This window comes from Aquarana catesbeiana, linkage group LG05 (genome assembly GCF_042186555.1).
Source record: "Aquarana catesbeiana isolate 2022-GZ linkage group LG05, ASM4218655v1, whole genome shotgun sequence".
NCBI classification, from domain to species: domain Eukaryota; kingdom Metazoa; phylum Chordata; class Amphibia; order Anura; family Ranidae; genus Aquarana; species Aquarana catesbeiana.
Genome location: NC_133328.1, coordinates 474,166,598 through 474,454,955, shown reverse-complemented (window position 1 = coordinate 474,454,955; position 288,358 = coordinate 474,166,598). Strand labels below are relative to the sequence as shown.

The window sequence follows — 288,358 nt, the reverse complement described above, 5'->3', positions numbered from 1 at the left end:
ACCATTAGGGGGAAAAATAGCACATAGGAAAAGGGCAAAAAGATATATACAAAATGGCTATAGAGTATAGTGTGTATTGGCACACTATGCTATATATAGCATAGTACAGCATAGCGTAGTAGCTGGTCATGTGTAAATAACAGGTTCCCGAAAGACAGGGTTCCTACCTTAATGGGTTGTAACTGGTTGTGATAGCAAAGGCATCTGCTGCTGACAGTCCGGTGTCCGCCTAGAGAGTGGCAAAGGACATCCGACTGAGAGCGGCAGGAAACCCTTATATATATGGAATGAGCCAATGAAGTATAAAGTGCTTGGATTGCTCACAGCTGTGTTAAACACAGCCGAGGGGAAACAATAGAGGGGTGTGTACTGAGCAGCCAATCCGAGTGCAGACAGAGAGGCCACCCAGCGCGCCGCATCGACACATGCGGCTTACGTGAGTGCACCTCAAAGGGCGTACCTCAGGCGTGGAGGCGCGTGGCGCAGCCACGCCCAAAAGAGGCGTGATTGCGTCACTCGCCGGCGCGCCACCGGCGGGAGAGCTACACCAGTCGTCATGGAGACGACGGTGAGAGCGTGGGGACGCTCTACTCAGCGCAGACAACCAGGGGGGGAGAAAGTGTCTCCGACCAACCCAGGCCGCACAGAGGAAGCTCAACCGCCGGGTGTCGGCGCACAAGCGGTATCCCAGGAGACCAAGGGGACCCCATCCTCGCCATCTAGTGGAAAAAAAGGAGGAAAGCAGCCAGAATGTTAGACCAATGGAAAACATATGACAACAGTGATACAGAAATAGAAATAAATATAAAAAACAAAAAAACAACAAAATGGAGAAATATGCAGGATGCAAAAGAAAAATGGGGAATATGCAAATTACAAAATAGAGTGAATAATAAATAAATAATACAATTGCATTACATGACATATATTGACAGTGGTTTGAAAAATACAATTGCATTAATAATAATACAATTGCATTACATGACATATGCAGTATGACATATATTGCATTACATGACATATATTAACAGTGATTTGAAAAATGTACCAAGATTAAAATATTTGGAATATTTAGAGAAGGGACCAAGTATTCACATATTTAATTTGCAGACCCCCGAGGAGAAGGCTGGGAGAAAAGGTCTAAAATTAAAGGCCTCATTTAGTCCTGGTGGTGTGGTAGCTCGTAGGGTATGGATCCATCTAAGTTCACATTGCAAGAGATTTTTATTGAAGTCACCGTGTCAGGGGATGTTATACACAACATCCAATGCAGGTGATCAGATCGCTGGGCTGCACCAAGGAATCAGGGACAAACGAGTAAATAAAGAAAGTATGTTTATTATAATGATAACGATACACGTGAAAACAAGACAGCAAACCAAAAACAAGAAAATGGTGAAAACACAGCAAACCCCCAAACCCACCTAACTATCTATCTAACTAATATAATACACAAGCAAGGAAACCAACATGCAAAATATAAGGCATGGGCCAAAGCGACAAGGGAACAGAAACCAGGAATAATGAAGCAGACCAAGGAGCAGGTAACAGGGAACAGGAAACAGGGTTCAAGGACAGGATACACAAACGGGGTTCAGGAACAAACAGGAACAGGCTGGAACAAGAGCAGGTACTGGCAGGGACAAGGGCTAGCAGAGGAATACTGAAGCACTGGAGGTTAGTTCAGGGCGGGTTTATATAGTCCAGCAAAACCATGACAGGTGTGCTTGATGGCAAGTCTGCAGACCAGGCAGGGAGACCCCCGCTGGTGGCCACTGGAATTACACCCTTTTGGTGCTGAATGTAATAGTGCCACCAGCAGGAGAAACCGGAGATGACACCGTTCCTGACACACCGCCCCTGGAATTAAAGTGTATACGATCGAGTCCCAAAAAGTAAATCTTGGGGATCGACGTGGGATGTGTAAGGGCCATATGTCTGCCAATGGTTACGTCAGGATCACGTTTGGAGATTGTTGAGACATGTTGGTATATTCTCTTCCATAGGGGATTTATAGTCTTTCCAATATAATAACATCCACACTCGCAGGTGAGTAAATACACCACACCTGGAGTCTTACAGTTGATAAAGTGTTTTGGGTGGAAAGGCCGTCCGTTGGGCAGGTGGATGTCCCTACGTCAGTCTATATACTGACAATAGGGGCATCCACCGCATGAAAAAGTACCTAGGGTTTTACAAGTGTCTCCTCTATGTGATTTGTACTCGCTTTGGACTAATCGGTCACCGATAGCTGGAGCTCTTCTATAGGTCACAGATGGGGTATCTGTGACAAAGGGGGACAATGATGGATCCATTTTCAACAAGTGCCAATACCTATTTAGGATTCGCTTTAGTTGTCGGTGCTGTGTGGTATAGGTGGTAATGATTCTAATAGTGTTGTCATTACAGGTTTGTTTTGGTGTGTCTAGTAAGTCCTGTCGTGATAAAGCTAGTGTTTTTTTGTAAGCTTTTTTTAAAGAAGACCGAGAGTAGCCTCTTTCGAGTAATCGGGTCTTGAGCTTATCGGCCTCATCTTTAAATGTGGAATCATCAGAACAATTTCTACGTGTCCTAAGATATTGAGTATAGGGTATAGAGGACAGCAGGGGTTTAGGGTGAAAGCTAGTTGCGTGTAGAAGGGAATTCCCTGCTATGGGCTTACGGTAAAGCTGACTCAAAAGGCTGCCGTCAGGCTGTTTTTTAACCAATACGTCCAAAAAGGTAATCTCAGTTTCACTTTGCTCCATAGTGAAGGCCAGGTTAAAGTCGTTGCAATTAATTGCAGCCAAAAAATCGTACAGAAGTTCAACTGGGCTGTCTCATATAAGGAATACATCGTCTATATACCTGCGCCACGTTAGGACGTGGCACATGTAGACAGACAATGAGTCATTGGTGATTAGAGAGTGTTCCCACTCCCCCAGGTACAGATTTGTGTACGATGGGGCACAACAAGTCCCCATCGCAACGCCCTGTACCTGGAGGTAGTGGGAACCATTGAAGCAAAAAGCATTGTGGGATAATATAAAAATTAGAGAGAGTTCAGAATCCGGCTTGGACTCACTGAATTGTGAAAGTGCTTGACGCACCATCGCAAGGCCAAGATTATGAGGTATACTGCAGTAAAGAGACTCGACGTCAATAGTAACCAAAAGAGTACCTTCGGGTATATGTATATCCCGGAGGGCTTGTAAGAAATGTATGGTGTCACGTGTATAAGATGCTTGGCACTCAACAATAGGTTTCAGATGGTTGTCAACCACCCGGCTCAAGTTTTCTGTAAGATTACCACATCCAGAAATGATTGGCCTGCCAGGTGGCTTGTCTAGTCTTTTGTGCAATTTGGGTAGTGCATAAAAGGTGGCTTCTTTTGGGTGATCAGTTATAATGAATTCCCATGTATCCTTGGTTATGATGTTGTGGTGAAAGGCCATGTCCACAAGACAATAGAACTCATGTGTGAACTTGTCCAAGGAAGATCGTCCAATAGGACGATACCATTGCCTATTTTTAAGCAGGTCCTGGCACATCTCAATGTACTGGGTATTGTCCATGACCACGACATTGCCACCCTTATCAGATGGTTTGATGACAATGCCGTGGTCATGGGACAAAGTTTCAAGTGCAGCTCATTCCTCACGACTGAGGTTGCTGTTAGATGTGTGAAAAGGTTTCAATTTGTCAATGTCAGCTGTGACAAGCCTCAAGAAGGTAAGAGTGTTTGGAATTGCCTTTGCTATCACAACCAGTTACAACCCATTAAGGTAGGAACCCTGTCTTTCGGGAACCTGTTATTTACACATGACCAGCTACTACGCTATGCTGTACTATGCTATATATAGCATAGTGTGCCAATACACACTATACTCTATAGCCATTTTGTATATATCTTTTTGCCCTTTTCCTATGTGCTATTTTTCCCCCTAATGGTGACATTGTTTGCTACAGGGAGGATTTGGCGTCCCTTGTGAAAGTGCCCCTGCGGCTCTGTGTGTCACCACGGTTCTCCCCTCCTCTGCCACCGGTGAACAGCCAGCATGTGATTCCTTTATTCATTATTTTTTGATTTATAACACGAGTTTAACCATGTAAGTACTGCGTTTCTGCTTACTTTTAAAAACAATGGCCAGTGAATAGACCACCCTATAGTCTTTCCTTGCTATGTTACTTATTCATGCATATACTTATGTTTCAGAGACAAGAAACATTTTTTCACCCGCCTGTATGTAAAATAATATCCCTGAAGAAGGAATATACAAGTTTGACTACGGTCTTCTCCGAAACATGTTGGGATATATTTTCTAACCACCCACCCCTACTACGCCCACTTAGACTGGGTTGGTTCTCTGGGGTTGATGGCACCGGGTGATATCATTCATTAATGCTCTGTAGGGTCTATATTCAAGTATTTGTAAATGAACATTTTTTGTATATATTTTTTGTATGTTTGTTCTGTCTTGTAGACAATTTTATCTATATTTGTATAACAATAAAGTTGGCATTGAATTTGCCTTTTATCACTATTTACTTTTCTTACTCGTATGCTGCCCTTCAAATCCAAAGGGGCGTCCCCCTATGTGCACTTAGCTGCATATATCTCTTAAGTTGATAGCCAGTAGCCAATAGCTGCCCTAGCGTGGGTTTTTGTCCGTCGGACTACCATACAGACGAGTGGATTTCTGGGTCTGGCAGAGTTACGACGTAAAGATTTGAAGCATGTTCCAAATCTAAAGTCCGTCAGATTTGCGACTGGAAAAGTCCGCTGAAGGTCCGGTGAAGCCCACACACGATCGGATTGTCCGCCGGATTTGGTCCGTCGGCGTCCGTCAGACAAGTCCGGTCGAAAAGTCCGACCGTGTGTACGCAGCATAAGACTAACCTATCTAGCCGTGTAAGAAAATTGGAAAGGAAATTGCTATACATACCTTTTCTGAAGCCAATCCGGTCCGGTCCCACACTGAGCTGTCAGTAGCGGCTTCTCTGTGTAGGTGGGTGCAGAGGACACAGCCGACAACAGAAGCCCCATAGTAAGTCTATGGGTGACGTCACTTCCCATTCATTTCACAGCCATCATCAGCTGTGTGTCCTCTGCAGAGCTTCTGCCGCTGGAGACCGTATTGGCTTCAAAAAAGGTATGTATTCAATTTTTCTTTACAGGGTTAGATAGGTTAGTCTTAGATCGTGGATGTCTGTAGATGTAGCAATTTTATTATATTGCAGCTTTCCAATTGTTAGATGTGATGACTGCATTAGTTTTCTTTTTTAGGTTTTCTTTCCATTATTCTGGTGATCCAGCCAGTAAGTCTGTTGTTTTCCCAAAAGGTCAATCTGTCCAGCAGATGTAGCACTTAGAGGGGTAAGACATACCATTTAACACGGATGGGAGTGCTTCCAATGATCAGCTTTAATTTATTCATGTAAAACCTTCATCCCAAAAGGAACATATTTGTTAGTGTCTAAATCTGCCAGTCTCTCTAACACTCCCCCCCCCCCCCGACTGATAACGCTGCTGTCCAAAGATGCCCCTTGTGCTCCTTCATCCAGAATGGGGGCACTCTAATACAGGAGATGTGTTACTGGCCAGATCACCAGGTGAAAACAGAGGGGAAAAAAGGCTAACAAAAGAAAACAAATGCAGCCACTGCATCTAATTATTTGTAAGATGCAATGTATAAAATTTTTGGTTTTGGGCTTAATACCGCTTTAATTTGATGTGCCTAACCCCTTCATGACAGAACGCAGTTCTGCGACGTTGATATGTCTTATTAAAACTATACATATCATTCCAACTACTTAGCGTATTAAAGGTGAATTACTGTATACCGTGTTTTTTTTTTTTTTCAGGACAAATTTGGTGGTAAATAGTAATGGATATCTTCCCATTTTTTATTATTAAAGGAAAACTGGCATTAAAAAAAAGGAATCATTTAAAAGTTAGCTGTAAATTTCTCGCTATTACCATAACCGCTTGCAGACCGCCTCATGTAGGAATACGGCGGAAGAGCAGCTCTCCTGTGCTGGATCCAGTGTTCATTTTGGCAGCGAATTTCAATTTAGTTTTAGTCAAAAGCCTCGTACACACGATCGGATTTTCCGCAGACAAAACCTCAGACTTTTGTCCAAAGGCATGTGCCTGGTTTTTGTCTTGCATACAAACGGCAAGAAATTGTCGGCCAACAAACACGAATGTAGTGACGTACTACGTGTTTTTTCAGCTCTTTAGCGCCACCCTTTGGGCTCTTTCTGCTAATTTCATGTTAGTAGAAGTTTGGTGAGTGTTGATTTGTGCTTTTCATTTAGAGCTTTTTAGTTTGCGCTGAATGGCCGTTCGTCAACCAGACATGTTGCGGAATCGGAGAAGATAACGTGTTATTTATTGGCCTTGGAGTTATTGCTTTGACCCAAGTCCAGTCCAGGAACAGGAGGAGGAGGATTTCTTGGATTTAATTGGTTGCTTTATTAATTTTTTTTAATTATTATTTATTATTTTTTATTAATCGTGACCAATTATGTCATATGCCTTTGCTGCGGGAGCTCCAGGAGACTAATCCGGATGATTTTTGGAATTATCTCCGGATGACGGACCCCTCTTTTCACCTACTCTTGGCATTGTCGACCCCCTATATTAAGAAGTAGGAAACATGCATGAGGCTTTTATTTTTTGGTTGAATAATGATTTGATTTGGTATATTTTCTATATTTTTTGATGCATAGAATGCACTTTTTGGTTAATTTCTATTGGCAGATAGCATGTCTAATTTTCTTTGTTTCATTTTTTTAATGCACAATAAAAAAAAATTGTGTAGAATAATACTTGGCTATGTGTTTTACTTCAAATGACAGTTTGGGAGTAGGCAGTTACATTAAAAAAAAAAAATTAAATTGACAAGGAACACCAACATTGTTGTACCTTTGATCTTAAAAACGACGGGATAATGGTGTTGTGGTAACTTGCCCATAAAAAAAAAAAAGAAAAAAAAAGAAAAGCATAATAATATTATTCTTGATATCACTAGAAAATAAAAGCCTTTTAAAATATGTTTGGCAGAACTCTATCAGAACTCAAGCAGCTTCATTATTATCCCATTAAATAAAGAAGAGAATGTGCGCTGCAATTCGAGATTTCATAATTTGCCACGTCACGAATGTTCTCCATTACGAACGCTAGTTTACAAGACCGACTGCTTCTGGCTCGTCCTTGCTTCCGAGCATGCGTGTTTGTACATAGGACTTTTGTCCGACAGACTTGTGTACACACACTCGGAAAATTCAACAACAGACATTTGTCCGCGGAAAATTTTAAAGCCTGCCATCCAACATTTGTCCACGGAAAATCCGACAATTGTCCGATGGAGCATACAAACGGTCGAATTTTCCGCCAACAGCCTGTCATCACACAGTTCCCGTTGGAAAATCCGATCGTGTGTACGCAGCTTAAGTCTAATACCGCGTACACGCGGCCGGACTTTCCGACAACAAATGTTCGATGTGAGCTTGTTGTCGGAAAGTCTGACCGTGTGTATGCTCCATCGGAATTTCCGCCAACAAATGTTGGCTAGCAGGTTCTCAAATTTTCCGACAAAAAAAATTTGTTGTCGGAAAATTCGAGCGTGTGTACACAAGTCCGACGGAAAAAATTCCACGCATGCTCTGATCACATTCCCCCTGATGATGACACGTATGCCCTGTGTTGAAGATGCCAAGGGGAGGGGCCAGGACGGAGTGTTAGGCAGCAGCAGCTGTCTGTGCTGGGACGGTCTCCATAACCTCACTGCTACATCTATTACCTCATTGTTTTATCCAGATTTTATGCTTCTTCTGAGTGGTGCACTGACGCACCCTCAAAATGTGAGTACCCCCTTCTGGGGGAGAGTTTTTTATCTGACCTTGTTAACTTTTTAAACGTTATCACACCATATGGTTCCTTTCTCTTTTTACCTATCATTTGAGCCTATGCTGGAGCCTGTTTTCCTGTGATCCACACTGAGCCCTGAGTGGCTCATAAGCGTTTCCTGACTCTGTCTAGAGACTTAGTCACATTCCCTAAGGTGAGCGCTTTACCTTGGGGGGGTCACCTTTCATTTCACCATCGCATGATATGTGGCACATGGAATCGCAGCACGTTTGAAATCATCATCACTGAAGCACAGTTGTCATCACTTTCATTAACGACTTTTGTGTTTAATATATGTTTTTTTTACGATGGACGATTAAGTATATGTATTGTGTGACACTCTGCACTTTTTGGTTGGCACGTGTCATTTTTCAGCTTTTGTTTGCATATATGAATCATTTATGTGTTAACATTATTTATTTTATTATTTATTTGTTTATTGCACTTTTAGCACCTGGTTTGCACTGATTCAGTTTGGAGCATTTTGTTGATATTACCATTTCACATGCTCACTGCACTGTTTATTTGTGCACATTAAGTTTGTTTATCTTGGGGGATATAGCACATATTGGGGTTAAATTATATTATACTCTGTTGTATATGCACTGTATCTCAGTGTGCCAGGATTAGGGCACAGTTAGCACACTCTAGCGCATCATATTTATTTATTCATTTAACAAATGTGTGTTGTCGGACTTTCCGATTGTGTGTACACAAGTCCGTCGGAGAAAAGTCCAAAGTTCAAACACGCATGCTCGGCATCAAGGACAAGCCGGAAGCGCTCGGTCTTGTAAAACTAGCGTTTGTAATGGAGATATTACATGACTACTGAACTTCCTTTTTATCGGCTCCCCATACGTCTCGTACGTCACTACGTTCGTAATTGTTGGCCAACATTTGTGTGACCGTTTGTATGTAAGACAAGTTGGAGCCAAACACTTCGAAGAAAATTCCACGGTTTTGTTGTTGGAAAGACCGATCGTGTGTACGGGGCTTTAGTCTTTTGACTAAAATGGCATTTTAGTTTTAGTCCATTTTAGTCTTTTGACTAAAATTCCATTTTAGTTTTAGTCCTATTTTAGTCATCTCAGTTGTTTTAGTTTTAGTCGTATTTATTCGACTAGAATAGTATTCATTTAGTCGACTGTAATGTTTTAATTGTTTTAGTTGACAAAATGAACACTGGCTGGATCACATATCTAATAAGTCATCCAACATTTCTGGGTAGGGGGCATGTTCACATCCATAAAAACATTATGTTTTTATGAATGTAGAAGCTTTTAAGGAATTATTTTGTGAATAAAAACCGTTTTGAACTTTAATTAGTCATGTATTCACATTTCTGGAGCTATGTGTGGCACCTTAGGGTCTTTTTTTGTCTTCTATTTTTGTTCTTTTCACATTTTTATGAATGTGGTGCTACATCAGTGAATTGTACTCCATGTCTCTCTACCACTATAGTACAATCACCATGGAATGTACCAAGGCAGATTACAATGGTCTAAGAACATAATGGAAGTGTGAAAGCGAACTAATCTAATTACATGATCACTAAGGTGTCTAGAAGTCTTCTAAAAGTTCTTGTTACATGCATAGCATACATTGTATTAAATTGCAGGTGTAGATATCTAAAATTCATATTGTGTGGGTGTTAAGTTTTTTCTTTTGTTTTTTTCATTTTCATGTCATTTTGACCCTGGCTTCATTTACTTGTGAGGGTGGAAACATTCTTTCTGGTTTCTATAAAAATATTTATTGCACTTCCTACGAATAGTGACTAGATGGCAGCAAAATGTTACTAAATCGCAGTTCATGTAACCTAAAACACAATCCTGGTTTTGTGATACATCTTGTGTCCTTATATCTTCTAAAATGATTTGTGTTTGGGCTGTCATTTGTTTTTAGGACAAAATACTTTTTAGAAAGACAGATGAAAATCTGTTGAGTGTAAAATGACAAGGAATAGCATAGGATTTTTGACTTACCATGAAATCCTTTTCTTGGAGTTCATTAAAGTGGTACTAAAGGCCCAAGGTTTTTTTGCCTGAAGGTAAAAAATTTTCTGGACTCAGCTCGTCGCCACATTGCAATCCAGAGCTGTGCATGCAGCTCTCTCGGCTCTCTCCTCAATAGACAGAGAGGCAGCAGTGGAAGCCATTGTGCAGTGGGCATCCCTGTGTCTCCCCACCAACAGAACACAATAGTGTTGATGGGGGAACCAACAGATTTTCTTTCCTTCCATCCATGGTGGAAGGAAAGAAAATCAAATCATCTATGAGCTGCTTAAGTCAAAAATCTTAATTGTTCATTAAGGGACACAAGGTCAGAAGGAATGCCAAAATGCGTGGACCGTCCAAAAGCAGTCCAACAGAGGGGTGGGAAAAACACAGCAAACCAATGCCAATCGGCCCACAAACACCACTTAGATGAAAAAAAAAACACCAGAATAAACAAAAGAGGATTAATCTACCTGGCAGCAAATCACACAAATTAATCACACAGACAGCAAAAAATTATTGGGTTAGAAACTTCTACTCTGTCCAAAACTGAAAAAAAACGTAGTAAAAAAAAGTAAAAAATTACTTTAGAACCCCAAACATTATACCTTTTTTTTCCTTTTTTTTTAGCAGAGACCCTAGGGAATAAAATGGAGATCATTGCAAATTTTCGTGTCACACAGTATTTGCGCAGCGGTTTTTCAAATGTTATCACTTTTTTTTTACTTTTATTCCGATCACAAGGAATGTAAACATCCCTTGTAATAGAAATAAGGATGACAGGTCCTCTTTATGGAGAAATCTGGGGTCAAAAAGACCCCAAATCTCCTCTTTACCTTTAAAAGATAAAGATAAAGATATTTGATTTTTTGCTTTAAAAAAAAAATGTATATACTTGCAGCCTGGACCGGACGTGACACAACATTGCTCCGGTCCTCCAAGGCCATAGAGGCAATCAAAGAGTATCTACTCTTTGATCGCCTATGGGAGCAGCCAGCTGCATCGTTGGATCATTCCAGGGGCAAACCGGTGGAGATGGTAAGCCTGAAAAACACTGGCGAGTGCCGCTGGGGGGGGGATGTCCCCTCTCGCTGCTTCGGAAAGCATTCCAGCAGCTCATGAGCCACTTGGAATGCTTTCATGAGAAAGCCAGCTGCCGGCTACAAAAAAACTATATGGGGGGGTTATGGCTGATATCTTCAGCCATAATCCCAGTAAACCACTTCCAAACTGCAACGTGTAAAGATGTATTGCCGTAGGTAAAAGAGAAGTATGGCCGTAGCTTTTTGGCTATTATTCTTTTTTGGATCAAAGGAGTACATCTGTATTTGATCCAGAGTCAGCTGATTGCGGGCCAGTGGACCTAGTTCGACAAAGATTTGACTTCGCCTTTCAGGATGCGACTGAGAGCCGGAGTCAGCCATGTCCACCCTCTCATCATCCTGGTCCTCCAGTGAGCACCGGAGGAGCAGAGTATGGAGCATTGACTGACATGACAAGAGCTGATTGATCAGTGGTGAGGTAATAGATCAACGCTCGGTTTTACAGCTGATGTGGGACAGCTGCAATGTCATACGGATTCTGCAGCAGAGAGGTGAGTATATTAAAATATAAAATATGTATGTTTTGTCTTTTGTGAGCCCCAAACTTCTCCTTTTAAGAAGAAACTATAATGGACAAGGGTGAAACAATCTTCTGTTTAGCCAGACAGACACTCTGTATATGATGTTGCTGACAATTAAGCAATATAATCCAACCTTTGAAATCTATTTGTAGAAAAGGATACATTTACTTAGTTGCTGAACTTGTGATAACTTATCTATATATTTATGCACACAGAGCTCTTCCAATAAAAGGTTTTCAGCTACTGCTGATATGTTGCAATATGTATTATTTAAAAAAAAAGGCATGAAGAAGTGATTTATAAGTACTCAGTAAGGTGTGGCAGTGGGACCCCATGCTACCTGGAAGATTGCTGGTTTACGCCAGATTTTGGAGAGACAGGCACGCTGATTGCACAGCTGTGTGCTGGGCTATTTAGTTGGTACCTGACCAGGGTCATCTGAACAGCATCATGAGCCCCTGGGCAAAGTAAGGCAATGGGGCACCTACAAGCCTGTCCCAATTTTCGCACCTACTCTCAAGAATTAAAGTATAATTCCTTACTGTGTCCAACATTGCAGCCTCACTGTGCCAACATTGCAGCCTAACTGTGCCAACATTGCAGCCTCACCGTGCCCCCATTGCAGGCTCACCTGCCCCCATTGCAGCCTCACTGGGCCCCCATTGCAGACTTACCGTGCCCAACATTGCAGCCTCACTTTGCCCCCATTGCAGCCTCACCATGCCCAACGTTGCAGCCTCTCCGTGCCAACGTTGCAGCCTCTCCGTGCCAACATTGCAGCCTCACCGTGCCCCCACTGCAGCCTCACCGTGCCCCCACTGCAGCCTCACCGTGCCCCTTGCAGACTCACTGTGCCCCTTGCAGACTCACTGTGCCCCTTGCAGACTCACTGTGCCCCTTGCAGACTCACTGTGCCCCTTGCAGACTCACTATGCCCCCATTGCAGACTCACTATGCCCCCATTACAGACTCACTGTGCCCCTTGAAGACTCACTGTGCCCCTTGAAGACTCACTGTGCCCCTTGAAGACTCACTGTGCCCCTTGTAGACTCACTGTGCCCCTTGTAGACTCACTGTGCCCCTTGAAGACTCACTGTGCCCCTTGCAGACTCACTGAGGCCCTTGAAGACTCACTGTGCCCCTTGAAGACTCACTGTGCCCCTTGCAGACTCACTCAGGGGCGGATCCAGAGTCTAGTCTCGGGAGGGGCACTACCAGAAAATCTGTTTTTTTTGTGGGCAATTTATCAGGGAAACGGCTGGTGTTGGCGCTTCACTCATCCCGGCACCATAGTTATTACAGTGTCAGGATGATTGAAGCGCATTATTTCTATAAATACATTGTATTATAAAATGAAATAGTTCAACTCACCATAATGCAGAATCAGTGGGAGCCCTGAGTGTGTCACTTGCCACGTCACCTGCCACACTTTGCGGATTGTCACTTGCCTGGTCGCCTGCCACACCTTGTGGATTGTCACTTGCCAGCCACCAGATGCAGATTGTCACTTGCCACGTCACCTGCCACACCTTGCGGATTGCCACATCACCTGCCACATCTTGTGGATTGTCACTTGCCCCGTCACCAGACACTTTGCAGATTGTCACTTCCCATGTCACCTGCCACATGTTGCGGATTGTCACTTGCCACATCACCTGCCACACCTTGTGGATTGTCACTTGCCTGCCACCAGATGCGGATTGTCACTTGCCACATCACCTGCCACACCTTGCAGATTGCCACTTGCCTGCTAAGGTGGTGTTTTGGTTGTCTCTTGCTGTGTCCCCGACTCCCAGAGTCAGGCAGCAGAGAGATAGTGTAATCTCTCTGCTGCCTGCACATTCACTGGAGCCAACACTAACTCAGGGGCGGCGGAGGCCTGTAGTGTGGAGAAGATGGAGGGAGGAGGTGCCGGTGGGTGGAGCCAACACAATCAGGGGTGGAGAAGGAAGAATGCTGGCGCACTGCCGCCACTGACTGCGGACGCTGGACATGTTAGTGCAGTTAGGTAAGGCTGGAACAGAACTGATTTTACCACACACAGTCTCAAAGTCTCTACTCAGCACATTTAAATTGACTAAACTGCAACTGTCCCCCCTATTTGAGGCAGTCCAGCTCCTGTCACCTCACCGTCACGTCGGCTCTGAGACTCGAGTCCGACGTGACTCACTGACGTGACTCATTGCTAGACGCCAGGCGGCCCAGGTGTTAGCAACGAGTGCAGGGAAGAGGCTCCACCCACCCCTCCTCCTAGTATCCTGGTCAGTCAGTGCGGCCGTAACTACATTAGATGAGTCTCTCTCTCGGCGCCGCTGATCGGCTGATGTGAGAGAGAGACTCGGGCAGAGTCAGCGGCAGCAAGTGAGTGTGACAATGACATGTGAGATTGTTAGTGCGATTATTTGGGGGGGGCAATTGCCCTGTTGGCCCCCCCCCCCCGGATCCGCCCCTGGACTCACTGTGCCCCTTGCAGCCTCACTGTGCCCCTTGCAGCCTCACTGAGGAAGAGGAGAGCTGGAGATCACAGAGCGGATAGCCGCTGTAACAGCTAACTTGCCTCCGCTCACCATTACACACAGCCCCGCCTCTTCCTAACCCCGCGCCTGTGATAGACAGAACACATCACAGCATTGGACCCGCGTTCTGTCTATCACAGCCACGGGGTTAGGAGGAGGTAGGGCTGTGTGTGATGGCGAGCGGAGCGGAAGCAATTCCAGTGCGTTCGCTCTAGATCCGACCGGCCCTACATCTGGGGCCCCTGGGCTGTGCCCGCTCGGAAAGACGGCCCTGTACCTGACTATGGTTCAGGGCCCCACCAAACAGACAGGTCTGTTCATGGGAGTCAGAGGCTGCATGGGGCAGCCAGAGCATGCATGTCTGCAGGAGGCAGATGTAGTTTGTAATAGAGCAGCAAAGAGCTGATCGGGAGTAAGCTAGGAGAGAGCTTGACTCTAAGAAACTCTTTTGGTCTGAGGAGGCCTAAAGCAGTTGTGTGGAGAGAGAGTAAGCCAAGAGGCTGAAGTATTTTAATTGTGCAAGATACAGTAATGATGGAACCCCCTGCGTGGGCTACTAATGTCTTGTGTGCACTTTTCTGATCTTTTAAATAAAAGTGGGCTACCAGGCCCTTAAATACAGTTTTGGGCTGGCACACTCATTGAAAACGCACCTACCGCTTGAGTCTGATCACCCCAATTTTACAAAAGGTTAAAGCTGAACTCCAGGAAGATACCAAAAACACACAATAACGTATTCATTAAAGCAGAGTTCCACCCAAAAGTGGAACGTCCACTTATTTATCTCCTCCACCCTTCTGGTGCCACATTTGGCACCTTTCGGGGGGAGCGGATACCTGTCGTACGCTAGCAGCAGCTCGGCTCCCTCCTCGTCCCCCCCGCCGCTGCGCCAGTAGGAGAGAGGAGAGGAGCGGAGCCTCGCATATGCGCATTAGGGTTCCTGGAGTGAAGCCGTAAGGTTGCACTGCTGGGTTCCCTTACCCGCAACGGCGGCACCATGCAACCGACAGTTGATGGAAACATCAGCTTCGGTGCCGACATCGCTGGACTCCAGGACAGGTAAGTATCCTATTATTAAAGTGCAGCTGCTGGCTTTTAATTTTTTCAGGGATGGGCGGACTTCCGCTTTAAAACATGATGAAATGTATTATTTCCAAATTCAGACAGTGAAAGTACCTACTTTACTTGGTATCAGCCTTTTGCAATCCACTGTATAGCAGAGACCAGATTGGGGAAGGGAGAAGGATAAGGAGTAGGTCAGCTGAGCTGTAGTGCTCATACGCCAACAAGGAACTCACTATCCATTCACAGACTGAGGGAGGGACAAGACCTGACAGTTTTATTTAACTGCAGCCAAGAAAAATCAGGTCTCCTCTCCTACCAGGCAGGGCTCATATAAATCTCATAATTGGATGCAGATAAATACAAATAAAATGTATTCCATTTGTGTATGCCCATTTCACTGGGGGGCAGTTTTAATGTTCATTAGCAACAAATGAAATTGATTGTGAAGGAAAAAAATATATTTAAAAAAAAAAAACCCATCATGTTATACTTACCTGCTTTGTGCAGTGGTTTTGCACAGAGCAGCCCCGATCCTCTTCTTCTTGGGTCCCACGCTGGCGCTCTGGGCCCCTCCCCCTCGCGAGTGCCCCCATAGCAAGCCACTTGCTGTGGGGGCACTCGTGCATGCTCGCTCCCAAGTCAGCTCAGCATCCATAAGACACAGACAGGGAGAGACCCGGGAGAGCCTTGGGTCTTGTGCACGTCACTGGATCAAGATCGGGCTTAGGTAAGTATGGGGGAGCTGCACAGTGAAGGGTTTTTTCACCTTTATACATAGAATGCATAAAGTTAAAAACCTGCAGCCTTTACAACCACTTTAAATACCCTAAGAACCCATTCACACTGTTTGCTGTTTTGGTGCATTGCATTAACACACGTGAGTTAATGCGCAATATGTTACACATTGACATGTGTTGCGTTGGGCAGCCAATAAATGAATGGCTACCAACAAACCAGCATGAGTGAACATGCAGCATTTTTTCTGATGCAGTACACCACAATGAGCAGTATTGCGTTACCATGTGTTTTGTGGTACACAATTTTAAATTAATAGCACTAAACACACTGATGCACATCGCAAAAGTGTGATTCAAAATCGTGAGCAGAGCTGTAGCATTGAATTGATGGAGGTAAGATAGACCATTCATACACTTCTCCCATAGATTTGTCAGGCTGAAGATGCCTTTGGGTATCCCCAACCTAAAGTAAAAAATCCATAAACGTACCAAGATTGCACTCTAAGGGGTCTATTTATAAACTAGTCATTGCACGAATGTCAGAAGCATTCGTGCAAGCTGAACAAAATGTCACCATATTTTTTTCTAAGAGAATAATTCCTGTGTAATCAGCTCCACCTAGTGGCCAAAATGCAGTATATTTTTCTCATTGAGGTATTTCAGAAAACAAGAAAAAAAAAAACCTAAGTACCTCTTTACTATGTGATATAGAGCTGTCACATGGCCCAGCTCTCTCCCAGCCTGTCTGCAGGGAAACTTAAGCAGGGGGAGATTATAGTCCTCTGCTGCTGGTCACATGTTCCAAATAAAAAACACTACCTTTGGAATGCAGGGTAAAAATAAATAAATTATAGCCAACTGTTTTAAATTGTCATGCAAATATATATTTACCCCTTGAAGACGAAGCCTTTTTCTGACACTTGTTGTTTACAAGTTAAAATCAGTATTTTTTGCTAGAAAATCACTTACAACCCCCAAACATTATATATATTTCTTTAGCAAAAACACTGGAGAATAAAATGGTGGTCATTGCAATATTTTATGTCATATGTGCTTGGCGGTCTTTCAAACCCAATTTTTTTGGAAAAAAATACACTTTCATGAATTAAAAAAAAAAAAGCAGTAAAATTAGCCCAATTTGTTTGTATAATGTGAAAGATGATGTTACGCCGAGTAAAGAGATATTGAACATTTTACGCTTTAAAAATCGTGGAATGGCGACAAACTATGGTAACACTTTAGAGTTACAGAGAAGGTCTAGTGCTAGAATTATTGCTCTCGTCCTAACGATTGCGGTGATACCTCACATGTGTGATTTGAACACTGTTAACATTTGCAGGCGCGACTTATGTATGCGTTCACTTCTGCACGCGAGCGCGGAGGGATGGATCGCTTTAAATTTTTTTTTTTCATTATTATTTTTGGATTGTAAACATCCCTTGTGACAGCTAAAATCATGTGTCAGGTATTTTTTTTTTTTAAGGGATCTGGAGTCTATAAGACCTCAAATCCCTCTTTTGCACTTAAAAGCATTCAATTGCCAAGTTTGGCTGTTTTGAATACTAACATTTTTTTTAAAAAAATCTGGTGCCTTTAAGGCTCCAGTAAACCAGAAGTGATGTCATTACATAGCTTACGGGATACTAGATCCGAGACCCAATCAAAGCCGATTCCGTTTTTAAACGGGTTTCCGGCCAGCTGGCAGATGTGCTGGATGGTCGCTCGGGCCTTCTGGTGGGACAGGAGAGCCCGGGCAAGCCACGTAAGGTGGCGGAAGGGGAGGGGGGGATGTCCTCTCCCTCTGCTTGTAATAGCAGCCGAGTGGCTGATTAGCAGCATCGGTTGTTGTTACAAGAAAACCGACTGTCAGCTCTGAAAAACGGTACCGGGGTGATGCCTGCTGAAGCAGAAGGCTGCATATATGCGTTAATCGGGTAAAGCCTCCATTAATCTGGTTAATGGGCATGGAGGAAAAGGGAGGGAGTGGGCTGTCATTTACCACTGTGTATACGCCCACATGTGTGACTAGAAATGCACTGAAAACTGAGCATGTGCAGAGTTGCCAATACTGCTCTGCAAAATCCCTAGCTGAATTGGGACATAAACAGAAGGTGGAGATAGAGAGCAGCAGGATCAACCAGTTTTGAATCTTATAGAGACTGAGTGAGTATGAATAGCATGTAAAACATTTATTGATAGTTTTCTATATTGTGGGTGACATTTTGTTCAGCTTGCACAATTGATCCTGATATTCATGCAACAAATGTTTTATAAATAGACCCCTAGTGTAGACATACTACAACAGAGTGCAGAGAAACATGCATAAAGAAATTGAAATATTGTACGGCAGAGAGGGCAATTTTTGCAGAACGTTCAGGTTGTAAAGCCTTACACTTTCGTACATCTGACCCCATGTTCTATGGCTGAGTGCCATTGATAAATCAATAGATTGCATAATACAATGTCCCAGATCCCTGTCTAACCTTTTGACTTAAAGAATAAAAATCTTTATGAACTTACTCTGTTGTTGATATCAGTATTGATATATCAGAAAAACACTTCATATATACAGTGGGGACGGAAAGTATTCAGACCCCCTTACATTTTTCACTCTTTGTTATATTGCAGCCATTTGCTAAAATCATTTAAGTTCATTTTTTTCCTCATTAATGTACACACAGCACCCCATATTGACAGAAAAACACAGAATTGTTGACATTTTTGCAGATTTATTAAAAAAGAAAAACTGAAATATCACATGATCCTAAGTATTCAGACCCTTTGCTGCGACACTCATATATTTAACTCAGGTGCTGTCCATTTCTTCTGATCATCTTTGAGATGGTTCTACAACTTTGAGTCCAGCTGTGTTTGATTATACTGATTGGACTTGATTAGGAAAGCCACACACCTGTCTATATAAGACCTTACAGCTCACAGTGCATGTCAGAGCAAATGAGAATCATGAGTCAAAGGAACTGCCTGAAGAGCTCAGAGACAGAATTGTGGCAAGGCACAGATCTGGCCAAGGTTACAAAAAAATTCTGCTGCACTTAAGGTTCCTAAGAGCACAGTGGCCTCCATAATCCTTAAATGGAAGACGTTTGGGATGACCAGAACCCTTCCTAGAGCTGGCCATCTGGCCAAACTGAGCTATCGGGGGAGAAGAGCCTTGGTGAGAGAGGTAAAGAAGAACCCAAAGATCACTGTGGCTGAGCTCCTGTCAAGTCTCTGATGTGAGGCCGGGTTGCTGAGAGGGCGCCCCTTGCGGCTGAGACAGGGAGTATGATGCCCAAAGGTGCACGGGTTGCCGGATGCAGTTTGCTGGGTAGCCGAGTTGCTGGGGGATGCTGGGTGTGTTGGTATAGCAAATTGGCAACCGTGCGTGAAAAGATTCCAGTGGAGCAACCAGGAACAGGATCACTCCAGGCCAGGGGTCATACACAACAGGATCAGTCCGGGAGGAGGTACAACAGGATAAATCAGGAACAGAGTCGGTAGCCATACTTTCCGTCCCCACTGTATATCTCTCTGCAATAACTGTTCCACACAACACCATCTTTTTGAAGGTACCTGAAAATTCAGGTATTTCTACCCTTCAATTAGTACAGTAGAAATTACAGAGAAAGAAAATCACATGAGCATAAACAGTTTAAAATGAACAAAGAGTTAAACTATTAAACCTAAAAGCAAGCATGTATTATATTGCAGCTTACCAATTCTTAGATGTGATGGCTGCATCCGTTTCCCTTTTTAGGCTTTTTTCTTCTACAGGTATTTTTATCTGGTAATCCAGCCAGCAAGTCTGTTTGTCATAAGCTCAAGCTCTCCAGCAGAATGTATCAGTTTACACGGATGAGACAAACCACTGGCAGGGATGATTACAATTATCAGCTTTATTAATGTAAAATCCTTAAACCCCCCCCCCAAAAATAAAAAAAGCAGTTTACTGTAACTGCTTATAAAGTGTGAGCTGGAGTTTGGCCTCAATTTGTTAGTGGTTCTAAATCTGCTAATACATTTACCACTCCCCCCAGACTGACAATGCTGCTGTCTGCTGTGCCTCGTCTGCTCATTCCTCCAGAGTTGTGTCTCACTAATACAGGAGGTGTGTTACTGGCCCTATCACCAGGTGAAAACATAGGGAAAAAAGCCAAATAAAAGAAAACTGATATAATCGCATCTGATTGGTAAGCAGCAAACCCATTTTTGGTTTTGGGTTTAATACCATACCTCCCATCTTTTTGAGATGGGAATGAGGGACACCTATCAGCAAAAGTATGCAGGCATAGGACAAACCTCTTGCCACACCTCCTTAAAGGAGAATTGTACAGAAAGCAAAATTGGTTAAACCCACAAGTGCTTTTTTTTACCACTACTTTTCCTTTATATTGGCTTTTGGAATTTACAAATGCAGCAATTTAGAAATCAGATGAAAAGTTTAGCACTGTAAAACACTTTTTGATAGATAAAAAGTGCATTTTATATACAGCTATATAGACCAGACCAAAATAAGGGACAAATGAGTAGGAATGAGGGACAGAGGGACATTGCTCCAAATCAGGGACAGTCCCTTGAAATCAGGGACAGTTGGGAGCTATGTTAATACTGCTTTAATTATATAGATACATGTTACACATCAGCGATTTTACATAAGTATCATTCAAAACTTTATCTTAACATTAGTGATGAAAAAATACTTGATTTCACACTGTATTTATTTATGCAGATTTTATATCTACACATTTGAAAATATGAAACTCTCTAATGTGGCCATTGCTCTTAAATTGGATATACACGGCTTAATGTCAGGCTGAACAAAAGAAATCTAGCTGTGTATGGCAGGCATTAGATTACACAGCCTAGCTGAAATAGCACATATGAAAAAGCAGGAAGCCGTGCAAAAAAAAGCTGCGTGAGCTTGACTTGTCTTCAGCAGTACCTGAAGTCTGTGACCTGTGTTTCCTGACTACTGACCTAGCTTGACTTGTCCTGCTCCTGTCCTGAGCTTTTTGGCGTCCAGGCTGTATCTTAACTAGACTTAATCTATACCTGATCTGCTTACCTATTACCAACTCTGGCCTCAACCCTGACTACATGCTTGCTGCAGTCTTTGTACCTGATCAGCTTGCTCGTTACTGACCTGGCTTATACCTTCACTCTGTACCAGTCTCCTGCCTTCACACATCTGTCTGCTGATCCTGAGAGTAGCCACCTGCCTTCATCTGTCTACTAATTCTGAGACCAGCTGCTTGCACATCTGTCGTTCCTGACCAAAATACATCTGTGCTCTTGTCTGCTATTCGTGAGACCAATCATTTGCCTGTCCATGGTGACCCAGCTTGCTCTTTCAGGGAACAGTCTTTAGCCTTCCATTCTCCAGTGTTGATTCTACACATCAGTGACCATACAAGAGTCTCCTGTCTAGCAGCACTTACATCCAGTAGGACAGTTAGTCACTCATGCCATATCGTGCTTTTGTTCTGTCTTTCTTCTCTATCAGTTGCCCTGGGCTGAAGGTGTACGAGAGGCCATCCTTCAATACCAGGCACATATACACCTTCCTGCCCAAGCCAATTTTCACCTTTCAGCGCTGTCACAAATTGAATGACAATTGAGCGGTCATGCTACACTGTACCCAAACACATTTTTTATCATTTTGTTCCCACAAATAGAGGTTTCTTTTGGTGGTATTTGATCACCTCTGCGATTTTTATTTTTTGCGCAACAAATAAAAAAAGACCGAAAATTTTGAAAAAAAAAGTTTTTCTTTGTTTCTGTTAAATTTTTTTGTAAATAAGTATGTTTTCTTCTTCAATGACGGGCACTGATATGGCTGCACAGACAGGCACTGAAAAGACAGCACTGATGGGCACTGATGAGGTGGCACCAATGAGGTGGCACCAATGAGGTGGCACTGATGGGCACTGATGATGGGCACTGGTATGCGGCACTGATGGGCACTCATAGGCGGCACTGATGGGTGCTTATGGGTGGCACTGATGGGTGCTTATGGGTGGCACTGATAGGTGGCACAGATGGGCACTGATAGGTGGGCACTGATGGGCACGGATGGGCACTGATAGGTGGCACTGATGGACACTGATGGGTGGCATTGCTGGGCATCACTGATTTTTATTGTGCCATAGAGGTACCAGTCAGTGCCCATTTGTGGGCACTGATTGGCATATGTTTGGCATTCATTTTCACATGTGGATGGCCATGGGGGATGTACCTGGCCATCCACATGTTAGGAGCTTCCCTGGTGGTCCTGGCGGCTACCCTGGTGGTCCAGTGTGGGCATCCGAGTGGGGGCTGTGCTGATAAATAATCAGCACAGACCCCCCCTGTCAGGAGAGCCGCTGATCGTCTCTCCTCTACTCGCGTCTGTCAGACACGAGTGAGGAAAAGCCGATCAACGGCTCTTCCTGTTTACATTGTGATCAGCCGTGATTGGACACAGCTGATCACGTTGTAAAGAGTCTCCACCGGAGGCTCTTTACTGAGATATGTGTAGTGGTAGTCAGACTGACACACAGCACCACCGTTCGTCGAGATGCACGCCCCCACGGGCGCACGGCGGCTGTTATCCTGCAGGACATCAGATGACGCCCAGTCAGGATAACTGAACCACCGCCCGGCCATCATTCTGCTATAGGCTGGGTGGGAAGTGGTTAAACCTCATCAAGCTCCTAAATTTGGTACATGACAGCAGCAGAAGGACAATTTTAATGAGCACGGCTAAGCCCAAATTTACTAGAGACAAAGTGCACAGGCTGGGGATTTACTACAAGATTTAGAATACTGCAGATAATTAATCAATTTAAAATTATGCAGCAGCAAGACAGATTTAATCAGACATAATAGGCCTAACTGGTGTATTCCTTACTTTTCGTTCATTATGAATATAGGTGGTGTGTTAAATGTGAGTGACATTAGGTGCATGATGTTTATATAAGCACATTAGGTATAGAGGTGCCAGTCAGTGTCCATTTGTGGGCACTGATTGGCATATGTTTGGCATTCATTTTCACATGTGGATGGCCATGGGGGATGTACCTGGCCATCCACATGTTAGGAGCTTCCCTGGTGGTTCAGTGTGGGCATCTGAGTGGGGGCTGTGCTGATAAATAATCAGCACAGACCCCCCCCCTGCCTGTGTATAGAAGCACATTAGGTATATATACACAATATATGAAAAAGCTAGCAATTAGGAAAAAAAATAGAGTTTCTTAACATAACCAAGTCTCCCCTATGCAGTTTGTTAGCTTTCCCTAGAACATCTTCTGATTCAATGACACTATGGGGGTTATTTACGAAAGGCAAATCCACTTTGCACTACAAGTGCAAACTACAAGTGCAAAGTGCATTTGAAATTACACTGAAAGTGCACTTGGAAGTGCAGTCGCTGTAGATCCGAGGGGGACATACAAAGAAAATAAAAAACAACATTTTAGCTTGCACATGATTGGATGATAAAATTAACAGAGCTTCCCCTCATTCAGATCTACCCCTCAGATTTACAGCGACTGCACTTCCAAGTGCACTTTCAGTGCAATTTCAAGAGCACTTTGCACTTATAGTTTGCACTTGTAGTGCAAAGTGGATTTGCCTTTCGTAAATAACCCCCTATGGCTGCTCTGTGCCCCCTTTTTATAGTGAGGGGGCTGGATTATACAAAAGCCCTCTTATTGGCCCTTCTAAGCTTGCTGGCTGTATTCCAAAGGCCCTGTAGTGCATTGTGGTTTATTAAATTCTCTAGGATAAATCTGCAACTCGAACACGCAGAATTTGCCTCAAACCCATGGTAGTTGAAAACTTTAGCCTCATCCCTACTCATTATCTCATGTAAAAAAAAAAAAAAAAAAAAAAACAAGAAGGCACAGTGCTACATATCTGGTGATTCTGCCCTAAAGCACAACAGTTATGGATCTCTTAAAGTATAACTAACGGCAAAACTTTTTTCATTTTGGATAGAGTGGAGAGGGATTAGAGCACCTATCATTTTTTTATTGCGGTCTGTGCCCCTCCTTAAGGAGATTCCTACTCTCCATTTGAGCTGTTTACCATTATCATTGAAAGTGAAGTAAAGAAAACACCACATTTTTGGCTCTCCCCAGAAAAGTAATTGATAGTAAATCTTCCAATGGAGACACTAGTTCTGATGACATGGGGATCCCCAAGGAATTCCCTTCATTTGCAGGGATTTCCTCTCACTTCCTGTTTGGCTATGGGACAGAAAATAAAGGGAAATCTCTGTAATAGGACACAGACGGTGAAAAAAATATCTGACAGGGGTTATGACCCCCCCTTACTCTATACAGAATGAAAAAAAACGTTTTGCCTATAATTATACTTTAATAGGCATAGTACTTAACCATTTCATAAAAGACTCAGAAGTAGCCTTGTTAAACGGGCCTACACCAAATATTTGAAAAACCTCCTAACAGACTGATCTGTTTCATATTCAATGCTACCAAAGTTATTCCTCGCAAAAATCCTCACAATATAATTTCCAGAAGTCAAACACAGACTAAAACGATATTATGATAAAAGAGAAATTGACATCTAATACTCAGTGCACATTGTAAAGTTTAAAAAATCTGGTCCCCATGCACTGATTGTACCAAACCCAGTGAATTATCCCTTCACATTTAAAATGGACACATTTGGCACTTTTTTTTTGAGGGGGGCGAGTACCATAGTTTTGACAGGTACCCGCTCCCACTTCCGGGTAAGATCATCGATCTATGTACATTTCCGCCCCCTCCTCCTTCCCCTCGCTGCCTTCTGGGACACACACAGGTCCCAGAAGATGGCGGGACCATTCAGAAAGCGCAGAGCAACTTGTGCATGCACAGTAGGAAACTGGATGTGAAACCTGAAGGCTTCACTGCTGGTTTCCCTTACTTACAATGCTGGTGTTCTGCTGAGAAAGGTCCCCCATCGGATAATGTCCGCCCTGTACTGCACAGGCGCAGTGCTTGCACAGTATACGGAGGACAAAGGAGACGCCGAAAGTGTCCGAACATAACCAGCTGTTCATCAGCTGTACATTGCGCCTGCGCAATTAACACTACATTGTGCCACACGCTCCCGCACGCTCCCGATGCTCATGCAACTCTGCAAGGGGCAGGTGTAGGGGCAGATGCATACAGAAGATGGCTAGAGCTCATACGGTGGGGGGAGGATTTCTCAGAGGGGCGGATGTAATATTGAGAAGCGTGTAAGCTACATGTTTTTGCAGTTTTACAATGATGGGCAGAGCTGATAAGGGCGGGTAGTTCAATGTTGATGGGCGCATCTTCTGTATGCATCCGCCCCTACACCTGCCCCTTTCAGAGTTGTACGAGCATCGGGAGCGTGTGGAACAATGTAGTGTTAATTGCGCATGCGCCGTGTACAGCTCATGAACAGCTGTTCATGTTCGGAGACTTTTGGCGTCTCTTTTGTCCTCCGTACTGCGCAAGCGCTGCGCCTGCGCAGCACAGGGAGGACACTATCCGATGGGGGACTGTTCTAGACAGGACACTGGCACTTGCACCTGAAGCCGATTGATGAATCGGGTGGGGGTGCCGACATCGCAGGATCCCTGGACAGGTAAGTGTCCTTACATTATAATAAAAGTCAGCAACTACAGAATTTGTAGCTGCTGACTTTTAATTTTTTTTAATTTCCAAACTGGAGAGCTCTGCTTTAAGTGCCAATATTAAAGACTTCCCAACCTGGGGACAAACAACCCCCTCTCTTTCTCTCTCTTCTATCTGCCTTATTTTTCTTTTTGTTTGTTCTTTTATTTTACATCTTTTCTCCACTTCTCTTCTTCCTTTCTCTCTTTGACCCTCCTATATTACAACACTTTACTCTCTCATCTCAAACAATGATATACACTCAATTTTGACTCAATCTACTCTTACCAAACTGAAAAATACTGAACACCCCCCCCCCCCCCCCCGCCCATCAATTGCAGCCTCACTGTGCCCATCAAACGCAGTCACTGTGCCCATCATTTGCAGCCACATGTGCCCGTCATATGCAGTCACTTGTGCCCATTAAATGCAGCCACTTGTGCCCATCATATGCAGCCACTTGTGCCCATCATATGCAGCCACTGTGCCCATGAAACGCAGCCACTGTGCCCATGAAACGCAGCCACTGTGCACATCAAGTGCAGCCACTTTTGCCCATCAAATGCAGCCACTTGTGCCCATCAAATGCAGCCACTTGTGCCCATCATATGCAGCCACTTGTGCCCGTCATATGCAGCCACTTGTGCCCGTCAAATGCAGCCAGTTGTGCCCCGTATATACAGTCACTTGTGCCCATCATATGCAGCCACTTGTGTCCATCAAATGCAGCCACTTGAGCCCAGTATATGCAGCCACTTGTGCACAGTATATGCAGCAACTTGTGCCCATCATATGCAGCCACTGTGCCCACCGACCCACCTTGTGGCTCTGACGGCCCCCTGCTCGTGGCTCTGATGGACCCCCCACTCGCGGCTCTGATGGACCCCCCGCTTTTGGCTCTCTGATGGCACCCCCCCCCCCGCAGGTGGTCCGGCACTTACCGCCAGTCCTGAGTCCACCAGAGCAGCCGTGGCGGCGGGAATGTCCGTCCTCATGTCTCCTCTGTGCCACCTCTTCCTAAGCGCAAGGCATCCAATAGGATGCCCTAGCACTTTGGCCAATCGGGAAACAGGTCTGATGACCTGCCTCCCTGATTGGCGGGGAGGAGCGTTATTGTGAATATAGTGAAAGTTTATTTGCTATCGTCACACAATCGGGTGGGATTAGGGCGCACTCTCTGCACCCCCAGCCCACCCTATTTTGAAGCCTATTAGAGCCTCTGGCTCTAATCAGGTGCTTCAAAAAATACCACCCCCTCCTGCCCCGGCCATAGGAATCCATGCGTCCAGCGTCCTGAAAGGGGCCAGGCGCATGGATGGGGGGCCGCCCCTGCATTTGCAATATATATTTTTAAGAACTTACTGTATATCATGCAATATTCTGTATTGTCTCCCTATCTATCTCACACACAAAGAGAACTCTTCATACTAATTTTGTATCTCTTACACAGTTACTTTGCAATAATTAAAAAAAAATGTTGTAAAAGGAAGAGAATCATCAGCCTGTTGCTTCCTGCAATAAAAATTGAGTTTTTCTTGTTCATTTCTGCCTAGTAATTCTTAAGCTTAAAGGGCCGGTGAAATATTGCTTTTTTTCAGCTTGCGCCCCCTTTTCTTGAGTATCTTGAGATATGGGTAGCCTCTATAATAGTAGTAGTGATAGAGAATGAATAGAAAATTGTACCATCATCCAGGAACTTAGAGATAAATAGGTCAGATGCTTGGTCCTCAACCAAGCCTCCCAGAGGAGTAGGGGCAATTGGACTATCTGGGTACAGTATAAAGAAGTAGATTCAGATGTATACACAAATATGTAAGAAATTCATTAATATAAAATGTATTAAAACAAAAATAATGACACTTGATGAATAATCAAGTACAGATTAAAAGCATGGTAACAATCCATGTATATCACCAGGATAATAATCCCCAAACAGGGGAGATCACAGTGGGATAGTTGATCACGGATAGCATCTTAGTAGAGACTAATGCTGCTTCGTCAGGAGAATATCTGTAATATATCTGTAATTTGTATCTGTAATTTGATTGACAAGTGTTCAATGATAATACACTTGACTAAAGTGATAACAGATACCAAAATATCAATAACAAAAGAAAAATTGAAAATATAGGGGGAAAGAGGATCTTTTTCTTATCTTTACTTATCTTTCATTAAGTGTCATTATTTTTGTATTAATAAATTTTATGGTAATGAATTTCTTACATATTTGTGTATACATCTGAATCTACTTCTTTATACTGTACCGAGATAGTTCAATTGTCCCTGCTCCTCTGGGAGGCTTGGTTGGGGACCAACCTTGGCTGTGACGTCACTCACGGCCGGAGGCGAGGTGGGAGGACGCAGAGGAGCGCAGGGAGCCGAAGAGCTGAAGAGCTGAGGAGCTGCTGCCTGCCTGGCTGGCTGGCTGGCTGCCTCTAGTGTAGCTGCAGCTGGATTCTGGAAGGAAGCTAAGATAGAAGATTGCAGTGTGTGCCAGTGTTCTGACTGAACTTGAATACCCGCAATACCCCGCAATACCCCGCAATACCCCACAACACTGTGCAATACCCCACAACACTGTGCAATACTCTGCAATACCCAGCAATACCCTGCAATAAATGTTGAAAACCGGAGATAACCAGGTGCAAATTACGCCACCCCTGACCTGTATTACCACCTCCGCGCTATGTTAATAAATGTCAAAACCCTACCAAATCTGCCACTTAACAATAAAATGTATATAAACCGAATTCACCAAAGGAAAATTATAGATGAAATAGTGGCGCTTATTATAATAGACACTCTTATCCAGCCAGTGAGCTGAATACAGACGTGACTAGAGAAAAAGTGAAAAAACATATATTGCTAAATATCCCAAAAAGTAAAAATTATTAAATAAAATAAATTATTCAATAAATTCAATATGAGCTAATATAAATTATAACACTCAGTGAAAGTGATATACAAATATATAAATCCAAGAAAAAATATATATATATATAATGAGAATTGAACACAGTAAATGTCTATAAAGTCCAGAAACCAATCAATCGTGAAAAATAATCGTGAAAATATTTGAGGAAAGTCCAAAAAGAGTGAGGGTGACTCCAAAACTGCTCAGCTGTGTTTTCAAACATCCACCACACCTCTGTGACGTGAATCCACTCCCTGCTGAAATTCAAACTCACCAGCTGTTAAGGCCTCTCACTCTCGTGTTTGGCCTGACAGAGCCTCTAACCCACTTACATGGGGGTTAACATGCGAGCCTACACCTCCACTGCTCCATAGGAACACCGCTTTTCTCAGGTTGATAGTATGACATAAAAATAAAAGAAGCTCCAATAGTGTAATCTCGTTTAAAAGATTTAATCACATATAAAACAACTTGTAATGTACTCACATTTAAAATAAAATAACAGGCAAGTCACTTCACGGCAAATGGAGAACTCCCACAGCACAGCAAGCAATAGCAACTAAAAAAACAACAGGCAGGCCACGGCGGACCCAGGAGGTGTGTGTGCTCACGTTCGTCTCACCCGTCCGCAGCACTCGTCCCTTCACTGGAGCTCCGCTCTGTCCCCCTTCACTCCCTCTTCTAGCACTCGTGTGAGATCGCCGTGTAGCTACGCCCCGACATGTTTCATCACAAAGATTTAATCATGGGGGCCGTAGCCTGCCTGTTGTTTTTTTAGTTGCTATTGCTTGCTGTGCTGTGGGAGTTTTCCATTTGCCGTGAATGACTTGCCTGTTATTTTATTTTAAATGTGAGTTCATTACAAGTTGTTTTATATGTGATTAAATCTTTTAAACGAGATTACACTATTGGAGCTTCTTTGTGAGTTTGAATTTCAGCAGGGAGTGGATGTTTGAAAACACAGCTGAGCAGTTTTGGAGTCACCCTCACTCTTTTTTGGACTTTCCTCAAATATTTTCACGATTATTTTTCACGATTGATTTGTTTCTGGACTTTATAGACATTTACTGTGTTCAATTCTCATTATATATATTTTTTTTCTTGGATTCATATATTTGTATATCACTTTCACTGAGTGTTATAATTTATATTAGCTCATATTGAATCTATTGAATAATTTATTTTATTTAATAATTTTTACTTTTTGGGATATTTAGCAATATATGTTTTTTCACTTTTTCTCTAGTCACGTCTGTATTCAGCTCACTGGCTGGATAAGACTGTCTGGCATCTCCCCACCTGGGGATAAGCGCCACTATTTCATCTATAATTTTCCTTTGGTGAATTCGGTTTAAATACCCTGCAATACTTTGCAATACCCCACAATACTCTGCAATACCCCGCAATACCGTGCAATACTCTGCAATACCCTGCAATACTCTGCCATACCCAGCGATACCTGCCATACCCAGCGATACCCTGCAATACTCTGCAATACCCTGCCATACTCGGCGATACCCTGCCATACCCCGCCGTACTCTGCAATAACCCGCCATACTCTGCAATAACCCGCCATACTCTGCAATAACCCGCCATACTCTGCAATACCCTGCAATACCCCACAATACCGAGCAATACTATGCAACACCCTGCAATACTCTGCCATACCCGGCGATACCCTGCCATACTCTGCAATACCCTGTCATACTCTGCAATAACCCGCCATACACTGCAATACCCCGCAATACTGTGCAATACCCCGCAATACTGTGCAATACCCTGCAATACCCTGCAATACTCTGCAATATCCTGCAATACTCTGCCATACTCTGTGATACTCGGCGATACCCTGCCACACTCTGCAATACCCCGCCATACTCTGCAATACCCCGCCATACTCTGCAATACCCCGCCATACCCAGCCATGCTCAGTTATACCCAGCCATGCTCAGCCATACTTGGCCATACTCGGCTGTACTCGGCCTCTGTATGTGGCCAGGCTGTGGAAGTCTCACACATGTGGTATCGCCGTACTCAGGAGGAGTAGGAGACTCTATTTTGGGGTGTCATTTTTGGTATGTACATGTTATGTGTTAGAAATATTGTATAAATGGACAACTTTGTGTTAAAAAAAAATGCGTTTTAACGGCTGTAATACGACGTCCTTGACTTTGTGCGGGGATATCTGAATGATGGGTGCAGCTACAGGCATCATTCAGATATCAACTTTTTTAGCCGGCTATTCTCTACACCATAAGAATGATCATAGGAGCTGTTCCACTGCTTGATCAGTCTTACGGGAGGCGAGAGGGGACTTCCCCCCCTCCCGCCACCCTCTGGTGTTTCTACCGACTCACCGTTACGATCAAAGCCAGGATCTTTTTTTATTTATTTATTTTTTTTTTTATTTTAGGCTTCCCAGCCTAGAGGTGAGATGTGGGGTCTTATTGACCTCATATCATGCTGTAAAGAGGACCTGTCATGCCATATTCCTATTACAAGGATGTTTATATTCCTTGTAATAGGAATACAAGTGGTCAAAAATTTTTTTTTTTTTTGGAAAAAAGCATCAAACTAAAATAAATAAAGTAAAATGAACAATAAAAAATAAATAAATAAATTTTAAAGCACTCCTGTCCCTGTGTGCTCACATGCAGAAGCGAACGCATACGTAAGTCCTGCCCACATATGAAAACGGTGTTCAATCCACACGTGAGGTATCGCTGCGATCGGTAGAGCGAGAGCAATAATTTTAGCCCTAGACCTCCTCTGTAACTCAAAACATGTAACCAGTAAAAAATTTTAAAGCTTCGCCTATGGGGATTTTTGAGTAGCGAAGTTTGGCGCCATTCCACGAGCGTGTGAAATTTTGACATGTTAGGTATCTATTTACTCGGCGTAACTTCATCTTCATTATGGAGGCCACTGTGCTCTTAGGAACCTTAAGTGCAGCATGAATTTTTTTGTAACCTTGGCCAGATCTGTGCCTTGCCACAATTCTGTCTCTGAGCTCTTCAGGCAGTTCCTTTGACCTCATGATTCTCATTTACTCTGACAAGCACTGTAAGCTGTAAGGTCTTGATTTTAGCAAATAGCTGCAATATAGCAGAGTGAAAAATTTAAGCGGGTCTGAATACTTTCCATCCCCACTGTACTTGACATTTTTGCAACTGTCTTCAGCAAGTTTTCAAAAATTTTCATTTATTGCCTTGATTTCTATTTTGCACTTTTTTAAATGAATATTTTGTACTAAGGGGTTCTTTTTAGCTGAAGGCCCTGTATGTTCTTTAAAATATGTCTGTTTGTTGTTGTTTTTGTGCACTTTTCATATTTATATGAATATTTTGTATTCGGGCACTGACTACCTTTAGGAAAGATTACAGTTGAATGTTATATGTTTCAGTGAGAAATAGTGTAATCCCTTGATTTTGCACTTTTATATATTAGTATTTTGTATTAAGGGTTCTTTTTTGCTGAAGGCCATGTATGTTGGTTGAGAAGTTTGTGAAATTTTTAGATTTTTGCACTTTTCCTATTTATGTGAATATTTGGTATTGGGGCACTACCTCACACAAAATAATGCAAAACTGAAAACTTTAGTATGTTCACATGGGCCTTGACAGAAAAAACAGTTAACCAGGCCTTTCTACAAGCACATTTGTTGCATTATTATTTCAAAGTGCCTCCAATAAAAATACATATTAAAATGTGTGAGTGAACTCTGTTTCTATCGCATTAAACATAATTGAACTTGTATTGTTTTAAGTATATTCTTGTTTTGAAACAACATTGATTCTTTATTAAAAACGGGGGGGGGGGGCGCAGTTTGCCATCTTCGCCCTGGGCACCAAGTGGCCTTATCCCAGCACTGTCCTGCACACATGGATGATTGTCCCTTGCCAGCTAAGGAAGATCAGTGCGGCACTGCGGGGGGGGGGGGGGGGACAGTTGCAAGAACTGATCTCCCTGTATGGCTTTTTTAGACAGCCGCGTCTCCTCTTCTACCTTCCACGGCTTTTAGCTGAAATGCCATACAGGGGGATCGGTGCTTACAACTGTCCCTGCCGCATTGCCGCACCGATCATCCCCCCAATGTCCGCCGTGTCCTCTTTCTCCTCCGCCCCATGTTCTCTGGCCCCCTGTCCTCCTCCTCCGGCCCACTGTCCTCCTCCTCCGGCCCTCTGTATGCTCCTCTTCTGCCCCCCCCCCCGACTCCCGCAGCCGGCTTCCTCCTCTACTTCCCGCTGGCTGCTGCGGGGGGGGGTATCTGTCAGCATGGAGGGTGGAGGAAGGGGACACAGTAAGCGATCACTCCTGTGTTCCTGTGTCCTTTGATAACTGAGCAGAGTAACCTGTGGTACTCTGCTTCAGTTTATGAATGAACAGGAGCCTCTGTCTCCTGTTCATTCATCTTCAATGCTGAGGCTGCAGAGAATAGGATTGGGGAATCTGTGTCCTCAGTTCCTTTCCCTGTCTCAAAGGGAAGATGTCAGGGGGAGAAGAGAAGATGTCAGGGGGTCAACAAAGCCCCCCCCCAAACAGGGATGATAAAAAAAATGCAAAAGGTGATAAAACATAAAATTGGGTAAATAATAAAACTACTGACACCACCCACCACCCACCCTACTGACACTGTCAACAGTCTCAACACCCTCCCCCCAAAAAAAGCATTGTGAAAAAAATGAAAAACAAATTAAATTGTAAAAAAAAAACACATAAGAATGAAAAAAACTATTGATACTATCCAATGCTCTACTGACACTGTCCACTGCCCTATTGACATCGTCCACTGACCCATAACCCCCCCCCCCCCCCCCAGCCCCTTCCCCAGAAGCACTGTCAAAAATAAATAAAAAAAAATAATTAAAAAAATAAATAAACAAAATTGTAAAAAAAAAATAGATAATAAAAACAAAAAACTGCTGACACCGTCCACTGCCCTACTGTCACTGTCCACTACCTCCCCCAATCATTGTGAAAAAATAATACAAAAATAATATTTAAAAAATAATGCAAAAATAAAACTGTAAAAAATAATAAATAAACAAATTCTGACACTGTCCTTTGTTCTACTCACACTATCCATTGCCCTGCTGACACCATTTTGTTCAAAAAGCATTTTGTACAAAAAAAAAAAAAAAAAAAAAAACCCTAAAAAATACTCCTCTCCTGCACATAATACCCAACACCATACATTCCATACTTTTCTGCTGCACATACTACCCACCTCCATACACTGCACTCCTCTCCTGCACATACTACACACCACTACCCACCTCCATACACTCTACACTCCTCTCCTGCACATACTACCCACCACCATACACTCCATACTCCTCTCCTGCACATAATACCCACCACCATACACTCTATACTCCTCTCCTGCACATAATACCCACCACCATACACTCCATACTCCTCTCCTGCACATAATACCCACCACCATACACTCTATACTCCTCTCCTGCACATAATACCCACCACCATACACTCCATACTTCTCTCCCGCACATACTACCCACCTCCATACACTCTGCACTCCTCTCCTGCACATAATACCCACCACCCTACACTCCACACCCCTCTCCTGCACATACTACCCACCGCCTTACACTCTGCACTGTACATTCCCTATTTAACATTACCATATTCTGCACTATGTAAGTCATCTCAGACTCTATTAAACCACACCCCCTTAATCCACGCCCAATAGTGCACGTAATTTAAGCCACGCCCACATTTTGCTGTGGCGCGCCACTTTTTTTTTTTTTTGCGATGCCTGGGGCCCACTTTTTATCTTGCACACGGGCCCACTCATTTCATGATACGCCCCTGAACAAAACGTCTGTTACATCAAGGGCAAATTACATCAAAAGCAATGCATAAACATTTGTTGTATTCACGTACTGATGATTAAGGCTCTGAGCAGTTCAACCCTTTGAAGCTTGAGTATTTACCAGCTGAAGTCATGAGGGAATAATGGATGTTGTGATGACTATACAATTAGATTAACTTATATTTATCCAGTCAGGGCTTTTTTTTCTCAGAGAATAGGTGCAGGAACCCTTCTTTTCTAAGTCCCCCCTTGTCTCCACCCCATACTCACCTTGAAGCACCGTCCATTGGTTCTACCCTCCTACCCAGTGGCGGCTGATGCTCAAAATTTTTGGTGGGGTGCAAACTAACTGATAAATTATGAAAAATACTGAAACAAAAACTTCAATTTTCAGCCCCACTGTGCCCATCATATGCAGCCACTGTGCCCATCATATGCAGCCAACTGTGCCTATCATATACAGCCTCTGTGCTCATCAAATGCAGCCAACTGTGCTCCATCAGTTGCAGCCTTTGTTCCCAAAATATGCAGTGTGAAAGGGGCCTAAGTAGTCGGCTTTCTCCTATTCCATCCCCACCTACAGGAGCTGTATGGAACTCTAGAACTTCTTTGCAGGATAAAGTAATCTAGAAGAAACAAAAGAGTGCTGAGGTTGATTTACTAAAGTCAAATAGGCTGTGCAGTTATGCTCTGCAAGTGCAGCTGCTCCAGAGCTTAGTAAATGAGCAGAGTTCCATCATCTAATCATGTGCAAGCAAAAATGCAATTTTTTAAAATGTTCCTTGTAAGTAATTTGGTACTCCTTTGCAAGGTGAAGCTTTACCTCATTTAATAAACTCTGGAGCAACTGCACAAGGAGAGTGCAACTGCACTTTGCAAAATGCACAGCCTATTTGCCTTTAGTAAATCAACCCCTTCGTGTTTAGCAGCCCTCTACAGCCTCTGTCACCAGAGAATACATTAAGGCAATCTTAGCTAAGAAGCCATTCTGGCAGGCCGTTCCAACAGTTTGACACTTGCTGAGTATGTATATTTTGTTAGTCCTTCTGGAAAGGTAGCTTTTTATTTGAAAAGACTTGCTGAGATCAAGGATAGGATAGGATAGGATAGGAGAGGAGTTTTAAAGCCAAGAAGTGAGGCCCGGAACGGAAAAGACAGAAAGAAAAAAATAGTGCAGGGCCGGGCATGACAGTATGTTTAGGGGAGACAACGCAGAGGTTAATATGAAGAGCTAAGAGGGGAAGGGATAGTGGGTAAAGAATAGTTAATGGGGGTATGGCGCTCCCTTGTGGGCTGTACAAAATTCAATGACATAAACAGTGACTATATAAAATAAATAAATAGTGATCCAAACCCAAACGATAAGAACTGTGAAATCCTTAGTGGGTGAAACTCATATTAGATCATAAAAAAATTTTTTTATGTGGAAGTATACGTATATGTGTTGGCAAACCTTAATTTTAAAAAAGAAAAAGAAAACTACTAAAGTGCTGCTGCTATGCAGCTAATTAAAAATACCAACTTCTATATATACAAAATTCGTGGCATGTGTATGTAAACCAGTGCAAGAATGAGCATATGACAGTGCAATGTATGTAATATGACAGTGCAATACTGCACCTACATATATATTTGACCGTACACTCCTATTTATAAATCTGCAATACAATGCAGTATAGTGCAATCAAGTCCAACAAGACTCTAAATGACCAGTGCAAAAACAAGTGTATAACAATGCAATATGTGTGTGTAGTATGACAGTGCAATCCCACACATACGTGTATATGTAACCAACAATCCAACTTATAAATGTTCAATAAAGTGCAATATGTGCAATCAAGTCCAGCAAGACTCTAGATGACATCAAAATTGCAAATTAGGCAAAAAAGAGAGAGAAAGAGTCTGTCTCAAATAGTGCATTCCAATTTTGAATGGCAGCAAAAAAGTTCCAACAGCTTAGTGACTTTTGGTGCCCACAGAGGTAGATCCGTGACTTCTGTGCTCCCCTTTGGCTCCCCACTCACCAGCTTCCACTACCCCTGCAGGGGTGATAGACAATCTAGGATCCCAGAACCGTCCTCTTATTCGGTATCCCGTGGTGCTGCGGTGGAATGGCCTCTCTCCCAGGAGTTCCGGATTACCATTTCATACGATATCCCGGATGGGGATCAGCAACTAAGCCCTCAAGGAAAGAGATGCCACCTCATAGTGTAGTATGATAAAAAATCTTTAATACCGTAAAACCATAAAAACTCCCCTCTCGGGGAAAAAAACACACAGCGTACTACACTATGGGTGAAGCCGAGAGCCAGGAAGTATGTCCCGCAGCGTGCGGCGTGCGGTTCAGCTGCGTTCCAGGCTCTCTCGCTCCGTACCCGGAAATGACGTAAGTGCGTAGCCCCGCCTTACGCGTTTCGTCATCGACGTTTTCAAAGGCGGGTAAAGTCCAGGGAGGAGTGGTAATATTTATAGGAGGAGGCGTGATTGGGCTGGGGAGCAGAAAGTTGGAGAAAGAAAGGAGGAGGCAGATTTTTCCACCCGCCCTCCCTATATGTTGTCTGTGTTTGTTGGTTTATGTTTTCTTTCTTTCAGGAGCATGGCAGATGGTCGTCATGGCAACTGTGGATTGGCGGTGTTTTGTTGGTCTTTGACGGTGGCAGTAAACATATGTGATGGAAAGGGGTGGGGGGCTCATCGGTAGTATGTGCCCCTCTGGTGTATTCCAGCGAAAAGGTTAGCCGTGTACACACGGTTGGTCTTTTCGTCTACAAAAGTCCGACGGACGCCGACGGACCAAAGCCGGCTGACAATTCGATCGTGTGTGGGCTTCCCCGGACTTTCGACTGACTTTTCCAGCCACAAATCTGACAGACTTTAGATTTGGAACATGCTTCAAATCTTTACGTCGTAACTCCGCCGGACCCAGAAATCCGCTCGTCTGTATGCTAGTCCGACGGACAAAAACCCACGCTAGGGCAGCTATTGGCTACTGACTATCAACTTCCTTATTTTAGTCCGGTGTACGTCATCACGTATAAATCCTTCAGACTTTTGTGTGATCGTATGTAGGCAAGTCCGTTCGTTAGAAAGTCTGCCGCAAGTCCGTCGAAAGGCTGTCGGACGGGCTGTCGGACGGGCTGTCGGACTTTTGTAGCCGAAAAGTCCGACCGTGTGTACACGGCATAATGGTTGCACTGCGGGAAGGGGGTTGTCTCCGAGCTGATTATCTGCTGGAGGCCTATCATGTGGGAAAAGGTCCCACAGTGTATTGGTGGAATACGTGTTGGAGGGGGTGCCGTCAAAAATCAACAGACTGGAGTTAAACAAGTTGTTACGGATGTGATATTTTGGTATATATTTTATACTGGAGTTATTTATATGGTGTGAATAATAAATAGGCTACTATGGCCATTTAAACTCCAAAATTAAGGTGTGGTCTCATCATTTTAGAAGGATAAGAAATGGTGATTTTGGAGTACAAGTGGTATAGCAGTAAGAGGCAGGTTGGGTACCTCTGAACTACACTGGTCTTGTAAAGGGTGAGGCACTAGTAGTATGATTTCAGCAAAATGCCATGAGGATTTGCCATTTTTATCCTGTATTTTTGCAAAGCCAGCGAAGGTTTCCCATACAGATATCCATACAGATATCCACTGGAAGGCAATGGACTGTGCTTTGTTGGAGGTCAGCTTTCCAGGGAAGATGTGCTGTCCGGTTCATTAATGCAGAGATTCAGTAAGAGAGAATCACAGAGAGAATCGCATTGTAACGTAGCCACTCAGCATTTCATTTTCAAAAGGTTTATTGAATTATGGACAGATCATTACAATAAATGACAATATACACTATATTAACAAAAGTGTTGGGACGCCTGCCTTTACATGCACATGAACTTTAATGGTGTACCAGTCTTAGTCTATAGGGTTTAATATTGAGTTGGCCCACCCTGTGCAGCTATAACAGCTTCAACTCTTCTGGGAAGGCTGTTCACAAGGTTTAGGAGTGTGTCTATGGGAATATTTGACCATTCCAGAAGCGCATTTGTGCGGTAAGGCACTAATGTTGGCCGAGAAGGCCTGGCTCGCAGTCTCCACTCTAATTCATCCAAAAGGTGTTATATCGGGTTGAGGTGAGGACTCTGTGCAGGCCAGTCAAGTTCCTCTACCCCAAACTCACGCATAAATCATGTCTTTAGGGACCCTGCTGTGTGCACTGGTGTGCAGTCATGTTGGGACAGGAAGGGGCCACCCCCAAACTGTTCCCACAAAGTTGGGAGCATGAAACTGTCCAAAATGTCTTGGTATGCTAACACCTTAAGAGTTTCCTTCACTGGAACTAAGGGGCCAAGCCCAACCGCTGAAAAACAACCCCACACCATAATCCCCCCATCCACCAAGTGATTTGGACCAGTGCAAAAAGCCAGGTACATAAAGACACGGATGAGCGAGTTTGGGGTGGAGGAACTTGACTGGCTTGCACAGAGTCCTGACCTTAACCCAATAGAACACCTTTGGAATGAATTAGAGCCAGGCCTTCTCGCCCAGCACCAGTGCCTGGCCTCACAAATAGTCTTCTGGAAGAATGGTCAAACATTACCATAGACACACTCCTAAATCTTGTGGACAGCCTTCCCAGAAAAGTTGAAGCTGTTATAGCTGTGTATTAAAAGAGAAGGGGGAAGGGAATTTGGGACTTTAGATGAGGCAATGAATGTGTAGGTTCATTTGCCTCCATCCCTAATACTGTATATAATAAAGCAAACTTACCTTATACACATTATATTCTTACATAGCTGTCCTTTGGAACACGTCATACAGTTCACTCTGGAGTTTACAGTCCCCTAGATTTGTTACCCTCAAGCTACTGTGACGGTGTGTGGTCAAGAATATATAAAACACAAAGCGCTGTGATGCTAAATAGCTGATAATTACACATAAAACCAAGTGAGGCTGCTATCAAAAGAGAGTGTTTTCAGAGTCACTTAAAAAGAATAAATAATGATATTTGAAGCGCTTCACAATGTGCAAAAAAATGAATATACATGAATAAAAATAAATAAATAAATATAAATACTCAAATAAATCCAGCGGTGAGTAAAATTTCCTAAAAAATCCAGCAATCAAAATAGTGTAAAATTATAAAAAATTATTAAAAAATTAGTGCCACCAAATGTGTAAAAAAATCCACATAAAAAAATCAACATAAAGATAAATATATAGGGATGTATTCAGAAGGATCAATTATACAAGTGTAGAATCCGATTGGTATAAAGCTTTGATCTGGTCCCACTAGCAAAGCGGTTTAAAAACACCTGCTTAATTAAGGTGCTCATTGACATTTATAGTAACAATGTTTCTTTTGCTTCTGTTCACAACCAATGTGAGAATCATAAACAGATCTCATTTAACAGGCAGATAAGAGAAAAAACCAATCATTGTGCAATAGTTAGGATACCAAGGTACACAGGCAAACTTCAATCCACTCACGTGTGCCTTATGATAAGGCATATGCAGGTTTTGCTATAGCAGTCAGCCGCCTTAGACAGGAGCAGAATTTGGTGGCACTAATTTTTTAATAATTTTTTATAATTTTACACTATTTTGATTGCTGGATTTTTTAGGAAATTTTACTCACCGCTGGATTTATTTGAGTATTTATATTTATTTATTTATTTTTATTCATATATATTCATTTTTTTGCACATTGTGAAGCGCTTCAAATATCATTATTTATTCTTTTTAGGTGTGTGGTCAAGGATACTTTTACCTCAGCTCCGGTGGAGACCCATTTCCTACGGTGCCCTCAATTGTCAACATTTTACCCTTCAGTACCAGTCCTTTTGTAGGTAAGAATATTTGGGGAAGATATGTTTCTCCTTCTGCCCCCTCTTTGCCTCTGGGCTATCTTGGCTGACCCCTCTGTATTCATTTGTCCTCCTATAGATATTTTAACTTTGGAATTGCTCCTGATGAGTGGATGTCACTCCACGAAACGCGTAGAGCACTTATATGCTACAACTTGCAAGCACATGTCTGAATTCTCCCTGGATTTTGTATCCTATCTACAACGTCTTATTTTTTAATCAATTTAAGGTCTATGTTACTGTTTTAAATATGTACCTCATGTCAATATGCCTATTACCCATGGACTATGTTGTAATATATGTGTGTATATATATGAAATATAAGTTATTTAACTACTATTATCAATTTTTTACATTGGCTAAATTTTTTACCCCCAACCTTGTATTTAGACAAAGAACTATCAAACATGTCCTTGCATATTTACTTTGCAGATATACTTCAATCAAAGTCCCACTTTGCTTTATTATATACAGTTATAGCTGTGTAGCACCCTGATGTCTAGTCAGGGTTGCTCCTAAATACACCTGCCAGGTATCCTTGCCTTGACCAATTGTTAGGGATCAGTTGATTTCACCCTAAGTCAGGACTTCTCTCTTCTGTCACTGGATGGCCAGGTACCTGGTGACCTTGTTTCAGCCAATGGGCAGGGGTTTTCTTGGCCCTTTAGCCTGCTAGGGAGAACCTATATATTTGGGTGGAGTCAGGTGATCAGAGTTCTGTGCCACCTGAATGGCTGTCTGGGTAGACATGTGTTGTGCTGTCCCGGGCTGCTAGGCTGGAGTTTGGGCCTATCCCGGGGACATCTGGCTGCTAGGCCTGAGGGCCTATCCAAAAGCAATAGAGCAGCGTAGGGTTGGGACTGCAGCTTGCAGTCCAACCAGAAGTGACGGTTCTGCCGGCCGGAGAACCTGTTGTGGTCGGATGTAGAGGGGACTGTCGCTACTAAGGGACCAACCACCTTGTTACCAGGGACCACAGTGAGTAGCTGAAGCAAGTACCGGAGCAGTATTCTCACCAACCGGGGACAGTGAAGAATCAAGAAACTTCAGCAGGTGCCAAGTCAGGGACCCAGCCAGTGGGGGGGACGCTTGAGGAGTATCTAGAGTGCCAAGCCAGGGACCCAGCAGGGAAGCGGGGGTGATGCTTGAGGAAGATACTAAAGTAAGAAGATTAGAAGAGTTCATGGGACTCAGTGGCAGTGAATCAGCAAGTCTAGTGAGAGAGACAGGGAGCTCAGTGGGCTGAGAATCTACAAGAAGTGACTGTATAAAAGTAAAGGAGTTTGTTACAATTTGTGTTAGGAACTGTTCTAAGACAGCGTGTCTACACATGCAGATGTGGTGTCTTGCTGGATGCCTTTCCCTGCATGGCTGTCTACCTGTAGAAGTCTCGGGGTCTGCTAATTACCATTGCAACTACTTAAGGGTGTCCTGGCCCTAAACCCTCTCTCCTACAGTTCTGTTCAAGAGAAAATAAATCCCTTTTTCATTCAAGAATTGTCTGGCTCCCACCATTCTACCTTGCATTGCACCCACTATGCCTTGTAACCCATTTTACACAGAAGGATGTCAGCTCTCCCTAACTCTGGAGTTTCTCATTAGACCAAAGGGGACCCGGGACTTTGCTACAGCTGCAAAGGGTGTGCCAACTCAATATTGAACACTATGCACAAAGACTGGAATGCCATTAAAGTTCATGTGCGTGTAAATGCAGGTGTCCCAATACTTTTGGTAATATAGTGTACGTATGGTATCAATGATATAGGTAACCAATAGGCAAGACAAGGTGAGGGAAGCTATCGTTTGCAAATGTCACAGAATAAAAATAACAATACAAGGTATAAAGGGGGACAGGAGTAGGGGTTTGAATGGTTTCCACCATAGACTTATAGGTGAGCCTAATATTAGACCTTGTTACCAATATAATAAATAGTGGAGACAAGAAGGTGTATGGCCCTCAAAAGGCATAGTAATATTTTGTCAAAATTAGGTGGTTGTGAATAAGATATCCATGGTTCCCATATTTTGAAAACATTTTTCTTTGGAATTTTTTGAATTTGCTGATACCTTTCATTAGACATAATTATTATGATTATACAGGATTTATATAGCGCCAACAGTTTGCGCAGTGCTTTACAATGTTAGGACAGACAGTACAGTTACAATACAATTCAATACAGGAGGAATCAGAGCCATTGAGTCTATTTTCAAAGTCTTCAAATCCTAAATTAGAATTCCAGGCTCTGACTATCATGAGCTTGGTGGCTGTGAAAATATGTGTTGAAGAGGGCAGGAACGGGTTTGTTGAGTAAAGCGTCAAAAGATCTCTTTGAATATTTGCATGGAGAAGAATGTGAATGAGGTTGTACAGTTTTATCAAAAGTTTACAGCAGTGTTATCAAGAATGGGTATTAGTGCCTGGTTGGAGAAACCGCTAAAGCACAACTAGGAGTATGTCAGTATGAATTGCCCTAAACTAACAGGGGTGCCATGCCATCTATAAGGAACTTTGTAGAAGCTCTCTAGGACCAGGACATTTCATGAGTCAGGAAGAAGTCCAGTTCAGATTCTCAGCTTTGTCGTTATGTTGGATGTGAGTCTGATATACTTTTTTTTTTTTAAGCTTGTGAGCAAAAGAGAAAATGATGGTTAACAAGGAAAACATGCAGATAGTATTTAATCTGTACATAGCGGAAATGTTCTCTAATGCCCTGTACACACGGTCGGATTTTCAGACGGAAAAAGTGCGGTCGGATTGTGTTGTCAGAAATTCCGATTGTGTGGGGGCTCCATCTGACTTTTGTATGGAATTTCCGACACACAAAGTTTGAGAGCAGGATATAAAATTTTCCGACAACAAAATCCGATCGGTTAAATTCCGATCGTGTGTACACAAATCCGAAAAGTGCCACGCATGCTCAGAAAAAATTAAGAGATGAAAGCGATTGGCTACAGCCCCGTTTATAGTCCCGACGTATATGTTTTACGTCACCACGCTCAGAACGATCGGATTTTCCGACAACTTTGTGCGACCGTGTGTATGCAAGACAAGTTTGAGCCAACATCCGTTGGAAAAATCCATGGATTTTGTTGTCGGAATGTCCGATCAATGTCCGATCGTGTGTACAGGGCATTAGAGGAAAAGAATGGCCAAAGCTCTTTTGGAAATATTTCTCCTGTGGGCCACAGGGGTGCACTTAGTTCTGACCCAGATTCAGTCAACAGCGGGCCAACGTCTGCTGTCGGCAGACATCACAGAGCCGGTCTAGGCTCTGCAGGGATCCCGACAATATTGTCAAGATCCACTCAGATGCCTGACCGGCAGCTGGCTCAGCCTCTCAGTGCTTTGCTGAGAGCCTGAGACAGCTACTCCTGTCCCCTCCGCAGTCTGGTACTCTAGTGAGCACTGGAGATGCAGAGCACAGAGTGGTGACTGACATAGCGGACCTGGGAACTGATCGATCAGAGTCTTTGATCGATTATGCAGCCATCTAAGAAAGTATGTATGTTTGATTTTTTTTAGGATTCCATACTTCTCTTTTAAGCAGTGGAGGCCCATCTGTTAGGGGCGCACAGGCACCGCCCCCCCATCCATGCGTCCAGCCCCTGATCTACATGCAGGGCGCCGAAATTGGGGTGTGTTTTTTTGAAGCACGTGATTAGAATCAGAGGCTCTGATAGACTTCACGATAGGGTGGGCTTGGGGCGCAGAGCACTGCGCCAGAATCCCACCCAGTTGTGTGACAATAGTGAATAAATATTCGCTATCGTAACACTGATTCTCCTTCCGGCCAATCAGGAAGCAGGTCCTGAGATCTGTCACCCGATTGTCCAAAAGGAGATCCGATTGAATTGGCTGCCAGGAGGAGAAGGGAGGAGACACAGGGGAACCGACAAAGCACCTGCCCGCAGCCTGGAGAGAAGCTGCTGCCGCCCGGAGCGCTGCCCACTAGATAGGGTAAGTGTGGAACCCCGACTACTGACTGACCTGGGGGGGCCCCAACCGAGGGTGCCGTCAGGTGTATTGTTTGACGCCCCCCCCCCCCAAAAAAAAAACACCAGCCGCCCTCCACTGCTTTTAAGGGAATGTCATGCGCTTTGTGAAGCTTTTCAAATGTTCTGATACCATTTAGTGTGAGCAGGTAGCAAATACCTCTAAAGCTATTTCATTCCACCATGAAAATTAATATGGGTGGTCTGCCTCTGGTGAGGGGTCACCAATTCACCAGAGTATCTGCCACACAGGCATGTAGAGGGGTATGGTAACTTTGGATCCTTCTGTATTTTTGCTTCTGTACTATACATATATACTAAATTTGCACTTTATTCAAAAAGTCCTTCCATTCACATTCTATTCCTTTCTGCCCTCCTTTTCCATTTCCCCCCCTATATTTCAGTAGGTAATTATCTCCTTCTGAATCTTTTCCCTTTTCTCCATTCTTCACTCCCTCCATTAATTTTCTCCCTTTAATACTTTTTTTCTTATTATAGCATCATTACTCATCCACTAGAGTGCGCTGTTACCCTCTACCTAAACTTAGTCTAAATCACAAATCAGTGATGTTAAAACCATTTCATATTTTTGTATATTTGGTTGAATTGATGAAAATTAAAGTTAAGATGCTTTTCATTGTACTGAAAGTGCTAAAATAGGGAGCAAAGAAATCAAACGTTGCTTACCTAATCCTTAAAAAAAAAAAACCTTTTTTATACCCAGCCTTTAATTCATTAAAACCATTTCATATTTTTGTATATTTGGTTGAATTGATGAAAATTAAAGTTAAGATGCTTTTCATTGTACTGAAAGTGCTAAAATAGGGAGCAAAGAAATCAAACGTTGCTTACCTAATCCTTAAAAAAAAAAAACCTTTTTTATACCCAGCCTTTAATTCATTATTTGTGATGCAAGGTCAGCATTGCAGGAGGAACAGGAACAGTGCTAAACGTACAATCCTTAGAGCTTTGTTTGTCTGTCATTAAAAAAAAAAAAAAAATAATAGACATGTGAGCCCAGCATGCCAGATATGTGGTCTCTGGTATGCGTTCCTTACCATGCTAACACCAGGCCATATGTTCTTCAACACAGGATGGATGGATGGATGGTGGATGTTTTAAGAGCGGGGTCCCAAAAAATGGTATACATCAAAGTACCTACCTATGCTTAAAATTTTTCCAAAAACCTTTATGAATCCTTGGCTTTGCTAAGAGCATAAGTGAGTCACACCAGATATTACCCAATCTAATTCATGGGGCACTTTTTATCCTCATCTTGGACACACAAGGCAGGTGTGGTGGCAGAATTCACACGCATATTAGTACATAGTGTGGCCACATGCGGGCCACGTATTAATATGGATAAACTCTTGAGATCTGCTATGGGTTTATGACATTTTTATTATTTCTCAGTATCATTTTGATAACCTTTCACTGACTCCCTGTACAACAGTGCTGTACAGGGAGTCACATGCTTCTTCAGACCTGCAAATACCACTATTTCCTTAAGCTCCCAGTGCTGAACAAAGTGGTAGGGAATAAAAAGGAGAGGCTACTAGTGATGGTGGGGGGAGGAGAGTTAAAGCAAAAGGGCAAAGCACATGTTCGCTCTTAGGATCACAATGAAAAGAGCCATGCATTCTGCATAAGTCAACTTCCCTATTTTATTTATTTATTACAGGTATTTATATAGTGTGCAAATAATATACATATATATTGTGCATTCACATTAGTTCCTGCCCTTAAAGGATACGTTCATCTTTAGGAACATGTTACATGTTCCACCTGTTTTTAGGGTAGAACATGTAACATGTTCCTATTCCTGAAGCCACTGCCCGCTCCGCTGTCTTTAGTGACAGAAAGAGGGGGGATTTTCTCCCCCGCTCGCTGTCACTATTTTAAAAAAAAATGTGGCCGGGTGGTGCTCCGCCCGCCTGGCCACGTCATTTATTCTGTGAATGGGAAACTACAAGTACCAATAGCCTTTGCGCTGTCGCATTGTAGTTCTCTGTGAACTACTATGGCGCTGTTGAGCACTCTGGTAGTTCATTGTCTCTTTCTGTCAGTGTGTATCTGCCTGCCCGTATGAGGTACGAGCAGACAGATATACTGACAAGCCTGGAATCCTGCATGGCACCCATGATCTGCTGATAACTCACTAAGGCTAATTTAGACAGGAGCCAGTCAACCTAGCAGCATGTCTTTAGAGTGTGGCAGTTACCCTATGCAAGCACAGGGAGGACAGGTAAACCAAATGCAGGTAATATCCCAGCTGGGATTTGAAGGACCCTAGTACCTGCACTTCTGGGCCATAAGGTAGCTGCCATTATAGCAGGCATGTCAAATGACTTTTTTGGGCTGCATTCTGCTCTTTCAATGACTACTACCTGACTACTACCTGAACAAAGCTCAAGCTGTTCTCTGATTGATTATAGTTACAACACTGTACATTTTGCATTGGTTTCAATTAGGGATGCACCGATACCATTTTTTTTTAACACCGAGTACGAGTACCGATACTTTTTTGCAGGTACTCACCAATACCAATTACCGATACCTATCGCCCTGGTACAGGGGACAGCCAGAGACTGCAGGCATGGTACAGGGGACAACCAGAGACTGCAGGCATGGTACAGGGGACAACCAGAGACTGCAGGCATGGTACAGGAGACAGCCAGAGACTGCAGGCATGGTACAGGAGACAGCCAGAGACTGCAGGCATGGTACAGGGGACAGCCAGAGACTGCAGGCATGGTACAGGGGACAGCCAGAGACTGCAGGCATGGTACAGGGGACAGCCAGAGACTGCAAGCATGGTACAAGAGACAGCCAGAGACTGCAGGCATGGTACAGGGGACAGCCAGAGACTGCAGGCATGGTACAGGGGACAGCCAGAGACTGCAGGCATGGTACAGGGGACAGCCAGAGACTGCAGGCATGGTACAGGGGACAGCCAGAGACTGCAGGCATGGTACAGGGGACAGCCAGAGACTGCAGGCATGGTACAAGAGACAGCCAGAGACTGCAGGCATGGTACAGGGAACAGCCATAGACTGCAGGCATGGTACAGGGGACAGCCAGAGACTGCAGGCATGGTACAGGAGACAGCCAGAGACTGCAGGCATGGTACAGGAAACAGTCAGGGACCTCAGTCATGGTACAGAAGACAGTCAGGGACCTCAGTCATGGTACAGGAGACAGCCAGGGACCTCAGTCATGGTACAGGAGACAGCCAGAGACTGCAGATATGGTACAGGGGATAGCCAGAGACTGCAGGCATGGTACAGGGGACTGCTAGAGACTGCAGGCACAGTACAGGGGACAGCCAGAGACTGCAGGCACAGTACAGGGGACAGCCAGAGACTGCAGGCACAGTACAGGGGATAGCCAGAGACTGCAGGCATAGGCCAGTCAGAGATGGCAGGCATGGTACAGGGGACTGCCAGAGACTGCAGGCATGGTACAGGGGACAGCCAAAGACTGCAGGCATGGTACAGTAGACAGCCAGAGACTGCAGGCATGGTACAGGAGACAGTCAGACTGCATGGTACAGGAGACAGTCAGGGACCTCAGTCATGGTACAGGAGACAGCCAGGGACCTCAGTCATGGTACAGGAGACAGCCAGAGACTGCAGGCATGGTACGGGAGACAGCCAAAGACTGCAGATATGGTACAGGAGACAGCCAGGGAGGTCAGGAGGGAACACATCAGGGGGCAGTCACAATGCTTTAATGAGCCCAATTTCTCACTGTGCCACATGAAAAGGAGATGCAATCCCATTTGTCAGCTAACAGCTCCTCTATTAACCCTTTCATGACTAAGCCTATTTTTGAAACTTGGTGTTTACAAGTTAAAATCCGTATTTTTTGCTAGAAAATTACTTAGAGTTCCCAAACATTATATATATATATATTTTAGCAGAGAATCTAGAGAATAAAATGGAGATTGTTGCAATAGTTTATATCACATGGTATTTGTGCAGCGGTGTTTTAAACGCAAATTTTTGGAAAAGGGACACTTTCATGAATTTTAAAAAATCCAAACAGTAAAGTTACCCCATTTTTTTTGTATAATGTGAAAGATGATGTTACGCCGAGTAAATAGATATCAAACATGTCACCCTTTATAATTGCACGCACTCGTGGAATGGCGATAAACTACGGTACCTATGAATTTCCATAGGCGACGCTTTAAATTTTTTTTACGGTTACCAGGTTTGAGTTACAGAGGAGGTCTAGGGCTAGAATTATCGTTCTCGCTCTGACGATCACAGCGATACCTCACATGTGTGATTTGAACACCGTTTACATATGCGGGCGCGACTTCCGTATGCGTTTTCTTCGCTGCGCGAGCTCGCGGGGACAGGGGCACTTTAAAAAAAAATTATTTGTTTTTATATATTTTATTTATTTTTATACTTTATAAATTGTGTTTAAAAATGTTTTTCTTTTTTTTTTTACTTTTATTGCTGTCACAAGGAATGTAAACATCCCTTGTGACAGTAACAGGTGGTGACAGGTACTCTTTATGGAGGGATCGGGGGTCTAAAAGACCCCCGATCCCTCCTTTGCACTTCAAAGTATTCAGATCGCCGAAAACGGCGATTCTGAATACTGTATTTTTTTTAAAACCGGCGCCATTGGCAGCCGAGTAAACGGGAAGTGACGTCATGACGTCGCTTCCGCGTTTACATTGAGAAGGCTGGAACGAAGCTGCCCACAGCTTCGTTCCAGCCCGCCCACAGCCGCCGGAGGCAGCCGATTGGACACCGGGCCTCCCAATCGCACGGGAGGCCCGGTAAGAGCGGCGGGAGGCGGTGGAAGGGGGGGATGTCCCCTCCCGCTCCTCCGGTATAACAGCCGAGCGGCTTTTAGCCACATCGGTTGTTATACTCGGGTAGCCGATCGCCCGCTGTAAACAACGGTACCAGGATGATGCCTGCAGCTGCAGGCATCATCCCGGTATAACCCCGGAAAGCCGAGTACGCATATCTGCGTACGGTCGGCGGGAAGGGGTTAAGCTACATTAACTCAGCAGACTTAGCATAGAGGTGCCTGTAAATAAATCCACAATGTGCTGCTAGTTGAGCTTACCTCCAGGAAGTTCACATTCCCTCTGCTCAGCTGCTCACACCTCCCGCTTCCAGGCTGGCGTGATCTCGGGGGGGGCAGGCACATCCCCTGTCCCTCCCACCCAAGCAGCAGAAGCCAGGAGTCTCCCACCTACTCAAGCAGCAGCCTGCAGGACAGAGGCTGGAAAACTGCAGGGGGAGGTACAGGGGGTGGAATGTCCAGTCCCGATGCATCTGGGCAGTAATTCCTAATGCTGAGAGAAGCTGTATGTCGTCCCGACCGCCGCTCTGAATTCACGGAGCGCACTCAGCCTTAGAGTCAGTAATATTTTCTCGGGGGGAGCAATTTCCCCGTTGCCCCCCCTTGGATCCGCCCCTGGACGTCACTTCCGGTATCGGTTTCCGGTATCGGAGCATTTTCGTGAGTACCGATAATCGCAAAAATGGCTAGTATCGGCGCCCATACCGATACCAGTATCGGTGCATCCCTAGTCTCAATACACTCTGGTGACTGAATGCTTCAGCTAATGTTTTTTGTCTGGGATACAATTACTGTATACAGTATATGCTGAAAGTATTACTATCAAATTGGTAACCATAAATGCTATAATAACTTTATGAAATGATGTAGGAGTGGCCCTTAGTAAACAAAATGTTGCCCCTTTAAGATTTATTTAACTTAATTTGGCTGTTTTATATAAAATTGTTATGTCCACTTTATAGCAAGGGCAAAGAATGTCAGCAACAGTCAACATTTCTGATAATCCTCCTTTTTGGCAGCTCCCTCGGCACATGTTCCCATGCTCAATGCTTAATCCAGTATGCTGCAAAGAAAAAATCTGTTACGTTCTCCATAGATCTTCCAGGGCATTTACTTTTCTCAGCAGTTTGCTCTGCACGTTATTATGAACCCTCCTTCAAGTGGCTGATGGTCCAAGAAACATGCCAAGATGATGTAATGGTTGCTTATATTGTCCTAGATTCATTTTATTCAGAGAATTTAGCTTTGGCACAGTCTAATCTCCTGTCTGTAATACTTCACATCTCTTTCTACCAGTGCCTATGTAATTGATGAGCTGTCCTTATACTCATTGTGCACACTGGAGAGCTGCAGCCATAACAGTATGCAGAAGAAATGAATTCTGCACCCCACCACCAGACTCACTCTCTGCCGACAGTTATCTCTCCTGCGCCTTAAAGGCTTTGTAAACCTAAAAAAAAAAAAAAAAAAAACAAGGCTCTGGCTCTTTGGGTTGTTTATGTGTGACGTCTCACATTTCTCCCTGCCAATGTTCTATTCTACCTGGTTGATTCTGCCTGTGCCCCTCCTCCTGACAGTAAACTGACCACGCTAGCATGGCTGCTGAACCATGCTAGCGTGGTCAGTTTATGTATTGTGTTATTCCGCTGAAGATACAGGCAAGCTGCACAAAAGCACACTGCGCCCTTTATCTTCTGTAAGTCAGTCACAGCCGTGCCCCCCCCCACCCCCCGTAGGGTTGCCACCTGTCCAGCTTTGACCCAGACAGTTCGGTTTTTGACACATGCGTCCGGGTTTCAGTTTGCCTAATCTAATGGGGCTGACACTGGGGGTGGGTGACACTGAACCCTGTATTACAAAAGGGGGGGTTACACTGACAACCTGTATTATGAAGGATGGGGTGACACTGACCTCTGTATTATGAAGAAGGGGGTGACACTAACCTCTGTATTATGAGGGGGGGTGACACTGACCTCTGTATTATGAAGAATGTTTTGCCCCTAGCCTCTGTATTATGAGGGGGGAGGGTGACACCTAGGGTTGCCACCTGACCTAGATTCACCTGGACAGTCTGGGTTTTAAGTCATAATGTATGTCCAAGTTTTAGTCTGCCTGAAACCCACACACTTTATTCAGACCAGACTGTGGCTTCCCAAGTAAAGGAGATAGTCACACACAAATCTGTTGCCATCTGTTAACCCAGCTTGGCCACACCCACTGTTCGCCGCATTACTACTCTTCATGGTGCACCCAAAGGTGTCCCAGGTCTTTTACAAATCTTTTACAATTCTACTACAACAAAAAATTTGCCATGCGCAGCTAAAGTGTTTGGGTTTGGCTTGAAGAAAAGGTGGCAACCCTACCCCCTGCCCACTGCACCCAGCTGGGGAAAGGAGGAAGTGACGCTATGCCGCCAAGTCTGAAGGCGTCCCATTGCTATGGAAGTGCAGAAGCACAGCGGCAATGTAATTTCCTGTCATGACAGGCAGGTCCGTGCATGACTGTGGAAGCTCCAACAATCACGTGGCCTGCACGATTAAAGTAAGAGAAAGCTGTAAGGGAACTTTTTTTTTTTATTTAAAAGCAAGGATGCGGTCAGTACAGGCTTACATTTTTCTGCAGAAAAATGATGTTATGAGGAGTAAGTGTTACAACTACTTCACTTGTGACAACCAAGGGTAATATTCCAAAAAAACAAGTAAAAGTGACATGACGTTATTGATGAGAAGAATGTTAAAGAGCTGTTTCAAGGCAAGTGACACTAGTTCACAAATCAATATTTAGGCAACATGCCAGCTACAAATACATGTAAATGTATCATAGCTTATAAACAAACTGTACATTAAAGCACATCTATGGTCAAAATTTAAATCCGTTATATTCATTTCCACGTTAAATTTCAAATATTTCTAGTCTACTGCTAATATTTCAAATGTAGTTTCAAATGTAGTATTTTCAAATTGAAGTCTGTAAATTTACTTTGTGAAGAATCACACATATTTACTTTAAAGTAGAACTATAGGCAAAACTAGAAATAAAACGTGGTGCTGCGCTAATCCAGCAACAGAAAAATAAAATGGAAATAAAAATAAAGTGACGGTGCTAAAAATATACACACTACAGGATAAATAGCAACTAATATCAATAGCAAAAAGGTAAGTAAAAAACATGTGACAAATCATGTGAAGGACAATTACAAGTGTATAAAAGTGCAACGTGCAAACACAATAAGTGAAAATAGCACAGATGAATAAACTTAATCAGGAAATATACCTGTTCAATGCAAAAAGTGCAAATTGCTGCAAAAAGCCTATCTTAGATTAAGTGCAAAATGTACAATGTGGACAATATAATACTGTGCGTGACATGCACACAGCAACCTTATAATAAAAGCAAAGTGACTTGTGCAAAAATCAATCCTCGTGACTGCTAATCCATAATGTCCAAATATAATAGTCAGTGAACATATGAAGGTCCTCCTTCACAGGGTGAAACAGCTGAAATAGATCTACAGTGAGGTTTCTTCTTCGTGCAACAAACCACACACTTATAAGTAATGGCCCCTTACCTTCAGGTAATGGGGTAACAGCGTAAGACCAGTGTTGGAAGTAACAGCCCTTTATCCTAGTGCAGAAACTCAATCCTTTCAGGAAATGGGGTAACAGCGTAAGACCGGTGTTGGGAGTAACAACCTTTTATCCTGTGCTCGACTAGTGCAGGAGCTCAATCCCTCAAGGGGTACAGAGGGGTACAAAAATGGAAAAAAGGAAGGTCCCAGATAGTGTAGTATTGTAGGCTAAAACCTTGATTTTATTAACACAATAAAAGTACTCACATTACATCAATGAAAAGGTGCCTTATCTCTGACGAGCGGCGAGCTCGTAATCTACAGTCAGCATAGAATGCCTATCCCGTCCCTAAGTGTGACGTCACACACCACGTGACTTCATCAGGGATGAGAGCTCGCCGCTCATCAGAGATAAGGCACCTTTTCATTGATGTAATGTGAGTACTTTTATTGTGTTAATAAAATCAAGGTTTTAGCCTACAATACTACACTATCTGGGACCTTCCTTTTTTCCATTTTTGTACCCCCCCCCCCCTTGAGGCATTGAGCTCCTGCACTAGGATGACGAGCACAGGATAAAAGGTTGTTACTCCCAACACCGGTCTTACGCTGTTACCCCATTACCTGAAGGTAAGGGGCCATTACTTTTAAGTGTGTGGTTTGTTGCACGACGAGGACCTGAGATTTTCTGCACTAGGATAAAAGGCTGTTACTTCCAACAATGGTCTTATGCTGTTACCCCATTACCTGAAGGTAAGGGGCCATTACTTATAAGTGTGTGGTTTGTTGCACAAAGAGGAAACACCACTGTAGATCTGTTTCAGCTGTTTCACCCTGTGAAGGAGGACCTTCATATGTTCACTGACTATTATATTTGGACATTATGGATTAGCAGTCATGAGGATTGATTTTTGCACAAGTCACTTTGCTTTTATTGTATGGTTGCTGTGTGCATGTCACGCACAGTATTATATTGTCCACATTGCACATTTTGCACTTAATGTAAGATAGGCTTTTTTGCAGCAATTTGCACTTTTTTGCATTGAACAGGTATATTTCCTGATTAAGTTTATTCATCGGTGCTATTTTCACTTATTGTGTTTGCGCGTTGCACTTTTATACACTTGTAATTGTCCTTCACATGATTTGTCACATGTTTTTTACTTACCTTTTTGCTATTGATATTAGTTGCTATTTATCCTGTAGTGTGTATATTATTAGCACCGTTACTTTATTTTCATTTCCATTTTAATTTTCTGTTGCTGGATTATCGCAGCACCACGTTTTATTTCTGTTCTACTGGCAATTAGGGTCAGGTTGTACCCTATCCGGTGCAGGCAGCTTTTCCATTAGTTCCGTTGCAACACACATGATAGCGCAGGAATAATCACACATCTATAGGCAAAATTTTTTTTTATTTTGGATAGAGTAAGAGAAGTTTATAACCCCTGTCATTTTTTTTTTTTTGCCATCTGTGCCCCATTGCAGAGATTTCCCTTCACTTCCTGTCCCATAGTCAAACAGGAATTGAGAGGAAATTCATGCTAAGTAAGGGAATTTCTTGGGGATCCCCAGGTTACCAGAACTAGAGTCCCCATTAGAAGATTTGCGCTCTAATACTTTTCTGGGGACAACTCAAAATTTGGGATTTTCTTTTACTCTCACTTTCACTTTCAATGACAATGGTAAACAGGGCAAATAAAAAGGGTAAATCTCCCTAATGGGGGGGGCAGGCATACCTCCCAACAGCCCCGGATTGCCCGGGACAGTCCCGTAATTGGCAGCTCTGTCCTGGCACCTTCATTCCGGGACAATACAGTGTCCCGGAATTGCCTCCTGGCCCTGGCCCGATCTGATGCCCCCTAAAATAGCTCTTGCATCGCTGCTGTCACTCACTGTGGTGGGTCCCTGGCTGGCAGAGACCCCCTCTACATTATCCTCCAGCCCCTGGCTCACTGTCCAAACTGGTTGCTAGCTTAGGCCCGCCTGAAGTCTAGCAACCAGTAATGTCATGAGGAGGAGAGAGGCAGAGGCCCAGCATTCACAGCGGAGTGCACTTGTTGAGCCAGAGCTGGAGATGGGGGCGGAGTTGGGAGGTGGAGCTGGCAGTCCTAGGTGCAGGGATGACTTTCAGTGGCTGCAGGAGCAGGATCGGTTCTCCTATACGCCGCCCCGCCGGCCCGCCTTCCAGCCTGGCGCTAGCTGCATCCACAGTGTAGAGTCAAGAGGCAAACAGTCATCCGTACCTAGGACCGCCAACTCCGCCCCCATCTCTGGGTCTTGCCTGAAGGCTGTAGGAGAAATGCTACCTACCCCGAGGATGCACATGGTTAGCAACAAACTATTTGTCACAGCAATAAACTGCCCAGTGAGTATAGTGTTCTAGGTGTCTGTCAGAAACCATTAAATCAGATCGAGTCAGAAGTACACTTAAATCACACTTGTTTAATAATAAAAGTAAAAAGAACAAACGTAGTCAAAACATAGCCAAAGTTCAGTAACCAGAACAGATAATCAGCCAAGCCAGGATTCAGGGATCAAAGTAGTGGAACAGCAAACAGGAACTGTAGCCAAAAGGGATGTCAGCAAGAGGGCGTGGCCTGGCTATGAGACGGTGAGGACGCACATCGTGTGAGCTCCGGCGCCAGCAACTAAAAACCTTCCTTTTACACATAATCCACGACTCCTCCGTACACATGCCGGGCACGGGCAAGAGGTCGGGTAAATCCCACACTAAAAAAGCCACTCCGGCGAGCTCTATCAAGCGCTATCTTGCTACGGAGCCTGAAGATCCTGGTGAGTCAGACGGCCTAGGCCGCTCGCCTAGTGGGAGGAGTGTTAGCTCCGCCTCTCGCCATAGGCCGGAGACAAGACACCGGTCTCCAGTATCCTCGTGCGGATCAGACAGGGAGAGAAGCCCGAGGGAGGACTCGAGAGTGGCGGACTTAGTAAGCGGACTCCCCACCAAATCAGACCTTGCCCTGATGCTATCGGGCCTTGAAAAGGTAATTAAGAAAGAACTATCTGCCGTTCGCACGGACTTAGCACAAGTTCTTGAGCGCGTGGAGGAGACGGAGCAGAGGCTAGACAGGCACGCCAACGCCATTAGAGACTTAAAATCCTCTACACGAAATCTGTATATTGCGCACAGAATGGCGTTATACAAGCTGGAAGACCAAGAGAATAGGAACAGGAGAAATAACATACGTATCAGGGGTCTTCCAGAGGCGACAAGGGATGACGACCTGGCAGCGTCCGTCCGCGGCATCTTTAATACCCTGCTGGGGAACCAAGCTGACCACCCACTAAAGATAGACAGGGTACACAGAGCGCTTCGCCCACGCAACCTATCCACCGATACGCCAAGAGATGTCATATGCAGACTGCATTATTATGAGGAGAAGGAGATCATCATGAAGAAAGCAAGAGAGGCAGAATCATTGGACTTTGATGGAGCGATTTTGTCCTTCTTCCCAGACCTAGCCAGAGAAACCTTAGAGAGGCGCAGAGCACTAAAACCTCTCACAGAGAAGCTGCGTAATACCGCCATTTCCTACAGGTGGGGGTTTCCATCTGCGCTGATTGCTCAAAGGAATGGAAAGTCGGCGATCTTGCGATTCCCAGAAGATTTGCCAGCGTTCTGCATGGATCTCAGCATTGAACCACCTGAACTCCCTGGGTGGCAAGATGGCATCCCTAGATCACCTTCACTCACAACTGAAGATCAATGGCAGAAAGTATCCCGTAAACGTCACCCGGCTCATAGGGACTCCACTGACGAGGCAGTTTGAAGGCCTTAGATTGCCAAACGCTCAAAGGAGGTCGCAGTAAGCTATTTTTCGAGCTCAGCTATTGTCTCTAATAACTATGCATACTAAAGAAAAAGGAGGAAAGAAACTTTTTTCTTTTTTTTTTTGTTTCAGCGGTTTGGTTACAGTTTTTGGTTGGTTTGCGATATGCATTTAATAACAATTACTAGAGATATATAAGCTGATTGTCTTAACTTACTTAAAGTTTGAGTTATGTAACTTCATTGCATGGAGTTTGCTGGCGCCGGATCACGTGTGTGGATCCGAGTAGGCCACACATACATTGATGTACAGGATGGGTTATCCCCCCCATCTAGGGGCGACGGGGGGATCCCCTTGGTGGCGCGGGCGACCCTTCGGGGGAGGGCGCGCGGCTGGGGGGGTCCACACGGGGCCCCTGTTTTTGCACCGCAAGAGTTTGCGTGCAGATTTTTGTTATTTTTACATGACAGAGATTCCGGTTGTTTTCTTCCTGGATCTCTTTCTTTTCTCTTTTTTCCTCACTCTCCTCTCCTGCTCTCTTCCTTTTCCTTTCCCTTTCCCCTTTGAGTTATCCCTGCCAGCCTTGCAGATATTGTTCATGTGTATAGCCCCCCTGGGAACCCGATGGCCAACACTAAGCTAATCTCACTTAACGTGAGAGGTCTGCACGTTGCAGGCAAAAGACACTCGCTATATAGGGAATTAAGACGTATGCGGGGAGATATTATCTTCCTGCAGGAAACCCATTTAACACATACTACGCATACTAAATTATTTGATCACCATTATCCAAATTGGTATTATAGCCTATCAGATGTGTCTAAGGTGAAAGGTGTGGCTATTGGTTTCCGCAGGGGTACCGCATTTTCAGTTGAGGACCTCCTCGCTGATCCTTTGGGTAGATTTCTGTTTATAAGGGGCAGCCTGGGTGACTTCTCATGTACATTAGTGAATTTGTATGCCCCGAACCAGGGACAAGCCGATTTTATGTCTACAATTCTAACTAAATTACAAGATTTTGCGCGTGGGTGTATCATTCTGGGGGGAGATTTAAATGTCCCCCTAGAACCACTTATAGACGCTTCTAAAGGAAAGTCATGCATCCCACATAAGCGGCTGGCATATATCCGAAGGTTAATGCATAACTCCCAACTTATAGACACATGGAGGATGATGCACCCAGGCGCAAAAGACTATACCCACTATTCACAAGTCCATGACTCCCATTCGAGAATAGACTATCTCTATATGCAACATCACTATTTAGACCTTTTAGTTAAATCACATATTGAAATTTCGACAATATCTGATCATTCCCCGATTAGCATGACGTTCCAACCCCCATTCCTACCTATGAAATCCACAAACTGGAAAATGAATGACTCTCTTTTAAATGACGAAATAGATATAAAAGAAATTGAAAGGAACCTCTCCCTTTACTTCAGAGACAATGCTTCCCCAGAGACTTCTCTGGGAACTCTCTGGGAGGCCCATAAGGCTCTTATTAGAGGTAAACTTATTGAACTGGGGGCGAGAAAAAAGAGGGAGAGAACACACCTACAATCTGCACTAATTAAAGAAATAGGAACACTTGAGCAGACCCACAAACACAGCAACTTTAAAACAATATTCCATGCCCTCACTAAAAAAAGAGAAGAATTGAAAGCTCTTTTCCATTCTGAGTATGTATCCCGCCGTAGAGTTGTTGATCAACAATACTACGAATGGGGCAACAAGCCGAGTCGAATCCTAGCCAGATCCTTGCAACAGAGGAAATCAGCATCCTTTATCGCTAAGATTAAAACGACATCAGATATAATGGTACACAAAACTAGGGACATTGCTCAGGAATTTCGGGCTTTTTATCAACAGCTTTACCAGGTCAGGAACACACAAACGTCTGATGACACCAGAGGTACACACATAGAGAAATATTTATCTGAGGCCAACCTACCAAAACTCCCGGCTAACATGCTAGAAGCTTTGGAGGGGGAATTCACTGTGGCGGAAATCAGGGGTGCACTTAAGTCGATGGCCAATGGTAAGGCCCCCGGCCCGGATGGGCTGACAGTGGCCTATTATCGCGCCTTCGCAGATGTTTTGCTTCCACATTTGACTGCATATACTAACTCAGTGCCCAGCAATGGCGGGTTCAGAGCGGAAACTCTCCATGCGCATATTACGGTAATCCCTAAACCTGGGAAGGATCCTACCTTGTGTGGTAGCTACCGCCCAATATCGCTGTTAAACCTGGATGCAAAGTTGTACGCCAAGGCTCTGGCCATTAGACTTTTACCCCTGATTCCGCAATGGGTCTCTAAGGACCAGACTGGGTTTATCCCGGGGAGGGAGGCGAGGGACAACTCACTCAGAACTCTTTCTTTAATGTCCTATGCCCGTGGATGCTCCCAGCCCACCCTTCATCTGTCTACAGATGCTGAGAAAGCGTTTGATAGGGTGGACTGGGAGTACCTTATGGCCACACTGTCACATTTTGGTCTGGGTCCAAATATGTTGGCAAAGATTTCTGCTCTTTACCAAACACCAACAGCCCAATTACGAATTAACGGAACGCTAAGTGACCCCTTCTCTCTCCATAACGGAACACGACAGGGGTGCCCCCTTTCTCCCATTTTATTTGCCCTTTCCTTGGAACCCTTCTTAGCAAAGATACGCCACAATCCTAACATACATGGAATTACAGTAGGTACAACTGAACACAAATACGCGGCATACGCAGATGACGTTCTCTTTTATATTCAGCAACCACTCATAACTTTACCCAACCTCATGATAGCCTTTACGCAATTTAGTGAAATATCTAATTTTAAAATAAATTTGTCCAAATCGGAAATTCTAAATGTTTCAACTCCCCGCCCAACTGTGATTAACCTACAAAGATCTTTCCCTTTCCATTGGCAACCATCGGCTATGAAATATTTAGGAATATACTTAACCCCAGACCCGGCCTCACTCTTTCGTAAAAATTATATCCCTTTGCTTAATGCTATTCGGTCAGACTTACAAAAATGGTCGCAGATGGCGCACTCCTGGTTAGGAAAAATAAATATTGTAAAAATGAATGTGTTACCACGGCTGCTCTTTTTATACCAAATGATACCATATAAGGTTCCTATAGGTTTCTTTAGGATCATTCAATCTGTGATAAGTAAATTCATATGGAATCGTAGAAACCCCCGTATTGCCCACAGGTGTCTAATTAGACCTAAGACGGAAGGCGGTTTAGCACTTCCGGACCTTAGGAAATATTATTTAGCTACAGTTTTTAATAGGATCTCGGATTGGAAATACCATAAATCATCCAAGCTTTGGGTGCAACTAGAAATGGACTTGGGTAGAGCGGACCTGTTTCCTCTCATATGGATACCTAACAAGTTCCGCAAGTTAGCTCCAACTACTTCTCCATTGACCAAATCCTCATTGGCTTCTTGGGACTCTCTATGTCACAAACAGCATTGGCCATACAACTCCCCACTGATGCAACTAAAAGGTCATAACTTCTTTCCGCCAGGGAACATGAACTCAAAATATGGTGAATGGTTTGCGGACCCATCCCTACTTCTTGGTAAAGTGGTAAAGGACCAAAAGATACTGCCAATATCTGCACTCTCAGCTAATGTACCAATATCGTTTATGCAACAATGGCAATATCATCAGCTAATACAATTTATTAAAGCTCTACCTCAACCCTTACGGTCGGATGCAGAAATGAATCCTATAGAGTCCTTACTGTCAGGAGACCTCCCGTCTGACAAACCTTTGTCTTGCTTCTATCACGCTCTACTTTCTCTATCATCAACGAATCAGGCATCCTTCCTGTCTAAATGGGAACTGGAGCTCCAGAAACCGCTTTCCGACCATCAACGTAGTGTGATTCTCTGTTTGTCACATGTTTCATCAATCGCATCTAAGACTGCGGAGGTAAATTATAAATTACTAACCAGATGGCACTATACACCTGCTACTCTCCACAGATTCTTCCCAACCATCTCAGATTTATGCTGGAGGGGATGCGGGTCCACAGGAACTCACGCACATATATGGTGGTCTTGTCCTTTTATAAGACCATACTGGTCCACTATCTTGTTCTGGTCTGAAAAAATTCAAGGATGTTCAATTCCAAACGATCCATGGGTGTTATTGTTTCACTGTACAGATGAACCAACTGGATCATATAGAAAGTCAATCACACCTCACTTGTTGAATGCGGCAAAGGCCCTTATACCAAAATTTTGGAAACAGCAAAAAGTACCCTCACTACGCCAGTGGTTACTGGAAGTAGATAGAATATATTACATGGAAGATAGCACTTTAAAACTCAGGAACAAATCGGCATTGGCATCTAAGATTTGGTCCTGTTGGTTCATCTTTAAATATTCATCCTTGTACGCTGAGATTATGGAAAATAGAGATGCTTCATAGATGGAACAGTAGAAATAACACTGTAACTACAAGGTCGATGTGAATCTTAAATAACATAGCATACACTGCAATGGCTGGCAACCCTCTCCCCCCCCCCATCCCCCCCTCTCCTCCTCTCCCCTCTTCTCTCTCTTCTCACCTTTCTCTTTCCCCACTACCCTTCTACTTTCTCTTTACTGCTCTTTCTATTCTCTAAGGTTTCCTTTTTGTTTTTATGTGGTTTATTTGTTATTGATGGTTTAAACACGACATTCAGGAAATGGGTAATGGAAGCTTCTGGACTTTAAGAACGGCGACTTTTTGAATGCGTTCTAGTTCACAGAAGCAAGGATCCACCCCATATGCCAAACGCAAGATGGGCTGGTTGTCCACTGCCCATCTACTAATTGCTTTCTATGATTGATAGAGTGATAATAGGTCCAGAACTTGATATATGTACCAGGAAGTCAATCTAGGTAATATTGTCGGTGCACAACAGTACAGAAATTCTTATTTCCTGATGTCAATTCTGTAAATGTTAACAGTATGTTAATTTTCTATACTTCCAATAAAAACTTATTGAACAAAAAAAAAAAAGGGATGTCAGCAAAGCCAGTCTTTAAACAGGAACACAGGAGGTAGTTTCTTGTGATGTGACCCAGGCGAAGGCAGAACTCCTCTGGACGGGATGGCTTAAGTAGACAGGACTGACGAGCAGGATCATCAACAGCTGGGTAACTGTGGAGAGAGATGGGAGCTGGCAATTAGCCGACAGCTGAGCGGCCAGCTCAAAGAAGGAAGGGCTGGGCCCAGCCCTGACAGTACCACCTCCTCAAGGACCCCTCCCCCTCGGAGGACCATCAGGCTCGAGGGGAAAATGTCTATGGAAATCACAGTGGTGGACAGGGGCAGGTACAGTATCTCACAAAAGTGAGTACACCCCTCACATTTTTGTAAATATTGTATTATATCTTTTCATGTGACAACACTGAAGAAATCACACTTTGCTACAATGTAAAGTAGTGCGTGAACAGCTTGTATAACAGTGTAAATTTGCTGTCCCCTCAAAATAAATCAACACACAGCCATTAATGTCTAAACCGCTGGCAACAAAAGTGAGTACACCACTAAGTGAAAATGTCCAAATTGGGCGCAAAGTGTCAATATTTTGTGTGGCCACCATTATTTTCCACCACTGCCTTAACCCTCTTGGGCATGGAGTTCCCCAGAGCTTCACAGGTTGCCACTGGAGTCCTCCTCCACTCCTCCTTGATGACATCACGGAGCTGGTGGATGTTAGAGACCTTGCGCTCCTCCACCTTCCGTTTGGGGATGCCCCACAGATGCTCAATAGGGTTTAGGTCTCGTGACATGCTTGGCCAGTCCATCACCTTTACCCTCAGCTTCTTTAGCAAGGCAGTGGTCGTCTTGGAGATGTGTTTGGGGTCGTTATCATGTTGGAATACTGCCCTGCGGCCCAGTCTCCGAAGTCTCTGCTTCTGTATGTCACAGTACATGTTGCCATTCATGGTTCCCTCAATGATCTGTAGCTCCCCAGTGCTGGCAGCACTCATGCAGCACCATACCATGACACTCCCACAACCATGCTTGACTGTAGGCAAGACACACTTGACTTTGTGCTCCTCACCTGGTTGCCACCACACACGCTTGACATCATCTGAACCAAATAAGTTTATCTTGGTCTCATCAGACCACAGGACATGGTTCCAGCAATCCATGTCCTTAGTCTACTTGTCTTCAGCAAACTGTTTGCAGGCAACTTGTGCATCATCTTTAGAAGAGGCTTCCTTCTGGAATGACAGCCATGCAGACCAATTTGATGCAGTGTGCGGCGTATGGTCTGAGCACTGACAGGCTGACCCCCCAACCCATTCAACCTCTGCAACAATGCTGGCAGCACTCATACATCTATTTCCCAAAGGCAACCTCTGGATATGATGCTGAGCATGTGCACTCAACTTCTTTGATCGACCATAGTGAGGCCTGTTCTGAGTGGAACCTGTCCTGTTAAACCGCTGTATGGTCTTGGCCACCGTGCTGCAGCTCAGTTTCAGGGTCTTGGCAATCTTCTTATAGCCTAAGCCATCTTTATGTAGAGCAACAATTCTTTTTTTCAGATCCTCAGAGAGTTCTTTGCCATGAGGTGCCATGTTGAACTTCCAGTGACCAGTATGAGAGAGTGAGAGCAAAACACCAAATTTAACACATCTGCTTCCCATTCACACCTGAGACCTTGCAACACTAAAGAGTCACATGACACCGGGAAGGGAAAATGGCTAATATTCCCCAATTTGGACATTTTCACTTAGGGGTGTACTCACTTTTGTTACCAGCGGTTTAGACATTAATGGCTGTGTGTTGAGTTATTTTGAGGGGACAGCAAATATACACTGTTATACAAGCTGTACATTCACTACTTTACATTGTAGCAAAGTGTAATTTCTTCAGTGTTGTCACATGAAAAGATGTGAGGGGTGTACTCACTTTTGTGAGATACTGTACGTCCGAGGATGAGACCCAAGAGCGTTCCTCCGGACCATACCCTTTCCAATGCACCAGGTACGGTATGCGTCCATGGAACCTATGGGAGTCAACAATGGACTGTATTTCATACTCCTCATGGTTCTCAACCTGTACAGGGTGAGGATGTGGCACCGAGGTGGTAAAGCGGTTGCAGACCATAAGGAGACATGAAATACATTCAAAATATGCATATTAGAAGGAAGGTCTAATGCGTAAGCCACTGGATTAATCCTGCAAAGAATACGGAAAGGCCCAATAAACCGAGGTGCGAACTTCAGTGAGGGAACGCGAAGTCGGAGGTTGCGAGATGACAGCCAGACCCTGTCCCCAACCTGGTAGGAAGGCGCAGGCAGGCGTCTGCGGTCAGCATGGAGTCTGTACCTATCATTAGCATGACGAAAAGCCTCCTTGACTTGTGCCCAAGTAGAATGAAGACCATGGAGATGCTCCTCTAATGCAGGAATACTCTGCGGAACAAATGAGTCAGGCAACATGGAAGGCAGGAAACCATAATTCGCCATAGCATAGCCATATAGCAACGTAGGAATTGCTCCAAGGACTGATTGGCTTGTTCTGCGGCCCCATTAGACTGCGCGTAATACGCAGAGGAGAAAGCAAGCTAAATTCCCAACTGTGCACAAAAGGCTCGCCAGAACCGGGCCACAAACTGACTATCCCTGTCTGAAACAATCACCTTGGGTAGCCCATGTAAGCGAAAAATCTCCCGAGCAAAAATGGAGGCCAATTCCTTAGAAGTGGGCAAATTCTTAAGTTGAATACAATGACACATCTTTGAGAACCGGTTAACCACCATAAGGATAACAGTGTTGCCTTGGGAGTTGGGTAACTACACATTAAAATCCATAGACAGGTGGGTCCAGGGCCTCTCTCCATTGGGTATGGGTTGTAAGAGGCCCACTGGCAGGTGTCGTGGAGTCTTACTCTAAGCACACACGGAACAGGCAGCTACGAAGGCAGTTACATCAGCACGTAGACTAGGCCACCAGAATTGTTGGGAAATGGCCCAAATGAGTTGATTCTTCCCATGGTGGCCAGCTGCCTTGGGAGAATGGTAAGTCTGGAGCACGGCAGTACGGAGACTCTCTGGGACAAAGCAGCGGTCACAAGGTTTCTCAGGAGGAGCATAGACCTGAGCAGCAAGAGTTTTGTCACCCAAAGGAGAAGTGAGACTAGTGTGAACCGTAGCCAGAATACGATCAGGAGGAATCACAGGAACCGGAACCGAATCCAACTTGGAAGTGGAGGAAAATTGTTGTGACAAGGCGTCAGCCCTTACATTCTTAGTACCAGGTAAGAATGAGACAATGTAATTGAAACTTGACAAGAAAAGAGCCCATAGCGCCCTTCTGGGAGAGAGGTGTTTAGCCTCAGACAAGAATGTGAGACTCTTATGGTCAGTATGAATGAGAATTGGCACAGTGGTACCTTCGAGGAGATGTCTCCATTCTTTCAGGGCTAAAATGATCACCAACAGCTCTCTGTCACCAATCTTGTAATTGTACTCCACAGGTGACAATTTCTTGGAAAAGTAGCCACAAGGATGCATAGCGCTCTCAGAGGTAGGACGTTGAGACAGAAGGGCACCAACACCGGTCTCAGAAGCATCAACCTCAAGGATAAATGGTAACATAGGATTAGGTTGTGCCAACACAGGAGCAGAAACAAAGGCAGCCTTAAGACTCTCAAAGGCCTTAATGGACTCCGAAGACCAACTCTGTGGGTTACCGTCCTTTCTGGTCATATCAGTCAGGGGCTTGACCAAAGACAAGAAATTACAAATAAACTTCCGATAATAGTTGGCGAAGCCCAGGAAACGCTGCAGAGGATGTAAACCCATGGGTCGGGGCCACTGTAGGACTGCCGAAAGTTTCTCTGGGTCCATCGAAAAACCAGCAGTGGAAACGACATAGCCCAGGAATTTCTCCAGTTTACAATAGAGATTGTTCTCTATCTTAGTTTCTGGAGCACATGACAGACATCTGTGTGGTGGCTCTCCAGGGACTTGGAAAATATGAGGATATCATCGAGATAAACCACCACACATAACTGTAACAAATCTCGGAGGACATCGTTAATAAATTCCTGGAAAACTGCCAGAGTGTTACAAATGCCAAAAGGCATTACAAGGTACTCATAATGGCCTGTTCTGGTATTAAACGCAGTTTTCCACTCATCGCCCTCCTTAATCCTCACGAGATTGTATGCCCCTCTCAAATCTAGCTTCGTGAAAACCGCTGCTCCCTTGAGACGGTCAAATAACTCTGTAATCCATGGAATCGAATAGGCATTCTTAATTGTGAGACGATTGAGACCCCTATAATCAATACAAGGTCTCAGTTCACCACTCTTCTGGTTTACAAAGAAGAAACCAGCACAGCAGGAGATGAGGATTTGTGGATGAAACCTCAAGAAAATGCGTCTGCAACATACTCCTCCATGGCCTTATCCTCCAAGACCGACAAAGGGTAAACCTGGCCACGAGGGGGTATAGCACCAGGTTGAAGGTCAATTGCGCAATCATACAGCCGGTATGGAGGCAAACTACTGGCTTGACCTTTGTCAAAGACATCGCTAAAATCACGGTTTTCCTCCGGCAGGGAGGAGAGTGAAGAGGTGCACAGAAGCTTGGCTACCTTCTGGAAACATGTCTCACTGCATTATGTTGACCAGGAGAGAACCTCAGCAGGGAGCCAATCAAAAGAGGGGTTGTGCCTCTGTAACCAAGGATAACCAATAACAAGCGGAAACTTGGGTGAGGAAATAACTTGGAATTGGATTATCTCATGGTGAAGAGCCCCTACAGCCATGGACAACGGAACCGTCTCATGAGTCACATGGGCAGGCTGTAGAGGTCTCCCATGTCTCACATGCCGGATGCTGGATTGCGTGGTCAGCCATACTCACATTCAGTCCTTTCAAGGGGCGCCTTCCTGTGACCTCAGCATATCACTCTGGCTTGCGCACGTCCGGGTCGGGCGGGATGGGCACATTGTCATACTCCTCTATGGAGATTGCTGCCTACCTCCTTGCAGCTCGTACCACATAAGAATAGCACCTATACCTGCTACACCACAACTGCCCACCTCTACACCCTGCCCTTTCTCAGTGGTTTCCTCCTTTTTTAACTCCTTTCCACAAGCACTCAATTAAATTCTTCCAGATGAACCCCTCTTTTCAACTATTCCCCTGAAGAAGGACCCTAGAAATATTAAATACCCCGAAACGCGTTGGGCTTGAAAAGAGTCTTCTGGTTTCCTTTCATCATTGCTTATTGCTTGATTGTCTATTATGTTTACCAAGTAGTACTACTATGTTACTCAAGATATCCACTTTGTTTTTAACATTTGTATTTTCCAATTTAATAAAATATATATTCTTTTATTATGTACAATAGTTTCTATTCCTATTTTTTATGCAAGAGTCGGGAAAGTCCACCTAGGGGAATTCTTTCTTGTGTTTATGTATTATTGGACGTGGCACGGCTTTCCTCCTAAACAAGTTGGTCTTCCTTTCTCTGTTCGAGGTCTCCCGTCAAGAGCCTCAATGGCAAGTGGAGTGTCACGCAACTGCCGCAGAATCGAGTGCTTCGATACAAAGGCAGCATCAATGAACAGGCCTGCAGCCCCAGAGTCGATTAGAGCCTGTATCTCGATGGACGACTCAGCCCAAGAAAGGGTAACCGAAACCAAGGGCTTATCCTTCTGCATAACTGGGGAGGAAACAACGCCGCCTAAGGTCTGTCCGTGACAAGACCTTAAGGTTTGGGTGTTCACTGGACGGGTAGGACAAGACTTCAAAAAGTGACCTGTCTGGCCACAATAAAGGCACAATCTCTCCCTCCTCCTAAAGGTTCTCTCATCCGCAGAGAGATGTGTGAAACCCAAGTGCATGGGTTCACCTTCACTGACCGACTCGATACCAGAAGGCATGGGAGGTGAGGGAGGCATGGGTGGGACTGCAAAGCTCGGAGACAAACGTACAGGAGGCTTCCGCAAGAGCTCCTTAAAAGAGAGTCGTTCTCTGAGTCTGGAGTCAATGAGGATGGCAAACGTGATCAACTTCTCCAGCTCAGTGGGTATATCTCGGGCTACTATCTCATCCTTGATGGTATCCGAGAGACCATGAGAAAAAGCAGCCACGAGGGCCTCATTGTTCCACACAACCTCTGCTGCCAGAGTACGGAATTCAATGGCATAGTCAGCAACAGTTCTCATACTCTGTTTGATGGACATGAGGCACTTGACAGCAGAAGCGGAGCGTGCAGGAAGATCAAATACCCTTTTAAACAAAGCCACAAACTCAGGGTAGCTCAAGACAACAGGTTTTTGCGTCTCCGATAGAGGGTTCGCCCAGGCCAAGGCTCTCTCAAAAAGCAAAGATATCACAAAACCTACTTTGCTTCTGTCCATGGGAAATGCCTGGGGCAGCATCTGAAAGTATATCTCAACCTGGTTGAGAAACCCTCTGCATTGGACTGGATCACCCCCAAATCAATGGGGAAGTGGAGCAGAACCAGACATAACTCTTATAGTGGTAACACTCGAGGCGGGAACCTGCACAGAGACTGGTGCAGCAGCAGGGTTGGCCTGCAACATAGGTTGTACCGAGGCGGCCACAGTGGGAGATTCCAGGTGAGCCGTGCGACTCAGAAGCGTTTGTAACGCCACGGCGAACTGATCAATGCAGTGATCCAGTTCATTCAATCTGGAAAAAAATATTACCAACAAGTGGATTGACTGTATCTTCTGAATTCATGGCCTTCGTCTACTGTCAGAAACCATGAAATCAGACCGAGACAGAAGTACAGTTAAATCACACTTGTTTAATAATAAAAGTAAAAATAAAAAAAACTTAGTAAAAACATAGCCAACGTTCAGTAACCGGAACGGATAGTCAGCCAAGCCAGGAGTCAGGGATCACAGTAGTGGAACAGCAAGCAGGATCTGTAGCCAGAAGTCAGCAAAGCCAGTCTTCACATAGGAATGCAGGAGAAGTGACCCAGGCGAAGGCAGAACTCCTCTGGACTGGATGGCTAAAGTAGGCAGGACTGACGAGCAGGATCATCAACAGCTGAGTAACTGTGGAGAGAGATGGGAGCTGGCAATTAGCCGACAGCTGAGCAGCCAGCTCAGAGAAGGAAGGGCTGAGCCCAGCCCTGACAATGTCCTACTGACTGTCACTCTGCTCCCTCCCATACTGCCCCCCTCCAGTCATGCTGTCCCTCCACTGCCCCTTCCCATCATACTGACTTCCACTGCCCCCTCCCATCATACTGCCCTCCACTGCCCCCCCTCCCATCATGCTGCCCTCCACTGTCCCCCCTCCCATCAAACTGCCCTCCACTACCCCCACTCCCATCATGCTGCCCTCCACTACCCCACTCCCATCCTTGAGACTCTTGCTTGTGGAACAATAATAAAAGCATATAAAAGCACCCCTTAAGCCCCTCCCACTGTCAGAAGTTTGACCATGCCCACACTTGCAGTGGCACACTATGCAAGGTTACTTCCTTCCTCAAGTGTCCCTCATTCTGAACTTCAAAAGTTGGGAGGCATGGGGGCGGGTACAGACTGCAATTAAAAACTGACAAGTGTTCTAATCCATCTCCTCCTATTCAAAACTAAAAAAAAAGTTTGCCTTTAGTTATTCTTGAATTCTGTGACATGTACTCACTATGCAGCTGAATACTTTATATAACAATACACTAGGTAATTATGAAAAACCATAGTGGACGTCAACAATAAGAAGAATGGCCTTTTTTACGCCGCCAGCCCAGGAACCCCTGGATAGCATGAAAGGTGGAGTAAGGGCATTGGAGTGGCACAAGTGGAACCATAAACAGATCAACCAGATCTTGGGAAGGATGGCTCAGTTAACACAGGAGCACAGTAAGCATACGAAAGGAGCCAAGGATCACATAGTTGTGGTACAGGCAATGGTTGGCATGAGATGAGCTGCAAGATATAGAATGGCAGGAAAGATTTTTTGCAAATAGTGCAAGTAGCCCATTTTTTCAGTAACTCTGCTGACATATATATATTTGCATTGTGAGAAGGAGCAGTAAAGCCTAACCAATGTGTAGCAAAGCCTGAAGTACTATAGATCTTCAGTATGTAATAAGCACATTTGGCCACATGTATTTTATAACAAACTTTATAGAAATATGGTTTCTAATAAAGACTAACACACAATAATAAGATTATTTACAGCAAGCTGACTTCTGTGTATATCTAAAAAAAAAAAATGAAAAAAACCTTATTTGCAAAAACGTATTTCTGAAATTCCTACATATTTTTCCATTGTTCCATGTTGCTGACCTTGTTACTGCTGCAGGCACTTGTCTGGAGGATTCTGTTTCTCATGCCTACACTGCATTGTAACATACAAGGCTCCATCTGTGCAGGCTTTGTGTGAAATCTCCATTTTATGAGATTTATGCATTTCCCCTTGTCATATTTAACTGCAGCTTCATTCATTCAAATAATACAAAGGACGACAATACCTCTTTACACTGAAAAGAGGTTCATAATTAAAGCTGTTTTAGTCATAAACTAAGGAATTCAGTAAAAAAATATTCAATTATGTAATATGCTGGATTTCATGCCTTGAACCTGGTTCCTGGTAGTTGTTGGGGCTGAAATTAAAGAGTAAAAAAGTAAGACTCTTGACTCAAATCTTAACCTGATTCTCAGGATACCTTTAACCTTTAAAGTTGAAGTTCAGGTATGATTTTTTTGCATAGTTACATTGGTCCAGCTTGGCTTACCCAACATCACCACCCTGCCTCCCCCTATCACTTCCAATCAGAGAATGCCTTGTATTTTTTTTCTAAAAATACAAGACGTACTCAGAATGGTGGCTGTACCAAGCGAGTGACCCCCTGTGGTTACTATGCAGAAGGACAGTCACGTGGCACTGGACCCAGAAGACTTCTGCTATTACTGTAGTAGCAGAAACCACTACAGTGATTTGCAGCTTCCCCAGGTCTAGATCAGGTAATAAACATTGGTCCAAGCTGAAAAAAACATACCTAAGCCTCAGCTTTAATAGTTGACCACCTCCTAACACTAAACCTTTAACCTAACACTGAAACGTAATCCTTAACACTAAATCTGACACATACCTAACTGCCTAAATTCTAACACTAACCTTAAACCATAGCCTCAAAGTAGAACTAAAGTTACAATTATTACATTAGGTATTTATAAAGTGCATTAAACACTGACTCAAAACGCTGCATTAGTATTTTTGAAATATTTTTGCATACATTGAAAATATGTGTGTAGCATCCTGGAGCTTAGGCAGGGTTACTCCTCACAAATTTACTTTCCAGGAGTAGTTATCCTGGTTGATTGCTAGAGATCTATTGATTTCTCCCTAAGTTTGGCTCTGTTGCACTTTTCTCTTCTACCATTAGGTGACTGGGTACCAAGGTCAGGCTATGGGTATATGGGGTATCTCAGCCAATGGGCAGGGGTTTTCCTGAATCCCTTGGCCTGCTGGGGGAGCCTATATATTCGGGTGAGGTCAGGTGATCTGTGTTCTGTGCCACCTGGATGGCTGTCTGGGTGGATGTGTGTTGTATTGCCCGGGCTGCTAGGCCAGAGATTGGGCCTATCCCATGCACATTTGTCTGCTAGTCTGTCTGAGGGCCTATCCAGAAGCAAGAGAGCAGCACAGGTTTGGGACTGCAGCTTGCAGTCCAACCAGAAGTGACGGTTCTGCCGGCCGGAGAACCTGTCATGGTCGGAGGTAGAGTTGAAGCTGCCACCAGTAAGGGACTATCCTCCTTATTACCAGGGACCACAGTGAGTAACTAAAGCAAGTACCAGAGAGGTATTCTTACTAACTGGGGACGGTGAAGATTAAGGAAACTTCAGTGGGAATCAAGCCAGGAACCCAGCCAGCAGAGTTGACGCTTGCAGAGCAGCCTTGTGTGTCAAGCCAGGGACCAAGCAGGCCAGCATGGGTGAAACTTGAGAGGTATCTAGAGTGCCAAACTAGGGACCCAGCAGAGAAGCAGGGGTGACGCTTGAGGAAGATACCACCGTGAAGATTAGAGGAGCTCAAGGGATTCAGTGACAGTGAATCAGTGGGTCTAGTGAGAGAGCTGGAGCTCAGTGGGCTGAAGAACTACAAGGAGTAATTGTAGTGAAAGTGAAGGAACTTTTAAGCCTTGTGTTGGGACTGTTGCTATAGGAGACAGCATTCCTACACATGCAGATGTGGCGTCTTGCTGGATGTTTTTTCCTGCATGGCTGTCCTCTTGTTGAAGTCTCTGAGTCTGCCAATTATTCTTGCAACTACCTAAGGGTGTCCTGGCCCTAACCCTTTCTCCCGAAAACAGGTTTGTTAAGAGAAATAAACTTTCTGTTGCATCCAAGAAGTGTCTGGCGCCCAATAACTTTAACAACTCTGGACCCACCATGCTTCACAACCCACGACATATAGAAGGATGTCAGCTATCCCTGGCCCTGGAGGTTCTCATCAGATCAAAGGAGGCCTGGGACCTTGTTACACTTGCATATCCCCAGTCCACCTCTGTAGTTGCAGCAGCCAGTAGGCAAGATGATAGATCAACTTCCTGCTTATTGCAAAACCACATCTCCCATGGTTCCTAACAGTGCCTCACTCACTGTACTGCTGTTCTAAACCAGAGTAAAAGAAAATATTCACCTTTGAGAAGTGCATGTTCTAGGGAAGGAGCTGACCACTGAATAGTGTAGATTTTAGCTATGCAATCTGCCCATAGGTTGCTTGATTACATTGTATAAGTTCTGCTTCTGGACCTGTAAACAAGCAACTGACCAGCATAGCTAAGGTTTGCACCATCTAGTCACCATCTGGGAGAAACAAGCTTGTCTAAAGTGATGTTGGGGATGTGTTCTTTCACTCTGGCTCCTCACTCGTCATCATCACTTAAAACTTGTAGTTCCTGCTATCAGTGCATCTGAATGGGTGGCTACAAAGAGTGTACAGCTTGTATAACAGTGTAAATTTGCTGTCCCAACACACAGCTATTAATGTCTAAACCTCTGGCAACAAAGGTGAGTACACCCCTAAGTGAAAATGTCCAAATTGGGTCCAATTAGCTATTTTCCCTCCCCGGTGTCATGTGACTCGTTACTGTTACAAGGTCTCAGGCATGAATGGAGAGCAGGTGTGTTAAATTTGGTGTTATCGCTCTCACTCTCTCATACTGGTCACTGGAAGTTCAACATGGCACCTCATGGCAAAGAACTCTCTGAGGATCTGAAAACAAGAATTGTTGCACTACATAAAGATGGCCTAGGCTATAAGAAGATTGCCAAGACCCTGAAACTGAGCTGCGGCATAGTGGCCAAGACCATACAGCAGTTTAACAGGACAGGTTGCACTCAGAACAGGCCTCGCCATGGTCAACCAAAGAATTTGAGTGCACATGCTCAGCATCATATCCAGAGATTGTATTTGGGAAATAGACGTATGAGTGCTGCCAGCATTGCTGCAGAGGTTGAAGGGGTGGGGGGTCAGCCTGTCAGTGCTCAGACCATACGCCGCACACTGCAACAAATTGGTCTGCATGGCTGTCGTCCCAGAAGGAAGCCTGTTCTAAAGATGATGCATAAGAAAGCCTGCAAACAGTTTGCTGAAGACAAACAGACTAAGGACATGGATTACTAGAACCATGTCCTGTGGTCTGATGAGACCAAGATAAACTTATTTGGTTCAGATGGTGTCAAGCGTGTGTGTTGGCAACCAGGTGAGGAGTACAAACACAAATGTGTCTTGCCTACAGTCAAGCATCGTGGTGAGAGTGTCATGGTCGGGGGCTGCATGAATGCTGTCGGCACTGGGGAGCTACAGTTCATTGAGGGAATCATGAATGCCAACATGTACTGTGACATACTGAAGAAGAGCATGATCCCCTCCCTTTGAAGACTGGGCCGCAGGGCAGTATTCCAACATGATAATGACCCCAAACACACCTACAAGACGACCACTGCCTTGCTAAAGAAGCTGAGGGTAAAGGTGATGGACTGGCCAAGCATGTCTCCAGACCTAAACCCTATTTAGCATCTGTGGGGCATCCTTAAACAGAAGGTGGAGGAGTGCAAGGTCTCTAACATCCACCAGCTCCGTGATGTCGTCATGTTGGAGTGGAAGAGAACTCCAGTGGCAACCTGTGAACTCCATGCCCAAGAGGGTTAAGGCAGTGTTAGAAAATAATGGTAGCCACACAAAATATTGACACTTTGGGCCCAATTTGGACATTTTGACTTAGGGGTGTACTCACTTTTGTTGCCAGCGGTTTAGTGAGGCCCGGAACGAAAGGACTGCAAGGAGGGATAGTGTAGGGCCGGGCATGACAGTGTGTCTAAGGGAGACACATATGGGGTTAATGTGGAAAGGAGTAATGGGAGTGGCAAGAAAGGGGAAGGTAAGAAAGAAGTTTTTGCCAAAGGGGAGTGGTTATATTTATAGAGGGGGCGGTGCAAAGGGTCAGTGTGAAGATGAACTTACAGGAGGAGGCAGTTTTTCTCACTGCTCCTCCATGATGGCAGAGATTGAAGCAATACCAGAGTGGCTGCAGAGACAGGCGCGGAGCTCATGGAGGACGAGGCAGACGGATCCCCGTCAGGTGAGGTGTCCCATCGCGGAGGTCGCGGCCTCCAGCGTGCTTTTCACCAAGGCCTGCATCTAGATCCATTCGCCTCCCCAGAAGCCTGACAGAGGAGCGATCGCTTCCCCCAGCAAAACAGCATCAACCACAGCTTTCAGCAGGCCCTGGGTGGTCCACATGCCGCCTGCCTAATCCGGTGGGTGGGGCCACGGGCCAACATGGCGCCGGTTCCCCGCACGGACATCGTGGGTCAGGAAGCAGGGTGGCATCCCCATCCGCACACAGCAATCAGAGGGGGGAGATGATGAGGGACGGAGAGCCGAGCAGAGACACGGAGGTGGTGGAGCGGGAGATCGGGAAGTCGGTGAGGGGGCGGAGCCTACCGGGACGGCGCTCGGTGGGACAAGATGGCGGAGGAAGAACAACACATGACAGCCAGGGCATCGCCAGGTTAGGTCAGTGACGCCGGTCTGGAGAAGGAGGAATTTCGGGGGTGAAGCGGGCCCCACAACTGCCAAGCACCACGGCCTTAGGGATCTCATCTCCCGGGGGGCTTGCTATGCCACCCATCCTGGAACAGGACGAGAGGTCAGAAGGGAAAGCATCAGGGGAGGAGGAACCACTAGTACCAGCGATGGAGAGCAACGCGGCGGCTGTTGGGGGAGCTCCTGGTCAGCCCAGTAAGTCAATGGTTAATTTGTCTTTGTCTGATGCATTGCAGGATGTGTTAGGGGTGGTAGCTGCGGGTACGGTTAGCCCAGCAGTTCCTTTGATACAGTCAGGGGGACACACGCTGGGCCAGCAGGGGGCAGGGCACAGGCCTGCCAGTGCGGGGTCCGGTACGCAGCTGACGGATTTATTGGAGTGCCTGCGGGCGTTGTTAGGTAGATTTGAGGCAGTGGTTGGAGGAACTGGGGGATCTGGGGTGGAGATGCCCCCGGCAGCTCCGATACCCGTGCAGTCAGGGGTAGGAGTGGTCACCGAGAAGGCAGGGGAAAAAGGGGATACGGAGAAGGCGGAGAGGACCAATATGGTCAGGACTGCGGACGCGGCAAAGTGCGAGGTATACCTCTACTTCGAGGGCCTGCTGGGAGCTCATCTAGAACAGGAAGTCCGGGATAAGATTTACAAGGGCGAGTATGTGGAGATTTTTCGCTACTGCCATTGGAAAAAATTAACTTGGACAGGGTGAAACCTGATGATTCCAAGAAGGAGAACGAGGAAAGAAGGAGGTACAGGCTTATACCGTGTACATTTGTTAACTGGCTGCAAGCGTTTGCCATTATGGTGAGCGTTATTGGTGAGAAGAACCCCGAGCATTGCTCGGCTTTGTTCTGTTACATGGACGCTATAGGAGAGGCACATAGGGGGTACAGTGGTACTGCTTGGCTTAGATACGACGAGCAGTTCAGACAGCGCAGAGCAGTCCGCCCGTCTCTGCATTGGGATCATAAAGATATTAGCCTCTGGATGAGGCTTATGTCTTCAGCGAGGGCCCCGCCTCAGTTTTTTCAGGGGGAGGCCGGGGGTACACATTCCTCAGGACTGTCGGCCGGAAAGAAGTGGGGAGTATGCTGGCAGTGCAACGAGGGCTCCTGTAAATTTGGAGCAGCATACAAGTTCAAGCACGAGTGCTCTGGGTGAGGGGGAGCCCATACATTGTCCAGGTGTTTTAAGAGAGGGAAGCATGCCGGCGACTCTGCTCAAAAGAGGGACGACGCCGGTGAGGGTGGAAAGGATGCTTCCTTTTCTAAGTAAGTATCCAGACAGGGAAGCGGCAAAGTTATTGGCTTCGGGGTTTCAGGACGGTTTTAAGATCCCGTGTTCGTTGGCGATGGTTCTGCCAAAGGCAAGGAATCTGACATCTGCTTTACAGCATCCGGGGGTGGTGGAGGACAAATTGGGAAGAGAAGTGGCCATGGGGCGCATGGGGGGGGCCCTTTGCCAACAAACCCTGGCAGGATTTGTTGGTGTCACCATTGGGGGTGGTGCCCAAGAAGGAACCGAACAAGTTCCGCTTGAAACACCACTTATCTTTTCCAAAAGCCATGTTCGCGGCTTTCAGCTCGTTTTTGGAGTGGGTGATTAGGGAGGTTTCCGGCTTAGGTTCAGTCATACATTATTTGGATGACTTTTTGTGTATAGGCCCCCCCTGCTTCCTCTGTGTGTGCGATTCTACTTTCCACGTTGCAGCACATCGCAGGCAGGTTTGGTATACCATTGGCCGCAGAAAGAACGGAAGGCCCAACGGCTGAACTTAGCTTTTGGGGATAGTAATAGACTCAATGGCGATGGAGTGCCGCTTGCCCAGAGGTAAGTTGGAGGACTTGCAGAAGGAAATTCGGGAAATCCACGGACTGCGGAAAGTTCAGTTGAGGACTCTGCAGTCGTTGCTGGGTAAGTTGAATTTTGCCTGCAGGATCATCCCCATGGGGCAGGTTTTGCCGACGGCTGTCGGCAGCCACCGCGGGGGTAAAGGCCCCGACTCACTTTATTCGCCTGACCGGGGAACACAGGGAGGATTTAAAGGTGAGGTATGAGTTTTTAGCCTCATACAATGGCAGGGCGGTGTGGATGTCTGGCCCGGAGAGTAATTTCGATGTAGAGCTGGTTACAGATGCTGCAGGCTCCACGGGCTATGGTGCATTTTTTCCAAGGGCAGTGGAGCGTGGAACCCTGGCCGCAGTCTTGGGAGAGGGTGGAGTTCCTTAAGAATTTAGTGCGACTGGAACTTTTCCAGTGGTGCTGGCTTTGGAACTGTGGGGGGAGGCATGCCAGATTCTAAAGTTGAGAATAAATTGTGACAACATGGGAGTAGTGCAGGTGGTCAATCGCATGTCTGCGTCACCACAACCAGTTATACGGCTTTTGCGGAAACTGGTGTTGAGGTGTTTGAGATTAAATATTTTATTTATGCGGTGCACATTCCGGGTGTCGACAATTCGCTAGCTGATTCCTTGTCTCGATTTCAATGGGGCAAGTTCAGGGAGCTGGCTCCGGGTGCACAAAAGGAAGGAGTTCCTTGCCCGGACTGGATTTGGGAGCTGCCCTTGGAGTCACCGCGGGATGGATTCGGCAGTCTAAGTGAGTCCACTTGGTCAGCCTACGCGAAGGTATGGAAAGAATGGTCAGGGTTGGTACAGGAGGCAGGGGCTGGGAAAATGGGGTCTGACGGGCGGTTACTGGTATTGTATTTTGTAGCTAGGAACATTGAAAAATGTTTTTTCGGTCTCTTCCATTGATAAAAAAATGGCGGGCTTATCGTTTCTTTTCAAATTAATGGGAGGGGAGGACTGGAAAAAGATTTTGGGTGAAGCAGGCCATAAAGGGTTATCGAAAACCGCATATGTGGAAGGATGTGAGACGGCCTGTCACTTTTGCGAACCTGGGGTCCGTATGTGCGATGTTGGGTTCAATATGTAAATCGCGGTATGAAGCATTGCTGTTTACAGCGCTGTTCTCGCTAGCATTTTTGGGGTTTTTCGGACAGGGGAGTTGGTCAGCCCATCGAAGTGTTTGGCAGTGGGCCTGTTGGGAGCAAGATGTGCAGGTGGAGGTGGATAGAGTGTGTTTGCGGCTGCGCAGGTCAAAAACTGATCACCAGGGTAAGGGTGTGGATGTGTCACTGTTCGCATTACCTGGGTCTAGGGTGTGCCCTGTTGAGGCAGTGCGTGAATTTCCGAAGATTAGAACAGATGGGGCAGGGCCATTTCTGAGGCATGAGGATGGGTACTACTTGTCAAAGTTTCAGTTCATATCAATTTTTAGGAAATGTCGTAAAGCAGCTGGGTTGGACGGGGCAGGGTACGCTTCACACTCCTTCCGCATAGGGGCAGCTACAGAAGCTGCCAGATGTGGGTTGGATGAGGCGGCTGTGCGCAGAATTGGAAGATGGGATTTGAGGAGATTTCAGTCTTATATTAGGCCTCATTTGGCCGTGGAATAGATATAAAAAAAAAAAAAAAAAACTATCTTGGATGTTTACAGGAAAAGGAGGGTGCATGTGGGATTCGCATGTTGTGATATGGTTGTGTTAAGTTGACAGGTGTGTTGCTGCCTTTATGTTATTTGTTTGTCGTTTCAGATGGAGGTTCAGTACGCCTTGTCTGGATCATAGGGCACTCCTAGGTGTGTTGGGGGGCCAGGAGAGGAGACGTAAGACCGGATGGCAGGCAATTGGGTATTTTCCAGGAGGGAGGCTTATCGGAGATGGTTGGGGATACCCGGGATGAGGTGGGGTAGAGTGATGGTGGAGGTGGAGAGGTACGTAAGGCTGGATAGACCACCTGACGTGTTAGTGATACATGAGGAATGATTTGGGAATCCGGACAGTCAGGGACCTGATCGCGGATATTAAATCCGATTTCACGCACTTGCGCACTAAATTCCCGGGTACTCCTTTTTGCTGTGGTCTGACATTGTGGCTAGAACGACATGGCGTTGGGCTAGATCTGTGGTGAGCATCAGTAAGACTCGTATCAACAAAGTAGTGGGTAGGTTCGTGGCACAGAATGGGGGTATTGTGATTAGGCACAGAGAGCTTGGAAAAAATGTGGGGCTCTACTTGAGGAGTGATGGAGTTCGTCTCTCTGAAGTGGGGATTGACTTATGGCTATGGGTTTACAGGAAGGGATAGAACGGGCCCTGAGGGCGTGGAGGTGCCCTCAAGGGTAAGGTTGTCACCCTTTCGGGCTGTGGCGGTGTTCTTCTGGTGGTCTTTGATGGTGGCAGTAAACGGAGGGATCAAAAAGGGGTGGGGGGCTCATCGTTTGTATGTGCCCCTCCGGTGTATTCCTGAACGGTGGATGGAATACTGGAATGGTTGCACTGTGGGAAGGGGTTGTCTCCGAGCGGTCACAGCTGGAGGCCTATCAGTTTGGAAAAGGTCCCACAGTGCATTGGTGTGGTATGTGGTTATACGTGGTTAAAAGGTGGGTCACCGTCAGAGACCATCAGACTGGGGTTAACAGGTTATGTTATTGTTTATTATATTTATATATACAGTATATATAATTATATATATATATATATATATATATATATATATAGTGGTTTGGAGTTATTTAGTTGGTTTGTTTTAATAAAATAGGCTGTTATGGCCATTTTACTCCATAAAATATAAGTGTGGTCTCATTATTTGAGGTGGGTAAGGTATGGGTTGGAGTATAAGTGGGTAACAGCGATAAGAATGAAGGGGACATTTAGACTACACTGGTCAAGACATTGATGGCTGTGTGTTGGGTTATTTTGAGGGGACAGCAAATTTACACTGTTATACAAGCTTCACTACTTTACACTGTAGGGAAGTTTAATTTCTTCAGTGTTGTCACATGAAAAGATATAATAAAATATTTACAAAAATGTGAGGGGTGTACTCACTTTTGTGAGATACTATATATAGTTGGCCCCACACAATGTTCTTCAATCTAATGGGCATCTTATAATTCCCTTTTCCCTATCCAAGTTCAAATCCCCTCAATAAAATACAAAAACAAAGCTCATGGACTGGTTTCCTGCCTGAGGGTGAGTGAGAACTGTGTGCTGGGCTGGGCAGGGTGAGAGACCGACCACAATTACCAGCAGCCCCTGCGGGGGTATCGCTACACAATGCAAGGTTGGAAGTGAGAATGTGCTGTTCCAATGGAGCTGCCTCCAGGTTTGCTCAGTTAAGACACATCCACAGTCAGTCAATCTAGGGGTGGTTAGTGCTTAATGTATGTTCATTTTTGATGTAAGGAAACTCGCAGCGAGGATGCTGGGACTGGGACTCCAATGTGCACTGGATCTAAAAAATAATAGTATGTAGAGGACAGAGGCCATGGGGCAACCCATAAACTTTGTTATAGAGCCCACCATTACACTATTAAATGGTTTTCTACAAACAGTGCCTTGCAAAAGTATTCACCCCCTCCTTGGCTTTTTACCTATTTTGTTACATTACAGTCTTTAGTTCAATGTTTTTTCAATCTGAATGATATGTGATGGATCAGAACACAATAGTCTAAGTTGGTGAAGTAAAATTAGAAAAATATATACATAAAACTATTTTTCAGAAATGAAAAAGGATAATTGGTACGTGCGTATGTATTTACCCCCTTTGTTATGAAGCCCATAAAAAGCTCTGGTGCAACCAATTACCTTCAGAAGTCACATAATTAGTGAAATGATGTCCACCTGTGTGCAATCTAAGTGTCACATGATCTGCCATTACATATACACACCTTTTTGAAAGGCCCCAGAGGCTGCAACACCTAAGCAAGAGGCACCACTAACCAAACACTGCCATGAAGACCAAGGAACTCTCCAAACAAGTAAGGGACCATGTTGTTAAGAAGTACAAGTCAGGGTTAGGTTATAAATAAAATATCCAAATCTTTGATGATCCCTAGGAGTACCATCAAATCTATCATAACCAAATGGAAAGAACATGTAACAACAGCAAACCTGTCAAGAGACGGCCGCACACCAAAACTCACGGACCGGGCAAGGAGGGCATTAATCAGAGAGGCAGCACAGAGACCTAAGATAACCCTGGAGGAGCTGCAGAGTTCCACAGTAGAGACTGGAGTATCTGTACATAGGACGAAAATAAACCGTACGCTCCATAGAGTTGGGCTTTATGGCAGAATGCCAAAAGAAAGCCATTACTTTCAGCAAAAAACAAAATGGCACGTTCTGAGTTTGCGAAAAGGCATGTGGGAGACTCCCAAAATGTACTCTGGTCTGATGAGACTAAAATTGAACTTTTTGGCCATCAAAAAAACACTATGTCTGGCGCAAACCCAACACATCATATCACCCAAGGAACACCATCCCCACAGTGAAACATGGTGGTGGCAGCATCATGCTGTGGGGATGTTTTTTAGCAGTCCGGACTGGGAAACTGGTCAGAGTTGAGGGAAAGATGGATGGTGCTAAATACAGGGATAGTCTTGAGCAAAACCTGCACCACTCTATGTGTGATTTGAGGCTAGGATGGAGGTTCACCTTCCAGCAGGAAAATTACCCCAAACACACTGCTAAAGCAACACTTGAGCTCAGACCTCAGTCCAATAGAAAATCTGTGGTCAGACTTAAAGATTGCTGTTCACAAGCGCAAACCATCCAACTTGAAGGAGCTGGAGCAGTTTTGCAAGGAGGAATGGGCAAAAATCCCAGTGGTAAGCTCATAGAGACTTATCCAAAGCGACTTGGAGCTGTAATAGCCGCAAAAGTTGGCTCTATAAAGTATTGACTTTAGGGGGGTGAATAGTTATGCACATTGACTTTTTCTGTTATTTTGACCTATTTGTTGTTTGCTTCACAATAAAAAAAAAAAAAAAAAAATCTTCAAAGTTGTGGGCATGTTCTTTAAATTAAGTGATGCAAATCCTCAAACAATTCATGTTAATTCCAGGTTGTGAGGCAACAAAACACGGAAAATGCTAAGGGGGGTGAATACTGTAGCTGTTTAACACTTCCCATGTACATTCTGTAACTAATTACAGGTCTGACGTATTTCTGAGGTAAAAGAGCCTTTCTCCTAATACAGAAAAATTAAGATTATTATGCAATACATTGCTATTGAATAGATTAAATGCATCCTATATAACTAGGAGAATTTCAAAGAAATGCCATAGAAACATGGCCTACTTGGGAAAAAAGGTGCTGGAGACCTTTATCTACATATAAGAGGCAACAAGGATTTCTAACCGATACTCTTACAAAGCTTGAGAATGAGAAAGAAAAGCGGTCAGGAAAAAATAATCACAAGTCAATAAAATATTTCATAGTAAGAATCTCAACATATGAAAGGGCCCTCCCTGGGGGATCAAAATAGAGGCAATTGTGTCTGCGCTTCATTGATTTCATGACATTGATAATTTCCTGCTCTTCAGAATATTTGTAAACCACAACATCCCAATAGGCTTCAGCACTTCCTTTATGCATTTACGTTGAATTGAAGATAAATCAACCAACAATATATAATGCAGCATATGTCTACTGTATATCTGATAACTTATTGAAGTCAGCATGCCTGAAATTCCTGGAGGAGAAGAACTTATTGTCTGTCATTGAAAAATATGGAATATTAGCTCAGTGACCTGATAGTGACAGGCTTGCATGGGATTGATATTTTACCAAGCAATGCTGTCTTAACAATAGGTAAGAAAAAAATGTGATCTTAAAATACAGGTAATTATAATAAAACACTGGCAACACATGGAAAATCCTTACAATGCACGGGCAATAAAATGTATGTAGTGCAGGGGTCAGAAGTATGAAACATACAACATATCATATTGAGGGCAGTTTGTAGGAGTATGTAACACACTGCCCCTTATATACAGTATCTGATCAGAGGGGGGGAAATAAACCAGAATTGCTAATTGTGGGAGGAAATAAAATGGGGATTTGTGAGGAAGTGTTGCTAAAGGGTCCTGGGCGAGCTCTGAGGGGGGTAGGACTGAAGGATTTAGAGAAGCCCTGAGTAGGGAGTTGGGCTGAAGGTCTCAGGGAGAGCTAGGAGATTTTGGGAAGTGAATAAAGTCTCCCACTTCTCCCTAACTCTCTGGCTATTTGATAAGTTACATGGGAGACAGGAAGAACATAGCTCCCAACTGTCCCTGATTTCGAGGGACTGTCCCTGATTTGGAGCAATGTCCCTCTGTTCCTCATTCCACCTCATTTGTCCCTCATTTTGGTCTGATCTATATAGATGTATATAAAATTCATTCATCTATCTATCAATCAAAAAGTGTTTTCCAGCCCTAAACCTTTCATCTGATTTCTAAATCGCTGCATTTGTAAATTCCAAAAGTCAGTATAAAGGAATAGTAGTAGTAAAAAAGCGCTTGTGGGTTTAACCAATCTTGTTTTTTTGTACAATTCTCCTTTAAGGGAGCGTAGCAAGGGGTGTGTCCTATGCCTGAATACTTTTGCTGATAGGTATCCCTCATTCCCATCTCAAAAAGTTGGGAGGTATGAGAAGAAGGCTGTTCTGATTTCATACCGCAGTGGGGAAACAAGGTCCTTCTGAAAGCCCAGTTTGCACCATAGCACAGGACGGCAGCTTTGTACATCTGTGGAGGCTTTCCATTGCAGTCCTTGGAAGTTCCCAGTGCTGAAACTTGGAGCGTTCTGGCACAAGACTCCAACTGCCACTCCGTACGCTGTCCCTAAGGCCTCATGCACACAGGGCATCTGTTTAGCCCTTCTGAACACCAAATCTCCTGACAGAGGAATAGCTGCTTACAAAGTTGTAAAAGCTGCGTATTGCACACATGTTTAGGCGCGTTTAGGCACATCAAGCATTTGAGCGTTAATGGATTCCATTGGTCAGAATATTCATTTATTCTGGCCATTGGAATCTAGCGTTTAGGTGCGTTTATCCTTTTTCTGCTCTTAAGCTCCTCTCCGAAATGCAACTTTGGTAGGGGGGGGGGGGTGTCGAAATCGGCCTGTAAAACACTCCTCTTCTAATACGCCTGTAAACACCTGTGTGCATGAACACATAGGGGTTGATTTACTAAAGGTAGATAATCTGTGCACTGCAAGTGCAGTTGCTCTAGATCTGAGGGGCACATGCAAGGAAAATAAGAAAACAGCATTTTTGTTTGCACATGATTGGGTGATAGAAATCAGCACAGCTTCCCTTCATTTCAGAGCTTCCCCTCAGATCTAGAGCAACTGCACTTCCAAGTGTACTTGCAGTTCATTTCCAAGTGCACTTTCAGTGCACTTGTAGTGCACAGTGTATCTGCGTTTAGGAAAATAAACCTCATAGGCTAATATAGAGATACTTGAACCCAAGTTCACACTTATGTGTTTTTTAGTGCGTTTTGCAGTTTGCAGAAATGCACTACAGTCCATTTAACATGGTTCCCTATGGTACTAGTTCACATCTATGCATTTTGTGGCCGGTGCATTTTTAGAAAGGGTCGGGGACTTTTTCCCCGCGATTTGCGGCTAATAGACTTCAATGGAGCTACACCAGAAACGCAAGTGGTGCATTTGTGATGCGATTTTTGCTGTGTTTTGCATTTTGCGGTTCTTATTTTACCATCGTATATAGCTGGTTGCTAAGCAGGGGGCTCGGAAGGCGGCTGCCGCATCCTTAGCAACCAATGAGTCATTAGCTGTCAGCGGGGTTCCCTGCTGAAAGATGAATGTAAAAAAATTAATAAAATTTTCCGGCAAAAACATTTGAGAAAAAAAACAGCATGAGGGTTTCCCCCAGGTCCTTACCAGGTCCTTCAGGTCTAGTATAGATTCGGAGGGGACACCCCACGCCAATTTTTTAAAAAATGGTGTGGGGTCCCCCCTAAAATCCATACCAGACCCTTATCCGAGCATGTCACCCGACAGGTCAGGAAAGGGAGGGATCGAGCGAGTGCACCCCTCCTGAACCAGACCATGCCCTCAACACCTTGCCCCCATGTTGATGAGTACAAGGGCCTCTTCCCGACAACCCTAGCCAGTGGTTGTCGCGGTCTGCGGGCAGGGGGCTTATCGGAATCTGGATTCCGATCCCACACCCCCCCATACCAATTCACCAAAAAAGCAGTAAAATGTAATAAAAACACAGGAGCCGGTTTTTGACAATTTCTTTATTAATAGCTCTGTATTCTCTAGCTGTCTTCTCCTCCTCGAGCTGTATCTTCCCGCTGTCTTCTCCTTCCTACCGTCTCCTCCTTGAGCTGTCTCTTCCCGCTGTCTTCTCCTTCCCGCCGTCTTCTCCTCGAGCTGTCTTCTTCCGATGTCTTCTCCTTCCTGCCGTCTCCTCCTCGAGCTGTCTCTTCCCACTGTCTTCTCCTTCCCTCTGTCTCTTCCCACCGTCTTCTCCTCGAGCTGTCTCTTCCCGCTGCTGTCTTCTTCCTCGCCGCCAGTTACCCGCTAAAATTTTGTAAAAAAGCCGCTGTTGTTCTGTTGATATCTTCATCTGTTTTGTTGTCGCTTGCTCTCTGCCGAGTCTTATATAGCAATGGGGCGCTGCCATCCGATGACATCAGAGAGCCCGCCCCCTGCCAATTGTCACAAGGGGGGGCTCTCCGGGTGATGTCATTGGATGGCCATGCCCCATTGCTATACAAGAGTCGGCAGAGTGCAATAGCTGGCAGGGAAAAATCTTCCATGCACTCTTGTGTGGACAGAAGAATCGATTCATTTTTTCTCAATACAAATTAAGCTGTGTATGAATGGTTTAGGGATCATATATTGTAAACAGGATTGTTCACCATGTCAGTCTCCTAAAACTTCCATAATCACATTTCTGCTAAGTAAATATGACACTTGTTCCAAAGAATACTCTTAACAACTCATCTAAAATAAGAGTGGTTTTGACATTGAACTTTATTTGTCTATCTTGAGTACATTGCACTTTGACTGAGATGTGTACAAGAAGTTCTTTCTATTATCTTTGGAGACGTATTTAGTTTGCTCCATGGGAAGACTGATAAAAAAAATCAGCTTGGAGAAGAAGACCTTGAGGCTAATTCACAATGGCAAATAGACTACATCTGCATTATGCTTGTAGACGTTTGTTGTAGGTCACAAGACATTTTTAATCTTCATTGTATATGCAGGTGTAGAACGCGTTCCTGCATTAAACCTGCTTTAAACATACATAGAAACTGTAAATAACTTAAAGCACAGCACTAATATTCTCCACTCTAAATTTTCTTAAAGAGTGCATAAAAACACAATGAAAAAAAGCACTTCATTTTTAAACAAAATAACTACAAAAGTTTCTACATCATGAATTTAAAAAAATAAATAATGTACATATACAGTATATATAAAATCATCAATTTGTAAATTTCCACTATTTGATATTGGTAAAGTGCTCCAAACATAGAACGCATACAAACTCCTTCCTCTAAAGCCAAAAAATAGATAAAAACATTTCACCCTTGTTATTTTTACTAGTGCATCTCTACTCACTCGGACAAAAATTCACCCAATATTAGACCTCTGATTTTTGAGAAGGTCACAAACACATTGTAGTGTAAAACTCCAGATAATTTTTTGACCCCCTAATAATTGCTAGTAAATTTTCATTTCACTGTTCAAAATAAAATTTCCTTAAAATGCTTTAAGAATAAAGCAGGGAAACAACATAGTGTACCACAAAATGTATTAAGTGAGCAATATTCACAAAGATCAGTGGATGAAACACATTCTTTACTTATTTACTTATTGGCCTATTACTCTCTGGGCTCTGCGCCTATCTGACTGACACGCGTCTGGTGGAGTTCTGTTCTTAATGCTTGTGACCATTCTCTGTGAGTATAATGGAGCTTTTTATTATTTATTAAACTTTTTTTACAATAATGCACTAGGCTGGAGCTCCTTCTTCTCATTTTCATTTTCAGTTCAGTGTCCCTGTATCGAAGAGGGTAGCAAAACCGCTGTACATTCATTGGTGGTCGCGGTTGTTGATTATCCTAGGTGGTCCAACTTAGTTGTGCATGGTGGAAGTTTTATCTATTTTGGTTCCCATGAAGACAGGACCGCCAAGAGTATCCTACCTGTAGCGCTGACTTGGTGTATTTTATTATTGCCAATTACTCAGCAAAAGTCGGCATGCGCAGTGGTCTGCTGTATATGTGTCACGGTTCCGTGTACATTGGTCTGGCACCGGGTTTTACCTCCTGTTCGAGCTTCTCGGGTTCCTGCCAATCCGCCCTGAACCTAGGTGTTATTAAGCCTGTGCACTTGTGGCTTAGCGTTAGAGCATCGTGTCTCCACGCTAAAGCCGGACCCTTCTGTTCCTCTGGTGTTTCCTATTGCTGAGTATTCCCTGGTTCTGTGTGTTGTTTAATCCTGTCTTTGTTCTCTGTGTTTCCCTCAGGCTGTGCAGTTATATCCCCTTTGGTTTCTGTCAGTGGATTTCTTCATTTATTGTTGCTGTGTGTGTCTCCCTCAGTGTAGTCTGTGTGTACACCGTGTCCTTCAAGCGTGCTATTTGACTGCACTGTGCCACAACCTGGGGGTTGACTCGCATTGCAAAATCTACACCTCCAGTGGCTCTGGTGAAGACCGGGTCACTCTTTAGACCCTGCGACTCTGGCACACCTTTGTTGCGTGCAGTCACACTTCTCCCCCCCCCCCCCTTTAATGACCTACCTGGGTACACCTGTTGCCTTGGTCACTAGATCTTGAGTTATGATCCCAGGTTATCTTCCCCTCTGATCGTGACAATATGTACAACGTAAAATCTGTGCATGTAACTCTAGGCACATAATAAAGACACACAATAAAGAAGCTCTGTATTTATTAATAAATAATTTTTTAAATTAGAAAATAACTTTTATTATAGAAAATAGTACATTCCAGAGCAGACAGTATACAATAATGAGAACTAGGGTAAGCAGTACTCAAATACATTGATGATACAGTGGCATGTCACCCCTTAGTACATGTACAACATATGAGTTATTATGGTGAAGAGAGGACATAACAGGAATATAATAATAAAGTACCCGCTACTCCAAATTCAGACATCACTTTTAAAGAATCCTACCAATAACTAAATAGAGTGAACTAAGACCTGGAGTATCAAGCCATGGAGCCCATAGCTTCTCAAATTTGTCTGGGCAAAAACGTTGGTAAATAAATCTTCCCAATCTAAGAGTATCTCCCATTTGCTTTACCCATTCGGAATGTGTGGGTCAGTTTACAGATTTCCAGTGCAGTTTAATAAGCTTACGTTCTTGAAACAGAGCCCAAGTAATGGCCTCTCAGATGAGCGCTTGCAATTGTAGGGCATCAACGATGCTCAGCATACACTGTTTAGGGTCTATCTGGATGGTTACCTGGAACACCTTATTAGGGTTACATATCTATTGGGCAGGACAATTCCTGCCCAATAGATACAGTGAGGAAAAAAGTATTTGAACCTCTGCTGATTTTGTACGTTTGCCCACTGACAAAGAAATGATCAGTCAATAATTTTAATGATAGGTTTATTTTAACAGTGAGACAGAATAACAAAAAAAATATCCAGAAAAACGCATTTCAAAAAAGTTATAAATTGATTTGCATTTTAATGAGTAAAATAAGTATTTGCTCTCCAAGCAAAACATGACTTAGTACTTGGAGAAACCCTTGTTGGCAATCACAGAGGTCAGACCTTTCTTATAGTTGGCCAGGTTTGCACACTCCTCTTTGCAGATCCTTTCCAAGTCATTAAGGTTTCAAGGCTGACGTTTGGTAACTCAAGCCTTGAGCTCCCTCCACATATTTTCTATGAGATTAAGGTCTGAAGACTGTCTAGGCCACTGCAGGACCTTAATGTGCTTCTTCTTAAGCTACTTCTGTGTTGCCTTGGTCATACGTTTTGGTTCATTGTCATGCTGGAAGACTCATCCATGACCCATTTTGAATGCCCTGAGGTAAGGAGGTTCCCAAGATTTGAGGGTACATGGCCCCATCCATCGTCCCTTTGATGCAGTGAAATTGGGAAACATTCCCAAAACATAACGTTTCCACCTCCATTTTTGACGTGGGGATAGTGTTCTTGGGGTCATAGGCAGCATTCCTCCTCCTCCAAGTTGAGTTAGTGCCAAAGAGCTTGATTTTGGTCTCATCTGACCACAACACTTTTCACTCAGTTCTCCTCTGAACAGGGGTGTTGCTAGGTCTGCAAAAGATCTGGGGCTAGAGCCCATAGCAATGCATGCCCGCGGGGGGGGGGGGGGGGGGTAGGAGGCATGCAGATGGTAAGCAATTTTTCGCTGGCGATGGCTGGTGTTGGCGCTTCAATCATCATGGCACCATGGTTGATATGGTGTCGGGGTGATTGAAGTGCATTATTTCTATTGTTACATTCTAATATATAATGAAGTGGTTCAACTCACCATAATGCAGAATCAGTGGGAGCCCTGGGCGTGTCACTTGCCACCTTCGCCTGTCATCAGATGCAGCATGTTACTTGCCACTAGATGTGGATTGTCACTTGCCATGTAGCCTGCCACCAGATGTGGATTGTCATTTGCCACATCATCTGCCACCATTTGTAGATTGCCACGTCTCCTGCCACCATTTGTAGATTGTCACTTGCCACGTCACCTGCCACCATTTGCAGATTGTCACTTGCCACATCTCCTGCCACCATTTGCAGATTGTCACTTGCCACGTCACTGGCCAGTGCGGCCACCAGATGTGGGTTGTCACTTGCCAACTGATGTGGATTGTCACTTGCCATGCCAGCCAGTGCCACCAATGCATTGACACTGCATTGGTGGCAGGCTGACAGCACTGGTCCATTTAGTGAGAGCAGGAGAGCGGCTGTGAAGAGCGCTGATGTGGAGCGGGCAGAGAGAGATGTCATCTCTGCTCGTCGCCTGCTCGCTTCTGCTCGCTTCTTTCACATGCAGCTAGCCCACCCGCCACAGCAGCCGCGACCCGCTGGTTAGACAGGGACCCTGCGGCAAGAGACTCGGGGCTATGGGCCCCAGATTCGGGGCTATAGCCCCAATAGCCACCCCCTAGCAATGCCCCTGCCTCTGAATCATTCAGATGTTCATTAGCAAACTCCTGTACATGTGCTTTCTTGAGCAGGGGGACCTTTGCGGGCACTGCAGGATTTCAGTCTTTCACAGTGTAGTGGTGTTGACTATAGTCCCAGCTGCCTTGAGATTATTGACAAGATTCTCCCGCATGGGATGATTCCTCACCGTTCTCATGATCATCAAAAGTCCATGAGGTGAGAGCGTGCATGAAGTCCCAGACCGTTGGGAAATTGACAGTTATTTTGTGTTTCTGCCATTTGTGAATAATCAAACCAACTGTTGACACCCTCTCACCAAGCTGCTTGGCAACGGTCTTGTAGCCCATTCCAGCCTTGTGTAGGTCTACAATCTTGTCCCTGACATCCTTGGACAGCTCTTTGGTCTTAGCCATGGTGGAGAGATTGAAATCTGATTGATTAACCACTTGCCAACCGCCTAACGTATATATACGTCGGCAGAATGGCACGGGCAGGCAGAATCACGTACATGTACGTGATCTGCCTCCCGCGGGCGGGGGGTCCGATCGGACCCCCCCCCCGGTGCCAGCGGCGGTCGGCATCTGACTGGGAGCGTCGGGAGGCGAGGGGGAGACCATCCGATCGTGGCCCCCCCCTCGCGATCGCTCCCAGCCAATGGGAATCCTCCTCTGCCTGTGTGTAGTTTCACACAGGCAGAGGATGTGATGTCATCTCTCCTCGGTCTGGCAGTTTCCGTCCCAGCGCCGAGGAGAGAAGACATGTAAGTGCACACAACACAAACACACACAGTAGAACATGCCAGGCATACTTTACACCCCCGATCCCCCCCCGATCCCCCCCCAATCACCCCCCCCCCCCCTGTCACAAACTGACATTAGCAGTATTTTTTTTTTTTTTTTCTGATTACTGCATAGTGTCAGTTTGTGACAGTTACAGTGTTAGGGCAGTGAGTATTACCCCCCTTTAGGTCTAGGATACCCCCCTAACCCCCCCTAATAAAGTTTTAACCCCTTGATCACCCCCTGTCACCAGTGTCACTAAGCAATCATTTTTCTGATCGCTGTATTAGTGTCGCTGGTGACGCTAGTTAGGGACGTAAATATTTAGGTTCGCCGTCAGCGTTTTATAGCGACAGGGACCCCCATATACTATCTAATAAAGGTTTTAACCCCTTGATTGCCCCCTAGTTAACCCTTTCACCACTGATCACCGTATAAGTGTTACGGGTGACGCTGGTTAGTTCGTTTATTTTTTATAGTGTCAGGGCACCCGCCGTTTATTACCGAATAAAGGTTTAGCCCCCTGATCGCCCGGCGGTGATATGCGTCGCCCCAGGCAGCGTCAGATTAGCGCCAGTACCGCTAACACCCACGCACGCAGCATACGCCTCCCTTAGTGGTATAGTATCTGTACGGATCAATATCTGATCCAATCAGATCTATACTAGCGTGAGCGTCCCCAGCAGTTTAGGGTTCCCGAAAACGCAGTGTTAGCGGGATCAGCCCAGATACCCGCTAGCACCTGCGTTTTGCCCCTCCGCCCGGCCCAGCCCAGCCCACCCAAGTGCAGTATCGATCGATCACTGTCACTTACAAAACACTAAACGCATAACTGCAGCGTTCGCAGAGTCAGGCCTGATCCCTGCGATCGCTAACAGTTTTTTTGGTAGCGTTTTGGTGAACTGGCAAGCACCAGCCCCAGGCAGCGTCAGGTTAGCGCCAGTACCGCTAACACCCACGCACGCAGCATACGCCTCCCTTAGTGGTATAGTATCTGATCGGATCAATGTCTGATCCGATCAGATCTATACTAGCGTCCCCAGCAGTTTAGGGTTCCCACAAACGCAGTGTTAGCGGGATCAGCCCAGATACCTGCTAGCACCTGCGTTTTGCCCCTCCACCCGGCCCAGCCCAGCCCACCCAAGTGCAGTATCGATCGATCACTGACACTTACAAAACACTAAACACATAACTGCAGCGTTCGCAGAGTCAGGCCTGATTCCTGCGATCGCTAACAGTTTTTTTGGTAGCGTTTTGGTGAACTGGCAAGCACCAGCCCCAGGCAGCGTCAGGTTAGCGCCAGTACCGCTAACACCCACGCACGCACCGTACACCTCCCTTAGTGGTATAGTATCTGAACGGATCAATATCTGATCCGATCAGATCTATACTAGCGTCCCCAGCAGTTTAGGGTTCCCACAAACGCAGTGTTAGCGGGATCAGCCCAGATACCTGCTAGCACCTGCGTTTTGCCCCTCCGCCCGGCCCAGCCCAGCCCACCCAAGTGCAGTATCGATCGATCACTGACACTTACAAAACACTAAACGCATAACTGCAGCGTTCGCAGAGTCAGGCCTGATCCTTGCGATCGCTAACAGTTTTTTTGGTAGCGTTTTGGTGAACTGGCAAGCGCCAGCGGCCTAGTACACCCCGGTCGTAGTCAAACCAGCACTGCAGTAACACTTGGTGACTTGGCGAGTCCCATAAGTGCAGTTCAAGCTGGTGAGGTGACAAGCACAAGTAGTGTCGCGCTGCCACCAAGAAGAAGACAAACACAGGCCCGTCGTGTCCATAGTGCCCTTCCTGCTGCATTCGCCAATCCTAATTGGGAACCCACCGCTTCTGCAGCACCCGTACTTCCCCCATTCACATCCCCAACCAAATGCAGTCGGCTGCATGAGAGGCATTTTCTTTATGTCCTTCCCGAGTACCCCTACCCAACGAACCCCCCCAAAAAAGATGTCGTGTCTGCAGCAAGCGCGGATATAGGCGTGACACCCACTATTATTGTCCCTCCTGTCCTGACAATCCTGGTCTTTGCATTGGTGAATATTTTGAACGCTACCATGCACTAGTTGAGTATTAGCGTAGGGTACAGCATTGCACAGACTAGGCACACTTTCACAGGGTCTCCCAAGATGCCATCGCATTTTGAGAGACCCGAACCTGGAACCGGTTACAGTTATAAAAGTTAGTTACAAAAAAAAGTGTAAAAAAAAACAAAAAACAAAAAAAAAAAACACATACAAAAATATAAAATAAAAAAAAAAGTTGTCGTTTTATTGTTCTTTCTCTCTCTATTCTCTCTCTCTATTGTTCTGTTCTTTTTTACTGTTTTCTATTCTGCAATGTTTTATTGTTATTATGTTTTATCATGTTTGCTTTTCAGGTATGCAATTTTTTATACCTTACCGTTTACTGTGCTTTATTGTTAACCATTTTTTTGTCTTCAGGTACGCCATTCACGACTTTGAGTGGTTATACCAGAATGATGCCTGCAGGTTTAGGTATCATCTTGGTATCATTCTTTTCAGCCAGCGGTCGGCTTTCATGTAAAAGCAATCCTAGCGGCTAATTAGCCTCTAGACTGCTTTTACAAGCAGTGGGAGGGAATGCCCCTCCCCCCCCAACGTCTTCCGTGTTTTTCTCTGGCTCTCCTGTCTCAACAGGGAACCTGAAAATGCAGCCGGTGATTCAGCCAGCTGACCATAGAGCTGATCAGAGACCAGAGTGGCTCCAAACATCTCTATGGCCTAAGAAACCGGAAGCTACGAGCATTTTATGACTTAGATTTCGCCGGATGTAAACAGCGCCATTGGGAAATTGGGAAAGCATTTTATCACACCGATCTTGGTGTGGTCAGATGCTTTGAGGGCAGAGGAGAAATTTAGGGTCTAATAGACCCCAATTTTTGCAAAAAAGAGTACCTGTCACTACCTATTGCTATGATAGGGGATATTTACATTCCCTGAGATAATAATAAAAATGATTAAAAAAAAAAATGAAAGGAACAGTTTAAAAATAAGATTAAAAAATAATAATAATAAAGAAAAAAAAAAAAAAAAAAAAAAAAAAAAAAAGCACCCCTGTCCCCCCTGCTCTCGCGCTAAGGCGAACGCAAGCGTCAGTCTGGCGTCAAATGTAAACAGCAATTGCACCATGCATGTGAGGTATCGCCGCGAAGGTCAGATTGAGGGCAGTAAGTTTAGCAGTAGACCTCCTCTGTAAATCTAAAGTGGTAACCTGTAAAGGCTTTTAAAAATGTATTTAGTTTGTCGCCACTGCACGTTTGTGCGCAATTTTAAAGCATGTCATGTTTGGTATCCATGTACTCGGCCTAAGATCATCTTTTTTATTTCATCAAACATTTGGGCAATATAGTGTGTTTTAGTGCATTAAAATGTAAAAAAGTGTGTTTTTTCCCCAAAAAATGCGTTTGAAAAATCGCTGCGCAAATACTGTGTGAAAAAAAAAAATGAAACACCCACCATTTTAATCTGTAGGGCATTTGCTTTAAAAAAAATATATAATGTTTGGGGGTTCAAAGTAATTTTCTTGCAAAAAAAAATTATTTTTTTATGTAAACAATAAGTGTCAGAAAGGGCTTTGTCTTCAAGTGGTTAGAAGAGTGGGTGATGTGTGACATAAGCTTCTAAATGTTGTGCATAAAATGCCAGGACAGTTCAAACCCCCCCCAAATGACCCCATTTTGGAAAGTAGACACCCCAAGCTATTTGCTGAGAGGCATGTCGAGTCCATGGAATAATTTATATTGTGACACAAGTTGCGGGAAAGAGACAATTTTTTATTTTTTTTATTTTTTTTTGCGCAAAGTTGTCACTAAATGATATATTGCTCAAACATGCCATGGGAATATGTGAAATTACACCCCAAAATACATTCTGCTGCTTCTCCTGAGTATGGGGATACCACATGTGTGAGACTTTTTGGGAGCCTAGCCGCGTACGGGACCCCGAAAACCAAGCACCGCCTTCAGGCTTTCTAAGGCCGTAAATTTTTGATTTCACTCTTCACTGCCTATCACAGTTTCGGAGGCCATGGAATGCCCAGGTGGCAAAAAAAACCCCCAAATGACCCCATTTTGGAAAGTAGACACCCCAAGCTATTTGATGAGAGGTATAGTGAGTATTTTGCAGACCTCACTTTTTGTCACAAAGTTTTGAAAATTGAAAAAAGAAAAAAATAAATTTTTTTTCTCGTCTTTCTTTATTTTCAAAAACAAATGAGAGCTGCAAAATACTCACCATGCCTCTCAGCAAATAGCTTGGGGTGTCTACTTTCCAAAATGGGGTCATTTGGGGGGGGTTTGTGCCACCTGGGCATTCCATGGCCTCCGAAACTGTGATAGGCAGTGAGGAGTAAAATCAAAAATGTACGCCCTTAGAAATCCTGAAAGCAGTGATTGGTTTTCGGGGTCCCGTACGCGGCTAGGCTCCCAAAAAGTCCCACACATGTGGTATCCCCATACTCAGGAGAAGCAGCTAAATGTATTTTGGGGTGCAATTCCACATATGCCCATGGCCTGTGTGAGCAATATATCATTTAGTGACAACTTTTTGTAATTTTTTTTTTTTTTTTTTGTCATTATTCAATCACTTGGGACAAAAAAAATGAATATTCAATGGGCTCAACATGCCTCTCAGCAAATTCCTTGGGGTGTCTACTTTCCAAAATGGGGTCATTTGTGGGGGTTTTGTACTGCCCTGCCATTTTAGCACCTCAAGAAACGACATAGGCAGTCATAAATTAAAGGCTGTGTAAATTCCAGAAAATGTACCCTAGTTTGTAGGCGCTATAACTTTTGCGCAAACCAATAAATATACACTTATTGACATTTTTTTTACCAAAGACATGTGGCCGAATACATTTTGACCTAAATGTATGACTAAAATTGAGTTTATTGGATTTTTTTTAGAACAAAAAGTAGAAAATATCATTTTTTTTCAAAATTTTCGGTCTTTTTCCGTGTATAGCGCAAAAAATAAAAACGGCAGAGGTGATCAAATACTATCAAAAGAAAGCTCTATTTGTGGGAAGAAAAGGACGCAAATTTCGTTTGGGTACAGCATTGCATGACCGCGCAATTAGCAGTTAAATCGACGCAGTGCCGAATTGTAAAAAGTGCTCTGGTCAGGAAGGGGGTAAAACCTTCCGGGGCTGAAGTGGTTAATTGCTTCTGTGGACAGTCGTCTTTTATACAGGTAACATACTGAGATTAAGAGCACTTCCTTCCTGTATAGAAGACAACTGGGAGCCAGAAATCCTGCTGATTGATAGGGGATCAAATACTCATTTCACTCATTAAAATGCAAATCAATTTATAACTTTTTCGGATATTTTTGTTGTTATTCTGTCTCTCACTGTTAAAATAAACCTACCATTAAAATTAGACTGATTATTTCAGTGGGCAAACGTACAAAATCAGTAGGGGATCAAATACTTTTTTCCCTCACTGTATGTAAGTTGGGGCTGCGCCACAGTTGATTAATTAAATTACCATGGTCCCTCTGGCACTTACGGCATAAGGGAGCCCATTTTAAAAAATGTTTGGGGTGTAGTGAATCCTCAGAACAACATATAGTTGCATAAGCTTCTTGTGTTACATTAAGTGAGCACAATTGGACTTGTATGGAGATCTTCTTCATATTGAACCCCCTGAAAATGCCCAAAATCTGTCTCCCAATGGCTTAGGGGAAACATGACCAGTAGCATAGCATAACATCTAGAAATAAACCCCTTCACGTTGGCAGCATTCTGCATTAAATTAAATAAAGGAGTAGGGGACTGCCACCATATAGTGTTACTGCCTAGTGCCTACCACTAGGTACTACCAAGATTTTATTGGTTTTGCCAAACACTAGTGCCTCCAGTCAAGATGGAATATCAGCCACTCCAGTGGTGTGCAGAATGATTGACAATGTAGGGTCCAACTTGGGAGGGTCTGTCTCTGTGGGATGTAACCTACTAAGTGCTGTAACTGCACAGCTACACAGAACAACCAGAGATTTGGGGGAACTAAGCCAATTAATAAATCATTAAACATATTTTTCTATTAAAGCCATGTAAGTACGTGAATTTCACTTGCTATTGCCCTCTTGCTGTCCCTGTAGCAGAGCTCAGAGTGGGAGAGGGAGAAGCAGAACAAGGAGCCAATCAGTTCTCAGTGCTTGCTTAGATGTGACTGCAGCATTAGAATAAGATCAGCAGTACGGAGGTTTAAATACTTCTAGATATCTGAAAATAGTAACACCTATAAAAGGCAGGCATGCAAATAACTTGTAGAACATGTGTTATAGTAGATGCAAATTGAGCTTTGATTCTAAAAAATGAAGTCTAATCACGCTTACAGTCTTTGCATCTTCTTTTGAAGCCTGTTAAAAGCACATCACATTTACAGACAAAGACAACTTCTGTTCTCATTAATGCAAATTGAACCAAAAGGATGATGAGTTTATCGGTGTCTATTCATGTTGTTTTATGCAAACCACATGCAAACTGGTTATAAGTCAAAGTTGTCATTTTAGATACAACCTGTAGACCAGGGATAGGCAGTCTTTAAGATGGGGAGTCTACCTGAACAATTTGTTAGCGATCAAAGAGGTGCTACACCCTCTTTTTTTTTCTCTTTAAGGATATGTTTACATTTATAGAAAAAATAATAAATGCACATATTTTTGCAGTTAAAATAAAGTGCATTTATAATTTTTTCCTGCAGGAGGCTGGAACACATTGCACCCGGGATCAGTAGCTCACAAGTGCAATGTGGTCTCCTGCAGACATGTCCTCAGGCTTTCAGCCCATATCTCTGTATGACTTTTTTGTTTGAAAGATGGAGGACATTTCAGTGGACTATGAGAGCAGTCATCAGTGCCCCTGCAGCCCATAAAAACTACAAGTCCATCTGCAGCGGTGGCAAATGGTACTTCTAGTTTTTTAATTCATAGGAATTTTTGAATAAATGGTGCTGTTGTGTGGGCAGAGCCCTGCACAGCTGCGCTGTTTGACAGCAGGCGAGGGCAGAAGAACCCCTGCCCGCTGTCACTGGGATCTGGGGAAGTGGAGGCAGGAGCTAGTACATGTTCCACCCTAAATAAGTGTGGAACATAACATGTTCCAAAGGTGAACTTTAAAGAGTAACTCAACTTTTGTTAATGTTCTATGTACATTGCAGGGATTTAACAAATTTTGTTGCAGATTCCTAACTTTTTTTATTTTGAAGCAATAGTTATTTGTTTGACTGTGTCCACGTACACAGTGAATCTGCATGGGAGTGGTTTTAGAATTACCAATCAGCTGCTGCACCTGCAGGGCTCTAATGAGGAAAATTGCAGGATCTGTATCCCTTTAGAGGAGTACCTCACCAAAAATTACATTTTTATTGCAGGGGATACTCAAAATCTGATTGATTTCTTAGTGCAGACTTCTGGGAAAATCAGTAAGCCAATCACGCAAGCCAGAAATTACATTTCTGAGGGTGTTCTGTACACCATCTGTGTACACAACACCTCCAGGTAGCCATTGAATTTTACAGAAGAATACAGTGCTGCAGATTGAAAAAGAAAGCCAACATGACTTGTGTCGGAATTGTATATGCTATATTATTTTTATTTTATTTGCTATTATTTTTCCCACGAAAGTGGAGTTACCTTCTAATTTGTTACTCCCACAGTACACAGAACATGGAAATGCAATTATTTTAGTAAATATAAACTGCTAAATACCTTTTCTCATCAGCAGTTAGAGCAGTCTTGCGACTTCTATCAGTGTCTGATTAATGCTTGTAGGCGGAGTTTAATTCTACTCTGATTGTCCTGTGAGGCTGCAGGACCTCTGACCCTCTGTTTGGACAATGCTGATTGGCCCTGCGCTGATCACATGCACCCTTCCAAGAAAAAAAAAAATTCTCTAGCAATACACAACACACTGAGCATGTGCATACTCCAAAGGCTGTCTTATCAGGAGATGGATTGAGGACAGTGGAAGAATCAGTTACAAGAAGTTAGTACAGCAATCTCCCCTGCTGAGCTATTGTGTTCTGACAGGGGGATGCCCCCCCACCAGAACACTCCGATCAGCGCTTGGGAGATCGGGAGTCGGTCGGCTGCTGGTTTTCCAGAATGCTTGCCCAACAGAAGCCGACCAGTTTTAGAACTGACTGATGTCACCTGAAATTCAGTCCGTGTGCATGGGGCTTAAAGTGTTACTAAACCCAGGACCCTGCATTCACTATATCTGGTCTGAAAATGTAATTGTTTTAGTAAATATGAACTTCTAAATAGCTTTTCTCATCAGCAGTACTCTGACTTTCCTATGAGACTGCAGGACCCCTGACCCTCTGTCTGGGCGATTCGCCCTGTGCTGTGATCACATGCACCCTCACAAGAAAAAAAAAAACTGTCTAGCAATACACACCAAACTGAGCATGTGCAGTGTGCCCCCAAGGCTATGTTTTAGCAGGCGATTAATTGAGGACAGTGGAAGAAGGGGAGGTTCAGAGAAGACAGAATCAAACAGCCTTTTTACACTATGCAGAGGATTAAAGGGGTTGTAAACCTTCGTGTTTTTTCACCTTAATACATCCTATGCATTAAGGTGAAAAAACACCTGTCAGTGACCGGCCCCCCCATTTTACTTACCTGAACCCTCCAACTTGACCCAGCCATTGGCTCCAGCTGCTGTCAATCAAATCCAATGACACGAGCGCCGGGGGGCGGGGACGAGTCCTGCATTTGACCTCTATGGACGCTGAATTGTGGACTCGGAAGCGCGCCCGCAAGGTAACCCCCTTAGGGAAGCGCTTCTCCAATGGGGTTATCTGATGTGGGGAGGAGGCTCAAGAGTCGCCAGGGGACTCCAGAAGAGCAGGTTTGGGGCCACTCTGTGCAAAACGAGCTGCACATTGGAGGTAAGTATGATATGTTTGTTATAAAAAAAAAAAAAAAAAAAATTACCTTTACAACCACTTTAACCCCTTAGGATTAACCCCACAGGGAGTATAACAAGCATGGTTTACTGCATATACACACTGATTTTACTATTGTGGGTTTAGTAACACTTTAATCAAGGCTGCAATATAAAGTACTAAAATCACAATAAAAACTTAGAAAAGTGGTAACGAATGGGGCTGCGAGGCCACACGACCGCTCACAATGTACACAGTTGCCGTACAGCTATCCGGTAACTAGGGGGTTAAAACAGGTGGTGGGGAGGTGATACAATGCCTCCTCACCACCTGTCTTTGGTTGTCTGAAATGTGATCCAAACGCGGATCACACTTCAGACAGCAAAGCAAGTCTAAACGAGGCCTAATGCCGTGTACACACGAGCAGACTTTCGATGGACTGAACTCCGAAGGACTTTTTGATGGACTTTCGGACGGAGCTCCGACGCAACGGACTTGCCTACACACGATCACACCAAAGTCCGACTGATTCGAACGTGATGACGTACGACTGGACTAGAATAAGGAAGTTCATAGCCAGTAGCCAATAGCTGCCCTAGCATCGTTGTTCATCCGTCAGACTAGCATACAGACAAACGGATTTTTCGACCGGACTCGAGTGCGTCTGAAAGATTTGAAACATGTTCTATTTCTAAAGTCCGTCTGATTTTTCAACAGCAAAGGTCCGATGAAGCCCACACATGATTGAATTGTCCGGTGGATTCGTTCCGCTGGACATTTGCTGTCGAAAAGTCCGGTTGTGTGCTGCATTCTGTCACTTGGAAAAGCCAGCTGCATGGAGCCAATTCTTTTTTTTTTTTAGCGGTCTTTAATGGAGGCATTCTGACCACCACTGTCAGGGGACATTCTTCCCACTAACCACCACTGTCAGGGGACATTCTTCCCACTAACCACCACTGTCAGGGGACATTCTTCCCACTAACCACCACTGTCAGGGGACATTCTTCCCACTAACCACCACTGTCAGGGGACATTCTTCCCACTAACCACCACTGTCAGGGGACATTCTTCCCACTAACCACCAACGGAAGGGACATTCTTCTCACTAACCACCAACGGAAGGGACATTCTTCCCACTAACCACCAACGGAAGGGACATTCTTCCCACTAACCACCACTGTCAGGGGACATTCTTCCCACTAACCACCAACGGAAGGGACATTCTTCCCACTAACTACCAATGGAAGGGACATTCTTGCCACTAACCACCACTGTCAGGGGACATTCTTCCCACTAATCACCAACGGAAGGGACATTCTTCCCACTAACCACCAACGGAAGGGACATTCTTCCCACTAACCACCAACAGAAGGGACATTCTTCCCACTAACCACCAATGGAAGGGACATTCTTCCCACTAACCACCAACGGAAGGGACATTTTTCCCACTGACCACCAATGGAAGGGACATTCTTCCCACTAACCACCAATGGAAGGGACATTTTTTCCACTGACCATTCATTTTTTGGTTTCAGCAAGGCTTCCCTGAGATCTGAAGATTATTTCAAGGGTTCCTCTGAGCTGAAAAGGGGTGCAGTAGACAAGGATTAACATGGCTGACATATACACAAGTTTAATGAAGGTTTTTTGTTGGAAGTGAAAATCGGAGAAGGATCGCTGAACATGATGAAGCACGCTGTACAGGTCATGTCCTCGCAGTGACTGTCACACTTGGATGGTGCCGGGGACACACCTGTGACACACAGCTGACATCAGCACAATCTTCCAGGTTATATAGGAGATGGTGCTTTGTCTGGGGATGCTCTCTACGCCCACATCTCTTCCTGGCCTTTTATTAACGGCCTTCCCTTGGGAGTATAGTTCTTATGTGATTGGCTGGGAGGGAGGAGATTTACATCTTTCTAGACCACTGATTGGGTGAAGGTGAAGCAAGGACCATCTCCCCATCCCAGTGCAGTATAGATTATTATGGGAAAGAAGGCATCCCTGGAATCCCCATAGATGTGCATTCACATTGCTCTCGCCTGTGGCTCACTCTCTGTGTTATATTATATAGCAATCCTGGCAGTGTCTGAAGAAGAATGAGGATTTGTTCACTCAGCACTCCCAGGCACAGTGTAGCATTTTTTTTTCAGCAGACAGAGAATATTTTTTCTGGAAGCAAGCAGTCAATACTGAATAAACCTGATACTTGTAATGTCCATTGATTGAGCACTTGTGTCCACAAACAGATCAGTTTTGTCCCTAGATGCCATGTTTGTACTTGCTGTCCAATAATGACTACACAGATAGCCCTGGATACTAATAAAAAATGCATCCTATGCATTAAGGTGAAAGAACACCTGGTAGTGAACGCCCCCCCCCCCCCCCATTGGCCATTGGCTTCCGCTGCTGTCAATAAAATCCAATGACGCGGCGCCGGGGGCGGAGCTGAGTCCGGCATTCTACATCTATGCACGCAAATGCTGGAGTCAGGAGCACGCCCGCAAGGTAACCCCCCGGGAGATGCGCTTCTCCTAGGAGGTTATACAATGCGGGAAGGAGCTACCAGCGCCGCCGGGGTTCCCCAGAAGACGATGTTCTGGGCAAAACAAACTGCACAGTGGAGGTAAGTATGACATGTTTGTTATTTAAAAAAAAAAAAAACTCAAAGCTTTGCAATCACTTTAAAGTGTTACTAAACCCAGGACCCTGCATTCCCACAGTACACAGAACATGAAAATGCAATTATTTTAGTAAATATAAACTGCTAAATACCTTTTCTCATTAGCAGTATATAGCAGTCTTGTGACTTCTATGAGTGCCTGGTTGAAGCTTTCAGGAGGCATTTTCATACTGCACTGGCTGTCCTTTCAGGATGCAGGACCCCTGACCCTCTGTCTGGACAGTGCTGATTGGCCCTGTGCTGATCACATGCACTTTGCCAATTAAAAAAAACCTCTCTAGCAATACACACCAAACTGAGCATGTGCAGCCTGACCCCAAAGACTTTCTCTTATCCGGATTTGTGCAGGGAGGGGAGGATCTCTGCATACAAGATCACGTACCCTTTTTATACATGCAGAGGATTACCCCCTTAGGTTCCACAGTGAATATAACAAGCATGCTTTACTGCATATAGAGGCTGATTTTATTGTTGTGGCTTTAGTAACACTTTAACTTTACAATTTGTTGTTGAGCAGACCTAAACAATGCAGAATTTGATTTTATAATTAAATCAGAGTATATGTCCTGTCATTGTTTTTTCTTTCTTTTTTTGCATAGTTTTTGCTACTATCCAGACTGCAAGGAGAAAAGTCTTGTGTATGTCTTGGGCACCAAAAAAAAAGCACTTTTTTTCATGATCCCCTGCTCCCGCAGGCTCCCAGCTCCCGCAGTCTCTTCCCCTACTATTGCTTCTGCGGTAGCATGACCTCTGATGTCATCAGACAATGCAGAATTTGATTTATATGTCCCATCAATTTATTGTTTTCTTGCATAGTCTTTACTGCTATCCAGACTGCAAGGAGAAAAAGGCTTGTATATGTCTAGGGTATCGAAAGCAGCACTTTTTTTTACCTGATCCTGCAGGCCCCCTTTACTCCCTCCAGGCTGTAAAAACAGCCCCCCCACCCCCATGCTTCTGTGGTTGCAAGACCTATGAGGTATGCAGTACAATGCAGGACCCATAGCCCTGCACTGAACGTGAGGATGACAAGGGAATGTTGACAAGCCAGAGCATAGGGGAGAAGAGGGGAGCACCAACTGCTGGGGCAGTGAGTGATCAGGTAGGTAAAACTGCTTTTTTTTGGTACCCTAAACATAAACAAGCATTTACGTCTTGCAGTGCAGGGGCAGCCCCACCGCAAGGGAGGATTTTTGTTTTCCCCAGAAATAGGATTTAAAGTGGTTGTAAATGATCACCTTGTAATACAAAATATTCAGTTTAAAATAGAAGCAGAAGGCAAAACATTTTTGTATAGAAATAAAGAAACATTATAAATACCTTTTTTCCCTTTTTATAAGTGATAACATTCCCTCTGTTCTCAGCTGCATAAGGGCTGGGGGGAGTAGTAGCAGCCCACTGAGCTTCCCAGTGAATGGCTGTGCAGTTGAGGCATGTCAGGACAAGTCTAATCATTGGAGGAGAGCATACAGTACTGAGTTCCCAGGACAGCTAGAGAATTGACCACGATGAGCTCTACTGCTTAGTGTAGTAAGTTTTTAATAAGAAAACAGAGGGACTGACAGGAACAGCAAGGATTTCATACAAAGGAAGCAATACAAAGAGAACAGGATACTTTCTCATACCAGTACATGGTACAGTAGGCAGATATCAGGAATATGAAGTGTTGGGGTAACAAACACTTTAAGGCCACTTCCACATAAGTGCACCTGCAGTTAGTTTTCGACCTGTGATTAGGTGGATCAAGAACAGTCGGCAATGTATTCCTATGGGAGGTTAGATTTAAGCAGATGTGTTTACATGTGCCTACACCCAGGTCCTTTGACTTTCAGGTTTGAACAAATGCAAAAAAATTTGTGTCCATTTCTGCTTTTTCAGACCTTACCATATGTGGACATCTGCATACCCATAGTGTACAACAACAACAGAATAGACACAGATGTCACATGTAGCAATATGAACTACAAGCCATAAAGCACCATACCTTCTAGCATTTCAAAGTATCGCCTGTCCCTCTAGTGATCAATGTATCCGGTGACATCATATCTGTGTGCCAAATAAAAGGATTGTGGGATGAATATTCCTCCTGTCAGATAATTGCTTTGCACGATTGTGTGCCTGGACTATATATCCCAGGGAGCTTTGTTGCCATCTGAAGATTGCTGGGAGTAGCTATAAAAGCAGCAGAAGCCCACCAGGAGCTCTATTCCTCCTGGGCCTTATGCAAGATGGACCTCTCTGTGCAACAGGGAGAGAGAGGTCACGGGCTACCATGCGGAGCATTACTTTCCAACCTGGGGCCTGAGGGGCCTAGCTGTCGGACAGCCTTTCCAGCACCACTCCGGTCGCCTGCCAGTTGGTGTGTGTGGCAAGCTTCACATCGGGAGATCGAGACAGCAGATCCGCTGCACGAGTGTCGCTACACGAGTTCCTGTTCGGAAGACATCAGAGCGATCTGGCTGTTGGTGAGAGGGCAAATTGCTCAACCTTTATCCATTCTTTATCACAGTACATTGAGACACTTTGCACAGACATCTTTACCCCAAGAACACTTTACTGCATTATTTGAACACTGTGCTCAGACATCTTTGGCTTTCCTCGCTACAAGGAATCTTCTGTTCCCACTGCATCCAAACGGATTACAGTTAAAGAGCTCCAACTAGCCAATGAAGAACATCAGATCTGCAACGTGGACTTTATTGCCATTACTTATAGAAAGGCCCCAATATTACTCTTCTCTAGACCCGCTCTCCCTTCCTAGGATAGCGTGTAGGTTGGCCAGGTTCCATCTTTTACAGTGTGGTAGAATAAGCAGTTAACTGAAACATCCGTCTAGGGGTATCATTATTTCCAAAGGAAGTGTACATACATATAGTATTGTTATTGTTAAAATATTGTCTTGTGCCTTTCTGGGGAATTCCTTTGCTGAGTTGGCGCCTATTGCCTAGAACTCAGCAGATCTATTACCTCCTCTTTGTGACAACTTCCCCTTTTATTGGTTCAAGTAAAATATTCATAGAACCTAAATACTTTGAGTTGTCTGATTATTGCCTTACAGTGATACAAGGATGTCTAAACCTAGAGTGTCAGGTGGGTTGGAAAGTTCACCAGGTCATTTCCGTGCAGATGAGCAGGTAATTCCAAGCAGTCCTCTAGGGGCTGTGCTACACACATATGTGACATCCGTTTCCGTTATGATTAAACTCAACAGGGGACCAGTCTAGATTCCCATGCCAATCAGGAAGCGGGCCCTGAGGGGAGAACGGTACAGGTGCAGGTGACCTGACTGGGGGGGCGTGCTGGCTGATTGTGCACTGTTTACCACCCCTCAAGAAAATATACCACCGGCCGCCACTGCATATGTGACATCAGTTTCCATTCTGATTCAACTCAACAGGGGATCAGTCTAGATTCCCATGCTGGAGGTGGAAGCCATGCAACTGAGGCTGCCATGTAAAAGGAGCCTAATTATGTCAAACAGTTACACGGAAGTAGTGTAGCACCCCCCTAGCGTTGCTAGAGTGCTAGAGGTTTTGTATAGTGTAGGTAAATTTGTGCAGGCTTGCCTAGCCTGTGTGTTTTTCTTGGTCAGGGTTGAGTAACTCAGGGAGGCTGGTATGACTCACGGGCAGCATCTCTGATACTTCCCCCTATTACTAGAAACATGCAGAAGATTCCAGAAGGATAGGTGTGGAGGGGTGGAGGAGCTGCCTGGAGTATTCTGAGGGCCCTGACCAATCCCCAACAGATGGGTTGGCAGGGGGCAGGCCCCCTCAAATACTGAGGGTCAGCTCAGCTGGGGTGTGGTTCGAGTGGAAGATAGAGATGGAGTGTTAGGCTGTCGGAGGCCTTTAAGAGTAACCCCTTAGTCAGATGGGGGGGTGAAGTCAGGCCCTGGCTTGGGTGCAGAAGGGACCCCTCTTCATGACACACAAGGAGATCCTGACCAGAAAGCACGGAAGCAAGGAGGACAGCAGGAGGACACTGCCGGGCAAATCTCCAGGGAGGAAGACAGCCACTTGGGTTGCAGTCAGAGGACTGAGAGGCATGCCTGAAGGGACTGGGTGCATGCAGTCTGGGATGGAGCCAGTCTGGGAGGACTGTGGAGAAGTAGCCAGGAGGGCTAGTCAAAGGGGTAGCTGCAGCCAGGTGGGCTGGCAATGCCTGAACAGGTGGTACTGGGAGGAGTAGCCACAGGAATAGGACAGCTAAGCACTGGGACTTCTTTTCTGCTACACTACCAAAGGGGCCTGTGGTCCCTGCCTGGAAAGGGCACTTGCTCTGGATCTGACGAAGTCTGTGTAGGATCATCTTTTCAGTGCTAGCTGCTCTTAGGAGATGTAGTTCTACAAGCAAGATTGTGCAGGAGGTAGAGGAGGAGAAGTGTGTATATACTGTGTGTATATAGTGTCCTTGAAGAATTCTGTGTTGATCAAGTGGGTATCCCAAAATAATCCTATCCAAGTTCAACTCAACTTCAAACACAAAAAAAGAACGAAGCTGCAAGGACTGATTTCTGACTTCAGCGTGTGTGGAAAATTTGTGTGCCTGGCTGTGCAGGGTGGGAGATACCCATATTCACCTGTGACTCCTAAGGGGGTAGTGCTACAGCAGTATAGAGTTGAGAAATGTGATCATTGTGTCTAGATGGGGATGACTATTCAATAGCCTGAACAAGAATATGTAATCGTATCTAATAAGTACCGGGCTGCTTGATCAAAAACCCTTAGTGACAGATTTCCCGTGGTCAGCAACTCAGTAACTCATGCATGTCAATAATTAAAGGGATTACTCTCTGGTCTGTGCTATCCAATAATCAAAAGACTGAGGAGAAAGAGGAGAGATGGCTGCATGTTGATAAAGAGTGTCTTGTAACTCCTTTCAGCATCCTCCATATCGCTGTGTAACGTAGTAACTTCAATCAACAATGCTCACGTTCCCTGAGCAGGCTGGAATAACTCACATTGCAGTTGTTCTATTTCTACAAATAATTTCAGTACAGAGGAACTTCAGCTGGAGAACAAGACCCTCCCTCTGCTCCTCTTCCACACACCCATCTTTGAATATCCCATACATGGCAGATGTGCCACAGGCCTCTGCCAGGCACATCTGGGCATGCACAGGGGTGGTGCGTGTGCTTGTGCATGACTTCTGGCGTGTGTGCATGCACAGAATCTAGAGGTGAGCATGGGCCCTTCAGCACACTGCCTCCTGGGATGTGTAATGGGGACATTCCAGGAAGCCAGCGGAGTCTATTGTCATTGCCGCTTAGACAAGGAAGGAAGGAGTTCTGCGGTGCTACAAAAAGAAAGGTAATAAGCCTTCCTAATGATGGGGGGAAAATATAACATTTCATAATAGGTCTGCTTTAACAAAAGTCTTAAAACTTGTAAAGACTAGGAAATGGTTGCCAAAAAAATAGAAAGGTACATTAATTGGCAACGCCACTCAAAACTTTTCTTTGTTATGCATGGTGGATCGCTTTTCAGTGGGGCATTTGACAGGCAGCTGGGAGGCAACATACCACCTCCTTACTACCCGTTTTATTGCTGAAAAGCCTGTACCACCACACTGTAACTGTGTACTTCATCACTAATGGTTCGGGTCCCTTGCCGGCATCTTTTCCTTGGGTGTCAGTCTTTGGGCATCTCCCTTGGCTGGCGCAAGATGATGTAACGCTGGCACATGTGCAAGTGTCAGTCACCCCAACACACAAGGACTGTTCTGGCCATGTAAGCAGAGCTGCAGAAGACTGCGAGTATGCAGGTAGGCGTATTTTTTTGCAGAAGAGACATTACATGCCTCCTCTGTAACAATAGCCTGCCTGCTCACAGTCGTCTGCTAAAATGGTAGTAACATTGAAAAAAAAAAAAAAAATCCCCTGCACGGCAACGGCTTAATGTGCTAGTATGCATGGCATACTAGCACATTATGAAATACTTACCTTAGAAGGAAGCCCTCCAGTGGCGCACTGTCACCACTTACAGGGCTTCCTTCTTCACCTGGTCCTCCTTTTGGGTTTGTGGGCTGCAGCTGTATGAGTGGCAGGGCCGTGATGACGTCACTCCCGCGCATGCATGCAAGAGCCCTCGTTTGTGGCACGGAGCCTTGAAGGTGACGTCACCGGCTGCATCTAGTGTGAATATCTCCCGAACACCACAAGTTTAGGAAATATGCACTGTGTCTATAATAAGGCTTACCTGTAGGTAAGTAAAAAAAAAAAAAAAAATGGCTTTATCATGACTTTAAATACCTTCAATGCCACGTTAAGGCTTTGTTTAGACATGCGGTTGGGATGGGGGTGGCAAAAATATGCAGTTGAGCCATGTTTTTGTGGTCCACCAAATGCCCCCCATGTAAGCTGCAATAGGCAGCAGACGGGGATGTTTAAATGCCGCTGCTGTAAAGGTTCACTTTGCACCCGTGGCAAAGTTGACCCGATATGCATAGCTCCCAACTGTCCCTGATTTCAAGGGACTGTACCTGATTTGGAGCAATGTCCCTCTGTCCCTCATTCCTCCTCATTTGTCCCTCATTTTGGTCTGATCTATATAGTTGTATATAAAATGCACTTTTTACCTATCAAAACACACTGCCCCTTATACACAGTATCTGATCAGAGGGGGGAAATAAACCAGAATTGCTAATTGTGGGAGGAAATAAAATGGGGATTTGTGGGGAAGTGTTGCTAAAGGGTCCTGGGCGAGCTCTGAGGTGGGTAGGACTGAAGGATTTAGAGAAGCCCTGAGTAGGGAGTTGGGCTGAAGGTCTCAGGGAGAGCTAGGAGATTTTGGGAAGTGAATAAAGTCTCCCACTTCTCCCTAACTCTCTGGCTATTTGATAAGTTACATGGGAGACAGGAAGAACATAGCTCCCAACTGTCCCTGATTTCGAGGGACTGTCCCTGATTTGGAGCAATGTCCCTCTGTTCCTCATTCCACCTCATTTGTCCCTCATTTTGGTCTGATCTATATAGATGTATAAAAAAATTCAATTTTTATCTATCAAAAAGTGTTTTCCAGCGCTAAACCTTTCATCTGATTTCTAAATTGCTGCATTTGTAAATTCCAAAAGCCAATATAAAGGAATAGTAGTGGTAAAAAAAAGCACTTGTGGGTTTAACCCATCTTGTTTTTTGTACAATTCTTCTTTAAGGGGGTGTGGCAAGGGATGTGTCCTATGCCTTCCCATCTCAAAAAGTTGGGAGGTATGCCAATATGTAGTACTTGTCGGGTTGGCAAGCCTGACAAACAGTACACATTTAAGTACACGGAGAAGAGCTGCAAATACCCCGGCAAATATGGGGTTAAAACCAGGGGCGGCCCGTCCATTAAAGGCACACGGGCGCTGCCCCCTTCCCCCTTCCCCCCCCCCATTTAAATGGGGGGGGGGGCACATGATTATAGCCAGAGGCTCCAATAGGTTTCAAAAAAGGGTTTGGGACACAAAGCAGTGCGAACCAAGCCCACCCAGTTATTTGACAATAGCGAATGAATATTTGCTATTTTCACACTGATTCTTCTCCCGGCCAATCAGGAATCGGGTCTGATACGCGTTTCATGATTGGTCGAAAGAAGTGTTTCGATTGGCCGCCGAGGAGGGTGGAGGAGAGAGGAGACGGAAGCCACCGTGATGCCCGCAGAGGAGAGCAGGGGAAGGGGAAGTCACCCGTAATGCTTGCCACCTGTCGCCCGGGTGAAGCGCTACTCGCCATAGATGGGCTAAGTGCTCCGGACCAAACCGACCGTACCTGGGGGGGGCATGGTACAGGTTACCCGACGGTGGGGGGGGGGCTACTGGTTAAAACAGTCAGTCGGGAGGCATTCCATCAGTTGTCAGCAGCTTCTGGAGTGCGATCCGAACGCAGATCAGGCTTTAGAAGAAAGAGAGAGACGCATGTCTAAAGCTACCTTTAAAAAATAAATGAATGCAGCCACCACATCTAAGGATTGGTGAACTGGAATATATTACTTTTTGGGGTTTTTTTGCTTTAAAATGGCTTTACTCTTCTATGTACATAGAACTTGTCAGTTGCAATGATATGCAAAGAGGCCTCCAGCAATGACAGCTCTACTAGTGTCAATGGAGCTCAGCTCCTTTCTGGCAGATGTGCAGCACCTCCTAGTGGCCGGCAGCGATAAGCGCGGAGAATGCTCGTCCGAAGGGAGGCTGAGGATGCCTGCTTTTATATAAGAGCGGATCCTGGGCTGATCCTCGCCCACTACCCGGAGCCGGTGTGTGTCCTTTGCACGAGGCTGGGTGACAGCAGGCGGAACGATGCTGGAGATCATCAGTTTACAGGGCTTGACCCGGGAGCTGTCACTCTACCTGGAGAACCAAGTGCGAGTAGGTCTGTTCGGCTCCGGGGTGGGCTTGTCCTTGGTGCTGGGATTTGGTGCAGCCTATGCCTGCTACTACCTTAGTGTCATTGCCAAGGTAAGTCCCATACATGTCTATTGTCTATAATTACCCCCTTAGTGGCATTACCAAGGTAAGCCCCATGCATTACCATGTCTATAATTACCCCCTTAGTATCATTGCCAAGGGAAGCCCCATACATCACTATTGTCTATGGTCACCCCCTTAGTGGCATTGCCAAGGGAAGCCCCATACATCACTATTGCTACCACCTTGGTGGCATTGCCAAGGTAAGCCTCATACATCGCCATGTCTATAGTCACCCCCTTAGTGGCATTGCCAAGGTAATCCCCATACATGTCTATAGTCACCACTAAGGATGAGCTCCGGCGTGTTCGCATGCTGCACGTGCCGATCCCGCCAGGAAGTCGGCACGGCGCAGCGCTAATCACAGGCAGTGAGACATTTCCCGAGCTCTGCAGCCACACATCGGGAAATGTCTCACTGCCTGTGATTAGCGCTGCGCCGTGCCGACTTCCTGGCGGGATCGGCACGTGCAGCATGCGAACACGCCGGAGCTCATCCTTAGTCACCACCTTAGTGTCATTGCCAAGGTAAGCCCCATACATCACTATTGTCTATAGTCCCCCCCTTAGTGACATTGTCAAGGTAAGTCCCATACATGCCTATTGTCTATAATTACCCCCTTAGTGGCATTGCCAAGGTAAGCCCCATACATGTCTATAGTCACCACCTTAGTGGCATTGCCAAGGTAAGCCCCATACATCACCATGTCTATAGTCACTACCTTAGTGGCGTGGCCAAGGTAAGCCCCCATACATCACTATTGTCTATTGCTACCACCTTGGTGGCATTGCCAAGGCAAGCCCCATAAATCACTATTGTCTTTAGTCACCACCTTAGTGGCATTGCCAAGGTAAGCCCCATACATCACTATTGTCTATAATTACCACCTTAGTGGCATTACCAAGGTAAGCCCCATACATCACTATGTCTATAGTCATCCCCTTAGTGGCATTACCAAGGTAAGCCCCATATATCCCTATTGTCTATAGTCACCCCCTTAGTGGCATTGCCAAAGTAAGCCCCATACATCACTATTGTCTATAGTCACCACCTTAGTGGCATTGCCAAGGGAAGCCCCATACATCACTATTGTCTATAATTACCACCTTAGTGGCATTGCCAAGGTAAGCCCCATACATGCCTATTGTCTATAGTCACCCCCTTAGTGGCATTGCCAAGGTAAGCCCCATACATCACTATTATCTATAGCTACCACCTTAGTGTCACTGCATGATACATAACCATTGCCTATAGCAACTACCTTGGTGTCACTGCCAAGGTAAGCCCCACACATGATTACTGTCTATAGCAGATTGCAGGGTGTCTTGTAATGAATGAAATGTTGTGATCACCTTGATGATTGGGGTTATGTCATTGTAAGTAATTATTTGCTTCTTACTCTCTTTTACAGAAACCTCAGCTGGTGACAGGTGGAGAAGCATTGTGTAGCTTCCTAAAGCAATACTGCCCAGCTGTGACGGAAACGTACTACCCTACGCTGTGGTGCTGGGAGGGCAGAACCCAGACATTGCTGAGACCATTCATCACTGTCAAACCCCAAGTTTATTACAGCAAGTGAGTATGTCTTGTCTATGTACAGCATGACTTCATTCATTCACCAGCTCTGCACTGACACCAGGATGACAGGTGAATCTCTTCTAGTCCAGGTATCAGTTCACCGGTGGGCAAAGCCAAGCCATCCTTTTGCAGAAAGCAGTATTAAAGGATTTGTAAAGGGAATTTTTTTTTTTCAAAATACCAAACATTGTATACTTACCTGCTTAGTGCAATAGTTTTGCACAGAGCAGCCCGATCCTCCTCTTCACTGGGGCTGATGCTCTGGGCCCCTCCCCCAAGATGAGTGCCCCCATAGTAAGCTGCTTGCTATGGGAGCACTCATGTGGGCTCGCTCCCAGTCCATAAGACACAGAGTGCGCAGCTCAGTGCTGCCCAACCCCCGCTCCCTCCTCACTGGCTGTGATTGACATACTGTAGAATGCATGAAGGTAAAAAACCTTTAGCCTTTAGAACCATTTTAAATCCAAAAGCAAACATTTATTATATTGCAGCTTACCAATTGCTAGATGTGATGGCTGCATTAGTTTTATTTTTTAGGCTTTTGTAGCAGATAGAGGGTTGAAACAAACAATTTGCTACTGACAGGGGTGCTTAAATTGATCTGCTTTTATTTCTTTTTGTAAAACTTTTATCCTAAAAGGAGCAAAAACTGTTATAGGGCGTACACACGGTCGGACTTTCTGGAAAGCTAGGTCCGACGTACTTGCCGCCAGACTTCCAGCGGACTACCGCCGGACTTTCTGAACGGCCAGACTTGGCTACACATGGCCAGACTTTCCGGAATCCGGTCTTCCCGACGGACTTCCAGAATGAACGGACTTTCCCACACACGGACAAGTCCGTTCATTTTGAACGTGACTCGGGTACGACGGGACTAGAAAAGGAATTCAATCTCGCCGCTTTTTTTGGCGAGATTGAAACCTTGCGAGCCCCGTCGCAGGCATCCCAGGCCCTTAGGTCTGGTATGGAACTTTAAGGGGAACCCCCTACGCCGAAAAACCGGCGTGGGGGTCCCCCCAAAATCCATACCAGACCCCGATCCGAGCACGCAGCCCGGCCGGTCAGGAAAGGGGGTGGGGACGAGCGAGCGCCCCCCCCCCCCCTCCTGAACCGTACCAGGCCGCATGCCCTCAACATGGGGGGTGCTTTGGGGGAGGGGGCGCCTTGCGGTGCCCCCCCACCACAAAGCACCTTGTCCCCATGTTGATGAGGACAAGGGCCTCTTCCCGACAACCCTGGCCATTGGTTGTCGGGGTCTGCGGGCGGGGGACTTATCGGAATCCGGGAGCCCCCTATAATAAGAGGGCCCCCAGATCCCGGCCCCCTCACCCTATGTGAATGAGTATGGGGTACATGGTACCCCTACCCATTCACCTAGGGAAAAAGTGTAAATAATAAAACACAACACGGGTTTTTAAAATATTTTATTAAACAGCTCCGAGGGGGGATCTTGCTCCGGCTTCGGGGGTCCCTCCGGTTCCTCTTCTCCCGGCGTTCGGTTGGTTCTTCGGCCGGCCCCTCCGCTGTCTTCAAGTAGCTCTATTGCCAGCGGAGGTCCGGGCTTCTGGGCTTCGCTTCTCTTCTCTTCCCCAGATGTTGACTCGACGCTCTCTCCGGCTGGACTGGTCTCTGATGGCTCCGTTGTGACTTATATAGGCGGAGACCCCGCCCCCATATGATGTCACAGTCCCTGGGCATGCTGGGACTGTGATGTGTTAAGGGGCGTGGTCGACCACGCCCCCTAAAAGACCAGTCCAGCCGGAGAGAGCGTCGTGTCAACATCTGGGGAAGAGAAGAGAAGCCCAGAAGCCCGGACCTCCGCTGGCAATAGAGCTACCTGAAGACAGCGGAGGGGCCGGCCGAAGAACCAACCGGACGCCGGGAGAAGAGGAACCAGAGGGACCCCCGAAGCCGGAGCAAGATCCCCCCGGAGCTGTTTAATAAAATATTTTAAAAACCTGTGTTGTGTTTTATTATTTACACTTTTTCCCTAGGTGAATGGGTAGGGGTACCATGTACCCCATACTCATTCACATAGGGTGGGGGGGCCGGGATCTGGGGGCCCTCTTATTATAGGGGGCTCCCGGATTCCGATAAGTCCCCCACCCGCAGACCCCGACAACCAATGGCCAGGGTTGTCGGGAAGAGGCCCTTGTCCTCATCAACATGGGGACAAGGTGCTTTGTGGTGGGGGGGCACCGCAAGGCGCCCCCTCCCCCAAAGCACCCCCCATGTTGAGGGCATGCGGCCTGGTACGGTTCAGGAGGGGGGGGGGGGGGGGGGCGCTCGCTCGTCCCCACCCCCTTTCCTGACCGGCCGGGCTGCGTGCTCGGATCGGGGTCTGGTATGGATTTTGGGGGGACCCCCACGCCGGTTTTTCGGCGTAGGGGGTTCCCCTTAAAGTTCCATACCAGACCTAAGGGCCTGGGATGCTCGCCGCAATGGAAAAATTTGTTTTTCCTATTGCAGCGAGCGCGAGATGCAGTAACCTGCTCCTCCGTCGTATCTGGTCCTTCGGACCAGCATACAGACGAACGGGCTTTCCGTCAGGAACTGAGTCCGGCGGAGTTACGATGTAAGATTTGAAGCAAGTTTCAAATCTAAAGTACGTCGGATTTCCGGCCGAAACGGTCCGTCGGAAGTCCGATGGAGACCACACACGGTTGGATTGTCCGCCGGATTTGGTCCGGCGGCGTCCGTCGGACTTTTGCATGTGAAAAGTCCGACCGTGTGTACGCCCCATTACTGTGACTGCTTATAAAGTGTTAGTTGGCGTTTGGCTTTAATAAGTTAGTGTATTTAAATCTGCTAGTACATCTAACATTCTCCTCCACCCAAACTGACAATGCTGCTGTCCAAAGGTGGCTCCTGTGTTCGTTCAGTGTAGGGCACTCTAATACAGGAGGTGCATTACTGGCCAGATCTCCTGGTGTAAACAGAGGAAGAAAAGCCTAGAAAATGAAAACTTACACAGCTACCTTATCTAATGATTGGTAAGCTGCAATATGTTACAGGTTTTATTCCTGGTTTAATACTGTAGCCAGTAAATATGCATACAAGCTAATGACATATCTGTTTAATTACAAGGCATGTCTGGTATTACTCATGTAATTATCATCCAGAAATTTCCATCCATTTACATGGACATATGCTGGAGTGGAGTCATACATGCATCAACCACCAGCTCATCAGCTGATGATCAACAAAATATCTCCTTTCATGTGATACTCAACCAGATATCTCCTATTAATAGTAAAAAAAAAAAAAAAAAAAAAAGAGACGTACAGCAGGGCAGGGTGGCTCTATTGTGCGAAACAACATACCTGTACGTTGCTTTGTGCACAAGATACCGTGGGCACGCACGAACCGGCGCATGCCCGCTGCACGGCGGGGGAGCCAATCAGCAGGTTTGGCAGACTCTATGTACGCCGGCCACCCGCAATCGCTCCACAGAGAGGCAGAACGGGGATCTGCCTATGTAAACAAGGCAGATCATCGTTCTGACAGGGAAGTACACAGAGATCTTCTGTTCCTAGTAATCAGGAACAGCGATCTCTGTGTTCTTCCTGTCAGTCCATCCCCCCACACAGTTAGAAAATACTAACAGGGAACACACTTAACCCTTTGATCGCCCCTGATGTTAACCCCTTCCCTGCCAGTGTCATTTATACGGTGTCTGTGCATTTTTTGTTAGCACTGATCACTGTATTGGTGTCATTGGTCCCCAAAAAATGTCACTTATCCCACTAACACACGACTGGTTTAGCCGTCGGAATAAACTCCGAAGGTTTCTCCGACGGAACTCAGACGAAATTCCATTCAAACGGTCTTGCCTACAATCAAAGTCCCGTACAACACTTACGACGGAACTAGAAAAAGGGAAGTTCAATAGCCAGTAGCCAATAGCTTCCGTCTCGTACTTGCTTCAGAGCATGCGTCGTTTTTGGTCCGTCGGAACAGCATACAGACGAGCGGTTTTCCCGATAGGAATTGGTTCAGTCGGAAATATTTAGCACACGTTCTATTTCTAGGTCCGTCAGGATTTTCGAAAAAAGAAGTCCGTTGAGGCCTACACACGATCGGAATAGACGATGAAAAGCTTCCGTCTGACTTTTTCTGTCGGACATTCCGCTCATGTGTACAGGGCATTAGGGTCAGATTTGTCCGCCGCAATGTCGCAGTCCCGCTAAAAATTACTGATCGCCGACATTACCAGTGAAAACAATAAAAACGAAAAAAAAAAATCCATAAATATATCCCATAATTTGTAGATGCTATAACTTTTGTGCAAACCAAACAATATACGCTTATTGCGATTTTTTTTTTTTTTTTTTTTTTTTTTTTTTTTACCAAAAATATGTAGAAGAATACCTATTGGCCTAAACTGAAGAAGAAATTTTGTTTTTTAAAATTTACTTTGGATATGTATTATAGCAGATAAAAAAATATTGTTTTTTTTTTTTTCAAAATTGTCAGTTTTTTTTTTTTTTTTTTTTGTTTATAGCAAAAAAAAACAAAAAACTGCATAAGTGATCAAATACCACCAAAAGAAAGCTCAATTTATGGGAAAGAAAGGACATGAATTGTATTTGGGTACAGCGTTGCACGCCCGCGCAATTGTCAGTTAAAGTGAGTGAGTGAGTATATAATAGTATAGTCTCATATACTGTTGTAGACTCTTTACTAGATTGCTTGAGGTGTAGCTGTATTCTATTGTTCTATTGTTTGTGTCTGCCTTGTGAGCAACCTATTATGGGATGTATATGTCTCTGTGGATTAGCTGTGAGAGGGGGGGGGGGGGGGGGAATTTCTCCAGCAGCCCCTCCCAAAGACAATCTACTGATGAGGAGTTTGAATACACCTGTGTCATGCTACTGGTGGAGGTAAAGTCTACCCCACCCTGTCTCATTATGGAAAGGAGGGGGATCGTCCCCTGTATGTATGTCTCTGTGTGCCTCTGTTCAAATAAACAGTTCATGTTCCAGCTTTCCAGCCAAATGAGTCCTGCCTAGTTCTTGGTTGTAATATGTGGCTATAATATCTAATATCTATATTCAGACTGGAGGAAGTGGTATATGACGAAAGCACTTAAGCGAAGTGTGGGACTTTCTGATACACCCTCTACTTTGATCTTTATCTTATTAAATCATCCTAAAGATTTGCAAAAACGAATGCTTGAAAAATATCTCCACCCAACTAAAGATCACCATTTTAAATGCAACTATTCAGGCTTATTCAATAAATCATAATGCACAGTGCTGTATATTACGCTTTTATGATGCCATGGTTGGTATAGTATACTATAGTGCACTTTTCAACATTATCTTTGCTCTTTGTATAGCCTAAGAAGACTGGAACAATCTTCTACCCACTACAGCATGTAAAGATCAGCTATATTTATGCAATCTGCCTAGGATTCCCAAGTTGTATTAATTACTATTGGGTTTTCAAAGATTTCACTGAAAGAGTTTTTTTTCCAATTCATTGCCAAAAACTATATCTATATGTATACAATATATGATTAATATTCCATATTTCATAGTCCTGTTTTGTACTGCAAATGTGCATAACAAGGAAAAATTTACTTTACTGCCGCGTACACATGACTGGACTTTCCGGCAGAAAAGGTCCAACGGAATCATTCCATCGGATATTCCGACCGCGTGTGGGCTTCATCTGACTTTTTTTCTTTTGAAAATGATGATGGACCTAGAAATAGAACACGTTTTAAATCTTTCCGACGGAATCAATTTCTATCGGGAAAACTGCTCGTCTGTATGCTATTCCGACGGACCAAAAATGACGCAAGGGCAGCTATTGGCAACTGGCTATTGAACTTCCTTTTTCTAGTCCCGTCGTACATCATCGTGTTCTAAACGATCGGAGTGATTTGGTGTGATCGTGTGTAGGAAAGTCCGTTTCAGCGGAACTCCGTCGGAACCACCAGAATTTATTCTGCCGGAAAGTCTGGTCGTGTGTACGCGGCATTAGGCTCCATTCACACTTGTACGACTTGTCATGCGACTTTGGACATGACAAATCACAGCCATTCTTTTCAATGGCACCCATTCAGATTGGTGCAACTTAAAGGCGCAGCGATTTTGAAAAGGTGCCTGCACTACTTTGGTGCAACTTGATGGGACTTTGATCCATTGAGTGTAAAGTCAGATGAAAGTCACACCAAAAGTCTCATCAAAGTCGCACTGAAAATTGTGTGACTTTGGAGTCACGCTAGTGTGAATGGAGCCTTAGGCCCCGTTCACACCTGAGCGATTTTCTGCTTGAAGCTTGTAGCTCTAAAAAGCTCAACAAGCCAAATCCCATTCATTTCAATGGCCCCTGTTCACTTTTGAGTGTTCTGTTGCCTGAAGCAAAACACCTGTTGCTCAAAAAAGTACATGAACTTCTTTTTTGCACATTACAAGTGGTTTTTGGCCCTATAGACTTCAAAAGAAATGCCTGACTTGAGCGTTTTGTCGCTCGATTTATGAGCGTTTTGTCGCTCGATTTATGAGCGTTTTGTCGCTCGCTTTGTGCTCAAACAGCATCTCTCTACCCCTAATCTCCTCCCCCTTTTCTCCCCCTGGTGCTTTTTATTGGCTAAGCAAAAATGCCTGTAATACGCTTGTAATATGCTTCTAAAACACTTTTAGGCTCCATGCACACTAGCATTTTTTTTAAGCTGTTATTAGCATTTTTTCTGCTCCTAGAAGCTAAATCATGTTATTCTATGTAAATATGGATGAGTAAATAATCACTATATATCAACCATTAACCCATCAAAGCGGCGCTATTCTCAGTCCTAAATGCTGACTGATACATCAAAAAGTCTTTGTAAAATACAGGCAAAACAAATGATGAGTGCACCTTTCACCATCTGTTAGGACACCTTGTGCTGCACACACCCCGCAAGGGGTTCAAACTCACCGGAACCGAGAGGTTAATAGGCCTTGGATAGTATCCTCACTCCGATTACTCCCGAAGTCCTCCAGGGTTGATAGTCAAACACCAGCAACAATGTCCATATGTAAAAAAGAGACCCCAAAATAGTCCAGTACCGTTTTGATAATTTATTAAACAAATAAAGGAAAATAAAATAAAATAAACTGTAAAAATCAGTGGGCGCAGGTCCTTTGAAAGGATAGCCTTCTAGCTTTCAGTTGGTTGGTAATAGTGGATAACTCAAATAGCTTCTCTCAAAGCACAAGGGAGCTGGTTACAGACTGGATGGATGATACACACTCACAGCTGATCAGCCCTTCATCCCACTGGTAACAGAAAGCAACGAGCTTGGAGCGCACTGCGTGTCAACCAGTCTCAGCTGATCGGCACTTCCTCCCTCTCGTGTCTGAAGCTTCAGGCTTAGAGCACACTGCGTCCTCACGTGATAACGGTTGCCATGGTATCAAGCTCTGACTAGTTTCATCATTGAGACTTTTTCAAAGAGCATGACTTCACGGCATGTTGAACAAAATTTATCTTAGAGATAGGGGGTGGAGTGCGGCCGGCACTCCGCCCTAGTGAGTAAATAATTTATAAAATCTGGGTCTGATTGAAAGGTGCGTCCCTATCTTATACTGGGAACGTATCCTCATTCCAACCAACCTAAAACTGCAGGCTGCACATTTTATTAACATCGCAGTGTAAATGTAGCAGAATACTGCAATGCATCTGTAAACGCCCAATTTCTTGTAGCACAATAACTCAGCCACAGTTCTTATGTCCTAGATTGACATTAAAAATATTAAACTAGCATAAAACATTACATACAAAATCGCATATGATCGCATATAATCATAGCAACAGCGGAACTTGTAATAAAATCAAACAGGTAATATTGATTCAAATCCAGTCAGATTGTACGGTAATTACCTGAATGGCAAACTATAGAAAAAACATTTCCAAAGGTAAGAAAACGGAGGTTAATAGTAGATTCTACAGTGCCTCTCTGTATCTCAAAGGTCTAACTGTACATACACAATAACTAATATGTAATCTAAATGAGGCAAAGTCATTATGTAATCCATAAAATTATGTCCTAGATTGACATTAAAAACATTAAACTAGCATAAAACATTACATACAAAATCGCATATGATCGCATATAATCAAGAAAACGGAGGTTAATATTAGATTCTACAGTGCCTCTCTGTATCTCAAAGGTCTAACTGTACATACACAATAACTAATATGTAATCCAAACGAGGCAAAGTCATTATGTAATCCATAAAATACACAAATTAAAATCCCAGAGTAGAGACCCCCTAAATTAAAACTCTAATACAGTACAGGATCGTCCACTCTGGGAACCTAAAAATCACTGATAAAACAATTAATATCGAGTTCAATATTTAACCCTTTCAGGCTAAGAGTGTCAGTTAAAAAAATGCATTGAGTTTCTTTTTTTGATAAATCCCTTACTAGATTGCCCCCCCCTCCATGATTGTTTAATGTGATCTATCCCTCAAAATAACAAACCAGAAGGGTCTTGTCCATGATGTTGTTTAAAGTGCAGGGATACATTGTGGTGTTTATAACCAATAGAGATATTATGCACATGCTCTGCGATTCTAACTCTTAAAATACGCTTAGTGCGACCTATGTACATTAATCCACAAGGACAATGCAAGGCATACACAACATGAGATGTATTACATGTTATAAAGTGCTTAATTGCAAATTCCCTGTTATTAGGAGTTGAGGTAAATTTTTCTATTTTTCTCATATGTCTAGCGACCTTTCTGCAAGCTTTGCATTTCCAGCATGCAAAAAAAACATTTTGCTCCCAGAAGGTTGGATTTCTCCCAGGGGGATCAATGATCTTTTTGACTATAACATCCCCAAAGCTTGGCGCCTCACGGTAAATGAACTTGGGTTTGTCTGGTAGAACCCGTGACAGTGTCTTATCCAAACATAGGACGTGCCAATGTTTATGGAAAATATTCTCCACCTCCTTGAATTGTGAATGGAAGGGAGATATAAAACTCCATTCATGATCTAGGTTTCTTTCCATACTAGGTACATCTCTTAAACAATGATCCCGAGGGAGGGCACTAATCTCCTCAATAATAGGGTCTAAAAACTGAGGTTTATATCCTTTTTCCACAAATCTATTTTTTAATACTGTAACTTGTTGATCGAAATCCTCTAATTCGGAGCAATTTCTCCTGACCCTCATTATTTGGCCCTTGGGCACATTTTTCAACCAAAGCGGATGGTGACCGCTATGCACTGGAAGGTAACTATTTCTATCGGTGGGTTTGAAGAACGCTTTCGTTTGTACTCTGTCACCAACTCTATAGAAGTTCACATCTAAAAAGTGTATTTCCTTAGTGCTCCACTGGCTCGTAAGTCTGATATTATGAGTATTATCATTCAAATGAGCCATATAATTTTGGAGTGCCAGTTCTGAACCCGCCCATATCAGTATCATGTCATCAATATAGCGTTTGTAGTATAATGCCCCGTACACACGGTCGGACTTTGTTCGGACATTCCGACAACAAAATCCTAGGATTTTTTCCGACGGATGTTGGCTCAAACTTGTCTTGCATACACACGGTCACACAAAGTTGTCGGAAAATCTGATCGTTCTGAACGCGGTGAAGTAAAACAAGTACATCGGGACTATAAAGGGGGCAGTGGCCAATAGCTTTCATCTCTTTATTTATTCTGAGCATGCGTGGCACTTTGTCAGTCGGATTTGTGTACACACGATCGGAATTTCCGACAACGGATTTTGTTGTCGGAAAATTTTATATCCTGCTCTCAAACTTTGTGTGTCGGAAAATCCGATGGAAAATGTGTGATGGAGCCTACACACGGTCGGAATTTCCGACAACAAGGTCCTATCACACATTTTCCTTCGGAAAATCCGACCGTGTGTACGGGGCATAAGAGTTCTGGTCTTCTGTCTCGAAAGATCTCTTTATCCTCCCATTCACCCATAAAAAGGTTAGCGATGCTGGGCGCGAATTTCGTGCCCATTGCAACGCCCCTCTTTTGGGTGAAGAAGTTGTGGTTAAACCAAAGTAATTGCAAGAGAGACAGAAGTCTAACGCATCTCTAAGAAATATTTTTTGTCTCAGAAATATTTTTTTTTCTTTTTGTCATGTTATTCTATGTGTCCATGCACACTACTTTAGGCTATTAGCATTTTTTGAGCTTCAGCGTCTAGGAGCAGAAAAAAAATGTTTTTGTAGAGTTCCCTGGAGCGTTTTTCCAGCAGAAACGCTGCTAAACACCTCTCAATGCTACTAATAGCGTTTTTTAAGCTTTTTTCCCCCTTTTACTGCAAAAATGCCAATAAAATGCTAGTGCTCCTAAAACGCTGCTAGAAAAGCTATTACCAGCGTTTTTTATCCAATGATTTTTCCAGCGTTTATTTAGCTTAAAAAATGCTAGTGTGCGTCGAGCCTAAAAACGCTTGTAAAAAAACAGAAAAAACGCTTAAAGCCAGAAAGACTGCAGTATTGCTATGCTCAGGTGTGAATGGAGCCTTAGTGGTCTATTTATAAACTTTTATCTAGGATTCACACGTTTTTTTTAAAAATGTGTAAAAACTTTTAGTTGCCAGCTAATCTTCCCTATTGCAGTAACAATCATTTCAGCCACAGTAATCGGGGATGTATCTTTAGTACTGAACATCAAGGTTCAGGATACAGGTAAAAGTATAACTTTTAGTGGCAGTGCCAGTTGTGAAGTTGTGTTTTGTGAGGACAAGAGGCTCAACTGGTAGTGGCAGTGGTTAGCCATTTACAAGACAGGAACACCCAGGTATAGTCAAGTTTGCCTTTTATTCGGCAAGGCAGCATACAAAAAACAATGCAGGAGGGCTTCTGGATAAAGGGTGGCATAGTCAATGACTAACAATATGTGCTGGTGCCATCTGGCGGACCTCTAGAGTGACCAGATCCATAGCAATCTTCTCAAAAGGGACTTCAGTTGTAGGCAAGGGTACCAAAATGTATTTGGGATGCATTATTTGACACTCAGGTCAAGATTAAAATATCGATCAACTGCTTAAATACTAGGTCAGAAGACTCGCTGCTCAATCCTCTCTTGTGATTTTTCTACCCCTTAATAAGCACTCAGGACATGAGAATGGGCCAAATTTAATACCATCTTTGTGTGAGACTAGGGAACCACCAGCTGCTCCACATATTGCTCCCATTCCTTTACACACAACAGAAAGTCAAGGTATTCCGCAAAATGGGACTATACCAGGCTAACCTCTGGTTCTTGGGGTACCCTGTTGATTAACCGCTTCGGGGAGCTCCCACCCAGCCGTCATATTACAATAGGGTGGACGGGAAGTCCTAGATTCCAGTAGGATGTCATATGACGTCCACCTATTAGCGCGCCTCCTGTGCGCTCTGGCAGCCATGCTGCAGCATGATCTGTCACCTGCTATGTCCAGCAGACACAGAAGATGACAGATCGGTGTACCGGGCCGGCCCCAGTATCATATAATCACTTTGACCAATCACAGCAATCACATGGCAGTTGTACACAATTAATGGCTTTCATTCATTGCAATTCATTGTGTATTATTGTGTTGATCTCTGTGATTGTTCACAGTGATCACATGGTACAGACAGAGCCAAACACAGCACACTGTACCATGTGATAGCTGTGGCCAATCACAGCTGTCTCAATAGTACATAATGGCTATGAATGGATGCCATTCATAAAAAGGAATGCTTATAACTAATTATCATTAAAAAAAAAATCCTGATCACCTCTCCAGAGTAGTACAGTGGCACTGGTAACACAGCACTGATCGAGTCACAGTATGTAACAAACTTAGAAAAAAAATTGTAAACAAAAAAATTTGAAAAAAAAAAAAATATTAGTTAGTATCCCTGATCTCTGCCATACAAGTCATATGGCGACACTGTACTGCTCTGGTGACAGGTTATAAAATTAGTGAAAAAAATATTTTTATTTTCTTCATTTTCCAAAAAATTGCAACAAAAAAATTATAACTTCACCATTCCTTTTACAAAATACCTCAGACTGTCTACTTTCCAAAAATTGGTCATTTGTGGGGTATTTGTACTGTCCTGGCATTTTGGGGCCTCAAGAAATGAGCTAGGCAGTCAGTACATCAGGTAATTTTCATATATTTTATGTACCATAGCTTGTAGACTCTATAATTTGCACACAGACTAAATAATATGCATTGATTTGGGTTATTTTACCAAAGAAATGTAGCAGTATACATTTTGTCCTACATTTATGAAGAAAAAAGACTTGTTTGCAAAATCTTATCACAGAAACTAAGAAAAATGCATTTTTTACCCAAAGTTATTAGTCTTTTTGAATTTATTTAACAAAAAAAAAAGTGACAGCGCTAAAATCTGAAACTTGGCCTGTACTTGAAGGAGGTGAAAGTGTATGGTATTAAAGTGGTTACATTTAATTTTTTTATCCATTTGTTTAATTGGAATTCCACAATTTGTGGTCCCAAATCTTCCCAGACCACCTTTATATCTGTTATCTCTGGGACTGGAGCAGTTTCCTCTGACTCTGACCTCTGTGGAAAATTGCGGCCATGTGTTACACTGTGTAGCAAGTTAATACCCACACCCATGACATGCTTTACATTTTCACTAGATGTTTCCACTAAGAGCACAGCAGTACTGTAGTCTTTGGCATCGTCATGCATACAAAGTACACCCATTCAGTCTGAGCCAAGCTTGGCAGAGTCCACTAGACTGGCATGAACTAATATGGCAAGGCTTCCAGAGTTTCAAATGTCCCCGCTTTTTGTCCTTCTAGTGTAATAGGACATATCTGCCTTCCAGTCTCAGTTCCTGGGTGTTCTGCAAAAATAGACTTGGCAAACAACAAGTGACAAGTGCCTCCCTAGAATACAGTCCAAAGGCTCATGTAATATGGGGCAATTGGCAACCACATGTCCCAGTCATTGGCACTGCAAACTCCTATTATGCCGTGTCTCTTTCAAGGAAAATGCTACTTTTGCGCTAGGAGGCGGTTCAGATCTGGCACCCATGGGTATCTCACTGCACGAGCCTGTTTATCTCTTTGATGAAAGGAAACAGATCTACCCATGGTTGATGTGTTTCTGTTTTTTGGAGTAACTGTTTCCGAGGGCAGATCCTAGAGATAGTCGTCAGTAGTAATTTCTCATGCAACAAGAGGACAATAGCTCATCCACACTCTTGAGATCTGGATGCCTAATGCGCCTCTGTATCTTAACCGGCATTGATTTGATGCAACGGTCGCAGACAACTCACGCAATAATTTGATTAGGTCTGAGTACCACTGTTTGCAACCACATCTTTGTAAGGTGGAACAAATCATACATTTGGAACCTTGCAGGTTTGCAAGAATCATATTCCCATGTAACCACTTGCTGCACTCAGATGACTATGGCCACCCTGAGCCTGGCTAGAATTTCTTCTTTGAATTGGGATACTCCTTGGCAACCTGAAGTTGTTGGTCAAAGTAGGCATTTTTCGGACTCCCCTAATAAAAAGAGTGCTAGCACACTGGCTCACTGCTTCCTACATCCCACATTCAGCAACTCTTTAATTACTTTTGGGCAACATGCATCCCCCACTGCGGGTTGCTGCAATTGCAGCACGTTTTATCGCATGACAATCGTGGCAGACCTGCACCACGATTTGAGGTGTCATTCAAATGAATTTTTTTTTGTCATTCACACCTCGGCGCTATCAAATGGCGGGCATATCTGTGGCAAATCTGCCCGCGATTCAAAACTATGTAGTGTGAATGCAGCCAAAGATGGCAAGGTAGGTTTCAACATCATCTTCCAGGGCCAATTTCTGTAAAACGCTCTGCACCAGGTATGGAAGTCAGCTGCTGCACCACTATCTACCTCACTAACATGGGAGGCAGATAGATGAGAGTTATCATTCTAAGGCCTCATACACACAATACGAAAATCGGAAGGGAAAAGTCTGAAGACAAGCTCTCTGCGGATTTTTGGATCGTTAGTACGGTGCATTTGTCAGATGATTTGACTTTTACATCACATAAAAGCTGGATGTGCAGGCTATAAAATTTTTGTCTGATGTGAACTCAACGTCTGATTTTTGTATGGTCAGTACAGAAATCCGTCACACAAGTCGAAAGTACAAACACGCATGCGCGGAATCGAATGACTGGGAAGAGTTTGGTCTTGTAAACTACTGTTCGTAATCTAGAATTAAAGGGATTGTAAACCCTCGTGTTTTTTCACCTCAATGCATCCATGCATTGAGGTGAAAAAACACCTGGCAGTCACCGGCCCCCCAGCCCCCCGTTTTACTTACCTGAGCCCCTTCATCTCCTCGGCGGGGACGCACTGTCCCTTTCTCAATGGGTACCGGCTTCGATTGGATAGATTGATATCAGCGCAGCCATTGGCTCCCGCTGCTGTCAATCAAATCCAATGACACAGGGGCCGGGCCGAGTCCAGCATTCATGTCTGTGGACGCAAATGCTGGACTCGGGAGCGCGCCTGCAAGGTAACCTCCTGGGGAGAGCGCTTCTCCTAGGGGGTTATCTGATGCGGGGAGGAGCTGCGAGAGCCGCTGGGGGACCCCAGAAGAGGATGTTTGGGGCCACTCTGTGCAAAATGAGCTCCACAGTGGAGGTAAGTATGACATGTTTGTTATTTTAAAAAAATAAAAAACAATCCTTTACAATCACTTTAACATTCGTGACGTGGCAATTGATAAAGTGTCAACATTTTCATCTTCTTTAATGGGATAATAATGAAGCTGCTTTGCATGTAGTTATGCCAAACGTATTTTAAAAGGCATTTGTTTTGAACGATCTGAAAATCACGAATCAACACTCACCAAACTTCTACTAACCTGAAATTAGCAGAAGGGGCCCAAAGGGTGGCGCTTGAGAAATGAACTTCCAATTTATACTCTCATAGTACGTCACTACATTCGTATATGTCCAGCGACAATTTGCGTATCGTTCGTATGCGAGACAAAATCCTGCACACGCCCTTTTGACAAAAAAAATCAGACGCTCGGTCGTCCAACAATCAAACCGTGTGTACGAGGCATAAACCTGGTGATACAAGGTTCATTGGTGAATGGAGGCATGGCCCCTGCCAGGACATTGTATTCTTTTTTTTTTTTTTTTAACCTTGAGAAAACAGACCGGATCCTTGATCATGTCCTCTTCAAAAGAGAGAAAGGAAAAAAAAGAGAGAGAAAAAAAATAATTATAATAAATAAAAAAAAAAGGAAAAAGCCCAATTTGTGCAAAACATTATTCAAAGTATAATTAAGAAGGGGGCTTTACAGTGCCCTATTACATGTGTCAAACAACCAACAATACAAAAAAATAAATAAGTCATAAAAAAAAAAAAATATATAAGTAAAAAAAAAAAGTGTATAATTCTAACTACCGTATATACTCGAGTATAAGCCGAGTTTTTCAGCACATTTTTTTGTGCTGAAAGTGCCCCCCTCGGCTTATACTCGAGTCAAGCACTTTTCTGGTGCAAAGAATGACATTTCCCGAACTGAATTTGGGGCCCTGTATCTCGGGGCCAATTGGTGCTAGGAACCCCAAATTTGGTGTGCAAACCCAGTGAAACTAGCACTATAACATATCCAAAGTTCCTAGTACTAAGTGGCCCTGAGATATGGGGCCCCAAAATTGGTTCAGAAAATGTCATTCATTGCTGCAGAAAAGTGCTTGACATTTTCTGAACCGAATTTGGGGCCCCGTATCTCGGGGCCACTTGGTGCTAGGAACCCCAGCTTTGGATATGTAGTGCTAGTTCCACTGGGTTTGTACACCAAATTTGGGGTTCCTAGCACCAAGTGGCCCCGGGATACGGGGCCCCAAAATCGGTCAACTATGTCCATCTGCAGCAATGTCCTTTCGGGACCCTTTGGGTCCAGAGACCCCAAATTTTGGCTGCAGCTAGGGGACATCTAGGAACCCTTAACTACCGAGTTTGAAGTTTGGGGGACCTATGGCTGCAAATGGGCACAGTGAGGCATGCAAATGGGCACAGTGAGGCTGCAAATGGGCATTGTTGACCCTCTTTTCCACTTACAGTAGCTGCGCATTTCTCACCCTAGACTTATACTCGAGTCAATACGTTTTCCCAGTTTTTTGTGGTAAAATTAGGTGCCTCGGGTTATATTCGGGTCGACTTATACTCGAGTATATACAGTACTATTTTTGTGTCCTATTATGTTTAGTGTTTTAATTCAATATAATCTCACTATACTATTTCATTTTTATACCTCTCCACCTTTCATTTCAATCTACCCTTCTTTATGTGATTCCATTACGTGTTGCCCGTCCCATGCCTAATTTACTATTATAATTTATCCTCTTGCTTCATCAATTATCTCTCCACTGTGCCTCCCAGAGGAGGAACAAAGAAACACAAAAAATAACACAAAAAAAGAAGAACCCCCCCCCCCCCTCCCAATTTCCCTCCACCAGATGCATCCCACAGACTATCCGATCCACAACACAGCATTCCCCCCAATAGGGTTTAATCCACCCCTATTTCTGAGGAGTAATACAGCAATCCTGTATCTTTACATTTATTCTGTTGGTCTTTAACCATATGTATCCATCTTTCTGCTTCCAGGACATTGTATTCTGATAGTGGCTGCAGCTGAATGGAAAATTTTCCAAAATGTCCCTTCAACATAGATCAATTAAACAATTGATTTCTGTTGAGGGAACTCACAGACTGATCGAAATTTGGCCAGTCCCTGCTGGATCAGCTGAATTTCGACCAGTGTACTGTATAGCCAGCTTAAGGCAAGAAGTATGTTACTGGCCAGATCACCAGGTGATAATACAGTAAATAGCAAAAAAATAAGAACAGAAAACAAGTGCAGCCGCATCATCCAAGGATTGGTAAGTTGCAATATGTTAAACTTTTGTTTTTGAGTTTGGATCTGTTTTAAGACAGCAACCCACAGACCCCATTCAGAATACACCTGTCCCTTTATTAACATGAAATCTCATTGGTAGCGGATGCTAACTATACTTTGCAAATTGTTGCTAATCATTGTATGCTACATAAACTAGCTATTTTGTGTATGCTCAGAGAATTGTGACCTCAGACTAAGCTTAGAACGCTGCTCAAAGTTGGGGATTCTATGTCCATGATCCAGAGGAATGACGGGGTGCGGGCATATCAGTGTGCCCATCTAGAGCAGTGTATGTAGTAGAGGTGCAGCTTCTCCTTCATCTACAGGCGGTCCCCTAGTTACAAACATCTGACTTACAAACGACTCCTACTTACAAACGGAGGGAGACAACAGGAAGTGAGAAGAAATCTACCCCTAGGAAGGAAAATTCACTCCTGTAAGAGTTATTATGGGAAAAAGGTGTCTCCACTGATGCTTTATCACCAGTCCACGTTTCCCTAACAACCCAAAATTTAAAAAATCCAATTGTCATTGGGGCAGAAAATGAGGTGAATTCTTCTGAACAGGGGCACAGACAGCAAAACAAACATTACAGGAGTGTTAACCCTTCCCTATGCTATCCAAAAAGCTTAAAAAATTGATTTTTTGGCTGGAGTTACACTTAAAAATTGTACCAGTTCCGACTTACAAACAACTTCAACTTAAGAACAAATCTACAGTGCCTATCTTGTTTGTATCCCGGGGACTGCCTGTACTGATCAGAGAAGTATGTTGTCTTTAACTAAATTTTGACTTAAAGAGGAAGTAAACCCTTGACAAAAATAGTTTCTTCTCCCTCCCCTGCAAAGTAAAGACATAATGTGCAAGTATGCATTGCATATTTGCATATTATGTGACACTTACCTGCAAACAAAGCCCACACTGTCCCCTCTGCAGGTCGCATCCATCTTCGCCCCTCTTCCTTCTGGGGCTGTGGACTTCGGCTCTGTGACTGGCCAGAGCCGTGTGATGTCACTCTCGCGCATGCGCGCGGGAGCCGCCGGTCACAGCACTCGCTACTGAAGAAACAGCACAGGTGCCCGATGATGACATCATCGACACATTATACTGTTAAGTACCGTATTTTTCCGTGTATAAGACGCCCCCATGTATAAGACGCCCCCCCCCCCCACTTTTCCAACCCAAAATTAAGAAATCAATATTTTAAATGGATAAAACAGAACACAGTTTTATTTAGTAATTACCGCAGGTAAAGTTTACATGCCAGTATAATATGCAGCATATCACTTTATTCAGCCTCTGTTGCATCAATGTTCTCTTCTTCATCACTAGTTCTAGACAGAATTTCTTCAACTTCTTTTGCATCACTGCTGTCTTCTGAGTCACTGGGGGTTATTTACCAAAGGAAAATCCACTTTGCACTGCAAGTGCACTTGGAAGTGCAGTCGCTCTAAATCTAAGGGGTAGATCTGAAATGAGTGGAAGCTCTGCTGATTTTATCATCCAATCATGTGCACGCTAAAATGCTGTTTTTTATTCTCCTTGCATGTCCCCCTCGGATCTACAGTGACTATACTTTCAAGTGCACTTGCAGTGCAAAGTGGATTTTCCTTTAGTAAATAACCCCCACTGTCTATATATGTGAGATCATCCTCAGTTCCGTCCATTTCGTTGCTGATTCCACATTTCTTGTATAAAGGAGCAAATGTCCCCCAAATAAATAATAGGACTTTTCAGGCAGCAAGAAAAAAAGGGGTCATTAAAAAGTTAAATTTTATTGATCTATAGGAGAAAATATAAAATTATTCAGGTGCAGACACCACCGAAAATAGAGCAGGTTAAAAACAACAACAAGTATACAAAAACTGTATCGTTAATGCGTGGTAATTGTAGACATTCGGCCCAACGCATTTCAGGGCACTTGGGATCCCTTCATCAGGGGTGTTCAAGGTGAGGCAGAGTTACCATAGCATAATCTAAAAATGTAAAACAGAAAAATTTTATATTTTCTCCTATAGATCAATAACATTTTTAACTTTCTAATGTTTACTTAGACCCCTTTTTTATTCTTGTTGCCTGAAAAGTCATATTATTTATTTGGGGGACATTTGCTCCTTTATACATTGTTTTTGGGATTGAAGGACTTCACGATCACCTCTTGTTTGATGCCATACCATGAGTTTAGGACCCAATTGCAGACCTCAGTAATGGTGTTTTTTTTCACTCTTCCTGCCGATGTCAAGTTATCACCTGCTTTTTGCATCCATCTACTCCATTCTTCTCTCATCAGGACTTTAAAAGGCTTGTTGATTGAAACATCTAGTGGCTGTAGCTGACCTGTAAGTCCACCAGGAATAGCTGCTAGGTGTGTTCGCAAATCTGATGCAACCCTTTTAGTCTTTTCTGTTAAATGTGCTCGGAATTGATCAAAGACAAGCAGAGCTGGCTTCTTTAAGAGCCATCCAGGTCTTCTGGACCAAACCTTTGTAAACCAAATGGCCATAATGTCTTCATTCATCCATCCCTTCTCTTGAACTTGCACAATAATGCCAGGTGGTATGGTCTCGTTAGGATAGGTTTTCCTCTTGAAAATAAGCATAGGAGGCAGTTTAGTACCATCTGCACAGCATGAAAGCACAGCAGTATAGTGTGTCTTTTCATGGCTACTTATTTTTATTGCCACTGTTTTGATTCCTTTCACATCAACAGTTCTGTTGGAAGGCACATCAAAATTGAGAGGAACCTCCTCCATGTTTGCAATCCAACTTGGTTCAAAATCCTATTTTTTCCGAAGTTGTATTACATAGGAGTGAAACTGTTGGATTTTATCCTCATAAACTGGTGGCATTTTCTGAGCTAACTTTGTTCGTGTTCTCATGGCCAACCATTCTCTCCTCATGAAATTGAAGCACCATTTTGCCTTTCCTGTAAAATCAACAATGTTCATTTCGCTTGCAAACATTCTTGCCTGACATTGAATAAGTTTGGTTGACACACACAAGCCACTCTGGCACTGCTCCAAAATCCAAGTCTTAAGCTTCCGCTCCAAATTTGGCCATTTTGCTGGTTTTCCCCTTAAGGCCTTCTTCTTTTTTGGCATCTTAAGAAGTTGCTCTTCCTGTTTTCTCCACTGTCTGATCATACTCTCAGTGGGGGGAGGTCCAAACTGTCTCTCTGCAGCTCTATTCCCATGCTCTTTTGCATAGCTACAGTAACTACACTGAGTTTGAATTTTGCAGAATAAGACAATCTCTTACTTTTATTATTCTGTGACATCTTGGGCTCAAAACTTTCCTCTCCCTGATGCATCTGCGCAGTCTCCACGTCGAACGGGATCGCATCTGCGCACTCTCCACCTCCAGCTGACGTCACTAACATTCAGCTCCTGATTGGAGGAAGCCATTTGTCAAGCTATGACCAGCTACGCATCTGCGTGGCTCCCTCCCAGGCTGACTGACCGTGTATAAGACGCTGCTCGATTTTCAATCTTAACAATTTTAGGAAAAAGTAGTGTCTTATACACGGAAAAATACGGTATCTCCTAAACAGTGCACGTTTAGGAGATATTTACAGTATCTATAGGTAAGCCTTATTAAAGGCTTACCTATAGGTACAAAGTGTAAAGCCTTGTACACACGGTCAGATTATTGGACGAATTTTTGTCTTTTTTTTTTTTTTTTATGCTAGTCTCAAATCGAAAGTGAATAGGGTACTTACCATCAGAAAATTTTCTGATGACAGAATTCAATTCAGAAGTGACATAATGGGGCCAAAAGGCCAATCCACTTTGCACTACAAGTGCACTTGGAAGTACAGCCTCTTTAAATCTGAGGGGTAGATCTGAAATGAGGGGAAGCTCTGTTGATTTTATCATCCAATCATGTACAAGCTAAAATGCTGTCTTTTATTTTCCTTTCATGTCCCCCTCAGATCTACAGCGACTGCACTTCCAAGTGTACTTGTAGTACAAAGTGGATTTGCCTTTAGTATATAACCCCCAATGTGTTGAATTGTTTTGTATGTGTTCTTTCATTTCTGAACATGCCTAGTCTTGCTCTTTAGATTTTTTTTTTGTCAGAAAACCGTACTAATGAAGAAAAAAAAAAAAAATCCGACGTTGTGGTCACATCAGACAAAAATTTTCTGACGGGCCTTAAAGGGAGGTTTACAACCTCTTCAACACATACATATTTTTAGCATTTTGAACCTACAGATACTGTAGTTTCAGTATGCAGAGTATACATTGTTGCTTTTGCCCACTTGATTGTCTGCTCTGTGCGGTGCTTTCTGCTTCCTCTACACATTGTGACTTTGTAGAGAGAGGAAGAGAAGTAATGAGAATAGGTCGCTGTTGAAATTCTTCGGAAGTTGAGTGGTGCAGCAGAGACCCCTCCCAGCATGTTAGTTGAATTGCACAATGGTAAGAATAGCACACATATCCCATGTTTGTTCTACCAGGAGTCAGACACTCGGGTGTATTGACAATACTCATATTTATGATGGATATTTCTGCCATACATCTAGCTTAAAAAACGTATGTAATGGGTGTAAGGTGTTCACATTTGTGTGTACAGCTTTTAGAAGCGTAAGTATTCTGTTTTTAAAGAGGTTGTAAACTCTTAAAAAAATAAGAAAAAAAAAAAAGAAAAAAACAAACAAACTGTAAGACAAAGGCATAATGAGCTCAGTATGAAATACTTACCTTAGAATCTTAGAACCTTAGAACGAAGCCTCCCCCAGCGACGCCTGCACACTGCTGTCATCTTCCCGGAGTTTCTTCCGGCCTCCGCCGTTCACAGCACAGGGCTCGGAAGGAACAGCACCGCGGCCGTTACTTCAGAGCGCATGCGCCAGTGATGTCACTGGCTGCATGTAATGTAAATATCTCCTAAACAATACATGTTTAGGAGATATTTACACTACCTATAGGTAAGCTTTATTATAGGCTTACCTATAGGTAAATGTCTGCAGATGAAGTTTACTTCCTCTTTCAGAACTAGAATAGATTTACGCTATGCATATACTCGTGTATTTATTCATTTACATGTGCATGCGCATAAATTACATGAAAATACTCACCTCGGAACTCTAAATGCTGTTTTATTTTAGGCTCGGTTCACACTGCCACGACTTGGGAATCCCATATTGGTCAATGAGTGCTGTCTTAATTGGCACTACTGAAGTCACTCCGACTTTGGAAAAGGCTCCTGTACTACTTCAAGGCAACTGCTATCTGACTTGTACCCATAGACTTTAATGGAAGTTGCCTCCAAGTCGGATCCTCATCTATATTGATGTGATTTGGATACGACATTATAGGTAGAATACCACGCATTCCCTAAAAGTCACTTCAAAGCTGCATCAAGCCATACTCAAGTCGCTAGCACTCAGTCACCTGGCAAAGTCGGATTGTAAGGTTGCATTCTCACTTCAGCGTTTTGAATTGCAGGCAGATTTGCCACGATTCTACCCGCGATTTGAACGCGCCGGTGTGAATAACAAATCAAGCAACTCACATTTCAGATGCCATTCATTTGAATGACACCTAAAAATTGTGGTGCGGGTCTGCCGCGCGATAAATCGCACCGCAATTGCGGAAACACCCATCACGTGAAGCATGTCGCCCAAAAAGTAGCTCCTGAACTTTTTTTTTTTATTAAGTATTATTTTATTAAGTAAGTATTTTATTAAGTTTTCACATATACAAAAAGTTCAGTACATCAGCTGTTGTAATATAAGGAAGTGTGTTAGACAGAGTCAGCATACATCTTGAAGAGTGAGCAAAACTATATCACACAAGAGATGTTGTTGAGGCATAAATAAGCAACCTGTAGGGCAAAAATCATGGAGGTTATAAACAGTCCATGTCCGCGGTTACGTAAGTCTCTGACCAATCCTTTATGTATTAGCGCCTGAACTTTTTTTGGGCGACATGCTTCACGCGATGTGGGTTGCCATGATTGCAGTGCGATTTATCACGCTGCAATCGCGGCAAACCCACACTACGATTTTAGCTGTCAAGTGATTGGCATCCCACATGTAAATCCTACAATTTGTCATTCACACATCGGCGCTTTCAAATCGCTGGCAGAATCACAGCAAATCTGCCTGCAATTCAAAGTGTGAATGCAGCCTAAGTTGCGCATTTTTCTTTTCATGGCAGTGTGAACCAAGCCTTAAGGAGCATAAGTCTGATTCTCCATGTTTTAGTGAAGCTCAGACAGTTTGTTTGGACCAAGCTGGTCCATGTCCGTGACTCATTTAAATGTGAGCATTAGGCCCCTGCACACGGGGCCATCTAGGAGCAGTGCGCATCTTCTGGCGTTTTAGTGTGCCCAGGAGGGAGAGGTGCAGTGTCAAGCTCTGTTGCTTGTAGCTTGTGAAAATCTATGGCAGGCTGAGGCTGGAATTCGGTGGGGGGTCATTGTACCAAGCGGTAACCATGTTTAGGGCCCTGTGGGATTAGGGAGGAAGGTCCAGAACACAGGTCTCCTGCATTTTGGACCTTTGTTCCTGAACATATAGGGCTCTAAATGCTGGTACCACTCATTACATTGTTCAGCCCCATCCAGCCACAGCTTGCCATAGCCTTTGACAGGCTGCTTGCAGTGGGGCTGGACACTGCACCTAGCAGCACTAAAGCCCCATTCACACCTGAGCGTTTTGGAGCCATTATTCTCTATGGAGATGGTTCACCTCTTCACTCCAAGTTGTCTGAAGCCCAACGCCTGAAGCTCAAACAAGTTTCATGACCCTTTTTTGTCGCTCAAATCGGGCAGATTGGGGTGTTTTTCACCCAGGAAGCAGATGAAAAAAAAATCTAAAAAAAAACACCGCAACAAACAGATGTAACATGGTCATTTTTCCTATTGGCTAATAAAAAAAACTCCAAAGCTCAAAAATGCTGGAAAACTCTGCATGGAAACGCGCAAATACACGCTCAAAAACGTTACGCTCAGGTATGAACGGGGCCTAAGGCCTAGTTCACACCTATGCATTTTTTAGCGCATTTTCAGTTTTTTTCAGAAACACACTGCAGTCCATTTAACATGGTTGGTTTCCTATGGATGTAGTTCACATCTCTGCATTTTATGGAAAGGGCCAGGGACTTTTTTCAGTTTTTTGGTTCCATAGACTTCAATGGATGAAAAAGCATGTATTGAAAAACGCAAAATGCACCTGCAATATGGAAACTGCAACCAGCATAGGTGTGAATCAGGCCTCAAACTCTAGGAGGGACACACTGCTCCTAGATGGCCCCGTGGGAAAAGAACCTTAGGCTCGATTCACATCTATGCATGTTGCTTTTGAGCGTTTCTGCAGTGCTTTTTGCGGTGCTTGCCGTGTTTTTGAACATGCGTTTTTGCCACGATTTGCATTTTTATTTTTTTTTTTTTTATTTTTTTTTTTACAGTGTTCTTTTTTTACACTGGTTGCTTAGCAACCAGCTATCTACAGTGTAAAAAAAATAAATAAAAAAACACGCAAATCGCGGCAAAAACGTGGTAAAAACGCGGTACTTGTGTATTGGATGCTGGTCCATTGAATTCTATTACATGCAAAACGTTGCATTTTGCATGAAAAAAGTCCCCGACCCTTTCCAAAAACAGAGGTACAAAAATGCATTGATGTGAACATGTTCCATAGGAACCCATGTTAACAAATTTGCATGCATTTCTGCAAAATGCATCAAAAAACGCATTAATGTGAATCGAGCCTTTAGTGTGACCATCAAAAAACGAGTATGCTCAGAAAGGAAAGTCAGCAATGGCAGCCTACATAATTCATTACAGGCCTGCATACTAACTACAAATTTCCTTTATCTGACAAAGTAAAAAGCAGTGTAAACTATGCAGTAACATATAGCAGTTAAATTTTTTATAAATCTGATTTCTGATGCCTGTTAATGTGTTTCAGCACTCTGGATAAAATATGCTGTACCCGCCAGATTTGCTGCAATTGACACAAAAGTGTCAGAAGCGATGAAATCAACATTCTCATGAACCCAGTTTGTTCTCCTAGTTTAGGTGTTAGATGACTTTTTTTAACTTTACAGTAGGTTTTAAATAGTTTAGCATTTTTTTGGTAAGTCACTTAGACTTTATTGGATTACTTTGCTTACACTGGCTTTTACTATGCTTTATTATGCTTTTCTTAATTTATGTATTAAGGGGTACATACACATGAATATTTTTATTTTCCTGCAAAAAAGAAAAATACATCTATCTCAAATAACACTCCACAGTGTAATATACAAAAATATAAGGACAAAATGCCAATTGTGAATGTTTTTTGATTTACTTATATATATTTGTGGTAAATGTAGAGTTTGACATTTGCACATGTGCTGACCTTCAACGCTGTATTTAAAATTTTTTTTTATATGTTAATTTCGGGGCTTTCGCATGACCAGTTGCACCCCCATTTGCAGCAATGGAACCATTCAAACCAAGTCAGGGCAACTTGAAGTGCATGAAATCTCACTGATGGTCGGTTTTGAAGTAGTGCGACTTTAAAGCCGCATGAGTGTGAACCAGGGCTTAGAGTAACTTTATCTAGTTATTTGAGACTATAGTACCATAGCGCGGAAGGGTATTCTGGTTATTAAAAATACATTTAAAAACATCATTTATCATTTACTACAGCACAATTTTTAATTATTTCTCTTTTTTTTTTTACATTTTGGATTGAGTAGGGAATTTTAGACCCTATGTCAAGTTTTTTTGCTGTCTGTGCCCCGTTAGGGAGATTTACTACTTTCAATTTGTATGCAGTCAGGCCGGCTTTTTCACTACATAGTTGAAGTTAAATCTAAAGAAAATTGTATGATATATGGCCAGCTTAATGATAATTGTTGGTCATTGGATTTGTACATGCAACTAGATATCAAGTGAAATGTAACATCTTTCATTATGATGAATCCTGGCATAAACCTATAAATAAAGAAATAAAAGTAAATGGTTACATCTGTTCCAGGGACAAGTGTTTAAGAGGGGAATTTCCCTCACTTTGGGAAATGTCCTCTAAGGCTCCATTCACACTAGCGCGTTTTTTGATGCATTTTGCAGAAATGCACGGGAATTTTTTAACATGGGTTCCTATGGAACATGTTCACATCAATGCCTTTTTGTTTCTCTGCATTTTTGGAAAGGGTCAGGGACTTTTTTTCATGCAAAATGCAGCGTTTTGCATGTAATAGAATTCAATGGACAAGCATCAAAAACGCAAGTGCACCATTTTTGCAGCGTTTTTGATGCGTTTTTGGTGCGTTTTTGATGCGTTTTTGCCTTTTTTTTTTTTTTTTTAAGACTGTAAAAAAAAACTGTAAAAAAAAAAAACGTTTGCCACGTTTTTGAGCAGCGTTTTTGTAGCGTTTTTGCCGCGTTTTTGCCGCGATTTGCGTTTTGCGTTTTTTTTTTTTTTTTTTTTACAGTTTTTTTTTTTACAGTCTTAAAAAAAAATGTAAAATAAAAAAAAAAAAGGCAAAAACGCATCAAAAACGCATCAAAAACGCTGCAAAAATGGTGCACTTGCGTTTTTGATGCTTGTCCATTGAATTCTATTACATGCAAAACGCTGCATTTTGCATGAAAAAAAGTCCCTGACCCTTTCCAAAAATGCAGAGAAACAAAAAGGCATTGATGTGAACATGTTCCATAGGAACCCATGTTAAAAAATTCCCGTGCATTTCTGCAAAATGCAAAATGCATCAAAAAACGCGCTAGTGTGAATGGAGCCTTAGGCTGGATTCACACCTATGCATTTTTTGTGCTTTTTGCATTTTGCAGATTTGCACTACAGAATGTGTTCCATAGGAAACCATGGTAAATGGACTGTAGCGCAAGTCTGCAAAATGCAAAAAGCACTAAAAATGCATAAGTGTAAGGCTCGATTCACACCTATGCATGTTGCTTTTGAGCGTTTTTGGAGGTTTTTTTTTCATGCTTGGCACGTTTTTGAGCAGCGTTTTTGTAGCGTTTTTGCCGCGATTTGCGTTTTGCGTTTTTTTTTTTTTTTTTTTTTTTTTCATTTTTTTTTACAGTCTTAAAAAAAATTACAAAAAAAAAAAAAATACGGCAAAAACGCACCAAAACGCATCAAAAACGCTGCAAAAACGCTGCAAAAACGGTGCACTTGCGTTTTTGATGCTTGTCCATTGAAATCCATTACATGCAAAACGCTGCTTTTTGCATGAAAAAAAGTCCCCGACCCTTTCCAAAAACGCAGAGATACAAAAAAGCATTGATGTGAACATGTTCCATAGGAACCCATGTTAAAAAATTCCCATGCATTTCTGCAAAATGCAAAATGCATCAAAAAACGCGCTAGTGTGAATGGAGCCTAAGGCCTGATTCACACCTGTGCATTTTTAGTGCTTTTTGCATTTTGCAGACTTGCACTACAGTCCATTTAACATGGTTTCCTATGGGACACATTCTGTAGTGCAAATCTGCAAAATGCAAAAAGCACTAAAAATGCAAAATGCTAAATCTATGTATGTTGCTTTTGAGTGTTTCTGCGGTGTTTTTTGTGCTGCTTGCCGTGTTTTTGAGCAGCGTTTTTACAACGTTTTTGTGGCGTTTTTTTTTTTTTTTTACAGTTTTTTTTAGACTGTATACAGTCTAAAAAAAAAAAAACTGCCAAAAACGCTAAATGCCGCAAAAACGCAGCAAAAACGCTGTAAAAACGCTGTACTTGTGTTTTTAATGCTGGTCCATTGAATCCTATTACATGCAAAACGCTGCATTTTGCATGAAAAAAGTCCCTGACCCTTTCCAAAAACGCAGAGGTACAAAAATGCATTGATGTGAACATGTTCCATAGGAACCCATGTTAAAAAATTCCCATGCATTTCTGCAAAATGCATCAAAAAACGCTTTAGTGTGAATGGAACAAAATAAATACAGCGCTGGCTATGTGGATAAACAAATACTGTGCATTAGCACTAGGATCATATGAAATTGATACAAGTACTAAACATATGTAGGTGCCATAGAATGTAAAGGAATTAATTATAATAAACATATATTGGAAAAACAATCCCACAATATATGCAGCGCCAGCGATTAGCCTTAAAATTAGAAATATACGCTGCCGCTGCTATAAAAGTGCTGATAGTTGATATGTGAAATGTGATCATATGATCCTAGTGCTATTGCACAGTATTTGTTTATCCACATAGCCAGCGCTGTATTTATTTTGTTTCATATATCAAGTACCAGTACTTTTTTACAGCAGCGGCAACGCACATATATATATATATATATATATATATATATATATATATATTTTTAAGAACGTGAATCCCTAAGGAAATCCCTAGTTGTCACCAGAACTAGTGTCTCCATTGGAAGATTTCAATGTATTCCTGTTCCAGAGACAATTCAAAATTTGAGGTTTTCTTTCACGTTCACTTTCAGTTATAATGGTAAACGGGACAAATAGAAAGGGTTAATCTCCCATACAGCAGCAAGAACCCGACATACGTTCTAATCCTTCTCCTCTAAAAGAAAAGAAAAAAAAAAATAGATTTTGTCTTTTGGTTATACTCCATGCAAATCACTACAGTAAATACACAGATAAAATACACACACGTGAGCCGATTATTGTAATTCTGTCTGTTTACTTCTATGATTTACACAGCCCTAGCACACAGCACAACCAGAACAGACGGGGAGGGGGATTTCCTAAGCCCCGGTTCACACAGGGGCGGCACGACTGAGGCGACCTGCAAACGACTTCCGCGGCGACTTGCAAAACGACTTCTGTATAGAAGTCTATGCAAGTCACCCCAAGTCGCCCCCGAAGTAATACAGGAACCTTTTTCTAAGTCGGAGCGACTTGCGTTGCTCCTATTAGAACGGTTCCATTGTACAGAACAGGAGGCGATTTGTCAGGCGGCTAGGTCGCCTGACAAGTCACCCCTGTGTGAACCGGCTCTAAAACTGGCGCAGCTGTGCTTAGTAACCAATCAGCTTCTTCAAAAAGCTTCTTCTGCTTTGACAGTCAGCCCACACTCACATTGGGCCGATTTGACGTGCGATTTGACATATCAAACCGCATGCCAAATCGGAGCCTATTGCTAGAAATGGCATTGTCCCAGTCGGTGCGACACAGACTTTGCAACGCCACACCGATTCCCAAAAGTTTTTTCTGCACTACTTTTGGTGACTTTGAGGGCGATTTCAATAGACATCTGTGCATGAACCCGCACATATGTCTGTCAAATTGTCCCTGAAGTCAGACTGAAATGCCGGTTTGAAATCATGCAAGTTCAGCTTAACGCGCACAATTTCAAACCCGCCCTCTGTGTGAACGTGGGCTAAAACCTGGAAGCTGATTTCCCACTAAGCCCAGCTGCACCAGTTTTAGTAAATCTCCTCCAGAGTCCTGAGTTTTTGTTTACTGCAGTTAGGTAATACCCCTAGGTGTTTTTCCTCCATCAGCCTGTGAATGGAAAATGAAGGAGAAGCAACAGACTAATGAACTCATCTTTCTTTAAGTTCTCTCCTCCTGTTAGCTTGACCTTTTGATGTGGATTTCAGTTAGGCATCGGTGGCTGATTCTCTGCCCTACACTATCCCAATCATTGTGTTTGTGGCACACACTGTGTAAATCAGTGTCACTCAGGTCCCCCCCCCACACACACACACACCCCTATTGCGCCTGTTTTTCATAACCTGAAGGTTCCCACCCGGATTCCACAGTTTGTAGCATTAAAGTGGGAGGAAGCTCCCATGTATGATTTTTCCCTATAGGTAAGCCTATAATAAGGCTTACCTACAGTTGTGATCATAAGTTTTCATACCCTGGCAGAATTTATGATTTTTTGGCCATTTTTCAGAGAATATCAATGATAACACAAAAACTTTTCTTTCACTCATGGTTAGTGTTTGGCTGAAGCCATTTATTATCAATCAACTATGTTTACTCTTTTTAAATCATAATAGCAAAAGAAACTACCCAAATGACCCCGATCAAAAGTTTACATACCCTGGTGATTTTGGCCTGATAAGCTGCACACAAGTTGACGCAATGGGGTTTGAATGGCTATTAAAGGTAACCATCCTCACCTGTGATCTGTTTGCTTGTAATTAGTGTGTGTGTATAAAAGGTCAATGAGTTTCTGGACTCCTGACAGACCCTTGCATCTTTCATCCAGTGCTGCACTGATGTTTCTGGATTCTGAGTCATGGGGAAAGCAAAAGAATTGTCAAAGGATCTGCAGGAAAAGGTAGTTGAACTGTATAAAACAGGAAAGGGATATAAAAAGATATCCAAGGAATTAAGAATGCCAATCAGCAGTGTTCAAACTCTAATCAAGATGTGGAAAATGAGGGGTTCTGTTGAATTCTAACCACAGTCAGGTAGACCAACTAAGATTACAGCCACAACTGCCAGGAAAATTGTTTGGGATGCAAAGAAAAACCCACAAATAACGTCAGGTGAAATACAGGACTCTCTGAAAACATGTGGTGTGGCCGTTTCAAGATGCACAACAAGGAGGCACTTGAAGAAAGATGGGCTGCATGGTTGAGTTGCCAGAAGAAAGACATTACTACGCAAATGCCACAAAGTATCCCACTTACAATACGCCAAACAGCCCCGAGACAAGCCTCAAACCTTCTGGCACAAAGTCATTTGGAGTGATGAGACCAAAATTTAGCATTTTGGCCACAACCATAAACGCTACATTTGGAGAGGAGTAAACAAGGCCTATGATGAAAGGTACGGAGGTGCATCTCTGATGTTTTGGGGATGTGTGAGTTACAAAGGCACAGGAAATTTGTTCAAAATTGTTGGCAAGATGAATGCAGTATGTTATCAAAAAATATTAGAGGAACATTTGCATTCATCAGCCAGGAAGCTGTGCATGAGACGTACTTGGACATTGCAACATGACAATGATCCAAAACACAAGGCCAAGTCGACCTGTCATTGGCTACAGCAGAATAAAGTAAAGTAAAGGTTCTGGAGTGGCCCTCTCAGTCTCCTGACCTCAATATCTGGAGGCTTTTTGCCAAAAGGAATGGGCAGCTTTACCATCTGAGAAGATAAAGAGCCTCATCCACAAATACCACAAAAGACTACAAGACCACATTGATGTTAAAGGGGGCAATACACAGTATTAAGAACTGGGGTATGTAAACTTTTGATCAGGGTCATTTGAGTAGTTTCTGTGCTTATGATTTAAAAAGAGTAAACACAGTTGATTGATAATAAATGGCTTCAGCCAAACACTAACCATGAGTGAAAGAAAAGTTTTTGTGTTAGCCGGGGTATGTAAACTTATGAGCACAACTGTATAGGTACTGTAAAGATCTCCTAAATGTGCACCGTATAGGAGATAATTACTTTAGTCTGAATACTTTGGAGTCTAAATGCTTTGAGTATAACTAAAGGAAAACATTTTTCTAGCTTTGGATAGAGTTGAAAGGGAGTCCCTGTCAGTTTTTATTGCTGTCTGTGCCCCCGTCAAGGAGATCCACCCTCTCTATTTGTCCTGTTTACCATCATCATTGAAAGTGAAAGTAAAGAAAGATCTACAATTTTTGGTTGTCCTCAGAAAAGTAATAGTAGGGAAATCTTCCAATCAGGACACTAGTTCTGGTGACCTGGGGGTCCCCAAGGATCTCCCTTAATTTGCAAGGATTTCCACTCACTTCCTGTTTTAGCTATGGGACAGGAAGTGAAAGGAAATCCCTGCAATGGGACACAGATGGCAAAATAAATTCTGACGGGTTATAACCCTTCCTTGCTCTATCCAAAATGAAATAAAAAGTTTTCCCTATAAATTCTACTTTTAAAGCGGAACTTCAGTCATTTTTCCTACTATTAAATCCTCTGCCCTTGTTGTTTTAACTTTGGATAGTAAAACATTTTTTTTCTGCCAGTAAATACCTTATACAGCCCACTTCCTGTTTCCTGTCCGGTCATTAACCTGGGCTAATGACATCATGCACAGCTCTCTCTCACTCTCGTGAGAGTTTGCTAGAAAGGGAGGGAGGATGAGTCATAAGAGGGCCAATGAGAGCTCCAGAGCTGGAGGTGTGCCTCCGTGTAAATCCAGGAAGTGAACAGGCAGCAGCTTCAGCTGCCCAGTTAAAATGGTTGTAGCCAGTGGAGGGAGATTTATGCAGCATATTTAGCAAATACAGAATAACAGTATATATATAAAATAATATGCAAAGTGGTTGGAGGGAAGCTTCAGAATGGCAATTTTTTTTTTTTTATTACAAATTGTGAGTAGACTGGAGTTGCTCTTTAACCGCTTCAATCCCGGAAGATTATACCCCCTTCCTGACCAGAGCAGTTTTTGCGATTCGGCACTGCGTTGCTTTAACTGACAATTGCGCGGTCGTGCGACGTTGTACCCAAACAAAATTGACGTCCTTTTTTTCCCGCAAATAGAGTTTTCTTTTAGTGGTATTTGATCACCTCTGCGGTTTTTATTTTTTGCGCTATAAACAAAAAAAGAGCAACAATTTTGAAAGGACACATTATTTTTTACTTTTTGCTGTAATAAACATCCCCCAAAAATATATAAAAAAAAATTTCTCCTTAGTTTAGGCCGATATGTATTCTTCTACATATTTTTGGTAAAAAAAAAAAAAAAAATCGCAATAAGCATATATTGATTGGTTTGTGCAAAAGTTATAGCTTCTATAAAATAGGGGATAGTTTTATGGCATTTTTATTAATTTTTTTTTATTAGTAATGGCGGCGATCTGCGGACATTTTTGACACTATTTTGGGACCATTGTCATTTATACAGCGATCAGTGCTATAAAAAATGCATTGATTACTGTGTAAATGACACTGGCAGGGAAGGGGTTAACCACTAGGGGGCGATGAAGGGGTTAAGTGTGTCATAGGGAGTGATTCTAACTGTGTGGGGGATGGGCTACTAGTCACATGACAGCGATCACTGCTCTTGATGACAGAGAGCAGTTGTCTCTGTCATGACACAAGCCAGAATGGGGAAGTGCCTTGTTTACATAGGCACTTCCCCGTTCTGAGGCTCCGCGGGCACGGTGATGCTATACGTGGCGGCGCTCGTGCCTGCTATCCCCAGCTCTTAAAAGGGATGTACAGTTACACCCATTTACCCACCACTGCCATTGTGCCAACGTATATCGGCGTGCGTCGGTCGGCAACTGGTTAAAGTGATTGCAAGGGTTCCTTTTTTTTGCTGCCAAAAACCATGTAGGTATGTATGCATTGCATTTAGGTTAAGACTGACGCGTTTCATGGGATCTATCCAATCATCAGGGGCGGATGCATGATACATCTATATAAAGAAACAGCGCGTCTCTGCCAGGTCAAGTTCCAGGGCTCAGGTAAGTAAAAAGGGGGGCTGGGGGGCCGGTCACTGCCAGGTGTTTTTTCACCTTAATGCATAGGATGCATTAAGGTGAAAAAACACAAGGGTTTACAACCCCTTTTTAAGTACATGTGATATTTCAGTTTTTTTCTTTTTAATAAATTCACAGACATTTATTAAATTCTGTTTTCACTTTGTCATTATGGAGTGTAGATTAAACAAAGAGAAAAAAATGAATTTAAACAACTGTGGTGTCAAGCTGCAACATAACAAAATTGGAAAAAGTGAAGGGTCTGAATACTTTTCGAATGCACGCTATATGTTGTGTACATGGCATATAGAAAACGATTCTTTTCTACGTGCCCTTGTGTCGACATTGATGTATGCAGATCAACGCAGCTCAACGGACGCGGTGTGAACGAGCTGTAAAATACTTATTTCTAACTTTCTGATCCACGGGAACACACAGGCTTACGTATTTTGAAGAAAAAAAGGTCTGCCTCTTTGCTACAAAATAAAAGAAACTACAATTTACCTGTATCTGTACGGCCCCTTTCACACTGGGGCGGTTTGCAGGTGTTATTGCGCTAAAAATAGCGCCTGCAAACCGCCCCTAAACAGCCTCCGCTGTTTGTTCAGTGTGAAAGCCCGAGGGCTTTCACACTGAAGCGGTGCGCTGGCAGGAGAAGAAAAAATCTCCTGTCAGCCGCATCTTTGGAGCGGTGTATTCACCGCTCCTAAACCGCTCCTGCCCATTGAAATCAACGGGACAGCATGGCTATACCGCGGCTATAGCCGCGCTATACGAGGGGTTTTAACCCTTTTTCGGCCGCCAGCGGGGGTTAAAACCGCACCGCTAGCGGCAGAATACCGCGGTAAAAAAGCCCTAAAAATAGCGCTGTTTTACCGCCGACGCCCCCTACCGCCCCAGTGTGAAAGGGGCCTACATGTTTATATACTGGAATGCAGTTTACATTCTTGATGGCATGATATGCACCCAGACGGAAAATCCAGATGAAAGCATGCACATATTTCCTGTATAGACAGAGTTGTTAAGCAGGAAGGAGCACACATGATAGTGCTGATTCAGCCTGCAGGGAATGGTGTGTCATATTCTAAGCTAGCAGTTTATGAAGTCTTATGAACTAAAACCGTTTTTTTCTTTTTTTAGCAGCAATCTATCATGAGATTATAGGCCACCCCTAACCCCAAATACCTTTCCCAGATACGAACCAATGAATAACACATGAAACATTAGCTTGGCAAAAAAATTGGCCGCGGCACCTTTATTGGTTTACACAATGTATTATCCGTAAGGCCCCTTTCACACTTATACGACTTCAAAGTCGTGCGATTTTAACGTGATTTGGGAGCAGTACTACTTTGCACGACTTTGCCACAACTTTGGCATTAACAAATGAAAACATACATGGTGTGAGGCTTGTGCTTACAGCTTCAGGTACGATTTGCATGCTACTTGAGGGTTTAACATTGAGGTCTATGGAGTACAACTCGCATGGAAGTTGGACCAAAGTAGGGCAGGATCTACTTTGAAGTCGGCACAACTTAAAGTCGTGCCAATATGAATGGTAGTCATTGAAAATCATGGAGAATGACTTGTCATGCGATTTTGCAGTACAAAATCGTGGGACAAGTCGTATAAGTGTGAAAGGGGCCTTACTCTTTTATTATTATCACATAGGTGTCCTTTTATGAAAGTGCGGTAAAATACCGCTTTTCAGTTCTCAGGCATTCTCAGAGGAGATCGCTCTCCTCTGAGTGCCTGTTTATGAAAGTGTGTAGATCGCTTCTCATGTTGAGTTGAGGAGCGATCTACAAACGCCGGGAACTCCTGAGAATGGCTCCTCTCACTGTAATCTCGTGTGATATAGCGGGATTACAGTATGAGGAACCATAAAATACAAAGTGTAACACAAATCAGCACACATTATTCCCCAACATATTAATAAAATAATAAAGATAAATTCCCCCTACACAATATACATTAACCTAATTATAAAAAAAACATTGTTTTTATCAATATTTAAAGATCATACATGTTCCTATTTAAATGTGAATGGTGTATAGTAAATGAATGTAATGCACATATGTAATGCAGCTATACACCATTCATATAAATGCAAAATACATTTATAATCATTAAAAAAATAATTTTAATAAAGTATACAAGTATAAATATTTATTAATAAATTAAAATAAAATATATTTCATTATAGATAAACCTAAAAATTGATAAACTGGTGCGATGCGAGAACACTGCGAATCCACTGCGGGTTCCCGCATCGCACCGACTCGCATGTCAGTTCACACTGCCATATGCGAATCGCTGGGGAGTGTCAATACATTGTTAAGGACACCCCCAGATCAGCTTGCATATCGCACTGCGAACTGACAGTTCGGACATGAATCGGATCGCATATGTGTGAACACACATGCGATCCGATTCTGGTCCGAACAGAAAAAAGGGTCCTGTGCGTGTTTGCACCGAATGCGGTGCGATATCAGCCATACTATCTGTACAGCTGATATCGCACCGCACAGACATCGCATGTAATGTGAATGGCAGTGTGCTGCGAATGACAAGCGATGCCTGTGCGATGTCCGGCATCGCACAAGTGTGAACTGGGCCTAAAAGTTAACACCCCCAAATCAGTTCGCATATCGCAGTGCGATCTGCAAACTCGGACAGTAATCGAATCGCATGGGTGTGAACACCCATGCAATCCGATTCTGCTGTGGACCAAAAAAAGGGTCCTGTAAGAGTTTGGTCTGAGGGCAATGCAAATTTAGCAATACTATCTGTATGGCTGAAATCGCATCGCACAGAGATCGGATGTGATTTTGTACTGCGGTGCGAATCACATCCGATCTCGGACACCGCAGCAGTGGGAACTGGCCCTAAATCATATTGCATTTGCACCAAAATGGTACAGGACCCTTTATTTGGTCCGCACTGGAATCGGATCGCATGGGTGTGAACACCCATGCGATCCGATTCCTGCACCATTACATAGTTCGCACTGCGATCTGTGAAATGATCTGGGGGTGTCATTAACTTTACATTGACACCCGCAGTGGTGCGCAGATGTCAATGTAGGTGCGATGTGAAAACCCGCACAGGAATCACGCTGGTTCACGCATCGCACAAGTGTGAACCCAGCCAGAGACGTGAACATCTAAAAAAAAATATATATATATATATATGTATCTATATATAGATATATATATATATGTATCTATATATAGATATAGATATATATATATATATATATATATATATATATATATATATATATATATATATATATATATATATATATATATATATATATATATATATATATATATATATATATATATATACACTATAAATTCCTATCCTGCTGGTTTTGGGGTGTGTAATGGTGGGGAAGGTGTGCTCTGACTGTTTGGTGAAAGAAAGAAGTCAAAAGACTTCTTTCTTTCTCCAGAATATCAGCCAGTTTCAGGCTTCTCACTCAGATTCTCCACTTCTGAAATGGTGAATCAGAAAGTGAGAATTCTGTCACAGATCGCCAGTGAGGTGTGGAGATCGCACCTTCATAAACTGGCCGTTTCTGTGAATTCTCACTCTGCTGAGATAATCAGCGGAGAACATGTTCTCCGCTGATTATCTCAGTTTCATAAACTGGTAAAGCGCTGAGATCAGCGGTGAGACTCGGGATCGCCGCTGATCTCAGTTTCATAAAAGGACACCATAACATCATAAATTTAACAAAACAGTTTTCTTTCTGCTCAGTTTTTAGAACTCAAGCAGCAATCCACATATTAAAATGTAAAGAACAGTCCCCCCTAGAAATCTAGAGTGACCCTACCACATATTCGTGCTTGCGACTGGGGCGGGAGGGAGGGAGCTCCTATCTTCTTTCTCTGGCCACGGGAAAAGAGGGAAAACCCCTCTCCTGCTATCCTTTTAAACCTTTCCCAGTCCTTACAGAATATTCCCAGCCCTCCTATTGGTTCTTCCTGACTCCCTTATTTCTTCCCCTTAAAGGGGCAGCATCCTTGATACAAATTACCTAAATGGCTACTAATATTTGTTTAAAACTAACCCGGGATGGGGAGGCCACAATCTCAGGAAAGTGGGCCCATATTGTGCCCCCTTTATTCATTCTACTGATATGTATAGTCCAATTAGAAGGAAGTTGAGACAGAAATATGGCCTTTCACTGTGTATTCGATCTTTTTATTAATTTTAACTTTCAAAGTATTTTATTTTCAAAAAATGTACATAAGTTATAGCATAACGGTAACATTGAAACCTGGATGATGACTATACATAGGACCAAGTTTAGCATAATATCTGCTGATGCGAGGAGAGGATGCCTTTAGTCTTGGCGTCAGCTAGACAGGTAGCTTACATGATATTCCTAACTGGGCAGTCCCAGGACAGCTCCCCCAGTCAGGCCGCCTGACGGACAGGGACCCCAGGCACCCCTATCAGGAACAATCTGTGCCTAAGGAAGGAACCCTCTCCCGGCCCCACCCTGGGGTACCGGGACCGGCCCAGCTAGGAGGGCTCGACCACGTGGTCAGAACTTTAGGCTGACTCGTCTATCTCCTTGGGTCCCTAGCTTGAGATTAGTAGGGGGTTTCCCTGAGGGCCTCACCAGGTATAACAGTATCAGGGGGTAGAGAAAAAGGAGGGAAAAGAGGTGTAAAGGGGAAGGGGGGGAAGGGGAACGTGCCTATCCTGAAACTGTGGGGGGGTGAGGAGCCGATGGAACACCAGGAGTGAGGGAGATCCCCACAAATCTGGCCCAGTGTTCCCAGATCTTTCAAACTTCTGGGTTGTATCTGTCACGATACTGGCTAGTTTTTCTTGTGTCATTATCCATGATATTTTCCGCCTAGCTTCTGAGAGGAAGGGTTTAGGTTTTTCCACACTTTGGCTATCGTGAGCATGGCTCCTGTGAGAATAAAGTGGATTAGTTTTTGAGCAGCTTTTGGGATTTGAGGTATGTGGGCATTAAGGAAGGCTACAGGCGGGGACCTGGAGTCTTGGTAATTAGTCACCTTGAAGATCATAATAAAAATTTTGTTCCAAAATGCACGGATTCTCAGGCACTCCCACCAGATATGGGCCATCGACCCTAACAGTAGGCTGCCTCTGAAACGGGTTGGGTCGGCTGCTGGATATAGGACAGCAAGTCTGGTGGGCAGGGCTGGACTTACCATTGGGCTTGACTGGGCTCAATAGGGGGCCCCGCCCGTTTATGCTTCGCGCCCGCACTATAGCCGAAAGACGGCTACAGCGCCGACACCAATTGCCGGGAGGGTATCCCTGGACGTCCTCCTGTTTACTTCCCCTCTGCGCGCCCCCCGCGGGTATGCATCAGGGAAGTTCTGTGTTGGCCGCGTCCCTTGGACACAGCCAATCACAGATCGTGCTAAATGGCCAATCACAGCTGCCATTTAGCACTCGATCGGAGAGTCCAGTGGGAGATGATCTTATATTTAAATATATGAGATCATCTCTCATCGTCGGCTCTCCCTCCTCACACAGACAGCGTGTGAGGAGGGAGAGCTTCCATGCTGCAGCGGTGAGTGAACACTCACACTAGTTACAGTTACACTATACAACATAGTGTCATCTGTCCCCAGTGCCACCTATCAGTGCCAAATGTCCCCATTGCCATCTGTCCCCATTGCCATCTGTCCCCAGTGCCACCTATCATTGCCAAATGTCCCCAGTGCCACCTATCAGTGCCACCTGCCTCCAGTGCCACCTGTCAGTGTCACGTGTCATCAGTGCCATGTATCAGTACCATCTGTCATCAGTGCCACCTGTCAGTGTCACGTGCCATCTCTTGTCAGTATCACGTGTCATCAGTGCCACGTATTAGTGCCATCTGTCATCAGTGCCACGTATTAGTGCCATCTGTCATCAGTGCCACGTATTAGTGCCATCTGTCATCAGTGCCACATATTAATGCCATCTGTCATCAGTGCCACGTGTCATCAGTGCCACGTATTAGTGCCATCTGTCATCAGTGCCACATGTCATATTAGTGTCATCTGTCATCAGTGTTAGGTGTCATCAGTGCCACGTATTATTGCCATCTGTCATCAGTGCCACGTATTAGTGCCATCTGTCATCAGTGCCACGTGTCATCAGTGCCACATATTAGTGCCATCTGTCATCAGTTTCACGTGTCATCAGTGCCACGTATTAGTATTTAAAGTAATGTATAGAAGGTAGGGCCTGAAAGTGACTCAAGCCCAGGGGCCCCCACCACCCTAAGTCCTGCCCTGCTGGTGGGGGTTAGGTACCATCTTGTTAAGACCTTAATATTAGCTTCTATCAGGGAAACATTTAGGATACCTTTAAATCTTTTTATTAATTTTATACACAATTTATACAAATACGTATACATTCATATACCTTACTTTATAACTATAAATAATATCCTGTGGGGTGGTATTTTCCCTTTCATAAATATTGTATCATGTTTGTCGAGAACCAAAACTCATCCCATTGTTGCCATATTTTTGGTATTTGATTCCTTACATTCTCTTCTCCTCTTATCTGTTCCTCCATATGTTATATTTCATTCATTTCACAGACCCATTCCGCTATTTTTGTTTTTCGCCATCTTTGGGCTATTATTGTCCTGGCAGCTGTTATCATATGGTGAAGAATATCCGTCTTTTTATAGATTTCATTGACGCCTTTCACTGTGTAAAGATGCAGTTAGTGTCTGAGCAGGGAATGTGTCCCTGAACAGGTTTAACTCTGGAGACAGGAGAGTGTTGCCCACAAAAGACAATTCTCTAGCCAGTCATTGCTCCTATATGCTGCAAGAGAATTTTGAAGCCTGACATGGTGTGCATGTGTCCAGGCAGAGCTAAGCCTCGTACACACGATCAGATTTTGCATGCTAGTCTCATATCGAAAGTGAAGAGGTTACACTCCATGCGAAAATTCTCATGCGACAGAATACAACTTCAGAAGTGACGTAATATGTTGACTAGTTTTGTATGTATTCTTTCGTTTCTGAGCATGCGTAGTCTTCCACTTATGATTTTTTTTTTATACGAAAACCGTACTAATTAAACGAAAATTGGACATTGAGTTTATGTACGACAAATTTTATAGTCTGCACATCCAGCTTTTGTCTGTCGAAAGACCGGAATCAGCTGTCGAAAGCACCATACTAACCATCCGAAAATTGGCAGATCGAAAATTTTCTTCTGATTTTTTTGTACGGACACACACACACACACACACACACACACACACACACACACACACACACACACACACACACACACACACACACACACACGCCGCCAAACCAGACTGATGTCTGGGAGAGTTTGAGACTGTGAAAGAACAGACGTAGTCTGCATCTGAACAGACCAAGGTGTCTGAGATAAGCAAGGAAGCAGTCTGTGAGAAAACAAGAGGTCCAGGGAAATGAAACCCTCAAAAGTAAAATGTATATAGTGCTACAGACTTCAGCACTTTCCCTTGTTTTCTGTTTCTTTCTTCTCAAGATGGTCGTTCCTTTGCTTTTCCTCTGCCAGAATTTTTTGTTGTCAGGCTCCTGATTTTATTGGCTCCATCAACTGAACCACCTTTGCGTGCAAGCTCCCAGCTGGTAAGTATAGAAAATGGGGTGAATTGGTGCTACCCTATATAGTGCTAAATGGTTGGTCAGGAGGCAGTATAAAAAGTATACTGTACTCCTAACACCAGATCGGCAGTAAGCGTACTCCCTCTCGGGGAAAAGATATGTGAATATTAAACAGATAACAGTGCTCAAAAAGCGTATGTATGTACATCTAAAGGATAAGTGCGTATTGAAGAATATAATGTGAGCTAAATCCAGTTAACTGTGATCAAATATTAAAATTAACTTGAAAAAAAATAAAAGTAAAAAGTATAATAAAAAATACATAGAAATCAAATGGTAGCAAATAGGGCTATGTAGCATATACGTGCAAGGGTGTCCAAGAAATCCACACCCTATCACGCAAAGTTTGGGCCTGTGTGCATAACCCACTAATATAGTGCAATAAGTCCACTGTCAAACATAAATTTTATTAAGTGTCCAATTAATTAACCCAAAAAATTGATCGACGTGAAAATTAAATAAATAGATAGTCCCAAAATGTTCAGTGTTCCATAAATAAAGTGACTTCCATGCTCGACAGGTATTGTGACTGTAGTGATCCCCCAATGGGTCCCCACTCACCAGACGTAGATACCCCTGCAGGGGTGATAGGCATAGAGTGGGTGGCTTTATATGGCTTTTGAGAACGTCCTATGATGAAACGCGTAAGGCGGAGCCTTACAAAAAATGTACTGGTCAATGTTTTACTTCCTAGATAGAATTATTATTTTCTTTAAAAAGCGTTTAGTGCTACTCATTAGCAGAGTGGACAGAGCCGCCCCATTCTCAGCCTAGAGTAGTAGACAGAACTGCGTAACTAATTAGCCAGGAGGTAAAATATGTTTGTTTGTTGTTATGAGTGGGGAAAATGCCCTAAAATTGTTGCTTTTTAGACTGCTATATTTAACTTTGGATAGTAAAATTTTTTTTTCTGCCAGTAAATACCTTTATACAGCCTACTTCCTGTTTCTTGTCTGGTCATTAGCCTAGGCTAATGACATCATGCACATCTCTCTTTCTCTTTCACTCTTGTGAGAGTTTGCCAGGAAGGGAGGGGGGGTGAGTCATAAGAGGGCCAATGAGAGCTCCAGAGCTGGAGGTGTGTGTAAATTCAGGAAGTGAACAGGCAGTAGCTTCAGCTGCCCAGTTAAAATGGTTGCAGCCAGACTCAGTGGAGGGAGATTTCTGCAGCATATTTAGCAAGTACAGAATCACAGTATATATAAAATATGCAAAGTGGTTGGAGCGAAGCTTCAGAATGGCAAAGACTTTTTTTATTACAAATTATGTGAGCAGACTGCAGTTGCTCTTTAACTGCTTCAGCCCCGGAAGATTTTACCCCCTTCCTGACCAGAGCACTTTTTGCGATTCGGCACTGCGTCGATTTAACTGACAATTCCGCAGTCGTTTGACGTTGCACCGAAACAAAATTGACGTTCTTTTTTCCCACAAATAGAGCTTTCTTTTTGTGGTATTTGATCACCTCTGTGGTTTTTATTTTTTGCGAAAAAAAAAAAAAAAAAAAAAAGCGACAATTTTGAAAAAAAAACACATTTTTTACTTTTTGCTATAATAAATATCCCCCAACAATATATCAATTTTTTTTTTTTCCTCAGTTTAGGCCGATATGTATTCTTCAACTTATTTTTGGTAAATTGCAATAAGTGTATATTGATTGGTTTGTGCAAAAGTTATAGCGTCTATAAAATAGGGGATAGTTTTATGGCATTTTTATTATTCATTTTTTTTTTTTTATTAGTAATGGCGGCGATCTGCGATTTTTATCGGGACTGCGGCATTATGGCGGACACATTGGACATTTTTGACACTATTTTGGGACCATTGTCATTTATACAGCAATCAGTGCTATAAAAATGCATTGATTACTGTGTAAATTACACTGGCAGGGAAGGGGTTAACCACTAGGGGGCGATGAAGGGGTTAAGTGTGTCCTAGGGAGTGATTTTAACTGTGGGGGATGGGCTACTTGTCCCATGACAGTGATCACTGCTCTCGATGACAGAGAGCAGTTGTCTCTGTCATGACACAAGCCAGAATGGGGAAGTGCCTTGTTTACATAGGTACTTCCCCGTTCTGAGGCTCCACGGGCACGGTAACGCTGTACACGGCGGCCTGCGCCTGCTATCCCCAGCTCTTAAAGGGGATGTACAGTTACACCCATTTGCCCACCGCTGCCATTGTGCTGACATATATCGGCGTGCAGCGGTCGGCAACTGGTTAAAGTGATTGTAAGGGTTTGTTTTATATATATATTTTTTTTAAATAACAAACATATCATTTGCCTCCACTGTGCAGCTCGTTTTGCACAGAGTGGCCCGAACCTGCTCTTCTGGGGTCCCATGGCGGCTCTCTCGGCTCCTCCCCGCATCAGATAGCCCCCTAGGAGAAGTGCTCTCCTGAGGGGGTTACGTTGTGGGCGCGCTTCCGAGTCCAGCATTCGGCGTCCATAGCCACCGAATGTATGATTCAACTCCACCCCCCCCCGGCGCCCGCATCATTGGATTTGATTGACAGCAGCGGGAGCCAATGGCTGCACTGCTATCAATCTATCCAATCAAGAGCCGAGAATCCCGGGCAGAGAGACAGCGCGTCTCCGCCAGGTCATAAAAAAAGAGGGTCGGGGCTTTAAATGAGGTGTGTATATTGAGGCTAATCGAAGGAGTCAAAGTAAAACATGAACAAGTATTTATTTGTTTGCCATGATTGAGTAGGTACATAGCAGACAATACATGCAATAATGGCACATAATATAACAAGTCATGTATCCAAATCATTTACATGTTAAAGCATAAATAGAATATACAATAGTATTATCCTCCATAATAAAAAATCACTATAATATAACAGTTATAGTCAACGATGTGGCCTGGATCCAAAAACCATGTAGGTATGTATGCAATGCATCTAGGTTAAGCCCGACGCGTTTCATGGGATCTTTATACAGCTATATAAAGAGATGGCGTGTCTCCGCCAGGTCAAGTTCCAGGGCTCAGGTAAGTAAAAAGGGGGGCTGGGGGGCCGGTCACTGCCAGGTGTTTTTTCACCTTAATGCATAGGATGCATTAAGGTGAAAAAACACAAGGGTTTACAACCCCTTTTTAAGTACATGTGATATTTCAGTTTTTTTCTTTTTAATAAATTCACAGACATTTATTAAATTCTGATTTCACTTTGTCATTATGGAGTGTAGATTAAAGAAAGGAAAAAAATGAATTTAAACAACTGTGGTGTCAAGCTGCAACATAATAAAATTGGAAAAAGTGAAGGGGGTCTGAATACTTTTCAAATGCACGCTATGGGGGTCATTTACTACAACTCCAGGAAGTACTGGGCACTATGGCAAATAATAGAGCCCATTTTAGCCAAATGGAAACAGAACGGCGAATTTGCGCATGAAAATCAGCGATATAAGCAGAGAACAAACGTTTGTAAATTCTAAATTGCCGCTAATTAGCGCTTCCGCGTATATACAAATGCCAATTCTTATCAAGTTGTTATATAGCACTGTACTGTAGCCATGATCCATGTATGTGAAAGAAACATTTTTTATCAGAGATGTGCTCTAGTTCCCGTGCATCTATTGATTTATATTGCAATTATTATTCCTAGTTTTTTTTCCTTCTTTTGCTAAGAAATGCAGTTCTGAATGATTATTACATAGTAATGTCTGCTATTCTGTAAAGTTACAGGTATTAATCATTTAGGTTACCTATTTGTTGTATGTTGTTTTTTTCATGTTTTTGATTTATTATTTATTAATTTATTATTTATTAATTTAGTTGACTATAAAGCAGTAATTACTTATGTTCATTCTTCAATAATACTACACTATTATGCAGGTCTTGTACTTAGCACAATGGCTTAGTGGTCTGCTTGGATATCTCCACACCACTCATGGTATGAGTTCAAACAACAGCCAACCTACCATCCACCAGCTGTGTTTGTTTATTTTTTCAGTGCACAAGTGAATTAAAATAAACAAACAAAGAAATGTAAACTGCCCTTTAGCTAGTGTGTGGTGTTTGGAATGTCACATCATAATATAATTGAATACTTACATACCATTGCATGCATTTAAAGAGTTAATACAATAAAAACTTTCACATTAAACTGCATTGGCTACTTGGCAATCACCTATTTTCAGTAAATATATATATACACGTATATTTGTGTTGCTTCGGCTAATTGGCTAACTGGCATTCTCCTTTTCCCACCAATGCAATCTTTTAGGATTTTTCTGTGGGATTTGAACCCATGAGTCTTTCAATACCTGAATGTTTGAAGGTAGAGGTGCTAACCGCTAGCCTATTGGGCTGAGCTCAATTATACATACAAAATACTTTTACTAGTGTTTGATGTGTTATATACTATACAATAAAGTGTATCAAATGTAAACTGCTTGTTAGCTAGTGTGTGGTGTTTGGAGATTCACACCATAATATTAGTGAATACTTACATACCATTGCAAGCATTTGAAGATTTAATACAATAATATCAGCCACATTAAAGTGTATTGGCTACTTGGCATTCACTGTATGCTGCTTTGGCTAATTGGCTAACAGTAATTCTCCTTTACTCCACCAATAGTAACCTTTTAGGACTCTTCTGTGGGATTTGAACCCATGAGTCTTTCAATAACTGAATATTTGAAGGTAGAGGTGCTAACTGCTAGCCTATTGGGCAGAGCACAATTATATATACAAAATACTTTTACTAGTGTTTGATGGTTTATATACCATACAATAAAGTTTATCAAATGTAAACTACTTGTTAGCTAGTGTATGGTGTTTTAGAGATTCACACCATAATATTAGTGAAGACTTATTTATTTTTATTTAAGGTACTTCTATAGTGCCGTCAATTTACGCAGTGCTTTACATATACATTATACACAAATATGGGCCCCTACCCTCAAGGAGCTTACAATCTAAGGTCCCTAACTCACATTCATATACTAGGGCCAATTTAGACAGAAGCCAATTAACCTGCCAGCATGTCTTTGGAGTGTGGGAGGAAACCGGAGTACCTGGAGGAAACCCACGCAGGCACAGGGAAAACATGCAAACTCCAGGCAGGTAGTCTTGTGGTGTGGTTGGGAATACGAACCTGCGACCCTTTTTACTGCTAGGTAGGGATGAGCAGACCCCCCCCCCCCTGTTCGGTTCGCACCAGAACATGTGAACAGGAAAAAAGTTTGTTCGAGCACGCGAACACCGTTAAAGTCTATGGGGGTCATTTACTATAGTGCCAGGAAGTACTGGGCACTATGGCAAATAATAGCTCCCATTTTAGCCAAATAAAATTTCAACAGGCGAATGTGCGAATGAAAAACTAGCGCTATTAGTGAGAAACACATGTTAGTAAATTCTAAGCTGGCGCTAATTAGCGCTTCCGCGTATATGCAAATGCCAATTCCTACCAAGTTGTTATATAGTACTGCACTGTAATCATGATCCATGTATGTGAAAGAAACATTTTATGTGAGATGTGCTCTACCTCGTGTGCATCTATTGATGTATGTTGCAATTAGTATTCCTAGTTTTTTCCTTCTTTTGCTAACTAATGCAGTTATGAATGATTATTACATAGTAATGTCTGCTATTCTGTAAAGTTACATGTATTAAACATTTAGGTTACTTATTTGTTGTATGTTTTTTATTTTTTAATCTAGGTGACTATAAAGCGGTAATTATTTATATTCATTCTTTAATCATACTACACTATTATGCAGGTCTCATACTTAGCACAATGGCTTAGTAGTCTGCTCAGATGTCTCCACAGCACTCATGGTACAAGTTCAAATACCAGCCAACCTACCATCCCCCAGCTGTGTTTATTTTTTCAGTGCACAAGAGAATTAAAATGAACAAACAAAAAAATTTAATCTGCCCATTAGTTAGTGTATGGTGTTTGGAATTTCACACCATAATAGTATTGAATACTTACATATCATTGCATGCATTTGAAGAGTTAATATAATAGAATCAGCCAAATTTAAAGTGCATTGGCTAATTGGCATTCACCTATTTTCAGCATATGCTGCTTTGGCTAATTGGCTAATAGTCATTTGCTTTTTTTTCACCAATTCAATCTTTTAGTATTTCTCTGTGGGATTTGAACCCATGAGTTCTTCAAGGTAGAAGTGCTGACCGCTAGCCTATTGGGTGTAGCACAGTCATAGATAGAAAATACATTCACTAGTGTTTGATGTTTCTTCTCCCCGAGCTGTCTCTCCTGCTGCCACCATCTTCTCCCGCTGATGTGTTCTTCAGCGCAGCCGGTTACCCACTAATAAAAAAAAAGCCGCTCTTCTTGTGGTGGTCTTCTGTGGCCAACCGATAATGTCACCCGGAGAGTCCGCTCCATGGCTATGTAAGAGACGCCACACAGCGGGTGACAACACAGCGGAGGAAGACCACCATGGAAGAAGAGCAGCTTTTTTTTATTAGTGGGTAACCAGCGGTGCGGAAGAACACAGCAGATGGCGGCGGCAGGAGAGACGGCTCTGGGAGAATACAGCTCGGGGAGAAGATGGAGGAGGGAGAGACAGCATCTGGAGAAGATGGCTCAGGGAAGAAGACAGCCCGGAGCTATTCTACAATAAAGGACTTGTCAAAAACCAGCTATTAATTTTTTTACATTTCACTGCTTTTTTTGGTAAATGGGTAGGGGTAAAATGTACCCCATACCTATTCACATAGGGGGCAGGATCTGGGAGCCCCCTTGTTAAAGGGGGCTTCCAGATTCTGATAAACCATCCTGCCTGCAGACCGACAACCACCGACCAGTGTTGTCAGGAAGAGGCCCTTGTCCCCATCAACATGGGGAAAAGGTGCTTTGGGGCATGTGGCCTGGTAAGGTTCAGAAGGGGAGGGTGCTCACTCGTCCCCCCCTATCCTGACCTCCAGGCTGCATGCTTGGATAAGGGTCTGGTATGGATTTTGGGGGCCCCACATCAAATTTATTTTACATTTTGGTGTGGGGTTCCCCTTAAAGTCCATACCGAAGGGCCTGGTATGTACTGGGGGGACCCTACGACATTTTTTTCCTTGAATTTTGGAATTCCATACCATATTATTGAATAAGTGCATACCATTGCATGCATTTGAAAAGTTAAAATATGGAATAAAGCAAGCTGATGTGCTTTGGCTAATTATGCTTCTGAGTACAATGCACACTTCCAGGAGGTGATGCTGTCAGTGGGATTTGAATTCATGGCTTGAACTTTTGGGGGCAGCAGGGTATACCGCTATGCTACAGAGCTGAGCACTTACCTACAGAGAAAATACATTTACTAATGTTTGATTCAATACAATAATGTTTTGCATTTCAGGCATTAATATTATAGTAACAACCATGCTCGTGCCGATGTGGCATTGGCTAATAGGCATTTGCCTCTTTTCAGCATATGCTGCTGAGTACAATGCAAGCTTTCAGTAGGTGATACCATCTGTGTGATTTTCAGCCATTTGAGCACAATTATATTGAGAACATATGTTTACTAGTGTTTGATGGTGGGACTACTTTATATTCTAGGTATAAAATAGTACTCAGCACAGTGACTTAGGCACCTTTCACACTTGTCGCAGGGAAAGACACGCAACTTTCCCATGATTTTGCATCAGCAATTTTGCCACAATTCCAGGGAATGCCTGTGTAAACTTGAGGTCTATGGACCTCAACTCGCATCAAAGTCAGACCAAAGTAGTACAGGGACTACGTTGAAGTCAGTGTTACTTGAAGTTGCACAGATATGAATGGTACACATTAAAAATCATGGGGTATGACTTGTCATACGACTCTGATGTCCAAAGTCGCACAAGTGTGACTCAGCCCGACTTTGTCAGCGATTTCAGAGACATCAGTGCACTTTCCTGCACAGATGTCTAGTGAAATCACATAGGTCCCAACTGTTCTCCTTTAAGAAGGTGTCCTATGCCTACCTACTTTTGCTAATAGGTGTCCCTTATACCCATCTCAAAAAGTTGGGAGGTAAGAAATCGCCCCCTGAAGTCGCCCAAAGTAGTGCAGGAACTACTTTTGGGAATCGTTGTGGCGTTGCACCAATTCGGATAGTTGAAATGGCCATCAATAGGCGCCGATTTGGCCTACAATTTGACATGTCAATTCAGACCTATGTGAACATGGGTGAAGTTGCATAGATATTAGAGCTGCACGGTTCTGGCCAAAATGAGAATCACAATTTTTTTGCTTAGAATAAAAAGATCACGATTCTCGCGACGTAAAAACTTTCACATTATCCCACAAAAAATTGGGCTAACTTTTCTTTTTTTTTTTTTTTTTTAATTCATTAAAGTACTTTTTTCCAAAAAAAAAATGCATTTGAAAGGCGCAAATACAGCGTGACATAAAATATTGTAACAACCACCATTTTATTCTCTAGGGTCTCTACTAAAAATATATATAATGTTGGGAGGTTTTAAGTAATTTTCTAGCAAAAAAAAAATGATTTTAACCTGAAACCAACAAATGTCAGAAAAATGTTTAGTGTTTAAGTGGTTAAACTTTCCTTACTTACACAGAATTCTATTTCATTGACAAATTGTTACAAGGTTTCTAGTTAAGTTCACTGATAAAGAATGTTCTAATTCTTGGCAGACTTCCTGGTTTTTCGGCTGTGGCTTCAGAAGAGCAGAGAGAGTTCTTTACATAGCAAGAATTGTGAAACTCTTTTTTCAAGATCGTAAAGGGGAAAAAAAATCACAATGACGATTAATCGTGCAGCTCTAATAAATATGCATGGAAATCAAGGGGGACAACTTTTCATGTGACTCTGAGGTCCAAAGCTCCATGAAAAGTCACCCAAGTGTGAAAGTAACCTAATGCAATTAATTGATAACACCTTTGAATAAGGCCCCATTAGCACTTGTGCGACCTTAAAATTGCACAGCTTTGTCATGACTTGAAGTAATATCTGTGTAATCTTGTGGTGTATGGACCTCAAATTGCATCAAAGTCAAACCAAGGTAGTGCAGGGACGAATTTGCTACACCTTCAGGATGCACAAGTGACAATAGGGCCAAATTCAAAGGTGTTATCCTTGAATCTCATTCACACTGCTGCAACCTGAAAGTCACACTATTTTGCTGCCACTTTGCCGCTGCAACTTGGCCCCAACTTCTGGGAATGCCTGTGTAATATTGTACCCGATATACCTCAAGTCACACCAAAGTAGTACAGGGACTACTTTGAAGTTGGTGCGACTTAAAGTAGCACAGATATGAATGGTTATCATTGAGAATCATGGGGTACAACTTGTCATGCAACTCAGAGGTCCAAATTTGCTGGAAAATTCGCCCAACTGTGAAACAAGTCATATATATTTTAATAAAAGGAGCTCTCATTTATACTTGCATAGTCCTTACTGATTTACATCAGAAGAACAAATGCAGGAAGTGATGTGTGCACATGGGACGGAAGCAAATGTGTGGTGATGCCAAACAAATCAATGAACCCCACCCACACCTAATCTAACTATGACATCCACCCCCGCATTGATTAAGTACAAGTACATATCCTACACTTACCCGGCCAATGAGCAGCACCTCCTCTCTGCTAAAGAGACCTCGCCATGTCCACCTAGATGGAGATCCTGACCAGCACAGGAACTTCCGGGTGCATACAATGACTAATTTCCGGGTCAGAAGGTGAAACCACGCTTTTGATTGCAGCTGCGAATATTTGATCTCAACCATGATTAGTATTTTTTATTTTCAGATATGCAAATCTGTATTTCTACATATATTTGAAGGTAAACTTAAGGGAGTTTATTAAGAAATGGTGTCCCTGGTTTAGCAGCAGGTGAATTACAAAGGCAAAAGGCCCAGTTTGAGCCCTGGTTCACACTGACAGCGGGAGGAAAGCGTTCAGCTGCACTCCCACAATTTAATTCCTGCATGTCAGTCCCGACTGTAGGGGCAACATCAGAGACATCAGTGCAGGTTTCTGCACCAATATCAATACAAATCGCACCAATTAGAACAGTGCAATTGCCACAGATTTGACATGTCAAATCACACCAATGTGAACCAGAGCTGACACATTCAAACACTGCCTATCCACCAGCTGAATTCATTACCTGCAATTCTCCACAGCTGTTATTGATAAAGGTGGAATCTTTATATATAAATTGCAGAAGCCTAGGTTTACATTGGAGCGATTGGTCATGCGATTTGAGAGATCAAATCACATGACTATTGGCAATGGCACTGTTCCAATCGATGCAACATTTTTTTTTTGTGGCACCGCATCAATTTGCTAAATTAGTTCCTGCACTACTTTTGCCGATTTCAGGTGCGACTTCAATAGACATTTGTGTATGAAGCCACCTGAAATCACGCTGACCTTGCTACTTTGAAATTGTGCTACTTCAAGTGAAGTAACGCAATTTCAAAGTAGCATGTGAACCAGGGCAAAGAGATTAGTTTTTTGGTGCACAAATACATATTGAAATAAAATATAAAAAGATATTGCACTTTCCCAAAACCACCACCCACAAAAACTAAAAAGAAAGAAAAGTAGAAGGAAAAAAAAAAAAAAAAAAAAAATAAAACACACCACAACAAAAGCTTAATGTACTTTTATTTTACCAGCAGAAAAAAAAAATAAATTTACATTTACTAGCTTCAAAAAAATTTGGACAGGATATATGGTGCTACATTTAGCAACGGAATTTTAAGGGCCCTGCTCATAGGAGCTTACAATCTAAAATTAGACAAAACCTTAGTGGATACAGCTTTAATTTCAGTGTATAACGGGCAACACATCACATTATTATCTGAAAGATTATAGAAACATACTTAACAGTCATTCTTACAAATCATTCCAACATAATATTGCAAAAGACTTATTCAAAACACCCACCACCAGCCCACAATCCACACATACATACATTGGTGACCATGTTCTGCTGGAAGCTGCATTTCGGTGTACACGATTAAACGAGATCAAAAAGAGTAGGTCAGCAGATGCTTCCAAACGATGTTTGCATGATCAGACAGGAACAATACACACACAACATTGACAGCATGGCCACATAAACCCACTTTTGATTGAAAAAATGCACAAGAATTTCATCAAATCTCCCAATATCATTCCTTCTCCATCACAACAAAAAACCTGACCTTCTCAGGCCAAACAAACACCCCTACTGCAGCCCTTTATATAAGAGAGGTTGAATTGTTAGCACACTGACACACCCAATAGAAGTACACGCCCACCAGTGTCTTTCAATCTGTCTCTTCATATATGTCTAAAGTGATTGCACCTGATGAGCAGGAACACATAATAGTATTCACAACTGTGTTAGCCTTGGCTATGTGCATCAAATCTCCAACTACAGGACAAAGATCAAAGTCCATTTGCATCCACATAAACAAAGCAACAGTTTTCTAAGCATATGTACCCGTGCAGTGTAAACCCTAAAATTTGAAATGTCCAAGTCCCTGGGCATGATTAGTGCTAATAAACATTAACATCAGTCCCTGGCTGCAATGAGCTTCCAATATAAAGTCCAAAATTAACTTTCTTACATTAGAACCTATTTCGACAGGAGACAAATAAAATGCCAGTGTGTCTTTAGATTGTGGTGAGAAACCCACACAGGGAGAACATATAAACTTCAACACAAGCATTAGCATGTTGGGGAATTGAACCAACATCCCAGGTGCTGCTAGACAGAACTGCTACCCACTAAGCCACCAGGCAGCCCCATGCATGTTCTCTGCATCTCTGTGTGTGAACCAGCCCTAAGTCCATAGCCATGCTCAGTGTCACAAGCAATATATTGGAGTAAGTATTGGGATGCCTGCCTTTAAACACACATGAACTGTAATGGCATCCCAGTATTAGTATTGGGTTCAAAACTCATTTGGCCCACCCTTTGCAGCTTGCAACCTTGTCCACAAGGTTTAGGAGTGTGTCTATGGGAATGTTTGACCATTCTTCCAAGTGCATTTGTGAGGTCAGGCACTGATGGACAAGAAGGCCTGACCTACAGTCTCCTCTCTAATTTATCCCCAAGGTGTTCTGTTGTGTTGAGGTCAGGACTCTGTGCAGGCCAGTCAAGTTCCACCACCCCAAAATCACTCATCCATGTCTTTATGGACCTTGCTTTGTGCACTGGTCCAAATGATTTGGTGGAGGGGGATTATGATGTGGGGTTGTTTTTCAGGGGTTGGGCTTGGCCTCTTAGTTTCAGATAAGGGAACTCTTAAGGCGTCAGCCTACCAAGATATTTTGGACAATTTCATGCTCCCAACTTTGTGGGGACAGTTTGGGGAAAGCCCTTTCCTGTTCCAACATGACTGCACACCAGTACACAAAGCAAGGTCCATAAAGACATGGATGAGCAAGTTTGGGGTGGAGAAACTTGACTGGCCTGCACAGAGTCCTGGCCTCAACCCGATAGAACACCCTTTGGCTGAATTAGAGTAGAGACTGCAAGCCAGGCCTTCTCATCCAACATCATTGCCTGGCCTCACAAATGCACTTCTGGAAGAATGATCAAACATTCCCATAGGCAGACTAAACCTTGTGGACAGCCTTCCCAGAAGCTGTTCTAGCTGCAAAGGGTGGGCCAAATCAAATTTTAACCCTACGGACTAGGACTGGGCTGCCATTAAAGTTCATGTGTGTGTAAAGGCAGGCATCCCAATACTTTTGGCTATATAGTGTATCTGGAAAAGACTTACAATGGTGGTGGAACCCTCCTACACATAACTACTACAATTAGACATAGTTATAGGACCTGGGAGATGAGACAACTTCTCTACATGAAGTAACATGGTTGGGATTTGAACCCAAAGGCTCAGAGATACTAAGCAGAAGTTCTAACCTCTAAGCCACAGAGCTGCCACATGTGAGACCCTCCTACACATAACTACACATAAATACACATAAATACACATAAAAACACATAAATACTGCATTTCTATGGACATACAAGTGATGGAATTACATTACTCGAGAGTTATTCTTCTTGATTTATTCTGTGATATTTGGTGTTTTTTGTGGGTGAGAGTAGAATATTACCCTCAAATTTTTGGGAATTACATTTTGATTTCTGATGTTGGTACACATATCACATTTTTTGGGCTCAAATTATGAATATTTGGAAATAATAAAAAGCACAAAAAATTGTGATTCATTTTAAATTTTCATCAGCAATGGTATTGTTTGTGGATTGTAAAGACACCTGTGTGAGTTTGGGGTAAAGATTGTTGTGAGATGGAGAGTAACAAGTAAAAGTGACAGAGAAAAATATATTTTACCAAAACATCAAAACATTCCACATTGTAACATTCTTAAAATCTAAATATTTAGAAGCAACAATGTTGCAAAGGAAAATTTATTTCACAGAAAGATACATTTCATCTCAACATTAAAAGGTTTTTTTGTGAAAGTTAGAATTGTTCCATTAGAATCAATGACTGAAACTTCATTTGGACTAAATTAGAGCAGATTTTAACTCCCAAAAAATGCTCTCTAATTAGCTCTCATTTTGGTATTTACTATAGCTCCAGGTAAAAAAGACACTTGAGTTAAAATGAGAGTTATATTCAGGTTTGAGCATGCTCAGTTGTGTTGGCACCTAGTTGTCCAAAACAGGGAATTTTTCACTTTTCAAACTTTTAAAGATATTTCAGTGTAGAAATCACTTTTTCACACAGTTTAAAAGCAGATTATCTTTAAATAATATACCGCATATTTCAGTACTATTTAGGCAATTATATCATGCTCTAAACATTATTTCCATGTGCAATTCTCTAGGTTTTAGCAGAGTAAGGGTTTGGGCTCTATTTAGTTTCAGGGAGCTATAGTAAATTCGATTTTGGGAGAATTTTCTCACCAGCGCTATAGTGAATACCGTTTTAGCGCGAATTAGCGCTATTAGCGCTAATTCGCGCTAAATTGCCGCGAATTAGCGCTAATTCGCGGCAATTTGCACGAATTAGCACCATAGCGCTATAGTAAATGACCCCCTATATGTTGTGTACATGGCATATAGAAAACAATTCTTTTCTGCGTGCCCTTGTGTCGACATTGATGTATGCAGATCAACGCAGCTCAACGGATGTGGTGTGAATGAGCTGTAAAATACTTATTTCTAACTTTCTGATCCACGGGAACACGCAGGCTTACGTATTTTGGAGAAAAAAAGGTCTGCCTCTTTGCTGCAAATGAAAAGAAACTACAATTTACCTGTATCTGTACATGTTTATATACTGGTATGCAGTTTACATTCTTGATGGCATGATATACACCCAGACGGAAAATCCAGATGAAAGTATGCACATATTTCCTGTATAGACAGAGTTGTTAAGCAGGAAGGAGCACACATGATAGTGCTGATTCAGCCTGCAGGGAATGGTGTGTCATATTCTAAGCTAGCAGTTTATTAAGTCTTATGCACTAAAACCGTTTTTTTTTTTTTTTTTTTTAGCAGCAATCTATCATGAGATTGTAGGCCACCCCCACCCCCAAATACCTTCCCCAGATACGAACCAATGAATAACACATGAAACATTAGCTTGGCAAAAAAATTGGCCGCGGCACTTTTATTGGTTTACACAATGTATTATCCATAACTCTTTTACTATTATCACATAACATCATAAATTCAACAAAACAGTTTTCTTTCTGCTCAGTTTTTGAAACTCAAGCAGCAATCCACATATTAAAATGTAAATAACAGTCCCGCCTAGAAATCCAGGGTGACCCTACCACATAAACGTGCTTGCGACTGGGGCGGTAGGGAGGGAACACCTATCTTCTTTCTCTGGCCACGGGAAAAGAGGGAAAACCCCTGTCCTGCTATCTTTTTTTTTAACCTATCCCAGTCCTTCCAGAATATTCCCGGCCCTCCTATTGGCTCTTCCTGACTCCTTTATTTCTTCCCCTTAAAGGGGCAGCATCCTTGATACAAATTACCTAAATGGCTACTAATATTTGTTTAAAACTAACCCGGGATGGGGAGGCCACAATCAGGGCCGCTGTTAGAAATCATGGGGCCCCGTACAGCCTACCTGACAGGGCCCCTTTTAACCTCGGCCTCGACCCCATTTTAGGCTCCTCCCCTGATCCAACCCCTTCAGATTTGTCATCGTTTACATATGCACGCATACTGTGTCCCAGGAACTGGATGTTGCTGCTCACATCCTTAATGGGACCCCTGATGGCACGGGAGAGCCCAGTAAAGGTGATGGCGGGACGGTGATGGAACCCCCTTTCACTGCCTGTAAAAGTAATCCAGGGGCTTCTTAGCCACTAGGATTACTTTTACTTTGTGCAGACTTGGGGCTAAAAAATGATATCTTGATCATTGCTGCAGCAATGACCAAGATATCACCCTTCCAATCAAGCAATGTACCAGTATGTTATGGACAGGAAGCGGTTAAGGGGGGTTGGGAGGCACATGTTTACTGCCCCCAAACGCAAGTGTAAAGTAACATCACACTTCATCTTATGATTATCAGCATTATGAAAATTGCGCAGGCAGCACAGTCAGCATGTGCTCTGTCATGGATCTGTCAGTGTCACATGGCTTTTGGGTGCTGACTTTAACTTATGCCTGTACTGTGTGTTACAAACTTTAACTCAGTACAGGCATAACAAAGTCAGCACCAAACAACAATATGACACACTGTGACAGATCCGTGACAGAACACATGCTGACTGTGCTGCCTGCATGAGTATCATAATGCTGATAATCATGACCTGCTATGCTGTGTGTAAGCCCAAGTGAGACAGTGAGGATTCTATCCTCTGAGCTCCACTCACTGTGTGTAGTGCATGTGCAGCCACGCTGTCCTCCAGGTTCTTGCTCCCTCTCATCCACAGAGCTGCCTGTCGCCTCACCTCAGTCTTGGCAGTTGGCACCTGAAAACGGGAGGCGGAGCCTCGTAGTATCACACCACCAAGGAATGCAGTGGGCAGTAGCAGCCGGGACTAATTAACTCGCAGAGCAATGTGCGCTGCTGCTTTTTGTACATGCGCCCAAAAAAAGGAGAAATAGTCCGACTGCTGCGCTCACCTCCTGGGCCCCTCTGTAGACGTGATGGGGCCCAGGAAAATGTCATTACAACCCCCCTTCTCTAAGCAAGTAGTAGCGGGGGGTATGGTTTCGAAATCTCTAGATTTTAATATGCATAAATTAACTGTAAAGTTCCCCGGGCCCCCCTGTGGAGCTGATGGAGACGGGCCCGGTACAACAAGGCTGGCTGTACTGCCCTATCAGCGGCCCTGGCCACAATCTCAGGAAAGTGGGCCCATATTGTGCCCCCTTTATTCATTCTACTGATATGTATAGTTCAATTAGAAGGAAGTTGAGACAGAAAGATGGCCTTTCACTGTGTATTCGATCTCTTTTTATTAATTTTAACTTTCAAAGTATTTTATTTTCAAAAAATGTACATAACAAGTTATAGCATAACAGTAACATCGAAGCCTGGATGCTGACTATGCATAGGAGCAAGGTGTAGCATAATATCTGCTGATGCGAGGAGAGGATGGCTTTAGTCGTGGCATCAGCTAGACAGGTAGCTTACATGATATTCCTAACTGGGCAGTCCCAGGACAGCTTCCCCAGTCAGGCCGCCTGACGGACAGGGTCCCCAGGACCCCAGGCACCCCTATTGGGAACAATCTGTGCCTAAGGAAGGAACCCTCTTCCGTCCCCACGGCCCCTCCCCGGGGTACCCGGACCGGCCCAGCTAGGAGGGCTCAATGTGGTCAGAACTTTAGGTTGACTCGTCTATCTCCTCGGGTCTCTAGCTTGAGATTAGTAGGGGTTTCCCTGAGGGCATCACCAGGTATAACAGTATCAGGGGGTAGAGAAAAAGGAAGGAAAAGAGGTGAAAAGAAGAAGGGGGGGGGACGTGCCTATCCTGAAACTGTGGGGGGGGGGGGTGAGGAGCCGATGGAACACCAGGAGTGAGGGAGATCCCCACAAATTCCCAGATCCCCAGATCTTTCGAACTTCTGGGTTGTATCTGTCAAGATACTGGCTAGTTTTTCTTGTGTCATTATCCATGATACTTTCTACCTAGCTTCTGAGAGGAAGGGTTTAGGTTTTTTCCACGCTTTGGCTATCGTGAGCTTGGCTCCTGTGAGAATAAAGTGGATTCGTTTTTGAGCAGCTTTTGGGATTTGAGGTATGTGGGCATTAAGGAGGGCTACAGGCGGGGACCTGGGGACCTGGGGACCTGGTAATTAGTCACCTTGAAGATCATATTAAAAATTGTGTTCCAAAATGTGCGGATTCTCGGGCACTCCCAGCAGATATGGGCCATCGACCCTAACAGTAGGCAGCCTCTGAAACAGGTCGGGTCAGGTGCTGGATATATGACAGCAAGTCTGGTGGGGGTTAGGTACCATCTTGTTAAGACCTTAATATTAGCTTCCATCAGGGAAACATTTAGGATACCTTTAAATCTTTTTATCAATTTTATACACAATTTATACAAATACATATACATTAATATACCTTACTTTATAACTATAAATAATATCCTGTGGGGTGGTATGTTCCCTTTCATAAATATTGTATTATGTTTGTCGAGAACCAAAACTCATCCCATTGTTGCCATATTTTTGGTATTTGATTCCTTACATTCTCTTCTCTTCTTATCTGTTCCTCCATATGTTGTATTTCATTCATTTCACAGACCCATTCCGCTATTGTAGGACTTTTTGTTTTTCGCCATCTTGGGGCTATTATTGTCCTGGCAGCTGTTATCATATGGTGAAGAATATCCGTCTTTTTATAGATTTCATTGACGCCTTTCACTGTGTAAAGATGCAGTTAGTGTCTGAGCAGGGAATGTGTCCCTGAACAGGTTTAACTCTGGAGACAGGAGAGTGTTGCCCACAAAAGACGATTCTCTAGCCAGTCATTGCTCCTATATGCTGCAAGAGCATCTTGAAGCCTGACATGGAGTGCATGTGTCCAGGCAGAGTTAAGCCTCGTACCCACGATCAGATTTTGGGACGACCGAACATCCGTTTTTTGTTGACTAGTTTTGTATGTATTCTTTTGTTTCTGAGCATGCGTAGTTTTCCGCTTATGATTTTTTTTTTTATACGAAAACTGTACTAATTAAACGAAAATTGGACATTTGGCTTTTGTCTGTCGAAAGACTGGAATCGGCTGTCAAAAGCACCATACTAACCATCCAAAAATTGGCAGATCGTTCGGACAACATTTTTCTTCCGATTTTTGTATCGTGTGTGTACGGGCATCTACACAAACACACACACACACACACACCGCCAAACCAGACTGATGTCTGGGAGAGTTTGAGACTGTGAAAGAACAGACGTAGTCTGCATCTGAACAGACCAAGGTGTCTGAGATAAGCAAGGAGCAGTCTGTATGTGAGCAGACAAGTGGTCCAGTGAAATGAAACCCTCAAAAGTAAAATGTATATAGTGCTACAGACTTCAGCACTTTCCCTTGTTTTCTGTTTCTTTCTTCTCAAGATGGTCGTTCCTTTGCTTTTCCTCTGCCAGAATTTTTTGTTGTCAGGCTCCTGATTTTATTGGCTCCATCAACTGAACCACCTTTGCGTGCAAGCTCTCAGCTGGCCCCCACCAAAGCCTAGGTTAAAAGTTATACTCACGATTCACCCTCCTCCAAGCGCGTAAATGACAGCAGCTTACATCCTGTGCTATGTCTCCCTTCTCATCTAGTGGAGTGTGCAGGGAGCTTGCTCCCCAACCCAGGAAGTTTTCGGGAAGCAGTGCTCATCTAGAGCTGGTGGGCTGTGAAGAGAAAATAATGTTAGTGTTTCTGCATAGATACAAAACAAAAAAAATAATGTACTGGTCAATGTTTTACTTCCTAGATAGAATTATTATTTTTTTCTTTAAAAAGATGAACGTTTAGTGCTACTCATTAGCAGAAAGGACAGAGCCGCCCCATTCTCAGCCTAGAGTAGTAGACAGAACTGTGTAACTAATTAGCCAGGAGGTAAAATATGTTTGTGTTTGTTATACCAAACAACTCCTCCATGGGCAGAACATTGTGTTATTTTAATGTATGGATGAATAAGAGTGGGGAAAATGCCCTAAAATTGTTGCTTTTTAGACTGCTATATCGTGGCACTATAATAAAATGGCTGCCATTTCCCATGCCACCACAGTCTGGATTCATACAGGCCATGGCTTCTTATTTTTAGAAATATAAAGGAAGTGGAACCTTCCAGTGACGTCAATACCTTCCTTCCCATCAACAGAGAAGAGCATAGGGGTGGCCAGTGGGGAATGGGCATTCACCACTCATAACCCCATCCCTTCCCTCCCTGTTATGTAAGGATTGTCAGGGATAGAAACTGTCAGGTATGAAGTACATGCATCTAGAAGTGTCATACTGTAGAGGCCCCAAAACCTTTCAACATGCAAAGCTTTCAAATTAAATTTATACGGCCAAAGATGCTTACGCCTTTCTTCCTCCTGCACAATCCTATTGGCCAGTAAAGCTGCCCATCATCGGGATGGGCCAAATGGAATGTGTGGAGGTATGTGCAATTCAGGCTTGAAGCAATGAATGCTAGATTACATAACAGGTGCCCTTCCGTTCAATACTATTTTTATGGTATGTCTTGACTTTCATGTTAGACCTTTTCCTTATTGTGGAGCAGCAGACAATAATTCCCGAGCACAATGGAGCTGATTTATAAAAACAAGGAATAAAGAAAACCCTTCAAAACTGACTAAGTACATTTTCACAAACTATTGGAAGGACAGCAGAACCTGATATGCTTTTTTTTTTTTCTTCTCCAGACCATCTCTAGAGTCACTTCATGGGTGCAAGCAATTACACAAAGCAAAATAGAAGTATAGTAAGGGCAGTTCCATAGCCCTGGAAATTCAGTGATGGTGTGAGAGCGGCCTGCTAGCATTAATGAACCATGCAAGGAGATACTATGTTGTGATGATCCCTATCGCTGGACTTACACATGAATCATTCATGGGAAGTCTAGAGCTGTAAAAGCTCATAGGATAATGAACAAATTGGTTGCTAACATGCATGTGGGAGATCTACTACACTAATCTTTACCTAACGAGTCAGCATTAACACAACATATATGCACAACATAATACGTAATTGTATCTGTAACGGATGCTTTATGACATCCAACACAAATAATTACCAGTGCTATTTTGATGTATACGGTAGTTTCTTGGAATACTGACATGCTGAACAAAGCTTCCTTTTGTCTTTGTGAATGACTATGTCCTACAGTTTTCCTATTTATATAAGTACCTCATATATTCATGTACCGTGACAGCATCAGATACAGTCAGCTCCCTTTTCTCAGAGGAGTGGGTGTCTAGTGATTTGCAGTTAACAGAATGTGGGAATATGTGAGAATCCATTCTTGGATTGAGTTCTATTTAGTAACTAGTTTGGTGTATGTCACACACATCCAGTATTACAGATAGGCTTTTGTAACCATACAGTAAAACGTAAGTGTAATTGTGTTTTTATGGCAAGCAATGCAATTAAAGACAAAAAGAGGCATTGAGAAACCACTGTCTATGTAGGAATATTTCCTGCTGAATGAGGAGACTCGCTAGTAGTACAGTCTACTGCTAAGCATCTACCAAAAGAGTGACAAAACGTAGGACTGCACTGGTAAGAAAGCTACAAAAAAATAATGCAGTTACACGTTGAAACAGAGGGTATAATTTGATCGAAGTTATGCTGACAACCGCTGTACCAAATGAACCTCCTGCGTTGCTCCTTCTAGCTACCTTCTTAATATATATGCACTTGGTAATTTTTACGTTGTCACTTTACCTTTTGTGAGAATTAGCATCAAGAGTAGAGCTTTTAAGCACACCGCCACTCTCTTTTCTTCTTTTTATTGCCCGTTTTTATTTAAAAGAAAGTTCCAGAGAAAACACAAAACATGAGTTTCCCACGCAGAGCTATTCAGCAGTGATGGGAGTAAGTCACACATGTGCAAGTCACAAGCAAGTCTCAAGTCTTAACCTTCAAGTCACAAGCAAGTCCCAAGTTACTGTGGCGAAAAGCAAGCAAGTCAAGTCGAGTCCCTGCTAGAAGTCAAGCAAGTCAAGTCATTTATTTTGGTCAAGTCACAAATTAAGTCAAAATACTGATCTACCCCGAAGCCGGGACTTGGGGGGAGCTTTCTTTTGTGGGGGGGCGACTTTTGCCTAGGCCAAGACACAGCACTGGTGGTGCCAAGTCATTGCAAGTCAAATAGCCCAAGTCAAAGTCAAGTCGCAAGTCATTAGTGACAAGTCAAAGTCAAGTCGTCATTTATTTAATTTTGTCAAGCAAGTCGCAAGTCCTCAAACAGGTGACTCGAGTCAAGTCATGTGACTCGAGTCCCCCACCTCTGTTATTCAGCATTCCTGTTCCATCAAAATAAATTACATTCAGCCCTTCTGGCTTGCACAGCACTGCTGCTCTGCTCTTAGATTCCAGGCCCTTGTCTGTCTCCTACAGACTGGACACTCACCAACTCGGTGCACATGGCTACCCCCTTGCTGCTCTGGCTCCCACCTCTCTTCTAGGTGGAGCCCTTCTGACTCCTGGGCAACAACCTCCTGTCTGCTGGGGTGGAGCCCAGAATCATTCTCAGGTCACAACTACTAGCCCAGCACACACCTGACCAATTTGCTGGTGGTTCTGAATACCTAGACTCATGAATGGAGACTTCATCCCACCGGGATCACTTTGAAATCTCCAGGCTCCAGGTCCCAAAACAGACTTTACCAAACACTGAGGAAAACTGAAAAGCCAGTTTCCTCTCCATTACACAAGCTCCCTGGAGCCCCTCAACCTGCCTGGTTGAGAATTCTGGTGTCACAATCTCTTTCTAGGCCCCGGCAGGGCAACGTTTTGCCACACTTTAACCCCTTAACGCCGACCGTATGCGGCCTCGGCTTGAAGGGGTTATACAGGGGTGATGCCTGCAGCTGCAAGCATCACCACGGTACCGTTTTTGGAGCGGGCGGTCAGCTCTTTAGGGATAACAACCGATGCGACCAAAAGTCGCTCGGCTGTTATCCTAAAGGAGCAGGAGGGGTCGTCCCCCCCCTCCTGCCGCCTTCCGCCGCTCTTCTTGGGCCTCCACCAGGAGACACGATCTGGCACTTACTAGGCTGAGACTGGAACAAAGTCGGAAACGGCTTCAATCCAGTCTCCTATGTAAAAACATGGAAGCGACGTCCCAAAGTCACTTCCGGTTTACTCGGCTGCCAATGGCGACAATTAAAAAGAAAATGACAGTATCAGAATCGCCGTTTTTGGCAATCTGAATACTTTGAATACCTGTCACCACCTATTACTGTCACAAGGGATGTTTAAATCCCTTGGGACAGCAATAAGAGTGATCAGAATTTTTTCTTTTAAAGCGACAATGTAAAAAAAAAAAAAAAATAAAATAAAATAAATAAGAAAAAAAACTGTTAAAGCGCCTCCGTCTCTGTGAGCTCGCAAAGAAACAGCATGCGTAAGTCGCTCCCGCATATGTAAACAGTGTTCAAATCACACATGTGAGGTATCACCGCGATTATTAGAGCGAGAGCAATAATTCTAGCAAAAGACCTCCTCTGTAACTCTAAGCTGGTAACCGTGAAATTTTTTTTAGAGCATCTCTTCTGGAGATTTTTAGGTACCATAGTTTGTCGCCATTCCAAGAGTGTGCACAGTTTCAAAGCATGACATGTTAGGTATCTATTTAGTCAGCCGAACATCATCTTTCACATTCTAAAAAAAATTGCAATGATCACCATTTTTGTTCTCTAGGGTCTGCTAAAAAATATATATATAATGTTTAGGGGTTCTAAGTAATTTTCTGGCAAAAAATATGGATTTTAACTTGTAAGCAATAAATGTCAGAAATAGGCTTAGGCATGAAAGGGTTAAATAACAACCCTGCCTCTATGGTACTAAGAGTTGCCTTACAGTCCTGTAATGTCTTGTACTATGATGTTTCATTATTTCTTGCATACTGCCTTTGTTGGTCTATCTGTACCCGCATTTGTTGTCATGACACGTTGGTGTACTCTGATGCATACCACTAAATGAAGAATTAAGAACAAAAAATTGAATGTTTCTGATGGTCATGGACTACTATAAGGATTCTTGTAAGCCCAGGTTCAGGATTTGTTGAGACTTGGATGCATCATTCTACTGTGTTTTTAATCTCTTGTTTCCATATGTGGATCAGGAGCCTTTCCAGGCTGTTTCTTCTGATGACCTCCATCTACATTTCCCCATGCACAGGGTTAGCTCAGGTGCAAGTGCTCAATTCGGTACTTACTCCATCAGTGTGCAAAATAATTTTGGATGTATTGATTCAAATAATCCAGTAGTTTTAAGTATTGTGCCACAGCAAAAACTCACAGCTCATTATTGTTAATGGAAAAATACAAAACTCTCAAAAGAAAAACAAGACCCTTGAGAGCCATTAAATTCAGCTGTTCCTATTCCTTACATTGATATCTCATTGTTTTTCTTGGTACAGCATATAGGGTGGTTGCAGAAATCTAATTAAAGTGGTGTACTTTTCTCTATTGTGTCTTCCAGTGAGCTTATTAAAACAGCAGATGGAGGGCAGATTTCGCTGGACTGGTTTAGTAATGATGATAATACACTTTACCCTGACGCCAGCACAAGACCTACAATCCTTTTACTGCCTGGGCTCACGGGAACGAGCCGGGAATCCTATATTCTACATATGATTAAGCACAGTGAAGAGCTTGGATACAGGTAAGTACAAAATTGAAGTACACAAATGTTGGTTAAGAACGATCAGTTTCTATAAATCACTCTTTTAATATTATCAGAACTGGTATGTCTAAAATGTAATATTTTTTTTATTTCCCTAGTTTGGTACAGATTTTAAAAAGGGTTGATCATTTTTCTGAAGACACATAGGTTAATGCATTGTGAAATTCAGCAACAGCAGAAGTTACATGTGGTCTCTTCTACTCAGGAGGGGGAATATCAAAGTGTGGTTGACTTTTGTTGGGACTAATTAATATATAGATTGATTTTATAGAATTGAAGCAGGCACAGTCAGTTTTACTGCAAGTGATAAAGCCACCCCACAAACAGCCCAAGCAATCTTATAAATTATTCCCACTAGGGGGCAGACTATCCAGGTATTACTTATTGCAGATGGGGCTAGGCTGTGGCAGTGGCTATGGAGAAGACACAGAACTGCATGGAGACATGGAGAGCAGGATACTCATTGGCACAGGTGGACATGCTCAGCATGCCTGCATGTACAGTGGAGGTGGCACAGAGTCTAAGGAGCTAACTTAGCTTCATCAGAGCTCCTGAAGGTGAAGATGGGTTTTGCTGCAGGTGATACCCAGGTTGTGCCCCCCTGATTCACCTGAGTGGGTTACTGGGAACTGAGATCAGGTAAGCAGGTAATAGTCTATTGCAGCACTAGGAACCTGGATTCACAGGCCAGTGGCCAAAAGCATTGGGAGTGGGTAGAAGTGCACAAAATAAAATGAGATCACTGGTAAAAGCTGGAGAGAACTGGGTTATACTGCAGACCGCTATAGGTAAGGATGCGTGGAATCGTAGAGGCAAGGAGCAGACATGGGGTGCATAGGTGCTGATAATCCAACAAAGTTGGGACATTGTATAAAATCTACATAAAAACAGAATGCAATGATTTGCAGATCTCATAAACCCATATTTTATTCACAATAGAAAATGTTTAACCACTTCAGCCCCTTTTTACAATTTGGCACTGCGGCGCTTTAACTGATAATTGCGCGGTCATGCAATGCTGTGCAATGCATGCAATTTGCGTCCTTTTTTCCCCACAAATAGAGCTTTCTTTTGGTGGTACTTGATCTCCTCTGCGGTTTTTATTTTTTGCACTATAAACAAAAAAAGAGCGACAATTTTGAAAAAAAAAAACAATATTTTTAACTTTTTGCTATAATAAATATCCCCAAAAAATGTTTTTAAAAAACAAATTTCTTCATCGGTTTAGGCCAATATATATTCTATATATTTTTGTAAAAAAAAAAACGCAATAAGCCTATATTGATTGGTTTGCGCAAAAGTTATAGCGTCTACAAACTATGGGAAAGATTAATGGCATTTTTATTGCATTTTTAAAAAATTTTTACTAGTAATGTCGGTGATCTGTGATTTTTATTTTGTGTACTGCGACATTGCAGCAGACAGATCGGACCCTTCTGACACATTTTTGGGACCATTGACATTTATACAGCGATCAGTGCTATAAAAATGCACTGATTACTGTGTAAATGTCACTGGTAGGGAAGGGGTTAACACTAGGGGGTGATCAAGGAGTTAAATGTGTTCCCTAGTTAGTGTTTCTTACTGGCTGATTGGGGATGTGACTGACTGGGGGAGGAGAGATATCGCTGTTCCTATTTACTAGGAACAAAACGATCTGTCTCCTCTCCCCTGACAGAACCGGGATTTGTGTGTTTACACACACAAATCCCCGATTCTGGCTCTCGTGCCAGCGATCACAGGTGGCCGGCGGCGATCGCGCCCACGCACACCGGGTTTCCCGCTGTGGTGTGAGCGCGCGCCTCCAGCAGATCTTAAAGGAGACAACGTACCCATACGTTGTTTTGCGCAGCCGTGCCATTTTGCCGACATAGTGTATTATGTAAAATATTAAAAGGACAGAGAACTGGAGACTTAAGATTCCTCCATCCACACAAATGAGGTGGATTGAGGTATCCCCCCCCCCAATATTGTATGCTGACAGCAGAACCCAGAGCTGTCAGAATACACTGATCAATGGTTGCAGCTGATTGGCAAACTTTTTTCAACTTGTTCTTTTGACTAAAGTCAATCTAACAATTAAGTTCTGTCAAGCAGAGATGGCCACACATTGTTTGATGTTTGACCAGTCCATGCTGAATCAGTCCAATTTCGATCAGTCTATGGCCAGTCATATTGCACCCATTTAACTTTACACCCTCACTGGGTGTACTCTCATAGCCCTGTCTGCTCTTCTGCTCAGTGCTCAGCTTTAGATATACTTTAAGGGAATCACACAATTTGTTGAGTGGATTCCCCAAAAGGAGCTGCAATGTATCAAGGTGAGGTAAACTAAGGCGAAAGGAATTGTTTGAAAATGAGAGAGAAGATTCCTGTAACAGGCTGAATGCTGTGCTTTGATGAGGATTGCTCTTCAAAAAGAGTTGCACTTTATTGGTGTACATGCATAGATTGTATATGAATCTTATATGGATAATCACTTTAGCTCTTCATGATTACGGAGTCAATGCAAACATTCGCTCTGCTGAAGGCCTGCTCAATATTCAACCTCAGAGTGATGATACACCCTCTATGCATTTCAGCTCTAACACTGGTCTCAGTAACCAATTCTAGCTGCATATACAGTGCCTTGAAAACATATTTATACTCCTTGAAATTTTCCACATTTTGTCATGTTACAACCAAAAACGTAAATGTATTTTATTGGTAATTGTTTTGATAGACCAACACAAAGTGGCACATAATTGTGAAGTGGAAGAAAAATGATAAATGATAAATTAAAAGTTCAATCCCTCCACTGGCTTCCGCTCGGCCAAAGAATTAAATTCAAAATACTAACAACTACGTACAAAGCCATCCACAATTTAGCCCCCAGCTACATCATTAGCCTAGTCTCTAAATACCAACCTACTCGTTCTCTTCGTTCCTCCCAAGACCTTCTGCTCTCCAGCTCCCTCATCACCTCCTCCCGTGCTCGCCTCCTTGACTTTTCCAAAGCCTCTCCAATCCTATGGAATGCCCAACCCCAATCTGTCCACTTATCTCCTACTCTATTAGCTTTTAGACGATCCCTGAAAACCCTTCTCTTCAGAGAAGCCTACCCTATCTAACAACAGCTGTTTTTTCATTTTCTCCATCAGCTAACCCCCCCGGTTATTACCTTTTTGTTTCCACTTGACCCTCCCTTCTAGATTGTAAGCTCTAACGAGCAGGGCCCCAGGGCCGATCCTAGGGTCACCGGCGCCTGGGTGCAGAAATATTTCTGGCGCCCCCACATGGGCGTGGTCATCTTACCAACTCCACCCCTTTACAAATGATTCTATGGCAACGACTCAAATACAGAGCTGCTCCCCTAAGAAGTCTTTGTTACCCTGAAATCCTCCCATGATCTCTTAACAATAAAGAAAATACAGGAAGAGAGAACACTAATGAGACCTGGAGGGGAACCTCTCTGATGCACACAGAGAGGGCTTCTGTTAGAAAGAGTCCCCAGACATAATACAGGATACGGTCAAAGACTGCAGACATGGTACAAGAGCTGGACAGAGACTGCAGACATAGTACAGGAGATGATCAGAGACTGCAGACATAGTACAGGAGATGGCCAGAGACTGCAGACATAGTACAGGAGATGGTCAGAGACTGCAGACATAGTACAGGAGATGTTTAGAGACTGCAGACATAGTACAGGAGATGATCAGAGACTGCAGACATAGTACAGGAGATGATCAGAGACTGCAGACATGGTACAGGAGATGATCAGAGACTGCAGACATGGTACAGGAGATGATCAGAGACTGCAGACATGGTACAGGAGATGATCAGAGACTGCAGACATAATACAGGAGATGATCAGAGACTGCAGACATAATAAAGGAGATGATCAGAGACTGCAGACGTGGTACGGGAGATGATCAGAGACTGTAGACATAGTACAGGAGACGATCAGAGACTGCAGACATGGTACAGGAGATGATCAGAGACTGCAGACATAGTACAGGAGACGATCAGAGACTGCAGACATGGTACAGGAGATGATCAGAGACTGCAGACATAGTACAGGAGATGATCAGAGACTGCAGACATAGTACAGGAGATGATCAGAGACTGCAGACGTGGTACGGGAGATGATCAGAGACTGTAGACATAGTACAGGAGACGATCAGAGACTGCAGACATGGTACAGGAGATGATCAGAGACTGCAGACATAGTACAGGAGACGATCAGAGACTGCAGACATGGTACAGGAGATGATCAGAGACTGCAGACATAGTACAGGAGATGATCAGAGACTGCAGACATAGTACAGGAGATGGTCAGAGACTGCAGACATAGTACAGGAGATGATCAGAGACTGTAGACATGATACAAGAGACAGTCAGAGACTGCAGACATAGTACAGGAGATGATCAGAGACTGCAGACATGGTACAGGAGATGATCAGAGACTGCAGACATAGTACAGGAGATGGTCAGAGACTGCAGACATGGTACAGGAGATGATCAGAGACTGTAGACATAGTACAGGAGATGATCAGAGACTGCAGACATGGTACAGGAGATGATCAGAGACTGCAGACATGGTACAGGAGATGATCAGAGACTGTAGACATGGTACAGGAGATGATCAGAGACTGCAGACATAGTACAGGAGATGATCAGAGACTGCAGACATGGTACAGGAGATGATCAGAGGCTGTAGACATAGTACAGGAGATGATCAGAGACTGCAGACATGGTACAGGAGATGATCAGAGACTGCAGACATAGTAGAGGACATGGTCAGAGACTGTAGACATGATACAAGAGACAGTCAGAGACTGCAGACATGGTACAGGAGATGATCAGAGACTGCAGACATGGTACAGGAGATGATCAGAGACTGCAGACATAGTACAGGAGATGGTCAGAGACTGCAGACATAGTACAGGAGATGATCAGAGACTGTAGACATGATACAAGAGACAGTCAGAGACTGCAGACATAGTACAGGAGATGATCAGAGACTGCAGACATGGTACAGGAGATGATCAGAGACTGCAGACATAGTACAGGAGATGGTCAGAGACTGCAGACATGGTACAGGAGATGATCAGAGACTGTAGACATAGTACAGGAGATGATCAGAGACTGCAGACATGGTACAGGAGATGATCAGAGACTGCAGACATGGTACAGGAGATGATCAGAGACTGTAGACATGGTACAGGAGATGATCAGAGACTGCAGACATAGTACAGGAGATGATCAGAGACTGCAGACATGGTACAGGAGATGATCAGAGACTGTAGACATAGTACAGGAGATGATCAGAGACTGCAGACATGGTACAGGAGATGATCAGAGACTGCAGACATAGTAGAGGACATGGTCAGAGACTGTAGACATGATACAAGAGACAGTCAGAGACTGCAGACATGGTACAGGAGATGATCAGAGACTGCAGATATGATACAAGAGAAGGTCAGAGACTGCAGACATGGTACAAGAGAAGGTCAGAGACTGCAGATATAATACAGGAGATGGTCAGAGACTGCAGACATAGTACAGGAGATGATCAGAGACTGCAGACATAGTACAGGAGATGATCAGAGACTGCAGACATGATACAGGAGATGGTCAGAGACTGCAGACATGATACAAGAGAAGGTCAGAGACTGCAGATATAATACAGGAGATGGTCAGAGACTGCAGTTCCTATGGACATTAGTAGATAATGGCCGATTGGCCCTCTCACCTGACCCAGCAATGGTTCCTCTGATCAGGAGTAAGCTCACTCTGAATTGCCCGTGGTGACTCCGCTGGGTAGCACCCAGATCTGTATTCTGGCAATGACTCCATTCCTTTCTCCGCCAGGGATGGCACCAGGCTGTGTGGCTTTCCCTCTGGTGGCGCAGGGCAGCGGGGTTTCCTCTCTGATGGTGTTCCCTGAGCACTGCCCTCTCCCTCTGGAGTCCTGGGTGCACTTCCCTGAAAGCTTTCCCAGGCTCCTGTATCTCTCTCTCTCCCATTCAGCTGAGCATGCTGTGTGGACTGCAGTTTCCGTGTTACAGTGGGGCTGCCAGTCCTCGGGACTACATGTCCCACAATCCTCTTCTCCTTTTTCTATTCTATTTTTCCCTGGCTGATATGAAGGCGGGGGAAGAAACATAGTGGGAGGCTGTGCTGGCCAGCGCCGCTCACTAGTATAGCAGTGCACGTGCGGAGGAGAGGGAGAGGGAGGGGAAGGGGCGAAAGAAGAGCCTGCAGCTGCAGTGACGTCACTAGGGTTGGTGTCACCAGGTGCGGTATAACATGGTGTCACCCTCCTTCCACCAACTTTAGTCGCCCCTCAGTACAGACCTCCCTCCACTAAGTATAGACCCCCACTAAGTATAAACCCCTCTTTCAGTACAGACCCCCCTTCATCAGTATAGACCCCCCCAGGACAAACCACCCCCCCTCCATTAGTAGACCCCCACCAGGACAACCCCCCCTCCATTAGTACAGATCCCCCCAGGACAAAGCCCCCCTTCATTAGTACAGACCCCCCCAGGACAACCCCCCTCCATTAGTACAGACCCCCAGGACAAACCCCCCCTCTATTAGTACAGACCCCCAGGACAAACCCCCTCCATTAGTACAGACCCCCTAGGAGAACCCCCCTCCACTAGTACAGACCCCCACAGGACAAATCCCCCCTTCATTAGTACAGACCCCCCAGGACAAACCCCCCCTCCATTAGTACAGACCCCCCCAGGACAAACCCCCCTCCATTAGTACAGACCCCCCAGGACAAACCCCCTCCATTACTACAGACCCCCCAGGAGAACACCCCCTCCACTAGTACAGACCCCCACAGGACAAATCCCCCCTTCATTTGTACAGACCCCCCACCAGGACAAACCCCCCTCCATTAGTACAGACCCCCCACCAGGACAAACCCCCCTCCATTAGTACAGACCCCCCCCAGGACCCCCCCTCCATTAGTACAGACCCCCCGGACAAACACCCCCCCTCCATTAGTACAGACCCCCCAGAACAACCCCCCTCCATTAGTACAGACCCCCAGGACAAATCCCTCCATTAGTACAGACCCCCCAGGACAAATCCCCCCTCCATTAGTACAGACCCCCCCAAGACAACTCCTCCCCATTAGTACAGACCCCCAGGACAACCCCCCCATTAGTACAGACCCCCCAGGACAACCCCCCCATTAGTACAGACCCCCCAGGACAACCCCCCCATTAGTACAGACCCCCCAGGACAACCCCCCCATTAGTACAGACCGCCCCCCCAGGACAACCCCCCCATTAGTACAGACCCCCCAGGACAACCCCCCCATTAGTACAGACCCCCCAGGACAACCCCCCCATTAGTACAGACCCCCCAGGACAACCCCCCCATTAGTACAGACCGCCCCCCCAGGACAACCACCCCATTAGTACAGACCGCCCCAGGGACAAACCTCCCTCTATCAGTACAGACAGACACATTAACACCCGGGCAGCAGCTAGAGAGGACAGTGTGCAGCCGCGCCGCCCGGGTGAAGAACAGATCGAGCGGGAGTGAGAGACAGCGGAGGAGAGAGAGAACCTGTGTCAGGCTGCAGGCACGGGCCGCCCCCCCTCCCCCCAGCAAAGTCACTGCGCGGCTGGTCTCTCTCAACACAGAGACCAGCCGCTCCGATCTCCGGCGGCTGCTCTCCTCTGACAGGAGGAGGAGGGAGGGGGGACAGGCTCGCTCTAGCAATGTAAAGCACAGCGGCGCCGGCGCGGCCGCTCCGCGGCGGTGAGCTGCTGCGGACAGAGCTATTTCTGGACACGGAGGGGAGGAGGAGGAGGGCGGGGAGCACTCTGGCGCTTCAGCACCCCCACCTCTCTGGCGCCTGGGTGCACTGCACCCCGTGCACCCGCTTGGGACCGGCCCTGCAGGGCCCTCTGATCCCTCATGTATTGATTTATATTGTAACTGCCTGCCCTCATGTTGTAAAGCGCTGCGCAAACTGTTGACGCTATATAAATCCTGTATAATAATAATAAATGGTTTTCATGCATTTATATTGTGGCGTGCATTTATATTCAGCCCCCCCTGAGTCAATACTTTGTAGAACCACCTTTCGCTGCAATTACAGCTGCAAGTCTTTTTGGGTATGTATCTACCAGCTTTTCACTTCTAGAGAGTGAAATTTTTGCCCATTCTGCTTTGCAAAATAGCTCAAGCTCTGTCAGATTGGATGGAGAGCGTCTGTTAACAGCAATTTTCAAGTCTTGCCACAGATTCTCAATTGGATTTAGATCTGGACATTGACTAAAATTCTAAAACATGAATATGCTTTGATCTAAACCTTTCTATTGTAGCTCTGGCTGTATGTTTAGGGTCGTTGTACTGCTGGAAGGTGAACCTCCGCCCCAGTCTCAAGTCTTTTGCAGACTCTAACAGGTTTTCATCTAATATTGCCCTGTATTTGGCTCCATCCATCTTCCCATTAACTCCGACCAGCTTCCCTGCTGAAGAAAAGCATCCCCACAGCACGTTGCTGCCACCATGTTTCACGGTGGGGATGGTGTGTACAGGGTGATGTGCAGTGTTAGTTTTCGTCAAACATATTGCGTTGCTTTTAGGCCAGAAAGTTTAATTTTGGTCTCATCTGACCAGAGCATCTTCCACATGTTTGCTGTTTCCCCCACATGGCTTCTGGCAAACTGGAAGCGAGACTTCTTATGGCTTTCTTTCAACAATGGCTTTCCTCTTGTCACTCTTCCATAAAGGCCAGATTTGTGGAGTGCATGACTAATAGTTGTCCTGTATTTAAGGATCGTGGTGTTACAGAGCAATGACAGCAATTGCCTTCTGCTCTGCTTTTCTGTGTGGATGCTCTAGAACTTGTCATGAGACAAATTTCCACAATGGCTTTAATCTCCAGTAACCTGCGCATAATCTCACATGTATGCCTTCCCAACATCTGTTTGGTGAGGCACTTGACCAATTCATCAAAGAGGAGTCAGGTGGGAAGTGGTTGTCTGCCACTGCGAAATGCAGAAAGCGCTGATGAGGTGGGTCAATGGGAACATGCAGATATGCATCTCGGATGTCATGTAATCTCCTTGTCTCAGTGAGGTAATTACTGGTCTTGAGGATTTATGTGAGAAATTTTGGAATTTGAAGGAATTTGTTGAGGGATTTGTCGAGGGATTTTTAGGACAGAATAGAACAATTAACCCCACTGGGCCCAGGTACCGTGAACATGTTTGTGTGGAATCCCTTGAACCTATCTTGTAACATTACTGGCACAACAACTCCTGGGATCCTGAGGAGGGGGTTTAGGGACCTTATGCTGTGGAAGTAAAACCTTCCCGTTTGTCTCACGGCCTTTTGGCCTATACTCTGCTCTCAGAACGTTTAGAAATGTCTTAGCAGGTCAACTTGTCCTTCTCAGAACCCAGGGCATCCAAGGCACAGGCTATCTAGACAAAATTCTTCTAAAAGACTCATCTCCCTGGCAGTTATCAGAAAATGTTCATAAGACAATTCATATCCTCCAGCTTTGACTGGGTTTCAGGCCTTCCAGGTTAAAAGGGTGATTTTTGGATCATACCACAATATAAATTTTTGTGTACATATAGAACAGGGATACACACAGAGAACAGGAAATGGCTAGTAACAGTGCTTTTCTCTAAATCTTTAAAACACTCTGCTGCATTTGCATAATATACTGACTCAGGAACAAATACAGACACACAGCAAGAACTTCTGCTTTGTATAAACCTCAAAGACAAATTTACTGCAACTTCTATTACACACTATGCAGAACAGAGCAAAACTGTGTTCTAAACTATACTGGACATTAGAGAATTTTACACCAGCCCACCATATCACAATCTGAGGGTATAGGAGTATGAATGCATTCTCAATGCAAAGCTGGCCTAGCCCATCAGATGCTGTGCTAGTGAAGGAACTTTGTGTAAAACTACAGGGGAACTGGTTAGAGCTAGACCTGCAAAATTATACCAATGGAATATACATTAATGGATGTTTATAGCATACCTGAGGCACCCCCATCTTTATGATTAGATATAGGCACACACAACACACACTCCTAAAGTGAAACTACATTGTATCGGAGCACTACAAATCAAAAATGCTAATTAGTTCATTTTTAATATTTAAAGCAAACTTACCCATCCATCCACGTCTCCATGCTTCACTTTGCTGAGAAATCACTTTGAAAAACATCCTCCTAACATTTCTGGCTGTGGCCATCTTGTTTTTTTTTAACAAACAGTTGTCCTTTATTGAAAAGTTTATCATTTACAGCATATGTAGAGAAACAGCTTATTAACAGATACAAATTGAGCATACACGCTATTTAATGACTGCAGTGTATAGAGTCACCAACTATTACTGAGGGTTATGCATACAAATAAATGTTTACAGGACAAAAAAAAAAGACCTTGCACGTTATTGTACCTCCCAGGGGATGCACTGTCAACATATGGACAGAGGGACACATTGGATGGGCATTCCCAGAACATGCGTATGTACAAACCCGGTTGGAGTTGGCACCGAGGGCAGGCAGAGCTTTGTTCAGGGAACATTCTCGGCAGCCTTACAGGGGTGTAATAGATCCTGTGAAGGAACTTGACCTGGATCAGCTTATCTCGTGATGAAATCGCAAATTTAGGGCCTTGTTCTAGGCTGTCTTCCCAGTCCTCTTTATCTAGAGAGTCAATATCCCCCTTCTAGTACTCCCAAAGCTTCTCCATTCTAGGAACAGCCGCACAAAGGAGGGCATTATAAAGTGCTGACAGTGGTTTGTTTAGGTCTCCAGGCGTTAACATGTCCTCAATAGGGTCTACCTTAAGTGTCAGGTTCTGAGGGAAGTGAGCCATAGCCATATGGGCTGTGGCCATCTTGAGTAAGGGCAGATGATTCAGGTAGCATTTACTTCCTGGAATCCATCCACCCTTAGCTCAGGCATGCAGGCAGAAGTGTGTGCTGAAGACTCCAAGGATATATGACAGAATTTGCCTAGGCAAGAAACCGGGAAGTAACTAAAGAAAAAAAAAGTTTAAAATAAGTAAATGTGATATACTTTCCTATCTATTTTCTTATACTAGCAGCATAGGGATTAGAAATATTTCATGTTTATTAGAGAGAGGATTATATTTTTTTAAGCTGAACTTCAGGCACAAAATTGTTCATTTTTAAATATAGTTCTCAATCTCCACAAAGAATAAAAGTCGATTTTGTGTGCACCAAACGCATTTGCAAACTCAACTTTTATCTTGTAAAAGTAGTGGTGATATCAGCGCTGTGCTGTACAGGCTGCTGCAAAAAACTACAGGGGGCAGGTACAAGACCACTTATTTTGTACAAGGATTGAGGTCAGCACTGTCTGGATTACTGCAGAGATCTAAAAGAAATACATGAGGCACACCAAGATTCTAATAAGAATACATGTGCCCTTCGTATTTAGACAATATTTGCTTATCCTAGAGTTTAAGTTTTACTTGCTATAGTTAAAGGCCAAGGTGAGGGATGCCAGATGTTTAGGGAAGATGGGGTTAGTAAGAGATAGATGCTGTAGAGAAAAAAGGCTTGACTTTTCTAAACATTTTCCAAATTGTACTTTTTCTTAGTTTTTTTAGTTCTGAAATGTAAATTGATATAAAAAATTACTGCGCTATAAATAGAAACATAAACATGTAAATGAAATGTAAATTGTTTTTAAACTTACAAATGGGTTTGGTTATATAGCAGTGATGGTGCTAGCAAGAATATAAAGTCAGTTGGTTTGTACATGTGAAAGAATAAAGGAACAAATGGAGTTCCAAACCCACACAAAACAATCAGAAAAAGGTATAAACAGCAAATGAATTGTAATAATAAAAAAGAGCTGCACGTTATAAACTGTAATAACACCTGAAATGTGAGGAAACCAAAGACAACCGCGCTCTTAAAATGTAGTTTCAATTAAACATCACCACAGTGAATATCCAAATACACATAAAATACTTCAAATATGCACGGAAAAAATAAAAGACAATTGTGAAGTCCAAATATGGATCCAACATAGTGAATGGCGTCCTTGGTGAGTATAGGAAAGATTCCTCTCCACCAGCATGCAGTCACACTATGCATGCACCAAACTTAATTGACCCCTATTACAGGGAGTAAATTTACACATATAGGGAAAGCCCGAGATGTCACGGAGATGATTCCAGAATGCTATTGCCTTCCATTCCAAACTCCAATATTGCCATATAGATATAGAGAGGAAAGAGCACTCTCATAGTGTAGTATTTTGAGTAGTTTATTTAAAAAAGGTTATATTGCACTTACATATAATAGAACGAAAATCAGCATATAAAATGTAGGAACCTCCGGTTTGTGCTTCACCTGCGTTCCAGAAATGACGTATCTCGAGAACACCACCCAACGCCGTTTTGTCAGCCGATGTCTGACGTCATCAGGGGTCACATGGTTTTTACATGTACCTCTGGGTTTCTGCTTTCACAGCAACTTACGTTTATGAATGTAGTTATTAGACTTACACTTTAAAATGAGCATGTGTGTCAGGAATAACGAGAGCAGGCATCCAGCAGCAGGGATGACCAGGTCGGTATAGCTGCATTAAGGAAACCGAAGTCAGACTGAATAATAAAGTAAGTTTAATAATAGTGAAACAAAACACATCCAAACAACAACAAACAGAATACACAGCAAACATGAGGATGTAGCCTCCCTGGTGGTTTTCCCGAGTGTGGCTCGGGGTTAAAATTCAGCACCATTAGCGGTAACCCCGAGCCACACTCGGGATTACATCGCAGGATCCTGGTGCCTCCTTACTTACCTTGTCCCCGGGATCCTGCGATGTCCCCCGCAGTGTCCGCGGGCTGTGTCCTCCTCCGAAGCCTCTCTGTGCCAGGCTCCGTTCCCTGCGAGCGTCGCGACGCACGGGGGCGGAGCCTGGCGGCAAATTAAAAAAAAAAGTAAAAATCATAACACATACAGTACTGTAATCTTACAGATTACAGTACTGTATGAAATGATTTCACATCCCTTTTGTCCCCAGTGCTTTGTCCTATGCCCTGCATGCAGTTTTACATGATATACACTGTTCTTTCTGCCTGGAAACTGGAGATTGTCCATAGCAACCAAAAAGTGTCCCTTTACGTCAAAAGTGGCTTTAGACCAGCTAGAAAACAGCGATAGTAAATTAGAACACTTGCAGAATTGAGTGATAGTGAATCGTGGGGAAATTTATTTTATTACTATTTATTTTTATTTTTTTAAATTATTTATTTTTATTTATTATATTATAATTTATGTTTTTGTGTTTCAAACTTTATCATACCCGGGATATCTACTAGACTCTTGTTTGGACAGATTTAAGTGTGTTATTGTTAAGATTTACAGACCTGCAATATAAAACGCCAAATTTCCATGCAAAATAATTGTACCGCTTTCAGCACCTAAAATCCGAAAGAATCATACCGCCAGGGAGGTTAAGTGAACAATAAACCAAGTGACAAAATACCTAACTAGTAAACTAACTAAAGCCTAGTACACATGGGCCGAATGTCAGGCGACATCGGCCGGTTCAATAAAAACCGGCCAACATTCGGCCCGTGTGTATGGCAGCCGGTCTGACAGAAGCTGACTGCTCAGCCGGCATCTGTCGGACATGCACGCTGGAAAAACAGCAGCCGACCAGCTCCTGATCAGCGCTCTCAGCCAATGACTGAGCGCGCTGACCAGAGTGTTCTGGCGGGGGACCATCCCCAAGTCAGAACACAATAGCTCAGCGGGGGGATTTATGTACTAACATTGGATTGGTAGTACAACGGCTCCAACCTGGGCTGTCATCTTTTTAGTTCAACCTGCTGAGTTGAGCGAAAAAAATACGAATGGTGTGTATAGGCCTAAGAGACAGAAAACATAACTAGCAAACCAACTATAACACAATATATACAAAATGGGGAATACGGATCAACAGGGTAAAACTGGAGGTGCAATGAACAGTCAGAAAGGGGGCTAGAATGGGAATCAGGAACAAGGGGAGCTACAGGAACTACAACCTTCCAGTCCGGTAACTACAGTGCTACTAGTAGGTGATCCAGTTCCTGACAATGTGCTTTGCCTATACAGCATAAGGCAACAGGCGTACTTTAATACCTCCCTCATAAACAGACATTTCTTTTCCTCCCACATGCTCTTTTCAGCTGCTAGGATCAGAAGAAGCCAATCTACACATTTTGTACCCTACCCAGGTCTTAATATTCTACCGATGTTACAACATTGGTGCTTGGTGATTGGCCCAGCATTGTCACATGCTCCTCCATACCAGTAAGTACTGGGTATTTTCTTCACTCACGGCAGCTAAATGGAGCAGTTGGAGGATGAAGGAAAGCTGAGGATGACAAGCTGGGGAGGGGCACAACAGTGCAAACCTGTTGCTTTGCCCTCCATGGCTTTGCTTTAAATTGGAACTTTAGTCAGAAAATGAATTCCTAGATCACTTCGTGCTGGCCCCTTTTGCAGGTATAGTTATGTAAAACTATCAAAATACGCGCCTATACGGTTTAAGTTCCAGTATTTCATTGCCTCAACAAAACAAACCACAAAATATAAATCCCCTACTAAAGCTACCAAATATCTTAATCATTGGGATCATATAAACATGAAAATGCCAGTGATAGAAACCCAATCCCCCTAGGACGCATCCTTCCCCCCCCAGAAACTCTTCTGAACCCCAATACACTGTCTCACCCTGCTCTGCACATGCTCAGTGCTCTCTATTTTTCAGCGCTGTGCCATAAATATAGAGGCTGATCTACTAATGGCCTAAAGATTTACTGCAGCTCTGGTCTTCAGCAAAATGGCAGACTCCAGCATAAGGAACAGGAACAATGCTGGAGGCAATTTACAGCACACACACATTTTGGTAGCATAATTATTCATGTGGAATGTATGTTCCTTTGTTAAAGAACATTATTTTTTATCAAGTTGTTATGGGTAAAGTTTCACTTTAAAACAGTAAAGGCACAGACATTTGCTCATTACATACACACCTAGCTGCAGTAGCTGAGACAAACTTCATCAGCCAGGCATGGTTAGTTGACAGCATCATGGATGTTTTTGGGGATTTCCCAACCAAGCAACTGCCTACAGAGAAGCATGAACAGTGCAGAAGCACTAGACATTGCAGCTGATGCACAGCTAAAGGCCATTGTTACACTTGCCTCTTTCCAGTCCGGAGATCTTACTTTTTTTGGAGTTCTTTAAAGCTCCCTAATATGGAGGACAGAAGTTGGCAAATCAAGTATTACTCCCACATAGCAGATGGTGGAGTGATATCCAACCTCTTCATTTTTTGGCACCTTTCAGGGACAAGCATGGCCTTATGATTCAGTGAATGTCTTTTCTGCCAACTTGTAAGATTGTTTCCTACAATCTAGTCATTTCTTCAGACATAATTGCCTGGAGTCAATTATTACTATATAATTTGCTAGCTCCTGAAAATGCGTGTGATTAGCAGCACCTTACCAAACTTCTGGCTCACATATTATAAAAATCCTTTGTTATTATAACAGTGAATTGGGAAAGTCTGCAACTTTTTCAGTGTCCTGGGGAACAAAAAAAAAAACATATTGTGCCAGCATCTATTTGTGGTATCACAATTCTCAAACAATTAGTAATGCTTTGTTTGATAGACATTTATCTGACATGTACATTCACATGTCAAATAAGCATACACTTTTTCCAGCATATTGATTTCCTGATGCTCAAAGAAAATCTATTATGGTTTTGTATACATTTTCTTAATAACTTAAACTAATTTTAGTTTGGTAAATATGTAGTGTTGCATATGAACATTTAGCATTCATCTTTACAGTCAGCAGATAGATCTCTAGTCTAATTTTAGAATCATTTATGTGTTAAGCTATGTTTCATCATAAAAAAGAGTCCAATAGCGCAATTAAAAATGTATGCACATTGTTAAATGGCTCTTTGCAGTGACCTTTCCTTTATTGGATGGCTCAGTCCAAGGTGAACTAATAGGGCAGGCTGAAATTAATGAGATGTCTTTAGATATCCCATAGTGCTCTGAGAATCATTTGCCATGTAATAAACATGTACATGCAAAACAAAGATCGTAAATGTGTATTAACAAAAAAGATATAACAATTTGAAAATCCTTAAACTTAGAAAAAAAAATATTACCATAAAATTGGCCCTAAAGGATTTTTGTTTTTTCTTTATGGTTGTACATTATATTATTATATTATACTACTTTAATTTCTACCTGTAAGTATGTATGTATGTTAATACCTTATGTTCTATCTGCTTAGCAGAGAGTTGTTCATTGTTACATTATCAGCCTGAAAAAAGACACTTCCACCAAACTTAACCAAAAGACAAAAATAAATAAATTAAACACCTGCATCCTTGAAGGGGTTGTAAACCCTCGTGTTTTTTCACCTTAAAATAAATTTTATCGAGAAAAAGCAGCTCAGACACAGTCAAAAACCCATGTACATAACTTTTCAGATGACCTAAAGCCCCTTTCTCGCGAACGTTCCGGTGGGGTCTGCCTTTCCATTTATCAGGCGGACCCGATTGGAACCTGCTTTGATCACTAGACCAGGTGTCCTTATTGGAAGATCCCCTGTGCCAATGTTGGTGACAACTGTAAAATTTGGTTTTCCGCTTACTTTCTCTGCCAGGGTCAATGATCACCAGGACTAAAAAAAGAGTGTGAATCATATCAGAGGGGACACAGCCAGCAATTAAGACCTGAATAGGGTTTTAATATTTCTCTACTTTTCCAAAATAAGAAAAAAAAAAGTTTGCGTTTTTCTATTCACTTTAATTTTAACACTTAATTTGTAAATCTGAGGTGGGACAAAAATGAGATATCAAAAATGACTGCTCTGAACAAGACTTTTCCTTGCTCAGGTTGTAATAAATCATTCCTAGATTGTCTGAACTTTCATCATCTAAAATATATATATTTTTTTGTTTTAGGTGTGTCGTTTTCAATAATCGAGGTGTTGCTGGTGAAGATCTTTTGGTAAGTTGTCAAAGAACCTATGAAAACCCAACTCTTCTGCTATACTATTTTCTTCAATTAGCATAAGTGAGAAGAAAATAGCATATGAAACATTTGTGGCAATTTAGGAATCTACAACATCCCCACCAAAATTTGTCTCCTTTCCATGGTATGGAATAAATTGCTGCAGCAGAAAATGTATTACACATACGCTATTCACCTGTGTTTTATCAGTATGGTTATTGCAAAATACAAATAACGGAGAGAGAGGAAATGTTTTCTATACATTCTTTACTGGTTAATTTGATCGCTTTTCTGAGTAATTGAAGGGGTATCAGATCTGTTTAATCAAAGCAGAATAGTTCTGCCCTATTGTCTACAGATCTGCTCAACTACTACTACTTCAGCAATGACCCTTTATGCTGTAAAGGGCTATGGCTTATGTATTTAGGCATCAAACTCAAGCAAGCAAGTCAAATTAATTATGCTTTAAGGTGCTTCTGAGTTGCTTTGGTTTGCCTTTGCTCCTTCTAGTTGGTTTTTGCATGCACAATAAATTTTATAGAGAAAAAGCAGCTCAGACACAGTCAAAAACCCATGTACATAACTTTTCAGATGACCTAAGGCCCCTTTCTCACAAACGTTCTGATGGAGTCTGCATGTCCATTTATCAGGCGTACACGATTGGAACCTGCATTCTGCTCTGTAGAGCGACAGGTGTAAACAGACATGTGTCCGTTTACACCCGCCTACATCTAATCCAAATAGGCTAAAAACGGATGGGGATCCGCTCCTCTCCTGTGCAGACCATAGAAGAAGAAATCCCCCTTAGATTGGGACTTTGATAGACCACCAACTCTTGAGATAAAAATTATATTTTAATGGTATACTTTAAAAAGACGTGAAAGCGTCTAAAACATACAGAGTAAAAAATCATTCCATACAAAATCAGAACAGAAAATATATGCAAGTGAAAATGATAGATGTACTCTCATGGGGGTGGTGTACCCCAATACCCGACGCGTTTCCGGTATTCTGGTACCTTCATCAGGGGTTTTGAGAGTTGTAAGTATTTTACACATGTACGGTTTCCGGTGGAATGACTTTATGTTCAGGCAACACCCATGAACCCCAAGGTCAAAAAGCGTATTTTCATGGGCACCAGACCCAGACCATATGAGGATTGTACATGTATTGTGTTGCTAATATCCAGGAACATTAAGTGAGCCAACTTGGGATGAGTGTTCGTTAGAACCTGTAGAATACCGGCTGCATGCCGGGTGGATCAATATCCAAAAACAGTCCCACCGTAGTTGGCTCCTAGGTATAACCCTTGGGATATTCGGGTCCTGTGAGGGGTGCCTTCCACTATTGACACAGGCTGTGTCTGTGTCACCTCTGCATAAGCAGAATGGACATAGACCGGTCATCTGCCTGCTCAGCGGAGATCATCAGACAGATCCCCTGCTGAGCAAGTACCCTTCCCTATCCTGGTAGGCCTGGGGCTATGGTCCCATTTTTATTTTGGTTAAAGCAGTCCCAAATCCCAGTACCAGGGAGAACAGTGATCAAGTTTTCTTAGCCCGCCTAACCATTTTGCTCCCGCATAATTTGTTGTTTGAGACTGTATGTTGCCCTATATGTTCTGGATTGTACCACAACCAGCCAAATTATCAAATGTTTTTGGGCACATTTAGGCTACATTTACACCTTTGCAGTTCTCGGAAACGTGCAAAAAAGAATGCAAAAACACGTTTAGCAGTCGTGCGCCAAAACGCACAAGGCTCATTGCCAAAAAAAAGGTGCAGGAGCTACTTTGGCACATTTGTTGCACATATGGCAGCCCATTCAAGTGAACAGACTGCCCTATGCTGTCATGTGAGAAACGTGCAGAAAAAGTGTGAGAACCATCCATCGCGCGGGTGTGAATGGGGTCTTAGACTAAGAAATATGCATTTTGGTCACCCATGTACCTGGGCTTTTATCCACTACAGTGTTAATGTCTTGATCTGAACAGAAATGTGAATACGCTATTCGTTACACAGGACTTTCTTGTCATCTAATAATTTATATTAATTTTGCTTTGACGGAAACAAGAAAGTAAACCTACAATATTTATTCCGTTATTGCTGGTCTAATGTTATGTGGTCTTTTAGGTTTTACACTGGTGTATATATAACGGATTGGACCTTGGAGACCTATGCTTAGATTTGTTAGTAGTCCAGATACGTTCATTGGTTGAGTAATGTGTAGACCCTTTATTGTCTGCGCACTGTAGCCCATTCAGAGTATTATTAGTATTCAGACAGGACCAAGCCTGGAATCTTTTTCATTGAGCAGGATTTTGAAAAAAAGCTGGCAACAAATACTTTGTAGTAGTGATCCCCTCCCACAGCTCGAAAATATGTGAAATAAACAGCAGTGTTGTAAATGATCTACTGTAGGTATTCTATAAAAGTGAAGAAGAAAGTAAGATTGTTTAATGCACTAGAGTTCAAGAAGTATTTTTTTACATACAGTATATAACAAATGGGTTTTAGGACGGGAGCAATACTTTGAAATGCAGTACATTGAGACCAATGTTGTATATAGTTATAAAGACATTGTCATTTACCTGGCTTGAATACATCCTAAAAAAAACACACGAACCTTAGACCCTGTTATAGCAGTCATGGTGTAAATCATGGTAGCCAGTGTCATTGGTCAGAGCCTATACATGCATGTATCTCAAAGGGTGGTTTGCTGTTTTTGGTCAGAGTGAAGGTCTTTTGACAGTCAAGTTATCTTCTGTTCTTCATATGTTACTTATAGCCAACTATAACATCGTTGGAAATGCTTGCATGGTTCCAAATTCCTTTTTTATTTGCTGCTGTAATTTGATCTGGCATGGTGTATAAAAATCGATGATTTAAAAAAAAAAATCAGATTTTTTTATTTATTTATTATTTAAATCGTTTTTTTATTATTTTTATCAAATATATTTTAATAAAATTCTTTTAGAATAAAAATCTATCTAAAGATAGTTTTTTATTTAAGATACATTAATAATTTAGTTTATTCAGCATGAAATGGAGCTTAGTTTTGTAGCATGATGCTGTAAATTCTGCAATATTTACATTTTTGGTAAACTCATTCAATGAATCCAAGCTCTGCAAGCTAAGATAACATGCACTGCATTGATGCATTCACACAATTTCACAGTAACCATGAGATAAAACAAAGTTCAGGAATATTCCTTTATCCTATTGTTTTGCAAATCTATGTACATTACAAACTCTATGATTGTATCGGTTCTGATATCGCTGTTTTACTAACCTGACAACTTATTATCCTAAATAGGAAACCTTAATTTTGTTTGCAAATATTAAAGATTCTAACTACCAGCAAGAATAAGTCCTTACATTTAAAGAGCACCCGTCACTTCAGATCCATCATGGCAGCGCCTGTTAGCGGACATCCACTCACCTGCTGCCGCCACGTTCCTCACCTTGTTGTGTCACTGCCGCATTACCAGCCGTCCCATTAAAGTGAATGGGACTGTCGGTGAGTCAACAGAGGGTCAGAGGAGAAGGGGGAGGAAGAGCTGCTGCAGGACAGAGATGACAGTTTCTCTTTAAAAATTATGATTAAAATCAACTTGATTTAAATCAAATCCACCCTTTCTCTGTTAAAAAAAAATCAAATCCACCCTGGAGGGTGGCTACATTCGTTCTTCATAGTTCCACTGTAAGTAAGAGCGTAACCACCTTCTCTTTCTCACTCCCAAGATGGACTATGAACTATGTACTAAGGGACGTGTAGTGTGCATAGAGCGGTACACGACTACAACTAACGTGCACTGCTCCTTTCAAGCACACGGTAGTAAGGGTTAAAAAGAGAAATTTAGTAGCTCACAGAGGATGTTAGAAGGAAACCTAAAAACACAGTAAAAAACTATTTCATGAAAATAAATTACAGGTCTATTTTTGAAAAATAAGGATATCAATTAGTGTCACATTATACAACCGGAGAGAGCCAACCTGGCTGATTTACCACTACCCTGAGAATTAACGTACAGTAAGACTTTGTGTACTGGGGCTGTAAAGCACTCATAGACATCCCAAATGTCCCCTGAGGTAATCATCTTATGTGCACCTCTTAGTAACTTTAAAGTGATTCTAAAGGAAAGATTTTTTTTTAAAATAACAAGCATGTTATACTTAGCTGCTCTGTGCAATGGTTTTGCACAGACCAGCCGCAATGCTCTTCTTGTTGGGTCCCATGCCAGCAGTCCTGGCTCCTGCCCTCTGCGAGTGCCCATAATAGCAAGCCTCTTGCTATGGGGGCCCTTGTGTATGCCCGCTCCTGAGTTGAGATTTGTGTGTCCATTCACACAAACAGCGTGCCTCAGCCTTGACCCTGCTCTCTCCTCATTGGCTCACTGGTTGTGATTGACAGCATCAGGAGTCAATGGCACCCATTGCTGTGTGAGCCAATGAGGAGAGAGAGACCCAAAAGAGATGCTGCTCCCATGCACATCGCTGGATCTGGACCGAAACTGCAGGATGCACTTAGCCGAAACCCCCCCCCGAAAATGACCGTTTTTTAAATTTCTACTGTGCACCTCTACTAGTGTTATGGGGACTGAGGACATTGATGTGGGGGGGGGGGGGGGGGGGGGCTGGGAATGGAATGTGAGGAGCTCATGACATTAGAGTGGGGGGGGGGCTGAGGACTGTGATGTTATGTGGACTGAAGACATTAAAGTGGGGAGGCTGAGGATGGAATGTGGGGGGACTGATGAATGGAAGGTGGGGGGAGCTGAGGAATGGAATGAGGGGGGCTGAGGACTGTGATGTTATGGGGACTGCGGACTGGAATGTGGGGGAGCTGCGGACTGGAATGTGGGGGAGCTGCGGACCTGGAATGTGGGGGGAGCTGCGGACATTAAAGTGGGGGGAGCTGAGAACATTAATGTGGGGGGGACTGAGAACAGTAATGTGGGGAGATGATGTAAATAAGGGCAGAGCTTAGTACTGTTAATGGAGGTTGATATCAAGGAAGTGTAAGAACACTACTGTGAAAGGGATTGGGGGGGGGGGGGGGGTGATGTAAAGGGGGAGCTGAGGACACTTATCAAGAGGAGATCTTGATGTAATGGGGGGGAGAGGACTGTGATGTGCAGTGGGGACTGAGGATGCTGATGTAAGAATGGGTTAAGATCTGTGCATGTGCATTAGGTGCACACATCGTGGGTAGATCTGGGCTGCACTAACCACAAGAAACACAGAAAGAAGTTTTTTTTTTTTTCTTTTCAAAATCGCGCTGCACCAAGCCGCATTGTTCTGCAGCATTATGCGATTTGGCGCACGCGAAAATGTGCGACAGGTGGCGACATGATATTCAGACCTCCGCTAGAAGAAAGTTTTACTTACTGGACCTCTGTGAATTGTAATTCAATACCCCTGTCATAAAGGAACCCACTGAGGTTATTTACACATATTTTATTTGTGAACATTTCGCAAAGCAGCGCCACACCCACTATTTGTTTTGTTTTTGTTTTTTTTTTACCTTAATGCAGAGAATGCATTAAGATTTAAAAAAAGCTTTAGAATCACTTTTAAGTGTTTTTAACCACTTAAGGACCGAGCCTCTTTCTGAGATTTGGTGTTTACAAGTTAAAAACTGTTTTGTTTAGCTAGAAAATTTCTTAGAACCCCCAAACATTATATATATTTTTTTCTAACACCCTAGAGAATTAAAATGGCGGTCACTGCAATACTTTCTGTCACACCGTATTTGCCCAGCGGTCTTACAAGCACACTTTTTTTGGAAAAAATACAAGACAACAGTAAAGTTAGCCCAATTTTTATTTGATACCCAACATGTCACGCTTCAAAATTGCGCCCGCTCGTGGTATGGCGATAAACTTTTACCCTTAAAAATCTCCATAGGCGACGTTTAAAAATTCTACAGGTTGCATGTTTTGTGTTACAGAGGAGGTCTAGGGCTAGAATTATTGCTCTTGTTCTAATGATCGTGGCGATACCTCACATGTATGGTTTGAACACTGTTTTTATATGCGGGCGCTACTCACTTATGCGTTCGCTTCTGCACGCAAGCTCGGCGGGACGTGGCGCATTCAAAAAAAAAAAAAAATCTTATTTATTTTACCTTTTTATTTTTACACTTCTTTTTTTTTTTTAAAAATGTGTCACTTTTATTCCTATTACAAGGAATGTAAACATCCCTTGTAATAGAAAAAAAGCATGACAGGATCTCTTAAATATGAGATCTGGGGTCAAATAGACCTCAGATCTCATATTTACACTAAGATGCAAGAAAAAAACAATTAAATGTCATTTGAAAAAAAAAAAGTCTCTTTAAGAGCTATGGGCGGAAGTGACGTTTTGACGTCTCTTCCGCCCTGCAGTGGTATGGAGACGGGTGGGGGCCATCTTCCCCTCACTCATCTCCATACCCCAGACGTGACAGGACCCGATCGCCTCCGCCGCTACTGACAGCTCCGGTTAGCGGAGGGCACCAGAGCGCGGAGGGAGGCCCTCTCCCTCCGCCAATAAAAGTGATCTTGTGTCGAATCTGCCGCAGAGACCACTTTTATCTGAAAGCGGACCGCCCGCTGAAGAAGAGAATACAGGGGTTATGGGAGCTAACCGCTGCCATAACAACAATACTCCTCTTCAAAGTACTGACGTATAACGATGGCGGGCGGTCCGTAAGTGGTTAATCCCAAAAGCAAACATTGACTATATTGCAGCTTATCAATTCTTACATGTGATGGCTGCATTAGTTTTCTTTTTTAAGGCTTTCTTCTATTTTCATCTGGTGGTCCAGCCAGTAAGTCTGTTTTTTTTCAAAAGAATAAGCTCTGCAGTGGAATGTATCAGTTGATTGACGAGACATGAGAATTTAACACTGGCAGGGGTGTATAAATTGAACAACGTTTGAGTCCTGTAAACCTATATCTCAAAATGGGAAAAAAAGTGATTATAAAGTGTGAGTTGGAGTTCGGCTTCAATTTGTTAGTGTTTTTAAATCTGCTAATAAATTTAACCCCCCCCCCCCATGCTGGTATCTGCTGTGCCTCCTGTGCTCATTCATCCGGAGTTTTGTCTCACTAATGCAGGAGGTGTGTTACTGGCCAGATCACCAGGTGAAAACAGAGGGAAAAAAGCCAAAGAAAAGAAAACTGATGCAGCCACCACATCTAATGATTGGTAAGCTGCAAAACACTACATTTTTGGTTTAATACCGCTTTAACTAGTTTTAAATACCAAAAAAAAAAAATAGTACTACCTCTCATTACTGGAGAAATTCTTAAAACTGTCCAGTGTGTTTCAGATCCCTTCAGAGCATTTAGTGGGAACAATTTGTTCTCTGTTGCTTTAGCGATAACAACAATGCGCTTTTGTAACAAGTGGTACAAAATCATTATTAACAGAGCTCCAGGCCGTTAATTAAATAAATCCACAGTATGTGCAGATACGGTATAATCAGCTTTAAATATCTTGGTATGTTAAGCGTGGGCCCTCTGTTTAGTGATCTGAGGTGTTAATTCCTTATTAAATTTAGACTTCCTTCTTCCTCTCCAAATGACTTGCACAGTAACAGTCAGTAAAGTGCAGTTAATTGCTGTATGGTGTTAAAATATGGATTAAGGTCTTCTAAATGTTCACCTTGTTATAGACTTTCCAGCCTTATTTAATAAAGTGATGTTAATTCTTCAATGAAAACCATGGAAAATATATTCTGGTAACTGTACTAAATAATGGCATGTATTGTTTGTATTCAATAAACAAATTGCGCTGCACTTATATCTTAATATATTAAAATATGTGTATAAATAAAGTCATCCCTGTCTATATTTCCCACAATAAGTGTATAACTTTAATAGTTTGTGTGTGTGTGTGTGTATATGTATGTATGTATATGTATGTATATGTATGTATATATATATATATATATATATATATATATATATATGTATGTATGTATGTATGTATGTATGTATGTGTATATATATATATATGTATGTATGTATGTATGTATGTATGTGTATATATATATATATGTATGTATGTATGTATGTATGTATGTGTATATATATATATGTATGTGTGTATATATATATATATGTGTATGTATGTATGTGTGTGTATGTATGTATGTATGTGTATATATATATATATATATATATATATATATATATATGTATGTGTATATATATGTATGTGTATATATATATATACCGTATTTACCAGCGTATAACACGCACCCCAAGTTTAGGAGGGAAGTTTAAGGAAAAAACTTTTAAATGCCCATCAATGCAGCCTTATCAGTGTCCATCTGCAGCCTTGTCGGTGTCAGTGTAGCCTTGTCAGTGTCCATCTGCAGCCTTGCCCCTGTGTCATTTACTTGTCAGTACAAGTTTAAAGATGCCGCCGCCATTCTCGGCGGCTTTCGGTCGTTCTCGGCGGCTCTGGCGGTCCCGCGTGAGCCGTCGAAAGCCACCGAGAACGGCCGAGTGCGGTCGAAAGCCACCGAGAGGCTCACAATCGACGGGGGATCGGCGTATAACACACACCCACGATTTTCACCTGATTTTAAGGGGAAAAAAGGCGTGTTATACGCCGATAAATACGGTATATAATCTATACGGTGCCTTACAAAAGTATTCACCCCCTTGGCATTTTTCATGTTTTGTTGCCTCACAACCTGGAATTAACATGGATTGTTTGAGGATTTGCATCATTTAATTTACAGAACATGCCCACAACTTTGAAGATTTTTTTTCTTTTTATCGTGAAGCAAACAACAAATAGGACAAAATAACAGAAAAAGTCAATATCAATAATAGAGCCACCTTTTGTGGCTTTCACAGCTCCAAGTCGCTTTTAATAAGTCTCTATGAGCTTACCACATCTTACCACTGGGATTTTTGCCCATTCCTCCTTGCAAAACTGCTCCAGCTCCTTCAAGTTGGATGGTTTGCGCTTGTGAAAGCAATCTTTAAGTCTGCCCACAGATTTTCTATTGGATTGAGGTCTGGGCTTTGACTAGGCCATTCCAACACATTTACATGTTTCCCCTTAAACTACTGCTTTACTACTTTAGCAGTGTGTTTGGGGTCATTGTCCTGCTGGAAGGTGAACCTCCATCCTAGCTTGAAAACGCACACAGTGTGGTACAGGTTTTGCGCAAGAATATCCCTGTATTTAGCACCATCCATCTTTCCCTCAACTCTGACCAGTTTCCCAGTCCCAACTACTGAAAAACACCCCCACAGCATGATGCCGCCACCACCATGTTTCACTGTGGAGATGGTGTTCTTTGGGTGATGTGATGTGTTGGGTTTGCACCAAAGATAGCGTTTTCTTTGATGGCCAAAAGGTTCAATTTTAGTCTCATTAGACCAGAGCACCTTCCTCCATACATTTTGGGAGTCTCCCACATGCCTTTTCAAAACACAAAACATGCCATTTTGTTTTTTGCTGAAAGTAATGGCTTTCTTCTGGCCACTCTGCCATAAAGCCCAACTCTATGTAGCCTACGGCTTATTGTTGTCCTATGTACAGATACTGCAGTCTTTGCTGTGGAACTCTGCAGCTCCTCCAGGGTTACCTTAGGTGTCTGTGCTGCCTCTCTGATTAACCACTTGCCGACCGCCTCACGCAAATATACTGCTGCAGAATGACACGGGCAGGCAGAATCACGTACCTGTACGTGATCTGCCTCCCGCGGGCAGGGGGTCCGAACGGACCTCCCCCCGGTGCCCGAGGCGGTCGGCGTTTGTCCCCCGGTGATCGGAGGTGAGGGGGAGGCCATCCATTCGTGCCCTCCCCCTCGCGATCGCTCCCAGCCAATGGGATCATTCCTCTGCTGCTGTATGCTAAACAGCAGCAGAGGAAATGATGTCATCTCTCCTCGGCTCCGTTCTGGCGCCGAGGAGAGAAGACTTCAATGTGAGTGCACAACACACACACACATACAGTAGAACATGCCAGGCACACAATACACCCCTGATCACCCCCCCCCATCACCCCTCCCCCCCACCCCCCCGTCACACTGACACCAAGCAGTTTTTTTTTATTTTCTGATTACTGCATTGGTGTCAGTTTGTGACAGTTAGTGTGTTAGGGCAGTTAGGGTTAGCCCCCTTTAGGTCTAGGGTACCCCCCTAACCCCCGCTAATAAAGTTTTAACCCCTTGATCACCCCCTGTCGCCAGTGTCACTAAGCGATCATTTTTCTGATCGCTGTATTAGTGTCATTGGTGACGCTAGTTAGGGAGGTAAATATTTAGGTTCGCCGTCAGCGTTTTATAGCGTCAGGGACCCCCATATACTACCTAATAAAGGTTTTAACCCCTTGATTGCCCCCTAGTTAACCCTTTCACCAGTGATCACCGTATAACTGTTACGGTGACGCTGGTTAGTTTATTTTTTATAGTGGCAGGGCACCCGCCGTTTATTTCCGAATAAAGGTTTAGCCCCCTGATCGCCCGGCGGTGATATGCGTCGCCTCAGGCAGCGTCAGATTAGCGCCAGTACCGCTAACACCCACGCACGCAGCATACGCCTCGCTTAGTGGTATAGTATCTGAACGGATCAATATCTGATCTGATCAGATCTATATTAGCGTCCCCAGCAGTTTAGGGTTCCCAAAAACACTGTGTTAGTGGGATCAACCCAGATACCTGCTAGCACCTGCGTTTTGCCCCTCTGCCCGGCCCAGCCCAGCCCACCCAAGTGCAGTATCGATCGATCACTGTCACTTACTAAACACATAACTGCAGCGTTCACAGCGTCAAGCCTGATCCCTGCGATCGCTAACAGGTTTTTTTTGGTAGCATTTTGGTGAACTGGCAAGCACCAGCGGCCTAGTACACCCCGGTCGTAGTCACACCAGCACTGCAGTAACACTTGGTGACATGGCGAGTCCCATAAGTGCAGTTCAAGCTGGTGAGGTGGCAAGCACAAGTAGTGTCCCGCTGCCACCAAGAAGAAGACAAACACAGGCCCGTCGTGCCCATAGTGCCCTTCCTGCTGCATTCACCAATCCTAATTGGGAACCCACCACTTCTGCAGCGCCCGTACTTCCCCCATTCACATCCCCAACCAAATGCAGTCGGCTGCATGAGAGGCATTTTCTTTATGTCCTCCCGAGTACCCCTACCCAACGTAACCCACCAAAAAAAATGTCATGTCTGCAGCAAGCGCGGATATAGGCGTGACACCCGCTTTTATTGTCCCTCCTGTCCTGATAATCCTGGTCTTTGCATTGGTGAATGTTTTGAACGCTACCATACACTAGTTGAGTATTAGCGTAGGGTACAGCATTGCACAGACTAGGACACACTTTCACAGGGTCTCCCAAGATGCCATCGCATTTTGAGAGACCCGAACCTGGAACCGGTTACAGTTATAAAAGTTACAGTTACAAAAAAAAGTGTAAAAAAAAAAAAAAAAATATATGAAATTAAAAAAATAGTTGTCATTTCATTGTTCTCCCTCTCTCTATTCCCTCTCTATTGTTCTGCTCTTTTTTACTGTATTCTATTTTGCAATGTTTTATTGTTATTATGTTTTATCACGTTTGCTTTTCAGGTATGCAATTTTTTATACTTTACCGTTTACTGTGTTTTATTGTTAACCATTTTTTTGTCTTCAGATACGCAATTCACGACTTTGAGTGGTTATACCACAATGATGCCTGCAGGTTTAGGTATCATCTTGGTATCATTCTTTTCAGCCAGCGGTCGGCTTTCATGTAAAAGCAATCCTAGTGGCTATTTATCCTCTAGACTGCTTTTACAAGCAGTGGGAGGGAATGCCCCCCCCCCCCCCCCCCACCGTCTTCTTTGTTTTTCTCTGGCTCTCCTGTCTCAACAGGGAACCTGGGGATGCAGCCGGTGATTCAGCCAGCTGACTATAGAGCTGATCAGAGACCAGAGTGGCTCCAAACATCTCTATGGCCTAAGAAACCGGAAGCTACGAGCATTTCATGACTTAGATTTCGCCGGCTGTAAACCGCGCCATTGGGAAATTGGGAAAGCATTTTATCACACCGATCTTGGTGTGGTCAGATGCTTTGAGGGCAGAGGAGAGATCTAGGGTCTAATAGACCCCAATTTTTTCAAAAAAGAGTACCTGTCACTACCTGTTGCTATCATAGGGGATATTTACATTCCCTGGGATAACAATAAAAATGATTTAAAAAAAAATGAAAGGAACAGTTTAAAAATAAGATAAAAAAGCAAAAAAATAATAAAGAAAAAAAAAAAAAAAAGCACCCCTGTCCCCCCCTGCTCTCGCGATAAGGCGAACGCAAGCGTCGGTCTGGCGTCAAATGTAAACAGCAATTGCACCATGCATGTGAGGTATCACCGCGAAGGTCAGATCGAGGGCAGTAATTTTAGCAGTAGACCTCCTCTGTAAATCTAAAGTAGTAACCTGTAAAGGCTTTTAAAAATGTATTTATTTTGTTGCCACTGCACGTTTGTGCGCAATTTTAAAGCATGTCATGTTTGGTATCCATGTACTCGGCTTAAGATCATCTTTTTTATTTCATCAAACATTTGGGCAATATAGTGTGTTTTAGTGCATTAAAATTTAAAGTGTATTTTTTCCCCAAAAAAATGCGTTTGAAAAATCGGTGCGCAAAGACTGTGTGAAAAAAAAAAAATGAAACACCCACCATTTTAATCTGTAGGGCATTTGCTTTAAAAAAATATATAATGTTTGGGGGTTCAAAGTAATTTTCTTGCAAAAAACACCCCAAGCTATTTGCTGAGAGGCATGTCGAGTCCATGGAATATTTTATATTGTGACACAAGTTGCGGGAAAAAGACAATTTTTTTTTTTTTTGCACAAAGTTGTCACTAAATGATATATTGCTCAAACATGCCATGGGAATATGTGAAATTACACCCCAAAATACATTCTTCTCCTGAGTACGGGGATACCACATGTGTGAGACTTTTTGGGAGCCTAGCCGCGCACGGGACCCCAAAAACCAAGCACAGCCTTCAAGCTTTCTAAGGGTGTAAATTTTTGATTTCACTCTTCACTGCCTATCACAGTTTCGAGGCCATGGAATACCCAGGTGGCACAACCCCCCCCCAAATGACCCTATTTTGGAAAGTAGACACCCCAAGCTATTTGCTGAGAGGTATAGTGAGTATTTTGCAGACCTCACTTTTTGTCACAAAGTTTTGAAAATTGAAAAAAGAAAAAAAAATGTTTTTTTCTTGTCTTTCTTCATTTTCAAAAACAAATGAGAGCTGCAAAATACACACCATGCCTCTCAGCAAATAGCTTGGGGTGTCTACTTTCCAAAATGGGGTCATTTGGGGGGGGGGGGGTTGTGTCATCTGGGCATTTTATGGCCTTCAAAACTGTGATAGGTAGTGAGGAGTGAAATCAAAAATTTACGCCCTTAGAAATCCTGAAGGCGGTGATTGGTTTTCGGGGCCCCGTACGCGGCTAGGCTCCCAAAAAGTCCAACACATGTGGTATCCCCATACTCAGGAGAAGCAGCTAAATGTATTTTGGGGTGCAATTCCACATATACCCATGGCCTGTGTGAGCAAATTATCATTTAGTGACAACTTTTTGTAATTTTTTTTTTTTTTTGTCATTATTCAATCACTTGGGACAAAAAAAACTAATATTCAATGGGCTCAACATGCCTCTTAGCAATTTCCTTGGGGTGTCTACTTTCCAAAATAGGGTCATTTGGGGGGGGGGGGTTTGTACTGCCCTGCCATTTTATCACCTCAAGAAATGACATAGGCAGTCATAAACTAAAAGCTGTGTAAATTGCAGAAAATGTACCCTAGTTTGTAGACGCTATAACTTTTGCACAAACCAATAAATATACGCTTATTGACATTTTTTTTACCAAAGACATGTGGCCGAATACATTTTGGCCTAAATGTATGACTAAAATTGAGTTTATTGGATTTTTTTTATAACAAACAGTAGAAATTCAAATCAAAATCATTTTTTTCGAAATTTTCGGTCTTTTTCCGTTTATAGCGCTAAAAATAAAAACCGCAGAGGTGATCAAATAACATCAAAAGAAAGCTCTATTTGTGGGCAGAAAAGGATGCAAATTTCGTTTGGGTACAGCATTGCATGACCGCGCAATTAGCAGTTAAAGCGACGCAGTGCCAAATTGTAAAAAGTGCTCTGGTCAGGAAGGGGGTAAATCCTTCCGGGGCTGAAGTGGTTAATGCCCTCCTTGCCTGGTCCGTGAGCTTTGGTGTGCGCCCGTCTCTTGGCAGGTTTTCTGTTGTGCCATGTTCTTTCCATTTGGTTATGATACATTTGATGGTGCTCCTAGGGATCATCAGAGATTTGGATATTTTTTTATAACCTAACCCTGACTTCTCAACAACATTGTCCCTTACTTGTTTGGAGAGTTCCTTGGTCTTCATGGCAGTGTTTGGTTAGTGGTGCCTCTTGCTTAGGTGTTGCAGCCTCTGGGGCCTTTCAAAAAGGTGTGCATATGTAATGACAGATCATGTGACACTTGGGGTGCACACAGGTGGACATCATTTCACTAATTATGTGACTTCTGAAGGTAATTTGTTGCACAAGAGCTTTTTATGGGCTTCATAACAAAGGGGGTGAATACATACGCACATGCCAATTATCATTTTTTTATTTCTGAAAAATAGTTTTATGTTTATATTTTTCTAATTTTACTTCGCCAACTTAGACGATTGTGTTCTGATCCATCACATATAATTCAGATTAAAAAAACATTGAACTAAAGGCTGTAATGTAAAAAAATAGGTAAAAAGCCAAGGGGGGTGAATACTTTTGCAAGGAGATATATATATATATATATATATATATATATATATATATATATTATAGTATCTCCCAAAAGTGCGTACACCCCTCACATTTTTCTAAATATTTTATTATATCTTTTCATGTGACAACACTGAAGAAGTGACACTTTGCTACAATGTAAAGTAGTAAGTGTAAAGCTTGTATAACAGTGTCAATTTGCTGTCCCCTCAAAATAACTCAACACACAGCCATTAATGTCTAAACTGCTGGCAACAAAAGTGAGTACACCCCTAAGTAAAAATGTCCAAAATGGGCCCAATTAGCTATTTTCTCTCCCCGGTGTCATGTGACTCGATAGTGTTACAAGGTCTCAGGTGTGAATGGGGAGCAGGAGTGTTAAATTTGGTGTTATCGCTCTCACTCTTTCATACTGGTCACTGGAAGTTCAACATGGCACCTCATGGCAAAGAACTCTGAGGATCTGAAAAGAAGAATTGTTGCTCTACATAAAGTTGGTCTAGGCTATAAGAAGATTGCCAAGACCCTGAAACTGAGCTGCAGCATAGTGGCCAAGAACATACAGCGGTTTAACAGGACAGGTTCCTCTCAAAACAGGCCTCGCAATGGTCCACCAAAGAAGTTGAGTGCACGTGCTCAGTGTCATATCCAGAGGTTGTCTCTGGGAAATAGACGTATGAGTGCTGCCAGCATTGCTGGAGATGTTGAAGGGGCGGGGGGGTCAGCCTGTCCGTGCTCAGACCATACGCGGCACACTGCATCAAATTGATCTGCATGGTTGTCATCCCAGAAGGAAGCCTCTTCTAAAGATGATGCACAAGAAAGCCCGCAAACAGTTTGCTGAAGATAAGCTGACTAAGGACATGGATTACTGGAACCATGTCCTGTGGTCTGATGAGTCAAGATAAAATTATTTTGTTCAGATGGTGTCAAGTGTGCGTGGCAGCAACCAGAGGAGGAGTACAAAGACAAGTGTGTCTTGCCTACAATCAAGCCTGGTGGTGGGAGTGTCATGGTCTGGGGCTGCATAAGTGCTGCCGGCACCGGGGAGCTACAGTTCATTGAGGGAACCATGAATGCCAACATGTACTGTGACATACTGAAGCAGAGCATGATCCCCCTCCTTTCGGAGACTGGGCCGCAGGGCAGTATTCCAACATGGCAATGACCCCAAACACACCTCCAAGATGACCACTGCCTTGCTAAAGAAGCTGAGGGTAAAGGTGACGGACTGGCCAAGCATGTCTCCAGACCTAAACCCTATTGAGCATCTGCGGGGCATCCTCAAATGGAAGGTGGAGGACGCAAGGTCTCCAACATCCACCAGCTCCGTGATTTTGTCATGGAGGAGTGTAATAGGACTCCAGTGGCAACCTATGAAGCTCTGGTGAACTCCATGCCTGAGAGAGTTAAGGCAGTGCTGTAAAATGACGGTGGCCACACAAAATATTGACACTTTGGGCCCAATTTGGACATTTTCACTTAGGGGTGTACTCACTTTTGAGGGGACAGCAAATTTACACTGTTATACAAGCTTCACTACTTTACATTGTAGGGAAGCTTAATTTCTTCAGTGTTGTCACATGAAAAGATATAATAAAATATTTACAAAAAAGTGAGGGGTGTACTCACTTTTGTGAGATACTGTGTGTGTAGGTGTATATATATAGCCACAAAATAGTATGTGTATTGTGACAGAGCCAACCAGGACAGAGGCTTTTGGAGGGCACTGCAGAATAGCCTCTTGCCTACTGACTATGGGCCCTGGCTTTTAAGGGAACACTACTCTTTGGGAGGTGTGTGCTTGGGGGACCCTTGGAGTGGTCTTGCTTCAGGCCATGTTTCTTCAAAACACACAGACTCTGGGAACTGGAGGACCTGTACACATATTTGGGGTCTCTAGACCCAAACCAGCAAGGACTACTTCAGACTGTGAGACTCAGAGGAGATGTTAATATCATCAGCTCAAAGCAACCTGATTCTGGGATCTCTGTTTAAGGTGTTCTGTGTTAAGTGTCTTTCTCCCATTGTGTGCATTCTCAATGTTAATTTAGCTAATTGTGTCACCTATTGTTTCTGTCTGTTGGCTAACTTGGCTAACTCTTCTAGGTATCTATGATGGGATTATTCTTGTGTCAGCTCTACCTCGATATCTAAACTATTGTGTGATGTTTTGTGTAAATATTTGGTTTTATTGTCATTCCTTTGGTTCTATCTCAACATCTTGTCTGTATACGCTGCTTGGGGTAAAAAGGGCTGGTATTGGCTCTTGGTCTGCTGGAACGGTTTGGAGGGCAGGAGGCACTGTTTGGCGGAAGGAAGCACCCAAGCGGGGTGCCCAAGCAGTTCTGTCACATTTGGTCACAGCAATGGGGTGCTTCCTGCAGTCTGCGACATTCAAACCACCACCGGGATCCGAGGTCTGGATAGCAGAAGAGGAAAGGTACAGAATGATATCAGCCGCCATGGAAGAGAAATTCGGAAGGAGGCTGCGAGAGATGTGGATGCACCACAGGGGACCAGTGTCATTGCAGGTCCAGCTGGGATGGCATGGCTCTGTCCACCGGCAACTCTGGAAGGGAGTGCTAGCCTATGAGCAGCGCCACCAGGGAAAAATGATCCCCTCCATCCAGGAAAGATACTAGTCACAGTAGGAAGTGCGAATGCTGTTAACAGCTAAGTTAAGCAGGCCGGTACAGGCAGAGATGCGGTTGGACGAGAGATACAGAGCTCTCTGCTAGTATGTAGCCCAAGTGTGCCCGTAGACAGCGGACGACAGCCCAGGGGAAAGCTTTGGCTACGGCGGCCTGGGGCTGTTGTACTGGAGGCTGTCCAAGGACCATGACTTTGGGAGTGATCTGGAGTGGCATTTGGAGGAAATAATGGAGTACAGAGACCAGAGGCTGAATGTCTCAGAAGTGCTCTGGGCACAGGAAGATTTGGAGTTTCTAGCCGTTTAGGAATGGGAGCTGGAGATCACCTACAGACGGTTGCTAGGCTCAGCAGCAGGGCATGGCTCACTTTGCCCAGGACTATCAAAAAAGTACCAGCCAACAGCTCTGAAATCCAGGCTGAATTTTCAGCAATGGGGCAGAGTAACAGTGTGCTCTGGAAGGGTAGCTCTTATGGCGGATGCAGCTGACTCACCTTGACTAACCTGTTTCTGCACAGGACGAGCTTAGATGGAGAAATGTGTCTAAGGTGTTCTGTGTTAAGTGTCTTTCTCCCATTGTGTGCATTCTCATTTTTAATTAAAGTGGATGTAAACCCTCACATATACCCAGTGAAGTGAATAGCCTCAGATGATACACAGAGATGAAGCAAATCTCCCTACATAAGTTTTGCGTGTATATCTTATCTGCTGTCTTAAGCTTTATATACGGTTTAGAAAGTGCACGTCCTGTTAGAATTTTCTCTTCCTGATTCCCCTGTGGTTGTGGATTATTGCCATACACTGTGAGACAGCTGATTGGAGGAAAGGCACCCCCACACAGGCCGAGATTTGCAGAGCTGTGCTGTGAATAGACCAGCCCCCTGCTAATCTATTTATAGCACCCACCCTGACACAAAATTCAGGCTGACTTTATCACAGTTGACAGAGAACTTGTCAGAAGTTACCATGCTGATAACAGAAGAAAGGTGCACGAGAAAGCCACGGGACTTAGGGCTTTGGAGAGAGATAAGAAAACCCCGCAGATATATGTGCCCAACTCTAATTTCATTAATCAGGTTTACATCCACTTTAAGCTAATTGAGTCACCTATTGTTTCTGTCTGTTGGCTAACTTGGCAAACTCCTGGAGGTATCTATAATGGGATTGTCTCAGCGCTACCTCGTTGTCTAAGCCATTGTGTGATGTTTTGGGTAAATATTTGGTTTTATGGTGTATGACTTACTTTTGAAGTGTATAAAAATTTGTAGTTCTGTTCAGTAAACAGTCATTCCTTTGTTTCTATCCCAATATTTGTCTGTGTACGATGCTTGGGGTAAAAAGGGTTGGTGTTAGCTCTCTGTCTGCTGGAACAGTTTGGAGGGCACTGTTTGGCAGAAGGAAGCACCCAAGCAGGTGCGTCACATATATGTTACCAAATAACCAATAAACTTACAAATAAACAACAAAATTTCAAACATCTCTGATAATCCATCAATCTGATTGCAATGCTTCCAATACATGAAAGGAAATATGTGTTCTCCCAAAGAGAAGGACCTCCACTAAATCCCAAAAGGTGCCCTCTCATCTTAATAGCTGACCCTCAGAATAATGAATAGACTAGGGTCTTCTGTTACCAAGGTGCAACATCCTACTTTGAAGGGCATTGAAAACAACAAAAAATAGACCAATAGGACATTTAAGGTACTCACAAAAAAATGCAAAAACAATTTTTTTTTTTTTCATGTACATATGATTTAAAATGTAAAAATTATAAAAGTATAGCACATTCGCATATGACCTCAAATAAAGATCATATTCTTACAGTATATAAAACCAATCTACTGAATATTAGAGGACCATATGTATAGCATACCAACTAAAGGTGAGACTAGCCCCTGGACTAGACTCTAAAGTTCCACTTCTTCAGGAGGCCAGATAAGACTTTTAATCCAAAACCAAAATAACAAATATGGTACAAGCTGTACATAAACAAACATTAGCATAACATATATCAGGACCAATCCATGCATGTCAAACACGTATAACCATGCAGGAGATGCCGCCTTAGAGTTGCTTAGATGTATTTTAGTAAGCATGACGAAATTTTACAAGTCAACTATCCAGATCCTGACTAGGCAGAAGGAACAGCTCACTAATTTAAGGCTCGTCATTCCAGGACAAGTTCATGTGCCAGTTGAAAGAATGCATTGCTAGATCTATTAATTACAAATAAAACAGATCTGATCACAGATGTGGAAATAAGGGACAACTTGGGAACCAGCAATCACAGGATAATTACATTTAGCATAAATCATAGGAAAATGAGGCACAAGGGTAGCGCAAGGACACTAACAAAAGGCAGAAAAACGCATAAAACTAAAAATATCTCAGAACACCTCCTGAATTGGGGTAACTCTAGAGGTAACGTGCAAATCTTACATGAATACATCCCTAAAGTGAATTTATAGTGTGGCTGGCCCTTTTAAGCTGTCCGAAACAAGATACCAGCTATGCTCATGAATATAAATGAGTGACTGTTTCCACAGAATTGTTCATCTTTAAAAAGTGACCAGTCAACTAAACATAAACCCTCTAGCACTCTGTTATGCAAAATGCCAGTTGCATACAGAATTGTATGTGCAATATATATAATCTGTGATATGAAGTGCTGAAGTGTTGCAAAAATAATTACATATTATGCATACATGAAAAATATATAAAAGCATTTCTGTTATAAAGTGCTGAGTGCATACAATATTCCAAAATCAATATATCATATGTGAACGAGAAATTATTAACATGGTACCAAGGAAAAAGAGGGGTATAGTAATCAAGGCTGTATCATTAGTAACGCATCACAGAATGTACCCTTGTGGCTAACAGAAGCCAGTGTCTGAAAAAGACTCAAGAACTCAGTCAGGTTAAAGCCAAACCATTATTCCTGATTTTTATGGATGGCATACTGACAAGAATTGTACCAGCTGGTTGACGAAGAGCCAAAGTGGTACCAATATTTAAATGACAGAGATATATTCCTGGAAACTACAGGCAAGTCAGTTTACCATCCATAGTAAACTATTGGAGGGGATGATAAGGGACTATATCCAAGAATTTGCTGATGAAAACAGTATCAGTAGTAATTAGCGTGGATTTATGAGAGGTCATTCTTGCCAAACCAATCTGTTAACACTCTATAAGGAAACAAGCTGCCAACTAGATATTGGAAGACCTGTGGATGTGGTGTATCTGGATTTTGCAAAAGCATTCGATACAGTCCCCCATAAATGGTTAATTTACAAACTGAGGTCTGTATGTATGGGCCATGGGGTTTGTTCATGGATAGAAAACTGGTTACAGGTCCGCGTCCAAAGCATGGTGATAAATACTGTATACTCAGATCTGGAGTGGTAAGTGGGGTACCCCAAAACTCTGTTCTGGGACCAATTCTGTTTATTTATTCATAAATTATATAGAAGTTGGTATAAATAGCTCAATGTCAGTGTTTGCTGACGATACAAAGCTAAGCAGGGCAATAACTTCACAGCAGGATACAGAAATTTTACAAGAAGACCTTAAAAAAATAAAGGAGTGGGCAACTACATGGCAAGTGAGGTTTAATGTAGAAAAATGGAAAGTAATGCATTTGGGGGCTAAAAATTTGATCACAAGTTACTCGCTAGGGGGAGAACCCTTGGAGAAATCCAGAATGGAAAAAGATCTGGGCGTCCTAATAGATGACAGACTCAGCAATGGCATGCAATGCCAAGCTGCAGCAAGCACGGCTAGCAGAATATTAGCATGCATAAAAAGGGGATTTACGCAAGAGATAGAACTATAATTCTGCCAGTTTGGTTCGGCCACATCTGGAGTATGCTGTCCAGTTCTGGTCAGCAGTCCTCAGGAAAGATGTGTTGGTACTGGAGAGAATCCAGAGAAGGGCAAACAAAGCTAATAAGGGGACAGGAAGACCACAGTTATGAGGAACTACAAACATTACACTTATTCTCCTTAGAGAAGAGGCGCTTGAGAGGAGATATGATAGCAATCTTAATGGTGATTCTAGCATAGGGAATAAACTATTCAGCCTGAGGGAGTGTTAGAAGACACAGGCCACTCAGTAAAATTGGAGGAGAAGCAGTTTAACCTTAAACTGCATATGAGTTTTTTCTCTGTCAGGGTGATAAGGATGTAGAACTCCCTTCCTCAATCTGTGGTGTCATCTGTAAGTTTTGATAGTTTCAAAAAACTCTTGGGTGGGCATCTTAGTGAACACACTATGCAGGGGTATGAGAAAAGACACACACCCACAGAGTGTACAACTGTGCATTTATCTAATCACAAACTGTTTCACCCACATCACTACATTGACTGCGGGACCATGGGCATTATACTGTATATTATACTGTATAGCTAATGCTACGTGCCCGTGGTGCCCTTTATGTAGGGAAAACTGTTCAATTTTTTAGACTGCGTTTTTTTCAACCACGTATACCTCTCCACAAATGGGAGTATGACTATCAATTAGTCGTCATGTGGGTTTAAACCATAATTCTGATGTTTCTTGTCTTACATTTCTGGCACTCAATAGGATTCATCCAAGCCCAACAAAATTTAAATAAATTGTCCTCCAGAGTGAGACACGTTGGATACAACAACTAAATGTGACGCAATTTCCTTAATGAGGTTATCCGCTTTAAACCCTACCTTTTGGCTCCCCACATTCTGTCTTAACCATGGAATTTTGTGACTGCCATTGTTCAGTGTTCTAAATTTTTTGTTTTATTTGCAATCTTACCATGAACAATACTGATTTGCAGGTTTGATGGAGGAGATGTGTTTTTCTGCATTTTATTACCAAGTCACGGTCCTCCGGGTCGCCTCACCAGGAGGTGAGCAAGCTGGGGTCCAGTAGCAGATATAGCAGGTAGGGATCAAGCAGAAGCATAGTCGGTAAACAAGACAGATGTTGGTGACAAGTGGTTGCAGGTTGAGATTAAATGGAAGTGTAGTTGAGAAACAAGCCAAAGGTCGGTAATAAGTGGTAGCGAATATACAGACAGCAGCAGGAGTGACAACAGTGAAATAATGGCTGGAGAGAGCACACTAATCTGGCAAACAGGAAGTGCAAAGGCATGGTCTAAATAGGAAGTTCATGGGAGGAGCAGAGAGTTCAAGGGTCTCCAAAAACAAGGTTTAAGGCAAGATTGTCCAAGAAATTGTCCAGGAATCTGTGCAGCATCTCAGATGGCTCAGCAAGAAGAGACACTGCCAGAGACAACAGAGGTTGCAGGTTCATGTCGGGTTCTGACACTGTGAGAGGGGTTCCTAGATGGATCCATCTATATTTATGTGTGATTATAGTTTTTGCTTTTAGGCCAGATACCCAGATATAATTGCTTTATATATGAATGGTGGTCTTTTCACCCCTAACATGCCCTCCCTTCCCTTGATCCAGCTGGAAGGCCTTGGCACTCACTGGGTAGACTATTTGATGACAGTGATCTGTAATGTTTCAGCATGCTTACTAAAATCAATATGCACAACTCTAAAGTGGGATCTCCTGCATGGTTATACGAGATGTGACAATTTAATTCCTGGAATGGACTGTTAAGAAAAAAAAAAAAAGTTTGTGCAGGAGCATTGTCTTGGTGGAGATAACACTTATCAGGCTAGAGTTCCAGTCTTTTCCTCTGAACAGATTCGTGTAACATTTTCAGAATACCCCATTAATAATGTTGGTTGATTGTTGTACCATGTTCTATGAATTCGTAGAGAACTATCCCCTTGTGATAAAAAAAAAAAAACCAACATGAGCATACAAGGGTTCGCATCTGTCCTTTGTGTTTTTGGCTGCCCATTTCTTAGTTCATTGTGGACATCTTCCCACCCCTCCTTAAACCACCTATGCCATTCAAAAACATTTGATTTCGTCATGAAATGTTTACCATAAGCCTGTTGTAACAGAGCAAGTTTCATTCTCACTTTTGCCAATTTTCACACAAAAGCTGATGTTAATCTGCTGCTCCAGGTTTCTGTCACTCATTTTCCACCAACAGTGCAACATACACTTGTTGTTTCTTCTACTACTACGTAAAAACTGAGTCAGCTGGTCTGTGACCCAGGCGAGTAAGTTAGAACATGTCAGAACATGTTCAGCTGCGAATGGCTGTGTGACCATAGTGCTATGCCACAGGCATTCTGGGATTTAAATTGTCACACCTCGTATATGTTGCATGGATTGGTCCTGATATATGTTATGCTAATGTTTGTTTATGTATAAATACCCAGTTGATATGCTATACATATTGTCCTCTAGTATTTAATAGATTGGATATATATAAGTATATGGTATTGTATCCTGGGAGTGTGACATACCCTCTGGATGAGTTCTAGTCATTTGATGGCCTATGTGAATGTGCTTTAATGTTATCATTTTTACATTTTAGTCGTGTACAATAATATTTTTTTTACATATTTGTGTGTCGGTGTCTTAAAAGTCTGCTGGGTTTTTGCTGTTTTCAATATCCTTAGTAGTTGACTCTGATCACAAAGATCAAATGCTCTTAAGAGCACTCTTGGGACCCAGATGGCAACAAAATTTCTCCAAGCAGCAGAGGTCTTCAGCCCACTGTCAGCTGAAGCCTGCTGTCTGCTGGGATCCACCCAGGAGCCTGGACCAGCACCTGGCTCAGCCTCTCAGCAAGCCGCTGATAGCCTGGGCCAGCCACTTTCGCCCCCTCCACAACCTAGCGCTCCAGTAAACGCGTGGGGTGGGGGGTTGAGCAGACAGCTATGACTGACAGTCATCAGCACTCAGGTCATGGAGCACAGAGAATGGGGTGATCAGCAGAGCAGGCAGGGGACAGATGTAGCATTGGACCAATGCTGCATCGATCTAGGTAAGTATGATGAAAGAAAAAAAACTCTAACTCTACTCCATTTGCTATTTATTAAATGAAAATTAAAAATGCACCCACATAGTGTTGCAGACAGAATCACTTTGTACAGAAAGTCAGCAGTGCTGCAATGAAGATAAGCTGCTCATTGCCAAGAGCAGAGTTTACCCCCACTTAGTAAACAGCCAGTTCTCCCAGGCTCTGCCCAACATGTTTCTCCAATCGTGACGTCATCAGGTGCACGGAAAGAGGCTGTCATGGGAGAAGCTTTGACTGCTGGAGACTCAGCAGTGTATGGTAGTTTATGCACGTGGAGGAAGAGGGCGCCAGCCTTCTGAAGTTCAGGTAGAGAGATAAAAACACAGAGTGAAATTAAGATGATAAAAAGATGGATAAAATTCACTTTTGGGAGTAAGGAGGGTGTAGACTGTGTGGAGGGTAGTACATCTTGCTCAGGCTCTGAGAAGGGTGGCTAGTATGGGTGGAATGCAGATGCCTGTTGTGTGGTGATGTGAAGCCTGCAGGTGGGAGGTCCGGCTGTTCAGGTCGATGTCAGCGGCTTGCAGGTAGTCCAGCTGTGTGTGTCAGCAGCTATGGATGGAGTGTCAGGCTGCTCGGGACATTGGAAGCAGCTGGGGATCGAGACTTGAGTGGTGAGTGGCGGTAGAGGCAGATGGGGGGTAACCGTAGATCTGGATGAAGTATCAGACTGGACGGGGAGTGAGGGGGCTGTGGCTGGAGCTGTCAGGCTACTCAGATGGTGTAGGCTGGGGGTGACCGCTGAGGATTCGCAGGTCGTGGGGCTGCCTCGGGAGGTGTGATGGCGGTGTATACTGGTGAGGTGGAAACTAATCTGAGCTGTAGTCTGACCAACAAGCAGGGACGCCGACTGCCCTGCAGTGCATCGACATCCTGGATCTGTCAGTCCGCTCGGAAAGGGTTGGTAGGTAAGGAAGACCACGAGGATGGCGTGGTGACGTGAAGGGGGTGTGGTTACATGTTTTAGGGATCCGCCCCTTTATCAAACCAATCATCTATTGTATGGTAGTTTAGCTGGGCTGAGAATCTCTCCGGCTTTGAATAACTTTGTTGCCATCTTGGTCCTAAAAGTGTTGTTTGTGATGAGGGTCAACAATTAAGGTTAGCGGACACCCTTTGGGATTTGGTGGAGGTCCTTATCTTTGGGAGAACACACTTTTCCTTGCATGTTTTGGAAGCATTGCAATCAAATTGATGGATTATCAGTGATGGACATTTTTAACTAATCTATGTTGTTTGATGTTTTGCTGTTTATTTTGATTAACAAACACATATTAATTCATGGCTATATACAGTATATACACGCTATTTAAATTCATAAGCATATTGTCGGAAATATAGACGCAGTCGATTTATTTATACACATATTTTTATATATTGTGATATAAGTACAACACATTTTATTTATTGTTTCTTTGAAGAGTTTATCACTTTGGTGCTTGCAGGTGCAAGTTAGGGAGACAGGTGCACAAACTTTTTTGAATACTGATAATGTTAGTATTCAGTATGTTATTTTTTGTTTTTGACGCTTTATTTAAATGATATGCACAATTATATGCGTAACAAGCTGTCCAGTGAAAGTGGCAAGCGTTGAAATAAACTATAACACTAGGGGTGCAGGACAAGTAATTAAAGGAAAAAAAAAAGATTTGAGTAATTTTGTAAATTGTGACTATTGTTAGCCTCGATTCACACAGGGGCAACACGACTTCAACGCGACTTTGCAACGCGACTTCAACCCGACTTCAACACGACTTGTGGATCCGACTTTCAATGAACGGGGATCCGACTTGGATCCCAGCCACTGTGTTTGGTATGAATCTTTAGGGGGAACTCCGCGCCAAATTTTAAATAAAAATCCGGCATGGGTTCCCCCCCCAGGGGCATACCAGGCCCTTGGGTCCGGTATGGATCTTGAGGGGAACCCCCCTACGCCGAAAGGACGGCGTGGGGGTCCCCCCAATCCATACCAGACCCTTATCCGAGCACGCAGCCCGGCCGGACAGGAATGGGGGTGGGGACGAGCGAGCGCCCCCCCCCCCTCCTGAACCGTACCAGGCCGCATGCCCTCAACATGGGGGGGTTGGTGCCTTGGGGGAGGGGGGCGCGCTGCGGCCCCCCCACCCCAAAGCACCTTGTCCCCATGTTGATGAGGACAAGGGCCTCTTCCCGACAACCCTGGCCGTTGGTTGTCGGGGTCTGCGGGCGGGGGGCTTATCGGAATCTGGGAGCCCCCTTTAATAAGGGGGCCCCCAGATCCCGGCCCCCCACCCTATGTGAATGAGTATGGGGTACATGGTACCCCTACCCATTCACCTAGGGGAAAAAAGCGTCAATAAAACAAACAGTACACAGGTTTTTTAAAATAATTTATTAGGCAGCTCCGGGATCTTCTTCCGACTTCGGGGGTCCTCTTCCGACTTCGGGGGTCTCTCCGCCGTCTCCTCCCGGTGTCCGCATCTTCTGCCGGCTCCTCCGCTATCTTCTGCAGCTCAATTGCTAGCGATGGTCCGGACTTCTGCCTTCTTCTTTTCTTCCAGAGATGTTGACACGACGCTCTCTCCAGCTGGAATGGTCTCTGAATGCTCCGCAACGGACTTATATAGGCGGTGACCCCGCCCCCTTATGAGGTCACTGTCCCAGGGCATGCTGGGGCTGTGCCGTCATAAGGGGGCGTGGTCATCACCCGGTGACCACGCCTCCTAAAACGTCACAGACCCAGCATGCCCAGGGACTGTGACGGCATAAGGGGGCGGGGTCACCGCCTATATAAGTCCCTTGCAGAGCGCACAGAAACCATTCTGGCTGGGGAGAGCGTCGTGTCAACATCTCTGGAAGAGAAGAGGGAAGAAGATGATCCAGAGGTCCGGACCACCGCTGGCAAAAGAGCGCCAGAAGATAGCGGTGGAGCCGGCAGAAGATGCGGACACCGGGAGAAGACGCCGGAGAGACCCCCGGAGTCGGAAGAAGATCCCGGAGCTGCCTAATAAATTATTTTAAATACCTGTGTACTGTGTTTTTTATTGACGCTTTTTTCCCTAGGTGAATGGGTAGGGGTACCATGTACCCCATACCTATTCACATAGGGTGGGGGGCCGGGATCTGGGGGCCCCCTTATTAAAGGGGGCTCCCAGATTCCGATAAGCCCCCCGCCCGCAGACCCCGACAACCAACGGCCAGGGTTGTCGGGAAGAGGCCCTTGTCCTCATCAACATGGGGACAAGGTGCTTTGGGGTGGGGGGGGCCGCAGCGCGCCCCCCTCCCCCAAGGCACCAAACCCCCCATGTTGAGGGCATGCGGCCTGGTACGGTTCAGGAGGGGGGGGGAGCGCTCGCTCGTCCCCACCCCCATTCCTGTCCGGCCGGGCTGCGTGCTCGGATAAGGGTCTGGTATGGATTGGGGGGGACCCCCCACGCCGTTTTTTTCGGCGTAGGGGGTTCTCCTCAAGGTCCATACCAGACCCAAGGGCCTGGCATGCCCCTGGAGGGGGAACCCATGCCGGATTTTTATTTAAAATTTGGCGCGGAGTTCCCCTCAAGATCATTTGAGCACAAGTCGCATGCTGAAGTCGGATCATGCGAGACGGCGATCCGACTTCAATGATAGTCAATAGGCTGAAGTCGGATCAAAGTCGGATCAAAGTAGTACAGGGAGTACGCTCTGAAGTCGGAGCGACTTCAGTAGTGTCTATTAAGACGCTAGCGTTAACTCCCATTGAAACTATTTCTGGAGCGACTTGGGGCGACTTGAGGACGTACAAGTCGGATCCCAAGTCGCCCCAGTGTGAACCGAGCCTAAAGCATCTGTGCCAGAGTTAGGCCACATGCACATAGGCAGAAAAAAAAAACTTTTGGGAAACTTTTTTTTTTTTTTTGGTATGCCTCTGAATAAAATGTGTCCAATCACGCCACGATTTTACTGCAATTTTGTGCACTTTGCGGCCAGAGGTCAAAACGTTCCTATCCTGAATGCGATTTTTCTGCGTTCAGGAGAGGGAGGTTGAGGGGGGTTGAACCTCCCCTAACTGCAGCAGCTCCTAAACGATCCTAAAAGCCTATGTGTACATGGACACAGACTTTTTTATGGAGTTGAGTTTAGGAGCTTTGGCAAAAAAACCCCAAAAGCTCCTAAACTTACATTTAGGAGCTGCTAGTGTACATGGAGCCTAAGTTTGTCTCATCCTCTGTTATTTGTGCTGAACAGCTTGGCCTCCATATAAATAATAGGAAATATGTTGCGAAAGAAATGTGTAAAAAAAATTAAATTAGTATACTGAAGGTTGTCATTACTTGTATTAACTGCATACAATTACCAGACCTCAGCTGATTGAGTTCTGATTGCTTGTTATGAGTTACTTCACTTAGTAAATTGAAACGTAAAGTGGTAATAAACCCAAAACGAAAAATATAATATATTGCTGCATAACAATCATTAGATGAGGTGGCTGCATTCGTTTTTCCTTTTTTTTTTTTTTTTTTTTTAGTCTTTTTATCTCTTTTCGTCTGGTGATCTGGACAGTAACACACCTCCTGTATTAGAGTGCCGACACTCTGGATGAAGGAGCAACACACCTTTGGACAGCAACATTGTCATGTTTGGGTAAAGGGAGTGCTAGATGTACTAGCAGATTTAGATGCACTAACAAACTGAAGCCAAACTCCAGCCAATACTTTATAAACAGTTACAGCAAACAGTTTTTTTTTTTGGGGGGGGGGGGGAGATGAAATAAAGGTTTTACATAAATAAAGGCTGTTCATTGTAAGCACCCCTGCTAGTATTAAACGGTTTGTCTCATCTCTGTAACTGATACATTTTGCTGGAGAGGTTGTTCTTTTGAAAAACAACAGATTTGCTGTCTGGATCACTAGATGAAAACCGAAGAAGGGGAGCCTAAAAAAGGAAATGAATGCAGCCATCACATCTAAGAATTGGAAAGCCGCAATATAAAGACAATAGAAGTAACGCTAAGTAGTATCCTTATTCTCCAAAAAATAATCAATACACATCCCCTACTTGAAGCGGTAGTAAACTCTGCCCCTCCAGCGCTCCTTATTAATGCAGTCAGTATGTTCAAGGTCTCTAATACATTGTGCCCAGTTGGTGACCACTTGGGAAATCTCTTGTGTTTGGTGCCGTTTAGAATTTGTTCCTCTCCGTCCGAAGCCAGCGCCATGTTGATTACTGTCTTCCGTGTCCGCAGCGCTTTGGGCTTCTGCCCTTTCTGTTTCTCCCTGTTGGTCTCACACATGCTCAGTGAGTACAATGTCTGTATTCAATGCAGTCAATCTCTCCTCCTCTCATTGGGTTATGGAGCGATGCCGCAGAGGACATGATCAAGGCACGGCATGTTATCACAGGGACTAATGGCACGAGAAGTGTGCCGTAAACAGAGGTCAATATGCGCATGCGCTGGTGACTTCATACAGTAAACAGGAAGGCTATGCAAGAAAAGTAAGCAGCATAGAAGAGATCTAAAGACAGTGATTGGCTCTGTAATCCATAAATATTGAAGCCTAATCTGTTTTTTTTTTTTGTTTTTTTTTTTTTATTTTAATATTTTAACTCATTTACTACCACAAACTTATGTCGTACATCAGTGGCAGCAAAAGGTTTTACATCCACTTGAAAAAATATGACAAGCAGACTGTTGGAATTCAGGTGGAAGTGGAACATTTGTACAGCTGCCTGATTGTTTTAATGAATCCCCAGTACATTACCCCAAACCCCTCCGCTGCCCCAACTGCCATGTTTCCCAGGCTCCGCTATCTACATGCCGGACCCAGGATCCGCATGGTGGCTGTCCCTGAGTAGAGGTGAGAGAGACCAGTGAATGTCCATTCACTGATCTATACTAGCTTGTAAGAACTAAGGATTTAGGAATTAAGCAACAATAATTTAATTACTTCTGGTTTCCACTGTCACAGCAGCCAAGAAAAAAATCTAATGAAATGTGATCCGCACTGCATTAGCTTTAGTGGACTGCAGGGGAGATATCACGGGTCTAAATCATTAATTAATCACTTCAATAATGAACACTTTTACCCCCTTCCTGCCCAGGCCAATTTTCAGCTTTCAGTGCTCTCACACCTTGAATGACAATTACTCAGTCATGCAACACTGTACCCGAGCAAAATCTTTTTTTAGACAGATAGTGCTTTTTTTGGTGGGATTTAATCACCACAGGTTTTTTTTGTGCGATATAAGCACAAAAAGACCGAAAATTTTGACAAAACTGTTTTTTTTTTGTTTCTATTATACAATTTTGCATAGAAGGACATTTTCTTCATAAAAATTTAGGCCAAAATTTATGCTGCTACATTTCTTTGGTAAAAGTAACCCAAATCAGTGTATATTATGTATTCTGTGTGACAGTTATAGAGTCTACAAACTATGGTATGTATTATTGAAAATTGATCAATCCTGATGCACTGACTGCCTATCTCATTTCCTGAGGCTCTAACATGCCAGAAAAGTACAAATACCCTTCAAATTACCTTTTTGGAATGTAGACAGTCCAAGTTATTTAGTAAGAGGCATGGTGATTTTTTTTTTTTTTTTTACACAAAATTGTCATATTAACAAGTTATTTCTGTCTATTTCACGACATAGGCATACTTGCAATTACACCCCAAAACACATTCTGCTATTTTTGATTATGTGGGGATACCTCATGTGTGAGACTTTCACAGCCTAGCCATATAGAGAGGCCCAACATTAAAGTAGCACCTTGTCAGGGCTGGCTCAGCCCTTCCTTCTCTGAGCTGGTCGCTCAGCTGTGGGCTAATTGCCAGCTCTCATTTCTCTCCACAGTTAACCAGCTGTTGTGGATCTGCTCGTCAGTCCCGCCTACTTAAAGATCTCCAGCTCACTTCATTCCTGCCTTCGCCTTGGTCACATCACAGGAAACCATCTCCTGCATTCCTGTTTAAAAACTGGCTTTGCTGACATCCCTTCTGGCTTCTTATCCTGCTTGCTGTTCCTCTACTTGGATCCCTGACTTCTGGCCTGGCTGATTACCCGATCTGGTTACTGAACCCTGGCTTGGCTGATTACCCGATCTGGTTACTGAACCCTGGCTTGGCTGATTAACCGATCTGGTTACTGAACCCTGGCTTGGCTGACTACCTGATCCGGTTACTGGACTCTGGCTATGCTTTGACTACGCTTACTCTATTTACCTTTACCTGTACTTCTGTCTCGGTCTGGTTCATGGTTTCTGACACACCTTCAGGCGTTCTAGGGGCATAAATCACACATCTAACTTTCTGACAACCTGTCACATTTTTGTCGGCTGGCCCGATAGAACGCCTTTGGGATGAATTATAGTGGAGACTGCGAGCCAGGCCTTCTCGTCCAACATCAGAGTCTGACCTCACAAATGCGCTTCTGAAAGAATGGTCAAACATTCTTACAGACACACTCCTAAACCTTGTGGACAGCCTTCCCAGAGGAGTTGAAGCTGTTATAGCTGCAAAGGGTGGGCCAATTCAATATTGAACCCTACGGACTAAGACTGGGATGCCATTAAAGTTCATGTGCATTTAAAGGCAGGTGTCCCAATACTTTTGGTAATATAGTGTATGTGAGACCTCTGTGTTATCTGGAATCCCACTACTACAGTAGCAGTGCAAAAGACCAGTCCAAGCGGCAGGCAAAAAACATGGTCGATTAACAGGCCAAGGTCAGTGCAGGTAGAAGGTAGAAACATGGTTGGTAAACAATCCAGATGGCAGGCAGAGGCATAGTCGATAAATAGGCTAGGGTCAGTTCAGGTGGAAGGCAGAAACGTGGTTGATAAACAATAATGATGGCAGGTAGAGGCATAGTCGATACACAGGCCAAGGTCAGTTAAGGTCAGTGGAGGCAGCAGGCAAATGATCAGCAGATACTAGAAACGGAGAAATGGCAGGGATAATTTTTTAGGGACTCATGATAACGTCGAAAGCAGTCTCCAATGCATAGGCCTGGTTGGGAGGGACTTTGGGGACAATGAAAACTGATGTCTCTTCTAACTCCCCCTCTGCTGCATACCCAACATCTTTTTTGGTGTCTTCAGCATGCTTCTGTTGATTAAATGCTCTCAGGGAAATGGCACTCATGAAGTCTGCTCACAGAATCAGAGCAAATGTTTTTGGGGGGGGGGGGTCCCCTTGCTTGCTGGTAGATAAGGGACGTGACGGTTTCTTCTATAAATTTGAGGAAGGTGATGGGGTTTTCACTCGATTTGTGGTAGGTGACATATGCATTATAAATGGCAAAATAAATAATGTGAATTGCAACTTTTTTTTTTGTACCAGAAACCGGACCTTCCTGTTCCTAAATAGGGCTATCGATCTTTGAAATCCATCCCCTGTATAGAGATTATAATCTTGGATGCACGCAGGCTTTTGGATGGGAAATTTCCACCGAGGTGTCATTGTGGATGGTGGACAGGACGTACACATCTCTTATCCTTCCACTTTACAGCCAACACTTCGTCGTTCCTCAGACTTGCTGATTCCCCCCCTTTGTAGCCTTGTGGTCCCCCCCCTTTGTAGCCTTGTGGTCACTAAACTTTGTGGGAAATTCTTCCTATTCGTTCGGGTGGTACCGCAGGCCAAGGTTTCCTGGAGGTACGGTTGCAGAAAAAGGTCAGACTTGTATAGAAATTATAGGAAATATTTTGAAAAGTGGAAATGCCAGGTCGATGTCAAGTGCCAATGTAGGTTGGGCAGCACAGGCACCCTCTATCACGCCACACCCCTATATGTAGAATGGATAGATTCATGCATAGCATGGCTGAAGGCACAGGCGATTCTATTGGACGCCTAGCAAAAGGGAAGAAGAGACACATGGGAAGCATGGAGAACACAGGAGCCGTTGCTTGACCCGCTGCCTGTCTCACAGCTTGCAGCCGTCACCCGCTGCCTGACCCGCCACCAAGATGGGGTAAGTACCCGTCAGACAGCGAGTGGGCGGGGGGGGTCACAGTGAGGCTGCATTTGATGGGCACAGTGGCTGCAATTGATGGGCACAGTGGCTGCAATTGTGCTGCAATTGATGGGCACAGTGGCTGCAATTGATGGGCACAGTGGCTGCATTTGATGGGGCACAGTGGCTGCATTTGATGGGGCACAGTGGCTGCATTTGATGGGACACAATGGCTGCATATGATGGGCACAGTAGCTGCATTTGATGGGGCACAGTGGCTGCCTTTGATGGGGCACAGTGACTGCATTTTCAGTATTTTTCAGTTGGTTTGCGCCCCGCCCCAAAAAATTTTGAGCACCAGCCACCACTGTTGGGCACTCGGGGGGGCTGGAACTGGGAATCTTTGCCTTACATGCGGAATGCATACAAATATCCCATGGCTCTTTCTCAAAGCTTGTAGAGCTTTAATCCATATCCGGCCCTTTTGCTGGGAATGTATTGCTTGATTCCCAGTCGGTCAGTGAAGTGGATAAGGGACTCCTTCACACAGTTGTTTTGGTCAGGGCGATAAAGTTCAGCAAACCTTTGAGAAAAAAAATGAATAAGTGTACCAGTTGTGTATAGTTTGTCATAGTTAGGATGATCTCGGGGAGGGCACTGGGTATTGTCACTGAAATGGAGAAAGCTCATGATCATTTCATAGTGTGACTTGGGCATTACAGAAGAATAAATGGGCATGTGATGGATGGGGTTGGTGGACCAATAAGCATGTCCTAATTTTTTTTTTTATGTAAGGCCCATGTTAATGGTGAGGCCCAAAAATACTTGAACTCCTCCACTGTGAGACGTCTCATTCAAATGGACGGATTCATTCACAAAGAATTAATTGGGGTTGTTTGCAATATATTGTTGGGCAAATAGGTTAGTCTGGTCTACATTAAACTGAAGTAAACTGTCAAACTGGCAAAAATACATTAAAAAAAAAAATTTTTTAGTGTTAGCCTGCATACCTCCCTGTGCGGTGAAAAGGATACGTGCAGGTCCCAAGTTGGAGGGCAGCCATAATGGGTTCGCCTGTGTGTCTAGGAGAGTTGTGTGGGCCCTAATTCTTGGGGTCTGGTGTGATATTCCAGTGCTGTTACTGGGTCTTTCGTACTGAGGTCTAGTGCCGTTGGTGTTTGCCGATTGACTATTGGGGTCTATGGCGCTGCTGATGGCTGCCAGGTTTTCAGTGCGCCTTATCCTTTTAGGAGGGGTCCCTTCCTCCACAGATTCAGTGACTGATCCACCACTTTCGATGGGTACGTACACCAAATCAGAATCAGACGGTGAGAGATCCCCACTGCTCTTATCAGTCCTACTGAGGATTTAAAACAGCTCCTCACTAGTGTAAAACTTTCTGAACATGGCTGGCTCTGGTGGCACTGGGACAGGTAGACTGCTGATGGTGGCTGTGTGATGGATACTCTGCTAATGGGAGGCTGTGTGATGGGTACTCTGCTGATGGGTGGCTGTAGGACGGGTACTCTGCTGATGGGCAACTGTGGGACGGGTACTCTGCTGATGGGCGGCTGTACAATGGGTACTCTGCTGATGGGCGGCTGTAGGATGGGTACTCTGCTGATGGGTGGCTGTGTGGCGGGCACTCTGCTGATGGGTGGCTGTGTGGCGGGCACTCTGCTGATGGGAGGCTGTGTGACGGGTACTCTGCTTATGGGAGGCTGTGTGACGGGTACTCTGCTGATGGGAGGCTGTGTGACGGGTACTCTGCTGATGGGAGGCTGTGTGACGGGTACTCTGCTGATGGGAGGCTGTGTGATGGGTACTCTGCTGATGGGAGGCTGTGTGATGAGTACTCTGCTGATGGGAGACTGTATGGCGGGTACTCTGCTGATGGGAGACTGTGTGATGGGTACTCTGCTGATGGGAGGCTGTGTGATGGGTACTCTGCTAATGGGAGGCTGTGTGACGGGTACTCTGCTGATGGGAGACTGTGTGACGGGTACTCTGCTGATGGGAGACTGTGTGACAGATACGGGAGGCTGTGTGATGGGTACTCTGCTGTTGGGCGGCTCTAGGACGGGCACTCTGCTAATGGGCGGCTGTAGGACAGTTACACTGCTGATGGTGGCTGTGTGATGGGTACTCTGGTGATGGGCACACTGCTGATGGCTTCACTAGTGGGCGATGTGTGACAAGTACACTGCTGATGGACACTAATTGGCGACAGGTACACTGCTGATGGACGACAGGTACACTGCTGATGGATGATGGGTGCACTGATTGGCACTGATGAGCAACAAGTACTCTGCTGATGGGTGACAGGTACACTGCTGATTTGCGACAGGTGCACTGATGGGCGACAGTAACACTGCTGATGGGCAGATGGGCGATGTGACAGGTGCTTTTTATTCCAGGGTGTGTTGTATACAGCAGAAATGCAGTTAGATCGGTAACTCACTGTTAGCAGGATCTGCATGTGAGGAGAAGAAGCCAAAGCAGTGAGTTACGGGTCTTTGTTTACATTTGTGATCGGCTGTGATTGGACACAGCCAATCTTCTGGTAAAGAGCCACTGTCAGGTAAGTATATTAACAAGTCCTGGTTGCAATCTCGGAACACCCAAAAGGAGGATAGTATGCGACTGGTCTAAGCCAAGTGTCATGTTCACAAATGCCAGGACCCTGGCGGACAAGATGGGTGAACTAGAGATACTGTTGTACGAGGAGGATTTGGATTTTGTGGGAATTTCAGAGACCTGGTTCAACAGCTCTCATGATTAGCTGGCAACCATTCAAGGGTATACCCTTTCCTGCAGGGATAGAGGGGGTAAAAAAGGGGGAGGGGTTTGTCTATATATCAAGAATAATGTACAAGTGAATGTGAGAGATTACATCACTGAGGGAGCTAGGGAGGAGGTGGAATCCTTATGGGTAGAGCTCCAAAGGGATGAAGCTAAGAAGAAAATATTACTGGGAGTATGCTATAGGCCCCCTAACTTGGGGGAGGAGGGGGAGACAGATCTCCTATCACAATTTGGATTAGCAGCAAGGATGGGAAGTGTTATCATAATGGGGTGATTTTAATTATCCAGACATAGACTGGGCAGAGGGAACCACGCATTTGTCTAGGGCTCGCCAGTTCCTAAATGTCTTGCAGGACAATTTCATGGGTCAGATGGTAGATGCACCAACTAGAAATAAAGCGTTACTAGATCTACTGATTATCAGCAATACAGACCTGATCACGGATGTGGAAATACAGGGAAATTTAGGAAACAGCGATCACAGGTCAATTGGCTTCAGTATAAATCACACAAATAGGAAACATAAGGGAAATACAAAGACACTGAATTTCAAAAGAGCCAACTTCCCTAAACTACGAACCTTGCTAGAAGGTATAAATTGGGATAAAACCTTGTACACACGATCGGACTTTCCACCAACAAAATCGTGGAATTTTGTCCGAAGGGTGTTGGCTCAAACTTGTCTTGAATACACACAGTCATACATATGTTGGCCAACAATTACAAATGTAGTGACGTACTAGACGTACTATGTGCTTTTTCAGCTCATTAGCGGCACCCTTTGGGCTCCCTCTGCTAATTTCGTGTTAGTAGAAGTTTGAGTGTTGATTCGCGCTTTTCTTTTTGCGTTTTTCATTTCGAGCTTTTCAGTTCATTTCTGAATGGCCGTTTGTCAACCAGACATGTTGTGGAATCGGAGATAATGTGAGAAGACGTGAGGAGATAGCATGTCTGTTTTTTTTTTAATGCACAATAAAAAAATTGTGTAGAATAATACTTGGCTATGTGTTTTACTTCAAATGACAGTTTGGGAGTAGGCAGTTACATTTTAAAAAATACAATGTAAAATTGACAAGGGACACCAACATAGCTGTATCTTTGATCTTATAAACTACGGGATAATGGTGTTGCAGTAACTTACACAAATTAAAAAAAAAAAAAAAACATAATATTATTCTTGATATCACTAGAAAAAAAAGCATTTGAAAATTTGTTTGCAATCAGTATCACCAGCAAAGCAGCTTCATTATTATCCCATTAACGAAGAAGAGAATTGTGCGCTGCATTTGGAGATTGCATAATTTGCCACGTCACGAATGTTAATTCTCCCTTACGAACGCTAGTTTACAAGACCGACCGCTTCTGCTTCCGAGCATGCGTATTTGTACTTTGGACTTTTGTCCGACGGACTTGTGTACACACGATCGGAAAATCTGACAACACACATTTGTTGGCGGAAAATTTGAAGACATGCTAGCCAACATTTGTTGGCGGAAAGTCCGACAACTGTTGTCCGATGGAGCATACACATGGTTGGGTTTTCCGCCAACAGCCTGACATCCAACATTCCCCATCGGAAAATCTGATCGTGTGTACAGTGCTTTAGGGTGCAATTAGGGCAGCTAAGATAGAACACGAAAGACACATAGCGGAGGAGAGCAACAAAAATCCCAAGAAATTCTTTAAGTATGTAAACGGTAAAAAAAGGGAGAACAGACCATATTGGCCCCTTAAAGAATGAAGAAGGACATCTGGTTACAAAGGGTGGGGAGAGGGCAAAGATATTGAATGTATTCTTCTCCTCAGTCTTCACGAGGGAATCGGGGGGGCTTCAGTAACCAGAATTGCAGTGTTTATCCTCGTGACACATCACAGAAAGCTCCCTCATGGCTAACAAAGGACAGAATTAGACTTGGGAAACTTAACATTAATAAATCACCGGGACCGGATGGCTTGCAACCGAGGGTACTTAGGCAACTCAGTCAAGTAATTGCCAGACCATTGTAATTTTTACTGACAGTCTACTGACTGGCATGGTACCAGCGGATTGGAGAAAATGTAGCATCAATATTTAAAAAAGGCCCAAAATACATCCCTGGGAATTACGGACCAGTTAGCCTAACATCAATAGTATGCAAGCTCTTGGAGGGGATGATAAGGGACTATATACAAGATTTTAGTAATGAAAACGGTATCATTAGCAGTAATCGGCATGGATTCATGAAGAATCATTCTTGCCAAACCAATCTATTAACATTCTATGAGGAGGTGAGTTGCCATCTAGATAAAGGAAGGCCTGTAGACGGGGTGTTTTTTACTTTTTTTTTGAAAAAGCATTTTCACACAGTTCCCCTTAAACATTTACTGTACAAAATAAGGTCCGTTGGCATGGACAATAGGGTGAGTACATGGCTTGAAAACTGGCTACAAGGAGCGAGTTCAGAGGCTGGTGATAAATGGGGAATACTCGGAATGGTCAGGGATGGGTAGTGGGGACCCACAGGGTTCTGTGCTGGGACCAATCCTATTTAATTTGTTCATAAACGACCTGGAGGATGACAGATGCAGTGCTCACATTGGGGATAGCTCCTCATAAATAATGAATGGAATCCTTCACTGGGTACTCTAGCTCAAATGGCCTCCATCCATTATGTGAATCATTCCAAAACAAATGTAGCCAGCAGTACCCTCCAGGGTCCAAAAAAAAAAAAAAAAAGCTAATTCGTTTCGGCATATAGCCTTGATCACAGCCTCTGATCAAGGCTATATGCCAAAACGCGTTAGTTTTTTTTAATACTGACTATTCTGTAGCAATAAAGATTTTCTAATGGACCCTGGAGCTGCCAGATTCATTTGTTTTGGAGTGATTGTAAACCCTCATGTTGTAAAACAACCCATACAGAAATGAAAGGCAAAACATACACACACACATATATGTGTAAGGATATTAAAACAAAAATTATAAATACCTTTTTTTCCCCCTTTTTTAAGAGTGATCACATAACCTCTGTTCTCAGCTGCATAAGGAGCTCAGAGAGCTTGGGGAGGTGAAACCACATCACATGGGTCTTCCCAGTGAATGGCTGTGCGGGGGGGGGGGGTGTCAGGACAAGTGCGATCGTTGGAGGAGAGCACATAGATAGCAAGGATAACTTGTCACAATTTTGCGGCAGTGTTGAATTGTAAGTCTGTTAACCACTTCAGCCCCGGAAGAATTTACCCCCTTCCTGACCAGAACACTTTTTGCGATACGGCACTGCATCACTTTGACTGACAACTGCGCGGTCATGCAATGTTGCACCCAAACAAAATTGACATCCTTTTTTTCCCACAAATAGACCTTTCTTTTGGTGGTATTTGATCACCTCTGCAGAGTGACAATTTTGAAAAAAAAACAATATTTTTTACTTTTTGCTATAATAAATATCCCCCAAAAATATATAAAAAAAAACTAAATTTCTTTCTCAGTTTTGGCCGATATGTATTCTACATATTTTTGGTAAAAAAAAATTAAAAATCGCAATAAGCGTATATTGATTGGTTTGCGCAAACGTTATAGGGTCTAAAAAATAGGGGATAGATTTATGGCATTTTTATTATTATTTTTTTATTAGTAATGGCGGTGATCTGCAATTCTTATCTTGACTGCGACATTATGGCAGACACATCGGAAACTTTCGACACTATTTTGGGACCATTGCTATTTATACAGTGATCATTGTTATAAAAATGCATTGATTACTGTGTAAATGACACTGGCAGGGAAGGGGTTAAACTCAAGGGGGTTAAGTGTGTCCTAGGGAGTGATTCTAACTGTGGGGGGATGGGGTCACTACAACACAACAGAGATCACTGTTCCCGATGACAGGGAGCAGTAGATCCCTGTCATGTTGCTAGGCAGAACAGGGAAATGCCTTGTATACATAGGCATCTCCCCGTTCTGCCGCTCCGTGTAACAATCGTGGGCCCCCGGCAGACAGTGAGTCTGCGGGACCCGCGGGCACGCTCACGGGGTACGCGGCACGTGCGCCCACAATGCCGCGTCTTAAAGGGGACGCACAGGTACACCTATTTGCACAGCCTTGCCATTGTGCCGACAACGTACATCGCCGTGTGCTGGTCAGCAAGCGGTTAACTCGCTGCACATTTTCAATGTCAAATTGTACACTTGCAAAGCACATGAAGCACAAGTTCTAGATAACACTTTTCCGATTTGTAGCAAATTTGCATGGCAAGTCTCTAGCAAGAGCAAAGTTGCAGTGGTGAGTCTACAGCAAGAGCTCCTCAAGTCTAAAGCAAGATCTCTGCAAGTCTATAGCATGAAAATTAAGCCACAGTGACCCCTGTGGTGGGATGACTATTGCACAAGATAACTGAACCAGAAATTGCAGCAGATTTGCAGAATGTTTGCAAAGAAAATTGATCTGGAGTCATGCAATGCGGACTTGCTGCAATTGTGCAACAAACTTGTGAAGTCTGGCAAGTCTAGCAATAGCTTAGCAATTAATTTTCAAACCTGTAGCGCAATTGCTTGCTATCTGGGCAGCGGCGGCTTCACTGTGTGGGCATGTGTAGGAGAGGCAGCTGACAGCGGAAGCCCCATAGTAACTCCATGGGTGACGTCACCTCCCAGGTATTTCCCATCCATCAGTTCTCTCCTGCACACAGCATCTGCCGCTGGAGACCAGACTGGGCTGGCTTCAGAAAAGGTATGTATAGCGATTTTTTTCTTTACAGGGCTAGATATATTTGTTTTAGAATGTGGCTGCAAGTAGATTTAGGCTGGGTTCACACCGCAGTACAGAGCGACTCACAGCAGGGGGTTTGGTGCGTCCCTGTTCACCATTTCAGGTCCAATTTTGGTCCGAATTTTTGGCTAAATTTGGACCAGAAGGCGAACAGGTCCTCTATACAATTCGCTTGGAGCCGCTCCGGAGATGTGTGAGAGCCGGTCGGGAAAAACCGCATCCAGTTCACAATAGTGTGAACTTAGCCTAAAGCCTGGTACACACGATCAAATTGTTGGCCAACAAAGCGTCAGACTTTTGTCCAAAGGGCGTGTACCAGGAACTTGTCTTGCATACAAATGGTACACAATTGTCAGCCAACAAATACGAACATAGTGACGTACTACAAGGAATTTCAGCTCTTGTGCGCCACTCTTTGGGCACCTTCTGCTAATGTCGTGTTTGGTGAGCATTGATTCCGAGGATGCGTGTTTGTGCTTTCAACTTTTGCATGCCGGACTTGTGTACAGACGATAGGAAAATCTGACAACAGACCGTTGTCTGCTGAAAATTTACTAGCCTGCCATCCCACATTTGTTGGCGGAAAGTTGGACTGAATTGTCTGATGGAGCGTACTTATGGTCGGATTTTAGGCCAACGGTCTGTCATCACACAATTCCCTGCAATTCCGATCGTTTGTACATGGCAATAGAGTTATGCCATTTACACACGACCGATTTTGCCGTCAGAATAAACTCCGAAATTTTCTCAGACGGAATTCCATTCAATAAATTGTGAGAAAAGTCCTGGACAGCCGCACTCAAAATAATAATCGCCTTTATTGATAGAAACAACAAAAATACATGTCACAGCAAGAAGTACAAGGAAGCTGACGCGTTTCACACTATAGTTAGTGCTTAATCATAGCTATGGACTTTTCTCACAATTTATCGTTACAAGCATTGCCGGCACCTGAGGCTTCCAGTTTGGAGGAGAGGTTCCTGATTGACCTTCTCAGAGCAGTGTTTTTTCTTTCTTCGGAATTCCATTCAAGCGGTCTTGTCTACACACGGTAGTCCGACCGTCCAGAACGCCGACGTACAACACTTACGACGGGACTAGAAAAAGGAATTTCAATAGCCAGTAGCCAATAGCTTGTGTCTCGTACTTGCTTCAGAGCATGCGTCGTTTTTGGTCCGTTGGAACAGCATACAGACGATCGGTTTTCCCGATAGGAATTGGTTCTGTCGGAAATATTTAGAACATGTTCCATTTCTAGGTCCGTCAGAATTTTCGAAAAAGTCCGATGAGGCACACACACGATCGGAATAGACGATGAAAAGCTTCCGTCTGACTTTTTCTGTCAGACATTCCGCTCGTGTGTACGCGGCTTTAGTTTTGGGTGAATTTTTACTTAGGCAGACTGATTGAGATAGCAACATGGCCCATTGCTAACAATGATCAGGTTAGACATTTGTCTATGTACATACAAATTAAAAAACACAGTTGCACATCCTGTTTCACATTCCTCAATGGTTTCTGTGGCTTTTTTGGATACGACCTCTTCCTGTGTGCTAAAAATGTCCTCTCTCCATCTTTATCAGCATGACAGTCCTTTACAACAGCTGTAGACATAACCACAGCTGTTTCCCACCAAGCATAAAGTATGCCTAATGTATAATGAAAGAGAATGGAGAAGTGATGAGAATAGAAGGAGCCTCAGTGTTCATTCCTGGTTGTGATGTATGTAAGCCAACTTACTGTCACCTACTAAAATGGCTTTATGCGCATATTATAAAACATAGCCAGGTAATGGCTCATCCTATACAAAAAAGAAAAAAATAAGTTAGAGTTTTACTTTATAACAGGTACAGGGGGGCTGTTCTATAAAACACAAACAATGTCATTTTAAATGGTGATTGTACAAGGTTCATTACACCATCTCATATTGCTTTGTTTACTCCTTGCAGACACCAAGGACATATTGTGCTGCCAACACTGAGGATTTGGAGACGGTCATTCAGCATGTGCACACAATGTACCCCGATGCTCCAATGACGGCAGCTGGTGTTTCCATGGGAGGGTAAGAGATTTGAACTTCAGTTTTATCAGCAAAAAGTAAAGCAGAATATTGTAAATGTTCAGAGGCATCTTACCTACTCTGCAATAATATATTTCATACCTTCCAATATGCTGTAAGCAAAAATCAGGATACGTATGCACCTATCCAATGGTGTCAGTCACTGAAATACCCATTTCACAAAATTCCACCCTCATTATGGTGCTAGCAAACTGGGATGTCTATTTAATACAGGAACCCTTGGGATATATGCATTTTTAAGTACGTCCGCTGTATTTAAGTGATGCATGATAACGGAATTATGTGGTTGAGATTTTGTTCCATTGCATTCATAGTTCCGGGCTTGCATGTGTGGAGTTCCTGGCTTGAATAAAAGGTAACTGTTCAGCCATATCAATGAGCATTTAAACTGCACTAGAACTTTAATAGTAGACTAGCTTGCTTCAGGTAGTGTCTGCACTTTATACTCTAGTGGCAAAATAAAAGATGAGCCATACAGTTGTCTCTATTAGGAAACCTTAATTCCCATAGCAAGCCTAATTCCCAGTGCTCCTCAGTACATGTACCCACAGTGCAAATTAATATAGTTACATGTAATTATAAGAACTATTAAGAGTTAACATGGGAACATGGCTTATAGAACTTATTGAGTACAGTACAGCCTCAGCCAAAATCAGTAAACATATATTTAGGACTATGGACAGCATTAAAAAAAAGGTCTCATAAATACACTATATGAAATTGTTTCCTTTAAAGTGTTACTAAACCCACAACAGTGAAATCAGTCTGTATATGCAGTAAAACATGCTTGTTATACTCACTGTGGAACCTGAAGGGTTAATCCTGCGCATTGTGTAAAAAGGCTGTTTGATCAGGTCTTCTCTGATCTTCCCCTTCTTCCGCAGTCCCCAATCCATCTCCTTATAGTACAGAGCCTCGGTGACACTCTGCATATGCTCAGTTTGGTGTGTATTGCTAGAAAGTTTGTTTTTTTTTTTTTTTTGGGAGGGTGCGTGTGATCGGCACTGGGCCAATCAGCACTGTCCAGACAGAGGGTCAGGAGTCATGCAGCCTCATAGGACAGTCAGAGAAGAATGAAAAAACTCCTCCTACAAGCTTTAAAAGAGAAGTATGTTTTTTTGTTTTTTTTTTGGATTATCATACTTACCGATGCTGCGGCTGTCCCCTGGCGTCTCTGCAGAGCCACCGAGCATCAACAATGGCTCGGTTCTCTCACCTCCCCGAGCGGAGACCTGCTGACTGTCAGTCAGCAGGTCTTCTTCTCTGCTCCTCCACGCTCATTGGAGCGCTGAGCTGTGGAGGGGCGGGGAGCGGCCGTCTCATCGGCTCGCTGAAACGCTGAGACTGCCATCAGTTAAGGCAGCTGGCGGGTCCAAACTTCCCCAGTCGGGATGACGCGCTGCCTTGACTGATCCTGGTGACGTCAGTGGAGAGCAGACTTCAGACCGCTCTTCGCTGAAAACGGGTCACAGGAGTGCAAAATAAATTGCACTCCTGTGACCCATAGGAGAAGCCCAGCCTAAACCGCTCAGGCTGGACTTCTCCTTTAACCAGTGCTCAGGCGGACACCGATAGAAGTCACAAGACTATTATATACTGCTGATGAGAAAAGGTATTTAGCAGTTTAAATTCAATAAAATAATTGCATTTCCATGTTCTGTGTACTGTGAGAGACCAGATATAGTAATGCAGGGTCCTGGGTTTGGTAACACTTTAAAGCTGAATTCCAACTTTCTTTTCACTAGAACTGAATGGAATGATCAATCCCAGCATAGATCATACCTCTGTTTCTCTTGTCTGCAGATCTCCTGATATTCTGTGTTTAGTTGTGGCTTTGCATCATGTGGCACTCTGTATATCCTGCTGATAGATTCTGTCTCTTCCACAGACACTTCCTGCAGCAGCTAGAGTTTGAAACACTCTCCTTTGTAGTCTTTCAGACTCTGCAAATGATGTATATATAGTTTATAATTACTGCGCTATCCTGGAACAATAAGTGACACCAAATAAATGATGAAATGCAAAAATGGTGAATATAAATAGCTGCGACTTCTCTGTAAGACACACACATCAATAAACAACTTCCAAATATTAAGTCGCGCTGTAGGTTAAAGAAATTACAAATATGGTACTAAAACCTTATTTCAATCCAACATTAAAGTGAAAAACTAATCAAATAGTGTATAATTGATAGTCCATTCAGAATGATAGTTCTTCTCCACTGTGCAAGTTTCACACAAAACACCCAGGAATGGTGATAAAAGAAAAAGGTCTGCCTTCCACCTCCACACAAACTGCTGCTTACCGCTGCTTATAGAAGATCATACACGCCTGTGGCTTGATACTCAGCCCGGGCCTTTGCACGCAGCCAAGATCCCAGCGTATTCACATGAGTTTATGGCTCATACAGGAAAGTTATAGCAGATGTTTCCCAGAAAAGAGTAATAAAGAGCTTCCATACCGTATAACCATAAAGAATTTATTTTACAAAGAATAATAGGAGGTATTGCACTTACATTTATATAAAAGCATCGTATGCAAAGTAAAAACAAGCCAGCCGGCTCTCAGTAACAGCCCGTGGTCCGGGACTTCCGTGTATAGCGGTGACGTCAGGAACACAGGATCAAGGAGAAGCTGAAGATAATCCAGTAATGAGCAGCTCCAGCAGCAGGCTTAAATAGACCAGGAAGTAAGTCATATGATCTGTTCAGGTTACAAGGAAGAAATACCACCCACATTAGTCACACTGTGCACCATGGTGGCCATGATTGTCTTGGGCGGAATTGCCAGTCCTTCGGCCATTTCCCTGACAGTGCCCCCCCCCCCAGGGGCAGCCTTCGGATGCCTAAACTAGCCCATTTTTCAGGATGTCTATCCCGGAACTCCTGTAGTAGTCTAGAGGCATGTATGTTACCCGCTGGTTCCCAAGAGTTCTCCTCTGCTGAATACCCTTTCCATTTAATAAGGTATTGGTTTTGCCTACCTCTCTTCCAACAGTCCAGGATAGCGTCTACCTCAAATTCTGGTTCATCATCCACAGTGACTGGAGGGGGTGGCACGTCATCTCTCCCAGGAAAAGGGCTTGGCATGACTGGTTTAAGCACCAAGAAATGAAACACCAGATGAATCTGATACAATGTTGGCAGTGTCAGTTTAAATGCCACAGGATTAACTTACCTCTTGACCTCGAATGGCCCGACAAACTGGATAAATGTTATGCAATCCTGAACTGCTGGTACTGAGGCTTTGGGTATGGTGTTTGGCAGGAATGAAGGATGAAATCCATAGTTTGCCCAAAAGGGTGACTGATTGGTTGCTGCATGCACAGTTATTTATGCAAATTCAGTACATGGAAGTAAGGAAAGCCAATCATTTTGGGAAAATTAACAAAAGCACCTTAGATAATGTTCTAGAGTTTGGTTGCTTCTCTCTGTTTGCCCATTACTTTGTGGATGATAGGCGAAGGACAAGCAAACATCTATTGCCAAACCTCTGCAAAGACTTCTCCAAAATCTTGAGGTAAACTGAACCCCTCTATCCAAAACAATGCTATCAGGAAGGCCATGTAGTCTGAGTACCTCTCTAATGAAGATATTTACTGTATCCATAGCTGAAGGTGTGCCTATGATAGGCAGGAAGTGAGCCATTTTAGACAGGCGATCCACTACTACAAAAATAGCTGTGTACCCTTCTAATGGGGGGAAAATCCACTATAAAGTCCATTAAAATTTTCTTCAATGGCTGCTCCGGGACTGGTGATGGCCTCAACAAACCCCAAGCCTTGGCGTTGGACCCCTTGTTGCGCTGACAGATGGCACACATACCTCCTACAATCCAATTTCAAGGTGGACCACCAAAAGAACCGCTGAATGAGTTTTGTTGTCTTTCAAACCCCAAAACGCCCAGCAAGTTGATGATCATGGAGGGTCTTCAAAATCTGTGACATGGTTTGTTGAGGGACAAAGATTATATCCTGGTGCCGCAAGAACCCTTCTTGACTTTTTAGAGAGTAAGCCACTGATTTTGTGCATTGGACGGAGGCTTGTTCAATTGATGCTCTTAAATCATGTTGAAGTAACAAAAAGTTCTGGCTTGGCAGAATTGTGTCGGGTATTGTTACCTCTGGGGTGTCGGGAAACCTACATGATAGAGCATTCCATTCTTTGACCCTGGCCGATGCAATGCCCAATGAGCCCGTTGGGGTCTTAGATGTCTGGCTGTTTGAAGAAATTGCAGATTTTTATGGTCAGTGAAAATCATAATAGGGTGTGCGGCTCCTTCCAAAAGATACCTCCACTCCTCTAGGGCTGTCTTTATAGCCAGGAGTTCTCGGTCCCCAACATCATAGTTCCTTTCCCGACTGACTCATTTTGCGTGAAGAAAAGGCAACAGGGTGGAGTAACGCTTTAGAACCCTGACGTTGTGACAGGACTGCCCCTGTGGCTACTTCTGAAGCGTCAACCTCCAAAACGTAGGATAAAGCAGGATCAGGGTGCTGGAGAACTGGAGCAGAAGTAAATAGGGATTTTAGTTTGCCAAAGGCCGCTTGGGCTTCAGACGACCACTGAAATCGGGTATGCTGGCGGGTGACTTGGGTGACTGGTGAGATGATGGCAGAAAAGTTCTTTATGAATCTTCTGTAGAAGTTTGTGAATCCAACAAACCTTTGTACCCCCTTTTTATCTACAGGACAGGGCCATTCCAGAATAGCCTTGACTTTTTGTGGATCCAGGGCGACTCGTTCTATAGAAATGATAAGCCCCAAGAACTGAATTGACATCTTTTCAAAGTCGCACCTTTCGGCTTTTACTTATAGTCCATGTTACCTTAAAGTTGACAATACTTACTCCACATGTGACCTATGAAGCTCTAGGGTAGCTGAAAAAATGAGAATGTCATTAAGGTAGACAATGATGAAATGATCCAGGAACTCCCGAAAGATGTCATTCACCAGATGCTGGAATGTGGCTGGTGCATTACAGAGGCGTAATGGCATTACAAGGTATTCAAAGTGCCCGAATTGTTTTCTGAATACCATCTTCCATTCATCACATTCGGGAATGCGTATCAGGTTGTAGGCACCTCGCAGATCTAACTTTGTGAAGACTCGGGCATTACGGAACCTCTGAAAAAGTTTTTAATCGTGATTTTGTTCAGCTCCCTGTAATCCACACATGGTCTAAGGGTCTTATCTTTTTTTTCCACTAAAAATATGCCGGCCGCGGCAGGAGAGGAAGATGGCCGGATGAATCCTTTTCCAAGTTCTCATCAAGGTACTCTCATAGTGTCTCAAGCTCCTTTTCAGAGAGAGGAAATATGCGGCCAAAGGGTATTTCAGAACCTGGAAGGAGCTCTATTGGGCAATCATATGGCAGATGAGGTGGAAGGACATCGGCATTCTTGTTGAAGACATCCGAGAATCCTCAATAGACTGATGGTATATCCTTATGGGTGCTGGACATTGGTTGGACAGCCAAGCAGTTAGCAGACTTATTATGCATGGGAGTGAGACAGTGATGATAATATGAAGAGGGAAATAGAACTTCTCCTTTAGACCAGTCGATCTGCGGATTGTGCGCCTGTAGCCATGGGATCCCTAGAATGACTGGAAAATAGTTGAGCTCGAAACATCAAAGCACAGAAATTCTTGGTGACCGGATTCAGTCAAGGTGAAAAGAGGTGCAGTTTCATCAGCTAAATGAACTGTCAGTAGTTGTTTTTTCCTATAGAGGGGAATGCCAAGTTTCATTGCCAAGGTCAAGTCCAGAAAGCAGCTGCAGGCTCCAGAATCAATTATTTTTCCGGAAGCTGAACCTTCTCTTCCGCTACCTGCAGGGAGACAGGAAGGAGAAGATGAGAGGAGGAAGATCCTGCCATCTGGTAATATACAGGCATACGTGGAAGAGACTTACGGGGTCTTATGGGACAGTTGTGTAAGAAATGTCCAGTTCCACCACAGTAAAGGCAAAGATTAGCTTGCCGGCGACAAAATTTCTCTTCAGGGGTCAGAGCTGAGCGGACTAGGCCTATCTGCATAGGTTCAACTTCTGAAGTGGATGCAGAGGCAGGCATGGTTGTTGGAGATGAAGGAACCTTGTGTAGCATCCAAGTGGGTCTGAAGACTTGGGCTCTTTTGGAACGTCGCTCTCGCAGACGCCTGTCAAGTTGAACAGCAAGCTGAATAAGGCCTTCTAGGGTGACAGGAGAGTCTACTCTAGCAAATTCATCCTTGAGGGATTCTGACAGGCCCTGACAATACTGATATTTTAAAGCTGCCTCGTTCCATCCCGTGTCAGTGGACCATTTACAGAAGTCTACTGTACTCCATGGGGCGCCTTCCTTGTTGCAGAGTATGTAGGGCAGCTTCAGCAGTGGCTACCTGCTGTGGGTCATCGTATAACTGCGCCATAGAATCAAAAAACAAGTCCACAGAATTGATAACCGGGTTCTTCTGTTCCAATAAGCTGTGAGCCCAAGCCTGGGGTTCGTCTGTTAGTAATGAGACAATGAACCCTACTTTGATAGTCTCAAGAGACAAAGTCTGTGGTTGTAGGGCCAAGTACAGGCAAACATTCTTGAACGATCTAATCATTTTCCGGTCCCCGGAGAATCGTTGGGAGTTGGTACCCGTGGTTCAGGTGGAGGGACCACCACTGTATGGGTAGTGGTTGTGCATTCTCGAGCTGGTGCAGCGGTTGCAGAACTGGTGGAGGCTAGAGCTTGATCCGCCTGGGCAGGTGGCCCAGTCAAATTCTGCAGACGTCCTTCCAGCTGGAAGTGGCCTTCCTGCAATCTTTGCGCTGCCTGAGTGAGAGCAGTGACCTGTTGGCACAAAACCTCCAGAGGGGAAGCACCTCCGTCGGCCTCTGACAAGTTGGCTGGATTATACTGTCACGTACCAGGTGTGAGATGCTAAGAGGGCTCCCCTTGCGGCTAAGTGCAGCGCTTCCCTGAAAGTGGTACAGGGAGAGCAGTGCCCAGAGAAGCACGGTTTGCCAGGTACTGAGATGAGATGAGCTGGTCACCGTGATATAACAGGAACAGGCTGGATGAACTGTGAAGCTGGTGTGCTTGCGGAGTACCAGGTAGGCTTGAGTAGAAACCGGTGACAGAAACGAGAGCCAGGCCAGGGGTCATACACGGTAAGATCAGTTCAGATGATGAGATTGGATAGCCGGGGTCATACACAGGAAGATGGATCTGTAGCAGAGTCGATAAGCCAAGCCAAGTTCACACACGGTGGAGCAAGCCAGAGAGCAGGCAGGAGTACAAGCCAACGGTAAATCGGGAGATCAGGATCACAGGTCAGAGCAAACCGGGTCAATAACAGAAGTTCAATCAGGATACACAAGATCAAGGAGAAACTGAAGATAATCCAGCAATGAGCAGCTCCAGCAGCAGGCTTAAATAGACCAGGAGGTAAGTCATGTGATCTGTTCAGGTTACAAGGAGGAAATACAGCCCACATTAGTCACACTGTGCACCATGGGCCATGATTGTCTTGGGCGGAATTGCCAGTCCTTCGGCCATTCCCCTGACACCTACCTAGTAAATAATGCCGGTAATAAACAACCAATATCTTATAGATGTGGATTACTTAAAGGAAATCTATAGTCAAAGTCACACTTTCATTTTATAATATCAGCATTGTAATAGCAATACAAACAATACTTGACAATCCAATATAAGATCTACTTTCATGTTGTGAGTTCTGCCTGTCTGATGGCTATCTCCTTCCACAGCTGTATTCCTGGCATGCTTTGCAGCTTCTTCTCTGCTGTTTACTTTCAATTTCTAAGGACTACATATCCCATGGTACCTTGCTGCCTGCAACCAATGACTCCACCTCCTGAAACTCCTCCTCTTGGCGCTTCTGTAGTTCAGAAGGCAGGTTCAGTGAGATGTGTGACACATTAGTGCCTACTCACAGGGCATAGTGAATATGTGTCAAAGAATTCAGGGTAGTAAATGTGCAGGGATCTTCCCAAAGTAAGTTTACAAACTTGAATGTCGTTCAGATTAATAGGTGTAGGCTACAAATAAGTAAAATATAATGTGGAAAGGAATGTAATGATATTAAAATTTGGATCATAGATATGCTTGGGATAGACACTTAGAAAAGAAGGGGGATTTTCTGATAATTTCCTCCAGATTTCTCATCTTCTTACAGGTTAACCACTTCAGATCCGCGCTATGGCCTAATGAGGGCTACAGCGAGGACCTACTTTGCCGGGAGGGTGTCAATAGACATCCTCCCGTGCTCGAGCGGCCCGCGCGCCCCCTGCAGGGCGCAAGGGGCACGCTCTGTGATCAGTGAGTCTATGAGACTTGCTGGATCGGAGTAAGGGGTCGATCCCGACCCCTTACCACATGATCAGCTGTCAGCCAATGACAGCTGATCATGTGATGTAAACCGAGCCGGTAATCGGCTATTTTTTCTCCTCACGCTATCAAAAAAAGCAGATCACCAGCGGCTGTCAGAGGGACATCGGTCCCGATCAAGGGGAGCAGCCGCCAGCTCATCTGTGCCCTTTTGTGCCACCTGCCAGTGCCACCTACCAGTTCCCACCAGTGTCACCTAGCAGTGCCCACCAGTGCCATCTATCAATGTCACCAATCAGTGCCTCATTAACAGTGCTGCACATCCGTGTCACCTACCAGTGCCCATCAGTGCCATCTATCAGTGCCCTTCCGTGCCCATCAGTGCCACCCATCAGGGCCCATCAGTGACAATCAGTGCCGCCTTATCTGTCTCCATCAGTGCTGCTTTATCAGTGCCCATCAGTGCAGCCTATCAGTGCCCACCAGTGCAGCCTATCAGTGTTGCCTCATCAGCGCATATCAATGAAGGAGAAAAATTACCTGTTTGCAAAATTTTATAACAAATTATAAAACATGATTTTTTTATTCAAAATTTTCTGTCTTTTTTTGTTTAGCAAAAAATAAAAACACCAGTGGTGATTAACTGCCTACTGGGCACTTAACCCCCCCTCCTGCCCAGACCAATTTTCAGCTTTCAGCGCTCTCACACTTTGACAATTACTCAGTCATGTAATACTGTACCCAAATGAATTTTTTGTCCTTTTTTTTTTCATACAAATAGAGCTTTCTTTTGGTGGTATTTGATCACCTCTGGGTTTTTTATTTTTTTGCGCTATAAATGAAAAAAGACCGAAAATTTTGAAAATAGTTTCTGTGATAAAATTTTGCAAATTATAAATTTTTCTTCATAAATTTTGGCCACAATTTATACTGCTACATATCTTTGGTAAAATAACCCAAATTAGTGGATATTATTTGGTCTTTGTGAAAGTTAGAGAGTCTACAAGCTGTGGTGCAAATCATAAAAAATTGATCACACTTGATGTACTGGTGGCCTCATTTCTTGCGACCCGAACAAGTCAGGAAAGTACAAATAACCAAATGACCCCTTTTTTGAAAGTAGACATTCCAAGGTATTTAGTAAGATGCATGGTGAGCTTTTTGATGTAATTTTTTCCCACAATTCTTGTGTGGGACTTTTTCACAGCCTGGCCACATAAAGAGGCCCAACATGCACGGAGCACCATCAGGTGTTCTAGGAGCATAAATTACACATCTAACTTGTTGACTACCTATTACACTTTTGAAGGCCCTGGAGCACCAGGACAATGACACGTGACACTGACGTGGCACTGATGACAGATGGCACTGATGACACTGATGTGGCACTGATGACAGATGGCACTAATACGTGGCACTAATGACAGATAGCACTAATACATGGCACTGATGACAGATGGCACTAATACGTGGCACTGGTGACACTGATAACAGATGGCACTAATACGTGGCATTAATACGTGGCACTGATGACACGTGGCACTAATACGTGGCACTGATGACACGTGGCACTAATACGTGGCACTGATGACAGATGGCACTAATACGTGGCACTGATGACAGATGGCACTAATACGTGGCACTGATGACAGATGGCACTAATACGTGACACTGATGACACGTGACACTGATGACAGATGGCACTGATACGTGGCACTGATGACACGTGACACTGATAACAGATGGCATGTGACACTGACAGGTGGCACTGATGACAGATGGCACTAATATGTGGCACTGATGACAGATGGCACTGATTTGAACTGACAACCCTAGCACTGGTAGGCAGAAGTGCTGACCACTTAACCACTGTGCTGCCCTGAGACAGATGGCACTTATACGTGGCACTGGGGACAGATGGCAGTGGGGACAGATGGCACTGAAGTCACTTTTTTTTTTTTTCCGCTGCAGTGGTTCGCTCTCCCTCCTCACACGCTGTCTCTGTGTGAGGAGAGAGAGCCGGCGATAAGAGATGATCTCCTATGTTTACATAGGAGATCATCTCTTATTGGCACCGCCGATCTTGCTGAAAACGGCCGCTCTGATTGCCCGTATTCAGCGATCTGTGACTGGCTGTGTCCAAGGGACACGGCCAGCACAGAACTTCCCCGATGCGCGCCCGCGGGAGCGCGCATCGCGGAAGTAAACAGGAGGACGGCCTCCCGGCAATTAGCATCCGCGCTGCAGCTGTCTTTCGGCTATAGCGCGGGCGCGAAGTGGTTAAATACCACCAAGAGAAAGCTCTATTTGTGTGAAAAAAATGATAAATATTTCCTTTGGGTACAGTGTCGTATGACCGCACAATTGTCATTCAAAGAGTGACAGCGCTGAAAGCTGAAAATTGGTCTGGGCAGGAGGGGAGTTTAAGTGCCCAGTAGGCAAGTGGTTAAAAGATAAAAATAAGGATGTACATTGTGTGTGTGTGTTCAACACCAGTTTACATTGCTCATAGAATGTCGGTGTCACTTTGTGTTTATTGTATGCAGACAGATTTGGGTCATACTGAAAAAAAACTAGTCCTAAGGTCCCATGTGCAGTCAGTTATGGAATTCCTCAGGTACAACTCTATAGGATAACAACTAAGAATAGTTAGGCATAGACAAATCAGGTAAGACAGGTCAGGGTCACGTTTTGTGAACTATGCATTTTTTTCCCAGTGTTTATGTAAAATTCCCCATGAAGTGACCGACGATGTTCATAGAAAAGTAGATTTCATATCAGTAACCGTGCAGGATGAGATGTGATGTCAGCAACAATTAGGTTTCTCATTGTATATGGTTCTTGGTGTTTACTGTACCCTGCTATACTGTGCTCTACTCTTCAGTGCTTCTCCTTTTTTACATCTTGGCAATTGAATGGATGCAGATCACGCATGTTGCATTTTTTTTTGTATGACTTGTTAATTGGTTAAAGCAGTATTAGGTGCAGTCCCACTGCAGTTTGGGCAAAGTGCAGCTGACCCGTTCAGGTCACGTGTGGAATAGCTGCACTTTCCCATAGACTTCTATGATGTCCCGCGGTTTTGGTGCAGTTTTAGAAAGCGCACCAAAGATGCATCATGCAAGAGTTTTGGTGCACTTTCTGAAAACTCACCAAAATGGCAGAACCTCGTAGAAATCTATAGGGAAAGCACAGCTAACCTGCACAAAAAAAGGGCGGCTTAGCAGCGCTTTTGCAAAAGCACAGCACACCTATGCGATCCAATTCTAGTCCGTGCTGTTAGTTTGCAGTGTGATATGCAAGCTGAAATGGAGGTGTCATTAACATTGTATTGACACCCCCAGCAGTTCGCATATGGCAGTGTGAACTGCTGTGCGAGTTGGGTGCAATGCGGGAACCCGTAGTGGATTTGCAGGGTTGCCGCATCGCAGAAGTGTGAACTGAGCCTTAATGTGGTGGCTGCATTTATTTTCCTTTTTTTAGATTTTTTTTTGGTGCTTTACTTTCACAAAATGATCTGGCCAGCAAGGACTCATTTAGGCTTGTGGTTGGGAGGGCAGTTGAACCACATTTTAAGCACCCCCCCAACTGCCCCCCTTTAGCAGAAAAGGGAGCAGACAGGGGTGTTTACATACTGCAGTTGCGAGGATTTGCCATATGCCTGCTTCAAAAAACGATGTCTCCTGTCTTAATGTCTGCTGAACGTGACCCATTCAAGTGGGTGGCAATTATGTGCTTAAAAAAGGCGTTGTAGAAGCCTCACATCACCTTTTTCACAGCCAGTCAATGGGCTCTGAAAAGTGACAGACGTGGATCACTTTTCAGAGGTGCAAAAGTTTAGGCGCAAGTCTAAATTTAGCCCAACACAGTTCCTTTGCTAGAGGGGTTTATTTACTAAAGCTGGAGAGTGCAAAATCAGGCTCACTTCTGCATAGAAACCAATCAGCTTCTAACCTCCAAACCTAAGCTTGTTCAGTTAAGCTTTGGCAATAAAACCTGGAAGCTGATTGGTTTCTATGCAGAAGTGAGCCTGATTTTTCACTCTCCAGCTTTAGTAAATAAACCCCTCTAGCAAAGGAAGTGTGTTGGGGTAAGTTTAGACTTGCGTCAAAATCATCTCTTTTCATTTGTGTCACTTTTCAGAGGCGTGAAAAGATGATGTGACGCTTCTACAACGCCTCTCTTAACCACATAATTGCCCCCCACTTCGATTTTCTAATCGTTGGTGGGGTCAAAGCAATGTTTGTTTTCGACTGCAGTGATGAGAAGATTCCTAGGGGCAAGATGGAAATTTTTTTTTAAACAAATTTCTGACAGTGAATGTGGTTTTCATTCAGGAAAGTTCATTCATTCCAAAATCAAATGTTAAGTTTTTTAATGTACTTTTGAATGACATTCATCATTGAGCGTACTGAGAATTTCTGCTTGTACGAATGTTCATTTGAAAATGTAGTTTATGGTCAGCTTTAGAGGCACAAGCATATTTAGATGGAGTTGACTGACAAATTAAAAACCAAACACTTTTTAAAGCGGAGTTCCGCCTGCAAAAAAAAAATAAAAGTCAGCAGCTACAATTACTGCAGCTGCTGACTTTTAAAATAAGGACACTTACCTGTCCAGGGCACCTGCAAAGTGTCCTCATCCGAACCCGACCCATCCTCCGGCTCCTGGGTGGAGGCACCGGCATCTTAAGTAAGGGAACCAGGAAGTGAAGCCTTGTGGCTTCACAGCCTGGTTCCCTACTGCGCATGTGCGAATCGAGTGGTCCCTGCTGCCTCCTGGGACCTGTGTGTCTCCCAGAAGACAGCGGGGGGACGGAGGAGGGGCCGGAAATGGCGTAGATCATCGCAGATACTGCGGCGATCTTTCACCAGAAGTGGAAGCAAATACCTGTATTACACAGGTATCTGCTCCCCCCTATAAGGTGCCAAATGTGACACCGGAATCCGGGGAATCCGAATCAGTGGAAATTCCATTTCTGGGTGGAACTCTGCTTTAAACAATTATAGCAACAGTTTTTTTGTTGTCCCATTTGGGAAAAGGGTTTTATATTAATTAATACAATCTCATCATTGTAAGCACCGCTGTCAATGTATAATGGGTTGTCTTAACACTCTAACTGCTATTTTTTTTGCTGGACAGCTTGGTCTGTGAAAAATAAAAGACTTATGGCCAGATCACCAAATGAAAAAAAAAGGAAAAAAGCCTAAAAAAAAAAAATAAATAAATGAATGCAGAAAACAAATGGATTTGATACCCCATTAAAGCGGAGTTCCACCCAAAAGTGGAACTTACGCTTATTTGCTTTCTCCCCGCACCACCGTCCCTCCAAGTTTCTGCCCCCCCTCCTTCTTCCTCCGCCGCCAGGCCAATTAGAAAGCACAGCGCGCTTCGCACATGCGCAGTAGGGAACCGTCTGTGAAGCCGCAAGGCTTCAACTAGTACCTTTATGCTCCTGACTTTTAACTGCTCTAGCAGTAGGAGTCTCCAAGATTCTTTTAATTTAAATGTAATATTTTTTTTTCCTTCTTTATAGAATGCTACTGCTGAATTACTTGGGTAAAGCTGGTCGCCAGACCCCACTCCAGGGAGCGGCTGTATTCTCTGCTGGTTGGGAAGTCTTTGAATCTGCAATCATACTTGAGAAACCGATTAACTGGATACTCTTTAATTACTATTTAACCACGTGCCTACAAGCGTCCATTATGAGGTGAGCATTGGCTAAAAAAATGTCTACGTGTCAGCAATGACATAGCAATCGACGTTGCAGGGACACACAGGTCTCCTTTATCAAGCTGAGACATACCTATAACTTTGCTGCTATGTCTTGTCACCTTGATAAAGGGGATTTGTGTGTTTCTGAAACATTGGTTTTCAATGGGATTCCAGTAAACTCGTTGTATCTATGCTTCCTTTACATTTGACACGCTGCTGACTTTTGGAGTGTGGATTTGTAAACCGTGCCACCGTAGACCGAGCACCCTCCTTACTACAATTTGGTGATGGTAGACGGTGCACTACACACTGTTGAGTGAGTTTCTGATATGATCAATGAGTTTTTTTTATACTTAAAAAACAAGAAGTTAAAGGCGTTGTAAACCTTTGTGTTTCTTCACCTTAATGCATCCTATGCATTAAGGTGGAAAACACCTGTCAGCGTTTCATGTTTTAAAAATGCATACATTAATGATGAACCTTTTTCTTATATGTGACCACAATTGTACACTATAGTCCACTAAAATTTTTCAATACAAATTTATTGAAAGAGGAAAAAATGCATACATTTGTACATCTCAAAGAAAGCTCTGTGCCTAGTATGAAACAGGTCAAATAGTAGTTGTTTCTGCTAGATATTTTATAAAAGTAAGAATATTATTGTGCATCTTGGTGTTCCCTTTTTTACAGTATATACAGTGGGGACGGAAAGTATTCAGACCCCCTTAAATTTTTCACTCTTTGTTATATTGCAGCCATTTGCTAAAGTTCATTTTTTCCTCATTAATGTATACACAGCACCCCATATTGACAGAAAAACACAGAATTGTTGACATTTTTGCAGATTTATCAAAAAAGAAAAACTGAAATATCATATGGTCCTATGTATTTGCTCAGTATTTAGTAGAAGCACCCTTTTGATCTAATACAGCCATGAGTCTTTTTGGGAAAGATGCAACAAGTTTTTCACACCTGGATTTGGGGATCCTCTGCCATTCCTCCTTGCAGATCCTCTCCAGTTCTGTCAGGTTGGATGGTAAACGTTGGTGGACAGTCATTTTTAGGTCTCTCCAGAGATGCTCAATTGGGTTTAAGTCAGGGCTCTGGCTGGGCCATTCAAGAACAGTCACAGAGTTGTTGTGAAGCCACTCCTTCATTATTTTAGCTGTGTGCTTAGGGTCATTGTCTTGTTGGAAGGTAAACCTTCGGTCCAGTCTGAGGTCCTGAGCACTCTGGAGAAGGTTTTCGTCCAGGATATCCCTGTACTTGGCTGCATTCATCTTTCCCTCGATTGCAACCAGTCGTCCTGTCCCTGCAGCTGAAAAACACCCCCACAGCATGATGCTGCCACCACCATGCTTCACTGTTGGGACTGTATTGGACAGGTGATGAGCAGTGCCTGGTTTTCTCCACACATACCGCTTAGAATTAAGGCCAAAAAGTTCTATCTTGGTCTCATCAGACCAAAGAATCTTATTTCTCACCATCTTGGAGTCCTTCAGGTGTTTTTTAGCACACTCCATGCGGGCTTTCATGTGTCTTGCACTGAGGAGAGGATTCCGTCGGGCCACTCTGCCATAAAGCCCCGACTGGTGGAGGGCTGCAGTGATGGTTGACTTTCTACAACTCTCTCCCATCTCCCGACTGCATCTCTGGAGCTCAGCGACGGTGATCTTTGGGTTCTTCTTTACCTCTTGACGGCCTGCTCTAGGAAGGGTTCTGGTCATCCCAAACGTGTTCCTTTTAAGGATTATGGAGGCCACTGTGCTCTTAGGAACCTTAAGTGCAGCAGAAATGTTTTTGTGTATCCTTGGCCAGATCTGTGCCTTGCCACAATTCTGTCTCTGAACTCTTCAGGCAGTTCCTTTGACCTCATGATTCTCATTTAGGCTGGGTTCACACTGGTCCGACAAACGCTCCGACATTGGGAGCTCATGTCGCATGACGTGTGAAATTTAATGTTTCCCTATGGGAGCCGTCCTAACTGGTCCGACACAAGTCGTTCCGACTTTAGAAATGCTCCCTGTACTACTTTGGTCCGACTTTGATCCTACTTCAGCCTATTGACTATCATTGAAGTCAGATCAAAGTCGGATTGCCGTCTTGCATGATCTGACTTCGGCACGCGACTTGTGCTCAGATGTTCTTGAGGGGGAACTCCGCGCCAAATTTTAAATAAAAAACCGGCATGGGTTCCCCCTCCAAGAGCATACCAGGCCCTTGGGTCTGGTATGGACCTTGAGGGGAACCCCCTACGCCGAAAAAACGGCGTAGGGGGTCGCCCCCAATCCATACCAGACCCTTATCCGAGCACGCAGCCCGGCCGGACAGGAATGGGGGTGGGGACGAGCGAGCGCCCCCCCCCCACCTGAACCATACCAGGCCGCATGCCCTCAACATGGGGGGTGGTGCCTTGGGGGAGGGGGCGCGCTGCGGCCCCCCCACCCCAAAGCACCTTGTCCCCATGTTGATGAGGACAAGGGCCTCTTCCCGACAACCCTGGCCGTTGGTTGTCGGGGTCTGCGGGCGGGGGCTTATCGGAATCCGGGAGCCCCCTTTAATAAGGGGGCCCCCAGATCCCGGCCCCCCACCCTATGTGAATGAGTATGGGGTACATCGTACCCCTACCCATTCACCTAGGGAAAAAGTGTCAATTAAAAAAAAACACTACACAGATTTTTAAAGTAATTTATTAGACAGCTCCGGGGGTCTTCTTCCGACTTCGGGGGTCTCTCCGGTTCTTCTCCGCGCTCTCCGGGTCTTCTGCCGGGCTCCTCCGCTATTTTCTGCTCTTTTGCTATAGCGGAGGAGCCCGGTCTGCTGCCTTCTTCTCTTCGGGGGTCTCTCCGGTTCTTCTCCGTGCTCTCCGGACCTTCTACCGGGCTCCTCCGCTCTCTTCTGCTCTTTTGCCGCTCTTTTGCTATAGCGAAGGAGCCCGGTCTTCAATCTTCTGCCTTCTGCCTTCTGCTCTCTTCTCCTGATGTTGACACGACGCTCTCTGGGGCTGGAATGCACTCTGAGCGCTCCGCTCTGACTTATATAGGTGGTGACCACGCCCCCTTATGCCGTCACAGTCCCTGGGCATGCTGGGACTGTGACGTTTTAGGGGGCGTGGTCACCACCTATATAAGTCAGAGCGGAGCGCTCAGAGTGCATTCCAGCCCCAGAGAGCGTCGTGTCAACATCAGGAGAAGAGAGCAGAAGGCAGAAGGCAGAAGATTGAAGACCGGGCTCCTTCGCTATAGCAAAAGAGCGGCAAAAGAGCAGAAGAGAGCGGAGGAGCCCGGCAGAAGGTCCGGAGAGCGCGGAGAAGAACCGGAGAGACCCCCGAAGAGAAGAAGGCAGCAGACCGGGCTCCTCCGCTATAGCAAAAGAGCAGAAAATAGCGGAGGAGCCCAGCAGAAGACCCGGAGAGCGCGGAGAAGAACCGGAGAGACCCCCGAAGTCGGAAGAAGACCCCCGCAACTGTCTAATAAATTACTTTAAAAATCTGTGTAGTGTTTTTTTTTAATTGACACTTTTTCCCTAGGTGAATGGGTAGGGGTACGATGTACCCCATACTCATTCACATAGGGTGGGGGGCCCGGATTCCGATAAGCCCCCGCCCGCAGACCCCGACAACCAACGGCCAGGGTTGTCGGGAAGAGGCCCTTGTCCTCATCAACATGGGGACAAGGTGCTTTGGGGTGGGGGGGCCGCAGCGCGCCCCCTCCCCCAAGGCACCACCCCCCATGTTGAGGGCATGCGGCCTGGTACGGTTCAGGAGGGGGGGGCGCTCGCTCGTCCCCACCCCCATTCCTGTCTGGCCGGGCTGCGTGCTCGGATAAGGGTCTGGTATGGATTGGGGGCGACCCCCCATGCCATTTTTTCGGCGTAGGGGGTTCCCCTCAAGGTCCATACCAGACCCAAGGGCCTGGTATGCTCTTGGAGGGGGAACCCATGCCGGTTTTTTATTTAAAATTTGGCGCGGAGTTCCCCCTAATACCAAACAATGCCGGGCATTGGCGGGGATCCAAGTCGGATCCCCGTTCATTGAAAGTCGGACACATGCCGGCTTTATGTCGCAGGGCAAAGTCGGATCCAAAGTAGGACGGCTGTCGTGTCGCACCAGTGTGAACCCAGCCTGACTCTGACATGCACTGTGAGCTGTAAGGTCTTATATAGACAGGTGTGTGGCTTTCCTAATCAAGTCCAATCGGTATAATCAAACACAGCTGGACTCAAATGAAGGTGTAGAACCATCTCAAGGATGATCAGAAGAAATGGACAGCACTTGAGTTAAATATATGAGTGTCACAGCAAAGGGTCTGAATACTTACTTAGGACCATGTGATATTTCAGTTTTTCTTTTTTAATAAATCTGCAAAAATGTCAACAATTCTGTCAATATGGGGTGCTGTGTATACATTAATGAGGGGAAAAAATGAACTTAAATGATTTTAGCAAATGGCTACAATATAACAAAGAGTGAAAAAAATGTAGGGGGTCTGAATACGTTCCGTACTGCTAAAGCAGTGACAACACTGCTTTAGCATTTTACTGCAGAATAAACCATGTGGTCTTTCTGTTAAAGGAAGAGGAAAAATAATGGATCTACTGGCAGAATTGGCAGCTATTACAACTATGTTACAGGGGGGCTCCAACAAATGAAAAAGTGATGTGTTATTAGTACTAGTGACAGCCTGTATCATATATATCAGTTTTCATTTTGCCCATAGTTAGACTTTAAGGCAGGCTCTCTCCACCTTTTTACCCTAGAGGTACCCTGAAATAATTTTCAGGTTTTAGGGTACTCCTGGTAAAACTAATTAATTAGGGGTCAGCGGAAATAATTCACCTTACATTGGTGTCCAGTGGGAAGAATGCCCCCTGACAGTGATGGTCAGAATGTCACCCTTACAGACAGCTAAAAAGGTCATTGGTGTCATGCTGCTGGCTCTTCCAAGTGCTGTTGCCCCCAGAACTATGCAAGCACCATCAAATGGAAGGTCAATCATCCACAGCTCAAGGCACCCCTAACGACCTTTGGAGGAACCCCAAGTTTCCATGAAAACCTCGTTGAAAAATGGCTGCTTTAAGGGCTGGTTTACAGTAGCTGCACCCTTTCAAGAGCATTCTGCAGTGGGTTGCTTTTCAGAGGGCGCTTGAAACATCTTCTCGCAGCCTATTTTAACCCCTAAAAGCTTGCTCCTCAGGTGCCTGCACAAACTCGCTCATCCATGTCTTTATGTACCTTGCTTTGTGCCCTGGTGTGCAGTCATGTTGGAACATGAAGGGCCATCCCCAAACTGTTCTCACAAAGTTGGGAGCATGAAATTGTCCAAAATGTCTTGGTGTGCTGATACCTTAAGAGTTCCCCTCACTGGAACTAAAGGGCCAAGCCCAACTCCTGAAAAACAACCCTACACCATTATCCCCCCTCCACCAAATGATTTGGATCAGTGCCTAAAGCAAGGTCCATAAAGACATGGGTGGGCGAGTTTGGGGAACTTGACTGGCCTGCACAGAGTCCTGACCTCAACCCAATAGAAGACCTTTTGGGTGAATTAGAGGGGAGGCTGCTAGCCAGGCCTTCTCATCCACATCAGTGCCTGACCTCACAAATGCGCTTGAAACCTTGTGGACAGCCTTCCCAAAAGAGTTGAAGCTGTTATAGCTGCAATGGGTGGGCCAACTTAATATTGAGCCCTATGGACTAAGCGGGATGCCATTAAAGTTCATGTAAAGGCAGGCGTCCCAATACTGTTGACAATATAGTGTGTGTTTCTCAGGACCCTTACGCCCCCTCTACTGTTCTGTTTGCACAAAAATCAAATAAACATATAAAAAAAAGAAAAAGAAGTTTTGTTATCAAAAGGCCAAATTGATTAACTGGTTTTACGTTTTTTAACTTTGACTACAGATAGGCACTTTGGTTTAGGAAGAAGAAAACTTTTTCATGGGTTGGTTATTCAAATGTAAACATGAACTCTATGGGGTTAATCAGCTAAAGGCAAATAGACTGTTCACTTTAAAAGGGAATTCTTTAGCCTAGTAAATGAAGTGAAGCATCACTGATTTCATCATTCAATCATGCCAAGACAAATTGTTGTTGTTTTCCCTCACATTAGATTGGATTGTCTTTGCAAAGTGGATTTTCACCACACGTATGCCCCGTACACACGATCAGATTTTCCGACAACAAAAACCGTGGATTTTTGTTCGAAGGATGTTGGCTCAAACTTGTCTTGCATACACACGGTCACACAAATGTTGGCCAAAAATTCTGAATGTGGGAATGCGGTGACGTACAACACGTACGACGTACCGAGAAAAAGGAAGTTCGTTAGCCAGTGCGGCTCCTTCTGCTTGATTCAGAGCATGCGTGCACTATTGTGTGACGGACTTGTGTACACACGATCGGACTTGAATTTGAGAACCTGCTATCAAACATTAGTTGGCGGAAATTCCAACAGCAAATATCCGATGGAGCCTACACATGGTCGGACTTTCCGACAACAAGCTCACATCGAACATTTCCCGTCGGAAAATCCAACCGTGTGTACGCGGCATTACAGTCAAGTCACAGTCAAGGTGAACAGCCTATTTGCTATAGCTCTACTGGGAAAACATGCCTAAAATTTGCATATTAGGGTATGAAATGTATTAACAAGTAAACCAGTGCAGAATACAAAACAGAAAACTTGCCGTGGGAATTGGCACTGACTTCTTGGGCTTAAAGCGGAACTACACTGCATCTGAGCGCCACAAACCAAAAATGCTATTAAATCATTTTTAATATTTAAAGCAAACTCATCTGTCCATCTGTGCTTTATTTTGCTGAAAAAATCACTATGGAAAACACCAAATAGCATTTTTGTCCGTGACCATCTTGAGTGAGGGCAAATGATACATGTAGAATTTACTACCTGGAATCTATCTGCCTTCACCTCAGGCACGCATGCAGGAGGCTGTGCTTAGCTAAGAAACCCCCTCCTCCTCTCCTAAAGACTTCTGGAATGTATGACATCATTTGCCTAGGCCAGAAACCAGGAAGTAACTGAAGAAATGTAAAAAAAAAAAGTTTAAAACAAGTAAATATGATATACTTTCCTATCTATTCACTAATGCTAGCAGCATAAGGATTAAAACTAGTCAGTGTTGATTTGGAGAGTGAAGTTCCGCATTAGGGGGTTAACAGGAGCTAACCTTACAGAAAAGCGATATTATCAGGGGCATTGTTACCAAAAGACCATGTTATCAGACACCAAGCTGCCAGATTAGGGGGCATGTTACCAGAGGATTCACATTACTAGAGATCTATTGTTAACGGAGCTGCCATGGTGGCAGAGAGATGATGTTCAAGGGTTGGGGGTAGGTTGCTAGAAATGGCACAACAAAAGAACCGAAAAGCTGAAGAGTTTAGTAACTTGAGAGCCAATGAACTCATGATGCTTCTCTTGTACAGCAGTGGTACTCTTGTAGTTATGTCTTCACTCAATGGGCTATGACGCAGGGATATGCAATTAGCGGACCTCCAGCTGTTGCAGAACTACAAGTCCCATAAGGCATAGCAAGACTCTGACAGCCACAAGCATGACACCCAGAGGCAGAGGCATGATGGGACTTGTAGTTTTGTAACAGTTAGAGGTCCGCTAATTGTATATCCCTGGGCTATGAATTGATTTATAGTCATAATATCCAATCAAATTCCAGAAAGAGTGTCTGCTGATAATGAATATTCTACATTCACACAGGCACTTGGGGGCCGATAACTTGCTACATTCAGAGGTCTCTGGACGCAGCAACACTCTTTGCTATGGCCGCATGCAAACTGGCAGATTAGCTACAGTCATATTGTGTGCATCCAGACCTCTGCAGAAATGCCGACCCTGAAAACACACTGTCTGCATCCAGGGACAGTCAGAGATTCTACACTGGCATACCTGTACATCATACCTTTTGTAAATCTGTGTCTGATATACAATGAAAAATGTGCATGTTTTGTATTGCAGGCATCGCCGTGTACTGGAAAAGCAATTTGACATTGATTATATTATGAAGGTAAATCTTTTTAATCTGTGGACTAAGCAGAGTTGTATTTGTTATTATAATTTATATTTTTTGTATTATAGCTGACTTAGCATGAATATATTTACCTGAACCTAAACAACCACATGCCTGCCTAACATATCCTCTCACTGTACTCTTTTTTTTTTTTTTTTTTTTAACTGAATTTTCTCTGCAGCATTCTGTGCTGTCCTATACTGCAGATCAACTGATATTAAAGTGTCTGTCATTTAAATTCTTTACAACGAGACTGCTGGTCATGTCTAGTATCCTAATACCCCAGCAACAACATACAGCAGTGGTCATCAACCCTGTCCTCAGGGCCCACTAACAGGCCAGGTTTTATGTATTACCTTGGGGAGATGCAGACTAGAATACTGCAATCACTGAGCAGCAAATTATATCACCTGTGATGTATTTCAGTTATCTCACAAACCTGGCCTAATAGTGGGCCCTGAGGACAGGGTTGATGACCACTGATATACAGTATCTCACAAAAGTGAGTACACCTCTCACATTTTTGTAAATATTTTATTATATCTTTTCTTGTGACAACACTGAAGAAATTACACTTTGCTACCATGTAAAGTAGTAGTGTACAGCTTGTATAACAGTGTAAATTTTCTGTCCCCTCAAAATAACTCAACACACAGTCATTAATGTCTAAACCGCTGGCAATAAAAGTAAGTACACCCCTAAGTGAAAATGTCCAAATTGGGCCCATTAGCCATTTTCCCTCCCCGGTGTCATGTGAATCAATAGTGTTACAACGACGTTTCTCAGGTGTGAATGGGGAGCAGGTGTGTTAAATTTGGTGTTATCGCTCTCACGCTTTCACACTAGTCACTGGAAGTTCAACATGGCACCTCATGGCAAAGAACTCTCTGAGGATCTGAAAAAAAGAATTGTTGCTCTACATAAAGATGGCCTAGGCTATAAGAAGATTGCCAAGACCCTGAAACTAAGCTGCAGTATGGTGGCCAAGACCATACAGCGGTTTAACATTACCGGTTCCACTCAGAACAGGCTTTGCCATGGCCTACCAAAGAAGTTGAGTGCACATGCTCAGCATCATATCCAGAGGTTGTCTTTGGGAAATAGAAGTATGAGTGCTGCCAGCATTGCTGCAGAGGTTGAAGGGGTGGGAGGTCAGCCTGTCAGTGCTCGGACCATACGCTGCATACTGCATCAAATTGGTCTGCATAGCTGTCGTCCTATCTTCTAAAGATGATGCACAAGAAAGCCCACAAACAGTTTGCTGAAGACAAGAAGACAAAGGACATGGATTACTGAAACCATGTCCTGTGGTCTGATGAGACCAAGATAAACTTATTTGGTTCAGATGGTGTCAAGCGTGTGTGGTGGCAACCAGGTGAGGAGTACAAAGACAAGTGTGCCTTGCCTACAGTCAAGCATGGTGGTGGGAGTGTCATAGTCTGGGGCTGCATGAGTGCTGCTGACACTGGGGAGCTACAGTTCATTGAGGGAAGCATGAATGCCAACTTGTACTGTGACATACTGAAGCAGAGCATGATCCCCTCCCTTCGGAGACTGGGCCACAGGGCAGTATTCCAACATAACAACCCCAAACCTCCAAACGACCCCACCTCCAAGAGGACTACTGCCTTGCTAAAAAAAAGCTGGGGGTAAAGGTGATGGACTGGCCAAGCATGTCTCGAGACATAAACCCTATTGAGCATCTTTGGGGCATCCTCAAAGGTGGTGGAGGGCAAGGTCTCGAACGTCCACCAGCTCTGTGATGTCGTCATGGAGGAATGGAAGCAGACTCAAGTGGCAACCTGTAAAGCTCTGATGAACTCTATGCCCAAGAGGGTTAAGGCAGTGCTGGAAAATAATGGTGGCCACACAAAATATTGACACTTTGGGACCAATTTGGACATTTTCACTTTTTCACAATTTTCAGGGGTGTACTCACTGTTGTTGCCAGCGGTTTAGATATTAATGGCTGTGTGTTGAGTTATTTTGAGGGGACAGCAAATTTACACTGTTATACAAGCTGTACACTCACTACTTTACATTGTAGCAACGTGTCATTTCTTCAGTGTTATCACATGAAAAGATAAAGAGAATAAAATATTTAGAAAAATGTAAGGTGTGTACTCACTTTGTGAGATACTGTATATATAAGATCCCAGTCTTCACTAGGGAGCATAAAAGTAAACACCGTATGTAAAAAATATCCATATGCTGTATATGAAGTAGCAGGTGTAGTTGATCCTTCAGCATACAGAGGCTTAATCAGAAAGAATTTAACTGCTCAGACTACAGTACACAAGTCCAGTACAATGCTATAGTTTTCTGACTACAGATCTACATATTAAAGTGGCTGTAAACCCTTACAGACCACTTTTACCTACAGGTAAGCCTAGATTAAGGCTTACCTGTAGGTGCAAGAAATATCTCCTAAACCTACATAGTTTAGAAGATATTTCCAAAAGACAGGCACAGATGTCTACGGCGCATGCTCCGTAGACAACGGCGCGCAGGCGCACTGAGCGTGCCGTCTCTAACGGCGATCATGCCGTTAGTGGCAGCACCAGCGCGCATGTGCGGGAGTGACGTCATCGTGGCTCCAGCCAGTCACAGCACCGGAGCCGCGATAGCCGGAAAGAAGATGGATGCTTCGTATGAAGAAGGGACATCGGTGACATTGCAGGCTCCCTTGTCAGGTAAGTGACATATAATGGGCTACTATGCGATGCATAGTAGCCCATTATGCTTTACCTTTGCAGGGAAACAAAGAGGAAGTATATCAGGGTTTACTTCCTCTTTAAATGTCACCAACTGCTGTGCTAGGATGATGATAGAAGTTTGAATCATCAGTAATCTGTGGTTCCCAGTGCTTCCAGACACTCAGGACGGCTCACAGACAGCGGTGTAGATCACTTCTGGTTGGAGAGAGAGCGGGGAGGAGCGTGCGTTCGGATAGCCTGATAAAGGAGCATGCATGCTCCGAACGCGTACTCCTCCCCACTCTGTCTTCAACTGGAAGTGACGCACACCGTTGTCTGTGAGCCGTCCTGGGTGTCTGGAAGCACTGGGAACCACCGGCATCCCTGGACCCATCAGCTGCCTCTTCATCAGCGAGAAGATCGTCTTTGCCACGAGCGGATGAACCACATTATTAATCCCACATGCGCTGACAACTCATACATTTTGTGAGTTACCAATTGTCTTTTATGCAATAAAATGTCTTAATAGTGCTGCACTTAGATGGAGCTGCTCTCCTTCTGTCTTTGTCCCTGCAACAGGCATGCCCATCAGATTTGCCATCTCCTTCTATGCAGGAGACAACTGTCAAATGGTGCATATCCATTATTTTGTAGCTATGACAACAGCCCAGAATGAGAAAATAAATCGTCCCACTAGGGGACACAGATAGCAATTCTAATATTTCACCATTCAACCCAAAATTAATAAAATACAATTCTTCTTTGACTCTTAAACTGAAGTTATTCAAATAAATGTATTTGTATCACAAGCTTAAAGTGGATGTAAACCCTCACATATACCCAGTGAATTGAACAGCCTCAGATTAAACAAATCCTCCTACATAGGTTTTACTTGTGTATCTGCAGTCTTATATTGCCTACACCCCTTCAAAAGTGCAGATTGTGTTAAAAATCTTTATTCATCTGTTAGGAGCACAGAGGAGAGGGTGCAGAGACTGCAGTTACAGTATGTGAAAGTTGATTGGAAAAAGGAACATATCCCCTCCACACAGCAGAACTATGTTCTGAATAGACTAGCCCTGTTCTGACCTCTCGCTTCCGACACAAATGTATCTCATATGTTGGGAAAACTTCTCAGAAGTGACTCATGCTGATAACAGAGGAAAGAAGCACCACAGAGAAACGACACTTAGAGCTTTGGAGATAAGTAAACACTGAAAATATATGTGGTTTGCTCAACTTCCATGACTAGGGTTTACAACCACTTTAAGGTAACCATTGTTTCCCATATTAGTTTTGGTGATCATCTTGAAGATCCAGTGATGTCTGAGAATGCTGGCCATCATATTATTTCATTTTGTTCTGTCTGCAGGCTAAGTCAATTAGAGAGTTTGATAAAAGATTTACCTCAGTGATGTTTGGTTACCCTACAAATGATCACTATTACAAGGATGCCAGTCCTTGCCACAGGGTGAAATCAATTGAGATACCAGTATTGTGTCTGAATGCTGTAGATGATGTCTTTTCTCCTGGTCATGGTGAGTATATGTGCAAAACATATGTAAAATATGCATACTGTATATATAGTATATTCATAGCAGAATAACAATGCATATCTCAAAAATAAGTCATTTATGGAGCTCTAATTGGGCTGCAAGAATGGCCTATATGAGCCAGCCCAATGCTTTTACCTCTCAGGAGGACCACTACTTGAATCTGATCAGTGCTTGGTAGCATTAAAAAACAGCCTTCAGGAAAATATCTTTTTCTGACTTGTGCTCTGTACAAGCATATTACCTGTAAAGATGCTTCTCCTAGGTCCTGAAACCTGCTGTGTAGGGTAAAAATCATAGTTTAATTCACAATGGAAAGTTTATCCAGAGCTTTACCTCTGATGTTGTGAGTATGAGAGTAGTGGCTCCTATACAGAGAGGGGATCCTGGCATTTATCCACCTTTCCCTCTCTCATTATTTCTTCGAAAAACAGCAGCATAGCTCCCAACTTTTCCTTATTTCAAGGGACTGACCCTGATTTGGAGTAAAATTTCCTCTGTCCCTCTTCCCTCCTCATTTGTCCCTCATTTTGGTCTGATCTATATAGTTGTATATAAAATACACTATTTATCTTTCAAAAAGTGTTTGCAAGTGCTAAACTTTTCATCCAATTTCTAAATTGTTTTATTTGTAAATTTCAAAAGCCAGTATAAAAGGAATAGTAGTGGTAAAAAAAAGCATGGGTGGGTTTAAAGGAGAAGTGCAGCCTGAGCTCATTTGGCTGGGCTTCTCCTATGGGTCACAGGAGTGCAATTCTTTTTGCACTCCTGTGTCTTGTTTTCAGCAGAAAGCGGTCAGTTCTCTGCTGACGTCACACAGATCAGTCCAGGCACCGCGTCATCCCAACTCTGGGAGTCTGGATCTGAGACAGCCGCTCCCCGCCCCTCCACAGCTCAGCACGCCAGTGAGCATGGAAGAGCAGAGTAGGAGAGTTGCTGATTGACAGTCAGCAGCTCTCCGCTCGGGGAGGTGAGAGACCCAAGCCATCGGTGGTGTTCGGTGGCTTGGTTCTCAGTGTAGAGATGCCTAGGTAAGTATGATTATGGGGGAAAAAAATTCCCATACTTCTCTTTTAACTAATAATTTTTTTGTATAATTCTCCTTAAAGGGGGCATGGCAGGGTGTGTGTCCTATGCCTACATACTTTTGCTAATAGGTGTCCCTCATTCCCATTTCAAAAAGTTGGGAGGTATGCTGTAGTACAGGATAAAGTCTGCACCAAGTGAAAAATAAATACTACTACGCTACTGATAATCTAAGCGTATCTCCCTAAGGCTGTCATTAAGAGCAGGCGTTTGAGAGGTGCTAAAAAGGCCCCTCAAACGCCTATGCACAAGATACAATAGACAGCCCATAGTGCTGTTCACACTAAGTGTTGCGTCGCTTCAAATTTGAAGCCCCATGTTGAGTCAGGAGGCATTTGAAGCCCTTCAATGCCTCCCATTCAAGTCTATGGTAACGCCTCGCAAGTGCTTTGGCAGGCAGTTGCGGGGCGGTTGCGGAGCGTTAAGCTTAGTTAATTTACTGTAACGGAATAGGCATTTGTGGAGCAGTTTTAACGCTCGTCAAACGCTTCAAATCTGCCAACAGGGCGTTTGGGGAGCATTTTTAACTCCGCATTAATGCTTGTTAATCGTTTGTCTAATGCCCATACTAAAGCTCATTGACGCCCATACAAACGCCATAGGAGCTTTTGTTGAGCATTAGAAATTTAGTCAAGTGTGAACAAGCCCTAATATAGACACTCTGTCATATCTTTCCCCTACATGAGGCTGAGACATGCCTTCTATATTCTGTGGTGGAGACAATTTTATATGAGATTAAGCCTGTGGAGTCTGGAAAGGAGGATTTGTATAGAGGAAAGCCTGTTAGAATATTTGTCTAGCAAGCGAATTGTGAGACAGGTGGTGGGCAACGGGTATGGTGAAGATCACCAAGGAGGATAATTTACGTGGTCACTATATTTGGATGCACTTTGGCACTTTATTTATATTATACATTGCACAGAATTGTACTAGACACTTTATTAATTATGGACATTGAAGGAATAGTTTGATTGTTTGATATGAAAAGTTTCGGCACATATGAAATTACAGTCTCTGTGTATTATCAAATTTGTACTTTTTTACGTTTGCTTTTTGCACATGGTTTATTTTGTGTCATTTTTTTTTAACTGTAGCGCAGTCACACATTTTGATTTGTATCCATTCGTAAAACGCCTTGTATTCTGATCACTGAATGCAAACAGTTCTGCGAATGGACAAGGGGAGATACTGCTGTTTTCCTGACCCTCCTCTCCATGTCTCCATTCACAGAACATCTTGTATCTTGTGAACAGTATATAAAGCGTTTTGTTAATAGACAAGGGAAGAACAAAGGGAGGGTAAATAATGGCATCCCTTATCTGTATGAAAACTGCAGCTCTCATAACCCTCATCTTTGCAGAGCCAGAAGTATGGCACTGCCTGTACTTTCCAGCATGAATGAAACTATGATTTTTACCTTTTACAGCAGCGATCCACATCTAGGGTAAACATCATTGGAGGTAATTGTATATCTGGATGCATTGGCAGTTGCATATAATTCTATTATGGAAAGAAAATAATTCTTTATGTGGAAATGTAGTTGACTATTCTCCTGAGATAGTCCGCTACTGTTATTCAGGGCCATAATGGCCACTTGTGCTGTTGTATGACTCTTCTATAGTTTTTCCTACCTTTTTTTTATTTTAATTCATTTTATATTTTCATGTTGTCACTTTACAAGTATCATGTTTGTACTATGTTTAAAACTTCAATAAAAAGAATTTTTGAAATGAAAATAAACATTATTAGAGGGAACTTGTTTGTACACAGCATACATAAGAAAAAAAGTTTTTTCCTGGAATTCCATTTTGAGGAAAAGTAAAAACTCGAGAGAAAATTCCTGTAAAACATGTTTTAACCACTTCAGCCCCGGAAGGATTTACCCCCTTCCTGACCAGAGCACTTTTTACAATTTGGCACTGCGTCGCTTTAACTGCTAATTGCGCGGTCATGCAATGCTGTACCCAAACGAAATTTGCGTCCTTTTCTTCCCATAAATAGAGCTTTCTTTTGATGGTATTTGATCACCTCTGCCGTTTTTATTTTTTGCGCTATACACGGAAAAAGACCGAAAATTTTGAAAAAAAATTATATTTTCTACTTTTTGTTCTAAAAAAAATCCAATAAACTCAATTTTAGTCATACATTTAGGCCAAAATGTATTCAGCCACATGTCTTTGGTAAAAAAAATGTCAATAAGTGTATATTTATTGGTTTGCGCAAAAGTTATAGCGCCTACAAACTAGGGTACATTTTCTGGAATTTACACAGCCTTTAATTTATGACTGCCTATGTCGTTTCTTGAGGTGCTAAAATGGCAAGGCAGTACAAAACCCCCACAAATGACCCCATTTTGGAAAGTAGACACCCCAAGGAAATTGCTGAGAGGCATGTTGAGCCCATTGAATATTCATTTTTTTGTCCCAAGTGATTGAATAATGACACAAAAAAAAAAAAAAATTACAAAAAGTTGCAACTAAATGATATATTGCTCACACAGGCCATGGGCATATGTGGAATTGCACCCCAAAATACATTTAGCTGCTTCTCCTGAGTATGGGGATACCACATGTGTGGGACTTTTTGGAAGCCTAGCCGCGTACGGGGCCCCGAAAACCAATCACCGCCTTCAGGATTTCTAAGGGTGTAAATTTTTTATTTCACTCTTCACTGCCTATCACAGTTTCGGAGGCCATAAAATGCCCAGATGGCATAAAACCCCCCCAAATGACCCCATTTTGGAAAGTAGACACCCCAAGCTATTTGCTTTGAGGCATGGTGAGTATTTTGCAGCTCTCATTTGTTTTTGAAAATAAAGAAAGACGAGAAAAAAAAATTTTTTTTTTCTTTTTTCAATTTTCAAAACTTTGTGACAAAAAGTGAGGTCTGCAAAATACTCACTATACCCCTCAGCAAATAGCTTGGGATGTCTACTTTCCAAAATGGGGTCATTTGGGGGGGGGTTTTGCCACCTGGGCATTCCATGGCCTCCGAAACTGTGATAGGCAGTGAAGAGTGAAATCAAAAATTTACGGCCTTAGAAAGTCTGATGGCGGTGCTTGGTTCTCGGGGTCCCGTACGCGGCTAGGCTCCCAAAAAGTCTCACATGTGGTATCCCCGTACTCAGGAGAAGCAACAGAATGTATTTTGGGGTGTAATTTCACATATTCCCATGGCATGTTTGAGCAATATATCATTTAGTGACAACTTTGCGCAAAAAAAAATAAAAAAAAATAAAAAAAATAAAAAATTGTCTCTTTCCCGCAACTTGTGTCACAATATAAAATATTCCATGGACTCGACATGCCTCTCAGCAAATAGCTTGGGGTGTCTACTTTCCAAAATGGGGTCATTTGGGGGGGTTTTGAACTGTCCTGGCATTTTATGCACAACATTTAGAAGCTTATGTCACACATCACCCACTCTTCTAACCACTTGAAGACAAAGCCCTTTCTGACACTTTTTGATTACATAAAAAAATAATTTTTTTTTGCAAGAAAATTACTTTGAACCCCCACACATTATATATATTTTTTAAAGCAAATGCCCTACAGATTAAAATGGTCGGTGTTTCATTTTTTTTTTCCACACAGTATTTGCGCAGCGATTTTTCAAACGCATTTTTTGGGGAAAAAACACACTTTTTAAAATTTTAATGCACTAAAACACACTATATTGCCCAAATGTTTGATGAAATAATAAAGATGATCTTAGGCCGAGTACATGGATACCAAACATGACATGCTTTAAAATTGCGCACAAACGTGCAGTGGCGACAAACTAAATACATTTTTAAAAGCCTTTAAAAGCCTTTACAGGTTACCACTTTAGATTTACAGAGGAGGTCTACTACTAAAATTACTGCCCTCGATCTGACGTTCGCGGTGATACCTCACATGCATGGTGCAATTGCTGTTTACATTTGACGCCAGACTGACGCTTGCGTTCGCCTTAGCGCGAGAGCAGGGGGGACAGGGGTGCTTTTTTTTTTTTCTTTATTATTATTATTTTTTTTTATCTTATTTTTAAACTGTTCCTTTCATTTTTTTTTTTTTTTTTTTTAATCTTTTTTAATTGTTATCTCAGGGAATGTAAATATCCCCTATCATAGCAATAGGTAGTGACAGGTACTCTTTTTTGAAAAAATTGGGGTCTATTAGACCCTAGATTTCTCCTCTGCCCTCAAAGCATCTGACCACACCAAGATCGGTGTGATAAAATGCTTTCCCAATTTCCCAATGGCGCTGTTTACATCCGGCGAAATCTAAGTCATAAAATGCTCGTAGCTTCCGGTTTCTTAGGCCGTAGAGATGTTTGGAGCCACTCTGGTCTCTGATCAGCTCTATGGTCAGCTGGCTGAATCACCGGCTGCATTTTCAGGTTCCCTGTTGAGACAGGAGAGACAGAGAAAAACACGGAAGACGTTGGGGGGGGCATTCCCTCCCACTGCTTGTAAAAGCAGTCTAGAGGCTAATTAGGCGCTAGGATTGCTTTTACATGAAAGCCGACCGCTGGCTGAAAAGAATGATACCAAGATGATACCTAAACCTGCAGGCATCATTCTGGTATAACCACTCAAAGTAGTGAATGGCGTACCTGAAGACAAAAAAATGGTTAACAATAAAACACAGTAAACGGTAAAGTATAAATAATTGCATACCTGAAAAGCAAACATGATAAAACATAATAACAATAAAACATTGCAGAATAAAATACAGTAAAAAAGAGCAGAACAATAGAGAGAATAGAGAGAGAGAGAACAATAAAACGACAACTATTTTTTTTTATTTTATATTTTTGTATGTGTTTTTTTTTTTTTTTACACTTTTTTTGTAACTGTAACTTTTATAACTGTAAACGGTTCCAGGTTCGGGTCTCTCAAAATGCGATGGCATCTTGGGAGACCCTGTGAAAGTGTGCCTAGTCTGTGCAATGCTGTACCCTACGCTAATACTCAACTAGTGTATGGTAGCGTTCAAAACATTCACCAATGCAAAGACCAGCATTGTCAGGACAGGAGGGACAATAATAGCGGGTGTCACGCCTATATCCACGCTTGCTGAAGACACGACATCTTTTTTTGGGGGGGGTTCGCTGGGTACGGGTACTCGGGAGGACATAAAGAAAATGCCTCTCATGCAGCTGACTTCATTTGGTTGGGGATGTGAATGGGGGAAGTACGGGCGCTGCAGAAGCGGTGGGTTCCCAATTAGGATTGGCGAATGCAGCAGGAAGGGCATTATGGGCACGACGGCCTGTGTTTGTCTTTTTGGTGGCAGCGGGACACTACTTGTGCTTGCCACCTCACCAGCTTGAACTGCACTTATGGGACTCGCCACGTCACCAAGTGTTAATGCAGTGCTGGTTTGACTACGACCGGGGTGTACTAGGCCGCTGGTGCTTGCCAGTTCACCAAAACGCTACAAAAAAAACTGTTAGCGATCGCAGGGATCAGGCCTGACTCTGCGAACGCTGCAGTTATGCGTTTAGTGTTTTGTAAGTGACAGTGATCGATTGATACTGCACTTGGGTGGGCTGGGCCGGGCGGACGGGCAAAACGCAGGTGCTAGCAGGTATCTGGGCTGATCCCGCTAACACTGCGTATTTGGGAACCCTAAACTGCTGGGGACGCCAGTATAGATCTGATCGGATCAGATATTGATCCGTTCAGATACTATACCACTAAGGGAGGTGTACGGTGCGTGCGTGGGTGTTAGCGGTACTGGCGCTAACCTGACGCTGCCTGGGGCTGGTGCTTGCCAGTTCACCAAAACGCTACCAAGGAAACTGTTAGCGATCGCAGGGATCAGGCCTGACTCTGTGAACGCTGCAGTTATGCGTTTAGTGTTTTGTAAGTGACAGTGATCGATCGATACTGCACTTGGGTGGGCTGGGCCGGGCGGAGGGGAAAAACGCAGGTGCTAGCAGGTATCTGGGCTGATCCCGCTAACACTGCGTTTTTGGGAACCCTAAACTGCTGGGGACGCTAGTATAGATCTGATCGGATCAGATATTGATCCGTACAGATACTATACCACTAAGGGAGGCGTATGCTGCGTGCGTGGGTGTTAGCGATACTGGCGCTAATCTGACACTGCCTGGGGCGACGCATATCACCGCCGGGCGATCAGGGGGCTAAACCTTTATTCGGTAATAAACGGCAGGTGCCCTGACACTATAAAAAATAAACGAACTAACCAGTGTCACCCGTAACGGTTATACGATGATCAGTGGTGAAAGGGTTAACTAGGGGGCAATCAAGGGGTTAAAACATTTATTAGATAGTATATGGGGGTCCCTGTCGCTATAAAACGCTGACGGCGAACCTCAATATTTACCTCCCTAACTAGCGTCACCAGCGACACTAATACAGCGATCAGAAAAATGATCGTTTAGCGACACTGGTGACGGGGTGATCAAGGGGTTAAAACTTTATTAGGGGGGGTTAGGGGGGTACCCTAGACCTACAGGGGGCTAACACTCACTGCCCTACCACTTCTAACTGTCACAAACTGACACCAATCAGTAATCAGAAAAAAAAAAAATACTGCTTGGTGTCAGTTTGTGACGGGGGGGGATCGGGGGGCGATCGGGGGGGGTCGGGGGTGTTTTATGTGCCTGGCATGTTCTACTGTGTGTGTGTGTGTGTGTGTGTGTGTGTGTGTGTGTGTGTGTGTTGTGTGCACTTACATGTCTTCTCTCCTCGGCACTGGAACGGAAACTGCCGAGCCGAGGAGAGATGACATTACATCCTCTGCCTGTGTGTACTACACACAGGCAGGGGAGGATTCCGATTGGCTGGGAGCGATCGCGAGGGGGGGGCCACGATCGGATGGTCTCCCCCTCGCCTCTCAACGCTCCCAGTCAAATGCCGACCGCCGCTGGCACCGGGGGGGGGGGGGGTCCGATCGGACCCCCCGCCCGCGGGAGGCAGATCACGTATGGGTACGTGATTCTGCCGCAGTATATCTGCGTTAGGTGGTCGGCAAGTGGTTAATATGCTTAAAACTGGACCTATACTAAAATGGTACCATACAGGGGACAACAGTCTTTTTTTGTATTAAAAAAAAAAAATTAGAAGAGTTGGAATGTCTTTTCTGGAGAAAATATTGCTGCACGTTTTCTCTCTAAAATGCATTTTATATACTAGCAAAGATGCAGATGCGGGGGCGTGGCCAAGACAGGCATGTGAGAAGACGTGTGTCTCACAGCTCCTCCACAGCACAGTGAATTGATCCTCTCCCAGCAGTGATTTGAAGCTGAGAAACGGCTTTCCAGCTGGTACCGATCGGGGCAACACTCCGGACCACCCGCCGGCCCTTTGTACCCGGGGAAAAACAAAGAAAAAAGAGGATTTCATGCAGTCGGAAATCCAAGATGGCGCTGCCACGGCCCAGGCACAGCGCACGCCGAGAGGAGTGGAGATTTCTAAGGGGGATCACAACAAAAAGCTGCAGAAGACACAGGGTAAGGAGCAACAATGGGACATGCTTTATTATGCCCAAAAACTGGGGGGCCCCCATGATCAGGGGGCTAGAGGAAGCCCTGCTCAGCACTGCATGATAGCACAGGGCTCAGCTATACAGGGCCCACAGTGCCATGAGGCAGGAGAGAAGGAGGGACATGGAGAGCAGAATCATGCAGCTATGCACTCTCTTACACAGTTTACAGACACTGACGCTGAGGAAGCTGAGCAGCCAACTTTGGCTGAGATTTTAAGAGCGGTGCATGTCTGCACAGCCTCTGTAAACACTCTCAAGGAGCAGTTTAGGGGATTGAGAGAAGATGTCTCCTTGCTGCGACAGGATTTGCAAAAAATCCGGGAACGTACAACTGCAGTTGAAAGCAGGGTGAGCGAGGTTGAAGATAAACTACCCCCAGTTGCTCGGGAGGCCCATGCAGCACATCAGCTCGCTAAGGATACTAACAATAGAGCAGATGACATGGAAAACCGTCTGAGACGGAATAATGTCCGCATTGTTGGATTACCGGAGAAAACAGAGGGGAGAGACCCCACCACCTTTATTGAGGGATGGCTGCAAGAGATATTTGGAAAGGAGGCCTTTTCCCCGTTCTTTACTGTTGAGAGAGCTCATCGCACACCAGGTCGTCCGCCACAACCAGGCGCCCCCCCCAGACCAATCCTGGCCCGTCTCCTACACTACCGAGACAGGGAGGCGGTGCTGAGACAAGCCAGGGAGAAAGCTAATGTGCAGGTGAATGGAGTTCGTGTATCCTTCTACCCAGACTTTTCTGCGGAGGTACAGCGACGCCAGGCCAAGTTCTCTGATGTGAAAAGGCGTTTAAGATCATTGCAACTTCCCTATGCCATGCTGTACCCTGCTAAGCTGAAGGTTACTGCCAATCGTCAAACCCACTTTTTTGAATCTGCTCAGGATGCTGCTCTTTGGCTGGATCGCAATGAGCAGGCTCTACGTCACAGAGGTGGAGAGGAAGATGGAGATTAGTTTGGTCGTAGCTGCAGCAAGTCGCTATGTTGATCAATGGTTATATTAGATGTGCCGGCTGGTTCTATTTGGAAGGCTCACATTATGTTCACTTTTTGCCCCCTTTTGTTACCCCCCCCCCCTTCCTTTCCCTTTTTTTTTGTTGCCTTTTTATGCTATCTTGTAAAGCTGCAAGAAAAATGCGATTTTTTTTCACGAGAAATGTGGAAACAAAATGCTTGATCAGTTTTTGATTCACGTTGGATCATCGGGGCTTGTCCTGTTGACAGCCTGGACAAATGTTTGGATTATATGTTTAACCCTTTACACCCACAGGCTTCGATTGAAGGACATTAGACTATGGACTTGGTACTCAGCTAATTATGACATGTTTGGTGCGCCTAAATTATGGCTTACAGTCAACATTTGGAGTAGCGGGGAAACCCGGCTGATATTAGACGGGCTCAATATCCCTATAGGGGAAGATTTCAATGTGGTATATTTAATGTATGGTTCGATTTTGCTATATTGTTTTATAGGCACCCTGCTCTTCCTGGATATCATGCTCTCTAATGGCTAGGGTCCACGTGGTGTCTTGGAACATCAGGGGGCTAGGTTCCCCGCTTAAACGCATGATGATCTCCACTTGCCTGAAAAAGCTTCACCCAGCCATATTGTGTTTCCAGGAGACACATTTGACTCTGGAAACACAAAACTGTATAAGATATTCGAGGGTGGGGAGATATATCATTCCACACACACCTCCTTTTCCAGGGGGGTGAGTGTGTTGGTACACAATGCCATAGATTTCCAGGAATTTGACACATGCATAGACTCAGAAGGGAGATATATTTTCCTGCACTGTCGCATAGGATCGCTGCACTGTATTTTGGCATGTATATATATTCCTCCTCCCTTTTCGGCAGAGGTATTGTGGAAGCTGCTGACATATATGGTGAACAGGCCGGACTTGCCATTATTGATTGTTGGAGATTTCAACTGCTGGTTGAGTCCCTCCATGGACAGGCACCCCAGTGTTAGGGGGTCTGCCTCGTTGAGGGAATCACCATTGCTTAGACTACTAAATGAGGTGGGCTGGGTGGATGTTTGGAGACACAGGAATCCTTCGGAGAAACAGTTTTCCTGTTTCTCCAAAACTCATGGGACGCTTTCCAGGATTGACCTAGCAATTTGTGACTCTGCCATGCTCCCATCCGTCTTGGAGGTGATATACAAACCACGCAGTGTGTCTGACCACTCCCATTTGGTGATTAGTTTGATAGTGGCTCCACTGTCAGGGTTGCCTAGGGCACCCTGGAAATTCAATGCCTTCTGGCTAAAGTTATTTACATCCCCGGTGGAGATGGAGAGGAGCATGCGAGAATTTCTGGCTGGGCAGGAGTTTCTGGACTCCCCTTTAATTCAATGGTAGGCGTTTAAAGTTCATTTGAGGGGTTTACTAATTACAGAAATCACTAAAGTTAAGAGAAACTCTTCAGAGCACAGAGAGGAACTTGAAAAGATGGTGCAGGATTTGGAGGAAAAATTTATTCAGGATCCCACTGACTCTGCCAGGGAGTCGTGGAAGTCGGCTCAATCAGCTTATGAGCGATTTGTGTCGTCCACGGCAGAGAAGAAAAGATTTTTTTCCCAGGCAGCTTTCTTTGAGGAAGGGGAAACCACGGGTCGTCTTTTAGCTAAAATAGCAAACTCACAACAACGGTCCCCAGTGATAGGGGCAATTAGAACAAAGGAGGGGAAGATAGTGAGTTCCCCTGATCTGATACTACAGGAACTGGCAGGATTTTATGAGAACCTGTATCTGCCTACTGGACAGTATACAGGGGAGGAGCTTATGGGATATCTAGAGGGCATTAATTTCCCGCAGATCACCACTGAGAATAGGAAGGCCCTGGACGATCCACTTACAGTGGAGGAGTTGCAGCTGGCATTGAATGCATTCCCAAACTGTAAAGCCCCCGGGTCGGATGGGCTACCTATGGAAATTTATAAGCAGTATGCTGAAGTACTCCTTCCTAAGCTCCTGACTGTGTTTAACACGGCCAGGGCTAACGGAACTCTACCCCCTTCCATGTCCACAGCCAATATTGTTTTGATATTAAAGCCTGGTAAGGACCCTGTCGACCCTGGATCATATAGACCCATTTCCCTGTTACAGAGCGATATTAAGATACTGGCGAAAGCTCTAGCAATTAGACTAAATAAAGTCATTACGTCGATAGTGCATCCAGACCAGGCAGGATTTATGCCAAATAAATCTACGGCAGTAAATCTCAGAAGACTTTATTTGAACATTCAGTCTCAGGCAGACAATAAGGGACAGAGGGCTTTGCTCTCATTGGATGCTATGAAGGCCTTCGATAGCATCGAATGGGAGTATTTATGGGGTGTTCTTCAGAGGTTCGGATTCGGGGAGACGTACATTTCCTGGGTCCGTTTGCTTTATTGTGGTCCCCAGGCAGCCATTAGAGCATCAGGCAGAATGTCTCTGGCCTTCGCGCTAGGTAGGGGTACGAGACAGGGGTGCCCTTTGTCTCCCCTGCTTTTTGCGTTGGCCATTGAGCCCCTGGCCATTAAAATTAGAGATCACCCGGGTATTGATGGCTTTCGTTATGGGGACAGGCATGAGAAACTGATGCTCTATGCGGATGACACCATGATTTTGCTGGGAGATGTCGAAGACTCTCTTCAGGAAACCATGGCCACCATAACGGAATTTGGTACTTACTCGGGACTCCAGATTAACTGGACAAAATCCTCCTTAATGTTACTAGATGAAGGGGGCAAGCCACCCACTAACAACTCCATACCCCTGTCTACATCCTTTCGGTATCTGGGGGTTCAAGTGACACCGATGGTGAGAGAATACGGGAAATTGAATATATCCCCATTACTGCAGAAATTCCGAGACCGGATTAAGACATGGAACTCACTGTGTTTATCGATAGCGGGAAGGGTGAATCTGACCAAGATGATCCTCATGTCCCAGCTATTGTATTTACTTCACAATTCTCCAGTGGTGGTCCCCTTGAAAACATTCAGAATGGTAAACTCCCTCTTCCGTCTGTTAATTTGGAAGAATCGCCCTCCCAGAATCAAACTTGAGCACCTACAGCGTCCTAAAGATGAGGGGGGATTGGCCCTACCGAACCCATGGCTTTATTACTTCGCAGCCCAGCTTCAGCACCTAATAGGGATCATGGGTGGAGAGACAGATAGGTTAAGTATCGTTCGCAGTTCCTCTGAGATTGTGATGCTACATACGGTAAAGCGAGATTCGGTGCCGTCGGCACTTGAGTCTCTAGCCTTTGGAAAACCAAATAAGGTATACCCGACCTACAATCTTATCCAGAAAATCTGGAACAAAATTAGATACTTGCAGGGGGTGAGAGGATACACTGACATTAGCCCGATATGGTCAAACGGGACTTACCCTGAAATAGCGCAGTTACAGCACGGAGCACTATGGAAGAAATATGGGGTTGTATATATTAGAGATATTTTTCAGAACGGTATTTTGCTATCTTTTGAGGCTCTGCAGGAAAGACACGGCTTGCCATCCAAAATGAGGTTCTACTATATGCAACTAAAACATGCGGTGAAGGCTCAGAGCATTGCTTCCGAGTGGTCCTTTTCACCTACACCGCTAATTAACTTAGTCCTGAGAGCTACTAATACAAAAGGTTTTATCTCGCAATGCTATAATATGCTCCTGCAGGGCTTCATATATAAACACCCCTTGAAAATGATGGAGAAGTGGGAGAGAGATGTGGGACAGATAGATGAGGACCAATGGGAGGAGATCTTACAAGCAGTGCCCATGAGTTCACTTAATGTATCGCAGAGGTTAACACAACTGTATCTTATTTTTAGAGTGTACTATACCCCACACAGACTGCACCAATTGGGTCTTAGAGACACCCCGACGTGCACTAGATGCAAAAGAGACCATGGAGATCTGATTCATCTTCTGTGGCGGTGTCCGAAGCTTCATCCCTATTGGGGTGGAGTGGTGGATACCATTAATAGGGTGTTCCAGATCTCTTTGCCTACCAACCCAAAACACTGTTTACTAAATGTGCTTGAAGCATTTGAATGGGAAGAAAGTGTTAGACTAGCAGTTACTAGGCTTCTATTGATAGCACGTAAGATGATAATGGTACATTGGATATCAGAGGACCCTCCCACAGTCAAGGAGTGGATAGCGGCAGTGGGGAACATGATCAGAATGGAGAAAATGGTATATCAGCACAGGGGGTGCACCCGAAAGTTTGAGAAGCTGTGGGGACCATGGCTAGATGTACTGGGACTAGTCCCGGTGGACCTGGTGATGGAGAGATTATTGGGTATTAATGCTGACTAAATGTTTTTGAATATACTATTGATTAGACTGATGAGCCGCACTTTGAATATTGATTCTGCTATAATGTATTGAGAATTCCTAAACTATGCAATGTAACTGAGTACTGTTGAAGCCTGGACTTGTAGAATTGTTTATGTTGAACAAAATAAAGTTGTTTTTGGATATAAAAAAAAAGATGCAGATGCAGTTTATATACTAGAACATAAAGAAGCATATAACATGCACACCTGAAGTGGCATGCAGTAACCATGCAAATCATTGTGTTAAAGGAAACCTATCATGAACAAAACATGGAGGTTGCCTTTGCTGACGTATTCCTCTGAAAGGCTGACTGTCATACAGATTTTTTAATTTCAAAACTGTAAAATGTGCTGAAAAGGCTTTACTTTCACTTACTGGCTTTGCTTACTTTCCTGACACTAACATTCTGTGAAGCCACACTGCTAGTCTTTTTTTTTTCATTCAACCCAGTGGGTTTCGTTCAACTGACAGCTCAGGTCCGATGTTAGTACAGCAATCTCCGCTGCTGTTCTGTTGTGTTCTGACAGGTGGACAGCCACGCTGCCAGAACACTCCGATCAGTTCTCTCAGTCATTGGCTGAGAGTGCTGATCGGGAGTCGGTCGGCAGACCTTTTTCAGTCATGCCCTACACTCGGGCCAAATGTCGGCCGGTTTCTATTGAAGCCTGTGTGTACAGGGCTTAAGAGTCTTTTGTATTACTCTCATTAAAAGTGTACTTTAAAGAGGAAACGGTTGTTCATTTTTTTCATTACCATACAATAAATAGCCAAAAGCATGTCACCCTTCATATTACTGAGTTTAGGTGTTTTCTGTGAAGGGTACTGCTAATTGCTACAGCATAGACATTTTAGACAATTGTGCATTTCAAACCTTGTGTTAACAATATGGGGAAGGACAGCTCCATAAAGACTTGGTTTTATGTGAAGAAGTCGAGTGGCCTGCATAGAGCCCTGACCTAAACCCTACTGAGTGCATTTGATGAACACTGGAATGCCAATTGCAGGTCTTCCTTTCCAACATCAGTATCTTGGATAAAGGTGGCCAGCAGGCTCCCACCTTGAGAAAGGGGGCCTGTGTGTCCCCGAAACCTTGATGGTTTTTTTTACTGCATAAGCCATGTTGCTTTTTTTTTTTTTTCATGTTTTCATCAGGAATACATTTTCTAGCATTCGGACCACACAATTTAGGGCAACATAGTGTAAGTAAAAGTAAAGCTATCCATATATGGTTATATTTCTCTCGTTCAACCCACTGCCAAATCAATAGATTCCTTCATACAGTGTAAACAGCATGGATGGAGGAATCTTCACCGACAGCTATTGTATTCAGTCAGTTGCAGCACCACTGGCCAACAATGTTTCGCCTGGCTCAGTTGATTTTTCAACTGAGTTTTGTCTAGCTCAGTGATTTCTATAAGGCCACCAACAGCTCAAATTTTGTCGCGTTCAACAGGAATCAAACGTAGTTCGAGGTGTCTATGGCCAAACTTAGTTTGACTATCACATAAGAAATGACACATAACACTAAATACTTGGCTAGTAATAATGTTTTACATTTTTTCTTCACTTTAGCAATACCAGTGGAATGTGCCAAACAAAATCCAAACGTTGCTCTGGTGCTTACCGCCTATGGAGGCCACATTGGATTCCTGGAAGGCATTTGGCCAAGACAGCAAACCTACATGGATCGTATTTTCAAGCAGTTTGTTCAAGCAATCTTTGAGCATGGCAATGAAATTTCAAGCATGTAGCTTCTTGAGATTATGCTGTTTTTGTTGTCTTCTATTTGTTGTTATACAAAGGCAGGCTCTGAAAAAAAAAGTCATTACAGCTTATGCACAAGTTAACCCTCTAGATGCTAATGACTTATGAAACTATACCTCTAAAGAAGTACAAGGGTTAACAGCCAATTGGAACAAGCAGGCAAGCCAGCGAACAGAATTGAATTCTCTCGTATTCAAAACTAGCAAATATTTAAATATATACATATATATATATATATAGCAATTATATATATAAATTTTGTAGCAAGAATTTGCATACAGGAATGTTAGCATTTTGTATTTACATTTTTAAGTGTTACCAAGAATGACCTTAAGTATATTTAAGCTCTGCATATACTGAATTGCACTTAACCAGAATCATGATGTACACAAATACACATTCCTCAGGGTTTTCATATAGACCACTTTTTCTGCCTAGAGTTGCAAGCATTACCATAATACAGTTTGAAGGATTATCAGATCCTGATTTGTGTTAACATAATGCATGCTCATGAAGGCACTGTACAAAGCAAATGTAACACAGCATATGTGAATGGATAATTTAACCTTCACAAAGCATACTACAGAATGAAGGAAAGCATGGATTGTAACAGTATTAGACTGACTTTTTATTAACTTATTGCATATAGCCTGTAAGACATCCAATGTATAACTTATTTTATGTTCTAAGCCATGTTTTTTTTGCATATTTATTTTATAATTGGCTGATATCCAATGAATTCCAAAGTGTATATATTTTAGTTTATCTTCAAATAAATAGTGTAATTTTAATCTGCCTGCTGCTGTGTCCAGTGATGTTATTCTATGAGCATGATGGTCAATATTATGTTAAAAGATATCTAAACACCAGAACAGCCCTTTAGTAAGGGGCACAGGAACTTTACCATGGGTTCTATGAGGCTCCCTTCCAATGATTATACACTGGCAAAAAAAAAAAGGCTACAAGGACATCCCTCTATACCAGGGATGTGCAATTAGCGGACCTCCAGCTGTTGCAGAACTACAACTCCCATGAGGCATAGCAAGACTCTGACAGCCAAAAGCATGACACGCAGAGGCAGAGACACGATGGGACTTGTAGTTTTGCAACAGCTGGAGGTCTGCTAATTGCATATCCCTGCTCTATACAATCCCTTCCACTCCCAGGTAGCCCCATTTTTTTTTACTAATGAGTTGATGGACCACTTCTCTCCACTAAGAGAAGTTTTACTCTTTCACATGGAATTGTTCCTTTCTGATGATCCTTTTATCAAACTTCCTGGCTGTACTATAGCCACTGTGACTTCCTCTGCAGCTTCCTGGCTCCTCGGCTGAGCCTTGGAGGACTGGATCCCACATGATGGAAGAAGCAAAGCTGCCTGTAATGTTGCTGGAATGCATTGTATCCTGTTGGTGGTTCATACTTGTGGAGTGAGCCGCAGGGTGCTTTACAGTTCCAGGGCTGTGGTCTGCCAAACAGAGCCCTGTCCTTGAAAACCTATGAGGGTGTATGTCCAGTGTGGAGGGCAAAGCCATGGTGAGGTTTGAATACTGGGTGGAAGCCGTTTAAACATTCATGCCCAGGGTGCCATTGAAATTTCTAAACCTCTTTAGGTTTGTGAGTACCAGTGACTGCCCCTCCAGTGGCTCGCAGCATGGAGCTCTGGGTTAAATTACATGCATTGATGCACATGCTATTAATGCTACTGTGTCTCTGTGACCTTCCCCCTAAAATTGCGACCTTGAGCTCACTGCGCCTGCACCACCTCATTCTGAAATTGGTTACTGTGGCTGCGTGCCTTGCCTCTTTCTGGTTGCTTCTCCTCTATTGGCAGTGCACATCTCTCTCGCCCCACTATCTGGGTTTAAATCAGCACAAAGTGCTTGGCACCAAGGCTTTCCCCTCCCTCTCCACAGCAGTGGAGGTTATGAGTTCTCTCTCCCTCTGAAGACAACATTTCACTACATTTCGCAAAGCATGGCAATCACAAAAGCAAGGCAAAAGGATCAGATGGACTCGCTAGCTCAGGCACAGCAATTAGCTCCAATTGTGGTGGTCGTTTATCCACTTAGGGCCCTAGTATCCTTTATTCAGATGGTTACCCAAAAATTTTACTCCCTAAGATTCTTTGGCTATTCTGCGGTGGGCATTTCCTGTGGTAGATCCTGCCATTTCCTTTCCTCAAGGCCCCCCTGGAAGATAATCCTATGTTCAAGGACCATGACAAGAGGTTAGATGCTCTCTTTAAAGCTCTCTTTAGTGGACCCTCACCACGCAAACTCCAGTTGCTTCTTTGACAGTTGCCAGCCCATTACTATCTGACATAAATGCATGGCTCAAGATCCTAGTTCCATACTAATAGATGCCTCAGTCCACAGTCATTTAAACATTTTACCCGTGACCTTACACTACTGAATTAATGGATTAGCGGACACTTCTTCAGATCTCTAAGATGAGTCTTCTTTCCAACCAATTGTCAGGATCCTTTGGCTCAGATACCAGTCAGCTAAGCTGCCATGCAAGAAACCCCTTAAGCAGTTACTTTTTGAAGGAGAACTCCTGATTGGTACTTTCTTGTACAGGAGATAATAGTACCCTTCTCCACCAGGTAGGGAAGGCTCATGCCTCTGCCAGTAAAACTTCTAATCCTGAAGCTCGGAAAGGTTCCTTTCACCCCTCTTCCAGTTCCAAATCTAATGCAGCAACATACTTTTGTAGGAAGACATGACCCGCTTAACCAGTCAAGACTGGTTTCAAGGCTTCTTGCAAGCTCACCCACATCCACATTACAGGGTCATTAACCCTTTAGCAATGTCTTCAAGGCTTCTAATCAAACCTTTTAAGTCCCCAAAACAAATAAAGGATTGCAGCCCAAGGAAAACTCTAAAATTCTTCCTACGGGTGCAAACAATTCAGAATGGAGACTGCCAGTTCAGTCATTGCCTCCATCCTTCCAGAGGATATTCTGTCCTTAAAAGACAACCACAATGTTAACTTTTATACTCCCATCTTTCCAGCCCATCAGCGCTGTGTGTGTTAGCAATGGGCGAACAGCATTACGAATTTGATGCCCCCCCCCCCCCTTTTGGCCTTTTTATGTCCCCCAGGTTTTCACCAAAGTACTTGCTCTAGTTCTGGCTCTGCTCCATCGTCAGGGGATTTATGTTGTGAGTTACCAGGACAACCTCCTGCTCAAGAAGCATTTCTCCATATCCCTAAAAGCCAGTATCCAGAAGACTCTGCAGAGCTTCAGATGGATCCACAATATGGGGAAGTCATTGCTGGACCCAGCTCACAGATTGTGTACCTGAGCCTGATATTAGACACTGCCCTGGCCAGGATCTTCCTACCTCAGAAAAAAGCTTCTGTTCAATTGTTCTAATACCTTACTTTGTGCCTGCTTTGGGGTCTTGGGTCTCATGTTTGACTCCCTCGAGTCTGTGCCATACGCTCAGTTTCATTCCAGACCATTGCAACTCAACATTCTGACAGCGTGGAACAAATAGACTTGGTCCTTGGACTGCTCTATGCATCTGTCCTTCCCAATGAACATTCTTGTGACCCCAGTGGGATCAGTTAAGACTGATCTACACTTTTCCATTCACCTAGATTCTCCCTTGTCTGCTTCGCAGGCCAAGATGGAGGACATTCTGGTGATTCTTATTCCACTGACTTAATCTAGGAGGACATGGTATCCAGACACATTCAGACTCCTGACAGACTCTCTGTGGGCACCTCCAGATCATCTGTATGTTCCGTCCCAAGGGTCAGTGCCCTATCCCGTGGGACGTATTATGTCCTTCCAGTCTGCCCCAGAATAGCATCTGGTTTTGAGACAAATCAGGCTTTGCTGTTCTATTTCAGAGACCCTTGGTCTCACTACTTGGTTGAGACCTTTGTTCTGGGGTTCTCACACATCTATCCTTGTGAACGTTCCCCGTTGTCTCCTTGTAACCTTAATCTGGCTTTTTCACCTCTTCAGTAGCTGACTTTTGAACCTATTCTGAATATTGTTTTGTCTGACCTCACTCACAAGGTGGACTTTTTTGTTGCTATCACCTCTGCACAAAGGGTCTGTGAGTAAGCAGCCTTATCCTGTTAGGAGCCCTTCCTCAACCTTTCAAGGTTGTCTTGCAGCCTAAAGCCTTCTTTCTTCCTAAGGTGGTCTTTTCCTTCCAAGAGAATTCTGTCCTTTCTCTCTTATGCCCTGCTTCTTGGGAAACTTTTTCACCACTGTTTTGATGTAGTATGTGCTCCAAGAGTCTACCTCTTAGCTACTGCTTCTTTTAAGCAATTGAATTCCCTTTTTGTACTACTCAAGGGTTCCCACATTAGCTTCCTGCCTAGGGTGATAACTTTGGCTCCGTACATAGATATAGTGAAGTGATTGATTATAGCCACCCTACAACAGGGTGTTCCCAAGATAACCAGGTGAAAAAAAATGAAAAAAAGAACTAATGCAGCCACCCAATCTAAGGACTGGTAAGCTGTAATACATTGTCATTTTAGTTTTGGTGTTTAGATACACATTTTACAGGTTTTTTAGAAAGCATATAGAAAAGGTTACGTTAATCTTGTAACATACTTTGTTACTTATCGATCAGATCAGTTTCATCTTATTTCATAAAACTGTATAATGGGATATACAGTGAAGATACATGCATAGGAAATCACAACAAGCAGGATACAAAAGATGGTAGGGGCCTCCTTGGTAATCTGTTCTCGGAGGACTTGTTCAGATGTGATTACCAACCCCCAGAAAGAGATTATTCCCTTACAGGCGTGGTAAAGCATGTCAAGCAAACAACAAAATTGTTTATTATTCATCACAATTTCAAGGAGGATATGGCAATATTTTATGAACTGTAGGTCAGTGTGTGTCATAGATGTAGCTAGTTGCTTTTATGATAAGCCCATTTAACAACTAAGATGAAGGGTCATTTAGCATGTTAAAGAAGTTACAAGTAAAGGAGATCAAATAACAGCAAATTTGAGAAAGACATAATGATGTCCCAAGATTTCTATAAATTCTGTGAAATAAATGATTGTCATTTAGGACCTAGAAAACATGGTCTTTGTACAAAACTATCATAAATATAGACTAATTACAGTCCTCAACGTTGCCAGATCAATGGTGTCCTCAATGCTTAGAAATACAGGCAGATACTTAGTCATATTAAAGGCTTTCTTTAAAAAAGACAAAAAGCAAAAAAACAAATAGGTTATACTCACCTGCTATGTGCAGTGGTTTTGCACAGAGCTCATCCCATACCATCAGGAAGGTGGGTGATTGGCCTAATATGTATTATGCAGCAGAACAATGACCCCAAATATACAGTTAATGTATTTAAGAACTATCATCAGCGTAAGGAAGAACAAAGGAGTCCTGGAAGTGATGGTTTGGCCCCCACAAAGCCCTGATTTCAACATCATCGGGTCTGTCTGGGATTACATGAAGAGAGAAGGATTTGAGGCAGCCCACATCCACAGAAGATCTGTGGTTAGTTCTCGAAGATGTTTGGAACAACTTACCTGCCAAATTCCTTCGAAAACTGCGTGCAAGTGTACCTAAAAGAATCAATGCTGGTTTGAAGCCAAAGGGTAATCACACAAATTATTGATTTGATTTAGATTTTTTTTCTGTGCACTCACTTTGCATTTTGTTAACTGATAAAAAGAAACTATTAAAATATATATTTTTGAAAGCATTCTTACTTTACAGCATTTCTTCACACCTTCCTAAAACTGTTGCATAGTTCTGTTTACATTTTTATCAGTTTGTCTGCTTATATTTAAAAAATAAATAAATAAAAGTTGTAAACCATATCTATGGTGTCATAGGTGTTTCAGTCAAGTTAACATATAAGCATACCTTCCAACTTTGAACTTCAGAACGAGGGACACTTGAGGGAGGAAGCGACAGACGGCTTGCTACATCCACTACAGCAAAAGTGGGTGCGGTCAAACTCTTAACAGTGGGAGGGGCTTAATGGATGTGGCTAAACAAAAGCTTAATGCAAAAGTTGACCTGGGCCCCCCCCCCCACTACCACATTCCACCGCATACCAAGATACTCCAAGTGGCTGAAGAGTCATTTCAGATCTTTATTTACATACTGAGAGGATTATTCAAAAGAATTTGGAGGAACAGTATGTCAAAACGTGGACAGTTTCTCCAAACTCTTTTGAATACTCTGGAGCAGGGGTAGGCAACAGCTCTATCTGAACAAAATGAAAAAAATTACCGGGGTTTGGCGCCATTTTTTTTAGAAATTACCCAGCAAGGCTTAACTGATAAGTAAGGAAAAAATACGGTATATTAAAACAAAATGTCACTGTTAAAATATAAACTTGTCCTACCATAAGAGTGGACAGTGTCATAAGGAGTGAACGGTGTCATTAGAGCAGTGGACAGTGTCAGCAGGGGAATGAACAGTGTGTGGACAGTATCAATAGAGTAGTGGACAGTGTCAGTAGGGCAGTGGACGGTGTGTGGATGGTGTCAGTAGGGCAGAGGGCAGTGTCAGTAGGGCAGAGGATGGTGTGTTGGCAGTGGACATTGTCAGCACACTACAAGTCCCAGCATGTTCAGAATTTACCACTCCCCCCATGCTGGCTCCTGTCACTCCAGGGGGAATCTATGGAAGTTTCAGTCCACCTCCCTTTTAATAGAAGCCCCCAGCCCTGTCAGTTTCCTGGACAGTAGAATGTACTCAGTCATCCCCCATCCTTGCTCTCACCATAAACAGGTGGTTGGGAGGCAGCATCATTCTAAGCAAGAGAACAGCCCCTTAGCAGATGACCTGCCTCCTCCACTCAGCGGCCCCATTCCAACTTCACCTGTGTGCCAGGGAGGGAGTGGTCTGTCCATAACATACCGGCCCCTAAATTGAGCCTGCTGCCCACACACAGTGACATAGCGACATAAAACCAAATGTAAAAGGGAGCCGCACAGGCCTCCTGAAGCAAGGGCAGGGTCACACTCCTCACGCTACACCCATGATCCTGACCCCTGCAGCTTTGTCCTGGCCAGCTCTTTCCCTATGCATTGGTTTGACAGAGGGTCGGGTCTGGGTAGCATTCCCACCCATACCCGCCCATACCCGACATCACACTCTCGATTTGACAGGTGCAGTCTCTCTTCCAGACTGCACAGTGCACATCCAGCCAGCTTGTCCACCAACCCCTGGCTTTGCTGGATGATCACACAAATACAGGTCCTACTGAGCCAGAAACTATTACATAATCAACATAATTATCTGGGACAATGCCCCTGTAGGGTAGGGCAGCGGGACAGAGATGTGAATGTGGGAAAGTCACACGGACTGTCCGGAGGTATGATATAAGGACTGCTAAATTGAGTCATGACATCTGGGCTTTAATGTCCGCTGGGCCCAGAAGGGGAGTATGAAGACAATGGACCTGGATGAGATTTATGAGCACATTTTAACTTACATAATACATGTGATAAACAACCATTGCTACTGTAAGTGCATTATGGCTGTGGTGGTTCAATGAAGAATATAGGGGGTTGTTTGATGGAAGTTTAGCACAGTGCAGGAAAGGGTTATATTGTATATGCTAGGACTTTGCTAATAGTTGTGAGTTGCTTGTGGTGAACATTTAAGGTGTAAAGGTGGAGCTTACAATGTATTAAAGAATTGACCCTCACATTTTTCCCTCACATTTTTCTGAACTATCTAACGTGTGCAATTAAACCTCCTAGAGTCAAGTAGTGTAGACAAATAGTGTAATTGCTGGAGCTGATTGGAGAGACCTTGCAAAACAGCTTGATTAAAAAAACACTTGGGGGCCAATTTATTATTGATATGTGTGTGTGTGTGTGTCTCTGTGTGTGTATATGTATATATATATATATATATATATATATATATATATATATATATATATACACACACACACTATCTCACAAAAGTGAGTACACCCCTCACATTTTTGTAAATATTTTATTATATCTTTTCATGTGACAACACTGAAGAAATGACAGATTGCTAGTGAGTATACAGCTTGTATAACAGTGTACATTTGCTGTCCTATCAAAATAACTCAACACACAGCCAATAATGTCTAAACCGCTGGCAACAAAAGTGAGTACACCCCTAAGTGAAAATATCCAAATTGGGCCCAAAGTGTCAATATTTTATGTGGCCACCATGATTTTTCAGCACTGCCTTTACCCTCTTGGGCATGGAGTTTACCAAAGCTTCAGAGGTTGCCAATGGAGTCCTCTTCCACTCCATGGCGACATCACAGAGCTGGTGGATGTTAGAGACGTCTTTGAGGTGTGTTTGGGGGTAGTTATTATGTTGGAATGCTGCCCTGCGGTCCAGTCTCCAAAGGGAGGGGATCGTGCTCTGCTTCAGTATGTCACAGTACTTGTTGGCATTCATGGTTCCCTCAATGAACTGTAGCTCCCCAGTGTCGGCAGCACTCATGCAGCCCCAGACCATGACACTCCCACCACCATGCTTGACTGTAGGCAAGGCACATTAGTCTTTGTACTCCCCACCTGGTTGCCGCCACATACGCTTAACACCATCTGAACCAAATAAGTTTATCTTGGTCTCATCAGACATGGTTCCAGTAATCCATATCCTTAGTCTGCTTGTCTTCAGCAAACTGTTTGCAGGCTTTCTTGTGCATCATCTTTAGAAGAGGCTTACTGGGACGACAGCCATGCAGACCAATTTGATGCAGTGTGCAGCGTATGGTCTGAGCACTGACAGGCTGACCCCCCACCCCTTCATCTTCTGCAGCAATGCTGGCAGCACTCATACGTCTATTTTACAAAGACAACCTCTGGATATGACGCTGAGCACATGCACTCAACTTCTTTCGTCGACCATAGTGAGGCCTGTTCTGAGTGAAACCTATCCTGTTAAACTGCTGTATGGTCTTGGCCACCGTGCTGCAGCTCAATTTCAGGGTCTTGGCAATCTTCTTATAGCCTAGGCCATCTTTATGTAGAGTAACAATTTTTTTTTTCAGATCCTCAGAGAGTTCTTTGCCATGAGGTGCCATGTTGAACTTTCAGTGACTGGTATGAGAGAGTGAGAGTGATAACATCAAATTTAACTTACCTGCACCCAATTCAGACCTGAAACCTTGTAAAACTAACGAGTCACATGATACCGGGGAGGCAAAAATGGCTAATTGGGCCCAATTTGGATATTTTTACTTAGGGGTGTACTCACTTTTGTTGCCAGCGGTTTAGACATTAATGACTGTGTGTTGAGTTATTTTGAGGGGACAGCAAATTGACACTGTTATACAAGCTGTACACTCACTACTTTACATTGTAGCAAAGTGTCATTTCTTCAGTGTTGTCACATGAAATGATATATTAAAATATTTACAAAAATGTGAGGGGTGTACCCACTTTTGTGAGATACTGTGTGTGTGTATATTTATATATATATATATATATATATATATATATATATATACATACACAGTGGCTTGAAAAAGTAGTCATACCCCTTGAAATTTTCCACATTTTGTCATGTTACAGAAAGTAAATGTATTTTATTGGGATTTTATGTGATAGACCAACACAAAGTGAAACCTAAATGTGAAGTGGATGGAAAACGATAAATGATTTTCAACATTTTTAACAAATAAATATCTGACAAGTGTGGCGTGCATTTGTATTCAACCCCCTTTACTCTGATACCCCTAACTAAAATCTAGTGGAACCAATTGCCTTCAGAAGTCACCTTATTAGTAAACAGAGTCCACCTGTGTGTAAGTTAACCACTTCAGCCCCGGAAGGTTTTACCCCCTTTATGACCAGGCTACTTTTTGCAATATGACACTGCATTATTTTAACTGTCAATTTCGTGGTCGTGCGACTCTTTACCTAAAT

The 288,358-nt window shown here is 43.7% G+C and overlaps 1 protein-coding gene and 1 long non-coding RNA gene across 3 annotated transcripts; one reads left to right on the top strand and one right to left on the bottom strand.

Annotated features, from left to right (window-relative positions):
- The first annotated feature begins 109,848 nt into the window (after positions 1–109,848).
- Positions 109,849–279,264, top strand: ABHD3 (abhydrolase domain containing 3, phospholipase). 2 transcript variants are annotated; one of them, XM_073631452.1, is made up of 10 exons: positions 109,849–110,146; positions 111,567–111,730; positions 176,246–176,428; positions 193,463–193,508; positions 236,309–236,421; positions 250,298–250,471; positions 258,471–258,519; positions 262,591–262,756; positions 278,282–278,456; positions 278,849–279,264. In XM_073631452.1, exons 1-10 carry the CDS (start codon positions 109,988–109,990, stop codon positions 278,967–278,969), a joined length of 1,350 nt encoding a protein of 449 aa, XP_073487553.1. In that variant the 5' UTR covers positions 109,849–109,987; the 3' UTR covers positions 278,970–279,264. The 2 variants fall into 2 exon arrangements, with proteins under 2 accessions (XP_073487553.1, XP_073487552.1); XM_073631451.1 differs by having other exon boundaries at positions 109,851–110,146; positions 278,282–278,856.
- Positions 233,620–239,124, bottom strand: LOC141145106 (uncharacterized). Its single transcript, XR_012244512.1, has 3 exons — positions 238,956–239,124; positions 238,222–238,382; positions 233,620–236,160 (listed from the first exon to the last, which is right to left on the bottom strand). It is a non-coding gene; the product is annotated as an uncharacterized lncRNA (long non-coding RNA).
- Positions 279,265–288,358: the final 9,094 nt, after the last annotated feature.

Bases quoted from the DNA above. Each gene is read 5' to 3' on its own strand.
- ABHD3 (XM_073631452.1), top strand. From the start codon at position 109,988: ATGCTGGAGATCATCAGTTTACAGGGCTTGACCCGGGAGCTGTCACTC. The intron at 193,509-236,308 runs GTAAGTTGTCAA...TACTCCTTGCAG, and splicing joins TTGCTGGTGAAGATCTTTTG to ACACCAAGGACATATTGTGC. The intron at 250,472-258,470 runs GTGAGCATTGGC...TTTGTATTGCAG, and splicing joins CTACAAGCGTCCATTATGAG to GCATCGCCGTGTACTGGAAA.